This window comes from Rhinatrema bivittatum, chromosome 13 (genome assembly GCF_901001135.1).
Source record: "Rhinatrema bivittatum chromosome 13, aRhiBiv1.1, whole genome shotgun sequence".
Classification (NCBI taxonomy): Eukaryota; Metazoa; Chordata; class Amphibia; order Gymnophiona; family Rhinatrematidae; genus Rhinatrema; species Rhinatrema bivittatum.
This window is the reverse complement of record NC_042627.1, coordinates 31398057-31686414: the sequence shown is the minus strand read 5'-3', so window position 1 is coordinate 31686414 and position 288358 is coordinate 31398057. Positions and strand designations below refer to the sequence as shown.

Below are 288358 nucleotides of genomic sequence, written 5' to 3'. Positions count from 1 at the left end.
TTTTACTATTTTAAAAAGGAAATAAATGTTCACATACACGCCCAGGGGTTCAAGGGAAAACCACTTAAAAGGAAAGATAAATGAAAAACTAAAGCGGAGGGACTGAGTCAGGAATCTGGGTAAAAGCCATGCAGATGAGGTAGCAGCACAGCCATGGGGGACTTTGTCAGCACAGCTCCAGGATTTAACTGCCATAGGCGGCAGTGCCAGACCATTCAACCATATATGAAACAGTTTAAAGGTACTCTGCACAGAACGTTTGACGGTAAAACTATGAAGTAATGCTGTGCGTCTTTTTACTTTTTTGATTAAATACTATTAATTTCCTTTTTTTTTAATTGGTTTTTTTTTTTTTTTTTTTTAATATGATGCCCTTAGCTTTGGATACTAGAACTGGAAGAGAACTGTATGCTCTTCATCATCACTCTATCACCTCCAATGGGGAGAGTCAAAAATCGAGACAGGTCAGTTCTGGGGTCTGAACATTAACACTGCATCAGGTACAGCCTTTTTCCAATCCAGGCTTTAGAAAACCAAAGATGCTCTTGCTATTCATGGGAGCAAGTTTTAACCATCTTGGTGCAATGTCCATTTTGTGTCCACTTCTCTGACCCGAAAAAAAAATTCTAACTTCTTGCATTTCACATGGTTGGCATGATGCCATAGAACATAGTTGATGGAGTGACAATTAAAAGGAATGCTACCTGTTTCTTCAAAGCAGAGTACACAGAACAAAGTTAAAAACTGCGATTTTATTTGGAAATTAACTCCTAAACATATTGTAGATGCTGCGGTAGCCCTCACTGAATGGCCTGATATTTGTGCATTTCTGTTACAACCATATACTCTGCAGGTGTGTCATTTCTTGTATCAGCACATACTTTGAGTTCCAAGTCTGGCAATAAGAAAAATCATCCATAGAACAGTTTCCAAGGCCAGGTACTGGGGCAAATGGGGAAATAAAGTTACAGTTTTCCAAGATAATTTCTTTGTGCGTTGTTGTCCAAAGAAAAGAAAAATATTCATATTAAGAATAACAAAATTATCCCAAACCAATATAAACCATTTGGAAATTTATTTTTCTTCTTCAAGGCCTCCATTTTTTTGTAAAAATAGTCAAAGGCCTATAGCACCTATACACAAGTCCTTCCACCTAATTAAGGACATTCTCTCTATTAAGAATGTGAAAGCATTCATAGAGTGTAAACATATCACTCTATGAAAGAACCCCAAAACCTACAGATAACTGGGAAACAGCTCCTTTAGTAAGCTGTTCTAATAATACAGATGCATAAATTATTCTAATTAGTTTATTATCAGCAGAGAATGCTGACGTGCAGAGGGTATCCAGCTGTCTGTAGATACTTGAATGGCAATACATACACAGACGGAGTACAAAGGATGCAGTGTTGAACTAGCTGGATATTTTCAAACAGTACCTTGCTTCTTTCTGGTCTCTGTCTCTCTTTCCCTTTTGAGTCTTATTTTTGTGGCCTAATGTATTTTATTTCTTATTCTATTTTTCACCTTTTTTGGAATAAAGCTGTACCCTTGAATATTATGTGACCAGTATGTGTTTGCGGTTTTTAAAAAATCATCCATGCTATATTCACTCGTAATATATGGTATATATTAGAGTAACATTAGATGCTGAAGAAGAAAACTTTCATAAAATGGTACAGTCTCCAAAGCAATGAAACAATAATTGGAATTAAGAGAAATTTAATGACTATGTGGTTTAAAACTGTTAATACCTTTAAAAAAAATCTTGTATTGCACTGCTGTAGTTTATGAATTTTCTGACATAATGAACATTTACTGCCCAGCTGTGATGACTCTGCAGCAGTGCTTCGTACTGTTAGGAGGAAGGCCCAGAGCCTAACTCCCAGTTTTCAGGCCTAAATAGGCTTCACAGCTACGGAAAGGGAGAGAATCCCAGCCATTGAACAATAGTGACACCTACTGGCCAGGATCAGATCGTGTATGCACTGGGTTCTGGAAGGAGCCATAGTTTGTGGCTTCCATTCAAGATACTACCAGGCAAAAATAAACAAACCAATTGTAAGTGGGCAGCCCTGACCGTAGTGGAGAACATCCAGGCAAAAGATAACTACACCAAATTATTGTACAAGGTTGTATTTAGGGAACTTTGTTTTCAGTTTTTATTTTAGTTTTCCTGAGAATTTATCAGTGTTTATTATAACAAGAACAAAAAGAGCAAGTATCCAGAAAAGTGAGGAGTTACTTTTCCACAGATTTCTCCTGTTTTTGTTCTTGTTGTATCAAACATTAATAAAATTCCCAGGAAAAAGAAAATTAAACTGAAAGTGAAAGCCCCTAGTTACATTTATGACATTCTAAGAGCAACCTTTGACTCTCATTGCTAATGATTCTCTCGCTGTGATCTTGGCCAAGCCACCCTCTCTCTCTGCAGCACAGTTTAACTAGGAATAAGTGGGTAAAAAGGTACTGCTTTCTCCTCCCCACCCCCTCTTAGAAAGGCCAGAAGTGGTCACTGTGCCAGAGACTCCAAAAGTATTAAATTGTACCTGCTTAGATGAAAGGTATTATGCAAACCCATTTTACTGCTGTAATCTACTTACAATATCTTTTTAAAAGTGCTGATGTTGGACACTGCTAAAATGGTTTCTGCCAAGATGTGTGTCTCTCAACATCTTTTCAGGTGGCCAGAAGAACTGAATATATTGGATTTGAGGTGTGATTCCAAAACATCATTGGAGTGCCTCTACTAAGATTATGCTGTGGTGGTCACTAGATCTTTTCAAGTGGTCATAATTTCTAGAATCCATAGAACAGCTTTCAAAGCAGAGATGATGTGATTGTATCCATGGCACAGCTTATCAAGACAATAAAAAACCAGACTCCTTAAATGTTTGCTAAGCCCACATAGGAATTTGAATAGCATAAACTATTCATAATGCTTTCTTATAGCGCCCTCTTGTGAGCAATTCATGCAACTTATGACTCCTTCCAGTCTGCCATGGAAAGCTATTTGGAAAAGAACAGGATCTACCTTTACACTATTTGGGAGAATTGCCTCATAACCCCAGAAACTGGATAACAATTTTACTGTTATGCTAAACACAGAATTTGTCAGAATTTTCTGTTCGATTCCAGTGCACTATTTCCTAAAACCTCCCTGAATCTATTAAGAAAACCTAAAACATTCCTACAGATATTTCAGGTTTTAAGACACCAAAGTGAATTATATCAAAATCGGTCTTCATCCCTCAGAAAGAACAATTAAAAAATAAAAGTATTTGTAACTCACTGTGGGCAGTACCATTCTGTTTATATACTACCAGAAGGGCAGTGATATCCTGAACTAGTTGATCTCTGTGCGCCATTTCTCCCCTGAAATGATTGGTTGTGATGAGTAGAACCATTTTGTTTAAAGGTGTTGAATTCCTAATCTGGTTCAAGGCTATTTTGCTCGCACTCTCAGAGTGGCATTGTGCTATCATTGGCTAGAGTGAAAGTAGAAGGCTTTTTGGTATTTATTATACATTTATATGTGAATTTTAAAAGCCTGATGAGTGCCAAAACCAGGAGATACGTGAGCAGATTTTTTTTATAAGCCACCCAAGGTCACACGTATATCCCAGTATGCGCATAAATGAAAAAAAAAAAGCCATAAAAGGGGGCGGGGCATGGGTGTGGCCTGGGCAATCCTGGATTTATGAATGAAGCCAGCGCATAAAAAGCTATGCACACATCCTACACACTAGGGTCTCCTACCACATAACTTTACTTCTGCTATGGATAGTGTGTAAGTCCTAAAACAAAAAAATTTAGATGACATATCAGCAGGGTTTTAAATAGGGGGGGGGGGGTGTTAAGAAGTCCTATCCCTTATGTGGGTGAACTGGGAATGAAGTGTTTTAATTGGTCATTGCATCAGTACGTGTTTCTATTAAAGTCCTCCCATTTACGCGGTAGAAGCAGCATTTATGCACACGTCCATTTAAAATTGTGTGCACATGTATGTGCATTCAGCCTATTTTATACCATGCGCACACATACGTTATAAAATGGCCATGCCTCTGACGCGAGCCTGCAAAAGCACATACATGTGCACCCACACACTAGTATTAAAGTTACCGCCTTAATATACACCTTCAAGTAAACATGAAATAGGTTGGAACAACAAAACAGGAAATCACACACATTCTTGTACGTAAAAAGCCAAACACAACATTACAGTCCACAGTTCAAAGGGGGTCAATAACACAGTTCTAAGAAATTAGTAAAATTCAGGAAACTTGACACAGTAGAGACTCTGTCTTCATTTTCCATTCACAGAGATCTTTCAGCTCTAGGCGTTAAGCCTGTCCTTCTTGCTCATCATTATCACTTAGAAAACTAATCAATTGATTAAATTAAAAAAAAATAAAAAAAATAGTTGCTATATATTATGAAACATTTGCATGGAAACTTTAGCATAAATACCCCAAGGTGCACTAATCTAGGTCTTAACAATCAGGCCGATACAGTAAAGCGCGGCTGCAGTTACCCCATTTCTAACCCGCTGTGTACTCACAATTTGGCCACGTAAGTCTAACCCGCGATTCACTATCTGTTTTTACCGATCCTTACCGCTTCTTTTACTCGACACATATCCCATTCCGCCCGCGGCATGTATATGTATGTAAACGATCCGATTAGCTATTCCCTCCCATACAGTAAATTGCGTCCCAACTATCTCCTTTTTAACCTATCTTGCCGCGTCTTTTACCTGCTAATTTACCGCCTACCCTGACCCTGGCGTTAGTGTAGTTTCACACTAATGCCAGGGTCAGGGTAGGCGGTAAATTATGAAGTTTCACATGAAAATTCACAGTCCCAAACCAAACCAACCCAATCCAAGCGTCAGGCAAGCCACAGAGAGAGACGAAATTTCACAGTTCCAAACCAAACCAACCCAATCCAAGCCCCAGCAGAGAGAGATGGAATTTCAGTCCCGGGCAAACATTCCCCCAGCCCCCGCTCACTTGCCCTGGCCGCGGCCATGCAAGCCCCTAGCAGCAGCAGTAGAAGGGCGGCGAGAGAGAGCGGCTTCAGCGGATCGGGTGCTCCCCATTCGAGGCGGCTTCCAGCAGCCCCACCGGCGAAGGTGAATACACGCATGCAGTGACCTCAGACATCCAGCCGGGCGCTCAGGTCATGGCGTGCGTTCATGCGCCTGCTGCCTTGAGCGCCCATATTGGATGTACAGGTGTGCACGTATTCACCTTTGCCGGCGGGGCTGCTGAAAGCCGCCTCGCATGGGGAGCACCCGATCCACCCCGGGCTGCTGAAGCCACCCTCTCTCGATGCCCTTCTGCTGCTGCTGGGGGCTTGCGTGGCCGCGGCCAGGGCAGGTGAGAGGGGGCTGGGGGAAAGTTTGCCCGGGACTGTGAAATTTCGTCTCTCTCTGCTGGGGCTTGGATTGGGTTGGTTTGGTTTGGGACTGTGAAATTTCGTCTCTCTCTGCTAGGGCTTGGATTGGGGTGGTTTGATTTGATTTGGGACTGTGAAATTTCGTCTCTCTTGCCCGTCCGAAGGAGGGTGCTTTGTTGCGCTCCCTGCCTCTGATCGCCGGCTGCTGGGGCTTGCTGGCGCTGGGCGCTCAAGGCAGTGGGGTCTGTAGGAGAACCATCCACTTCCTGGTACCTGTCATTTCAAACGTCATTTGAAATGACAGGTTTCAGCGCACCCAAGATACTGTATAGGCGCTGTATAGAGCCTATACAGTAAAACGGATTGTGCTTCATGGACGCGGCTTGCATTTGCATGCCATTTAAATACTGTATCGAGCAGTATGTGATCCGGACTGTGCGCGCGGCAAACGAGCGGGTGCCCGGCACTGCCGCACTTTTTCTTACGTGCCCTTACTGTATCGGCCTGAATAACAGTGGCCTTTGCTTATTCTGAATCGCTTAAGATACATCAGGAAAAAACCAAATCTTCATCTTTAAGAAAAACCCTTCACGATGTCTAAAAAAGAGCTTAAGTAATGAATCTCCATCGGGCTCACGTATTCATGACCAATTAAGGTTTTGCTAGGGATTCTTCTGACATTTAGTTAATTTAAATTATCTTCAAAAATTGCAGACAGCTTGCTCTGCAGACCTTTCTTTTTAGCTGGAGGCTAACAGTGTGATCTTAACACAGGAGGCACTGCTTAAGGAGGGACTTTGAGAACTTCAATGACAAAGTTTAAACACACCCAGAGCAGAATCATTAGGAAAATTTATGAACCTGAAACTGTGCCGTCTGCTTGAATTTTCCAAATTATGGGGTAGATTTTCAAAAAGTGCGATTTGGTGTACTTTTGTTGGCGCATCAGGTGCCAACAAAAGTACGCTGGATTTTAGTAGATACGCGCGTAGCCGCACGTATCCGCTAAAATCCTGGATCGGCGCGCGCAAGGCTACCGATTCCGTATAGCCGGCGCGCGCCGAGCAGCCTACCTCCGTTCCCTCCGAGGCCGCTCTGAAATCGGAGCGGCCTCGGAGGGAACTTTCTTTTGCCCTCCCCTCACCTTCCCCTCCCTTCCCCTACCTAACCCACCCCCCCGGCCCTGTCTAAACCCCCCCCTTACCTTTGTCGGGGGATTTACGCCTCCCGGAGGGAGACTTAAATCCCCGTGCGCCAGCGGGCCGCTAGCGCGCTGGGACGCGACCTGGGGGCGGGTCTGGAGGACGCGGCCACGCCCCTGGACCGCCCCGGGCTGTAACCACGCCCCCAGACCCGCCCCCGAAACGCTACGTCCCGCCCCGAAAACGCCACGCGGATCGGGCCCGCCCCCAACACGCCTCCCTCGGAAAACCCCGGGACTTACGCGAGCCCGGGGCTCTGCGCGCGCCGGTAGGCCTATTGAACATAGGCGCACTGGCGCGCAGGGCCCTGCTCGCGTAAATCCGGGCGGATTTACGCGAGCAGGGCTCTTAAAATCCGCCCCTATCTGTTTTAATGAAGAAATGAATATTATCCTTCACAATCACACGCTGAACCTCTTCATGTTTTTGAATCTGCTGTTCAAACTCTCCTAAACATTTAACAAAGTCCTCCAAACAAGTTCCATGCAAAACTTTTTTTTTTTTTCAAGAATTTGCAAGAATGAAGATCTGGGCAGTCAGCGACTTACTAAGTCTCGTGATGGCATTAAAGTGTAATACTTTGGCATCACTCTCACCTGATTGGCCCGAGGCGATCTGTCACATCACTCCATTCCAAGTGTTTTGCTGTGCCAGTCTACTTAGCTACATAGAAGTGACGCACAACATCAAGTCTTTTTGATTAAGGCATTTTTAACTAGCCTTGGAGAGTGATACTCCCTTCATTCTGAATTCACCTGATGGCAGAGGTATAGCTCTTTAAGCTAGTCACAAATGCACAAAGGGCCCGATTTGCTAAATTTTTCCCCCATAGATGCAGAATGGGAAAAGCATTAGTAAATTAGTCTGTTAAAAAGGCATCACCTATAACTTGTTTGTTAACCTGTTTATTCTCTTAAGAGACATGCTTAAAGTTCGAACAATAAATTAAGGGATCGGAAGTTTCGATGTCTCAGATAAAGCTCTTTGTACGATTGCTATTGGATATACATACTGGGGCAGATTTTAAAAGGCCTACACGCGTAAATCCAGTTGGGGTTACGCGCGCCGGGCCTATTTTCAAAAGGCCCGGCGGCGCGCATGTAAATCCCAAGGCTTTTCTGAATGGGTGAGCAGGGGGAGGAACAGGGGCGGGGCGGATGGTCTGGGGGCAGGGCCAGAGGCCTCTGCATGGCCGCTGGGCCGAGGGATCCCGTGCCGGCACTTGGGTGGCACACACAAGTTACGCCTGCCTCTGGCAGGCGTAACTTGTGGGATAAAGGTACGGGTTTTGGTTTTTTTCGGGCTGGAGGTGGGACAGGTAGGGGAAGGTGGGGTGGGGGGGGGGGGAAAGGAAAGTTCCCTCCCAGGCCACTTCGATTTCGGAGCGGCCTCCGAGGGAACGGGGAAAGCCAGCTGGTCTCCCTGAGGGCTCTGCGCACGCAAGGTGCATTAGTGTGCACCCCCTTGCATGCGCCGACCCCTGATTTTATAACATGCGTGTGGGTAGCGTGCAGAAATGTAGGCTGCGCGCATAAGTTTTAAGATCTGCCCCACTTTGCATACACCCATAATAATAAGAGAACATGTGGAGGTGTGAACATGGCATGCCTCTTTTCCTTCTTTGGTACAGATGGTTGCATGTAGGAATGGGAGCAGAGTTGCTTGTCTACAAGGAGAGGGAAGGTGGGGAATGAGCTCCTGTAAGAAGCAAGGGGCTGCTCAAGGCAATCTGCTGCCTGATACAGTGGATCCATAAAGTCTAGAGGATGTGAATGAAGAGAAGAGGCATGGGAGTGACTTGTGGGAATGACGGCTACTATCTGGAGATTAATATCCTTATTCAATAAACATACACACTGTTAATGCAACTCCAACATTGCTCTATGCATCAATGGCAAGAGGAAACGTGGAAAAAAGGATTTGCATCCACATAAAAGCAGGGGAGTAGCTTGCTTGTTACGGCAGTTAGTACCCCAAACCAAAAATGCCTGATACTTCACTTTCAATGCATATCCAGCATAGCTCTCTGCTTCCATGGCCGGGGGAATGAAGAAAAGATGATTTATATTCAGACAACTACCAACAAGGTCTGAATTACATAGTCTGGGTAAAACCAATAAGCATGGGTGTAGCTTGCTTGTTACGGCGGTTACTACCCCGAATCAAGCCTGATATTTCACTTGGAATACATATCCAGCGCAACTCACTGCTTCAACGGCAGGGGGAATGAAGAAAAGAGGATTTGTATTTAAACAAATTTAACCCATTTGTTGAAATTTATTCACTTTGTAAACCGTTATGATGGCTTCCCAAATAATGCTATATAAAACTCTTCAAATAAATAAATAAATAAACAACCAACCAACAAGGACTGAGTTGCACAGGCTGGGTAAACAAGCGTGGGAGTAGCTTGCTTATTACGGCGGTTGCTACCCCAAACCAATTAGCTAGATACTTCACTTAGATGCAGCTCCAGCACTGCTATCTATGATGGCAGGGGTGGAAGGGAACTAGAACAAAAAAAGTTATTTAAAGGGACAAGAGTAACAGAAAAGTATGAAAAAAAAATAAGTGTGAAAGCTTGCTGGGCAGACTGGATGGACCTTTTGGTCTTCTTCTGCCGTCATTTCTATGTTTCTATAAGGTGAGGGACGAGATGATGCCCCCCCCCCCCCCCCATAGGCTCCCTCTCTCTGGCACCCACACTCAAGCATCCTCACATGCCTTTCTGTGCAGAAAAAGGCAAAGATGGAGACCCCGGCTGCGCAGGTGGGGGGTGGGGAATTCAGCGCTTTGTTGTTATGGTGGTAGGGCGAGGTGGCTGCTAGAGGAGTCTGAGGGGGGGGGGCAGTTTTTGCCATTTCCAAAGTTTGCCGCCTGAAGCGGCCGCCTCACCCTGACTCCTAGAACAGCCCTTGGGAAGAGGAACAATATATTTCAAGCCCTGTCTCCAAAATGCCACACACCTGCTTGTTTTTCCTAAATATCATCTTTTTACTTAGAGGTAGGTAGTTGTAAGTATTTAGAGCAGCATAAATTAAACCAGCAGTCTGTCTGAATTGAACTGGTACTCCTTGGAGTATAAAAATAGCTTCTCTACATAGATTGAATTTAGGTTAGGTATTTCTGATTCTACAGCCATGGGAACAGAATTCCCTACATTAATTTGACTCACTGCTCCTAGGTTTCTAGGATGAGAGATTGAATATTCTGCCAGTTTTATGGTGGACCAAAGCCCCGTTCTCAGACTACTTGGATGTGCTTCCTCCCCAGAGAGCTTTCAGCTCTTTCCATCACTTCTCCCCTTGAAAGAACTTATTTCTCTCTCCCTTCAACCCTGGAGAAGAACTGGATGCTACCCATAGGGGTCTGTGCATGCCCTCTATTGACAGTCACCATAAAATGCCTTCCTTTTAGTAAACTCAAAGAACCCTTACAAGCATATGGTTGAAACTCTTTGACATTACAATGGGGCTGATACAATAAATGTGAGCAGAAAACGGGCACTCAGGGTTGAGCATCTGTTTTCCTAATGTGTGCCCAGCCACCTCTCCTGGGCTCCTGATCTAATATTAAAGTGAGGAGTCATGCTAAAAAGGAGGTGCTAGGGACAAATGTGCATCCCTAGGACCTCCTCAGAAATGGGTGCACAGGAGAGGTGGCTGTCAAGCCAGTTGGGAAAACGGAAACACAGTCTACGAGCATTAGGGATGTGCAGGCAAAAAGTTTTCGTTGACTCGTTGATAAGTTTTCGTGGGGTGTCGATTTTGTTCAATATGGACATATGGAGAATTCCATAAGTTGAGGGTCTGTCCATATGTTCACCGGTTCCCTAAATAAAAATTTAAACCCCTCACCCTCCTTAATCCCCCCCCCCCCAAGACTTACCAAAACTCCCTGGTGGTCCAGCGGGGAGTTAGGAAGCCATCCCTGCACTCGTCTGCGATTTCCTCATGGCGCCGATAGCCTGTGTCACAGGGGCTGCCGTGCCATTGGTCAGCCCCTGTCACATGGTCACCGGCGCCATCTTGTGCTCCTACCACGTGACAGGTAGGTCATGTGGCAGGAGGTCGCTCCGGGACCCCCGTTGGACCCAACCGGAACTTTTGCCCAGCTTGGGGGGGGGGTCAGGAGGCCCCCCCAAGCTGGCCAAAAGTTCCGGTTGGGTCCAGCGGGGGTCCGGGAGCGGAGGCGCGGAGGAGCACGTGACGTCGGCATCACTCCGACGTGACGCCGACGTCACGTGCTCCTCGCAAAGGAATGCAGGGATGGCTTCCTGACTCCCCGCTGGACCACCAGGGAGTTTTGGTAAGTCTTGGGGGGGGGGGGGGGGTCAGGAGGGTGGGGGGTTTAAGTGTTTATTTAGGTTCAACGTATTCAACATAGCTATGTTGAATACGTTGGAACTCGCGATGCGTTTCTCCTCAAACCTTTTTTTTCTCTTTTAAAAATAAGTTGCGTTTTACATATGCTTTCAAAACGAATGCAACCCCTAACGAGCATCCATTTTCTCCTGCTACCGGGATATACACGCACAAGATACACCGGAGCGCACTGTACTGTATCGGCCTGTATGTTAGGGACTTATTTTCAGTCAAACTTAGGTTCCCAAGGGTGCTCTCTCCTAAGGATTTGCTTGAGAGGTATTTAGTGAAGATTCTTAAATTTCCATTGGAGGCTGTTCCAGTTATAACTAGGGCTTACCTTTTTCATAAATCGGAAGGAGAAATTCCAGAGGACTCTGAACCTGTTTCTTCTATGAATATCTCTGAGTTATTAGAATCATCTCAAGAGATTATTATTCAGGACAGAGCTACTTTACTTTCCTTGACTTTCACATTTCTTTCTGAGAGAAATTTAGTGTTGACATTTTTCTTTCGTAATCGTTATTTATTTTATGGTAAAAAAGTATGGGGTAGATCTTTAAAAAATACGCGATCGTGCACTTTTGTTCGCGCACCAGGTGCGAACAAAAGTACGCTGGATTTTATAAGATACGTGCGGCTACGCGCGTATCTTATAAAATCCTGGGTCGGCGCGCGCAAGGGGGTGCACATTTGTGCAACCTGCACGCGCCGAGCCCAGCGCGCGCTGCCTGTTCCCTCCGAGGCCGCTCAGATTTCGGAGCGGCCTCAGAGGGAACTTTCCTTCACCCTCCCTTCCCCTACCTAACCCCCCCCCCCCCCCCCGGCCCTATCTAAACCCCCCCCCCCCCTAACTTTGCGTGTGCCGGCCGGCAGCCCCGCTCCGTCCTCCCGGCCCTATCTAAACCCCCCCTAACTTTGCGCGTGCCGGCCGGCAGCCCCGCTCTGTCCTCCGGTCCCGGGGGCTGGTCCGGAGGCCTCGACCACGCCCCCGGGCCGGCGCCACGCCCCTGGGCCCGCCCCTGAAACGCCGGGTCATTTCGGGAACACCCCCGGACACGCCCCCTCCCACCCCTTTTCAAAAGCCCCGGCTGCCTATGCAAAATAGGCGCGCCGGCCTTGTAAAATCCGCCCCTATGGTTCTTCCCCAACACCACCAGGACAACCCAAGAATGAAGGAGGAAATTTCTCCCCATGAAGTTTTAAGTAAATCTGTAAAATCTGATTTGAGATTTTCGTGTAAGTGCTTAATTAAACATCAGAATTCCAGCTACTTATTTTTTTTAACCTTCCCAGCAATGGGTATTCCTAATTCCTCATGTGTGGATTGGCTTAAATTTGTTTTGAGGGGTGTAAGTTCAGGATTTGCCTTATTTGATTTCAATTTGTTTTGTGAATTTCGCTCATGTTAATTTTGTCTCTCCCTATTCCCTAAAATTGTGTGACAATATTTGATGGTGGAATTTTTATTTCACTTTGTATATTTCATTGATGAGTCTTTACAAATTGTCATTTTCTGGTACAAATGATCTTGTGTTGTAATTATTAAAAAATCTAATAAAAATAAAATTATTAAAAAAAAAAAAAATCCAACTTAGGTTCACAAGTTTTCAGCTGAAAAGTCACCTAAATTTAGTAAACTACAACTTAAGATCCCTAAATTTAGGGCAGTTAACTCATTAGCCTAGATTTGGGGTTCAAAGTTGGGTGCCTAGAGCTGAAAATCACTGCTCAGCACGTAACTTATTCCCCTGTCCCAACTCTACCCTCATAGCCAACCATTTTTTAGGCTTCTATATATAGGGACCTAGTGAAACTTTAAGCCTAAATTTAGGTTCACAGGCTTTGAAAATTTTCAAAATGGCCAATTTAGGAGCCAAACCCAAATAAATTAGGAGCCTAAATCATTTGAAAATTTACCTCTTTGTATTTAAAAATGTACCAAATATCTAAACTTCTCTGGCAACGTAAGCTCAACCTGCCCATAGACATATGTAAACTATTCAAGCATTAAAAAAAAGAAAGTATGAAGCTTTCACAATGGTATTTACAGTATCAATGGATTAAATGACATCTTTGCTCAGGGCTCCTTACAATGTAGAAAATAAATTCAGCAATATAGAGATGTGCATTTGTTTTTCCCATATTAGGCAATGTCAATGAAATTGCCCAATTCAGTATGGTTCAGAGGAATCGAAAAACGAATGGAATTTTTACGAAATTTCAGAAACATTTGTTTTTTGGGTTAGTGCACGCTAAAGGAAAATAGCGCGCACTAACCCGAAAATTGGGGCCCCCCTGGAAAAAACCCTCAAACCACGGGAAAAAAACTAAATTTTCCACAGGGCCCCCAAAATGAAGCCCAAAATGATTAAAATAAACAATGCACATCTCTAATAAATAAAGAATCGTATACTAGAGAAATGAGGGTGGAAATTAACAGAACTTGCAAACATGTGACCTTAGAGCAGTGGCTCCCAACCCTATCCTGGGGACCCCCCCAGCCAGTCAGGTTTTCAGGATATCTACAATTAATATGCATGAGAGAATTTGCATACACTGCCTCCATAACATGCAAATTTTCTCTCATGCATATTCATTATGGGTATCCTGAAAACCTGACTGCCTTAAAGCAAAAGCTGGATGGTAATGGAGGGTCGGGGACTTCTGGAGGAAGCTTATTCCAAAAAGGTGTGGGGTGAAGAGAGAAAAGGCATAGGTGTGAGGAGGATTATTTGTCGCAGGGTACAGGAAGGTGGATCCAGGATTCACAACATAGAATGCGATGCAGGAAGTAATGGGAATTAAGAGAGCAGCTATAAGGTGGTGGCATGCTGTGAATACACTTGAAGAAAAAGACTGAGGCCCATTGATCTGCCAGTGAGCGGCAAGTTACCTAGTTATTTGGCAGGATACGTCTCCCATTGATTATACTTAGCTAAAGAAAGATATCCAGATAAAGTTATTCAGGTAACTTTGCTACTCACCAAATGAGCAAATATTGGAAAAATAAAAACCCACCTTACATGCCTATAGCTGCCTTATCCCATCCCTGCTCTTTAGGTCCAAAAATTGTAGTGGGGCTAGAATGGGCCAATGCTCCAACAAGTAAAGCACTGTATCCCCTACTTCAGGGTTTTAGACAAAAAGTGCAGGAGTCATATTCAAGCCCAGGGCTAAGTCCTCACACAAACTCACAGCTGTTACTAGTCCCATAGATGAACCACGAAAGCCCAAGGCATAGGCATGAAACCTCTTCTTTGGGTGCGATGGACACTCTAGCTGCGTGTTCCAAATCAAATTTATTGCAGATCTTCCAGTTTAATCAAGTTTTGTTTTTCTATTGCCTTATTTGCTTATAAGTCCCAGAAGCAAAATAACCCACACTACCACAGAAATAGAGTGTGCTACTCTGCATACTTTAGCGCATCAGCCTCAGAGTTACTTCAAGTCCATTTTAACATCCTTGATCAATATGATTTTTTATGTGTTTTGCATGAAGGAGTATTTCTTTAACAGTACAATCCCTGGGCATGGGAGACTAACGTACGCTACACATTTGTTTTGCTATGGAAACACCGCGGAGTTTCCCTTTAAAAATCCAAAGGCCAGCACATGCTGTGAGGGGGGGAACTCTTATTTCGGGATCTCAAAATGAAATCCTGGCTGGCCTGGCCTGCCACTTTTTCCTACAAAAAGGGGAACATTTTAAAAGGGGGAGGGTTCTGTGGGTAAAAATCCATAAACTCATTAGAAAATTACAGGAAAACAAAAAGGTTCACTTTCTATTCTAATGCGCTTCCATACCTGCAGCCAACTTGTGCAGCCCAATGGGTCGGAAACCTCACTCATTCCAACATGAGACTCATGGCAGTCTTGCCTACAGCAAAAGGACGCTTGGATTTTTAAAACAGATAACACAACAGACATTTTTTTTTGTTTGTTTTAAAGTAAAAAGTCAATTTTATTTGTTTGTTACAGTAAATGGTTTAGAAGAGATGCAGTCTGTTACAAAGGGGGCTCCATCCTTTATCTCTGGAATGTCGCATTCTTTGGCCTTTTTGCTTCAAACACTTTGGCAGGAGGGACAAGCAAAGCGGAGTTGCCTAAAGAAATACAGGCAAGCGAAGACTCCCAGCAGTCTGGTACATGTGGGCGCTAGCTAGAGCGAGCTACACAGGCGGCATTTGGTACTAGCAGAAGTGAAGGTACGCGGACAGGACTTTCAGTCGTCTCCTCCACACAGGTTTAGCAGAGCTCTCTGGTAATCGCCCTTTGTGTCTTGCTGCAAAAATAATCCAAAAAAAAAAAAAGAAAGAAAATAATCAAATGGGAGCTTTAGAAAGCAATACGGTATAACACGTTTGCTTCCATGCTTGGGCGAGGGCGAATCCTCGCCTTCGCCATTTCTTAACCAGAAACTTTTTAAACAAATTTTATATTCCGCCTTTCGTGCATGATCAGCCCTTTCAAAGCAGATTACCTTTAGGTACCGAAAGTACTTCCCTGTCCCTGTGTGCTTACAATCTAAGGGGATCGTTTAGCATGGTTGTCTTTATAGGCGGGATATAAGAACTTGTAATAAATAAATAAGCTGCATCAGGGCTTTACTGAGCAGTAAACCATATGGCAAATGCTCTAATGCACAGAGACCAGGTCTTGAGACTCAGCTGAGGGGAGGAGGGTGAATAAGTCAGGGAACTGTAATTCATGGGTGGGGGAGAGGGAAGGGTGGAAGAGAAAGCTGATATGCATTCCACACTCTTAGGCCCCACCACTCCCTGCTAATTAGCAACAACCTTAGGGCGACCACACCACAAGTTCCCAGGTACAGTCCTATCTAAAATGGCGCCAGCTAGCCCTGGGTGCCTTTTTAAACTTTTAGGAAAAATGCTGCATCTTGGTAAATAGACCCAAGTTTGCACCTGAGGCAATGGAGAACAATGGGACTTACCCAAGGAGTGTCAGAAAGATTTGAACCTTGGCTTCCCTGGTTCTCAGCCTTCTGCTCTAATCACTAGGCAGCCGCTTCTACTCAGCTCAGAAGCCAAACCTGACCCCTGCATGTTACCTTTCCCCACATACTAATCCTAACAGTGCAGAGCATTCATTCTCACAGGAATCTAGGTTGTTTCTTCAGAATTCATTACAAATCTCTGCCAAATAGTAGCAGGTAACATTTAAATCAGTGTACAATATATTCTGTGATACCTGGCAATTCCAACCGATTTATTTTTCTCCTTGACTTAGGAATTCATTCCCCTTGTGTTCTATTCAGTTTAATCACAGATTCCCCTTGTACATACATTCCCAGGTTCCTAGAAAGGCAGGCATGCGACTGCATAATGAATATTATTCCATTCATAAACACCCAGGGGATAGTTCTATTTCTCTTCTCATACTTTCTGCTTACCATAGTTTCAGGAAACAATGACCCTATTTCTTGTAAAATTAACATAGCCAAACAAATTCAGCTGTGTCAAACTGTTCAGCCACAGGTGTATAGCATGATAAACCCTTCTGAGTTAAAAGAGAAGCATGGAAGCCATTTGTTTAATAAAAATGTTTTTCTGGTGTGCACCAGAATCTGGATTCTGCTGTTCCTTGAAGCTGCAATAGTCTCAGGGTTTTGTTACTCTCAGTAGAAATTCTCTGATGGGCATATTCTGTGGAAGTCAGAGAACCGTCAAACACGGAATGACAGAAGGCAAGCAAGCATGATCTTTTCTCTAAGGGGGATATGCTTCTATATTACAGTTTTCAACTTGCACCGTCAGGCAGCTCAGTGTTGCTGTATACCAATCATTTGTAACAGCCAGACTAACGGGCCGATACAGTAAAGTCTGCGGGAGAGCGGGCGAACGCACGCTCTCCCAGCGCGCGCACCGGCGAGTGGCCAGTGCGCGCGATGCAGTATTTAAAATTAGGCCCGGCGGTAGATCTGGGCAAAAGGAGGTGCTAGGGACACTAGTGCGTCCCTAGCGCCTCCTTTTTGACAGGAGCGGTGGCTGTCAGCGGGTTTGACAGCCGACGCTCAATTTTGCCGGTGTCTGTTCGAGCCCGCTGACAGCCACGGGCTCGGAAACCGGACGCCAGCAAAATTGAGCGTCCAGTTTTTGGCCCGACAGCCGCGGGCCGATTTCAATTTGGGTTTTTTTTGGTTTTTTTTTTTACTCTTCGGGACCTCCGACTTAATATCGCTACGATATTAAGTCGGAGGGTGCACAGAAAAGCAGTTTTTACTGCTTTTCTGTGCACTTTCCCGGTGTCGGAAGAAATTAGCGCAGACCTTTGGGTCTACGCTAATTTCTGAAAGTAAAATGTGTGGCTTAGCTGCACATTTTACTTTCTGTATCCCACGCGCATACCTAATAGGGCCATCAACATGCATTTGCATGTTGAAGGCGCTATTGGGTGCCGCGGGTTGGACGCGCGTTTTCCTCCCCTTACTGAATAAGGGGTAAGGGAAAACGCGTGTCCAATAGCAGGCTAACAGTGCGCTCCAACGTACTGTATCAGCCTGTAAGAAAGTGAGCAATCATGCACATAAGACAAGACTAATTTTCAAAGTGAACCAAGGGCATGTTCATTTTGAAAATGATCCCACTGCAACTCAATTACACCTGCTAATGTGTGTGCAGGAATCTGAGGACATTTTGGCTTTCCAAAGTGTGCACATAGGTCCAAACCCTCCCCAACCCGCATATCAGGCAGGTCATTTTTTTTTTTATAATAAGCCATTTCCATAGCTAAAGATCTATTTTACCTGTGTAAATGCCTAGGGACCTGGCTACATTTACTTTGTACAGTGCTGTACATGCTGTCAGCATGATTTGAAAATTAAAAAAAAAATAATTCTATAATGTTCTTTTTATCAGACATGGGGGAGGGAAATTGTTTTAAAGCAATTTAGGTGGGTAAAAAGCATTTTAGCGACAATATTCAGCTCATCTAAAAACTGACCCCTCCCCCATCCATTGTGGCTAAAAGTGCCTATGGGCATGTTTAGGTTAGGGGTAGAAAATACACATAAAGATGACATTTCAGATCTATGCACACACTTTTCCCCACATACAAAAATGCAGGTGCCAGTGTCTGCATGTGAAAAATCCTCGCCTACGGACACTGCACCATTGGGGCACTTTGAGAATTGCCCCCAAAATAATAATTGAACTGGTTCTTTAAATAAACCATGCATGTGTTTATTCCCTTCATGTCTAAGGCTACATATTTTAATTGGAGTTTTTGAAATGAAAAAAAAAAAAAAAAAAAAAAAGACCTAAAAAGTACTAAAATGCAAATATAATTCATAAAAGGGGCCCCTCACAAAAAAAGGCATGGAACATCCCACAATATGTAAAAATGGTGCAATTTCTGCATTTTTGTACATTGGGCCATTTTCGGGAAAAAAAAAAAAAAAGTTTGCAAAAATCACTGATCACAGGCAATACTTTTTTTTTCCACATAGTCTGCTACATGCAAAATTCATTAAAATTCCAAAATGAATAAACTTCTGTGATACAATATCATGCATAAGTAGCTCATCTGGTTGGAATTCAGCCAAAAACTAGTGCATGACAGTGCCTTCGTGGGCTGGTTTTCCCAAAAAAAGATAAATGCACTGAGGGGTACTTCTCTCTTTCAGACTTCACCCCAGGAAATTTCACATGCAAATTTGCTACTACCACGGAATGAAGTCACAATGTCATGGGTTAATACATCTGCCCCCGGGTTTAACTAGATGGAAAAGAGACAGATGCTAAGAAGTACAGCAGCTACTTACGCCAATGAAGTAATACAGGGATTTCCATATTCGTTTTGAATTCATTTCTGATTTTTAGCATATCAATTTCGCTGCGAGACACCATAATCCTGATCAGGGTCTTGTCTTTGGTCCCTTTGCCCTGGAAATACACAAGTTACCAAAGTTGATGAAAGCATTGCATGAGATAATGGCGTCTACTATTTCACACAAACACAGAGTGCCGTGTTAAGCTTCCAGTAAGAATTTCTGCCATGGGGTCAGAACACAGAATAGGAGAAGACCTCTACCAAAAGGCATTTCTTTGATAAGAATAACTGCAGCTATCGCAGAGCGTTTTCTTTCCAAAAGGAACCCACTCCAGGGAAGGCATATTCTTAGAACATAAGTGCCATGCTAGGTCTCTGACAGTGGCTAGTCCAGGTCACAAGTACCTGTGTCAGATCGCAAATAGTTAATTACCTGTATCTTGCTTCCAGGGATAAGTGCTGGCTTTCCCAAACATACATGGCTGTTTATGGACTTTTCCTTCAGGAACCTACCCAACCCTCATTTGAACCCCGTGAGTTCACTGCTGACCATGTCCTCCGGCTTTCCTTCTACCTTTTTTAATGCAGTAAATACATTTTGTCTGGGCCTCCAAGATAGTAATTTTAAAACAGTGTCCACACCTTCTGCAAGTTTTTAACCTAGTAAATTTCTCCTTTAATATTTTTCTAACAAATTTTTTCTATACTGTACAGAAAGTCATTTCATTGGGAATTTCCAAGCCTGGATATCTCCCTTCTACTATTTCTAATCATCTTGAAACCTCCATTAGATAGTATAAACTGAAACTGAGTGAATCAACAGAGGTTGAGGCAATTAATCTACATCAGAAAAAAAAAATCAAAATTTATAGGTTCATTAATAGATTTACCTGCACAAAGACAAAGGATCTAAATCCCTTCCCCAAATTAAAACCATCATATTTGATTGACTCAACCTAGGAAGTATCCAAAGACCAGGTCCCATACCTGGAGAACGGACCTCCGAATTGAAAAGGATCATTCACAATGTTGTTCCTATAAAACACACCCTCAAATCTTTCACCAGAACACTGTGAAGAGCTCTATTATCATACTGCTCCTAGAGAAAGTTATTTGTAGGTCATGATACCTTTTAAAGGATCAACCCTTCTCTGTTCATTCTTTAAACACACCCTCAATCTACAAAGATCCCAGTAAGGCTAGGTGTTGAATGTTTTGATGTCCAATAATGGATGTTACCATATTCTATCCCTTACCTTATGACTATGCAAGTCAAACAATGAACAAACAAATATCACCAAATTATATATTCAATAAACATTCAAGACGTCTTTGACTGGGATTTTGATGCAACAGATTTCTCCCTTATGAACGGCCTGATTTTAAAAAGAATTTATATGCTTAAAAATGTGTTTTGCATGTGTAAATGCACTTTACCTGTATAAGTGGGCTTTTGAAAATTGCTACAATATATGCCATTGAATTGTCCATACGTGTAAATGGCTTTATAAAATTGCTACAATAGTATGATACATTTACACATGTAACGCCTTTTAAAATTACCTCCTAAGGTTTGCAAGAGAGACAGCACTGTGCAAAGCTGGAAAATCAATACTCTATAACTTTCCCAAGATATTTACCTTCATAGAGTCATATAATCTGTCAGCAAAATACAACGGCTTGTTCTGAATGCACTGGACTGCAAAGAAAAGAATGGACAAGTGGTAAATAGTCCTACAGAATGTCACAAATATATGCAAATAAGCTCTGGTGACTTCTATTGAGAAGCTTCCTAATACTAACATGCTAGAAAAAAAATTTCCCCCTACAGAGCATCTCTCTTACTGAGACTGTGCCAAATGAGGTTAGAAAGTCCAAGGCAAAAATTTATGTCACAAGGTACCTATCTTTGGCCATTGTAGAGCAAAGTTCAGTTTAGTCCTTGTAAAACCAGAAACCTGAGTACATACACACAGCCACACAAGGGCTGATAATCATCTCCTGAGAAGTACATTTGAGAGTGAAAGAACAGCCCAGTAGCCTACAGTGCAAAATACTGACAGCTCAATGGAACATATATAGATGAGCTCAAATTGTAAAACAATTCCAATCAATCAATTAGCAATATAACAATTGCTGCATAATGTCAGCTGAAAATAGTCTTATTTCAGAGGTTGTAAAAATGTCATCCATTCATCTTTTAGTTCACTGCTGTGCTCTATCTACCAGAGGCAATTATGCCATGAAAGAGGTTATATGGGGGAACTGAATCCTTTGTGCCTTTTTTTGGTTAACCATGGTACTATAATGTGCCATGAAATTATTGTAAACTGCAGTGATGGCCATAGATGATATTGTAGTTTACATTCTATAATCTTATGTGGATAGGAGCCACCACACAGTTTTAATTAATGTTTGATGTATTTTTATGAATTTTTAGTTGCAATCAGTCATGAACTATGGATGCATTGCAGGATATAAAAATTAAAAAAATAAATATGCATGCAATATATCATCTGTTTGTTCAAAGTACCAGGAGTCTGACTTCCAGCTATAATTACCTTTCACCTTTCCTAGGTGATAACTCAAGAATATAATTTGTAGTCTACCAGGTCAATATCTGAAAAAGGCAATTTGGTAACACCAAGAAAATATCTATTTTATTTGGCAAACCCCCATCTGACCTATATCTTTCTCACTTCCTTAAAAATAAAACATGTTGACTTCTACAAAGCGAGCTTTCTCTACTAGGACTCTCCATACCGTGCAAGACCAGCACAGAACCGCAACATTCAACAGGATATTCACGCATACTTACCGAGGTTAACAAATGCATTTTCCAAGTCTCCTTTCACCTCCTTCCTGATGCTCTCCTCCATGTTGTAGGGACTGTAGCTCTTGTACCTTTCAAATACTGCAATATAGAAGAAAATAATTAGAAGAACTCTTCAGTGGTGATATGTGAAATTATTACACCTTAGGTGGTGGTAGACACAATCTGGCTTTCATTTGATGTCACCTCATGTTTTAAAGCACTCAAGGGACAAAATCTTAAATCATCTATGCACAGTCAGAGGTACGAAGAGCACAGTACACATCAGTGCAGATTTGATGTGAGGAAAGGTACACAAAGATGACATTTGTACAATGTACTCTTGCCCTAGCTTGATAGCAGCTAGGTAGAGAGTGCATCAAGCTAAGGCAAGAGTAGATTGTACAAATCAATGAAGTGCACTGTGCTGTTCGTACCTCTGACTGTGCATGTAAAACTGGCACTAAAACCTCACCTTGAGTTACTAATTGACCCTCCTAAAGTGGTATAAATAGTTGACTCACTCTCTCTATCACAAATCCCATTTCAGGCATAACACCAGGAAAAGGGTGTAGTTATTTCCAGTGATAACTCCTCCCTTTTGACTAAATTTTAAAAATTTGCATACATATCTCACGATGTGATAAATAATGCATGTATTATGGCGTCATTGTGGGAATTAGGGCCTTACTGCAGGCATTAAGAGCCCTAACCCAATTTGATGAATGACCCTGTTAATAAGAATGTAATTTTTGATACACTGGAAAGCTGATAATAAACCACAAGTTATCAAATAGTTAAATGCTCTCTCAGAACTCGCTGTCTTGGAAAATGAATTCCCTACAGCAGGAGGGACAGATCAGAACTTATCAGTTTTATCTGGGAGATCTCTTATGGAAGTCTCGAAATTGCAATTTAAAAAAATACTTAAGAGGATATTTTCAAAAGTTTTTACCTGGGTAAACATGCATTTATTCAAGTAAGAAAGACTTTTCAAAACTGTTACACCTTTAATGCAGATAAGAGTTGGTGTGTACTTTATCCACAGCGAAAATGGCATGGAATTAGTTTGGGGAAATTAAAGTATATATGGTGATTTCAGTTTTAAATCACAGGGCACACATTCCAATACATACTTTGCACCTGTTGTGCAGCATGTGCAAAGTCCAAAGGTACTTTTATACCCATACTGTGCGCACCAGAGCATTTTCAAAAAGGAAACCCTATGAGGAAGCCGTGGACCTGAAAATTGCCCCCAAGTTAGAGCATTAAATACACTCAATATTTTATCTTTACTCTTCTTATTCCTTCTTTTTAATGCCCTACTTGTAATGATCAGTAATCTGATTCCAATGTTATAACAGTAAATTCTAACATTAGTTATCTATTCCTTATGTGATACTGATAATGACTGTTTCCATAGAAATATTATTAATATTATATTGCCATAAAATCCCATTCAATGACACTTAAGGATGAAAGAGATGAATTCTCCTAGTAGAAAGAAAGCAATCGGGTACCTGCATTAAAAATGGAGCAGGAACTTTTCAGAGCTCAAGCAATACATTTTGAAAATTGTAGTGGGGACTTACACGCATTAAGGGAATTCTGTGCATAAGTCATACACCATCATATCAGCATGCACCTCGGTGGATTTTCAGTTATTTTATTTATTTGAAAAATGTATATTCTGCTGATCTGCAAATCTCAGCAGATTACAACCAAAACATCCACAACAAACAAAAGTATAACAAATGAAACTGACGGTTTAAAAGTAAAAAAAAGTACAAAGTCAACAAACTCCACATGATTAAATTTCAGTAAATATAGAACCAACAAACAACATTAATATCAAACCACAAACACCAGACAGTAACAGTAAACATCATATATCAATAAAACACATGCGGTGTGGCAGCTCACAGAAACCCTGCCAATAATTCCTAACAGCAATCACTGAAGGCCTAAGAATATAAGTGTGCCTTTAAAAGTTTATTGAACTGAAACAAATCGTTTTCAGATTTAATAGTCTTAGGAAGCTCATTCCATAGTATGGGGCCAGCCACTCGAAAAATTTGCTCTAGACTGTACTAAGCAAATCTGCTTGAGTGAGAGAACAGCAAGCAAATGCCTGGAGGAAGAGTGGCAAGGTTGGGCCAGGCAATAGTTCTGTATCATGGAACTGAAACAGTGAGAGGCTAAGCCATTAAGAACCTTAAAAATTAATCACCAGAACCTTGAATTTTACTTGCCAGATCACAGGAAGCCAATGTAAGTTATCTAAAACAGATGAAATATCCTATGGAAAAGACACTAAGGGATTGATTTTAAGACCTGCGTGTGCATGTCCATGTGCGCGTGCTGGGAACCACGCGCACACGAACGTGCCAATTTTATAACATGTGCGCACTACCGCATGCACATGGATACACCAATTTTATAACAGCGTGCGTTCCCTCCCAGTCCACTCCAATTACAATTGTCCAATGAGGATAGAAGTACGTAGTACTAAATTGTAGGGATGTGAATCGTTTTTTTGACGATTTAAAACAATCGTCAGATATATTTTAAATCGTCAAAAATCATTAAGAGTCGCGATACAATAGAAATTCCCCAATTTATCGTGAAAAATCGTAAATCGGGGGAGGGGGGAGGGCGGGGAAAACCGGAACACCAAAAAACCCCTAAACCCACCCCGACCCTATAAAATGAATCCCTTACCTTCCCCCACCCTCCCGAACCCCCCCAAAACATACCTGGTGGTCTAGTGGTGGTCCCGGGAGCAATCTCCCGTTCTCAGGCCGTCGGCTGCCACTCATAAAGATGGTGCCGATGGCCCTTTGCCCTTACCATATGACAGGGTATCCGTGCCATTGGCCGGCTCCTGTCACATGGTAGGAGCACTGGCTGGCTGGCGCCATCTTTAAAGATGGGATCTAAAAAACCCCGCCATCACAATTCCTAAGGACAAAACTTAAATTCATTTTAGTGACTTTTAAATTTTTGCTCTTGGCTATGTAAAGAAAGCAAGTACCAATCTCTTTTCAAAATAGACTTTTGTTGCTTTTCTAGCATGGAAAGTTCGCCCACTAATGTGATTTTTTTTATGCCTTTCTAGGATTTGTTTTCTCGCCTGGGTGAGGGAAAGGAGAGGGAATCAAGGAGGCACATAAAGGCGATCAGTCACCTATTGATGTTTTGGAATGGTAACCGAGAATATTCAATTAAAAGAATATAATTGTAATGGGAGGGGCAAGGCATGTGGAGGCAGGAATTCTATGTTCTGCTCAGCCAACACAAAATATTGTCTTTTCTTCGGCAGCCTATAATCTCTTTGAGAAAAATCTCTGAAGTAAACCCAGTGGCGATAATGCAATTGTTTTAAAGAACTTGAAGAGAAGATGTTGATCATCTCCAGTGGGAGATTTATAATGGCATCTCTGGTGTGCTTAGGAAATCAGTGCTGAAAGTATTTTTTTTTTTTTTAGTCAATAACTAGCAATTCAATCTCCAATAGTCTAACTACCCTGCCAATCAAAGTGCATGGTTTGGCAATAAGTTAGTCAAAATATATTTCCTTGTACCTTTCTGCAGGTGGGGTGGGCTTCTTTCGGTCATAATGCAGATCCATTTTGCCACATCAGTTCCCTTCCTCTTTACTCCAGCCTCGTACAGCTCCTGCAAGTAGAAAAATGTAGGAAATATGTGAACCCCCGCCCCCAAGTCAAAGAATGATCTATCACAATCTCAAGTGACAAAATGCAGCGTTTTCTAACTAGCAGGCCGATACAGTAAAGCTCGACTGCGATTACCCCGTTTCTAACCCGCTTTCTACCCGAAATTTGGCCGCATAAGTCCAACCCACGATTCACTATCCCTTTTAACCCATCCTTACCGCTTCTTTAAATGAACGGGTTACCCTTTCCGCCCGTGGCATGTATATGATATGTAAATACTCCGATTAGCTATTCCCTCCCATACAGTAACGTGCACCCCGACTATCGCCTTTTTTAACCTGCAGTTTAGCCGCGTCATTAACCTGCTAAATTACCGCCTACCCTTACCCCTGCGTTAGAGGGTAGGCGGTAAAGTTTGCCCATGAAATTTCACAGGCAAACTTTCCCCCAGCCCCCGCTCACCTGCCCTGGCCGCGTCCATGGGTGCTGGTCTCCCATACGGGCCCGCGCTGACAGGGACAGGGACATTGACTCACAAATGTCCCTTCACTTTCTCTTTCAGCATGCCTTCTCCCACTTTGGCTCACAACCCTTCACTCTCTCCTCCAGCATTCCTTCTTCCACTTTGGCTCATGTTGTCCCTTCATTTTCTCTTTCAGCATTCCTTCTCCCGCTTCAGCAGCCCAGGGTGGATCGGGCGCTCTCTGCGAGGCGGCTTCCAGTAGCCCCCGCCGGCAAAGGTGCATGAACGCATGTCCAATTTGGGCGCTCAAGCAGCGAAGGCGCATGAGTGAACTCCGTGACCTCGGAGGTCCATCCGGGTGCTCAGGTCATGGTGTGCGCTCATGCACCTTCGCTGCTTGAGCGCCCAAATTGGACATGTGTTCATGCACCTTTGCCGGCATTTGGGCGCTCACGGGTCAGGGGTGACGTCACAAGCTGCAAGATGGCGCTGGGGAGGCAGTGAGCAGTGGAACGGAGGGAGGCAGGCGAGCTGGAGCTGTCCCGCATGCAGGAAAGGTAGGGGAGCCGCGGCCCTGGCTCTGCCGCTCTGGCAATCTTCCAGTTGCCTGCCGGTGCAATTTTTTTGGCATGATGAGCTCACACCACCTGCCAGCGAAGGTGCCTTGAGCGCCCAAATTGGACGTGCATTAATGCACCTTCGCCAGCGGGTCTGCTGGAAGCCGCTTTCACTATCGGCTGCCCCCGGGAGGCAGGGGAGCCGCGGTGGGTGCCTTGGGAGGAGGGGAGAGAGGACTGGGGCTGCTGGAAGCATGCAGTAAGTTTACTTTAATTAGAATTTCTATTTTCTTAACATGTTGAGTCTATTTTCGCCCTGCAACTTGCTTCGGGAGGGGGGGGGGGGGGAGAGAGGACTGGCAATCTCCGATGCCAGAGCATAGGAGAACCATCCACTTCCTGGTACCTGTCCTTTCAAATGTCATTTGAAAGGACAGGTACCAGCGCACCCATTTTACTGAATAGGCGCTGTATAGCGCTCTATACAGTAAAATGGATTGTGCTTCATGGACGCGGCTTGCATTTGCATGCCATTTAAATACTGTATCGAGTGGTATGTGATCCGAACTGTGCGCGCGGCAAACGAGGGTGCGCCCAGCACTACCACACTCTTTCTACCGCGTCCTTACTGTATCGGCCTGTAGGTGTTTAATCAAGTAGGCAGTACCTCCATTGTATGCAAACCTATGTCAAGCATATTCATTGTGGATATGCTAAAAACCTGACTGACTAGGTGTGCCCCAAGGACAGGGTTGAGAACCCCTGAAGCAGAGAGAGAATGGAAGCAGAAGCAAAAAATTGAAAGATCTCATGATATAAATCAAAACATGCTTAGTATATGAAACCTAGCAAACATTTCAGAGATCTCTTTCACCAGGCTTAAAGAACAATATTTCTCTACATCATGATTCCAAAGCCAAGTATAATTATTTTCTCCAACACTGAAATTAAGAAAACTGGAGTTTCTGTGTGGCTTGCTGGTGGATGCAAAGACAGCTGTAATATAGACAAGCTTCCATAGATGTAGGAATAAATGCACTTAGCATTCATTATATAAAATCTGTTTTAATTAAATTGGACAAACTGTAACTAAGTCGCCAAAAAGTGCATAATCCTCTCACATTCATATCTGATATCCCACTTTTTACATATAGATAATAAATTGAAATCCATGCCATACTAAAACTGAGCATTACTTTGTCTGCATTCTCATTTTATACCAACTCTCCCCAGATGTTACACCAGGACGACTCAGCTTTTCTCCTCTCCTGAGATGAACTCTTAGTACCTCTCTTCTGCTAGATGGGGTTAACTGAAGTAGTTGCAGCCATTTTGTCTCCCACCCTGGAGTTTTGACATGACCAAGCTCCAGCACCTTCACTGGATACAAGACTTCAACCTGAGTCTCCTGCAATGAGGGGTCAATGATTGGCCCATGACTATTTTCAAAGCCATTTACCCAGGTAAACAGCAACTTACAATGGTGTAGCTGAAAAATGTCCTCCATTGCCTGGCTAAAAATAAATAAAATACATGGGCTCTCATACAGTACATACTTTTGCTCTCCCCCAACCTAACAGGCCCAAAGGAACATCTTTTTAACTGGACTAAAACAGCACACATATTTGATATATTCTACATGCCTGTGACCTTGTATCACTTCTCTACTGCCCACACAAACAGCAGATGCAATGTACATAGGCACTTTTTGCATGCACACTATGAACTTGCTGATTTTCATAGTGATACAATGCACGTTCTTTCCCTTTGAATACTGATTGCAACATATGTGCTAAAAGTGCCGGTGTGCATTTCAAGTAAAGTGAGCTATTCAAAATTGGCACCTAATTTTATCATCACAATTTAATTATGAGAGTTTACAATGGCCAGCAGTGTCAGGCCATTGCAAATCAGTCCAGATAATTTGTGCAGTAGACTAAAATGCTACCACCAAGTTGCTCACGCAGTTCGCTTTTCAGACTATTAGGAATCTGTGAAAAACATTTCTTGCTTCACAAATAAATTCACAAGAATTTGGTGGTGTTTGTTGAAAAAAATTCTTGCCATAAAGCATAATTCTCAGTTCCCCATTTCACTTGGACATGTTACAAGAGGTACGTTTGCCTTTTCTCTGCAAAATCTATTGCCTGATTTTTACTGTCTTCAAAGATTTTGAATTCTATCAACTTTGACCCTATTGCTTAAAGTTTGGATCACGTCTTGTGCATAAATTTGCAAGGGGATAGTACTTCACTGTTTGCATTCAATATAAAAAATACCCTCTTCATATGTCTCTACAGATGACAGAAGGACAACTTACCCGAGCATCTTGATCAATCCTTTCATAATCAATAACAGAGTTGTCTTCATCTCTTCTACCCTTCAAAGGAAAAAAAGAAACATAGGACCAACAGTCAAAAGATTTGTCTGTCAATTAGAGCAATATCATAAAACAAATCTGATCTACGGTTTTCTCTGCAGAATAGGAGCTTAAGTTAAAAATAGTGCGGAAAAAACCTCATGCTCTTAGCTCCACACTAACAAGCCTGTGCAGGTTGGAGGTGCATAGATATTTCAGATGCCCTGCTGAAACCTCTACTAGGAAACCCTTCGAGGAGGTCTGCCTGGCAAAAGACATAGCCCTGCTGATCTTCTCTCCTGATAAACCCTAATGTATCTGAAAGAAGAGAGAGGAGGGAACCATCCTGCAAAGACCCTCTAAGAATGCAAGCAGAAAGCTAACGTCTGCCTGAGCCCTGGTTAAACTTTTCAGCCTTTTTATGGAAATGCTGAAGCACAGCTCTTTTTGTCCCCATCTGATGACATCCAAGCATCACTTTGTTAGCTGCTGAAAGCTTCCTAAATAAAACCTTTTTTTTTTTCAGCTGCTCACTGGCCTGCCTGAGCTGTCCTACACACACATACACTCACCCAACCCAGTCTCCCACATTCTCCATATTGCTATGTTTTGCTGCCCATTCCAGTGAGTTTGCTGCTGTCCGTCTGTTACTTATGTGAAATACTGCAGCCCAACAGCAGAGAAGATAACTGGCACTGTATCAACAATTTTTCGTGTATACACATCTGCTAGTAGACTTTCCGCAAGCTTGATATGTCAGAGCACCCATATTTTTTAATGGCTGGCTGATACTTAGCAGTAAATAACCATGTGGAACTGACCTCCAAGAAGCAACAAGAGTTTGAGTGTGTTACATATATTGGATTTAAGATGTTTTGTGAAATATACATTTTAAAACGTTGGTGATCTTACTTTTGCCAGGGCAACCATCAGTTTGCGGAAATCCCCAGATGTGTCGGAAATTATGTCTTTTTCCAACTCTGTCTTGTACACTAGGAGGGAAAAAAAAGAGAAACAATTTATCAGCTCAGTACTATTGATTTACACCTCACATTCCAATCCTGCCAATATTAAATTTGAGACTGGAAAACAGTGTCACTCCCAAAAGCACATAAGCAGTACACATGCAAGTGACATACATTAAGCAGTACACATTGGTATTTAGGGCTGGCTCATAAGCATTCATAACTAATATCTTTATACTGACAACACAGAGAAAAAAAAGCCATTGCAGAAGTCCAGATTTGTTTTTGAAGTATACACAGAATACCAACCAAATGATAAAAGCTCAGTAAAAAACTAAAAACTTATTTTATTCTGGTCTCCATTTTGCTGACAGCAGGGACCTCTTTTTCTAAAGGCACTTCTAGCAGCAGTTGAGAGGGAGGAGAAATTATGAAATTTGCATTGCTCTGCAGATATTTTACTCATAATTGATTTCTTAGGGTCTGTAAACAAATATACAGGGCCATTTTTATCTATTGACAAAAGGGGCAGCAGCAGAGTTCCCACTGCCTGAGCACACAGGCCTCCCCCTCATGGCCACTGGCTAGAATCCGGGATCTCAGGCAGCAGGTAATAGCCCTCTGCTATCTGCTCCAGCCCCTTCCCTTTTAGTCAGAGAAAAAACAGGCTGGAAGGGGGTGAGCCTGTGAGCACAGAGCCATACTGCTCCCTAATCCAGCCCCTCCCCTCCCCTCATGTCTGGAGGGAATAGGAGGGGACAGAGGTGCGAGGCTGGAGTGAACAGCAGAGCCAGGAAGAATTCAGTTTTGTCTGCATATTTCTATTTCTAATTTTTGGTCACTTATTCTGTATTTGGGGAGAGTCTGTTCTGCATTTAATCACTTGAGGTGAGGTATTCTACTGATAGTTTGGGTAGGGATCTTTAGTATATAGCAATCCAACTTGTTCTGTTTTTCCAGTAGGTGGTGTATTTGTATGCTAGGGCCTGGTGGAATATTTGCAGTGTTACTGTTTTCTATAGGGTTTGCTGCTGTTTGATATTACTTGGTGGATTTATATACTGCCACAACAAACTGGCGCCCTGCACACTTTACAACATATATACCGTAGGTGGATCTCCTCTGATAAGCAGAAGTTTTTGTCTTGGGTATACAGGTTCACCCAGTCTGAGGTATTCTGGACTCATACTATTAAATGTCTTGACTACCAGGTAGAATTCTACCCTCTCAACATAGTAGCATACTGGATAACAACAGACAAAAGCCAAAAGTTCCATCCAGTACGCCCAGCAAACTTTATTATATTTTATTTAAGGTAGTAGCAGCTACCACTCTGTGCAGGCCACCTCCAAGCCCTCTGCTAAGGCTAGTAGCAGTTGCTGCTCTGTGCAGGCTAGCCACAAGCTGTAATGTAACCTTTGGGTGTAATAGGAAAGAAAGTTACCCCATTTCTTCATTTATATTTTTTAACCAATGGGATCCTGTGTTTGCCCCATGCCCTTTTACTTCCATTACCGTCCTTGTCTTCACTAGCTCTTCCAGGAAGGCATTCCGTGCATCCACCACCCTTTCCATGAAGACATATTTCCTGGCATTGTTCTTGCAATTTCCCCCTTGGAGTTTTATATCGTGACCCCTAGTTTTACAGCTTCCTTTCCATCAGGAAAGATTTTATTTTTGTGCATCAGTTCCTTTCAGTTATTTGAAGGTCTGTATCATCTCCCTTGTCTCTTCTTTTTTCCCCAGAGTCTACATATTGAGGGTAGGGATGTGAATCGTTTTTTGACGATTTAAAATATCGTCCGATATATTTTAAATCGTCAAAAATCGTTAGAGCCGCGATACAATAACAATTCCCCCGATTTATCATCAAAAAATCGTAAATCGGGGGAAGGGGGAGGGGGAAGGGGGAGGGCGGGAAAACCGGCACACTAAAACAACCCTAAAACCCACCCCAACCATTTAAAATAAATCCCCCACCCTCCCAAACCCCCCCCAAAATGCCTTAAATTACCTGGGGTCCAGAGGAAGGGTCCCGGTGTGATCTTTTACTCTCGGACCTGTCATATGACCTGTCATATGACCTGTCATATGACAGGTCAAAGGTAGCGCCGGCGCCATTTCTACAACGCACGGAGGTCCGAGAGTAAAATATCACACCGGGACCCTTCCTCTGGACCCCAGGTAATTTAAGGCATTTTGGGGGGGTTCGGGAGGGTGGGGGGATTTATTTTAAAGGGTCGGGGTGGGTTTTAGGGTTGTTTTAGTGTGCCAGTTTTCCCGCCCTCCCCCTTCCCCCCCCACTGGACCCCAGGTAATTTAAGGCATTTTGGGGGGGTTCGGGAGGGTGGAGGATTTATTTTAAAGGGTTGGGGTGGGTTTTAGGGATGTTTTAGTGTGCCGGTTTTCGATTTACACGATATTTAAAAAACCCAAACTGCGACGATCCGATTCCCTCCCCCTCCCAGCCGAAATCGATCGTTAAGACGATCGATCACACGATTCACATCTCTAATTGAGGGTCTTCAGTCTCATCTCACTTGGCTTTTCATACAGACCTCTCACCATTTTGGTCATCTTGTAGGCTGTGCATACTGGGGGGTAATTTGACTGGACAGTTTCAGGCCCAGCAGCATACATGTGGCTGCTTTTGATGAGCTGGATGAGACGGGCTTGTGATTTTGTAGAGCCGCATATAGCGAGTTGCAGTAATCAATTCATGTTTTGCAGTTGCTAGATCTTCTCTCATAGGTACCATCTTAGATTTCTGATGTTACATAATTGTAGAAAGGATGTTTTGATCACTGAGGACATCCAAGTATGCATGGTCAATGGAGAGTTAGTCATCCCTAGGATTTTGGCTTCTTTGCAGATAGGTATGGCTTTGTCGTTAATTACTAGCGCAGGGAGTTAGTATTTCTTTTAGTATGACAAGTTGCTATATTGATTCTAGGTGACTTTTTACAGGATTCTGTGTTAATTCAACATGTCTGGTAATGGAGGAAGTTTGTGTCACTCAAGTCAGGCTGATCCAGTCTGGTTTAACCCTAGAGTATGCAAAGATTTGTATCTTGCTTTTCCTAGGGAATGCAATATGGAAATCAGAGCTATAAGTTCCTTCATGCAGTGGACTGATTCAACTTGTCCTGAAAATCTGGAGCCCTTTGTCAATCGTAACTCTTACGGAGGTGACAACAGAATATGAATTATTCTTCTATGGTGAGTAGTAAGTGGAAACATCCCAATTCAGCCCAGTCACCAAGGCAAGCCAGTCAATGCAGTGATTACTTTCAACCAATGCAGAATGTATGTCTCAATTTCTTTTTACAAGCTACCTTCTCCTCCTCACCCCAAAAAAAGTCAGATTACACAAACATTTGATATGATTTCTGAAACACATTTGTATCTAGGGCCATGAAAGTCATTTCCGCGGGCCATACACGCTTTTTTTGTAGACATTTCTTGGGAGGCAACTGCACATATAGTTTTTGTTTTGGTTTTTTTTTAAGCAAAAAGGAAGGAGTACCCATACAATAAAGTAGACACAAATTTGGTACTTTTGAAGGGCAATCAAAGCAAAATTACCTGTGTTTTGTTTTGATTATTGCTGCCAACCCTAGGTAAAAACTACATGCAGTGTTTGTAACACCTCGGATTGTTTGAGTAAGTGTCCGTTATGTATACACCCATATACATTTAAAAGTATGCTGTCCAATTATGGGTTTTTATAGGATTTTACTGGGAAAGAGGGTAGTGGGGTCCCAATGATTGAGTTTAATAATCAAAATCTCAGGGGGAGGGATGGAGCAAAGCTGAAGCTCCATCCAGGGTGCCTAACACTCTTGCACCAGTCCTGTCCATAGCACAAAGCCCTTAACACTGCACTCACGCTAGTCCGCAGGAAGAAGACTTATGCATGGGACCACATGGGCCAGAAGAAGGTAGGAGTGTTTACATTGTCCTGCATGGGCCAGGTGGTGGCAACATGTGGCTGCCCTCCTGTTAGGTAGCACAAGAGGAGGAAAGCTGCAGCAGCAGGCTAGCATCTGATTAAATGGAGGGAGGGAAAGAAGAGGGTCATCAGGATCCAGAAAAATTTGCCCGGAGTCCCTTAAATGGTTAAAGTGCCCTATAAATGTAAAACTATATATAGTTACACTAAAACATATAGGGGTAGATTTTCAAATAGCGCAAATTGGCCTACTTTTGCTGGCGCATCAGGCGCCAGCAAAAGTAAGCTGGATTTTAGTAGATACGCTCGGAGCCGCGCGTATCTGCTAAAAACCTGGATCGGCGCGCAAGGCTATTGATTTTGTATAGCCGGCGCGCACCGAGCCGCGCAGCCTACCCCCGTTCCCTCCGAGGCCGCTCCGAAATCGGAGCGGCCTCAGAGGGAACTTCCTTTTGCCCTCCCCTCACCTTCCCCTCCCTAACCCACCCACCCACCCGGCCCTGTCTAAGCCCCCCCCTTACCTTTGTCGGGGGATTTACGCCTCCCGGAGGGAGGCGTAAATCCCCGCGTGCCGGGACGCAACCTGGGGGCGGGTACGCCCCTGGACCGCCCCGGGCCATAGCCACGCCCCCGTACCCGCCCCCAAAACGCTGCCGACACGCCCCCTAAACGCCGCGATGACCGGGCCCGCCCCCCTCGGAGAACCCCGGGACTTACGCGAGTCCCGGGGCTCTGCGCGCGCCGGTAGGCCTATGTAAAATAGGCTCACCGGCGAGCAGGGCTCTGAAAATCCGCCCCATACAGCATACTAGGTTTTTTTTTTTAGCAGCAGAAAAATATTTGCAGTCATAGATCACTGATCAATTTACTTTCTCTGTATGCTGGGATAACGTCATGGAGCTCCGAGTTTGTCCGTGAGCAGATTATCTCTATGAGGGAATCTTCATCTGTTCCCAGACCCTGAAACACCAACAAGTCTCTGGTTAGGGTGGAACAAGGGCCCACAGTCAACTGCACATCCATGTTACAGTGAATTTATATGGGTAAAACAAACACTATCTGATCAAGCTGTGGAGCATGCATCTAATCTAAATACCTGAAATACAAACACTATACTACTTCAAAGATCAACTTGACTTACTGCAATGAAGATACAGATTTTAAGCAAGAATGGTATCAGCCCTTGTAAGTTTTGTTACTGACTGACAAACAGTTAACTGTAACTATCTACAGATACCACAGGGCATGAGAGCAAAAGGTCTACAGCAATCTATATACCATGATGTCAGTCATTTGCAGCTCTATGCAAAAAGGCATCAAAATAAGTAGATTCTTCATGACCCCAAGAAATAAAATGTTGACACTGGTACAGTGGATCTCACAACTAATTTAAAATGTTTGTACATGTCTCCATACCAAAGAGTCGAACAACAACATAATGTTGCTATCTTTAAACATAGGGACAGAATGAGATAAAGAGACTAACCCAAGGTCACACAAAATAACCGCAGAGGTGACTAGATGCCACATATTATGGCTCAAAGTCTCATACAGAGAGTACAGAATTACTGTATTCATTTTAATATTATATTTTATTACTCAAGACTGAAGGAACTGCTACCCCAGTTAAAAAGGTACCAGCCATTAACTGAATTCCATGGGAGCTCACATGATCTCCAATTACAGTAGCTCAAATCAGTATACTGGTAGCCTCAGGCTACTGTCAAACCCTAATTTAAGCCTTTACTTTGAGTCAAATGTATAGCTGTTTTATAAGCTAGTTGTAGATTATGCTTTTACTATAGCAAAACACTTTAATGAAAATAAAGGCTCTTTCCTACAACCTTGGCTGTCAGTAGGGTTATCACCAAGGACAGGCAGAATGAAAACATTTTACAGAAATATATAAAATACATGAACTTATATTAACCTGCAACATTAAGCATTAACTAGAGAAAAAAGGGATAGTTCATGGATAAATGACAACAGTATGCATTCAATTCATAAAAGTAATTTACGTTTTCTTTTAAAGTCTTCAGTAAGGCAGCATTAATACCAGTATGCACTGAACTACTGTTTGCAAGATAAGCAGGGTTACACTTGCATTAACTTTTCAGGGTTGTCAAGACTTCCTCTCATCCCATTCATTTTACAAAGCGATTTCCTAGTCCAGGAGTGGCTAAATCTGATCCTCAGATTTAGCCACTCAGATCCTCAGATTTAGCCACAAACAGTAGAGACAATGCATACAAATCTCTTGCGTATTCATTGTGAATATCCTGAAAATCAGGCCCATTGGTGGCTTTTTTTTTGTAACTTTATATTTATTAAAGAAACCAGGTTTTCAAAACATAGTACATTCGAATAAGAATACAGTACATATATCAGACATCTTCACACAAACATTTCAGTTATTGAACCATGTCTACATCAGATGTGTATACTCAATTAAACCTTACTCTAGCAAAATTGGACAAATCAGTGGATTAGGATTGTAGGGACCACCGATACTCTAATGGGGCAGCTGAGCTGCTAAGTATAGCCCCATATTTTATCATACTTATTAGATTGCTGCTCCAGTAAAAACTAAGCTTTTCCAGATTTGCAATGTCTTGTATTTGTCTCTGCCAATTTGAAATCAAAGGGGGGAAACTTCCACACAGAAGCAATCATGAAACGGGCTGCATGAGCTAAACTGAGTCAACAGCTTGCTCTTTCCTTTAGTAAAGATCCGTTGGGGCATAACTCCTAGAAGGCACAATGCTGCCCCAAGGACTACCTGCTTATGTAAACCTTTTTGCAATTCAACCTGTATTTCCTGCCAAAATGTTTGGACATAGACCCATGACCATCACATACATATGTCCTATCCTGACCACAGCCTCTCCAGCACATCTGAGAAGACATTGTGGAAAATCCTGTATAAAAAGTTAGGTATTGGTAAGCCCTGTCTAATAATTTATATAACAGTTCTACTCTCCTACTACAGACTGAGATTTTGAATGCCTTTTTCTAGATTGTTTGCCCTTCCGTCCAACCAGGATCCAAATTTAAATCAGTATTACATTTGCCCATCGGCAATAATAATGGGGTTTCCCCACCTCCCACTCCTGCACACAAAGGTGATACTTTTTCTGATAAGGCCATAATCCATAAGCACCTTTTTGAGGAATGGTGCTGTCCCAGGCCGCTCGCTCTGCCCCCCCCCCCCCCCCCCCCCCCAGACCGCCCCCTATTGAGGCCCCGGCGCTTACGCGCATAGACGGGCTGAAAATTGGCTTGGAGCATAAGGCCCAAGATTTACGTGCGCTGGGGTTTTAAAATCCGGCCTAAAGGGAATAATCTCTCTTAACACAGAAAGAAGTCTATACATCTATATGAATGGTAGGTAGCTGAAACACACATATAATCCTTCCCTGATGAGCACCTTGAAAGCCTAAAGTTTGCATAAGTCCTGCCCGAAATATGATTCATAAGAGCATGACAGAATTCAGGTTGCTCCTTGTTGGGATCATATTTGTTAATAAGAGCAAGCCTTCTTCCATCAAGATCAGCTTGTAGTTTATGAATTATCAAGGGGGAGAGCTAGATGTATTAATAGACCAACCCCCCTGCCCTTTGAATTGAACGAGGCATACCCTATCTGCTCTACCCAGTCTCGAGTTTCTCTTGCTCCAAGTCTATCAGATGAGTTTCTTGCAACATTGTTATATGAGCATGATGCTGCTTAAGGTAACCAACAATCCTTTTCCTTTTAATAGGTGATACCAGACCTCTGACATTAAATAAGAGTTAGTCACGGTAATCACATAATATTGAAGCTGATAGCATGTAACAATGTTCGTGTACAAACATCTTGAATACCGTTATCCAAAGTAAATCCCGAGTACCTCGTATTTTCCTGTGTAGCGCAGGTTTCTTACTGGTTACTTCCTTTTTTTTTCTCAAAACATAATAGCCTAAACACAAACCTTGTCTATGTAGAAAAGCTTCTCCTAAGCTCTCTTCCTTTCCCCGACCCCCCAAACTATACCTGACCTAGGTTGTAAAATAGGGGCACCCACACCACTCTTTTATGCTATTTTCAAGGTCTTTCCGCAACCAGAACCCCCTAAATTGATGGGCACCCAGATCTCGCAGGCAGGGGACTTCTCAGAACCTGGAGCCTGTTGCTGCATGAATGCTCTGCCTCTCCCTTCTAACTTGCATCTCCCTGCCCAACCCCCCACCACAACACCCCCTGAGCCCACCCTCTCCCCCCCCCCCCCTTTAACCATGCTATGCAATTTTTAGTTGAGTTGTCCGATTTGCCCAGGAAACATCAACGAACATCTCTGCACAGTGTCACTTGCTGATATCTGCTTAATCTCCAGTCTTTGCAAGGTTAACGATATGAATATAAGCAGCGCCATCAGAACAGACCAGGACCTGCAACAACCGCAAACCTGTCCGATGAACACTTCCTTATCCAGTTGCATTTGCTCAGTCACTGGCTTGCTTGCTAGCGGGACGCTGCTAGCCCAACTTTGAGGGTGATCTTGGCATCAATGCAATGACGTTGGTAGCATATTCTCATCTTTCCAGCCCACATTTCTCTGTGCCTGTTGGGATTTGTAGGCCAGGTTTTCCCAACACCAGCACTTGCAGGGGTCTCTCTTCCCTCCCCTCCCCCAACCTTTTCTGCATTGTATAAAACCCCAAAGAAATACAAATACATTTTCCATCTGTATCTTGTCCCCAGCTTCCCTGCTCATTCCTTTGCCACTATGCTATACAGCTGATCTTTAATCCGGTTTCTGCGAAGCTGTGACTTTCAGTAATTCTTTCATATATATTTTTTTTAGCTTCCCTTGCAGTCTCAAAGGGTTTTGCAGCTCCATCATTAAAGATATGCAATTTCACTAGGTACAATAAAGCATATTACACCCCCTTTGCTCTCAGTATTTTCTTTGCTTCCATGAAATGCCAACACTGCTTTTGTAGCAGGGATGGACCCAGAAAACAAATCAGAAGCTGATCCAGTTAGCTGTGTAGCAGTAAAAGAAGCGAAGATCGGTGTATATATAAAAAACCCTTTATTGAAATTTGCCCGACTCTGGCAGAGTTTCGCTCTTTGGTCGAGAGCTGCCTCAGGGGCAATAAATTTGAGCAGGACTAATCGCATGCCTGCAGGGCTGAGGCCACAATGTTTGTGCATCCACTATTGTATCGGATATTTGTACCTGTTCTTTAAAACATGGAGGTGTTGACATGTATCACCAATTGTGAAGAACACTCGATTTGCGGCTGGACCGGCTACAATACACACCGCAGTCTTATATATTCCTTCAGTGCTTTGAAGGTATGATCTGAATGAAGTGTTCTTCACAATTGGTGATACATGTCAACTCTACATGTTTTAAAGAACAGGTACAAAAATCTGATACAATAGTGGATGCACAAACATTGTGGCCTCAGCCCTGCAGGCATGCGATTAGTCCTGCTCAAATTTATTGCCCCTGAGGCAGCTCTCGACCAAAGAGCGAAACTCGGCCAGAGTCAGGCAAATTCCAATAAAGGGCTTTTGTATATACACCGATCTTCGCTTCTTTTACTGCTACACTGTTTTTGTAGCTCCATTGAGAAATTTTGGAAGATGTTAATGCAATGATCATTGTACTTTGATTGCAAATTGTGAGATAGTTCCATTATTTTGGTTTTTAATCACCAAATTTTAGTCACACAATTACTGCCCTGGTTTAGCATTTCCCCAACGGCTTTGGAGTAACGGCCCTGTGCACACGCTCTATTTTGAATGATGAGCAAGTAAGTGGAGTAACGAAGGCAGCAACGTGGCAAAGAACTGCACTGGATTCACTCCCTCATCTCCCTCCAGTAAGCCCATGATTCTGATGTTGTTCTTCCTGCTTGTTTTCCATATCACCTTGTTTTTCCCCCGCAGTAGCTGCAGCCATCTCGATTTCTTGCATATGCTCCTGTAAGTTCTCTATTTTAGCCGTATTGTCTGATACCATGGCTACTAAGTTAGTAATTTGTTCCACTACTGACTCCAGTTTTGGCTCAAGACTATTTGTCATTTGAGCCCTTGCTCATAATTGCATGGATTGTACCCAGCATGGCTCCAGGGAGGCCTGCTTCACCTTCCGTATCCTCATCAGACACGGCCTCAGTGGGCAGCACCTAGTGTTCTGTAGTTTTCTGGGAATCCACTTGGGTCTTACATTCTGGTCTCCCACCAATATAGGCAGCAATCTTGTAGAGGTATCTTTAGCCACTTTAAGCATAGAGGGCTGGCTTTTGTAGATATTTTAGATAGGGAAGTTGGGAGCCTGCTATCCTAGCTGCTATTTGCTACACCAACATTTTGCTCCCATTTGTGGCTCTTTAAGACCAGAGTTGGCCAGCCCAGTGCTAGTCTGAGGTTTTTAATGCCAGGCAAAGGGTTGATGCAGTCATTCCTTGCCTGCCCCAACCTGTGAAAGACAGACTGCAAGGTATTCAAGGTGAAGGTTTAACTATTACCTCTGGTGCTACAACTTTTCTGACAATACAGGCAAATTCCTTCTTTCTGATGTCACAACTCCTCAGCACCAACCAAGACTTGCACGCTGGAGCAATCAGCTTTGTTTTTATTCCTTGACCTGACTGTTTCCTCCAGGTCCTTGGTACTTCTAGCTCAGCTGAACCAGAGATTAGATCTGGTGCAACTACCAGGCGACATTTTCCCTTATTTATTTTTTTACATCTCCCTGAATACACCTAGTTTGTTCATTGTAGCAACAATCCTGGGCCAGGTGTCAGGTACTAGGGCTACTTTCCAAATCTCTGCAATCATGAGCTCCGAGTCCACCAATGAGGTGTCAGCCTTAAGTAAGGTCTATGACTCCCCCCCCCCCCCCCCCTCCAGTACATGAGGCCTATGAATGCTAATTTCAAAGCTGACTATACGTGCAGAAGACCTGACTTGGGGGACTGGACTGAGGACTTTCTACCTGTAACTGTACAGTTCTGCCATTGTAGCCGCAGGCCTGCTCACAATCCCTTTAAGTGCAGGATTGTTTGTCAAGTACTCAGCCTGCTCCTTGTTAAAGATGCAGCATCATGTTGTGAAATTGTAGAGGGCAACAGGTAGAACGTGCCATGAGAAAGTGGCAAATGGCAAGGTTTCATTAATAAGCGGGACAGTGCAGAAGCAGGGTGAGAAAAGAGGAAATATAATTTAAGTGCATGCTTTCCTTTTGGCTACAGTACCTGCGAAAAAAAAACAGCAGAGGGCAGTGTATGATTGCTTCCAATGCCCAACAAAGTTTCACAAACTAAATTTACTACTTTGTTAGGCTGTGGCAAATGCTTTATGAACAACATGAAATAGCTGAGCTCCTTGTGTGGTTCATCAGGTCAAATTGTTCTTTTCTTTGGGACTTGGAACCTCAGGACACATTTTTGGCTCTGGCTCAGCCCCAACTGTACTGATGCAGTGGGCAAACCGCAGTTTCCACTCCTTGGCCAGCCCTGCTTCTACACCAGATATATTGAGGCCTTTGCTTATTGTGCCAACTTGACACAGGAGTTCTCAGGAAGAGACGCACTTACCAAATTTCAGGGAAGCTGCTTCACAAAGAGAGACCCAGTACATTCACACAGACAGTGAGACAAAGCAAGGAGAAATGGCACTTTACTGCTAACTGCTGCTGCTCTTACATTTTGATGTATTTCAGGATACACTTAGCCAACTCATCTTCTGTAATATTTTAAAAAAGCACTTCAGGTTGAAGTGCCTGTTTTCACTAATAATGCATTTTGACAGCCCTGTATAGGTTATTACTGAACATTACCCAGAAGTAACTAATGATTACAAATGATTTAGCAATGAAACAGAAGATACTGTAGCTAAAAGACTGATTGTTCTAACTGATCAAACATTACATCACCATGCATCAGCTTTCTTTGTCTTCGTGCAAACAGGATAGTACCAGAGGGAAACAGGAAGCTGGCCATGGCAGATCTCAAGGTCAAGGATGGTTGCAGTTTTTACCCAGCCAGTCCCCATGGGGATTTTATTTGCCACATTAAAGTACAAATAGACATGGTCAATAAATGCACTGTGTGATAATTCATGATAGCCTAGCTTTAAAGTAACAAAAGTACTTATGGGAGTTCTTCACTTCTCACCCAATAAATCTAGGCAACTGAAAACTTTGGGGTCCTCTGCCCTATGACATGTTATAACATTTGTAATTAGAGATGTGAATCGTTTGCCCGATCGTCTTAACGATCGGGTTCAGCTAGAGGGGGGAAAAAATCTGATCGTGGGTGATGTGAATCGGAATTGGTTCAGATTCACATCGTTATTTTTTTTGTAGTGAGGCCCGACCCTTTAAAATTAACCCCTTACCTTCCCCCACCCTCCCGACCCCCCCAAAACCTTTTACGATTACCTGGTAGTCCAGTGGGGGCACGGGGACCAATCTCCCGCTCTCGGGCCATCGGCGCTATTTTGGCTGCCACTCATAAAGATGGCACCGATGGCCCTTTGCCCTTACCATATGACAGGGTATCCGTGCCATTGGCCGGCTCCTGTCACATGGTAGGAGCACTGGATGGCCGGCGCCATCTTTACGACAGTGGTGGCCATCTTTAAAGATGGCGGCGGCCAGTGCTCCTACCATGTGACAGGGGCCGGCCAATGGCACGGATACCCTGTCATATGGTAAGGGCAAAGGGCCATCGGCGCCATCTTTTTGAGTGGCAGCCGACGGCCTGAGAACGGGAGATCGCTCCCGGGACCACCACTAGACCACCAGGTATGTTTTTGGGGGGATCGGGAGGGTGGTCATTTTTAAAGGGTCAGGTGGGGTTTTTTTTGTGTTTTGTTTTTTTAAATCGGGCCATCGGCGCCATTTTTGAGTGGCAGCCAAAGTGGCAGCCAAAATGGCGCCGATGGACCGAGAGCGGGAGATCGGTCCCCATGCCCCCACTGAACCACCAGGTACTCATAAAAAGTTTTTTTTTGGGGGGGGGGGGGGGGGGAAGGTAAGGGATTCATTTTATAGGGTCGGGGTGGGTTTAGGGTTTTTTTTGGTGTGCCGGTTTTCCCCGCCCTCTCCCCTCCCCCGATTTTTCACGATAAAATCAGGGGGAATTTCTATTGCATCGTGACTCTGAACGATTTTTGACGATTTAAAATATATGACGATTGTTTTAAATAGTCAAACGATTCACATCCCTATTTGTAACTCATCTAGTGTTTCATCCTGGGGTCTTTTGTCAATATGCATCTGTTTTCAGCAGCATATGAGCTAAAAATATTTAAGTGTAGCTTGGTTTTGGATGGGTACAGTCAACCATGGCAGAGTTTAAAAAAAAAAAAAATGGCACCCATAGGCACCCGTTAAGGGTAGAACCCCCTCACCTCAGAGATAAGAAAATTGGGGGGGGGGGGGGTGAAGAGTTACCAAGATGGCACATCTGTGTCCACCTTCTGGGCAGCCCCTCCCCCTCATTCAGTCAGCACAGAGCTGAAGGAAGCACACAGGCAGAGATCAAGGTGGCGCCATATGCTCAGCAGTAAGCTACAAAGATCAGTGCAACGTTTTATGAATAGGTATGCACTAACCATCCCAGGGGCAGCCCTGCCCCCCTCCTTCCACAAGGACTTCCTGGTGCTAATAGAACCTACGCAAGGTACAGGTCATGCCTGTAAGCATGCACCAGCTTGCCGGCTTCTCACTGATTGTTCCTTGCTGCTGAGGGTAGGGTGGTACCGGGCTCTCTGCCAATGTCCTTCCTTCAGCTCTGGGCCAAATAGAAAAATTGCCAATACATCATTTACAGCAGAGTACTTTAAGATGGCCTTCGGAGCAAGATAACTCATGGTTTAGTTCTAGCTTCCTCAACTAGATCACCCTCAAACTTGTATCTGAAGCAGGATGTGATTGATTATGTGTGCCATCATGTCATCTGCATTGCCACACAGATTTCTTAAGCACCACATACACATCTAAATGGCCCCATCATCCACATCCTGGCATTGCATGTTAAAAATTGGTTGTTTTAGGATAACATCTTGTGCTTGTCCCATTTCAGACAGGTATATTCTGCCCACTTTCCTCCAAAATTATTCAGAGTGGTCATACCAGAGAAGAATACACAGATCAGTACAAAAGGATTATTTTTATTAGCCTTTGCTCAGTACAAAGAGAGCCTTATCAGATACAGTATATGGGGGCGGTTTGTGTGCATATTTTCCACCCCACCCTTTTATAGCTTTTGAGCAGCAGGACTTGTTCCACACCAAGTGTGATTAAGCTAAGGTCATTAGGTAGACATTGAGCTGCTGTAATTTTCAAATTGGAGGAGTGTTTTCAGGGGAGAGGCAGAATTGTAATTTTCTCCATAAGAAAATCAATTATCCAAAGTTATAACTTGAAAAAAAAAAAAGATTCAGCTTAGGCCCAGAAGCAGCTTGGACAAGTCAAAACTTTCAAAAGCTGCTAAGCAGCCAAGATAACGGGCTAATTTACCCCATCATTCATCCAAAAAGTTAATGCATGTGTTATCAAAAAGGGATGCGTTTATAGAAATTTGTAAGTTACTGCACCACTCGGTAACTTACCGCTTTGCATAGTGCTTGGCTAGGGTGAGATAACAGAACAAAATGTCATCTTTGTGAGACTTTCCTCACTCCAAATGACATCAAATCTTGACCAAGGTGTACCGTGCTGTTCGTACGTCTCACTACATGCAAAACTGGCCCCTAACCCACCACCACCACCACCACCACCTCACTTCGACCGATCAGGTGGCCTTCCTATAGGGATATAAATAGGTACACACAGGGAGGCCCTCCCCAGAGGCTCTCCCCTCCCCAAGCTCAGAAATGGCCAGAATGCAATTCCAACAATTTATCATGAATTATGTTATGGCCATATATCGTACAGCTTAATACCAGGGAAAAAGCTGTAGTTATTTCTGGCATTAAAACTGTGCAACATGCGAGATGCTATTGCACAACGTGATATGGCCCCTAATTTAACTAAAACCCAACCAAACTCCTCCCCCGATCCCGCACACGTTAACGCCATAACACATTTTGATAAAACAATCCTATTAGCTAGTTATCTTTCGTAAAATTTTCAACTGAGGCTAACCAGCTAGGTTTTCAGCTGAAAGTTTTTGTAGATTGAGCTGGCCCAAAATTAATTTTAATTTTTTTTAAATTTGACTGGCTGGATTTAGCTAAGTTAGCAGGTCTACCTCATAACCATAAAATATCTGCATCCACCATGAACTGTTTTATTAGATTAAAAAAAAAAAATAGAATGTTTTTCACTTTGTTTCCCTTACATCAGGGCTCAGGAGCCAGATATGGCTCTTTTGATGGCTGCATCTGGCTCGCAGACAAATCTTTAATAAAAAAGTAAAAATCTAACAAACCCCCACCCTCCTGACACCCCCCCCCCCCCCCAAGACCTGCCAAAAGTCCCTGGTGGTCCAGCGGGGGGTCCGGGAGCGATCTCCTGGACTTGGGCTGTCGGCTGCCAGTAGTCAAAATGGTGCCGACGGCCCTTTGCCCTCACTATGTCACAGGGGCTACCGCCGCCATTGGTCAACCCCAGTGACATAGTGAGGGCAAAGGGCCATCGGCGCCATTTTGACTACTGGCAGCAGACAGCCCAAGTCCAGGAGATCGCTCCCGAACCCCCGCTGGACCACCAGGGACTTCTGGCAGGTCTTGGGGGGGGGGGGTTTAGGAGGATGGGGGGTTGTAGTAAATTAATTTGGCAGGTCTTGGGGGCATCAGGAGAGTAGGGGGTTGTAGTTAGTATGGCTCTCACAGAATTACATTTTAAAATATGTGGCGTTCATGGCTCTCAGCCAAAAACGTTCCCGACCCCTGCCTTACATTGTCACCTCTGGCATTCCAGTATCTATGCTTGTTGACTGGGAACCTTCTTATTTCTAGAGACAGATACAATGTAAGTTCATTAAGCTAACTTCACAAGTTCTGATTCATGATCAAATGCTGCTGCTTTCCTTGCAGTGACTGTGAAATACCTTTATCCCGGAGGCACTCCTAACCAGTCGAGTTTTCAGGATTACCATAATGAATATACATGAGATAGATTTAGATTCCCTGGATCTCCAATGTATGCAAATCTCTCATGCATACGCATTATGGATATTCTGAAAACCCGACTGGTTAGGGTGTTGCTCCAGGAGAGGGTTGTGAAACCCTCCATTAAGGGATAGTGGCTAGGGCCCTACCTAGTCCAAAGCATGCTGCACTTTATATGCTCACCTTTCCTAAAACTAAAAAGTACAAACCCGAGAATGCTTTTGGCAAGAGAATTGAGCAAGTCAATGAAATCATGTACCCGGTGGCTTGGAGCTTCATGGATAAGGTGGCTAGCTTAGTTTGATTCTCTGCAATTTCTACCACTACACATGTCACAGGTTGGCCTTACTATACAGGAGACACAGACCAGAGTTGTGTCCATGTTCCAGCCCTCCCCTCAGAAGGAACGGCCACCACAGGGAACTGCACAGCTCAGTCAGCGAGACTATAGCAGCACAGAACTCGTACACCAGCTCTGCAGATTAGTCTTTGTTTAGGACAGCATATCAGTCAGATAACAGTTGCACAGGAGTAGCTACATATGGGTACTTTTTTTTTTTTAAACAGGATACCTAACTGCAAAAAAAAAAAAAAAAAGAAGATACAAATGTACATTTGAGCCCACACAAACACTGATTACCAAACAAGGTATCCACGTCCATTATGCAGTTATATAATTAAAAGCATACATGTACTAAGAAGGAAAGCAAAATGATTACCAGCATGGTTAGAAGGTGAGGTGAAAGAGGCTATTTTAGCCAATAAAACATTCTTCAAAAATTGGAATAAGGAGCCATCTGAAGAAATTAGGAAGAAGCATAAGCATAAAATACTGATAAGGCAGGCTAAGAAAGAATTTGAAATGAAGTTGACCATAAGAGTCAAAAACTCATAAGAACTTTTTAAAATATATCTGAAGCAAGAAACATCTGAGAGTCAGTTGGACTGATAGATGACAGAGGGGTTAAGGAGCTCTTAGGGAAGATAAGGCCATTGCAGAAAGACTAAATGAATTCTTTGCTTCTGTGTTTACTAGTGAGGATGCTGGGGAGATACCAGTTCCGAAGATAGTTTAAGGGTGATGAGTCAGATGAACCGAACCAAATCATTGTGAACCTGGAAGATGTGGTTGTCAATCTGGCCTAACTAAAGAGTAGCAAATCACCTGGACTGGACAGTATGCACCCCAGGGTTCTGAAGGAACTAAAAAATGAAACTGAAGATCTATTAGTTAAAATTTGTAACCTTTCCTTAAAATCATCCACTGTACCTGAAGACTGGAGGTTGCCCAATGTAACCCCAATACTTGAGTTTCCAGGATCACCCCTGGAGCCATAGACCAGTGAGCCTAACTTCAGTGTTGGGAAAAATAGTGGAAACTATTCTAAAGATCAAAATCACAGCGCATATAGAAAGACATGCATGGATTTACCCAAGGGAAGTCTTGGGTTAATAAGCATGTGGATAAAGGTGAACCAGTAGATGTAGTGTAGTGTATTTGTCAAATGCCTTCTTTAAATCCAAAGTCCCTCATGAGAGGCTTCCAAAGAAAAATAAAAAGTCATGGGATAGGAGGCGATGTCCTTTTGTGGATTACAAGCTGGTTAAAAAGACAGGAAACAGTAGGATTAAACAATCAATTTTCTCAGTAGAAAAGGGTAAACAGTGGAGTGCCTCAGGGATCTGTACTTGGACCGGTGCTTTTGAATATATTTATAAATGATCTGGAAAAGAATACCATGAGTAAAGTAATCAAATTTACAGATACAAAATTCAGAGTAGTTAAATATTAAGCGGATTGTAATAAATTGCTTGAGGACCTTGCGAGGCTGGAAGATCAGGCATCCAAATGGCAGATCAAAGTTAATGTGGCCAAATGCAAGGTGATGCATATAGGGAAAAATAACCCATGCTGTAATTACATGTTAGGTTCCATATTAGGAGCTACCACCCAGGAAAAAGATCTAGGTGTCATAGTGGATAATACATTGTAGTTGTTGGCTCAGTGTGCTGCAGCAGTCAAAAAAAGCATACCGAATGCCAGGAATTATTAGGAAGGAAATAGTGAATAAAATGGAAAAATGTCATAATTTGTCTGTATCTCTCCATGGTGAGATCACACCTTGAGCACTGTGTACAATTCTGGTTGCCGCATCTCAAAATATATAGTTGTACTGTAGAAGGTACAGAGCAGGGCAACCAAAATGATAAAGGGGATGGAACAGCTCCCCTATAAGGAAAGGCTAAAGAACTTAGGGCTGTTCAGCTTGGGGGATATGATAGAGGTCTAGAATGGGTAAATGTGAATATGTTATTTACGTTCGGATAATAGAAGGACTAGGGGGCACTCCATGAAGTTAGCAAGTAGCACATTTAAAATTAATGGAGAAAATTCTCACTCAATGTACAATTAAGCTCTGGAATTTGTTACCAGAGGATGTAGTTAGTGTAGCTGGGTTTAAAAACGTTTTGGATAAGTTCTTCGAAGAGAAGTCCATTAACTAATAATCTAGTTCACTTAGGGAATTGCCACTGCTATAAGCCATGGCTATTCCCTGTCCACCTGGCAATGAATTCCAAAGCTTAGTTGTGCCTTGAGTGAAAAAGAAATTTTTCAAATTTGTTTTAAATGTGCTACTTGCGAACTCCATGGAGTGCCCCTAGTCCTTGAATTACCTGAAAGAAGAAATAATAGAGTCACATTTACCCATTCAAGTCCTTTCTTGATTTTATAGACTTCTATTATATCCCTGGCTCAGCCGTCTGAGTCCAAAAATCAGAGCTTTAGGTGCTGCGATATTTCAGGGGTCTAGCATCACAAAAGCATATGTTTCTAGCCCTGAAACTTGTAGCAAATCTCTGCCTTGAAGGCAATAGTGATTTTCACAAAATCACTGAATATTTCCAGCACTTCTGGAGGGCTAGCACTGTAGTTCCTCCTACAATCTGAGGCACTAAAATGCAGAACAAGGGTAGAGCTTTTTTTTGTAAACCAGCTAATGCTAGTCTAAACAGCAATGAATTTCAAGGGATATTTCTGGAAATCTTCACAGCAGTTGCTCTGTACTGAACTTGTGGTTACATTTTATTTTTTTTAAAAATGCAGGAAATGCAATCCAACTGTTGCTTTCTCATTTCTGCCGAAACTGCTAATCACCCTACAAAGCTCAGAATACTACCAAAGATCATGCATGATTCAGTGATAAAATGTAAAATACAACTATTAGACAAAAGGAAGGTGGGGCAGGTTTCCGAGGAGCGGAAATAAAGCTGAAACGGAAGAGGTTTCATAGCTTTCATATGCATTGTAGCTACTAGGCTATGCAGCCAATAATTTTGTACTTTCTCCACTATTATTTATTAAAAACTTTAACTACTGCTTGTACAAAGTCATCCAAGTGGTAATACAATAAACATACATAAAAATTAAAAAAAAAAAAAACCACAAAATTACAAAGTATAGATTCTTAAATGCTTTGTAAAAACACTGAAATCAGTAGCAAATCTATACCAAAGATGGCTGCAGGTACATCTCTGAAATATTCAAGGATAAATGTGGGTATTGGCATATTTGGATGCTAGCTGATATTAATTGTCGTTACTTATGTATATATTCTCACATAAATGATCTGTATACACAGACACCATCTTACTCTAAATGTGCCCTAATATCAAACTTGTTGGCTCAAGTCAGTAGGCTCTCCTGTTTCCGCTGTCCACTTCTGCTCTGCTCCTCTGGGACAAGGCACTGACTTGCCAGAATCAGTCCAACCATCTGCTGTATCCTCTATGAGCTCTGTCAATGATCCTCATGTGAGCACAAAAAAATACTTGTTTTTGAACTCAGTTTGCAAACATTAGATTCTCATGGGATCCTAGTAGGTTGTGACATTACTGAATCAACATAAAGACACTGTACTACATGAGCTTTTGAGACCAAACAGGCTTCATGTGCATCTTAAAACGCATCTGCCAAAAATAAGCTTGTTACCTTCATGGCAGCCTTCAGTTCAGAAGCATCATATTGAGGATGAGTCTTCAACAGACCCAGCATCACATGTTCCAGGTTACCGGAGAGAGCACTTTTCAGGGCAGAAGGAAGATCCTTATAAAAGAAGAACAAATGTGGATACATTCGTTTTTTTTTAAACTCCTGTGCAATAATTCTGCTCTTCAGACAGAGGCAGAGCACATTTATGTATTTATTTTTGTTAAACTTTCAAGCACTTCAAAGCAAATTACATTCAGGTTCATACTTTGCATAAAACAGTGTGGTTGGCTATCTTAATCCACTTAAGTGAAAGAAAGATCAAACAAGCTGAGGGGAAATGATAATTAAATAAAAATGCAACATCTGTGATGAGCTTCCAAGAGTTTCCCCATCAACAAGACGTATGCTCTTGAAAGTTGGCCAATAATGTGTTAAGATAGTCCAATAAAACAATATCATCTGCAGAGTTTGGTGACCTTCCTTTCTCCTTTTTATTGCTTTGAGCAAGGCCGATCATAAGGACTATACATTTGCTCTGCTAATGAAGGGAGCTTGTCTTGCTCACAGTATTAGCCACCTAGTCCCAGTAGTTACACAATGAATGTGATTTTCAAGAATGAAGAGAATGTAGCACTCCTAACCCCAGGAAAAAGAAAAATCAACACAGATTGCCCATATGCAAAAGCTTACATCAGAAATAAGGGGTGTAGCAAAGGGGCTAAATTGTAAAGGAATGTAATATAAAGGACAATTAAAGGCTCCTTGCACTTGCTGCACTAATGGACCTTGCACCAATGGTTCCTTACACCCATTTTCTATTCTGTCTCCTCCTGGACAGCTTCTTCTAGTTCTCCAGCGAACCAAAACATCTACTGGTATGTAGAAACGTTCAAGGTGAGCAATAGTGTGCTGCTTAAGGTAGGACCCAGGAAGAAGCAGATAAAGTGTTCATGAAACGCCGTGACTAGCAACAGCCCGCTTCCATCAGGATTTCTCTCCCATGCCAAAGGATCAAAGTCCCACCACTGTGTTCATTAATCTTACACTGGCTGCTAGCTAAGGAAGCACCTGGCTCCAAGTCATAAGGACACAAGCAAGGCAGTCCTGGTTTTCCACAATTCCTGCATTCTTTGGAGTTTCTAAAGATGAAACAGGTTGCTGCTGCTGTGTCCTGAAATGTTTGCCAATGCCCTGCTTCTGTGGCCCAAGTATAAAATTCTCTTTGCAGATCCAAATGCTCTGCCTTCCAGTTTGTTTTGCAATCTATGCAAGACCCAACCTCTGACCATTTGGGGAAGCATCAAAGATGCATTTCTCCAGAAAAGCATCCCAAATTGATTTTTCTTAAGGTAGCAGTGAAGCCAGCTTATTAAAAATTTAACTACTACTTCCAGTCAGTTTGCTTCTGGGAAGTTATAACCTTCATTGCAGCTCAGCCACTGCTTTAACTATGCTTAGGATATTGATGTTTCAGAATTACAGGGCTCAGCTCTGTAAAACAGTGAACATGGATGGGACTCCCCACCTCTCCCTACCCTTTGCTACAATTCCTTTTGTCCTTCACTAAAAAGAGGAAGATGAGGTTGACTGAAGAGAGCGCAGACCATGATTCTCAATTAGGGAGGGGATTCTCAATTATTCTAATTGAGAATCCCCTCCCTGGGATGTAGGGAGTCTGTCCTAGCCATCACTCAAACAGCGATGCCTGCTAGTTGTCCCAAGATTGCACGCGTGCCAGAGGGAACTGTGGCCCATGACCCACTCAGCTGGTCATCTGCTGCTGCAATGGCTGGCCTAGATGGAAAAGGAGGAGAGAGTACAAGTGAAAAGAGCAGGGCTTCCCAACCCTGCCCTGGGGACCCCCAGTCAGTCAGGTTTTCAGGATATCCACATAATATTTGAAATATCTTGTGTTATCCCATGTTAGGCCATTTACCCAGCAGTAAATGGTCTAACACAGCTTAGTGAATGAACCACCTTAGATTTCAAGCCCTCTGGGGACAGGAAAATATCTACAGTACCCGAGGCCAACTCTTTGAGCTACCAGTAAAAAGGCACGAGCTAAATAAGTAAATTAATAGCATAGCTGGGATTTAAAAAAAAAAAATGCAGTTAAGTTTTTGGAGGATAGGCCATTAAACTTATCAACTAGGAGGCAAGAGGATCAAAACCTCCTCCATATGGATATGAGTAACAGGGAAGGGATCTTCTGGATACTTTCAAGCAACTCAGACTGGCCACTGTAGGAGATGGGATACTGTGCTGTATGGACCACAGGTCCGATTCGCATTGCATGTCCATTGTTCTTAGTTACCTTTTTTGTCCTCCGTTGATAGGCAAAAGCGATATCCTGTCTTTGCTCATTACTGCGGTTTGTTAGAATATTGATGATGGTTACTTCATCCACTCCTACCAAAACAAAAAACACACACCATAAAGGATTACTGGCTCAAGTTTTTAATTTTTACATCCATTCTCTTATTTTGTCATTTTTCCTCTTGTTTTTTCCCCAGGAGTGCTAGCCAATATTTCACCCATAAATATAACCATAGGGGCAGATTTTAAATACTTGCGCGAGCGCGTACTTTTGTTCGCTCAGCAGGTGCGAACAAAAGTATGCTGGATTTTATAAGATACGCACGTAGCCGCGCGTATCTTATAAAATCCGGGGTCGGCGCGCACAAGGGGGTGCACATTTGTGCAACCTGCGCGCGCCGAGCCCAGCGCAGCCTGCCTGTTCCCTCCGAGGCCGCTCCGATTTCAGAGCGGCCTCAGAGGGAACTTTCCTTCGCCCTCCCCCCACCTAACCCACCCCCCCTTACCTTTGTCGGCAAAGTTACGCCTGCTTTCAGCAGGCGTAACTTTGCGCGCGTCGGCCGGCTGCTCCACTCCGTGGTCCGGTCGCTGTGGCCACGCCCCTGGAACAAAACCACGCCCATGTCGCCACCCCCGAAACGTTGCACCCCGCCCCCTAAACGCCACGTCATCTCGCCACGCCCCGACAGGAAGCCCCGGGACTTACGCGCGTCCCGGCCTATGCAAAATAGGCGCACACACACGCAGGGGTTTTAAAATCTGCCCCTTAGAGAAGGTGATTTTTTAAGGCACTGCTCTGCTAGGATACCTCTCATTCAGTATTCATACAGAGGCACAGTGTTACTATTTTTGTCTTCTGCTTACATGCGTATAAGACAGGATGTATAACAGGATGAACAGGGATCCTGTAAGTTCCTGATACCGACTGCCACTGAAACACTTAACCTGCTGAGTTCACACGGCATGTAAACTTCTAAAATCACTACAGAAGAAACTGTAGTACAATGACATTCTAGTTGTGTCCATTCAAATGTAAAAAGCATGACTACTATTTCTTTTTTTTTTTTTTTTTTTAATATCTCCAGCATAAGCTTACTGTTAGACAGCTTCCAGTTACAAATTGTCTTATACATGCTAATATCTAATTGGGGGATTGATATTAAACTGCAGTGTAAATTTATGCAGCTGTCTTTAGCTGCACTGATTTGGCTAAAAAAGGTACCACCGAATATCTGGATACATCTGATTGCAAAAAAATGTTTAAGGAAGATTTAGGGCAAATTTTTGCACGGATGGAATGGTCTGTACAAATTTAGCTGATTGGTACTAAATTTTGGGATACCTGGCTAAATTTTAAGAACTCATCCCTGGAATGTGTGGACCTAGCCCCCTTTGGGGGTAATTTTTTTAACAGCCTGCATAAGTTAGCTGGCAAACACATGCGTAAGTTACATCAATCTTCAAAGTGGACCTTATGCACATAAGTCTGCTTTGAAAGTTATCCTGGAAAATTTACCTGCACACAGTCACTCCTGTTATGTGCATGGAAAGTTTTATGCACTCACTTTTGAAAATGGAAAAAAAAAAAAAAAAAGATATGCACATAAAGCCCTCCACCAACTCTGCCTCCACTCAGTCTAGATAAATTTACATGTGAGCAAGCATTGGAGTAGATTTTAAAAGGTTGTGCGCAGGCATACATGTGCACACAGGTTATAAAATCCGGGGTCGGCGTGCTCAAGAGGGTGCACAATTGTGCACCTTGTGCGCACCAAACCCGCTCTGAGCCATGCTGCCTTCCCTACCCCCCACCCCCTCCCCCCTACCTCCACCGCCATTTCCTCCCTACCTTTTTTGAGTTCTTTTTTTTGTTGCTAAACTCACTTCAGCCTTGGGGCTGAAGTTGCATGTGCCGGCCAACTGCTGGAGAGCGATCCCAAGCACAGCGGCAAATGGCCGCTCTGCCTGGAGCCTCTGGCCCCCGGCCCCATTCCTTTTTGCAAGCCCCGGGACTTACGCGCATCCCCGGGCCTTTTTAAAAAATAGGCCCAGCGAGCAAAACCTTTCTAAAATCTGGCCCAAAACTGTTTTACCTATTGGTGAATTTGTAACAGGCCTCAAACGTGTGAGCTGTTATGTGCCCAGATTTCAAATCAAAAACTTACGTGCAGAAGTTTGCTTTGAAAATGTTCCAGGCAAAATGAAAATCTATCAAAGGCTCATTTATTTTGGTATTCTTTAAGAGAAAGATAGAGCTGTATCCAGAGGAGCAGGTACCAGGGGACATGCCCAAGGAGGATGTGCCTACCTGCCTGGGTGCAGCATTTTCTAATTCAGACACTGTTTTGTGCTAATGGACGCTATTTTCCTGTACCAGTCGCTGCACTAAAGTTTCATGAATGGCTCTGGATTTTGTTTCCTACAACCTAGTGACCAAAGGATTTTTTATTGTTGAACAGCTACAGTGTAGAGTACGTTTTGTTCCTTACTGTTTGCAAAAGAGCTTCAGGTGAGACAAACCTTTAAGGGCCTTGAAAGACTGTTCTTAACCCCACCCCCTGTGCAGGAAGAACCTGAGAGCATGGGCCCAGCCCTGTCCCATGATGTCCCGCATGACCCATGCATGCCAGGAGAAGTTGGGGCATGGGCTACCCAGGTTTAACTGCTATCTCCACCAGACACTGACCTTAAGTAGTTCTTGTTACTTCCCTATGCTCCAGTGCTAAGCCAGGTTTCAATCAAGGCCATGGCCACTTTGTGGATTTATTCTACAATGTGCTGAGCACAATAGCATTCCATAAATTACAGCATTAACCACCTATAGGTTCAGTATTTTCAGCTGAAGTACTAATTAGCTTGGGCTCCTAAACTGGCCCTTTTTTTTTTTTTTTTAAAGGATAAAGTTTAAAAAAAAAAAAAAATAGAGAGATGAGATCCTAAATTTAGGAGCCTAAGAAAAGGATGGCTATAGGGACAGAATGGAGGTTAGCTGCTTAGCAATGATTTTCATCACTAGGCACCTAACATAGGGGACTACATCTAAGCAAATAAATAGTTACCTACATTTAGGCATCTAGGGGCCAATATTCTGTGGCACTTAGCCTGCTAAATAGCACGATCTGAATATTCAGCCGCACTGATGGCTGCTTATCCTGCTAAACACTTAGGGCCTCATTTTCCAAGCCGCTCACACACGAAAAGTCCCTTATCGCGTGCGATACCAGGATGGGGGCGGAGTCTGCCCCGGAAGAGGAATCGGGGCGCCACCGGGGCCGAAATAGGTAGCGAAAAGGTAGGTGCCTTTTCTCTGCCTATTTCGCTCCCAATAGCTACACCTCCTATGGTGGCGCTATTGGGTGCAATACCGGCAGCGATCGCAGGCCCGCCCCCCCGTCTTCTAAAGTATCGCAGGCTTGCGATACTTTAGAAAATGAGGCCTTTAGCTGGATAAGCAAGGGGAGGGATGGAAGAATTCCAGGGCACAGCTACTTGTCCTAGATTTATCTGCTTAAGTTAGCCGGATATCTATTGGGCTGTCTTACAGTTCACAGGATAAACTTATTCAGCTAACTATAAAGACAGCCAAGTATATTCAGCAGCCAAGTTAGCTAGATAAGTTTATCCAGCTACTGGTTGAATATGGACTTCCATAATTTTAGGAGTCCAAAATTTAGATAAAAATTCAGCTGAACTTAGGGACCTAACTTGGATAGCTAAATATAGGTGCTCAGCTTTCTTTGTGAATTATTGACTTACCCAAGGTCATAAAGAACATCACTGGGAGAAGCGGGATATGAATACTGGTTTTGTAGCCTACTGATCTAACCACTAGGCAACGCCTAGAGAACTTAACCATAAGCCATGTTGGTAGCAAGTCTGTATTACGCAGGCTTCTCAGATTAATATCCTACATTGTCTTCATATGCAGGGATCCCGCACTAACAGGTGGCTTCATGCAGAGATTCCCAGGACACTAGCTACAGTACTTATTTCGTCAAGGCAGTAAAGAAAGATGTGGGAAGTTGAGAGTTTTGAACTTGTTATCCAGGTTTTAGCTCCCAGAGGGGAGATGAAGTCATTGTGACAGGGCGTGTCCCTTCGCCATGTTTTGTTTGGCTAAAGGGCCAGTCCTGTTCTACCTCTTCTACGCATTGCAATACCTGTGCTGCGAATAAGTGGTTTACATGTCAAGCATCTCATAGCTGTCAGTAAATGAGATCTCCAGCAATAACTAATAGCAAAGACAGAGTACTTAATTTCTTGTTCCTTCTCATACATTCTGGGCATGGAAAAAAAAAAGTCAGGGTTTAATCACCACAATGGCATCTCATGGAAAGTGTGCACTTGCACCATAATAGAGGAACAGCAAAACCGCTCTGCTGTTACAGGATGCTGACTCACATCTGCCATGGCAGCAGGGAGCGGCAGCTGCAGCACTGCCATCAGAAAATAAAATAAAGTTGGCTAGATTCAGATTGTAGCACGTCTGCATCAGGATTTCTATGGTATTGATTTAGGTTAGTCTGTTTAAAAACAAACAACTAATTCGTTAGAGCCTGCTCACTCTGATATAGTCCACAAAGCAAACAAGCTTGGTAAGCAGGGAAAGCGAATTCTTCAGCAATTCTAAATAACCCTGCATTTTTCTGGCTAACAAAATAGCTTTTGTGCACAACTCAAAACCACTGCTGCAGAACAGTTTCATCTATAAGATGAAATTTTCAATAAGAAACACATGGGGGAGAAGTGGAAGTAGAACAGTAACAAAGTAGGGCAATTTACTTGTAATATATAAATACTAGATGCTAGGGGTGTGAATCGTGTGATCGATCGATTTTGGCTGGGGGGTGGGGGGGGGGGAGGGAAATCTTATTGTCGTGTTTTTTCTTTTAAAAAATCGTAAAATCGGGGGAGGGCGGGAAAACCGGCACACCAAAAAAATCCTAAAACCCACCCCGAACCTTTAGAACAAATCCCTCACCCTTCCGAACCCCCCCAAAATGTTTGAAATTACCTGGGGTCCAGTGGGGGGGTCCCGACGCGATCTCCCTCTCTGGCCACGACTGCATTGAGAGAAATGGCGCCAGTGGCCCTTTGCCCTTATGTGACAGGGCAAAGGTAGCGCCGGTGCCATTTTGGTTCCTGGTTCCCAACGTCATGCGCGCAGGAGATCGCCCCCGGACCCCTGCTGGACCCCCAGGAACTTTTGGCCAGCTTGGGGGGGCCTCCTGACCCCCACAAGACTTGCCAAAAGTCCAGCGGGGATCCGGGTGCGACCTCCTGCGGCGGGCCGTTTTGCCAATCTTCAAAATGGCGCCGGCGCTACCTTTGCCCTCACTATGTCATACTGGCGACCGTATGGCTGCCACTATGTCATAGTATGACATAGTGGCAGCCAACGACCCATAGTCATTGGGTCGTTGGCTGCCACTAATCAAAATGGCACTGATGGCCCTTTGCATGTGTCAGGGGCTATCTGTGCCATTGTCACATGGTAGTTTTGGTTTTTTTTGGGGGGGGGGGGGGGGGGGAAGCTAAAGGATGTGTTTTAAAGGGTCAGGGTGGGTTTAGGGGTTGTTTGTGTGCCATTTTTCCCACCCTCTGCCAAAACAATAAGAACCCCATGAACAATTTCATGGGGTTTTCCTATTTGTTTCAGGGAGCCCCCAATTTCTGACGAGTTTGAAAATATCGTATGATATTTTCAAGCGTCAGAAAAACGATTCACATCCCTAGTACCAAATGCTTGTAGACAGAATTCCATTTTAGAATCTCAGGTTTAGCTGCTGCATGTGCAGATGTGAAGGTTCTCCTCTCACCCAGTACAGTTTAAAAGTAACCATGGGATTAACAGAAACCAGTCAGCCTACTGACTGGCTGGTTGACAAGAAAGAGCTGGACCAAGGATGAATGTTGCTGTGGCCAGCTCCATTTTCCTACATCAACTTTTCTACTAATGCCAATTTTCCACTCTAAAAGTTTCTACACAAGGCAGCTCTATATTTGCTTTGGCAGTCAGGGAGAAATTGTTTATTTTCTTGATTTTAATCACATCCTGCACTGGAAACAAACTCTCTCTCTCTATACACAGTGGGGTAGATTTTCAAATGTACACTATACCTGGTGCGTACACATGGGGTCAGCGCACGCAAGGGGGTGCACAATTTCCTACCCCCCCTGCCCATTCCCCCCTACCTTTTCCTCTTATTTCCAAAAAAAAAAAAAAAAAAAAAAAAAACTCTTACTTCAGCACTGGGGCTGAAGCAAGTTGCGCATGTCTGGCAACTGCCGGTGCACGATCCCCAGCACAGCGGCAAATGGCCGCTGTGCCGGGAGCCTCTGACCCCGCCCCCGGACCTCCCCTTTAGTAAAGCCCCAGGACTTACATGCATAACCCTTTGAAAATCTGGCCCAGTATATGATAATGCTATACACTAAAGACCAAGTGGCTAAATGTGCCAATTTTTGATGGGTTGAATGAAACAGTTGCTTTAAGATGTAGAAGTCCCATCTCTGGAAAGCTAGTTTTACTCCTATAAACTACATTGCCTGAGTCAGGGAGTACATCATATGACCAGCACAAACTTGTAGCATGTGTGAGGCAAGCTGTAGAAATATAGGACCACTAATTGCACAAAATGTAATTGTAGCATCTCCATTGCCAAATGTTACTTAATATATATCAAGTTCATCTTCCTATCATAGTCATGGAACAAAGTGTTGCATCACTGAAATGACCTGGTTTTCTCCAATGCCCTTTGGATCTTTCATAGGCTCATCCTAAAAGCTGCCCCTGTGGGTGTTCCACACACTTCAATGCAGACTCCACCACATGGTGTGGTAGCTATTACTCCAAAACCTGGAGAAGCCTTTATTTTACAGATCCAACTTTCAGGCTACTGGAAGACATATTGGAGCTTGCCACATTTATTGAGTATATTTAGCTCATGGCGAGTTACATTCTGGTACAGTAGATATTTTCTCTGTCTCCAATATAAGTTGGTACCTGAGGCAATGAAGGTTGAAGTGACTTGCCCAAGGTCACAAGGAGTGACAGTGGGATTGGAACCCTAGTAACCCTGTTCTAACCATTAGGTTACTCCCCCATTTGAAAGTCTTTGAGAAGGCTATGAACTACCACAGATGCAAAATCTACAGATTGAAGAAATTGCAACAGTTCAAAAACATCTGTTCTCAGGTCCTGCTCTGTTCATAACACTGATGGACAGTGTCTTCACTAGCTTATCCAAAAAAGCATGAATAGCTGAAGTCAAATTCCACCTTGACTTCTTATGGTGCTGAGAACGAAAAATCTTGCTCTGAGAGGAAGGGCGATTTCACTGCCTCACAAGGTGTAGGGGACCCATTAGTGGTTGTCTTCCTCAGGGCCACTGTCTTCCAGGTGCTGCACTGCATCTAACTACAACTACAGCAATTGAAAGTGACATGATCCAGGCCCAGGCAGCAGAAGCAGACTGAATGGGCACCTGATGGACACACAGCACTCAGACCTTAAATTACTAACTGCAGTTCACTCGGCCTTTACCTTCTAGCAGAAGAAAAAGATTGTGGAGAACTAAACTTGAGGGGCTCCTGAAATGGCAGTAGTAAAAAAAAAAAAAAAAAGAAAGAAACACACCCACAAACCTTGAGGTGAACACGAGGCAGAAACAGGCTAAAAAGCTAGGAAAAGATATTTAAGAGATTAGGGGGTAGATTTTTTTAAAAAGCGCGTTCGCGTACTTTTGTTTGCGCACCAGGCGCAAACAAAAGTACACTGGATTTTAGAAGATACGCGCGTATCTTCTATAATCCTGGATCAGCGTGCGCAAGGCTGCCACCGTTCCCTCCGAGGCCGCTTCAAAATCGGAGCGGCCTTGGAGGGAACTCTTTCTCCCTCCCCTCACCTTCCCCTCCTCTACCTAACCCACCCCCCCTTACCTATCTAAACCCCCCCCCTTACCTTTATCCACGGATTTACGCCTCCCGGAGGGAGACTTAAATCCATGTGTGCCAGCGGGCTGCTGGCGCGCCGAGACTCGACCCGGGGGCGGTTCCGGAGGGCGCGGCCATGCCCCCGAAATGCCCCAGGCCGAAACCATGCCCCCAGTCCCGCCCCCGAAACATTGCATCATCGGGTCCTGCCCCCCCCCCACACACCCCCTTCCAAAAACCCTGGGACCTACGCGCGTCCCGGGGCTCTGCGCGTGCCGGCAGCCTATGGAAAATAGGCGCGCACGTGAGCAAGGCTTTTAAAATCCGCCCGTAGGAATATGTTTGTGCAGTAACTTGGATGAAGAAAGACTGAGGAGCTTCACAAGGTGGTGTGTATATGCAGCAATTCCCACACATGCTGGATATTTTGTATAGGCCTGGTGACGCACGCATGTCCCAGGGCTTGAAAAAAGGGGTGGGGCGGTCCTGGGCAGGGCCAGAGGCCTCCTTAGGGCCGCTAGGCCAGAATGCAAAACCTACACCTGCCCAGAAGAAGGCTTAACTTGCTAAATAAAGGTTGGGGGGCGGGGGGAACAGGGAAAGCCATTGGGGCTCCCCTAGGGCTCGGTGCGCTTAAGGTGCACAAGTGCGCCCCCCCCTTGCACGCGCCGACCCTGGATTTTATAACATGCACGCGGCTGCGCGCATGTTATAAAATCGGGCGTAGATATTAAAATCCGGCCCTTGATGCTGAGAGGCGGCGATTTATAATTTTATATCAGGGAGGGAAAGATCTCAGAATCCAGCAAGGAAGATTTTATAAAATCTAGAAAACTTGCTTCGGATATTGTAGTCACAGGTCCAAAGTTATCCCAAACCAACCTATTTTCTTTATTACTGCAAATTCATTTTTAATGTTTTTTCCTTTTTAATAAACTAGATAAAAAAAAAAAAAAGCTACTTATCTTGGAATATCTTGATCAGTTAGTGCTAGACAACCTCCATGACTATGGCCAGCATTTTGCATTACTTATTTAAAATTGTTTTCTGTCAGACAGTTACGATGGCCGCCCGGTAGAGATGTGGGTTGTTTGAGCTACTGAGCCTAGTAAAAGAATTTCTTGCTGCATATTTACCATAATAGGGAGAACGCGCAAACCACGGGGGAGTCTTACCCTGCAGTCCCCTCCGTGTCGACGCCTGTCTCCGGCCCTATGGACGCTCACATCATACGCAGGGACATGCAAGCGAGAGGAATACAGCCGCTGGAGAGTCGTGAAGGGGAAGACGAGCTCCCTTCTCTCCCAGGCTCCATGTCACCTTTTAGCCCCACTGAAGGAACGCCGCCGGGAAATCCTGCCGAGGAGAGAGCTGCTCCTGGGATGAGGGAAACACAGTCAGACCGAAGTGTCGAAGGGCGGAGCCCAGCAGGGATCTGAGGAGCAGCGACTTTGGCAGAGAGCCCAGGAAACATCGAGGGGCAGACCGGTGTTGAAGGTGGAACAGCTTTGGAAGGACAGGCTGGAGCTGCTGTAGCACTCCCTATTATGAACATACCACCTTCAGAATTTACTTTGGAGACTATAGAGATGAGAGCTTCTATCCTGCGGCAAGTTAACCCAATAAATGAAAACATTAACCAGTTAGAAGAAAAAGTGAAAGTGCTGAGTAACACTAGTACAGAGCTGGAACACCAAATTGTGACCAATAGGCAACAAATAAGTGGAATACAATCTGTACAATCAGCAATGATAAAGGAGAGGAACAGCATGGCAATGAAAATGGAGAATTTAGAGAACTTAACAGGAACTTAAGGTTCATAAATTTTCCGCAGGTTCCTTTAAATCCTCCAAGAGATATGTTTAGGAGATATCTTTTGGATGTTTTGCAAATAGCTGAAAATGCAATAGCTCCGATTACAAAGATTTTTTTATCTACCTAAGCCAAGAAGATCACTGGTGCAATCAGAAAGGGAGATCTCACCTGAGTCTATACAGAATCAACCACTGAATATCTCAAATATTCTGGAGACTTCAGACACAGATTTGGCAATACCAGCAATGTTAGTGACGCTCGCACTGGAACACGATAAAGAATGGTTATTGCGATTATGTCTTCGACATAGGACTGATTCATTCCTTGGTTGTAACATGTTTTTCCGGATGTCTCACGAGAGACACAGAAAAGAAGGAAGGCCTTTCTACTATTAAGATCTCAGGTTTTGCAAATGAGGGGGGGGGGGGCTTTTTATTTAACGTTTCCACGCAAATGCATAATAAAGTATAATACATATATTTTCTTTGACTCTCCCCAATTGACGCAGTTCCTAATAGGGAAGACTGTTGTGGCACCAGTCTCTTCGAACACAGATGTTGTAAGTTCCTTATAGTTATTTAGTCTCTGTATTTACTGAGCTTATTTCCTTATTTTTTGTAGTAAAAGAAATTATCTTTTGCGATTCCTATAGGTTGAGTATAACTGTCCCCTCCTATATTTGAGGACTTTATACAGAGATATAAGATTGTATTTCTTTATTGGGAATTGGTTTTTGAATGAAGATTGTTATCCCTGTATCTCTTTTCAAGATGTAATCTTGTTAAATTTTTAAAATGCATAAAAATTAAAAAAAAAATTGTTTTGATACTGCCTATACAAATATAAGATCTAGGCAGTTTACAATAAAAATAAAATATATTAATCCAAATAAAATATCAATAGTTAAAAAAAAAAGTTGAGTTATACAAAAGCAACCAAATAAAAAAACATCAGGCAAACAAGAATAAAAGCGGTAAAAGTATAAAATATTAAAAGAAAAATTAAGAATGGTGGAATTAAGGATTTTGTGTTGGAGAGTCACAGTTTTGTAGATGTAGAGTTAAGAGGAATACAAGTACATTTTTAGGGCTTTTTAAAATTTGGTAGTAAACTGAGGGAGTGAGTTCCATAGGATGGGGCCTTCTACTGAAAAGGCACGTGTTCTTGTTAAATTGAGTCTTGCCGTCTCGACTGTGGGAATTTCTAAGAGACATTTATCTTGTGAATATAGTTGACGGGATGGTTGATATAATCTTAGGGAGGAACAGAGCCATATAGAAGGCTGCTTGTAAATCAGATTATGGATAATTGACAATACTTTTGAAGTGGATACATTGTTTTATTGGGAGCCAGTGTAAAGTTTGAAGAATGGGAGTGATATTATCTCTGCGCGTTATGTTAGAAATGAGGCGGGCAGCGGTATTTTGGACCAATTGTAGCAGGCGAAGTGTGATATCAGGAAACCTAGAAAGAGGGAATTAAGGTAATCAAGTCCAGTTAAAATCAGCGCTTGAAGAACTGTGCAGAAGTCTGCTGGGAATAACAAAGGTTTTAATTTTAATATTTTGTAAAAAGAATTTTTCACTTTTGTGGAGATATTGGACATGGAGCGTTTAGTCCATGATCATGGTATAGGTTTCATATACAAATTCTGCAGGTAGGCTGCAAGACTAGTTAGGGATAGTGGATAAATAAACCATTTCTGTCTTTGAGGTATTTAATTTTAGATGGTTATGTGATAACCATGTGTTAATAGTTTTAAGGTATAATTGCTTCAGGGCAACTGAGTAAGGCAGATTTCTATAACCAACATTGGACGTCTCTCGGAGCTGAACACTCTACCAATGTTTTGGGGTTTCCCCCCCCCCCCCCCAATATCAAAAGCAAGTTTTCTAGATTTTATAAAATCTTCCTTGCTGGACACTTTTGCTTCTGACTGCATCGGCTGTTTGTGTAGGTGGTCAAAGTCTAAGTCTCTTATATGCGCTTACATTGTGGTAGCTACTTTACAAGAGGGAAATGACAGGTAATCTCCCTTTGAAATTAGCTTCAAGGTATGCATGCATAAAAAAATAATGCCTGGATACCTTGCAACTAGATGGGCTATTCAACATTATCCTCTACCTATGCGTCAAGCCTCAAGAATACCATTTGCAAGCAATATTCGTGAACTGCAACCATGGCTGTTCCTCATCTTCACTTGCGTCTTGGCAGAGGTGTCTGACACTGTTCTGTGTAATAGAGCCAATAGAAAAGGTTATGAGCACAGATACTCACTCACAGCCCCAGGAGGCATCTCAGATAATAGAAGGATCGGGGGGGGGGGGGGGGGGGGGCGGAATGCCATGAAGTTAGAGTAGCTTATTTAAAACAAAATCAAAGAAGATTCTTTCACTCAGTGAATAGGTAAGCTCTGGAATTCATTGCCAGAGGATGTGGTTACAGCAGTGAGTAACTGGGTTTAAAAAAAAAAAAAAAAAGAGATTTGGATAAGTTTCTAGAGGATAGATAAATCCATAAACTGCTATGAAAGTAATTAATAAGCAATAATAGCTTGTGATCTAATGTTTGGGTTCTTGCCAGGTACGTGTGACTTGGATTGGCCACTATTGGAAACAGGATGCTGGGCTTGATAGGACCCTTGGTCTATCTTACGTATGTTCTTATTTTGAAACAGGAAACTTCCAGCAGGATAGAGGACCAAGGCTGCTGCATGGACTCTGTGTATATGCTCACAGTCCTGTGCCAAGTACAACCTTCCTGTTGGTTCTGTTCCATAAAGCAGCATCCGCCACAGTGGTGATCAACTTGCAAGGAAAGGAGATGTGTAAGCAGTCAGATTTTTTTTTACATTTGAGGCCTGCTATGTGTGCCTTTTATGAATCAGTTGCACACAGGATGCCAATAAAGTGAGGGTTTACATTCATTTCCTACCTTTGGTCTTGATTGCTGTTTCAATAGCAGCTGCATCCCTCTCAGCATCAAAATTGGTGGATGCCCTAACGGATCCAAGTGCACAGTGTTGGCTTGCAGATTGCTGGAAAAACAAAAGCAGGAATAATGTCTCTACATCTCGTGAGAATATTCTGTAAGCAGACCAATTATGCATATGGACAAGCTGCACTTTTGAGGCTGTTCTCTCTATTAAACCTTATGCAGCTTAACGTTTGGACAGAGTAAATATCAAGCTATCCTAGCTTTCATAAAATGGAAGACAGCTGCATAAAATTTTGTACAAAGGCTTACGATGACAAGCTTTAGTCTAGTTACTGTATGTTTACACTGCTTTCTTCCTTTGATTTAATTACAGGCAGGAGATTTTACAATATGAGAGTGATGGAGGGGGAAGTGCCATGCTCAGTTTCCAATCAAAATTACATTAAAAAAGACAAGTCTTCCACCAAAGCACAGTCACTTTAGAAAAACAACATTTTGCTTGCATCAAATTTTAATCCCTGTGATTAGTAATTTCCTCATATTTCATCTAATGTAGGGTAATTACATGACTAGTGTTGCAAGCTGACTCCATGTCTATTGATCAGTCTTTTTTTTTTTTGCATATCATCAATAAAGAACACTGCTAGGTGGTATACAATACATATGGTAGAAGTAGTTTAGCATTGCAGATTTAAAGGCTTTTATGCTGTTTAATGGTACACCCTAGGAGTATTTGCCATCTTGAATGCAAGGGTAAAGATGTATGGAATCAGGACATTTTGAAGCACAAGTCCTCATTAACAGGGCAGCCCCAACACCCTGGGTTCTATCCCGCCCCTGCCCAGCTGGACACCCCACATTACACAGACACGAGAGCCTCAGTCATAACTGGGATGCTAAATGGCTGCAGTCATTTTATTAGAGGATCCTAACAAGGGAGTCTAATTTAGGGACCAAGTCCCAATATTAAACACAGAGTGCTGCTACTGGAGGGGCCCCGTCAGGCCGCCGATTTGACAAGGCCCACTCCTCAGATCTGACAGCCGTCCTTTATGGCAAATCGCCGAGTGGTGACCCCTAGGCCCTTCTTTCTTACTAGTACCTCCCTGCTTTGTATACAGCCCTCAGTGTTATATTAATCTTCCAGGACTGTCGTCTCCGCCACTGGGATCCCATCATATGCAGGCCAGGAAGTACCCCTCCAGCCCCCACAGGACGGGCATAGCAAACAGCTACAGCTCCTGCATTACACCAGTGAATACCTTCTGCAAAGCCTGCAGGAACATAATTTCCTATGTCAGATATATGCGCTCTATCCGGAGCATACAATTCTGCACAATGCGCGTTCACTCACATGTGCCTCAGATGACCGCCCAGGCGCTGCATGGCCTTGGCTATCTGCCAGTTTAACTTGGCGAGGTATCTCCCCCACTATCCAATGCCCAACAGTTTCCAGAGTATGATTTGTGACCAGCAGATTCTGGAGGACGGCCATGCTGAGACAATGCGGCTCAAGTCATCCCTGATTGTGTTCAATACGAGGCTGGTGCTACTCCCCAGGTCATTCTTGCCAAGGTGTATGATAGCGAGGTCTGGCGGTATAAAAAAAAACCAAACAGGCTCTCTCAGACTGCGGCATGGGCCAGAGTTGGTGCCAACACATACCACTCTGACCCAGCCATTTGACGGTCTAGCCTCATCCAGCCAACCCCAGGTCAAGCCTGAATTTCCCTCTCGCAGTCCTTCTATGCACATGGTTGATGAATGAGTGGCCCACGATCCATGCTGAACGACAGTCGTCAGCTGCAAGCAAAAGGAAACTTAAGTCTCAGGACGCACCCAGGCCAGTGCAAGTGCAGGTAGCAGTCATCACACCTGATGTATAATGTAAATGCCCTGGACCTTCATTGGCCCATCTGCTGTATGGCAGCCTGTGCAGGCCGGCGATCTCTGTGCTGGACGCAGCTCCAATGCAGAATGCCGAAACATTCACTCGGAAGCCTGGCTTTTAGCGGTGCTTTCTTGCAGAAAACTGGTATCTGCTTAATGGGGATTTGTCCCGGTGTAGTAAGAAAAGACCATGCCCTTTTGGGCGTAAAGTTAAGTACAAAGTTACGGCCACACCAGACACATTACCAGAACTTTTGACTTGTCAGAGTGATGACTTGAGTGTACGCCCCTTATCAGTCTGACTGCCTCAATGTTAGGCACAGCATGCCATTCAAAACGCTGTCTTCCTGTAGCAAGCCATGCATCTGAGATGCATTCTGCAATAGTGCTGTGAACTCACTAATGTGTAGGGCACTGAAGAACACAAGCGCAAAGGCAACTTGGACGAGTGCAGTCTTAAACTTGCTTGATGCTGCCAAGGACAAAACGCTCTACAGTGACAACAGGTCATGAGTTAGTGGCCTCTGGGAGTCATGCCGAGCTATGGACTCCCTTGCCAAGCCTAGCATCAGTCTTTTCACCACAAAGTACTGCTTGGCCCATTTCCAACTTTGCAAAGAATGCCAAGGCAGTTAGGTGCGCACAATGTAGCCAATAAATCCTCAGGAACCTGGCGACCGGACCAACCGCTCGCAGTGAGGAACACCTTCACTTTGATGCAATTGCAAATATAGGTGTTCCAGGTGGATGGAATGAGTGATCTTTGCAGCATCTGTACGCCATCCAGTTCCAAAGGACCATAGCTGCTCTGGAACCTCTTTGCCAATCAGCTCCGCTTGTGGCACCAGCTTCCTGAACAGGGACCACTTGGAACGAAAGAGAGAATCCGCAATTTCATTGTGCACTACTGCTGCATTGTCATACCATAACATTACCCGTTGGCAACTAAGAACCTCAACCCAAATGTGTAAGGCGACCACAATAGAAAACAGCTCAAGGAATGTGATATTCCTGATTAGCCAGTTGCTGCCCATTGGTCCGGCCACTGCGCTGGGCATCAAGCACCTTTGAAATACACAAAGCTGAAGGTCATTGCTGCTAATTGGCATAGGAAGCCACACTGAATCATTGAAGTCCCTGAGGAAATTAGACCACAGACCTAAGTCTTCTTTGATTGACTTGCTTATGCAAGCTGTGCTGGTCCTGAACCAGGCCCACAGTGGACCGGTATAATCAGCACAGAAAGATCCTGCCCATGGGAATAACTCACACTGTGAAGGCCAGACTGTCTGAGGAACTTCATGTGCTTCAGCTTGACTTTCCTACTTCGTATGGTGACAGACACCATATCGGCCAGTTTTGCCACCTTGTCACTGGGGAGTCTAGATTCCATCCACATGGAATTGAGCTTGATTCCCAGGACAGTCACTGGGCCTTGTGACTAGTCTCCTGCCACCTGGATGCCAAATCTCCACGTCAGCCTGCGAAATATGTCGAACAACCTGATGCATTCAGCCATACCCCCTCTTATAAACAGGAAATCAAGGTCATTGACTAGTGTCGCCAGCCCAGCAGCCTTTGCAGTAGCCCAATGTAGGAAGGTACTGAATGTTTCAATGTAGGCGCAAGAGATTGAGCATCCCATTGGCAAACGCTTGTCATAATAGAAGTCCCCTTTGAAACTGAAGCCAAGTAGTGGGAAACTGCTCAGGTGGACTGGGAGTAACCGAAAAGCAGACTCAAGATCTGCCTTTGCCATAATTGTGTCTTGCTGCATGACATCAGCAGCTCTAATGCAGTGTCAAGGACAAATACTGTACCAAGCAGTATTATGAGGGGATATGGTTGCTTACGGAATCCCCCACTGGATGGGAAAGCTTGTGTATCAGCTTGTACATTCCTGGCTCCTTCTTTGGGACAACTGCCAGGGGACACAAGACAAGGTGGTCCAGCAGGGGTTCAGTGAAGGGACCAGTAATTCGCCTGAGCTGAGAAGGGCAACCAAAGTGATAAGAGGGCATGGAACATTTCCCCTATGAGGAAAGGCTAAACAGGTTAAGACTGTTCAGCTTGGAAAAGAGACAGATGACAGGGGATAAGATAGAGATTTACAAAATCATGAAAGGACTTGAATGGGTAAATGTGAAATGGTTATTTACTCTTTTAGAAAATACAAAGAATAGGAGGCACTCCATGAAGTTAGCAAGTAGCATATTTAAAACAAAATTGGAGAAAATTCTCACTCAATGCACAATTAAGCAATGGAATTCACTGCCAGAGGATGTTAAGGCAGATAGTATAGCTGGGTTTAAAAAAGGTTTGGATAAAGTTCCTGAAGGAAAAGTCCATAAATTTCTATCAATCACTAGGGAATAACGACTGCTTGTTGCTGGCATTAGAAGCATGGGATCTAATGTTTGAGTATGTGCCACATACTTGTAACTTGGATTGACCACTGTTGGAGGCAGGACCCTTACTTTTCAATATATTTATAAATGATCTGGAAAGAAATACGACGAGTGAGGTAATCAAATTTGCAGATGATACAAAATTGTTCAGAGTAGTTAAATCACAAGCTGATTGTGATAAATTGCAGGAATACCTTGTGAGGCTGGAAAATTGGGCATCTAAATGGCAGATGAAATTTAATGTGGACAAGTGCAAGGTGATGCATATAGGGAAAATAACCCATGCTATAGTTACACAATGTTAGGTTCCATATTAGGTGCTACTACCCAAGAAAGAGATCTAGGAGTCATAGTGGATAACACATTGAAATCGTCGGTTCGGTGTGCTGCGGCAGTCAAAAAAGCAAACAGAATGTTAAGAATTATTAGAAAGGGAATGGTCAATAAAATGGAAAATGTCATAATGCCTCTGTATTGCTCCATGGTGAGACCGCACCTTGAATATTTTGTACAATTCTGGTTGCCGCATCTCAAAAAAAGATATAATTGCGATGGAGAAGGTACAAAGAAGGGCTACCAAAATGATAAAGGGAATGGAACAGCTCCCCTATGAGGAAAGACTAAAGAGCTTAGGACTTTTCAGCTTGGAGAAGGGATGGCTGAGGGGGGGATATGATAGAGGTGTTTAAAATCATGAGAGGTCTAGAACGGGTAGATGTGAATTGGTTATTTACTCTTTCGGATAATAGAAAGACTAGGGGGCATTCCATGAAGTTAGCATGTGGCACATTTAAAACTAATCGGAGAAAGTTCTTTTCACTCAACGCACAATTAAACTCTGGAATTTATTGCCAGAGGATGTGGTTCGTGCAGTTAGTATAGCTGTGTTTAAAAAAGGATTGGATAAGTTCTTGGAGGAGAAATCCATTACCTGCTATTAATTTAGTTGACTTAGAAAATAGCCACTGCTATTACTAGCAACGGTAACATGGAATAGACTTAGTTTTTGGGTACTTGCCAGGTTCTTATGGCCTGGATTGGCCACTGTTGGAAACAGGATACTGGGCTTGATGGACCCTAGGTCTGACCCAGAATGTCTTATTTTATGTTAAGATCCAAGTGTAGCCTCTGTTTACATGGTATAACCCATTGATCTGCCTCCCCTTAAGCAGAGACCCTTAGTGGTCCAGTTTTGGGATTCTGATGTAGTCATCCTCATAGAAGAGATGTAGCAGCAGCTTGAGGTATGCAGAAATCTGCTAGCAAATGGTTAGAGTCTTTTGGGGCAGCCTGCTTGAGGTGCTTTTTCTCCACTAAACTATACAGGCTTACTTCTGGACTTTAGTTTCTTTTTTATGAATGGTGGCATACATTTATTCTGAACCTCTAATCTGTTTGAAACAAATCCCATGTTGTCTACCAGTGTTTTTATCATCCTGGTTGAACCATTTGACATCCTTAACATTTTAAGGTTAAAAAAAAAGATATTACATTTTCAGATCATGCTCTTTGCCCACTAGGGTTGCCAACTGGCTCCAGATTTTCAGGGCAGGTTGATCCAGTCCTGGTTTTATCCCATTGCATTATAGGACTTATTCTGATTTCCCTAAGAAAAGCAAGACTATAAATACTTTCATATAGGGGAGTAAAACTAGGACTAGATCAACCTGTCCTGAAAATCTATAGCCAGCTGGCAACCCTTATGCCAATGAACTGGAAGAAACATGGCACAATTGCATCAAGAAACATTGCTAATGCTAACATGTTATAGAGCTTCCAGTCCAGAGAAGGATCTACGGCAACAAACATTATGAGGAGGTAACTGTAAATACTTAAAACTAATACACACATTTAGGCTATTTCATAATCCTTTCCTTATCAGAAAACTAAAGAATTTCTCTCCCTGGTGACAGCATAGGAAAGGTACTGTTTGCCAAGCTTAATGTCAAAAGCAAGTCATAAGCAATGATGAAAGGTCCTGGCGTGAAGAGCTTTTAAATGAAGGAATATACATTGGCACACTATTCACTGGTTCTATTTAAATGGAACCTCCCCCACTGTAATGCAATACAATATTATGCAATTTCAAAGGGAAAAGAAAAAAATATTATAGATAGATATAAAATGGATTATATCTAGGTTTCATTATTGCATTTGCATCTTGGTATTGGTCCAGAGATGCTTAATGCATCCTGTCACAGCAAATTATACTACTATCTGCATAAGGATTTTGAAGTTTGTCCCCTGGAACGGGAGACTTGAGACTGTGTCCCCACAAAGCTTACCAAAACATGGATTCTTGTCAGAACTTGATAGGAAAAAATTCAAAGGGTGGACAGATGGAAATAAGCAACTTCCATTAAGTTGCTGACTTTTGTAAATGGACTTGTTACAGGGAAGTACTTCTATACACTTTGTTATTTATTTTTGCATGGCTTTATTTGCCAATTTTGATTTTATACATCGGTTTTAGCATTAAATTATAAGATGCGATCTGAGGATTACATTATAAGTCTATGAACTGTCTGCTCAGAGATTTCTCTCATGTTGTATGAAGATCCTGTTACACACACTTTTCAGTCATAGCAGATAATTTGGTATTTCATGAAATTTATCATTTTTTCCCTTGAGGATACCTGGATGCTTCAAACCATCTCATTTAATGGGTTTATGTTAGTACTTTCTAGTTAATTTTCAAAGGGAAATTGACTTGGTAACACACAAAGGTCACAAAAGAGCACATGGATGTTTGAAAAATCAAATGCAGGAGTGCCTTTTCTTTTCCCCACCAAATGTCTTTGTAGCCCAGCCAAAAATGTGTGAGCTAATGGAAGCCCATGAAAGTACAGAGAAGGGCGACCAAAATGATAAAGGAGATGGAACAGCTCCCCTATGGAGGAAAGGCTGAAGAGATTAGGGCTGTTCAGCTTGGAGAAGAAACGGCTGAGGGAGGATAGGATAGAGGTGTTTAAAATCATGAGAGGTCTAGAACGGGTAGATGTGAATTGGTTATTTACTCTTTCGGATAATAGAAAGACTAGGGGGGCATTCCATGAAGTTAGCATGTGGCACATTTAAAACTAATCTGAGAAAGTTATTTTCACTCAACGCACAATTAAACTCTGGAATTTGTTGCCAGAGGATGTGGTTAGTGCAGTTAGTGTAGCTGGGTTTACAAAGGATTGGATAAGTTCTTGGAAGAGAAGTCCATTACCTGTTATTAGTTAAGTTGACTTGGAAAATAGCCACTGCTATTACTAGCATGGGATAGACAGTTTTTGGGTACTTGCCAGGTTCTTGTGGCCTGGATTGGCCACTATTGGAAACAGAATGCTGGGCTTGATGGACCCTTGGGTCTGACCCAGTATGACATGTTTTTATGAGCATTTTTAGTTATCCTGGAAAATGTCTTTCATAATCTCATCTAGTAGAGCTAAGTGCTGGTCCTTTTGCAAGAGCTTTTGGAGTCAATGTTATTTGTTGCAGTGCTGGGTGTTCTGCTTTGGGCCCAAGGAGCAAAGCCACTTCAGCATCAGATTTCCCATAATATACCAAAAACACAAAATAAGACTTGTGCTGGTTAGAAGAGTTAGCATGGCATGTGTGTTATGTTTATATTTATGGTCAAGATATACTGTTATACACCTGTTAAATTAAAAAACTGGTTTAAAAAAAAATAGTAGGAATGATTGAATATAAAAAAGTTCCTTGATGGATCAATATTTCACTTTCAGAATTTCCTAGAAGTTTTCTAACTCTCCCCTATGGCTGCAGCAGAAAAAGCCATCTGGGATTCATTTAAGATATAAAAAGAGGGAACATTTAAAAATAACAAAACAAAAATTATATCTAACATTCTCCCTGTGTAAAGAAAAAAAAAGTGAGAAAGTATGCATGACATTACTTTTCCATGAATATCCACACCTTAAGCTTCCAAGTTTTTTACTCCTTGTTAAATGTAACTTTGCCTTATTCACTTCTATTGTTAATTACTTTATTTATTGCTTCAGTTATACCCTTGTTCTATGTAAACCGATCTGATATGGTTATTACTATGAAGGTCGGTATAAAAAAGTGTTAAATAAATAAACCTCTCAGATTACTGTGAATCCCACAATCATATACTTCCCCTGCTCCCCCAAAACAGCTGAGATCAATCCTACATATTTTTTCCCCCCAAACAAGAGAGGAATATAAGGCATAGGAGTAGTTTTATGGCTTGCATTCACCTCTCATTCTATGTTTAAGCTAGTTTAATTTTCTGAAGAGAATTGGTGAATAATTCACACATTTTAGAGAATTAACATGTGGTACTTACACTTCCTTCGAGTGTGAGCTTTGAAAGAATTTCATGGATCGTGGCCATTCTGAAAGCAGCTGAAAAATATAAGTAGACCATGTAAGTTTACCATTTCAGTATCACAGAAGTTACAGCAAACGCCTGGTATTAGGATGCAAGTCACCCCAGCAATATAGCGCTACATGACTGCTACGAGAATGGGTTATGTGGCCCAGATCAAACATTTCTAGGTTTGCTATATACATTGAAGTGCTTGAATTAGTCAAACCACTAAAATTTGAGCACTCCAGCACAATTAAAAGATTTTAATCATATTCAGACCCTTCATGAAGTGGAGAAAAGTATAATGGACTATCGCTACTGACTTAGAGAAGAAAAACTACTTTCCAGGATATTTTCGTTAGCGTAGGCTTTTCCTTTGTTGCTAGGCTCAGAAACAAGTAGTATTGTCTCATGTCTTGCTTAGCACTTTTCACACCAGAATATTTCTAAATTTGTTTGACATCAGCTACTCCTGCTAATATTATCAAGGAATATTGACTCATTCTGCCTGTAAGTGGAAAAATTACATGCATTTACTGATGAGAAAAATGTTATCCTATTTTAGTCTCCTGGCACCTTCCCCCATATTTACATAATAAAACAGAAAAAGACCTTCCAGCTCATACAGCCTATCTGGTTATTCTAGCCACACTGCTAAGTTAGTCACATCTCAGCTACCACATACAAAGAGTGAATACTTAGAGGTAGATTTTCAAAGCAGTGTGCGGCCATCCATGTCATTCCCAGCGCCTGCACATGGCCACGCCAATTTTATAACATGTGCGTGCTGGCACGCGCACATTATATCAGACTAGCAGTTAAGCCTGTAACAACGGGCTACATTAAAAACTATTTTCGGTCCGTTTTCAGACACTGCACCCATCTACACTTGTTTTCCCTCACTCCCCCTTCCCCTTGCTCATTCACCCCCCACCTTCCTCCCCTGCCCCCCTCTCACCTCCCCCCTCATTCTCCCTCCCACTCCCTCCCTCACCTCCCCCAGTCACTCCCATCCCCTTCCCACTTTTTTTCTCTTCTGCACAACTTCTTACCCTTCCCACTTACTCATCCCTTTTCCTTCCATCCCCTCTCATTCCTTCCACTATCACCTCATCCACAACCCCTTCCCTCACCCTCATCCACTCCCTCTTTTTCTCTTCTACAGGGCGGGCTGGGAGGGACCAGGCTAAAGGAGGAGGCATTTGCTGACGGAACTGCAGCATGTTAACAGCCTGAGCCTGTCCCTCTGTCGCTGTCCCTACTTCCTACTCCCTCCCCCGGCAACGGAGGGCCAGGCTCAGGCTGTTAACATGTCTGAGGAGCCTGACCACCACGCTCGTTGGTTGCCCGCCCGCTCAGCTTTCACTGCCGCTGGTCCTCCACGCCGCATCCACCGCTCTGTTGCTGGCCCGAAATGATGCTCACATACCGCCGCCACAAAACGCCGTGTCCACCGCTCAGACCGATGTGCTCTCTCACGGCATGTCGGGCAGAGTTCTTTGTGCCGCGCATGCGCAGTAGAGCTGCTCTACTGCGCATTTGCGGCACGTCGGTCAAGCCTCATTTATCTAGTTGATGGCTGCACGCATATGCACGCCGGATTTTAAAGTCCATGTGCGCATGTGCAGGCAGTGCGTGCAGGGGGGCAAATTTTCATGAAATACGCAGGGCGACGCAGTTGGGCCTTCCCCAGTTCCCCTCCCCACCTTTCCCTAAATTTTATTACTTACTGCTCCTCTGGAGTAGAAGCAAGTTACGCATGCCAGCCGGCTGCCAGCGCATGCTTCCCCAGAACAGCGGCTAATGGCTGCTGTCTCGGCCGGCCTCAGTCCTGTCCCGCTCGACCCCACCCAGGCCACGCTCTCCCCCCCTTTTTCAGGGCCCGGCACTTGTGCACATATCCAGACTTAGGCGCGTGGCCAGGCCCTTTTGAAAATACGCACAAGTCCCGATTTTTACGCGTGCGGCCCTTTCAAAATTTGCCCGTTATCCTTATCCAGGACAGTCTGTCTTACTCCTCTGTGCTCCACTATTTTGGGTAAAAGAGCATACCATATCCTCATTCATTCCCTTCAACATCCATCTTTTTATACCTAACCAAGACTAATAATCTAAATAGTTAGAAGTACTAGCATGGCCATTGCCCAAATATTTGCTCTTACAGATTCAGCTATTTGAGTGCCTGCATTTCCACTAGGACTTCTGTAACTACTCAAACACTGAATCCCAGTAAGATTATAAATGCCCTGATCTAAGGACTGGATGATGGCTTACCAGTGATATTTTGGAATCTATAGCCACTCCAAGGGTGAATCCTTGGCACTATTCTTGGGCAGCCATGGGCAGGATGTGGAGTCCATCTGTCTACACTAAGGAAAACAAAAATTATCAGGTAAGTAATTTCTCCATTTCTTAGCGTGTAGCCAGATGGATTCAGCACCAATGGGATGGGCATAGCTTTTTTACAATCAGGGCGAGAGGCTGCCTGCGGTCCAGTTAACACTACCCCTGCAAGGGCTGCACCCTCCCAGGCCTGAACATCCTGGAGAAGGTGTGCAAGGAGGAGCACATTGCCGCTCAGCAGATGATGGGAGACAGCAGTCTAGCTTCCGCCCATGAGACTACCTGAGCCCTAGTGGAATGAGCTTTAACCTGAAGAGGTAATAGCTTTCCTGTCTCCACCTCCTTAATCCAGTGAGCTATGGAAGCCCGCAAAGCTGGTTCACCCTGCTTCCTTCCACCATGGACAAATAGGTGGACCGTCTTTTGGACAGATTCTGAAACTTCCAGATACCACACCAAAAGCCTGACATTCAAATGGCGGAGAAGGCAGCATTATTCCACATCCTTGTGCTTATATAGGAATCGCCTGATTCAAATGAAACTCTGAGACTACCTTGGGCAAGAAGATTGGAATGGTATGAAGCTGTAACACTCCTGGAGTCATCTGGAGGAATGGTTCCCAAGACGACAATGCTTGTAGTTCAGAGATGTGTCTGCTAAGCTTATAGCCACCAGGAACACTGTGTATAGGGTTAATAAATGCAAGGAAAGATTGCACAGCAACCGAAAGGAGGGCCTTGCCAAGATCAATACCAGATTAAAATTCCACAAGGGAACCGGCCATCATAGAAGGTGCTTCACCTCTTTCAGAAAAAAAAAAACGGCCATGTCCGGATGAGCCGACAGGCGGGTTCCATTCACCTCGCCCCTGAAACAGGAGAAAGCCACTACCTGGACCTTCAAGGCGTTAAGGGTCAAATCTTTATTCAAGCCGTCCTGCAAAAATTCCAGAATTAGTGGGATTTTGACTCTACAAACGGTAATGCCATGTTCCTTGCACCAGGCCTCAAATTCTCTTCAGACCTGCACATACGCTAGGGATGTAGAGAACCTCCACACGCGGAGTAAGGTAGCAAATTCTGCTGATGAATATCCTCACTTAGTCAGGTGAGCCCTCTCAAGGGCCAGACAGTAAGACAGAATAGAGCTGGATCTTCGTGAAGGACCAGTCCCTGCTGCAGCAGGATGCTCTGCGGTGGGAAGCACAGGGGGGTCTCCATTAGGAGTCTCCGCATGGCTGCATACCACAGATGCCTGGGCCAATCTGGAGCTACTAGTAGGACTAATCCCCTGTGGCGCTCGATTCTGCGAATGACCCTGCAAAGGAGGGGCCATGGAGGGAAGGTGTATAGCAGCTCCTCTTCCGGCCAGGGTCAACTGATCTCTCCTGAGACTACCGTTGAGTTGTCCAATATTATGCGGACCGCTTGACCCTATAGTATGTGGATGAATTGTGGGAATGCCAACCTGACTGCCCAGGCGGTTTATGTTCCAGAGGGCCTTTTCCTTGGTCCAACACCCCTAGGCCGTCAGTTTGACAGTGAGCTCCCCAGCCTCAGAGGCTCATGTCTGTCATGAGGACCAGTCAGTTCAGAGGAGACAGGGGTACACCCCTGTCCAGATAAGCTTCCTGCAGCCACCACTGGAGCAGAGAGCATACTTCCATCGGTAAGTGGAGGTGAACTGAATAGTCTTGAGACAATGGGTTCAAACATGATAGCAGGGAGCTTGAAGTGATCACATGTGTACCCTCACCATGGCACTACTTCCAGGGTTGCTGCCAAACCAAGGACTTGAAGATAGCTCCACACCATCAGGGGTATTGTGTTAATCAACAAATGAACTTGGGACATCAACTTCCTTATCCATGTGGTCAGGAGGAAGACCTTGCCCTGGGAGGGTTTGAGTCTGCTTTTGTCCAGGTTTATGACACAACTGAGTTCCTGAAGCAAGGAGGTCACTATGGTGGTCACTTGGAGACTCTTCCACGGATGTTGCCCGGATCAACCAGGCGTTCAAGTAAGGGTGCACCAGGATTCCCTCTTTTCTCAACGCTGCCACTATGACCACCATAATCTTGAAAAAACGTTCTGGGGACAGTGGCCAGGCCAAAGGGCAGTGCCTGGAACTGATAATGGTGACCCAGTACTGCAAAGCGTAGGAAGCTATTTTCTTGCCAGATTGGAAAATGTAGGTAGGCCTTTGATAGGTCCAGGGAAGTTAAGAGTTATCTTGATTGTATACCATTATCACAGAGCATAGGGTTTCCATTCAGAAATGAATCACTTGTAGATCTGTTGATGCTCTTGAGGTTCAGGATGGGGTAAAAGGACCTTCCTTCTTGGGTATGATGGGATAACACCCCGTATTTTCCTGGGGCACAGGGTAGTCTCCACTGCCTGCTTCTTGTGCTGGGAGTGGCAAGGAGATATCATGAATATGTCCAGAGTAGAGCTGTGAAATTCTAGTGCACATCTTTCTCGTATGACCTCCAATACCCATTTTTCCGAAGTGATCTCAACCCACCATTGGTAGAAGAGGGACAATCTATCCCCTTTCTCCTTGTTCAGAGGGTGGGTCTGCAAAATTTCATTGGGGGGGGGGGGGGGGGGGGGGGGTTCGAGACAAACCTGAGCCTGACTGTCTCTTGGGCTGCAGACTCCGAAAGGACTGAGACCTCCTAAAGAACAGAGACCTCTGAAATATCAAGTTTCTGTAGGGGGTGAAAGCATTGTGATCCCCTGAATTGACCCCTCATGGGTGAGGGGTGCTGTGACTGCTTTCTCTTATCTTCTGGTAGCTGGGGGCCACTCAACCTGCTCAGAAGCCCATTTCCCCTTACCCCAACAGGATTAGGAATGATGTCAGTACAGCGTGCTGAGCAAGGAGACCGGAGGAAGTCTTACCGAAACCTCTCCAACATCTCTGAATTGGGAGGAAAATAGTCTTTTTTTTCCCCCAAACTTACCTGGGCTCAGTGCTTACTATCTGAGTACAGAGATGCGCTCTGCTTCCTGCATCTGCTGCTTCAGCAGCAAAGTCCACGCCAGGCTACCAGACCAAGGCACACCTGAGGGATCTCAGAAATCACCTCAGGAATTCTCAACTGGAGGAGGGTCCTTTAGATATCACCGCAGGAGAGTGGGGCTCAATCTTTTCTCCAATTTAAAAGTAGAATTTCTCGTATTGTAGGGGAGTCACCATACACCACTTTGAAAAAGTTCATGGTAGAGATACTAGGTTTCTCAGATTTAGATATACCTGTGGTGAATTCCTGTTATTTTTTACCTGTTTCAAGAAGTAGAGAATCTAATATTCCTTTTCAAGGAGACTTAACCAAATTTTTGAAAACTCTAATCTAGTGGTAATTGATAAAGGTACATTATTAGTTTCTCTACTTACAACTTTTGACGTAAACAAAGTGAGGAAGGTTTACTTTAGGAAATACCCGGTTATCTATCATGATTCTAATGTAAAAATTTTTCCTGATTTAGCCATGGCTACTCAACAAAGAAGGAAGGCTTTCCTGACTTTGCATCAAGAAGCCATAAATTTGGGATATAATTTTCAATTACGATTTCCGTGTAAATGTTTGATCAAAAAAAGGGATGAATGCAATATATTTTTTACACCTGAACATTTGGCAAGGTTTATACAACTTAAAGGACAACCCACCTCAACTCCAGATACATAGATAAAATTACAGGTGTTATTTTGCTACCATCTTGTCTTTTCTTTTAAAGCTGGTGTAAAATTTACTTCCTATTAATTTCAAGCCTTCAATTTGAGTCATTGTAAGTTATATTAAGAATTACCACATATATGTCTTATTTAAGATATTAAGTTTTCTTTTGTTTAATGTTAAATGATATGTGTTAATATCTGAGATTTCTGTTATGAACTATTTTGGTTTGTAAAATTATTTGAAAAAGCCAATAAATAAAGAATTAAAAAAAAAAAAAAAAAAAAAGTAGAATTTCTTCTTCCAAAAAACGGTACAGCAATCCCCATAGGGAAAGCATGTCTGAATCTGATGGAGATGGAGAAATACTGAAGGGCTAAGGTCACTGCAGGGGTGTATCTATGGTGACATCAGATTTGAAACCTGACTCAGTCTCCATCTGCTGGCAGGGGAGCATAAACCCATTGGTCCTGAGTCCATCTGGCTACCTGCTAGGAAAAGAGTATTTTTAGGCTTGCTACTGTGGCAGCTTTATCAGCCACTGTTTCCTGTAGCTTGTCCTCTGACCTAATGCTGATCTGCTGGAGGACTACACTAACAGCAGGCATGTACATTCATTGGTCGTTTGTTTCAAGTCAAGCAGATATCTCTAGTACACGCCTAACTTAAAACGAACAAATTAATGCACATGCCTATCTAACAGTAGGCAATGGAGATGCAAGCTTCAGAGCAGTGCAAGACTGTACTTAGACTTTAGAATGCAATATACACTATTAGCATAGGGAGCAGGAGATATCTTCAGTTAGGTATAGAGTACAGAGCTTCGGCCATCATGATAGCTTTTCTGAATTCTCCTCCCTTGTTTGTAAAGGTCCTAAAACAGTACATCCCACTAAAATCGGAATTGGGAACACAGAAGAGAAGAGATGCAAGCTGCAGGATACAGTCTACCACATCTTGATAAGAGAGAAAAAGGGGAGCTTACTCTCCCACAGAAGTAAAACCTTTAGGTGGGAGGAAATAGAAGAATGCAGGTACTTCTTGTCCAGAAGGGTGACCAAAATGATAAAGTGGATGGATTGGCTCCCCTATGGAGGAAATGCTAGAGGTTAGGGCTGTTCATCTTGGAGAAGAGATAGCCAAGGGGGGGGGGGGGGGAGATATGGTAGAGGTCTACAAAAAAAAATCACAAGAGGACTAGAATTCATAAATGTGAATCTGTTTACTCTTTCAGATAATAGAAGGACTAAGGGGCAGTCCATGATGTTAGCAAGTAGCACATTTAACACACTCAATTCACCATTAAGCTCTGGAATTTGTTGCCAGAGGATGTTAACAGCTTAACTGGGTTAAGAAAAAAGGGTTTGGACAAGTTCCTGCAGGAGAAGTCCATTAACTGCTTTTAATCAGGTTGACTTAGGGAATAGCCACTGCTATTACTGGCATTAGAAGCATGGGATCTTCTTAGCGTTTGGGTTCTTGCCAGGTACTTGTACCCTGGATTGGCCACGGTTGGAAAGGATGCTGGGCTTGATGGACCCTCGGTCTGACCCAATATGTAAATTCTTATGCTCTTAAAAGGGAGTCTCCCCACTGAAAGAGGAAGCCTTGTGGCTTTGCAGATGAGCTATTCCTATAGTTGGAAATATTAACTGTACATGGCAGTCAGGGAGTTGGATCAGTTTCTTTAAGACACCAAGGACTACACCCATCATAACAAAAAAAGAAAGCATGACCACTGGTCCTAATGACCTGGCTTAAACTGGTAACTGCAGACAACATATGGTCATGCTTATTCACTATACATTTTTTGGTTTACAATACAGAAAAGCAATCACTTCAATAATGAAAGATGTTATAATTCAGTTAAGTCAGAAGTTTAAGAAATTGGCAGGCTGGCAGCACAAGGGCCTCTGAATGCCTGCCTGGTAGATCAGTGGCAGTGCCCTATCCAGAAGACCTGGGTTTAATTCCCCAGGTTGGGTCCATCTGCAGTTCCCAGTCATTACAGCATTCTGGAAGGAGGCCTGGTGATGGCCCCTAGCCAAATGACTGGCCTGGAAGGGGAGACCAAAAAAAAAGGAAAAATCCCTGAGTGAAATGAAGGCAGGAGCACCCTTCAGCATATCACTGACTTAGATATAACTCAACCTATTTGAAGCAAAGTGCAAATGAATTTGCCATGCTTAATTTATTCCTGGCATTCAAACTAATTGGAGGGGGGAAAAAAAAAAAAAAAAAAAAGAAAGTGTTCTCTTTCCATTATAGCATCATTCACACATTATGAAATCTAGGGATGTGCAGAGCAAAATTTTATGTTCATATTTTTTATGTCCGAAAGGGGGTCCCACTTGCGGCCAATATGGACATAAAAAAATCCAATGAGTTGGGTATATGTACATATGTGCAAAAAAAAAATTTAAACCCCCTCACCCTCCTTAATCCCCCCCCCAGACTTACCACAACTCCCTGGTGATGGAGCGAGGAGTGAGGACGTCATTTCTGCAATCCTTGGCGAGAAGCATGTGACGTCGGTGGCACGTCGAGTGACGCGGCGTCACGTGATTCCCGGCTCGTTCGCGCCGGACGGCTCGTTCGGCCCAAAAAGAACTTTTGGCCAGCTTGAGGGGGTCAGGAGGCCCCCCCAAGCTGGCCAAAAGTTCTTTTTGGGCCGAACGAGCCGTCCGGCGCGAACGAGCCGGGAATCACGTGACGCCGCGTCACTCGACGTGCCACCGACGTCACATGCTTCTCGCCAAGGATTGCAGAAATGGCGTCCTCACTCCTCGCTCCATCACCAGGGAGTTGTGGTAAGTCGGGGGGGGGATTAAGGAGGGTGAGGGGGTTTATATTTTTATTTTGGCTCAACAATCGCGATTTCCCACATATCGAACATATCTATGTTCGATATGTGGGAAATCCGATCGTTTATGTCGAATCAATTTTTTAAGTAAAAAAAAAATATGAGTTGCGTTTTACTAATGCGGTCAATCCGAATGCACACCCCTAATGAAATCATACAATACATTTCAGCAAAAAAATTAACAACGCTGCCTTATAATTTTATGAAGCAAAAGAGACATTGAGATCAGTGCCAGATTTTATTGAACATACCATTTTAAAAAAATGGTAATGTTAAATGAGTCAAGAGAGCGATTGTTTTACATGCAGGGAGCCACACTGAGGAGTAACTTGCCACAGGTCTTAAAAGCAGGAGCGGCAATGATGAAGTTCAGAAAAATGATGTTAAAAGCAGCTCTTTTTCAGCCAGCATATCATTTGGGGATAAACACTCTGTGTGCGGGAAATAACATGGCAGACATAGTAAATAGTTGTGTGTGTCTGAATGCTTTATTTTATGACAGGTTTTAAGGTGATATTGTGTGTCAATGTTTTTATGAAGTCTGGTGCAGTTGTCTTATGTATTCTATTTGATTTTTATAAAAGGGTTCTTATGTAAACTGCCCAGAAACTTTTATAGGCAGTATATACATTTTTTTTTTAATAAAAAAAACTCTACTCTTCATTTTTACAAAGACCATATAGGCCTGCTGGAATATTTAAAAGGAATAACGAAAATAAGTCCTATAACCTGAAGTTAAAAACATCAGCTCTTACCAAATGGTCCTGCATTTGTATAATTCAAAGCTCCAAAATAAACTAAAACTCGAAGTTTAACTCTTCAATCAAAACTTCAATGGATGCATCAGATGCAACATCAGAAACATAGTGTATTGTTGTACATTTTGCCAACTCCTTGTCCAACCATGACAGCAAACTGCTAACATTTTTATATTTCCTATACTAACTTGAAATTTAGCTGGATAGAATAATAAAATCCAGGCAATAATTTTCCAAAAAGTCATCCCAGTGTCAGAAGTCTAGGAGGAAGAGCAGTTGTTGACAGCCTGAGGAGCAGAGGGGACTTGTTGGTTTCCCCAGGCATCACTAACCAAAAAGTGAAGGTGGAGCCACTGCCACAAAAGGTGTCAGAGATCCCCAGGTCCTACCAGTCAAAAAGAGATAGTCAGCACAGACTGGGGGCCCCAGGAGGGGATGTGGCAGTGAAGGGCCCCAATTGACACCTCAATGTTTCAAATCCCTGCATGGCACATTGTCATACCTGGGAACTCTTTGGATTTGGCCCAGATACTCCAGAATTCTAAGAGAATTACCGGGTCTCCGGGCCAATATTGGAAATCTCCAGGTGCTGCAGCAAAACCAATCTGTTTGGACCCAGAAAGAAGAAAGGAACATCATTGGTCTTGCGTAGCTGAAAAAGGAGGAACTCTACAGTGATTTCTACCATCTCCGGCCCTTTTTAACTCTTAACGTTGCTTCCTCGTGACACCACCTGCTCCTGCACATCCTGTTTCCTGTATCCAGCCACTTGCCCACCCCGCCCTGTTTGCCTTGGCCAATCGACATTGCAATTTCCTGCCCATGCATCAAATGAGGAGTAAGAAACAGGCAGCGTCCACTTCCACAGCACAGGAGGAGAAGGAGGAGGCTGCTGCTGCTCCAGGAGCCCAAGTTAGAGTCTGCTGTTGCTAGTGTGTTTTGAAAGGGGGGGAGAGAATGAATGAGCATGTCTGTGAGAGTGAGTGAGTGTGTATGTGTAGGAAGAAGAAATCTGAGAGTGTATATAGGTGAGTAGGAGAGAGCTGAGTGCAAGTGAGCATGGGTGTGAAAGTGAGTGGGCATGTGTGTATGGAAGAGGGAGAGACGTGAGTGAGTGTGTTGGTGGGAGAATGGCAGAAGTAAAGGTGTAAATGGACGTGAGAATGAGTAGTAAAAGCGTGAACATGTAATAGTGTTTATGAGAGCAAATTTGTGAGCATCTGGTCCCACTGTGCAGTTGCCCTCCCCCCGCTAATCCATGGTAATCTCAGGGTGACTGGAAGTCAAACGTTCCCAGGTATGGTGGGGAAGAGGTGGTCAGAGGTATGCTGGGTAGGGAAGGAGAGAGAGAAGGGTAGAAAGAGTTGAACAGGGGAGAGGGAAGAGAATATGGGTGTGAATGCTGTCTGAAATGTTGGACAGGGATAAGAGATTGTGAAGGGACGACTGAGTAGTTGGGAGAAGTAAGGAACGATGGGGTACAAAGGCCATATGTCAGAAGAAATGCATATTCTCAAAACTATCTTTGAACTTTACTTAGTGTAGGAGGAAATATATTTGTTTCTAGGTCTCCAGTTTTGCACTGCACGCAGAAGGTCTTGGTGTTTCCATTCCAGATTTTTGTTTCCGCATTTGTAATTTGTGGTATTTTATTCCATATTAGGTGAAGGTAGGTCTGTCTGTATGTAACTAAGATATTCCATGTAGGGATTTGTATCAGCCTTAATTGTTGTATTTTCTCAATATATTGCACTGGTGGTGAATTGCTGCCTTTTCATTGGTAGGGCTATTGCGGTTTCCACTATTTTTCCCGGCACTGAAGTCAGTCTCACTGGTATAGTTACCCGGATCACCCCCTGGAGCCTTTTTTAAATATTGGGGTTACATTGGCCACCCTCCAGTCTTCAGGTACAATGGATGATTTTAATGATAGGTTAAAATTTTAACTAATAGATCAGAAATTTCATTTTTTAGTTCCTTCAGAACCCTAGGATGCATACCATCCGGTCCAGGTGATTTGCTACTCTTTAGTTTGTCAATCTGGCCTACTACATCTTCCCGGTTCACAGTGATTTTGTTCAGTTTGTCTGACTCATCACCCCTGAAAACCATCTCTGGAACTGGTATCTCCCCAACATCCTCATTAGTAAACACAGAGGCAAAGAATTAATTTAGTCTTTCTGCAATGGCCTTATCTTCCCTAAGAACCCCTTTAACCCCTCTGTCATCTAATGGTCCAACGGACTCCCTCACAGGTTTCTTGCTTTGGATATATTTTAAAAGGTTTTTATTATGAATTTTTGCCTCTATGGCCAACTTCATTTCAAATTCTCTCTTTGCCTGTCTTATCAATGTTTTACACTTACCTTGACAATGCTAGATAGGACTCTTGGGCATGATTGCACAGTTGATCTCACATTTTGAAATGTTGTGGGTTTGTTTTTTTTTAATTTTGTTTTTTGTGTTTTAAGTTTGTAAACCACATTGACATACTATGATTTTGCGGTATATAAAGTGATTGTAAATAAACTACATTGTGAAACTTTTTTATGTAGCTATAGTTGGGGCCCCCTTGCAGTAAAACCTGAAATCTGGGTGTCGTCTTGGGCTCCAAATTACACTTGGATTCACAAATCTCTAGTTACTAAGAGCACTGCCTATTATCTCAGGCGACTGAAGCAGAGAAATGAAAGGAGATCAATGAATAAGAATAGAAAAAGCAGCAAACATGAAGAAATACCAGACCAGTTAATATTTTGATACTGGCATACCATCAAATGTAGTTCTGGGAGGTGGTTCCTCCTGCATATGCACACCAGTGTTTGAAGTGAATGTTGAAACAGATTACACAAGAGAAGTCTGCTTTTAATAGCTGCTATCACATTTTATAATAGTGCTCACTCTTTAACTTTCAAGTCCTGCTTATTATGCAAAGTAGTTTTTTGCTAGTCTTCAATAGTATTGCAAAGCTCCACACATGCACCACAATTCAGAGGGCAATTATTTCAAATCCATTTAGTCAGAAAAAACCACGCTCGACGAGGATATATTGGTGGTCTGAAAGATTTCTCTCATCCAGCCTTGCTAAAGTTCACACGGGGTTTCCTAACACATGCTCTTTTAGCCAGATTGAGGGGAAGCTTTTTGGAGGGGAGTATCAGAAAATTAAACTAAAAAAAAACTAAACACACAGATTGTTTTTGAGAACTCAGCACACATTTTCCATAGAAATTTTACCTCAAGAAGCTTCCAGAAGAAGCAGATGTAGAGTCAACAGGTGTTTTATACCCATGACAGTGCAAAATGGAAAATGTGCATATTTTTCTTTTGAAAATAAGGTACAAGGTCTGCAGGTACAAAGCACCCATGGACTTTGCACCCAGGCAGTTTGAAAGTTGCCTCCCTCAGTGTTAAACAAGTCTCAGACTGAACTGCATGCACATATTGATCATTAGCTCACAGCACTGATAGCAAGAAGAAAACACAGACTGTAGGATGTGCTGCCTAATAAAGAGGTCTCATTTAGGACTTAAGCTTCCCTACCTCCAAATATACACAGCATGGGAGAAGTCCGGCCCTTAGCTAGTCCCAAAGTTAATAAAAAATGAAGAACATTTGATACATTTAATTGATTTTCATGTAACAGATTAAGGCTGTGCAGCCCATAAATAATTTAGTTAACTTTGTTTTGAATGGGCGGGGGATTGGCATTTTTCAGTTTCTTTAATGATTTTGTTTTTGGTTTGGTTTCTCAAACCAAAAATACACATCAAACCGCTTCCCCCCCCCCCCCCCCCCCCAAAAAAAAAAAAAAAAAAAAAAAAAAAAAGTCCTTCCAACTGCCTGAAGATATCCACAGGGTCTGGGGCTTACCTGGTTGTGGTCTACCAGGTCCAGCAGAGGCCTGACCCACACTCTTCCCTGTCGATCATTTACAGGGCCAGTGACCTCCACATGGCCAAATTACCTTATCTGTAGGGCCACAAATTTCCAAGGGCAAGACAGATCCCTACTTGCTCCTGTTCTGCCTTCCATAGATTTAAAAAAAAAAAAAAAGGGACACTGGCCATGCAGACAAACACCAAAGTGACGTCACTGAGCTATGGTCAGCACCATTATTTGTACAGCCATATAACATAACAGACAGGAGCTGAAGTGACATGGCCCCAACTTACCTCATCTGTTGGGCTACAAAGTCCAAGGGAGAGGAGAGATGCCCAGTCACTCTTGCCCTGCCCTTCATAGATTTAAAATGTGGCCCAAACAGTGGAGTTCCCACGACCCGGAAATTATTTATCAGAAATTGAGGTCAGAGGCCCAGGGAAGTCCAGCCAGGTAGGAGGAGGCCCTTTTTGTGGGAAAAAAAATTACAAAAAGATTGTGGGGTATTTCTGTGAGTGGCCATTTTTAGTTTGTTTCATTTGGAACATGGAAAATAGCATCATTCATCCCATTTTGTGCATTCATTTCAAACGAAAGCACATCCCTATGGATTACAGAATTTTAAAATGTATATTCTGCTTATAATGATAAAAACATGCTAAGTAGAAAAAGTCAACATAAAACAAAAGCAAACAAGGCCTCTCTAAATAAGAGGGTCTTCAATGAATTTCTGAAACTGTTCAAATGTTTACTTGACTTGAATGCTTTAAAGAGGGCAATTGTACTGTTAAGTAATGTGCTGAAGCATTATCCCATCACAATACAAATATATGAATTAAAAAAAAAAAAAAAAAAAAAAACCCCCTGTGCCCTCTATGCAGTAATTCAAGGTGACTCCTTCAATAATATTTTAGTACCAAGTCAATTTTAAGCAATGCCCCAGCAATTCATCTTGATCTCTGGAGGCAGACGCATTAGTGAATGTCCTTGGTCATAGAAAGGGTGGTGTATGCATGAAAGAACCTCCTAGTGGAGATGATGGAAACAAAATGGTAAGAGAATTGAAAACATGCATGTGATAAGCATAGAGGATCGCTAGTTACAAAGTAGTGAGAGGAAAGACATTTGATATTCCACCTTTTACCAAGAATGGCCTCAAAACATATTACAATCAATTTAAGTCAGCAACTGCAATTTACTAGAGATGTGCACAGGGAAAAAATGTTTTGGTTTGTTAATTTGTTTCATGAGCATTACCATTTGTTTTAGTATAAAGATAGAAAAAAAGATTATTAATTTGTTTTATAATGAAGTCAATGAGGAAACAAAATGGCACCGCAGTGATGTAATGGTGGAAGATATCATTTTTAGTCACCAGATCATGCCAGAAGCCGGCTTCTGGGCCCAGGGCTCTGGCGTCAGGCCTGGTGCCTCTGTGACTAGGGCACAGGCCCAAGCTTCAGAGACCAGGAATGGCCTTAGCTGGGCTCTGGCATCAAACCTGGACTTAGTGATATGACTGGGCAGTGTCTGAGCCCCACATTAGAACAGGGCCTAGGCGATAGGACCCAGAAGCCTGAATATGAAGATACCTGAAAATGTGAAGGTATTTTCGTCCAAGGCTAATTTTTGCTTTGTATCATTTGCATGAACCAAAAATGGTCTCATTTGTTGCGTTTTGTCTTTGTGTTCAAAATGAATGCACATCCCTTACATAAGTCACAGCGATAATCAAATTCACAGCAGGGTAAAGAACTTCCAAGTCCTTATTGGGTAGACTAGATAGGCCCAAGTATGTTTATCTTCCATCATTTGCCACGTTTCTAGGAGTATTATTATATTTATATTCCACTTTTCAGGCACTTCAAAGTGAATTACTTTCAGGTACTCTGTATGATTGGTCAGTATTGCTTATTTCACAATTGACAAAAGCATAGTATACAGCTTTGTTTTAAAAGACAATAGTAGCATGATTCTTCAAAATATCAATTTACCTGTCTCTTCCTAGGTCCATTTTCTCTCCAGCCCCCTTCCCCCAGTACAGTTTATTTTGTATGTTTTTTTTAATGCTTATCATAAAAAAGTCGTGCATGTTGTTACTGGCACACCCTGCCCCATCATTACAAATCTCCTTTCATGACATCATTCTTGGATGTGCCTACTGCACATGTATCAGTACAATACCTTCATGGGCTCAGATAAATCAGCAGCACCTCATTTTACCAAGATTCATAATAATGGGAGTGGCTAAGGAGTCTGTGCTTAATAGTTGCTCGGGAATTAAATAGTACTCAGAATGAGAAAATGCAAACTCTATAAAAAAAAAAAAAAAAAAAAAAAGTTTCCCCTATTTTAAGTGCCAGTAGAATTATTTGAGACGTTCTTTGCATTACTTGCTGCCTTGAGCACTTTTTCCTCAGACATGAAGAGGGGCTGCAGCAAAAAAAAAACAAAACCTGACATGAAGTAGTGGTGCTCTTCTGTACCAGTGAAGGATGAATCAGACAGACCACAGAACATGAAGAAAGAAGCCAGATGTGGGTGGAGAAAGGAAAGAGAAAATTCCAGTGCCTGAACATGGGAGGCTCTTCTGTATGATAAGAAATAATTAATGTCTTAGGGAGAGGGAACTGGCCTGGGCTCCTCCTCTCCCATTAACTGCCTTAGACTCAAAAGTGAGGAGTGGCTGCAGAGGTAAAGCAAAGAAGGCTCAGAGAGAGACTGCTTGTAGAAAACCTAAAAAGGTCTCATTTAGAAGTGTAGTTAGTGGAATGAACAGGATCACATTTTTTAATGATTGTTTGATGAAACAAAAACACTAACACAGCATAAAATCATGGCTATAATATAAAAGCAGTTAAAATGAGGCTGTGTTTGACGGCCAATGTCTGCATTTGCTGGGTAAAAGAATTACAAAGAACCAAGTAACATTAGCTGCAGTGTAATAGTATGAGACTGGAAAATGAATCCTGTGTTTCAAAAACCGTAAATGCAACTACTTTGTCACTTAATCTGCTTTTTGTAAACTGAAACAAAATCTCCTAGAGGCTGAAATTCCTGAAATCTGACTGTGCCTACTATAGAATAAAAATGCTCTTTCACAATCAGCCAACTTCAAGTTGTAGTAAGTAAAGTACCTGAAAAGCAGAATATAAATCCATCAAACTAAAACAATTGAAGGTTATTTCTAGATCCGCTCTGCAAATGAATAAAAAGGCACATTAATAGCAGCCTGGCTAAACCACAAAACATTTACAGCCTTCGGTTACTTAGCAAACACGCCCTTTTGTACATGGGGACAAGAATGTTTTTGGAAATGCAACATAAGTTGAGCCCCTAGCAACTGAGAACCCAATGTGAAACTTATCACTGGAGAGTTAAAAGAGTCCAACCAGGGAAGGCGGAGAATATTAGGCAAACGCTGCAGGATTTGGAAGCAGGCAACAATGCTCTAGTCACAGCTTGCTAAATGCGCTCTGGCTCCAGGACAGTGAAGTCATTCTCACTAACAGCAGCAGACCGAGGAACACTGAACCAGTGAGTTTGGGAATAGTCATGGACACATGCATCAACACGTTCTCTTAAATTAAAAAGTTTGCTTTAATCTTGCCTTTCTGTAGGCAGCCTCGGTCTGAACCTTCCTGCCAACAGACCTAGTTGAAACCACTCCCTTTCACAACCACTCAAAAAAACCACACAAATTAAATCTGTGACTGAGTTTACAAAGAGCTTGATAAGTGGTTAGCGGCCTCCAAATGCAGGGTGATTTATATAAGGTCAGAGCTAAAAGATTATGGAAGGCACTGGAACTAGTATTCTGCACCGCAAGCCATCCAGTGCTGGAGACTAACTGGCTTACAACGTAAAGTTGCTTATGGTGCATATACACTGAATAAGTCAAACTAGGCACAGTCACACACAAAAAAAAGCAAAGCATGGCACCATTAAATTTCTACTGTTGAACAAGCCAACATGAGTTTTAAAGCAGCAATATTAATAAAATATAAGTATTTATGGAAAAAAAAAAGAATAGGAACAAAAAGGGAGAGGTTAATGATACTATTTTAGTTCTTAATTTCTGAGGTGAATTAGCCAGTTGCACCATTATGCATCTAAAAAAAAAAAAACCAACATTAAGTGTGATGCTTATCAGAAGTCATCACAATCATACAGATGAAGCTGGATTATTTTTATTACTATTCTATCTTTCTCCCACTTCAATGCAGACTGCATTCTAGCACTTAACTATTTCCCTATCCCCAGAGGCTCACAATCTAAGTTTTAGACAATGGAGGGTAAAGTGATTCCAAATCATCACTGCCACTCCTTGTGATGTTGGAACTATGGCTTTCCTGGTTTGTAGCTTGCTGGTCTAATCACTAGCCTACTCCTCCATTAGTACAAACAATGAGGAAAGAAGGTTTTTAAAAAGCATATGGCTGTAATTTAAAAAAAAAAAAAAAGTGCACACCTTCTCTTTACCTTTTTGGGTACAATCAAGGGCAGACTCTGAGCCATCAATTGAGGCCAATCGCATCCAATGCTTTCTTTCTGGAAAAATGGTGCTGACAGAGTACCAGCAAGTACCGGCTGGAAAAAAAAAAGCCTGGTGGCCTTTGTGGCCAAGATTGCAAGCCTGTACTATACAAGAGGTTTACAGCTGCCACCCAATCCCATTTAGGACACAAACCCATTTGGACCATAGCCAATGCAGGAGGATTAAACCTCCCATCCAAAAAAAGAAAAAAACGTCACACAACTGAAAATCAAATAAAAAAATATTTAAAAAATCTCATTAGGACAGAAAGGCAAGCAAGAAATAACCAACTCTGAACCAGCACAGAGGACAAAAAACTAAACTTCAATATTTTGAAGCCTCTAGTTAGTACTAGCGCTTTAAAACAGGGAGGTGCCCAGTAAATTATAGTACTATAAATATTATGTAGAGTATTCATTTTTCTGAAAGAGTGGACTTAGTCCTCTGCAATCATGAATAGCTGAAAAAAAAGATTCTTATGGAGGTTTAGCGCGATAGGACTGGGTGGGAATTCATCTACCACACCCCAAAAGCCACAAGGTTAAATACAATCTGTTTTCCATTAAAATCAGATACAGTATTGTGACAGTATGCATTAACAGTACAAAGAGTTTCTGAAACAATTCAACCACTAATTGGCTAACGAAAATAATGCAATGTCTTTGTTTTTTTTTAATGTACCCACTTTCTTAATGCACTGCATTATTCTATGAAAAAGTGAGTTTTGTTTTTTTGTATAAAGTATTCTTGTTTCTAGTTCAATTTTTTGCATTACAATTACTCAGTTTATTACATTTAGCAGTGCTATTTGGCTGGCCTACTAATTTTCTATCCACTATAAATTTTGCCAACTCGCTGCCATTTTATCTTGCTTACTGTAACATCAGTGTCTTTCCTTCTCAGGTACGAGTCCATTCAGAATACTGGAAAAGGTCTACAATAAACTAATCCCCATTTCGACACGCACTGTAACGCCACAATTAAAGTTAGTATTCTCCCGGTAATCTTTTTTTCCATGCATATGACGGTAGCATATTTAGACACATACTGTGCCATATTAAAGCTATTACAGTAATACCCAGCTGTGAACGGTGTTTCCGAAGGATCAGAGGGAAAAGGGAGCACGTTTGCAGGCAGCTTACTAGTACAGCTGAGTTGTCTAAAATTTACACAGTTGAATTTCCGCAGGGGTTTTTGTTTTGTTTCTTAACATTAAGGGCAGATGCCAAGCTGAAAGCTGAAACATGAACTTGTAGGCGAGCAGCACGAAGGAAACTATCCTCTACTTAATTGTAAGTAACTTTGGCCGGTTAGTAGATGCCTTCCAGCAAGGCGCGCCTGTGAGATGCTACAATGAAAGGCTGCAGGGCGTGGGAGAGCCGCTCTTACCTGGGCAGGCAGCGGGGTAGCTGCAGCTGGAACTGCACAAGGTCCTCAAGCAGGAGAGGGAGATAGACAGTAGAAAGAGAGCCCACTGCGGGTGTGGCTTTTGTAGTTCGCCACCCTGACATTTTCCAAAGGCTTCCCTGGTTCCGCCCAGCCGTGCCCTTAACCCCACCCCCTCCCTTGGAAGCCACGCCCCGTGGCTCGATCTCTCCACCCTCCCCATCGAGAACGCCCTTTGAGCTCACTGGCCACATACGCAGCGGGGTACCTTGGGGAAATGGCTGAAATGCTGCACAGTTATCCCACCGCCGTCCACGACAAATAGCCTCGCCCTACTCACCACCACGCAAGCTGAATCAGCTTCTGATTCATAAATATGGCACAATGCTACCAAGCCCAATATCCTGTACCGGGATTTATGGTGCATAGAGTTAAGAACAATGCTCAGGAAGCGTTCAACGGGCGTGTCAAGGCTTTTGTGCTACAGTGCAGCAGGCACAAGCCAAGGGCAGCTCAAGCAAAGGCATTGATTGTTTTCCATGAAGGGCAATGCATCTTAAATATAGCTAGCTGCTCTATTAAAAAAAAAAAAAAGGGTGTTGTCGTGCCTTTTAGAAAATAGTGATGGATGCATTAATATTTCATTGCATATTTGATTCAAATGTCTTTTTAACTCCCGTTTTAGTTAACTATCATTTGTTAAGCTTTGTTTCCCATCTATAGACTATATCTTTTCCTGCTTTAATGTAAATTTAAGGATCTATCTATAACCCCACCTCCGGGAGCGAGCCACACACGATGGAGCATTAAAAGAATTTGAGCATGGCTCTTTGTCTTTGGTGCTGGAACCCTGACTAGCTCCAGCAATGTCTCTTTTTCCACAAGGTATGAGTTCTTAATGGGGGGAGGAGGCCTTCCTTATAGGGCCCCCAGTTATAAAGGTGGTTGGAAATTCTTTATATCCCTGGAAGAGGAGCACACACTTTCATCTTCCCACTGTGGGCTATAGGTCCCAAAAATACCACTCCAGACTCCTTATAGTATCACTATCTAAAGTTCTAAACCAAAAGTTTACCAAGGGTAAGAAAGTGAGTATTGGCCCAAGCCGCTTAGTCCTTAGTACCACAGGATCGTGATTTGATGACAGCTTCTCTCAATCTGTGCTGGAGTTTTCCTTGCAGGCCATCTCCACTCTCCAGGGTCTGGAATAATGAAGACCCCAGGTGAACAAGGTACGCCCTTACAGACACGGGGAAGACGGGCACTCATGATTGATAGCAACCTCTCCGGGGTGCCCAATTTAAATTATATCAGCTGCTTTGGTAAAAAGAAAGGGCTAGGGGAAATTGTGTGCTCCTAGTGCCTCCTCGGCGGGTTAGGAAAACAGATGCTCAATTTTACAAGCATCCGTTTTCCTAACCTGTATGACCGCCTACACACTTAAAAAAATTTTTTTTTTTAAACATTCTCCTTTTTGTTCCTCTGACTTAATATCTGTACACTTTTTGGAGCCGCTCGGGTAGGCGTTCATTTCTGAGGATAGAAATGTGCGCATTGGGGCAGATTTTCAGAGCCCTGCTCGCCTAAATCCGCCCAAAACCGGGCGGATTTAGGCGAGCAGGGCCCTGCGCGCCGGTGAGCCTATTTTACATAGGCCTACCGGCGCGCGCAGAGCCCCGGGACTCGCGTAAGTCCCGGGGTTCTCCGAGGGGGGCGTGTCGGGGGCGGGCCCGGTCATCGCGGCGTTTAGGGGGCGTGTCGGCAGCGTTTTGGGGGCAGGTATGGGGGCGTGGCTACGGCCCGGGGCGGTCCAGGGGCGTGGCCGCGCCCTCCGTACCCGCCCCCAGGTCGCATCCCGGCGCGCAACAGGCCCGCTGGCGCGCGGGGATTTACTTCTCCCTCCGGGAGGCGTAAAGCCCCGGAGAAAGGTAAGGGGGGGGTGTAGACAGGGCCGGGCGGGTGGGTTAGGTAGGGGAAGGTGAGGGGAGGGCGTTAGAGGATTCCCTCCAAGGCCGCTCCGATTTCGGAGCGGCCTTGGAGGGAACGGGGGTAGGCTGCGCGGCTTGGCGTGCACCGGCTATACAGAATTCATAGCCTTGCGCGCGCCGATCCAGGATTTTAGTGGATACGTGCGGCTCCGCGCGTATCTACTAAAATCCAGCGTATTTTTGCTGGCGCCTGATGCGCCAGCAAAAGTACGCCTATTCACATTTTTTGAAAATCTACCCCATTGAGCGCATATATATATATATATATATAACTGTATGCTCCGTATCTCTTGTTGATTGGTTAATTTTTATATTCTGCTTAGTTCATTGTAAACCGAGTTGATTTGATTTGTATCAAGAAAGTCGGTATATAAAAGCCTCAACAAATAAATAAATAAATAAATAAATAAAATTTTGCATGGGGGGGGGCTGAATAGCTAATAGCCTCATCAACATGAATTTACATGTGATGAGCTCTATTAGCTTCGCAGGGAGTTGGACACGCGATTTGGATGCGTTAATCCCCTTATAGCATAAGGGGTTGTGGACACGCGTCCAAAATGAGTGACCAACCAAGGGTTAACCAGTGCGCTTAGCTGAGTGCACTGTTAGTGTGGCAGAGAGAACCCCCACCATGAACCCGGGCATAGAGAGTTCAAAATCCCTCTCTCCCCCCAGGGACGAAAATTACAGAGGATGTCAAAAAAGCTTTTACATTTTGATTAGTTCCCTTTTCTTGTTCCTTGTCCTTCGGATCCTAGATGGGAGGGATCCTCCTAAGAACAGCAGCTTTTGGTGTTCCTCTCAGGTATGAAGGGGCAGGCAAACTCTTTCACCTAAGGTTAAAAAACAAAGTCTTTCCCCTTTCAAATAAACTTACCACCGGAAGGTCCTGGCACCAGATCACCACCTTCCTCTGACTTCGCACAAGTGCAGAAGGGCTTCCCTAGCCTGCAATTCCCAGGGTCAGGGTTCCCCCTTTCCTCTCCCCAAGCAGTGTCTAGGGGTTCCACCAAGCTTCCTACAGAATAAAATATTCAGAACCTAGAGGGATATCTCCACCAGCCAGAGAATAGACTCGAAGGAATACCCTCCCAACCCCGATCAGGATCCTCAGGCTGGGTGAGCCTGGTTTTTCTGATTGGGCCTGAAAATCCAATGGAAAAACAAAAAACAGCTCCTACAACCTTCTAACCTGAAGCAAACCAAAAGGGACTGTCCACAGACTCTGGAGAGAGCAGCTTAAAACACCTCCAAGGGGGATGGCCATTCCAGCACTCTCAAAAGGTATCCTCACCCTTAACTAACCTATATTGCACCATCTAGAATAGGGACTCTCCCAGGCCTTACTGGTAATGTGACTGTGGGGACCGTTACATATTTTATAATCCGTATCAGAACTGACAGGGTGGTGTGGGTTACCAATCAGTTCTAACACATTTTAACACCCAGTGGACCAAGCTAATGAGATGTAGCACGGCTTTGTTGATGACAACAAAACCATCAATAATGATGTTTTCAGCAGCTTGGATTTTCCACAGCTAAATGGACCAAAGTGAAAAAAAAAAAAAGAAACAGCGCAGGAAAACTTCCACCTGGTGAAGAAGCAAACACACGCACTGTGGGAACATCCTGTGATGGCTTCCTGGAAGCCAGCGGGCCCCTGACCTCCTCCCTCCCACCCTATCCCCAACAAACCCCCACGACCCAGTCCACAGGCCTCAACATTTTCAGAGACAGGAGAAAGCCGGTTTCCCTCCTAACAGTGTTCCCTCAAAGTTTCGAAAGACCAGTGCACAAAAATATTCTGTGTGTGCAACTTTTTATAAGCCACGATCAAATTTGCGCACTTCGAGCCAGTATAATGCAAATAATGTTGGATTTCTTATGCATGCTATGTTTTGCTGTGAACGCGGGGTCCACAACCTGTGTACGCACACACATTTGCGCAGTTTAGAGGGAACACTGCCTCCTGTTAGTGCTTTTAACATTTTGATTTTGGTGCCTGGTCTGACAGAAGGGATACAATTTTCCTCCGGCTTTTGACAAATTTCAGATCTTGTGGCCTGGGGCATAGGAGTTTGGAGAAGTTGAAAGGTCTGGGGCATGGGTGTGCAGTAGGGATGTGAATCGTTTTAGGACGATTAAAATTATCGTCCGATAATTTTAATATCGTCTTAAACCGTTATGGAACACAATACAATAGAGATTCTAACGATTTATCGTTATAAATTGTTAGAATCGTGAGCCGGCACACTAAAACCCCCTAAAACCCATCCCCGACCCTTTAAATTAAATCCCCCACCCTCCCGAACCCCCCCCAAATGAGTTAAATAACCTGCGGGTCCAGCGGCGGTCCGGAACGGCAGCGGTCCGGAACGGGCTCCTGCTCCTGAATCTTGTTGTCTTCAGCCGGCGCCATTTTCCAAAATGGCGCCGAAAAATGGCGGCGGCCATAGACGAACACGATTGGACGGCAGGAGGTCCTTCCGGACCCCCGCTGGACTTTTGGCAAGTCTCGTGGGGGTCAGGAGGCCCCCCACAAGCTGGCCAAAAGTTCCTGGAGGTCCAGCGGGGGTCAGGGAGCGATTTCCCGCCGCGAATCGTTTTCGTACGGAAAATGGCGCCGGCAGGAGATCGACTGCAGGAGGTTGTTCAGCGAGGCACCGGAACCCTCGCTGAACGACCTCCTGCAGTCGATCTCCTGCCGGCGCCATTTTCCGTACGAAAACGATTCGCGGCGGGAAATCGCTCCCTGACCCCCGCTGGACCTCCAGGAACTTTTGGCCAGCTTGTGGGGGGCCTCCTGACCCCCACGAGACTTGCCAAAAGTCCAGCGGGGGTCCGGAAGGACCTCCTGCCGTCCAATCGTGTTCGTCTATGGCCGCCGCCATTTTTCGGCGCCATTTTGGAAAATGGCGCCGGCTGAAGACAACAAGATTCAGGAGCAGGAGCCCGTTCCGGACCGCTGCCGTTCCGGACCGCTGCTGGACCCGCAGGTTATTTAACTCATTTGGGGGGGGGGTTCGGGAGGGTGGGGGATTTAATTTAAAGGGTCGGGGGTGGGTTTTAGGGGGTTTTAATGTGCCGGTTTTGCGATTTTTAGATTTTTAGATTTTTCACGATTTTTCACGATATTTTACCCCCCCAAACAGCAACAATACGATTCCCTCCCCCTCCCAGCCGAAATCGATCGTTAAGACGATCGAGGACACGATTCACATCCCTAGTGTGCAGTAATGTTCACAGGAGAGGATTCACCACTTTATACCCTCCACATACAAGCAACATCAGGGGCTCGGTGACCCCAGCACTACCTCCAGTTCACCACTAAAACAGGGGCTTGGTTGCCCAACATAACATCTCCTATCCCCCACAAAAACATCAGGGGCTCAATGGTTCCAGTATAACACCTTCTGTCCCCTAAAAGCAACACTGGGGGCTCAGTGGTACCAACTGCACCTCCTGTTCCCCCACAAAATCAATATGGGGGTTCAATGGCTCCAATACCACCTCCTACCCCCATCAAAAACAACATTGAGGGCAAGACCACCAGTATGGCCATCCCCTTTTTCCCTTCCTTCACTCTGCCCAGCACCAGTATGCCCCCAACTCTCTCTTTCCGTTAGCAAATTGTTCCCAGCAGCATCTCCCTCTCTCCATGCCCCCCATTCTCCTCACCCTACACACTTGTGTCCAGCAACTTCTGCCTTCTCCCCTGCCTTCACTCCCCACTCTTTACCAACAACTTTTGCCTTCTCCCCTGCCTTCATTCCCCTCTCTCTTTCCCAGCGACTTCTGCCTTCTCCCCTGCCTTCACTCCCCACTCTCTTTCCCAGCAACTTCTGCCTTCTCCCCTGCCTTCTCTCCCCACTCTTTACCAACAACTTTTGCCTTCTCCCCTGCCTTCATTCCCCTCTCTCTTTCCCAGCGACTTCTGCCTTCTCCCCTGCCTTCACTCCCCACTCTCTTTCCCAGTGACTTCTGCCTTCTCCCCTGCCTTCACTCCCCACTCTTTACCAGCAACCTCTGCCTTCTCCCCTGCCTTCATTCCCCTCTCTCTTTCCCAGTGACTTCTGCCTTCTCCCCTGCCTTCACTCCCCACTCTTTACCAGCAACCTCTGCCTTCTCCCCTGCCTTCACTCCCCACTCTCTTTCCCAGTGACTTCTGCCTTCTCCCCTGCCTTCACTCCCCACTCTCTTTCCCAGCGACTTTTGCCTTCTCCCCTGCCTTCACTCCCCACTCTCTTTCCCAGTGACTTCTGCCTTCTCCCCTGCCTTCACTCCCCACTCTCTTTCCCAGCGACTTCTGCCTTCTCCCCTGCCTTCACTCCCCACTCTCTTTCCCAGCGACTTCTGCCTTCTCCCCTGCCTTCACTCCCCACTCTCTTTCCCAGTGACTTCTACCTTCTCCCCTGCCTTCACTCCCCACTCTCTTTCCCAGTGACTTCTGCCTTCTCCCCTGCCTTCACTCCCCACTCTCTTTCTCAGCGACTTCTGCCTTCTCCCCTGCCTTCACTCCCCACTCTCTTTCCCAGTGACTTCTGCCTTCTCCCCTGCCTTCACTCCCCACTCTCTTTCCCAGTGACTTCTGCCTTCTCCCCTGCCTTCACTCCCCACTCTCTTTCCCAGTGACTTCTGCCTTCTCCCCTGCCTTCACTCCCCACTCTCTTTCCCAGTGACTTCTACCTTCTCCCCTGCCTTCACTCCCCACTCTCTTTCCCAGCGACTTCTGCCTTCTCCCCTGCCTTCACTCCCCACTCTCTTTCTCAGCGACTTCTGCCTTCTCCCCTGCCTTCACTCCCCACTCTCTTTCCCAGTGACTTCTGCCTTCTCCCCTGCCTTCACTCCCCACTCTCTTTCCCAGCGACTTCTGCCTTCTCCCCTGCCTTCACTCCCCACTCTCTTTCTCAGCGACTTCTGCCTTCTCCCCTGCCTTCATTCCCCTCTCTCTTTCCCAGTGACTTCTGCCTTCTCCCCTGCCTTCACTCCCCACTCTCTTTCCCAGCGACTTCTGCCTTCTCCCCTGCCTTCACTCCCCACTCTCTTTCCCAGTGACTTCTACCTTCTCCCCTGCCTTCACTCCCCACTCTCTTTCCCAGTGACTTCTGCCTTCTCCCCTGCCTTCACTCCCCACTCTCTTTCCCAGTGACTTCTGCCTTCTCCCCTGCCTTCATTCCCCTCTCTCTTTCCCAGTGACTTCTGCCTTCTCCCCTGCCTTCACTCCCCACTCTCTTTCCCAGCGACTTCTGCCTTCTCCCCTGCCTTCACTCCCCACTCTCTTTCCCAGTGACTTCTACCTTCTCCCCTGCCTTCACTCCCCACTCTCTTTCCCAGTGACTTCTGCCTTCTCCCCTGCCTTCACTCCCCACTCTCTTTCCCAGTGACTTCTGCCTTCTCCCCTGCCTTCACTCCCCACTCTCTTTCTCAGCCTGCCACCCCCTTCTCCACAGCCCTCTGCTCAGCACTAGTATCCCCTGATCCACTTTTCCCTTCGTACTATGTCCGGCAGCTTCTTCTCTCTCCTGCCCTCATTTCTCCTCCTCCACCCCTGTTCATCACCCCCTTTTCCCATTCTTCCCCCATCCAGAACCAGGATCACCCAGATCTTCTTTCCCTCTGCCACTCCCTCACTCTCCCAGCTGTCCCTCCCTTCCCCAGCCCCCGCTTGCCCAGCTCTCACTCCCACCCCCACCCAAAACTCAACCCTTGTGACCTTGGGCAAGTCATTTTCCCTCCATTGCCTCAGGTACAAACTTAAGTCTATATTTACTAAAGGATCGTTCCCATTCTGTGTATCTGGGGAAAATGCTTAGTAAATGTCCCCCTTAGGGCCTCATTTACTAAGCATTTTTCCAATAGACACAGAATGAGAGAAAAGCCTTAGTAAATTAAGCCCTTAGACTGTAAACCCTCTGAGGATAGGGAAAAACTATGAAGTGCCAAAAAATGGAATATTAATCAATAAAAACAAAAAAACAACCCTATGTAGCTCTCTATCCCTCCCCCAGGTTCAAGCCCAACAGCTTTCTCTCCCCCCCCCCCCTAAATTTAACCCTCCCCCAAATCTCTCTCCCTCCTTCCTCCAGGTTAAAATCTTTATCTCCCAGGGCTCAAAAAGTCTTGCCAGCTGTTTCTCTCTCTCTCCCCCTGCTTTCTTTCTCTCCCTCCTTCCTTCCCCACCAAAACTTAGCTCCTCAGTTCTATCTCCCTTCCTCCCTAGTTTCTACCCTACCCAGCTTTCCCTCCCACAAGGGAGGGAAAGCTGGGTAGGGTACAGCTGGGTAGGGTAGGGTACAGCTGGGTAGGGTACAGCTGGGTAGGGTACAGCTCTCCACAGCTCTCTCTCTCCCTCCTCCTACTCAGTTCAATGCTTCTCAACTCTCCATTCTCCCCCCACCCTAGGCCGAGCGGTGTGACTTACTGTTTGATTCCTCAAGGGGTGGGTCAGCCAGTAATGCATGCTTTTTTTTTTCCTGCAGTTCCTGCCCCCATTGGGCCTATGCAGACTGATAATTGACTTTGAATTGCAGAACCCTAGCCAGCCTATGACCAATATGGTCTGGGACATAGGCACCACTGCTAGAAGAGTGCCCTTCTAGCTCTTCCTTGCTCTGTTCTACTTTGTCCACTCCAAACTTTTCCCCTCCCTTCCCTGCAAGACAGGAGGGAAGGGACTAGCGGGCCGATACAGTAAAAACGTGGGAGAGCGGGCCACTCTCCTGTGCGCGCGATACAGTGTCTTAATTTATTTAAATTAGGCCCAGCGGTAAAAAGAGCGCTAGGGACACTAGCGTGTCCCTAGCACCTCTTTTTTGACGGAAGCGGCGGCTGTCAGTGGGTTTGACAGCCGACGCTCAATTTTGCCGGCGTCAGTTCTCGAGCCCGCTGACAGCCACGGGCTCGGAAACCGGACACCTGCAAAATTAAGCATCCGGTTTTCGACCCAACAGCCGCTGGCCCATTTTAATTTTTTTTTTTTTTAAATTTTTTACTTTTTTAAACTTTTGGGACCTCCGACTTAATATCGCCATGATATTAAGTTGGAGGGTGCACAGAAAAGCAGTTTTTACTGCTTTTCTGTGCACTTTCCCGGTGCCCGGAGAAATTAGCGCCTACCTTTGGGTAGGCGCTAATTTCTGAAAGCAAAATGTGCGGCTTGGCTGTACATTTTGCTTTCTGAATTGCACGGGAATACCTAATAGGGCCATCAACATGCATTTGCATGTTGCAGGCGCTATTAGGTTTGGGGGGGTTGGACGCACTATTACCCTTTACTGAATAAGGGGTAAAGCTAGCGCGTCCAAAATGCACATTCAAATGCCAGCTAACAGTGTGCTCCATCTGAGCGCAGTGTACTGTATCGGCCCGTGAATTAGGGAGCTCTAGCTTCTGTCTCACCCAGCTCCTCTTCCACCCTGTAGGCTAACCTGACAGCAGAGAGTCTGGGGCAAGAAACAGAGGGCTGTTTTCTGCTGAATGAGATTCTTTGCCCAAGTTTTGTGTGCCTATAGCTAGGGAAGTGTGCATACTGGGGTTACTCCTGAGGCCAGAGAAGAGGGACAGTACTGAGGTATGGCTTGGGGACAGAGTGGGGGAAGATAAAGAATATATGGGTATGGGTTTGGGTGTGGTGGCGGGATTGGGAGGGGAAGCTGATGAGCAAAAGCTGATGCACCCCTCCCTCCCAATTCCAGATATGGAACTTGCAGAGACGTGATTGGCATAGATGTGGGGGAAGGACTAGGGAAGTCATTTTTGTAGGGGGTAAGGGGACTGACTTACCTGGAGCATTTATTTATGAGGCCACTGTCCGCCTATGCTCACCTCTCCCAGCACAAACTACACCTATACTGTCTGGGTAGAGCAAGGAGTGGGAGGGAGGGAGGATCTAGTGCTTCAAATTACATACAGACATTACTCACTGGAAATGTAATCAGGCCTGGCAGTGTCCTCCAAAGCGGGGTAACTACTGATCCCAGGAAATGAAAGAGATTGGATTAGAAAACCTAACAGCTGAATTGTTGGTCTTATGGCAAACAAAATCTAATGAGAGACTAGGCAGTGAACAGTTTTGAAAGTGGGCAATTAGGTCAGCCAGCTGTGGGGAAAGAAGCCTGTTGTGCAAAGGGCTTTAGCTAGCAGGAGTCACATGCCTGCAGTAAGCTTAGTCTTGAATATTAAGGCTATTGTGGCATGATTGGTCTGCTGTAGAGGTTCTGAGTGTGATTTTGGCAATGGTTCTGCCTGGCAGTGGAAGGAATCTTCTTTGCTGTTATTGGGATCTAGAATCTTATTAGTTTAATAAAATCACAAATCATATAATTAAATAAAAGCAAAAGAGGCTTGATATCAACACAGTTTAAAGGCACACATTCCCTCTTCAACCCCTTCTGCATAACAAGGTAGCGATGACTAATCAGTTGGATAGAGGTTAAGGGTCACATCTATACAGACCTAAGGTCACATTTTTTGGGACCAGGATTACTATTGTGTTTTCTTATAGGTTATAAATAATAATAGTGTTACATTGTAATTAAACCCCACCTCCAAAAAACATTTAACAGAGTTTCCCAGCACATGGTATTGTGCATAGGATGAAAGTGCACTTTTTCACTTGGCTACATGTGCCACATTGCATGGCTACAGCTCCATTGAATTGGCCTGCACATGCTGATTGTGCTATAGACCCTGCTTCCCTTGGGCCTGCACAGGCCGATTCGAAATGTCTTATTGGCTGGTGTGGGCCGATGATGCAACTGGGGTTGTCTGTCCTTGGGGGAAGACCTAGCTTCAAGCATGGATCTGGCCTCAGAGGGGGACCCTGGCCTTGGAGGGGTGCCTCCCCCTTTGGTGTGAGAGGAGTAGGGCCTATCCTTGAGGGGGTGGGATCTATCCTTGGTGGGCCCAGCCTCTGTAAAGGGGAGGGGGGGGTGTGTGACAAAAATCCATCTCCTTTTTTTTCACCGCTCCATTCTCCTGTTTCTTACCGATTGCTCCTCAACTCTCCATCTTTCTTTCCCCTCAGCCCTCTGTTCCCCCCTCCCTCCCATCTCTGACTCTGACTCATCTCCACATCTTATACTTTCACTTCCCCCTACCAGTCTTCCTCTTTCTAGCTCTCTCACTCTCCAGTACCATGGTGACACTGATACAACAGCTCAGCTGCAGGGCTGTCACAAGGGGGTGAGCAAGAAAGGTGACTGCCTGGGGCACCAAGCTAGGCGTGGGGGTGGGGGATGCCAGACCACTCTGTGGAGTCAGTCTACGAGCCTGCGAGCATGCAAGTCTAAAAGGGAAGGCGGATGCCGAAAACAAACCTCGCCTGGATTGCCGTCCTTTTTTTTTTTTTCCCCCCATTGACTCTTCTGTTTTATGATTTCTAATCTGGAATCCTGTTGTGGAATCCAGGAAGGCAGAAGCTGTGACACCATGCCCATAGCAATGGAACACAATACGAGCAACTGATGCTTACATCAAAATGATGTATTTTATTTTAATATAGAGATTTTTCTTGTTTTCAATACAGGAAGGGTGTCTAGGATTAATATTTACTCACAAGTGAAATCTCACTATATGGCAGCTCCATATGATAACCATTTATTGGACTTTTAGGTATTAAAATCTGTTAGTTTAAAGGAAATATTTCCACTTTTTAATTGCTTGCAGATATCGCATGTATTTTTTTTTTATTCACGAACAGAACAAAACAAAAATTTAAAAAACTTATTACAAAGTGGTGAACATTTGGATAATCATACAGCAAGGTGATAATACCAAGCATTTGGGACTGTGTCCCTTATTATGATTGCTCGCCAGATATAAACATAGTCCACATGCTGGGCATAAATGGGTATACAATGTCCATTTCAAATCACACTGCAATCTCAAAGGATTTTGTGAGACACAAACATTAAAAAATATCAAAGAAAAAAATGATCACTTAGCTCAGTCTACTGGAGAATGTAAATGTCCCGGGTTTTCTCCGTAGTCAACTGTCTGACACAGCCACATTTTGGTGCACTACAGGTGCCTGCTTGAGGGGCACTAATTCATTATTTCAGCTAAAAAATGGGCATTGTATACACATATGCATGGGGACGGTAACTTTTAAACAGCCGCGCAGGCGTACATGTATACGCATATGTTGGCTTGCGTGAATGGACATTGCCATTTAATAACAAACACAGCAAATACAGCCGTATGTGCAAACATGTGCATGCAATTTTGTGTGGATGCACTCTTTTGCGTGCAAATGTCAGCTCTACCACGTAAGTGGGGGGAATTTATTAGATATGCGTGCTGACATAATTACCAGTTTCCCCAGTCCATTCCCAGTTCACCCAGGTAAAGGCTCCCAACGTCCTAATCCCCCTGGCTAGATAGCCTCCCTTTTACCCTATTAGCCCTGAACCTTCAAATTCCACTGAATAGCCCTTTTTAAATTTAAAACCTACCCACCATCCACAGCACGTAATGTTACGAGGTAAGGGACCCTGGTGCACGCTTGTGCACATACTTCAGGTTACAGGCCTGGAATGCCCATGTCCTACCCATGCCCCATCCCTTTTTTGACTTCCTGATTTGTGTGCGTACTTGCGCGCCTTTTAAATTCTGTGTGGCACACGCAGGGGCAACTTCTGCACGTATCTCCCAGCTTTGGCATGCATAGGGACTTTTAAAATCTATCTGAGAGTGTGGACTATAGTTATATTTGGCGAACAATCATAATAAGGGACAAACACAGTCTTAGTTTTATTGCCTTGCTGTATGATTGTCCACCTGTGCCCCACTTTATAGTAAGTTTTATCCTTTTCACGGTCTGGTTTATAATTGGATGTTAGGGGAATATTCGGGTTTATTTACTTTTTGTTTTATTCCCCACCTTTTCTCTTATTATTTCGAAGTTCCCTTGCTGCTGCAGGAGATGACATGACATAAAAATTGATAAATAGGAGTGGTCTCAAATCCACCCAGGCAAGAAAAGTTTATTCTGCTCCTCCCTGCTGTGCACAGAGCATGTCCACCAGTCGCCAAGAAGTCTGAAACAATTTTGAGCATGCATTCTACATGGACTACATAAAATGTGCATTTGCCTTCCTCAGCCCAACTGAAAGTCCATAATGGAAATTGACAGTAAAAGTTGTCAAGCAAATATAAATTTGCACAAATTCAAACCAAAATGATCATTCTCCAACATCTTATCCTTCTAATCCCCCATGCCAAATTTCAGTAATATCTATTAAGCTGTTTCTGACTTTGACCATGAGACAGACTGATGTGCACTTTACAATAGGTGCTTTTGCTCCAGTGAAATGCACATAAGAACATAAGAACATAAGAAAATGCCATACTGGGTCAGACCAAGGGTCCATCAAGCCCAGCATCCTGTTTCCAACAGTGGCCAATCCAGGCCATAAGAACCTGGCAAGTACCCAAAAACTAAGTCTATTCCATGTAACAATTGCTAATGGCAGTGGCTATTCTCTAAGTGAACTTAATAGCAGGTAATGGACTTCTCCTCCAAGAACTTATCCAATCCTTTTTTAAACACAGCTATACTAACTGCACGAACCACATTCTCTGGCAACAAATTCCAGAGTTTAATTGTGCGTTGAGTAAAAAAGAACTTTCTCCGATTAGTTTTAAATGTGCCCCATGCTAACTTCATGGAGTGCCCCCTAGTCTTTCTACTATCCGAAAGAGTAAATAACCGATTCACATCTACCCGTTCTAGACCTCTCATGATTTTAAACACCTCTATCATATCCCCCCTCAGTCGTCTCTTCTCCAAGCTGAAAAGTCCTAACCTCTTTAGTCTTTCCTCATAGGGGAGTTGTTCCATTCCCCTTATCATTTTGGTAGCCCTTCTCTGTACCTTCTCCATCGCAATTATATCTTTTTTGAGATGCGGCGACCAGAATTGTACACAGTATTCAAGGTGCGGTCTCACCATGGAGCGATACAGAGGCATTATGACATTTTCCGTTTTATTCATCATTCCTTTTCTAATAATTCCCAACATTCTGTTTGCTTTTTTGACTGCCGCAGCACACTGAACCAACGATTTCAATGTGTTATCCACTATGACACCTAGATCTCTTTCTTGGGTTGTAGCACCTAATATGGAACCCAACATCGTGTAATTATAGCATGGGTTATTTTTCCCTATATGCATCACCTTGCACTTATCCACATTAAATTTCATCTGCCATTTGGATGCCCAATTTTCCAGTCTCACAATGTCTTCCTGCAATTTATCACAATCTGCTTGTGATTTAACTACTCTGAACAATTTTGTGTCATCTGCAAATTTGATTATCTCACTCGTCGTATTTCTTTCCAGATCATTTATAAATATATTGAACAGTAAGGGTCTCAATACAGATCCCTGAGGCACTCCACTGTCCACTCCCTTCCACTGAGAAAATTGCCCATTTAATCCTACTCTCTGTTTCCTGTCTTTTAGCCAGTTTGCAATCCACGAAAGGACATCGCCACCTATCCCATGACTTTTTACTTTTCCTAGAAGCCTCTCATGAGGAACTTTGTCAAACGCCTTCTGAAAATCCAAGTATACTATATCTACCGGTTCACCTTTATTCACATGTTTATTAACTCCTTCAAAAAAGTGAAGCAGATTTGTGAGGCAAGACTTGCCCTGGGTAAAGCCATGCTGACTTTGTTCCATTAAACCATGTCTTTCTATATGTTCTGTGATTTTGATGTTTAGAACACTTTCCACTATTTTCCCTGGCACTGAAGTCAGGCTAACCGGTCTGTAGTTTCCCGGATCGCCCCTGGAGCCCTTTTTAAATATTGGGGTTACATTTGCTATCCTCCAGTCTTCAGGTACAATGGATCATTTTAATGATAAGTTACAAATTTTTACTAATAGGTCTGAAATTTCATTTTTTAGTTCCTTCAGAACTCTGGGGTGTATACCATCCGGTCCAGGTGATTTACTACTCTTCAGTTTGTCAATCAGGCCTACCACATCTTCTAGGTTCACCGTGATTTGATTCAGTCCATCTGAATCATTACCCATGAAAACCTTCTCTATTACGGGTACCTCCCCAACATCCTCTTCAGTAAACACCGAAGCAAAGAAATCATTTAATCTTTCCGCGATGGCCTTATCTTCTCTAAGTGCCCCTTTAACCCCTCGATCATCTAACGGTCCAACTGACTCCCTCACAGGCTTTCTGCTTTGGATATATTTAAAAAAGTTTTTACTGTGAGTTTTTGCCTCTACAGCCAACTTCTTTTCAAATTCTCTCTTAGCCTGTCTTATCAATGTCTTACATTTAACTTGCCAATGTTTATGCTTTATCCTATTTTCTTCTGTTGGATCCTTCTTCCAATTTTTGAATGAAGATCTTTTGGCTAAAATAGCTTCTTTCACCTCCCCTTTTAACCATGCCGGTAATCGTTTTGCCTTCTTTCCACCTTTCTTAATGTGTGGAATACATCTGGACTGTGCTTCTAGAATGGTATTTTTTAACAATGACCACGCCTCTTGGACATTTTTTACTTTTGTAGCTGCTCCTTTCAGTTTTTTTCTAACAATTTTTCTCATTTTATCAAAGTTTCCCTTTTGAAAGTTTAGCATGAGAGCCTTGGATTTGCACACTGTTCCTTTTCCAGTCATTAAATCAAATTTGATCATATTATGATCACTATTGCCAAGCGGGCCCACCACCGTTACCTCTCTCACCAAGTCCTGTGCTCCACTGAGAATTAGATCTAAAATTGCTCCCTCTCTCGTCGGTTCCTGAACCAATTGCTCCATAAAGCTATCATTTATTCCATCCAGGAACGTTATCTCTCTAGCGTGACCCGATGATACATTTACCCAGTCTATATTGGGGTAATTGAAGTCTCCCATTATTACTGCACTACCAATTTGGTTAGCTTCCCTAATTTCTCTTAGCATTTCACTGTCCATCTCACCATCTTGACCAGGTGGATGGTAGTATACCCCTATCACTGTAGTCTTCCCTGATACACAAGGGATTTCTACCCATAAAGATTCAATTTTGTATTCAGTCTCATGCAGGATGTTTATCCTGTTGGACTCTATGCCATCCCGGACATAAAGCGCCACACCTCCTCCCGACTGCTCCTCTCTGTCATTGTGATATAATTTGTACCCCGGTATAGCACTGTCCCATTGGTTATCCTCTTTCCACCATGTCTCTGAGATGCCAATTAAGTCTATGTCATCATTTACTGCTATACATTCTAATTCTCCCATCTTACTTCTTAGACTTCTGGCAGTAGCATACAAACATTTCAAAGTTTGTTTTTTGTTTGTATTTTTATTCTGCTTTTTAATTGATAGGGATATGTTAGAATTTTTTAGCTCAGGTGAGTTTTTAGTTACAGGCACTTGGACTACTTTTCTAATTATTGGAACCTCACTGTCGGGATGCCCTAATTCTAATGCATCATTAGTATCCTTTAAAGATACATCTCTCCGAACCATGCACTGCTGAGTGACTGTCGGCTTTCCCCTTTGTTCTAGTTTAAAAGCTGCTCTATCTCCTTTTTAAAGGTTAGCGCCAGCAGTCTGGTTCCACTCTGGTTAAGGTGGAGCCCATCCCTTCAGAAGAGACTCCCCCTTCCCCAAAAGGTTCCCCAGTTCCTAACAAAACTGAATCCCTCTTCCTTGCACCATCGTCTCATCCACGCATTGAGACTCCGGAGCTCTGCCTGCCTCTGGTGACCTGCGCGTGGAACAGGAAGCATTTCAGAGAATGCTACCCTGGAGGTTCTGGATTTAATCTTTCTACCTAAGAGCCTAAATTTGGCTTCCAGAACCTAAGAGCCTAAATTTGGCTTCCAGAACCTCCCTCCCACCTAAAAATGATAGGTTCCACTTTAAAGGCTACTATAATTGAAGGCACTACTCATCATTACTCCTTTGCTTTAGTGTAGGGGAAGGCAACTATGGTCCTCAAGTGCTGCAAGCTGATTGGGAGGAAGAGAATGAACAAGAGAAGGGGTTCATGAACTGCAAGAGAGTGAGCAGAAGGGGTGGTGCTCAGGGGGATGGTCTAGAGAAGAGGCAAGAGGAGAAGATAATGGACTGGTAATGTGGGCTAAATGGTGGGGGGGCAAGGGACCAGAGCAGGTAGGCAGAGGTGGGAATGTCTCGAGCTGCCCAGCAACTTCTCTTGGTGGCAGCAGTCATGAAGTATGTCAGTTTGACAATTGGCTGGGGTTCGGCTAGCCTGGCTGGCTTTCATTTGGCCTGACTAGCTACTGGCACACATTCAAAGCTAACAATATAGAAACCACTTTTGGCGTCTCAGGAAGAGGAAGGTCACGATTATGGCAACAGCCTAGGATACTCTCCTTCAAATTCTGTGAAATTTGCTGGGGTTGTCTTTCCTATTCAATTTTCTTATCTTTGTGATATAGAAGAGAAAAGGGAGGGTGACAGCTTATCCCCCACAAGGCAGAATCACCCTTTTCGCCCTTCAAAAAACTGTTTTGACCAGAGAGCAGTGATGAGTTTTGAGACAAGCTTGGCTGCTGGTTGTGGTGAAGGAATGCTGCTCCAGCTTGAGATGGAGGTATCATTGAGCACCTCTGTGTGGCTGCTCCCGGAGAGGGTAGGCGAGCGAGTGCAGAGAATGTCAGAGAGGTTAGGCACAGTTTGAGACGGGAGCACTCTCGGAGGGAGGAGGAGAAAGAGTCTCAAAGATGCAGGGCCACTGCAGCTCTGAAGGGAATAGAGCAGGTGAGGGTCTATCTGTGTTGTGATTTGTAAGAGGGCAGTTGTCAAAGAGAGCCTGCGTTAATTACCTTTCTGAAAATTGCTCTCCCTCAAGTGTTCCTAGGAATGGGTTTGGGTTGGGGAAGTCTGTGAATGTGCATGGATAGCAGTTTCAATTTGTCACATGAAATTGTCCATTCACAAAGCGTCTACCAAAAAACACAGGTGCAAAGATCCTTAAGAACATAAGAAATTGCCATGCTAGGTCAGACCAAGGGTCCATCAAGCCCATCATCCTGTTTCCAACAGAGGCCAAACCAGGCCACAAGAACCTGGCAATTACCCAAACACTAAGAAGATCCCATACTACTGATGCAATTAATAGCAGTGGTTATTCCCTAAGTAAACTTGATTAATAGCTGTTAATGGACTTCTCCAAGAACTTATCCAAACCTTTTTTGAACCCAGCTACACTAACTTCACTAACCACATCCTCTGGCAACAAATTCCAGAGCTTTACTGTGCGTTGAGTGAAAAAGAATTTTCTCCGATTAGTCTTAAATGTGCTACTTGCTAACTTCATGGAATGCCCCCTAGACCTTCTATTATTCGAAAGTGTAAATAACTGATTCACATCTACTCATTCAAGACCTCTCATGATCTTAAAGACCTCTGTCATATCCCCCCTCAGCTGTCTCTTCTCCAAGCTGAACAGCCTTGGATACTTTGTGGCTGCTGCCAGGTCCAAAGCAAAAGCAGGTGCATCCTTCCCCTTTGAAATTTGGTGCAAAGGCAACCGGTAAAAAAATTGCTGGGGCCTTTGCCCCCATGTGGAGAGTTTGAACATTAACCCTAAGAGATTAGAATTAACTCATTGAAATAATATATCGGTGCTCTTAAGTGTGTTACATTACAAAATTTTATGATGCCATCGTAGATAAGCCCAGCACAAATGAGGGAAGCAGGGTCCTGTTTTCAGCCCTATTGGAGGCTACTGATTGTGTGGCCATGCATTTTGAGCATAATTTTCAAAAGCCATTTCTGGGGGTAAATACCGATTTACCCAGCTAAGACAGCTCACTGAAAATTGCCTACCCTTAAACTGGGTAAAAATACATGCAGGTGTCTTCAATGCACAGGCTTTTTAAGACGTGCAAAGTTTGTCAGCTAGTTGTACCCATGGGCAATTTTCAAAGGGAAAGGACAGACTTTCCTTTTGAAAATTTGTACAAATCCCATAGGTGCAAAGCAGCTGGGGACTCTGCACGTGGGTGAGCTGTTCCAAAACTTGCCCCATTGTGTTCTCAATATCTTCAAACTAATATTGTTATGGCTCATAAAATCCTGTTGCTAATTAGTTGGAACCTACTAAACCTGAATTTCTACTTGAGGCCAGGGCAATAAACCATGTCATTGCTAGGGGAAAACCATGCATGGTACAATTGCTGTATTGAAGCCTGGAGAGCAGAGAAATCCAGTAGTGAAAAAGAACAGGGGAAAGAGCAGGACCAGTGCAAACAAACATGCTCTGGTGAGGCTTGTGTTTAGATCAAACAAAGTATGTGAAAAAATACTTTAATACCAACTTCCGTTCAGCTTGTAAATAAGTAACATAGTAAATGAAGGCAGCTAAGGACCAAAATAGCCCATCCACTCTGCTCAGTGAGGAGTTTAGGGTTGCAACTGCCACTACGTGCAGGTTTCCCCTAAGGGTAAGGAGGCCCCATTCAAGTCATGCAAGCAATCAATTGCCAGGCATCCCTCCTTTTCAACTTTTTGCCTGCCTGCATACTAAGGGTAAGGAGTCTGCATCCGAGCCCTACAAGCAGATGGTGTCCAGATCTCCCCCCTCCCTTTATTCATTCATTCATTCATTCATTCCTGCCCCGGCCATAGAAGCACGAGAGTGAACTGTCCCTGCTCTACCACCATCCAAGGACAGTATTAAGGAACCATTGCTCTAGGCTGCCAGTTCAAACCTGACGCATCCTAGTGGAAGCTGAAAGTCATTACCATCTGAAAGTTGGTAGCCTATATTGACTGAGGTGATGATTTTAATTCCATTACCAATGGTTGGTAAAAAGATATTGCCTGCAATGAGTGAACTTTAGTTCTACCTATTAAAATATTTTAGGACAGCAACTGTATTTTATTTTATTTATATCCCCCAGTGAAAGGAAAGCACTAGCCCTCACCATTGATTTCTGCCAGAATATATTATAGCAGGGCTTCCCAAATCTGCCCTGACCCCAAAGCCAGTCAGCTTTTCAAGATACCTTTGATGAATATGCATGAGATATTTGCCCTAACTGGGCTTTAGCTCATGCGTATTCATTGTCGATATTATGAAAACCTAACTGGCTGTGGGATTACCAGGACACGTTTGAGAAGCTCAATATAGTCTTACATTACTGTAACTTATGTTTGGGAATTGTCATAATTAGCTTTCAAATTAGTGCCAACTTTGAAGTGTCAAAGGTACTACATTTTCTCCAAATATAGCATACCCTAAATCAAGGGTTCTCAACCCAATCCTCAGGACACACCTAGCCAGTCAGGTTTTCAAGATAGCCACAATGGATATGCATGAGAGAGATTTGCAAATAATGGAGGCAGGGCATACAAATGTCTCTCATAAATATTCACTGTGGCTATCCTGAAAATCTGACTGGTTAGGTGTGTCTCTCGGTTGTCTTGAGAACCCCCGCCCAAACTTTAATTGGCAACTGCTTACCATGTCCTCATTATTTAGCACTGTATATTGAGATTAGTTACATTTTAGAAATTTTGTATAATCCACAAGGCAAAATTCTGACCTTTGGCTGAGAACGTAAGGTCCATAGAGATGGCAAATTGGAGTTGGGCCTATGGCCCAGTGGCAAGTGCTGTGCACTGCTATATGTTGTGCAGATACCAGAGTTTGATTCTAGGGTCAGGCTTCTGCTCCCCAGGCCAGCTGGGTATACTGCAGATGTAGTGCACACTGGCCTCAAGTCTAGAGAGTCTCAGTCATCACTCAATGATGACACCAAGTGGCCAGACTAGGGATCAATGCTAGCTGGATTCTGGAGGAAAATGCAGGTTGTGGCCCTGGCCAATGACTCGACTGAGTTGGGAATGGGATATAAATACAGAGCAAATAAAGCTAGGTACTGGGTAGTTGCACTGTAGCATGTAGCCCCTAACCCAATAGAAGCTGGTTTTGATTGAACTGGAAGCTCAGAGGAGCAAGAGGCACATGCTAGTCTGGAAACAAAAGAAAAGAAAAGAAGACATGGAGATTTTGATAATAGTAGGAAAACTCCTGCAGTGATGATTCACTGTAGCAAAATGTAGAGTACAGGAAGATTCGTTCAGGTGTTGACATTAAACAATAAGGTAGTATTGTCTAATGAGTCAACATAAGCTGAAAGCCAGAGAACAGCTACACAAGTAAGCCCTCTGTCCCCTATTTGCAAAATGAATTATCACTAAGGAGCCACTTTAATACTAGCATCCTGGCCAAATTCCAAAGGTGTTTACACATCTTGGGCCTATTTAAATTCTTCCTGTGAAGACAGGAAAAAAAAAGTCTCTTTACTTTCTGTTCTTGGGTACATGCCTCATTAATTAATAACAACGCATATCCATTTTGAAAAAAGTTGGTCTAGAGTTGGACAGACCATCGGACGTCTTTCAGCTGAACCAAATCATATGTCATCATGAAAGGAAGAGCTGTATGTAAACACAGATTCTTTGATTGTTATTAACTTCCTATGAGCGTGCATACTTGGCAGCAGTGAACAAAACGCTCTGACCAGAGAGGATAATTCGAGAAAGCTTGCAGGTACTTTTTACCCTCAGAACTTTAGCTAGAATTTTCAGGGTGGACTGGAACGAATAAGCTCCACTTTAAAGATTTGCAGTTGTCCTGGTATGTACGTTCACATACGCACAAAATAATTTTACCTGCTGTATGTTTATTTTTACACATACTTTTGAAAAATCAGAAAAAAGTTTGTGTGTAAATGCTTTTCTCGTCTCACGCTCCCTGACCCCAGAACAAATCTTCCTAGTGTAGGATAAAAGCATGCACAAAATGGGGTTTCACTCATACTTTTACACACTTAAACTCCCTGATTTTTACAAAATTACTTAAGCACATAAAACAGAGTCTTAGACACCTATGTCACTTTGAAAATCAAGCCGATCTTATATAGAAAATACTTAATATTTAAAGAGAACTTTAATTACTTTTCGGCTTTTAGAAAATTATATGAAGGTCAATACAGTTTTGCAAGGAATATGTTTCATGGAATAAATCACCTTATCTACAGTAATATATTTTGTTGAAAAGGCAAAAAACTCAGCTCAGACATGCTTATTTTACTATGCCCTTTCTATACTCAATACATGCAGGGCCGGCTTTATGGCAAACAGCGCCCTGGGCAAAAACAGTTAATGGCACCTCCTCCCCCATATGTTCTCTGTCTTCTCTTCCTTTCTCACTCTTCTTCCCATCCATTCTCTCCTCACTCTCCCTCCCTCCAGGTACTCTATCTCCCTTCCCCTCCCAGCATTCTCTCTCTCCCTTCCCCATCCTCCACTACCCTTCAGGCATTCTCTGCCCCTTCACCTCCCTCCCTCCATGAATACTCTCAATAGACACAATATACAAATTCTGAAGTCACCTCAGCAAACGCAATACAAGCACTCCACCACCAGGAAATAACACAAAACCCAACAAAAAACACATTCCAAACCTATAAAACAAACTTGCCATACAAAAAGAGCACTAACTCCTAGGGTTCAAGCAGCAAAAATCCCACCTATGAAAGGCAGCACTGAAATATTACACCAGGCCCTAGTATACAGTACACTTTCTACTGGGAAAACAGAACAAGCTGGACTGCTACAGATCCCTTCACAGCAACTAGACACTAGTAAAATACATCACCTGTCACACATGCATAACATAGATAATCACCAAATACAGACTTTATAGGGTCATTCATCAAAATGCATTATAGCACTAACACATGCGATAACGTGTTAACACCATAACACATGCAATAAGAACACTAATGCATGGCGTGAATGCAAATTTTTGGGAGGGGAGGGATCAGGGAGAAGTTTGGGAGGGATTTAGGAAAATGAGGGGCAATATCATATAGTTTTAATGCCGGAAATAACTATACCTTTATTCCTGGTGTTAGGCTGTGTGATATGCCCAAAATGGCCATTAACACAGTTGATGATAAATTTTTAGAATTGCATTTTGGCCATTTCTGGGCTTGGGAGGGAGAAGGAGAGAGAGAGGGCCTCACAGTGTGCAACTATTTATATCTCTATAGGAGGGCCATCTAATATGTCGAGGTGAGGGGCCAGTTTCTCATGTAGAGTGAGATGTACAAACAGCACAGAACACCTTGGAGAAGATTTGACATCACCTGGAGTGAGGAAAGTCTCACAAAGATGAAATTTGTACTATGTTATCTCACTCTAGCTTGATGGTACTCTGGTATAGAACTGAAAGCAGAAAAGAACCAAATGGTCCATCCAGTCTGCCCAGCAAGCTTCTGGTAGTATCTGCCACGCCATGCAGGTTCCTCCATACTTATCAGTTTCCCAAACTGTAAAAGTCAGGTCCCTTGTTGGTTACTGTCTGAATCCAATTCCGTTACCCCTTGCCATTTAAGCAGAGAGATAGGGATGTGAATCGTTTTTTGACGATTTAAAATATCGTCCGATATATTTTAAATAGTCAAAAATCGTTAGAGGCGATATGCAATAGGAATTCCCCCGATTTATCGTCAAAAATCGTAAATCGGGGGAAGGGGGAGGGCGGGAAAACCGGCACACTAAAACAACCCTAAAACCCACCCCGACCCTTTAAAATAAATCCCCCACCCTCCCGAACCCCCCCAAAATGTCTTAAATTACCTGGGGTCCAGTGGGAGGTCCCCGGTGTGATCTTCCACTCTCGGGCCACGGGTGCGTTAATAGAAATGGCGCCGGCGCTACCTTTGCCTTGTCATATGACAAGGCAAAGGTAGCGCCGGCGCCATTTTGGTTCCTGTCCCCCGACGTCACGAGCACAGGAGATCGCTCCCGGACCCCCGCTGGACCCCCAGGGACTTTTGGCCAGCTTGGGGGGGCCTCCTGACCCCCACAAGACTTGCCAAAAGTCCAGCGGGGGTCCGGAAGCGACCTCCTGCACTCGAATCATATTGCCGTATTGCAAAATGGCGCCGGCCGTATGGCCATATTTCCGTATGGCCGGCGCCATTTTGCAATACGGCAATATGATTCGAGTGCAGGAGGTTGCTTCCGGAACCCCGCTGGACTTTTGGCAAGTCTTGTGGGGGTCAGGAGGCCCCCCCAAGCTGGCCAAAAGTCCCTGGGGGTCCAGCGGGGGTCCGGGAGCGATCTCCTGTGCTCGTGACGTCGGGGGACAGGAACCAAAATGGCGCCAGCGCCATTTCTATTAACACACCCGTGGCCAGAGAGTGGAAGATCACACCGGGGTCCCCCCCACTGAACCCCAGGTAATTTAAGACATTTTGGGGGGGTTCGAGAGGGTGGGGGATTTATTTTAAAGGGTCTGGGTGGGTTTTAGGTTGTTTTAGTGTGCCGGTTTTCCCGCCCTCCCCCGATTTACGATTAAAAAAAAAAAACAAAACCGCGACGATCCGATTCCCCCCCCCCCCCCCCCCCAGCCAAAATCGATCGTTAAGACGATCGATCTCACGATTCACATCTCTAGAGAGCAATGATGGAGTTGCATTAACAGTATATAGGCTTATTGGTTAAGGGTAGTAAGCGCCGCACCAGCAAGTTACCCCTATGCTTGTTTCCCCAGACTGTAAACGTCTGGGCCCTCGTTGGTTGCCATCTGAATCCCATTCCCTTTTCCTCTGCTGTTGTTAACAGTATGTACACATTGGTTAATGGTAGTAACAGACCGCAAAAGCAAGTTACCCCCATGCACTCTTTTCTTCATTTCCATCCCCTAGTTTTTAGGGATCGTGTTTATCCCATGCCCCTTTGAAATCTTTTACTGTTTTTGTATTTACCACCTCCTCTGGAAGGGCATTCCAGGCATCCACCACCCTCTCCATGAAGAAATATTTCCTGACATTGGTTCTGAGTCATCCTCCCTGAAGTTTCATTTTGTGACCCCCTAGTTCTACTGATTTCTTTCCAACGGATATGGTTTGATGATTGTGCATCATTAAAACCTGTCAGATATCTGAAGATCTGTATCATATCTCCCCTACATCTCCTCTCTTCCAGGATATACAGATCCTTCAGCCTCTCCTCACAGGTCTTCTGATACAGACCCCATACCATTTTGGACACTCTTCTCTGGACTACCTCCATCCTTCCTTCATTCCTCTTCAGATACGGACTCCAGAACTGAACACAGTACTCCAAATAAGGCCTCACCAAGGACCTGTACAAGGGAATTATCAACTTTTTTTGTTGCTGTTTTTACTGGTTATTCCCCCCTCTATGCAGCCCAGCATTCTTCTGGCTTTAGCTATCGCCTTGTCACATTGTTTCGCCATCTTCAGATCTCCAGCCACTATTATCCCAAGATCTCCATCCTGGTCCATGCACATCAATGTTTCATCCCCCATTACATACAGCTCTTTTGAATTGCCGTACTCCCGATACATGAATCCGCACTTCTTGGCATTTAATTCTAGCTGCCAAATCTTCGACCACTCTTCCAACTTTCTTAAATCACTTTCATTCTCTCTACTCCTTCAAGAGTGTCCACTCTCTTGCAGATCTTAGTATCATCTGCATATAGGGAAATTTCACCTTCAATCTCTACCGCAATATCACTCACAAAGATATGGAACAGAGTCGGTCCCAACACCGATCCCTGTACAGGGATTGGTGTTGGAACAGTCTCGCTATTTTCTTATCTATCAATTCTCTATCTCCCCATCTCACCCCCTTTTAACCCTGTCCCCTTTCTCACTCCTTCCCCAGTGTCCTTCCATCTTTTACCCACTCCCTATTCCATTTTCACCTTTGTACTCATCCCATTCCCAGCCTCATCTTTCTTCTATCTCATTCCCTCAACTCACTCTTTCCCTGTTGCTCACCCTTTCCTGACAAGTCCCTTTCTTCTGTTATCTCAGCTCCTTTCCCTCTTCATTCTGCCATCTTTAGCTCCTCCATCCCCATGTCCTCTCTTTCTGCCTCACTTTATCCCCAGATTTGCTCTGACCCACTCCCAAATCCCTGTACACAATTCTTCCCTTTCTCTCTTTGTTCCACCAATCTGTTCTCTCCTTTTCCCTTCTGTCCCATCCATCCTGGATCCTTTCTCCCACTTCATGCTTCCATTTTGAGTCCTCTCTTCCTACCTGCTCCCCATCACCCACATACAGTCTACCTGTCTCCCACCACTACCGTATATTGGTTTTCCTCTCCCTATACCCCACCACATTTCCATGTAGGTCTCCCTTTCGCTGCCCTCACCACCCCATGTAGTTTCCATTTCCCTTCCATTGCTGTTGCTCTGTGCCCCCAATTCCTGATACTTTCAATCCCCTCCCCCCTGGTTTCATCCCACAGCTCTTTGGCTCACCTGTATTCAACAGGAACAGCACTTAAGAGCACATCAACTTCCTCTGTTGCACAGGGCCAGTCTCATGGTTTGAGCTGCAAGATATCATAATCTCACTACTTATACTGCAAGATTATGCCAGTGCAGTAGAAACTGATATGCTATTAAGTGTCACTTCTCATGCCAGCTACATGCATGGCAGAGGGGGGCCTAGATCCAGACCCAGCTCACCAGGCTTTGGGAAGGATTAGCAGCCTATAATCTTGTATTATACTGTGTGATTATGATCGCTGCTGCTCTGCTCACTGGTTGAACAGCCTAATGGGTGAGGCTTTCACAATGTAAAGGGCCCCATGCCCCCAATCTGCTCCCTCTACCCAAAGGCCAGCCCTGAATGTATGCTATATAAGACTTTGCCTATTTCATAATAGTGATGGAGGAACACTAAGTCCCAGACCTGGATGGTGTACTGGATACTAGGAGGATCACACTGTGTACTGATCTTACCAGCTGTTGTACCACTGATCACTTTTGCTGTACATAATGAGGACAGGAGAAAAATGCCAAAACACCAGAAATAATTGGTCTGGTGAAAAGAAACACCCACAATTGCCTCCACAAATAAAGGGTTATCTTAAAACTTATAATCATTTCATAGCATTTAACGATTAATGCTGCATAGTTTCTGATGCAACATCTCTGTAAATTGTATTGTCAGCAAACATGCATGACTTCCTGCAAACAAAAGTTTTATTCATTCAAGGAAGTCTCATTGTTTAATGAAATTAATTTGCACATAATGAAATTCATGTAATCCTTTCTTTTAAACAGTTCAAACGTCTATTGCATTTCTTGAAATTAGAGGGCAACCTTCAACTGTGAAGAATTGTAGTCGGTGGGTACTTTTTACTCATAAGACTTTACATTACTTTCAAAGGGAAAACTTTTCCTTGAAAATTAGGTCAGAAAACGTATAGGCAGAGACCTGCACCTATGTCTGTGGACTCTTTTTCCAGCAAAATTACATGCATCTGTGTGTAACTGCTAACCACCCCCCAACAACACCTCCTTTCTGTGCATGTTCTGGCATTCTGCATGAACTTTAACACACCAAAAGTGCAGACTCTTTTCACAGAGGCCATTTCTTTGTAAAACCCTGTTTTATTAGTGGAAATGGCTTTGAAAATTGCCCTTTTAATACCTTTAGAATGTTTATTCATTTAGGAGTTATCAGCTAGGTGAGATTTCATGGCACTTCTTTTTATAATTTGCCTAACAAAATGATTATTCTTTTACCCATATTTCTGTTATGCTGACGGGAGGTAAGTGTGCAGAATTCCTTGGGTTGCCTTATAGACCCTTTATTACACCCCTAGAATATCTGCACATGTTTAGTTAAGTGGGCAGTGAGACCCACTTTCTTTCATTTTAAAAATGAAATTAAAAAGAATTCCCATTTAATTTCCAACAAAAGTACATTCATAGGTATACAACAACAGCACATTTAGTTTACTAGAATGTCCAAGGAAATGGTCTGAGTTTCTGTCAGGCAAATACAGAGATAAAAGGGCAGCAGGAATTATTGGCTAAAAGTGGTAAACTTGAAAAATCAGCTCTTTATGGCAGAATGATAATAGACAGTGCCTTGTAAAATTCTACACATCCTTGTCCAATTTTCACATTCTGTCTAAAAAATATAAATCAAAATGCATGTTTGTTTCACTGATCTACACAACATATTAAAGAACATTGATAGAAATATTCCAGAGTAATAAAATAAAAACATTGATTGCATAAGTCTACCAACTTTGAACAATAAGATGGTGCATTTTTTACCCATTCTTCTTGACAAAAGACCTCACACTCTTTTAAGTTGGCTGGGGATCATCTGTATACTACAGGCTTCAAGTCTTGACACAGATTTCCTATTGGATTCAGGTCTTGGCTTTGACTGGGCACTTGAGGACATTCTTCTTGCTGGGCCACTCCATTAGTGTTTTTGCTTTGTACCTAAGATCAATGTCCTGCTGAGGGATGAGTTTTCTCCCCAGTCCCAGGGTCTATTGCAGGCTGGAAGAGATTTTCCTCCAGGATATGCCTGTACTTTGCAATATCTATCATTCTCTTGCTGTTCTAAAGTCCCCCCCCTACTGCCACACCTATCGCTTAGCATTCACACCAAAATGTTTCACCCTCACTAACCTCCCACATGTCCCCCACTCTTTGCAAATGCATTGGGGCTGTTAGCCATTTCTTTCTTGACACCCTCACATACAGGCCCATGTTTATGGGATATATTAATACTCACTTACTGAGGAACAAAGAGCAATATCTCTATGATATTATTCAATTAAAAAAAATTTGGATTTTTTTGGTTATAACTGGATCCTGGTATCAAAATCATGATGTGTTATTCTCAGACAAATTTGTCCTATAAGGTACAGCTACTTACATTAAGCCCACATTTTTAAACATGGAGGTGGTGTATTAATAATCTACCATGATGATGACTGTAAGACAGTTGGATATTATTTGTCCCAAGCTGAAGCTATTACAATTAAGGCTTTTTCTTGGATTATAAGTTTAGTTTACTGGCTACCTCGATTCAAAATCACCGACATGTCTGACATGGCTGAACATCTGGCCACTCTTCAATTATAGTATGATAGATTAATAAATAATTGCAGAAAAGAGAATTAAGGGGCATAGAGAGAAGGTGGAGTAACACTGTTTCCCAACCCTCTCCTGGAGGCACACCTAACCTGTTGGGTTTTCAGGACATCCATAATGAATATACATGAGAGAGATTTGCATACTGTGGAGACCCAAGTATTCAAATTCATTGTGGCAATCCTGAAAACCCAACAGGTGTGCCTCCAGGAGAGGGTTAAGAAACACTGGAGTAAGAGACAAGATACTGCCACCGCATAATTTTCAATGATGCTTAAAGCTTATGACTAGTTGTTTAATTAAACAACATCCGTTCTTTACTTCCAAGATAGGGAAATCACTAAATAACCCTGAGGAACTTTTTACAGTTGTAGAAAGATTAATGCTATATCTAGTGTGCATCTAGAATTATTTCCAAGGAGTGGTGCTTTAGCTAATTTTTTTCAAGATAAAACACTGCAGCTTTGGTTGAAACTGGGCAATAGTATAAAAAATAAAAATAAAGAGATACCAATAGCAAAGGTTAAGCATCCCAGAGAAATGGTCAACATTTAGTGATTGTCCCTTATGGAAATCTGTGATTGAATTGCATACAACTTACTCAGCATTAGATCTGTGCCCTTTTGCAATTGTAAAGGGACTGAAGGATCGTACTTATGAGTTTATTAAGATGATTGTAAATTAATCACTTTCAGAAGGTAGCATACCTTGTCAGTTAAAGGAAGCCATGGTTAGCCTACACAAAAAAATTCTGCATTGGCTCTATATTTGGTCTGAAATTTTAGACCAATTTCTAAACTAACACCATTAGTAAACATATTAGAAAAATGTCTTCTTAATCAACTTGATTTCATGGTAGAACACCAGGTCTTCGATATGCAATTCTATGGCTTTCACAAAGTATGCAGTATGAAGCTATTGTTTCTTTCCCTATTAGATGTAATGTATACTAGATTGGATAAGGGTGAATATGACATATTTATTTATTTATTTATTTATTTATTTATTTATTTAATGCTTTTCTATACCGACATTCATGAGCTAGGTCATACCACATCGGTTTATATGGAACTTAAGAATCATAACATTAACAATAACTAGGAGCGAAAAGTTACAATAAAAAATAATTAGTGCAACTAGGTGTGTCAGAATTTGACCCAATCAGTCATGATATATTGATTAGACCTCTTAAACAAATAGGGGTAGATTTTTTTAAAAAGTGCGATCGTGTACTTTTGTTCGCGCAGCAGGCGCAAACAAAAGTACGCAGGATTTTATAAGATATGTGCATAGCCGCGCGTATCTTATAAAATCCTGGATCGGCGCGTGGAAGGCTGCCGATTTTGGGCAGCCTGCGCGTGCCGAGCAGCGCAGCCTGCCTCCGTTCCCTCCGAGGCCGCTCCGAAATCGGAGCGGCCTCAGAGGGAACTTTCTTTCGCCCTCCCCTCACCTTCCCCTCCCTAACCCACCCCCCCCCCCATCTAACCCCCCCCCCTTACCTTTGTCCCTAGATTTACGCCTGCGAGAAGCAGACGTAAATCTACACGCGCCAGCAGACTGCTGGCGCGCCGTCATCCGACCCGGGGGCTGGTCCGGAGGCCTCGACCACGCCCCCGGGCCGGCACCATACCTCCGGTCCCACCCTCGAAACGCCACGTCGTTCGGCCCCGCCCCCAACACGCCCCCTTCAAAAAAACCCCGGGACTTACGCGCGTCCCGGGGCTCTGCGCGCGCCGGCTGCCTATGCAAAATAGGCGCGCGAGGGCCCTGCTCGCGTAAATCCGGGCGGATTTACGCGAGCAGGGCTTTTAAAATCCGCCCAATAGAGTTAGAATGGATATCTTAGCCTGAGATTTGGACTCTTTTTGAGTGATCAGAGTGCATGTGGGAGACTCGTACTCTCAAAAAATGAATTTACAGTGTGGGATACCTCAAGGATCTATCCTTTCCACTCTTTTATTTAACATTTATTTGCAATCCTTGGAAAAGATTCTCAAATAACAGGACTAAATTTTAAAGATGCTAATGAGATATAGTTTTCTAGTCCACTGATTGGGGCCATTCCAGAATCACCATTTCAAAAACTTTATGAAAGAGATCATGGCTGATAAAAAAAATGCATTGATTTTGAACATCTCTAAAACAACTTTGTTGTGAGTAGGAAAGCATTTACCATCTTTAAATCCTTGTAGTTTGAAATTTGATAATACAGTTCTGCTAATGATTATCAAAGCTAGAAATTTAGGGGTGATATTAGATTCCCACTTGTCTATGAAGGCTCACTGTAAGTAGCTGTTTTTATATTTCTATAAGCTGAAACTGAGATCCCTCAAGATTTATTTTTTTTTTTTTTATTGCAGGAGTTAAGTTCAGTTTTGCAAGCCATGTTATTTGGCCAGTGGAATCTCTTACCATTTGAACTGCGAATATAAGATAATTTGAAAAGATTTAGACAATTACTAAAAGATTTCCTGCTCCAACATGCCTATAGTGTGTTCTAAACAATCAATGAGTTACGTATAGAAGATAGCCTTTTTCTTCAATGTTTGTTTTAAACATCTAATGATGGATTCATTTGGTTAATGAATATGAATTATGGTACTGTGTATCGATAAATGTCTTTACTACCATTCTCTTGTCAAAGTGTAATGGTATGTCTATTACTTGTAATGTATCTTATCATACTATATTGTGTATGTTTTTTTACTGTGAATCGCCTAGACCTATTTTGTGACAGGCGATCAACAAATTTTAATAAAATGAAAAAAAATGTTCTCTACATGGGTCTGGCTAAAGTCTAGATACAAGCATTGCAATTAATTCAAAATGCGGCTGCAAGACTACTTTTGGGACTCAATACTGTTGAGCACATTACTCTAATTTTGTGCAGTCTGCATTGGCCGTCTGTAAAATGGTGCACACTATTTAAAATACACAATTTTTTGTATGGAGGTAGTACATGCAATTTAGGCAGCATATTTAGACCTTATAACCCTACTTGTGCATTACCTTCATTGGGAACACAGTTGCTTACTACTCCTTCGCTGCAAGAATATAAAATGCAAGTTACACATGCACAAACAGATTTCTATGCTGGACCAACTTTATGGAACTGTCTTCCAGTGGAGCTGCAGGAAGAGCAAGATATAAAAGCTTTTCGGAAGAAGCTTAAGGCTTATTTTAAGGAAGCCTAAAAATATTTGAATTATTTTATTGCTTTTTCTGCTTTGTGTGTTTGTTGATAGTCTATTTACTATTTTATTTATTATGAATGTTTTCCTGTGCTCAGCCCTGAACATTAGCAAGATGCAGAATATAAATATTTGTAAATAAATAAATAAATATTGAAATTCTAACAGTCAACATTTGCACCAGTTTCAGGCAGATTCCTCTATAGTTCTAAAGTAAGTTGGAATCTTGCTAGGTACATGGGACCTGAACTGGAAACAAGTTATCGGGCTTGATGGGCCCTTGGTCTGACCTAATATGGCAGTTATGTTCAGGATGACGTAGACTCTTCCAGTGTCTCTGCCTGGGTTGTTGGTGTACAGGATTTCAATTACATTTTGTATGATGTTTTTACAGAATTGGTTTTAGGGGAAGAGGATTATGTTTATTAATTATCAAAATCTCAGGAAAGGGTAGGCGGCAAGATTTAAATAGGTAGCAATGCCTCCAACACTGCACATTTTGAGGATAACAGCTCCTGAAAAGATATATTAAAAAGGGCTCAGTAAATAATGATTCCTGTGTTGAATTAAGTTAAGATGTTCCATACATGTTCAGTATAGACCCTGCTCAATAAGGATTTTCTGCTAGGCATGAATAGAAGAGGAAATGCTTGCTGGATATAGTCAGTTTTTGGCAGCTACCACTAAGATTCTGGTATCTGAAAATGAGGAGCTGTACCAGGTTTCCCCTTTGTTTCCTCTTCCACACTGCTAGTTTCCACGTTCTGGCTCTCTACACTTCATGGTTTTATTTTTTTCTCTCTCATCCAGAAATGTATACAGAATTTTGCAAATACATTTAGAGGACATCTACATTTAAAAGCATGGAACCAGCAAAAAGAATAGTCTTAACATCAAATTCCATAGCAGCAGTAGCAGGATTTGTACAACTGGGCCTCATTATCTCCACCCTTGGCTTCAGGAATATGACTCACTGCTAAACTATTTCTGCAGTGGGAGCACAAAAACAGACATGAAATTCTGAAAATGAAGGAATCTATAGTAAGTTTATGAGGTGGGAAAACAGTCCCTGCATCTAGCTAAAATAGAAGCTCACAGGGGAACACTATAGCATGCAAACAAATCTGGGGAAACAAAAAGCAAGTTTGCGTACTGTAAACAGTGCTCTCCAGAGACAGGATGAATTAGCCATAACATCTTTTGTTCTTCTGAGCATTTGCGGGTGTTCCTATGCAGGCATTGCCTTGTAAGCCCCTTAATCTTTTTTAGAGCTAAATCTAACCAGGGTAGACAACTCTCCAGGGAGGTGGGCAGGTATTTAGGATGGCTAATTCATCTTGCTGTTTATGGAGAACACAGTTTATGGTAAGTAAACTTGCTTTCTCTATCAACAACAGGGCTGAATCAGCTATGACACGTGGGGAGTCCCAAGGTGAGGGTTGCAGCAGAACATTTAGGGATAGATTTAAAAAAATTGCACGTGCGCACACATTGACATGCACATGTTATAAAATGCCGGGTCAGCACGTGCGCACACATGGACATGCGCATGTTATAAAATGCCGGGTCAGCACGTGCAAGGGGGGGGGAATCATTTTGCAAATGCGCGTGGCAATGTATCGGGGCCGTCCCCAGTTCCCTCCCAGTCCGCTCCAATTAAGGAGCGGACTGGGAGGGAACTTCCCAACCCCCTAGTCTAACCTCCTTTCCCCTTTCCCTATCCTAAATCCCCCAAATTCTTTATCCTACCTTTTGCTCCTGTTTCTGAGCAGGAGCAAGTTGTGCACACTGGCACCCTGCTGGCGCGTGATGCCCCGGCACAGCGGGAAATGGCCCCTGTGCCGGTCGCCTCTAGCCCCGCCCCCGGACCTCCCCTCCCTGCCCCTTTCGCTAATCCCGGGACTTACATGTGTCCTGAGGGTTTACGCGTGTGGCTGAGCCCTTTGAAAATTGGCCCAGTGCACATAAGGCCTGGCCACACGTGTAAACCCCTGGGTTTCACGTAAGTGATTTAAATTCCCGCCCTTACTGAATAAGCAACCCTGGTGCCTACCATGGAGAGCAGACTACTGGATGAATATGCTATGCAAAAATGCTTGTCCAAATTTACTGTCACATTTTGATAAGTTATCCAGACAGTAACTAGATGAAGTGGTATGCACGGATAACCAAGTTGTAGTTTTGCAGATGTCTTCAACAGGAACTGCCTTGAGTCACTGATGTAGCCATGGCTCTCACTTGATGAACCTTGATAGAGTCTGTAATGTGGAGATCTGCTAGGACATAAAAGTGAGTAATACAGTCTGCTAGCCAAATGGATAAAGTATGTTTGGTAATTATGTCCATTTGGTTAGGATCGTAGAAGATGAATAGCTGTGAGGCGTGTCAATGTGGCTGAGTTCTCCTCTGGGCTAAAGTATGAAGGCCATTTTACCTTCATGTACATGTGATCTCAGAAAGAATGTGGGTAACATAACGGCTTGATTAATATATAAAGCTAAGACCACCTTTGGTAGGTTCATTGAGGAGCTGCAAAGTACCATCCTGTTGTGAAAGAATTGCATATAAGGAGAATAATGAACCAAAGCTTAACGGCTGATGTAATTGTAACAATTAATAATACTTTTCCTGTGAGAAATTTGTGAGAAGTTGATTAATGGTTCAAAAAGTGGCTTCATAAGTTGTGCAGAACCATGTCACGGTACCTTGGAATAGATGGTTTGACAACTGGATGTCTAGTATGGCAAAAACCTTTCATGATCTTCGATATCAAGGGATGAGTGGAGATTGGCATACCCTCAATTTGTATATGGTAGGCACTGAGGTGTACTCTCACTGATGAGGTACTGAGACCTAATGAAGGAAAAAAAAAGAAAGTACTGAAGTAGCTTTCGTGGCTCTCATGCGAACTGGTCCAAAGAGTTTTGTTAATACCAGTTTCCATTTTAAAGCCATTAGCATTCCTAGAGGGTTTTCTGGCAAACACTATTATTTTCTCAACTTCTTTAGTTAAGGAGAATGGGGTGAACAGCGAGTGTTCAATATCCAGGCTGCTGAGAAGAGGGAAGGTTCGGATGATTTATAGACGTTCCTCTTCTTGAGTTAACTAGGAAGGATCTGCTCAGAGAGGGATCAAAGATGGATAGTTGTACCAGGCATGCAAACCATACTTGTTGGGGCCACACTGGTGCAATAAGAATCAGATGGGCCCAATCTTTGAGGACTTTTTGTACTGTCCTGGCTATTAGCAGTATCAGTGAAAAAGGACACAAGAGAGCTGTACTCCAACAGAACAGAAAAGCATCCTGAGCAGGTCTAAGTTCACTGGGAAGAGTGGAACAAAATCTTTCTACTTTCCTGTTTGCCTCAAACATGAAGAGGTCGACTGAGGGATGTTTCCAGAGGATGAGCAGCCTGTTGGCTGTTGACAGTTGCAGAGACTCAGCTGAGGTCTGCTAATGTGTTGGCAATCCCCGTAAGCTAAGTTGCTTGCAGAATAGCTTCACAATTGCATTCCCATATCTTTATCGTCACTTGGCAGAGTCCATGACTCTGTACTTCCTTGTTTTTTGACATAAAACATGGCAATTTGCCTGTTTGAATGAGAATGCTCTTCCCCTCGAGATGATGCATAAAAATTGTTAAGGCATATATGATTACTCTCAATTCTAGGTTGATCTGAAATTGTCTTTCTGCTAACAACCAAATCCCTTGAGTTTGGAAGGGAGCCACAAGAGCTCCCCATCCCTTGGTGAAGGTGTCTGTTAATGTCACCTGATAAGGAAGTAAATTGAGTTGTGCCCCCTCTTGAAGAATGTAGGAATTTAGCCACCAGTGAAACTCTTGCTTCATTTCCTGCGAGACATTCATAGAGGTCTCAAAGGCTAAGTTAACTAGTCCCATTGTGAGTGGAGGCCCTATTGTAGGGTCACATATGGAGGTGGGTCAGTGATATTACATGAACTACCATCACCATGTGGCTCAGAACAACCAGTCCTGCTCTGGATGTTGTCTGATCCATGTTGAGCAATTGATGAATATTCACTTGATCTGTTGGAAGGAACGCTCTCTTGCAGAGAGTTTGTCCATGCCCCAAAAAACGACAAAATAAAATATTCAAACTCAAAGGTTGGAAAACAACTTTATATTTTTAAAAAGTAAAAACACATTTAATAAGCAAATATGACACTAAATTTCTGAAACTTTACTGCAGGAAATTGGGGGCTGTGATCATTTATGCAGAAGAGATTAGTACAGTTTAATGAGTAAATTTGGAATTCCAGAGGGAGAGCGTTGCACTTGCATCAACATCAATTTGGAATACTTTAGGATCTCAACATCTTAATGAGATAAAATCTGAAAGAAAAGAACTACATGAAGAGCATTCATTATGAGAGCACAGTGGGACTGATGACACACATTAAGACTGGTAGAATGGTAAAAGAGCTGCCAACCAATCAGAATGCAAAGTTACGTATAGGTACTTCAGCGCCCCAATTTACCTATTTTCTTTCACATGAAAACATGTTCAACAAAAAGATTTTCAAACACAAAGAAGGTAGGGTTAACAACAACAAAGTAGCACTTTTTTCTTCCACTGCTCCTTGAGTACAGTGCCTCAGTGTTGACTCTTTTAACCTTACTCTTTTCCCGCTGTCAGTCCTAACTTCAGGCCTGCCATCTTACTTTAAGGGACAGATGATGATACGAACAGTTAATTTTCTTAAGTTCCAAGTCTTAGCCTCCCTAGAACAAACAAAAACAAAGCAGCACACAAATTCAACAGTAGCAATTTTGCCTGCTATCTACAAGTTCATCAAGTAATTTGACCCAAGACTCTCTCTCAACAAGGTAGTAAAAGTCTACTATAGCACAGTTTCCCATAGGCATGTGTTATGATTTGACTTATTGCACCTCATAAGATATATCTGATTTACCAAAGTTTAGTCTGCTCAACTGTTTATGCATGTACAAAATGCCAATCAATAAAAAACAAACAAAATCAGCATCTCTTGTCCCAACTAAGGGATTAGGTGCAATTTACAGTGCTTCCCAGCTGGTTGAAGACTTGACTTACTGTATCTCACAATTGGGGCGTATTACTTATTTATATATTTTAAAATATAATTCATATTAACTAAGAAAAAAACCCATTTTATTCTAATTTAAAATGAAAAAAAAAATCCCATACAATTCTTGGATTGGCTGTATATAAAACAAACAGAAAATAACTGAGCAAATATCATATAATAAAGGCACTCTGCTGTAAAAAAATGTATTTTGATAGAGTTAAAGTTAACTGTTATAAGTAGAAGGCATAAGAAATGGCAAAAATCTCCAACATGCCCTAAAGAACAAGAATTATCATTTAATGTTTTGCACTAGGCTCTGCAATCTACTCCCTGATAAAATTAAGTTGACAATTTACAATACACCATGGGCTAATTTAAAAAAGGATTTGTGTGTGTAAATGCAACTACTAATGTAGCAATTTTCAAAAGCCATTTACCTGTGACAAATCCTATGGCATATATTGTAGCAATATATGCCAAATCCTATGGCATATATTGTAGCAATTTTCAAATGGCCACTTACATGGATAAAGTGTATTTACACATGTAAAACCCAACTGTAAGTGGGTAAATACTTTTTAAAAATCAGGCCCATACTGTATTCCTCTATCTTAGAATTAAGAAGAATTAAAAATAAATATGCTGCATACTTTGTAGTGCACTTGAACGTAAAGCGATAGAACTATCTACTTTGCTCTGAATATTAGCTTGTCTTTTTCTTGGCTCGGTTATTTTATCTAATGGTCTAAACCTTTACCCTAATATATTTTCTCTCATTTAGGATATTTTCTTTTTTAAATAAAAAATAAGCACTTTTAATAATGGCCACACACACGGATTATAAAACTTTCCACCCTTGAATCACCTCTTCAGTTGTTCAAATTACATGGGACTCTCATGGGGATCAGCACAGTAACACCCTGAACTGCTGAGATTTTCAAGAGCAGGAGTCATCAGGAGGGAGGGATTTTCAAAGACTCTGAGCAAAGATATCATTTCAGGAATCAATGTTTTGCTAATAATATTGCTTTATAGTAAATCTAATGATGTTAAACAATGAATACCACATAAATCGGATACTTTTATAACATCCCACATAAGTTATGCCAATTTTCAAAGCCAATTTATTTGTATACGCGGGCTTTGAAAAATTATCCCTAAGGTCATGCGCAAACTAGCCCAAACAAAAGTTAGGCTTGCCCTTTGCAAGGCATAACTTGTGCATGATAATTTACATGCATACTCTTGAAAATTAAAAGTATGCATGCAAATCCCACTTCCATGGTTACTTTACCCACATTTTGAAAACTACCCCTTAAATATAGTACACAATAAGCAAAGGCACTAGGGAAGAATGGTTTACATTATATTCTTAAAACAGGGTGGCACTGCTTTATTAAATGTGCAAGTTCCCTGTCTCCAAATCTGGGAAAATAGGTTCTGGTGGCTAAGACCCTGCAGAAGCAAAAGAGTTAATTACCACGAAGTCCAGGGCTCTCAACAGAAATCCTATCACTTGCAAGTCTAGCAGTTGATCCAGTTAATAAAAAAGAAATTTGGATTTCTACATTATCTTTCTACTAACCTGCTTAAATGTGTAAAAACTTCAGAACCATACATGAGTACGTGCATGGTCTGTGAGTAAATTGCAGGCACCCACTCTGCACAACTATTTCCAAAAGGGAGTGATACGTAGAAATTAATATGGAATTACACATTTTCCTGAACAACCACCAGACCACACCAGCTCCTGATTCGCTCTTAGCTTAGAAGTATTCCTGTTGGAATGCAGCTAGGCAGTATTTTCTCCATTTTCTTTTCTTTCCCTGAACTTTGCATCTGGTTTCCACCAAAACCGTGAAGGAAAGGGTTAACGGTTAAGGTCCACTCTTGGCATTTCACAGCGCATTCCTGGCTAAGGCTGCTCATCTCAATTCCCCTGCCAAGGGCCCTTTGACATTCTCAGAGGTACTGACCAGAGGTTCTTCTGCTTCTCTTCGGTCCTTCCACATGTGACCTACTTCTGCACTGCCTGGGCTTGCCTTTGTTGCTTTTTGGCATTCCACTTTTGCCACCTACTAGCCCTTTTGCCTTTATTTTGCTTCTTTTTCTTGGAGGCCACGCCTTCGGTTGCAACAGGCTGAGTTGGCAGAACAGTGCTCTTGGTTTCCTTGGATACAGACTTGCTCTGACCGGGCGCGCTTCTGCGAGTCCCAACCACGCCTACCTGAAAAAGCATTTGGGGAAAGAAAAAAAATATATAGGAAAGAACATTTTGAGGCTGCTTAAAAGTAAGAAGTATGTGTCTTCTGGCTTTCCTGTAAAGTCCCTAAGACAGTGCTCTCCCTGAGTTCTACTCATTCTGGGCACAATGCCCTTTTTTTTTCTTTTTAAGAAATTCAGACATTTTAATATGTCTCTTACTGAAAAGAAAATAAGGAAAAAAATCTCACTTCATATTCAGATAATTTAAGAAGCAATTGTTTTCTCATTTTGATGCAATTACTCATAGTCAAAGTAAACAAACAGTAACGAGACAAATCCTGCTGGGCAATCGACAGATCAAGTCAAACTTTTTACAGAACTATGTGAATAAATCCATATGTGGCTGCGGCTGCGCAACATGTCTGAACTGAGCTGTGCTATAGGCGCAAATGAGAAAAAAAACAACCCTTGATTTGTGCTCTGACTACCTCTGGTGGCATGAGAAGCAAACCACGAGAAAAGGTAGAACAGGGGAGAGCAGCAGGACCAAGAGAGATGAAAGAACTAGGACAGTTTAAAAAGTCTGAAGAGACTGAGCCATCCTCAGCAAAATGTTCCAGCACACCAGAAAATCTTTGCACTGTCGCAACGCGTGGGGAAAAAAAAAAAAAATTCCAAAACAGCCCCTAAAGGCTCTGCAGCAGAGGCCAAGCATTGCCAAGCAGGAAAACGGAGGTGGACTCCCACCTCCAGAACAGGATTAAAATGCATGATGAGAGGGCAGTGTGAGGCAACGTGCCCATTTCTGCCCTGGGGCAAAGCAGAGACTTCAGTTTCTTGTCAGGCTGGCGCTCTGTTTTTAGCACAAACCTCTCTGCTCCCTTTTTATTTCTAAATCCTATCACAGTGTATTAAAACAGCTGTAACTACCAAACAAAAAATGCATTTTTAAACCAGTTAAGAGCAAAACAAAACTACAATATCTTTTTCATTTCTATGCCAGTCATAAAGAGAAGTAACCAAACTTTGTTAGAGTCATTACAGGTCTAAATCATTCTAGTTGATTGTTAGTATCAAACGCTTGCACTCGCCTAAGGAATAAACAAACCGCTTTGAGGGCGATTTTCAAAAGAGATTTACACAGGTAGATATCATCCCTGGTAGAAATTTGTCCCCTACAGGGAAGCCAGAAGTATGTGTGAACTTTCACAATGCATATACCTTTAAACCTGATTAAAAAGAGGTGCATTTAGGTTGGGGGAGGAAAAAGGCACATCTAAGATTTGATTTTCAAAACTACTCCCAATCAGCCACCCAGTAAGAACAGCAAGTACAAACATGCGTGGCCACTTTGCACACAACAGCTTGTAGCTACCTGGGCACTTTCCCTTTGAAATTAGCCGTAAGCCACACTGGCAATAACATGTGTGCGTACCTTGCAATACCGTGGGCTCCTGGAAGTCAGCCCGCTAAATGTTTTGAAAAATGTAAGCACTAAAGCTCCTTGGTGCGCTTCCCCTCCTCTGCACAAAGCAGACAGGCACTCTTGGTTACAGAGAGTTAAGCTCTCTGCTTCATGCTATGGTTTCCAGACTGAAACGCATCACTTGCTTGGTGCCCCTCATGTGATCATGGGGGCTGGGTTCTGACAAATGCACCACAAAGTACTGCAATTATCCAGGCTTCTCCAAAGAAGAGAATCCAGCAGCATACGATTCTACTTGGATATACAGCTGCTTTCTTGGTCACAAACGTAAAATGGTTTCCCTTCTCAGCAAGTATATTTTCAAATGTATAAAACAGAACATATTCCAGATGAAAAATCTATGGTTCCACAAATCCCAACGAAGCCAAACACACACATCTTTTAGTGTGGACCATTTTCTACTGAAAGGAATAAACCACCCACACATTTATGCATTCATGCCTGACTCATCTAAACCATATTTTTTGTGTATCTAAACACAAAGAAACATACTGTATTTTCTGGAATAAACTGAAGCATGCATTGCAGTGCAAAGCCTTCGTTTAGTATTAATTCAGTGCATTAAGTGCAAGGGTCTCTTAATAACAGGCAAAAAGGGTAGTGAAAGTGTGTCTCTGTTTGAGGTACTCTCTGTGAAATGCACTTATTTATGCTCTTGATCATAAACAGTCATGGTATGACAGTCACTGACACAGACGCACACAAACATTATCACAGCCACTCACTCTCTTTCACTTTCACACATAGTACATCTTTCCACCTGAAATTTCATGTCAGACCTATTCACATACACACTCTCTCTTTCGCTGGTACTTACTCAGCCAGACACACACTCTCCCTTCTTTCTTTAATCATATGCCCTCTCACTACATCTCCCACTCTCTCATTTTCACACTCACAGTGGAGTGCCTCAGGGATCTGTACTTGGACCAGTGCTGTTCAATATATATATAAAATGATCTGGAAAGGAATACGAGTGAGGTTATCAAATTTGCGGATGATACAAAATTATTCAGAATAGTTAAATCACAAGCGGATTGTGATACATTACAGGAGGACCTTGCAAGACTGGAAGATTGGGCATCCAAATGGCAGATGAAATTTAATGTGGACAAGTGCAAGGTGTTGCAAATAGGGAAAAATAACCCTTGCTGTAGTTACAAGATGTTAGGTTCCATATTAGGAGCTACCACCCAGGAAAAGATCTAGGCAGCATAGTGGATAATACTTTAAAATCGTCGGCTCAGTGTGCTGCAGCAGTCAAAAAAGCAAACAGAATGTTGGGAATTATTAGGAAGGGAATGGTTTATAAAACGGAAAATGTTATAATGCCTCTATATCGCTCCATGGTGAGACAGCACCTTGAATACTGTGTACAATTCTGGTCGCCGCATCTCAAAAAAGATATAATACAGAGAAGGGCAACCAAAATGATAAAGGGGATGGAACAGCTCCCCTATGACGAAAGGCTGAAGAGGTTAGGGCTGTTCAGCTTGGAGAAGAGACGGCTGAGGGGGGATATGATAGAGGTCTTTAAGATCATGAGAGGTCTTGAACGAAAAGATGTGAATCGGTTATTTACACTTTCGAATAATAGAAGGACTAGGGGGCATTCCATGAAGTTAGCACATTTAAGGCTAATTGGAGAAAATTCTTTTTCACCCAACGCACAATAAAGCTCTGGAATTTGTTGCCAGTGGATATGGTTAGGGCAGTTAGTGTAGCTGGGTTCAAAAAAGGTTTGGATAAGTTCTTGGAGGAGAAGTCCATTAACTGCTATTAATCAAGTTTAGTTAGGGAATAGCCACTGCTATTAATTGCATCAGTAGTATGGGATCTTCTTAGTGTTTGGGTAATTGCCAGGTTCTTGTGGCCTGGTTTGGCCTCTGTTGGAAACAGGATGCTGGGCTTGATGGACCCTTGGTGTGACCCAGCATGGCAATTTCTTATGTTCTTATCCCTCTCTCTGTCACACTTTCTCAAACTCTTTCTTCCTCTATACCACACACCCTCTTCTCTCTAGCTGACTCATATAGGCGCTGTTTGTCATTATGTGCTATGCTACATTTGTGTACTCCATGTTCCTATAGTAGGTGATATGGGCATTTTGTACATTGTACATTGCTTGAGCATGCTATCGTGCTTGAGCGTGATCTGCTTAGCGTTATTGCTTACTATGGGCATTTTAAGTGCATTGTTTCACTGGATCATGCAGAAATGAGAAATTACTACTCACCTAATAATTTACTTTTCCTTATTCCAGACAGATGGATTCAGGATCAGTGCCTCTACCAGAAGATAGACATGGAGCAAATTGACATCACAGTATATATACTTTTGCAGTGATATCAGCCTGCCAGTATTCTCTTCAAAAGCCAACTGTGGACAGACTAACAAAAACTTGATTAATAACATATAAGCATTTCAGTACTCAACCAACAGGAAACACTTAACTCAGGCAAAGAATGTATGAACACTAATCTAGGGATATGATGAACACTTACTAGTAACTCCTGGAACACGTAGCCACGCAGGAGGACCATAGCACAATCTTTCAGCAGCCAAGAGCAGGAATCTGAATCCATCTGTCTGGATTAAGGAAAATAAAATTATCAGGTAAGGTAGTAATTTCTCATTTCCTAGCACCCAGACAGATGAATTCAGGACCAGTGGGATGTACCCAAGCTACTCCCAAATAGGGTGGGATGCTACCCACCATCCAGTCAAAACTGCGCAACCAAATGCTGCGTCCACCCAGGCCTGCGTGTCCAGACAATAAAACCTGGAAAAGGTGTGTAAGGAGGACCATGTCGCAGCTTAGCAAATGTCGTCTGGAGACAACAGTCTAACCTCCGCCCATGACACTGCCTGAGCCCTAGTGGAATGAGTCCTAACCTGAGTAGGCAATGGCTTTTCAGCAGCCACATACGCGACCATGCCTACCTCCTTAATCCAGCGAGCTATTGTAGCCTGCAAAGCCAGCTCACCCTGTTTACCTCCACCATGAACGACAAACAGGCGATCCATCTTTCGGAAAGGTTTAGAAACCTCCAGATACCTCACAATATGTCTCTTGACATCTAAGGCGATATTCCTCCACATCTCTTTCCCTATCCAGAGACAGAAGGGAAATGAACTGATTCAAGTGACAATCTGAGTCCATTTTAAGCAAAAAAGAAGAGTATGCAGCTGTATCGCCCCTGGAATCACCCGACGGAATGCCTCCAGACATGACAAGGCCTGCAGCTCAGAAATTCGACGTGCAGAATATATCGCTGCCAGAAACACCATTTTCAAGGTCAGTAACCGCAATGAAAGCCTATGCAACGGTTGACATGTAGGGCCTGCCAAGAAATCCAACACCAGATTAAGACTCCACAAGGGTACCGGTAACTGCGAGGGAGTACAAAAGTTGCACTACCTTCAAGAAATGGGCCACATCTGGATGAACTGAAAAGGATCCACCATTCACCTGGCCCCTGAAACAGGCAAGAGCCACTACCTGTACCTTCAAGGAATTAAGGGCCAACCCTTTATTCAATCCATCCTGCAAAAATTCCAAAATGAGCACGATCTTAACTGAACGAGGAAGCACTCCTCGATCTTCACACCAAGCCTCAAATAACTCACCAAACCCACACATAAGCTAAGGAAGTGGAGAACTTTTGTGCCTGTAACAAGGTGGCAAGCACTGCAATAGAATTCCCATGCTTCAGCAAGCAAGCCCTTTCAAGTCAGATCTTCGTGAAGGGCAGGTCCCTACTGCAACAGATTCCTGTGCACCGGAATATGGAAGGGGGGGGGGGGGAGACTACCAGGAGCCTTCACAGATCTGCATATCATGGTCTCCTGGGCCAATCTGGTGCCACCAAAGGCACCATCCCTCTGTGACCCTTGACCCTCTGAACCAGGCTGCCCAACATGGGCCACAGGGGAAAGGCATACAGCAGCTTCTCCTCCGGCCATTCCTGCATAACAGCATAGATACCCAAGGACTTTGGATCTCTCTTGCGATTGAAGAATTGAGGAACCTTCGCATTGCGAGAGGTCGCCAGTAGGTCTAGACATGGAAGGTCCCAGCACTATCAGCTGAAATGCCTCGTCTGTCAGTACCCATTCTCCTGGGTCCAGCTCTCCCTGCTGAGAAAGTCCTCTCTTACATTGTCTTTTCCTGCAGTGTGCAAAGCCGAGATCTCCTGAAGATGCACTTCCGCCCATTTCATAAGTTGGTCTAGCTCCTGCAACACTTGCTGACTCTTGGTTCCTCCATGCCGATTGATGTAAGCCACTGTTGTGTTGTCTGACAATACCCAGACTGCTCGACCCTGCAGCCTGCCGCTGAACTGCAAGCACGCTGACTGGACCGCCTGGGCTTCCAGCTGATTGATGTTCCAGAGAGACTCTTCTGTATTCCAGCACCCTTGTGCTGTTAATTCCTGACAGTGAGCTCCCCAACCCTGGAGGCTCACATCTGTCATGAGTACCAAGCAGTCCGGTGATGTCAGGAAACTCTCTCAGATGATCCGCTAACAACCACGACCACTGGAGGTGAAAGCAGACTTCCATCGGCAGGTGGAGTCAAATCGAATAGTCCAGAGACTGCGGGTTCCAACGAGACAGCAAGGAGCACTGAAGAGGATGCATATGCCCCTCACCCATGAAACCACTTCTAGGGTTGCCGCCATCAAACAGAGTACCTGCAGATAAGACCTCACTTTTGGGCATATAGTGTTCACCAAGAGATGCACCTGTGTCATCAACTTCTGAATACAAGCTTCTAGCAGAAAAATTTTGCCCTGCTTCATGTGGATGAACCGAACACCCAGATACTCCAACGACTGAGATGGCTGAAGATTGTTCATGGCTAGATTTACCACCCAACTGAACTCCTGCAATAGGGAGATCACCTCGCGGGTCACTAGACGGCTCTCTTCTAGAGACTTGGCGTGAATCAGCCAGTCATCCAAATACAGGTGAACCAGGATCCCATCCTCTCTCAATTCTGCCGCCACCACCACCTTAACACCTTGGAAAAAGTTCTGGGAGCGATGGCTAGCCCAAAAGGCATAACTGAATGTCACCCCAACATTGCGAAATGCAGAAAACTTTGATACTCCAATTGATTGGGAATATGGAGGTATGCCTCGGACAGATCCAAGGAGGTCAAAAATTTCGACTGCATGGCCATTATCACTGAGCACAATGTTTCCATACGAAAATGAGTCACCCGCAAATGATGGTTGACCCTTTGAGATACAGAATGGACAAAAGGAACACTCCTTCTTGGGCACAACAAAATAAATGGAATATTGCCCCGTACTTTCTTGAGACGTGGGTACTGGAACCACGCCCTCAGACTGAGGAGCCTTGACAGTGTCTGATTTTTCTGTGGGGAGTGGCAGGGAGACATCATGAACATGTCCCGAGGAACACTGCAAATCTCCAGAGCATATTCCTCTCATATCACCTCCAGGACGCACTGATCCGATGTGATTTCGAAACATCTCTGATAAAAGAGAGAGCGATGTCTCCCTATCTCCTGTTACCGAGGGTGGGTTGGCAAACCTTCATTGGGAAGCTCGGGAGGTTTCACTACTTGAGCTCGCGCCCCGCCTGGGCTGGCTGGGACTGAGACCTACCAAAAGACAGAGTCCTCTGAAAGGACACCCGTCTGTAGGGATGAAGCCACTTGGAACTCCTGAGATGACCCTTCATACCAAAGGGGTGCAGAGACTGCTTCTTATCCTCTGGCAACCGAGGAACCAGGGATTTGGCTCATTTAATGGCCAGTTTCTCCAACTCGCTCCCAAACATGAGCGAGCCTTTAAAAGGCAATTTCGTATGAATAGCTTTGGCGGTTGCATTGACCAACCAATTTCTCAGCCATAACTGATGCCTAGACGCTATTACTGAAGCCAGTCCTCTGGCTGAGGTGCAGACCAAATCGCAGCCCACAACTGCTAAAAAGGCAGCATTGGGTTTCATAACTTCCATGGAATTCACTCCAAAGTCAGCAACCTCCTGAGAGAAACAAACAAGAGCAAGCTACCAGAGAACAACAAGAAACTTATCTGCAAGGTCATTACCACTGCTTCAAATGCTTGCTTAAGGATGGCCTCAATCCTCCTATCGTGCACATCCTTCAAGGCGCTCCTCTCTTCATGGGGATAGGAGTCGGTTTAGAGACGGCACAGACAAGCACATCCACCTTCAGAAAATGTAGACGCTCTCTCACCACTGGATCCAGGGGGTACAGTCCTTTCAAGGTCTGACCCCCTTTGAAATTTGCCTTCAGGGTGTCCCACTCAAGATCAATCAATTCTTGAATGGCCTCCATAACAGGAAAAAAAAAACAAGAAATCAAAATAGGATTTTTCTTTGGCTCAGACATGGAATCTGCACCAGGTACTCTCAGCATCTTCAATGTCTGGGAAATTAGGGCCATCAATTCATCTCTGTGAAAGAACTGCAATATAGTCCTATATGGTTCCAGTCCCGGAGGAATTTCCTCATCCTCCAGAGAGTCAGGATCAGCCTCATCATCAGTGCCATCCAGATTCCTATCATGAGTAACTGTAGTTAATCGAGGTGTTCTTCAACGCTTAACAGTAGTACCGGAAGAGAAAGAGGCCACTGCCTGAGAATCTGACCTGACAGGATTGGGCAGGGCTGAGGACTGCAACTGAAAAAAGGACCGCAATCACTGAAAAAATTCTACCCAAGAAAAGGCAGAAGTATCCATGCCAAAACCAAAAGGTACTTGTGCTGCGCCCACTGAGCTGCCGTCCCCTGCTGACGAACCAGTCAAGGGAGTTCCAAGGTCAGGCGTCCCTCCTGACATGTCCTTAACCAGACCATCAGGAGGCTGGGAAGAACCCGGCTTAGTAAAATCAGAGGAAGATAATTCTCCCTGAGACTCTAAGTAGCATGGCACAAGTTAGAGGGCACTCCAGGCTGAGATGCCCGAATGTGACAGGCAAAACAGAGGGAAAGGCGCTTAGGTTTCTTAGCCACAGGCACCATTAGTATGCTTAACAAGTGATTGAAGGTGTGTGTCCAGCCAAATTCACGCTGAAAAATTTAGGTGCACAAAATTTAGGTGCACAAAATTTAGGAGTCCCAGTGCAGTGTGCCACAAAACCAAGCGATTGGTGCTTCTGTGTCCAGGTTTGGCGCAGGGATAATGTCCAGAATGCACACACCGGCAGTGCACCCCAAGGAAACTGGGTGCACAAGTTGGATGCACTCGCACGCACCAACGGTCCTGCAGAGGGCAGCCAAATGCACAGAAAAAAAGTGAGCGAAAACATCATTGCAGCCTACCAAGCGGCGCACAGAAAGAAGCCTAATAGTGGGGCCTATCCCACCCAGGCTGTTCAATCTGCCTGGCTGCCCAGGTCCCTTAACCCCCATGGGAGCGGGAACGAACGTCGGAATGGCGTGCCGAGCCAGGAGGCCGAAGGACGTTCTGCAAAAACCCCTCTACTCAGTCTCTGACTTGTTCAACATTTTTTTTTTTAATTTACCCAAGCTCAACCTTTCCCAACTGAGTACAGAGACAGTTTCCAGCTGCAGGGTGGGAAGACATATACCGTCACTGCCACGCTTGGCTTCCTGCACCTGCTGTCTTTCAGCTGCTTTAATCAGCTAAGTCCACGCCAGCTGAAGAACCAGCTACCAGACCATGTCACTCCTCTGAGGGACCAAGAAAATCGCCTCAGGAGTTCTCAACGGGGGGAGTGACCATTAGGTATCACCGCAGGAAATCGGGGCAACTCAAAGCTTCTAATAATTCTCCTCTTAAATTTTGAAGCAATCCCCAAAAGAGAAATGCACGTCTACCATCTGCTGGAGACAGAGAATATTGGCAGGCTGATGTCACTGCAGGAGTCTACATATTATGTTGTCAGTTTGCTCCATCTCCATCTGCTGGTAGAGGTGCATAATCCACTGGGGTCCTGAATCCATCTGTCTGGGTGGTAGGAAATTTCAGTTAGTGCACAGTAAATGCATTCAGTACTCTGTAATTACATTTAGGGCATGCAGGTCCTTCTGGAGCCATGGCAAATGCAGTGATCAGTCAAAATTTCAAACCTCCCTATTTTTCTCAATATCCATTCTCATGGTCCCATTTTGGGAATAAAATCTTAAGGTGAGCCAAGTACACTGAATCGATCATCAAATGCCCCCCAAACTCCCAAGAAATAGGTGATTTTCAGCAAGAGTGACACAAATGCTATTTTATTTATACACACACACACATATATATATTTCAAAAGATAACAAAAAAATGAACAGTCATGGTTCAATTTTGTCCTAGTACTTAAGCAAAAACAAATAATCTTACTTAAAATCTTTATTCTATACAAAAAAATCAACATACATATTACTTAGTGTTAAAATATAACTATCAAAAACATTTAAAATACATTCCTTTATGAGAAAACATAGTTCTTAGATGCAAAAATGGTCCTTTGCAGGACTAGATGAACTTAGTGCTGTTATTATCCTTTCAACAAATGTTGTCACTTTATCTACAACTAGCAAGTAGCAACTCTTCATTAGTTTTAATTGTTTTCAATCTTAAATGTCATAAAGGCCCTGTTGTAAACCACTCTTCTGTTTGCTGCAAGGATAATAAGAGCTAAGTGGCAGCAGCAGAACAGTTGCCTCAGCAGTCACCAAGCCAGATAACTACTTATCTGGCTAAATAATTAGCTGGCTAAGTGGTGGGTGGGGCGGAGGCATAACTGGGAGGTGCTGAGTTAACTAGAAGAGTTAATTGGCTAAATAGTTATGCTGGAGAACTGACCTAAAGTTAACCAGCTAAACTTATCTGCTATCTTTTAGGTAGCTGGGTATATTCAGCGGCGCAACTATGCCGCTGAATATCCTGATTAAGTTGGCCAGATAGATTTGCCTGGCTAGCTAACGCAACTGGTTAACGGCTGAATGCAGACCTCTTAGAAAATACTAAAACGACTTTCTGCAGTGCTAATGCAATGTCAAATATACACTGCACATAACACAAATTCTTTATGGTGCTTATTAAGGTGTTATTAGCACAGTGTTTGCTTGTTTAATGACCTACAGGCTGCATTCCAGTTCCATGGTAAAAAGCTCTGCCAATTTCCTAAACATGAAATCCAGCAATGGAAAACTGGAGTACACTGATGGCATCCATTGCAGAGCATAATTATACTTACATAAAATGCATAGTCAGTAGCAAAAACCAAACATACTAGTTATGATGTACAATCAATGGAAAATAAATGTCATTTATATTGGTAAACTTGCAGCAGAAAGTGCTTGGAGCATAAATAAGATTTCCATTTTAGTTCAAGGCTGCAATATTTTAACTTGCACGTAGGCCATTCAGGTGTCTCCTGAGAGGACAAAGCACATAGCTAATTTGTACAGAGTAGCCAACTTACCTTCTTCCTCCCTATGAAGTCCCGAGGCTTTGGTGGGAAGGTGCAAGGGATTCTACCATGGGTAAGATGATAAGGTAACACAAGCGTGGGATCCAAAGGGACCCATGGAACAGAAAGGGTGGAGGGCACTTGAGGTAGGCAGCTGTGAGCTTGATGCAGGTTATAAGCAGTTCTGGTCACTTTTCCAAGATAGCTCTTGTAGATAGAAACTGAAGAGTCTCCTGCTGCGTGATTCAATAAGTAAGAACCCTCCTGCAAACTAGTACCAAAAACTATTAATTAGAAGCAAACAGTGAAGGCCTGAATCAAAGCATTTTCCAAGCATATAATCTCCCAACTAGAAAGCATTTATATGCTTGAAACTTGGCAAAGCTGAGCTTTTATGCACAGTAAATCTTTTCTATGTAAAATGAGCACTAGAAGACATATGAACTAGTCCCAGAATAAATAAGAGTCGTCTAGTGCTAAAACGGCTACAGTAACATTCATTGGTACAGAAAGTGAAGGAGAAAAGAGGGATTGTTTAAAATTACTGTAAGCTCTCCAAGGTGGGGACCATTTCATTGTTTTTGTACAGTGCTGCATACACCGGTTCTCCCAGTGTGGCATCCATTTAAGTCAGAAGTATAATCATGGGTTATTCATGTTATTGCAGTTTCTCTCTCTCCCCTCTAGATGCGGAAGGTTTCCAATGTTATGTTACTTTTATTAATATAATTTCTCATCATATTTCTCTACAAAGTGGATACTTTGTGATTCATTGTAAACTCAACTATAAAGTTTAAAAAGTTATACATATACATGCACACAATCCCCAGCATTTCTGCATTTTATCTAATGGGAGACTGCCTCAAATGGAAATGGTATTGATGACATTGTAGCTAACTTGTAAAGAGAGGTAAGAAGGCGAAACATTGGACAGCTTCAGAGCATCTCTATATAGTTTGTACACACTGGGATTTTCTTCCTACTTATGTCACTTCTTTGCTTATGCAGTTTTATAAGCCCTTTGGCTTCCCATTTTCCAGGATACAGCAAGAAAACAAAAACCAATCTTGCACTCATTTTCCACAGACTGATATGACAGGTACTCTTAAAGAGAAGGTTTGCAAGCACAAATACATTGCAGCATCTTTCAGGGGGATTGTTAACAAGCCCTCATCAAAAATCTCCACAACCAGTTCCGGAGGTGCAAATCACACGGATAATTGTGTCCCGACCAGCTGAAGCACAAATATGATGCTTCTGCAGATTGTGATGTGTCTTGCAGATTATCGTCACTTGCAGAAAGGGCATTTGTTTGTTTTACCTAAAAATAAAAATCTTTCACCTCTGTTTTTAGTCCCTCTGAGTATTTTGATAATTGTTTGATGTGCACCCACAAAAATGTATGCTTTGAAGAGAAAGAAAATGGAGACGGGAAGTCAACCCTATCCTTTCCAAAAGCCTCAAACTCCCACAATGCTGCTCAGCACTGTGCTGTGCTGAGGAGACACACATGTATGTCTGGCCAAGGAAGAGAGACCCAGAGGTACCACAACAGTCTTGGAAATGACAAGTTGCTGACTGACAAAGTAAACAGTCATTAAAATTGATAAATATTGTGATATTGTCATCGAACAGAAATGAATCTTTTCTATGTCATGAAACAGTATTCTTCTAGCTCTGCTATTCTACAGAACATTATTCCATACAATCATTGTGGAGATCCTGACAACTGCACCTATCCAGAGACCCCTAGAATGAGCCGTGCAATCCTGCAGTATAGCATTCAGCTGAATCCTTCACAAGAATGTAATTTTGCCATCAAATACTATGGATCATAAAGAGAGACTCCTTGGATAAATCAATACATGTGTTCAACAACAAAACCATTACCCAAAGCATGAAGAATTTCAACAACTACAGCATTATTAAAATTGAAAAATGACAAAAGATGTAAACCAGACTGTTAACGGTAATTACTTATAATTAAATGAAGTATTTTCTTACAAGAAAGATAAACAATTTAACTAGAGCAAATATAGGTAAAACATGTCTGCCGTTTGGATATCTAGTAACAGGCTATATACAAGATCTGACTTTAGATTTCTTTTTTGACCCAGCAATTTGCTCCTCCTCCTTTGTACCTCCAGCTCAGTCAGAACCAGGGCTGGGATTTGGCACCACCAGCCTTCATTCTCAACTAGCCAGGGATTTACAACCTCTCCAATGTACCTAGTCTGCTTATTGCAGAGACAGTCCTGGGCCAGGAACAATGTATTAGGGCTGCAATCATGGGCCCTGAATCCGGCTAACAGGCATCGCCCTCCTGACCCGTCAACCTCTGGGGAGGGGTGGGGGTGAGGCTGTGGCTGCCTCTGCAGCATCTCCAGCCCCAGCTGATCCGGAGAGCGGAAGACCGGACTCAGGGATCAAATCGGGTACATTATGCATGCAGCCCCCAGAGCTATCAGACCGGCTCAAAGACTTTAGATTTTAAACCCAGTGCAGCATTTATGTAAGGTCAGCTGACTGCAGTTTACAGAAGGTATATCCTGATCCATTACATAAATAAAAATAAACAGGTATACAAAATTCTGTAGCAGAGTTAGGGCCTGATTTACTAAGCTTCCCCCTGCCCCCCCCCCATCAGCACAGAATGGGGGGAAAAGCCTTACTAAATTGAATCCTTAATGCAGTACAGACAAAGCTGTTTGATAACAGAGTTTTCTCCCTTTTCACAAATTGACAGTCATTGAGAAAAACTAGCACTACTGTAAAAAAATGCCTAATTTTGTTATTACAACTGTGCCATACGCCTGAAAGTGTTAGGAATTTCACTTTTTCTTCTCAGGTACCTTAAAGCAGGGATTCCCAAACTTTTCAAAAGAAGAGCCACGTAGGACATTTCAAATCACTGAGAGGGCTGGGACAAATGTGTGCCGGGGGATGGGGGGAGAGTGCAGAGCTGAGATTGGGGGAAGAAGGGAGCAAGCCCTCTGGAGTTGTTTACTGAAGGGGAGACCATGCCTGGCCCTTTTAGTGATCTGAAATGCTAGGGAAGGGGGAAGGCAAGTAGAAGGGCTCCCAGGGGTAGAGAGGGGTGGTTCAGAGTATCAGTAATAATTTTTAGGTTTCTCCAAAACTGGCAACCTTGCCCCCCTGGACTTCCCCCTTTCTCCCAATATCTCCCCCCCCCCACATGCATTCTTGCTCCTTCTCTACTTCCTTCCCCTTTCTGATCTCTTTTCCCTACCCCTTACCCCCTTTTTCTCTTTTCCCCTTGTCTATATTTAAAATATTTTCTCGTGCTGATAACACTCTTTTTTGTGATCTGTTATAGAATAAACATGGCTGACCCTAGGAAGAAGACATGAGGCTTCTGAAACATTGGCCATGTTAGGTCGTTTGCAAGCGGAAGCGGTCTTTCAAAAATGTGTTTTTATGGGGACCTCATTCATCTACCTGGTATACTGCGAGTCTCCTCTGCCCGCGATCCCATCCGGCATCTCTGCGGGCACCAGAGGCTCTCGAGGCGGCCTTTGCCTGCCCCCTTCCAGCCAATTTTTTTTTTTGGTACTAGAATGGGTAAGAAAAAGAAAGGGAAAGCCGATTCCTCCCCTTCTCAGCCTCGACACCCACAACGTATCACTCTGAGTTACCAGCAACGGGTGAAGTTTCCCCGAGCGTGGGTGATCGCACTCCACCGCCGTATCCCAGACTCACAGCAGAGGGGAAAAAAGGTACTGCCATCTAATCCAGTGGTTCTCAACCTTTTTTCTGTTGGGACACACCTGACAGATGGTTCTCACATGCATGACACACTGACCCATGATCGTCACGGGGCTAGATGTAAAAGTACAGTTTGCATCCACGGGAACCCCCCCTGACTCACAATAATGGATGTAAAGCAGAATTATGACATTCCCCATACAACTCACCCTACAAAAAACATACAGTATTCTGGTTCTGGTGTCATCTCAGTAACAGCAACTCAAACTCCTTCTACTTCCAGGCTCAATAGCCCTACTTATGAAAAGACAGCAGTTTACCACCAATGCATGTCCTCTTGAGAAAACACAACAAATAAGACTAATACAAACGCTTACATGCTAGTAAAATATCTCATCTTGGTAACAGACACAGACATACTCCCAGGATCTGTAGTAATGCACATAAACTAATCTGCACACAGTTACACCTGTATTATGGAATACACTCAAACAGGAGCAACCCTATCTATGAAAAGGCAACACTACAAATATTAAATCAGGCCCTAAAAACCAATACACCTCTTATTAGGAAAACAGAACTAGCAAGCAGCTATATATCCCCACACAGAAATAATTGTAAAACTATACTAATAAGCAGAATAAATGTTTCAAAACAGCTATGAACAGAATAACATCCAACAATTAAAAACTCATAAAAACTATTAAAAATTCTCCAAACACCAATAAAATATTTCAAAAAGGCAGACACATCACATAATATTAAATAATTAAAATTGCAGTCAATCAAGAAAAATAAACTTAAAAAGCCACCTTTACTTACCCCCTCCAGCAGCTCTCCTACTCCTCCTTCCATGCAGGCAGTAGCACACAGCAGAAGCAGCAGTAGAGGCTAAGCTCTATACTCATGGTCTTCTTCCTTAGGACCCATGTCTCTCTCACACACACCATACCAGTCATGCTCCCATGACCAGTTTCTGTCTCTCACACACCAATCATCTACCAAACAGTCTTTGACACACACAAACACCAGTCACCTTCCTGAACAGTTTCTCTCATGCCATACACACACACAGGCTTCCCACTCCCGTGTTCTACTTACATATATGGGCTTCTCACTCTCATAATCACTTTCTCTGTCTCACACACACACACACTCACCAGTCTCTCACTCCCATGATTGTTCTCTCCACATGCACAGGCTTCTCATTCCCATAATCACTTTCTTTCTCTCTCTCTCTCACACTCACACACCAGTCACCTGATCTCTCTCATGCATACCCACACACAGGCTTTTCACTCCCATGCTGTGTCTCACACACACACCCAGGTTTCTCACTCCCATGCTCACTCTTCACATGCACAGGCTTCTCATTCCCATAATCACTTTCTTTCTCTCTCTCACACACACACAAACACACACCAGTCACCTGATCTCTCTCATGCATACACACACACACAGGCTTCCCACTTCCATGTTCTGTCTTACATATACAGGCTTTTCCCTCCCATGCTGTGTCTCACACACACCCAGGTTTCTCACTCCCATGCTCACTCTTCTTCACATGCACTGGCTTCTCATTCCCATAATCACTTTCTCTCTGTTACACACACACACACACACACACCAGTCTCTCTCTCATTTCCATGCTCGCTCTCCACGTGCACAGGTTTCTCATTCCCTGAATCACATTCTTTCTTTCACATTCACACACACCAGTCTCTTTCTCTCACACACAGTCACCTTACCAACCAGTCTCTCTCTCATGCATGCACACACACACACAGGCTTCCCATTCCCATGCTCTCTCTCACAAAATCAGGCTTCTCACTCCTATGCTTTCTTTCACACACACCCCCACACCACCAGGCTTCTTATTCCCATGCTTTCTCACATACCCAGATTTCTCACTTCCATGCTTTTTCTCTCTCTCTCACACACACACATCAGTCACCTCCCTAATGTCTCACACTTTCACATGCACATCAGTCATCTCCCTGAGCAGTCACTTTCATTGTCTCTCACATATACACACACATCAGCTCTCTGACCAGTTTCTCTTAATCACAGACATGCTCTCAATCAAATATATTCTCTCACTGACACACAGGTTGCTTCTCTCTCTTTCTCTCACTCACTTCCTCTCCCTCCCCCCCCCCCCCCGAGCACAAATGGTAGCTGCAGCAGCCGCCTCCTCCTCCAGCTCCCGCAGGCCAAGAAAGAAGAATCCCATCGGCCGCAGGAGGCTCATGCTGCTATCTCCTTTCCCGATTACCGGCTGCTTCCATTGCTCGGGGGCCGATGCTGCTGCCGTTGCTGCTACTTTTCCACACGGCATGGCCTTTCTCCTTCCCATGCACCGCACAGTGTATCACTTCCTGTTCCGGGTCACGGGGGAGGGGGGGCGCAGGTGCGGGAAGAAGGAAAGGCCAGCCGTGGGTGCCACAGCTTCTTCTAGCACCGCTGCCACTCCCACTGGGCTTGAACGTGCTGATAGCCTGGCGGCAACGGCAGCAGGGAAGGAAGAGCAGCGGGAGAGCCCGGGAGCACGCGACACACCAGCCGGTGCTTGGCGACACAGTGGTGTGTCGCAACACACCGGTTGAGAAGTGCTGGATTAGAAGGCAAGTCAGGCTGAGAAGCCCTAATATGACAGGCAACACAAATAGAAAGATACTTAGGCTTCTTGATTACCGGCGCCATCACTGCGGTAAACGTGCGTCAGAACGGCTCGTGCTCAAAAATGAAATACGCCCCAAAAATAAGTGCCTAGAAGAAAATGCAGCAAGGTGCACACACAACCAGTGCACCAAGTTAAGCGTGTAAAAACGTTTGTGCACGTAAAAAGAGAGCCCAAAAACCGAGCGCATGTGTGCACAGAGCCAACCCACTGCACACACCGAAGACCTATAAAGGGCAGCCAACATGCACAAGAGCACGCAAAAATAGCCACTGTGGTCTATCATGCAGCATGTGAGAAAAAAAACCTGAGCAGGGCTTTGCCCACTGCGGGATGCTTAACCAGCCAGGTTGTCCAGTTCCCTAACCCCAATGGGAACGAAAACGAACATCAGCACAGCACGCTGAGAACGGAGACCGCAGGAAGTCCTGAAACCCCTCTGTCTCTGATTCAAATAAAACTTTCTCCTTTTTTTTTTAAACATTACCTGAGCCCAGCGTTTACCAGCTGAGAACAGAGACGGTCTCCGGCTGCGGGAGGAGAGAGCATCTGCCATCACCACCGCGCTCAGCCTCCTACACCTGCTGCCTTTTCAACTGAACTAGCAGTTAGGTCCACGCTGGGAAACCCAGCTACCGGACCAAGGCACACCATGGAAATCACCTCAGGAGTTCTCAACTAGGGGAGGGACCTTAAGGTATCACTGCAGGAGAGGGGAGCTTTCTTTTCCTCAATTTAGAATTTCAAATTTCTCCTTTCAAAAAGCTCAAAAGGAGATGCATGTCCACCATTTGCTGGAGACGGAGAATACAGGCAGGCTGGGGGTCACTGCAGGGTTATGTATACTGTCACATCAGCTTGCTCTGTTTCCATCTGCTGGCAGAGGAGCATAAACCCACTGGTCCTGAGTCCATCTGTCTACATGCCAGGAAAGCCAGCAATAATGCAATAGAGACAGATGATTTAAAGCAAAGGGAGGCCAGTGGAGACCATCCAACTGGATGTTTGTTTATTATATATAAAAATGTGATATCCCACCTATTGAAAAAGAACCAAAGTGGTTTCATTAAAACAAAATGTACAACAAATCAAACTCTTTACTAATCTCACTGCCCTTTCTATTTCAACATTTCTATTTCTACCCTATTCTGTTACCCACTCTCTAACCATATTAACTTAAATCAGTACTTCTCCACTAGCCTCCATATACTTCCTTGAAAAAAGTTTCTTCTAAAACTCAGTTTAGTTCCTCACAAAAATCCCCAGGGAGAACATTCCAGAAAGCTGATCTATAATTTTGTAGATGTTTTATTTTTATGGATGGAATATTGTAAACCTGGTTAGAATTGTGGATCAGTGGGCTATAAGCCTTTTTAAATAAACAAAAACAAATTGTGTAGATGTCAGCCTTGTCTTATTCAGAGATGGTACAAATCAGCAAATAATGCTGTGATGATCTAAGTCAGTGGTTCTCAACCGGTGTGTCGCCAAGAACACGCAGGTTCTTGGCCACATTTCCCGGTCCCCCGCTGACCCAGCTGCTCCCCGGTCCTCCTCCGCCCGGGCTTAAAATGCTGTCAGCTTGGGCGGAACGCGGCAGAACAGCTGGAGTCAGCGGTACCGGCATGGTCTCTTGGTCCCGCCCCCCCCCCGCAGCCCGGAAGAGGAAGTGGTGAGCAGCGGGTGCATGAGCGGGAAGAAGAGACCATGCTAGTGTGGTCAGCATTGGCCTGAAGAACAGAAGAGAGGCGCGGCCTGAGGAGTGAGCAGCACGGCTCAGAGAAAAATGAAGAAGAACGTCAACCCCCGCGGCCAATGGGACTCCTTTCTCCGCGAGAGCTGAAAATGAAGGAGGTTAGGGTAGGGAGGAGGCTGCTGCTGCCACTAGTTCTGAGGAGGGAGGGAGGGAGAGAGAGTGAATGAGCAAGCAAGCATGTGTGTTTGGGATCCTGTGTGTGTGAGTGAGAGATTGCATGTATTTGAATGATTGAGAGCCTGTATATGTGAGAGTATGTCTGTGATTGAGAGCACGCCTGTGAGAGAGAGAGCATGAATGTAAGTTTACGATTGGGAACCTGTATGTGTAAGTTTGTGATTGAAAACCTGTTTGTGTGAAAGAGTTTGTGTGTATGATTGAGATCCTTTGTGTGTGAGAGAGATCATGTGTATGTATGATTGCGAGCCTGTATGTATAAGTAAGAGAGAGAGCATGTGTGTCTGTGTGTGATTGAGAGCTGGTTTAGGTGAGGAAGCATGTGAGTATGTGATTGATAGACTGTGTGTAAATGAGAGAAAGAGAGAGAGCATGTTTGTAAGCATGTGAATGAGAATCTGTGTGTGAGAGAAAAAGACCGCATGTATGTGTGTGATTGAAAGCCTGTGTGTGTAAGCATGAAAAAAGATAGACAGCGTGTGTGTAAATGTGTAATTTAGAGCCTATATAAGTGAGAGAAAAAGCATGCGTATATGTGAGTGACTGAGAGCATGTGTGTATAGGTGTGTAACTGAGAGCCAGTGTGAGAGATAGCGCTGATATGTGACTGAGAGAGAGGAGAAAGTTTCAAGCAAACCACCCCTCCTCCTGCTAATTCAAAACAATCTCAAGAGACCTGGATATCAAACGTTCCCAGGTATGCAGAGCAAAAAAATTTTTGTATCCTTATTTTTTATTACTGGGTCTTTGTGTCTGCTATTTTGAAATATTTTATTAGTATCTAGAAATTTTTTTATGAGTTTTTAATTATTGGATATTCCACTCATCAGCTGTTTCGAAATAATCTGTTCTTTTTGTTAGTATGGTTTTACTGCTACTGATTTTATATTTCTTGATTTGTTTTATAAGGATGGGTGATGTTTCTTTTTTCCTTTATTACACTGCATACAGAGACTCTGGCTTGTTGCAGTTTCCAAGTCAGTTTTTTCTGTATGCTTCTAGTTATGCGTTTTGGTCTCTTTATTCTTTGTTAGGTGAGGGTCAGCACATCAAGCCAAGTTTCTGTGTAGGGCTCTATAGCAGCCTGACTTGATCCGTTTTCTTAATAGGAGATGTATTGGTGTCTTAAGGCCTGGTGTAATATTTTCAGTGTTGCCTTTTCTTAGGTAAGGTGGTTACTGTTTAAGTGCTGGAAATTGGTGCTGTTTTGGTGTGGGATGTTTACTGTTTATGCAATTTCTGTTCGGACAGAATACATATCTTTTCCTTGTGTCATTTTAAACAATAAAAATAATTACCGGACCTTTACTTTTTATTTCCGCCGTGAATTGTAATGAGCAGTGTGTCATACATGTGAGCGTGGCCTGTCAGGTGTGTCAAACCACTGATCTAAGTGACTGGTTAGGTTCATATCTGCTTAAGTACTCTGCTAAGTAGCTTGGAAGTCCTCTTTTTAAGCACTTAAAAAAAAAAAATCAAAACATAAAACCTTAAATTTAGATCTCATCTATATCGGCAACCGGTGAACAGAATACAAAATTGGGGTTTTGTGATCATACTTCTTCCCCCTACAAGCAGTGTAATTGTAGTATTTTGTAACAACTGAAGTCTCTTAAGACTTATCTCAGAAAGAACATAGTACAGAGTGCTACAATAATCAAACCTGTTTGTTACAAATAATTTCTACTGACCCAATAAAACAAAGAACTACTGAAATAAAGCAGCAATACTCACCCCGACACTTTCTTTAGGATGTTCCGAAGGATATTCAATGAATTGATAGGCCTGTGAATTATATTTAAGAAAATCATGCTGGAATTTACATTTTTAAATCTTCTGGGTTAACTGAGTACTCAGGAATGACAAGGGGTGTAGGTAAAGTAATCTATAAGGTGGAAGTCTGAGTGAAGCACACAGCAGCAGGGTACATTAGCAAAGATCATGGGCAGTAAGTAACAGATGTTAACATGGTCCCTGTGGTCTGACTAGAGTTATACTTAATGCCACTGGCCATAGGATAATTTTAAATATAAAATAACTTCAGCAATAGCACATTTACCTGGTCTCCAGTACAAAGTAAAGCAGAAACTTTATGTAACATTAGTGATCTGTAAACTGCATTTTTACTAGTTAACTTTTCATACAAATATTCACATCATTTGGCTTGACCAACTACACTTTGTTTTGACCTGATGAAAGGAATGCAACTCCCAAAAGCTAATCAAGAAATGTATTGTTAGTTACTTACCTGTTGTAGTGTTCTCTGAGGAAAGCAGGATGTAAATCCTCACAGGTGAGTGATGTCATCAGAAGAGCTCTGGCTGGTATCGCTGACATCACAGCTTCTACAGCTTTCAGAGCTCTACTGAGCATGTGCAGGCTTGTCCCATGTGATGGGCACTGGACAGGAACCCTCTCAGTTCTTTTAATGAAACTAAATAAAAGAAGTCAATTCCTAGGAGAGGCAGGAGGGTTCTGTGAGGACTTGGAGAACACCTGGTAAGAAACTTTTGTTTTCTCCGAGGCAAGCAGGATGTGAAAGTAGTCACAGGTGGGGAATCTCTAGCTATAGGCTGCCTTCAGACAAAAATGGGAAAATACAACATGAAGAATGTTTTTGATGGCAACAAGTCATTTTCCAAAAATATTAGTCTGTTCTAAAATCTAGAAATAAAAATAATGGGCCCTAGCGGGGATGGAGCTAAATTCTAAGCCTCAAATAAACCTTTCAGCACAATTGATCAAACTTTTTGTCGTATCAGGAGTTCCTAGGGAAAAAGGAACACAGTGTGAATATGTGGATTGAACTCCATGTTGTAGTTTTCAGATCTCTTCCATGGATGCTGAACTCAGATGGGCCACTGACGCTGCTATGTTTCTAATGCTATGAACCTTAACATTGTCTTCTAGGGTCAAACTTGCCCAGGCATAACAGAAAGAGATGCAATCTGCTATTCCATTAGTCAGTGTTCATTTGGCTATGGCAATTCCAGGTTTATCTGGGTCAAAAGAAAGAAAAACCTGGGTGGATGGTCTAAGGGCTTCCTTCCATTCCAGACAGAAGACTAAAGATCTCTTGCACTCCAAATTATGCAAGGCCTGCTCACCTTTGTGGGCATATGGCTTGAGGAAAAAAAAAAATCCTGGAAGGACAATTTACTGGTTAAAGTGGAAGTCTGACACTTCCTCAGGAAAGAACTCTTGATTGCTTTCAACATGGTTTGCGATGATTTCTAAAGTTGCCGACACTGTTGTGCTTGTCAAAGCTGTGATACCTTGCCGCTCTGCCTGTATTCCCCAGATCATCCCTGAATTGAAATCATACCATTCAATTTTTTATATGTAATTTTTTTCACATATTATTCTTCTCTATCAAGCTTCTTATGTGTTATGATTTTAGTTTCAGGTTTTACTCAATGGTTTTAATATTATGTATGTTTTATTGTAAATTGCTAAGAACCATGTGTACCTTGCGTTTCCTACATTTTAATAAACTGTAAACTTGGGATGTGTCTGCAGAACCACTCTATTATAAAACTTTCTATGAGGTAGATAAGTCACTGGAGTCTGGTGCTCGCTGGCTCTGCATGCCAAGGTGACTGCCACCAAAAATATGACATTCCAAGTCAGGTACTGCAGCTCACAGTAGTCTAATGGTTTAAAGGGAATTTTCATCAGTTGGGATAAAACCACATTGAAGTGCCAAGGCACATTTGGAGGTTTTAAAGGGGGCTTTAATAAATGTAAACCTTGCTATAAATCTGACAAGAGATAGGTTTATCGACTTCATGAAGATAACTTCCAACTGTACTGTGATGAAACCTAACTGAGATATGAAGATACTTGAGCAATTTTTTTTTTTTAGTAAAGTAGGAGAAAGGATCTAGAGCTTTCCTTCATACCAAAAAAGCAAACCTCCTCCATTTACAACCATATAGCCTTTAAGTAGTCTCTTCTAGAAGCCAAAAATATCTGAGGTTAAAGAAAAGTTCCTCAATTCTGTGTGATGAGTATGGGAGAATTCCCAAACTAAATTGCAACCCTGATGGACAAGTCCTGAATAAGTGTGCACTAAACCTGTCTTGGCTATTATAGGATTATGGGGATTATAGTGCCCCATCCCTTTACGAGTTTCAGGAAAGTCTGTGAATGAAGGATAAGACACTCCCCTCAATGCATACAGAATACATTCAAGGCTAGTTTGCCTGTTAACCCTCTCCTTAGACTTTCTTGTTCACAGCAACAATATAGATCGATGCTGGGTGTGACCTACTTGATGAACATCTGCTTTGATATACCTCTGTCAAAGAACTACTCATGCAGTTCCAGGTACCTACTCAGTTTGTCAATTAGGACATTCTCATTGCTTGACTCTGAGTGTAATTTTTAAAATGTATTTTTATATTTATTTATATTCTGCTTGTCGGTCCCTTGTGAAATGCAAGTTCCCTATTCTTACTGCTTCCCAACACAGAAGGTTGGATCGTGTTCCCCCTGCTTGTTTAGGTAGAACATAGTACCTTACTTTCAAGAAATTTATCCAATGAAGTTTTTCCTAAGCTGACCAAAGACTTTAGATGTGGAGCCCCTCAATGTGAGTTCCCCATAAGAGGATGGATGCATCCATGGTTAGACAATTTGTATTGGAGGAAATTTGGAAGGCGACCTCCTTTCATGATATTTAATTAGATCAGCCACTAAGACAGTGAGTTCCTGAGCTGCTGGGAAACTTGGGTGTTTTGGAGATCCTGAGTGGCTTGAAGTAATTATTTGGGGTTCCACTGGGCTTGTCCCATGCAGAAACGTGCCAAGGTTTATGTGCACTGTTGTTGCTGTTAGACCGAACATTCTCAACATGTCCCATGCTAATGTCCGATAACTCATTTCTTCTAGAGTGATGACCTCTCTTAGAAACATGATGGCAGACTGCCTCCATAGCATGCAAATTTTCTCTCATGCATATTCATTGTGGATATCCTGAAAACTGACTGGCTGGTGGGTCCCCAGGACTGGGTTGGGGACCACTGATCTAGGAGGTATAAAAGTAGGTTTCCCAGGAGACACGTATATCCTCCAAAGAGGCATTACACTCTGTATCCCTGTTACCCTGAACCCAACCAACTAGTGCATGAGAGAAAATTTGCATGCACTGCCTCTACAACATGCAAATTTTCTCTCATGAATATTCATTGTGGATACCCTGAAAACCTGACTGGCTGGTGGGCCCCCAGGACAGGGTTGGGGGACCACTGTCCTAGATGATGTAGAGGATGGATCAGTAATGACTTACTGGTCTTATTCAATTCACCACTTCCTTGATTTTTATCTCTGAAGAAACTGTCTCCCATACAAGCCACGTCAGGGAAGCCATCTTGCATATCTGTTCTGAGATCTGAAGCTTGCAGCCATGAGAGTCTGTGAATACCAATTTCTTATGGCTCAGTAGAGCTCTGAACACTTTAAAAACTGATGTCAGTGATTCTCCCTGGGCTCTGTCTGATGACAACATCTATTTGTGAGGACTCTCACATCCTACTTAACCTAGGAGAAAAAGATATCACCTTATGTTTCATTTGTTTGTCAATCTTAATTTCTGCTCATAAGCCATCAAATTTTACTTTATAATTTTATTTATTCAAGTTTTTCAAACCTTCAAAAACAAGTCTATGATTGCTTATTATATATATATATATATATATATATATATATATATATAAAACAATATATTAACATCATCCTTAAGTATTCTCTCTCCCACTTTCTGCAAGTTTGATGTGTGAATTGTATAAATAGAAACTGAATTTTTTGGGAGTGTCTGCCTCCACAACTATGCTTCCAGCTCAGTCAGAACCTGTTCCAATCCCACTCACTATGGCGTGATCTGAGGCACAATGGGCCTTCATTTGAAGCCATCACAGACCTTTTCGCATGATTAAGATCTCTTATTCCACAGCCCAACTATCAATGCAACAGGACCCAGTAAAGGTGCACAGACTGTAGCTTGTTCCAGAAATAAATATGATAATCTCATAATGCATCAGTATCACAATTCTTCAGTTTCACACCATTTTGTGACCGCACTGAGTATTGTGTGCAATTCTGGTCACTGCATCTCAAAAAAGATAAGAAAATTAGAAAAGGAGACCAAAATGATAAAAGGAATGGATCAATTCCACTATGAGGAAGGGCTAAAGAGGCTACAGTTCTTTAGCTTGGAGAAGAGACAGCTGAGGAGAGATATGACAGAGGTTTGTAAAATCAAGAGTGAAGTGGAATGGGTAAATGCAAATTGGTCTTTGTACTGAAAGAGTAAACAACCAAGGGACATGCAATAAAATTACTAGGTAATATATTTAAGATAAAGAGGAGGAAAAATATATATTTTTTTACTTAACACATATTTAAACTCTGGAATTCGCTGCTGGAGGATGTGGTAAAAACGGTTAGTGTAGCTGGATTTAAAAAAAGGTTTGGAAAAATTCCTGGAAGAAAAGTCCATAAACCATTATTAAGGCAGACTTGGGGAAATCTACTGCTTTTCTTTGGGATAAGCAGCATGGAATTTATCGATCTTTTGGGATTCTGCCAGGTACTTGTGACCTGGATTGGCCACTGTTGGAAACAGGATATTGGGCTTGATGGACTTTTGATCTGACCCAGATTTGCAAATTTTATGTTTTTATATGTACCCTGAACCCAACCAACTAGTGCCACTGCTGGAGGATAATTGACACTCACTCCCCTTCCTTTCTTCCCAGAGCTTTAGTAACTACCTCCATATCATTCCTAACCACTGCTGGCTTAATAAACATGAGTCAGGTCCAGGACTCAGAAACTCTGGACTGCTGCAGAGTGGTGCTCTTATGGAGGCAGCCAATATACAGAGCTTGAATTACCACATAGACTATATGTGCAAATAAAAGTGACAAAAATCACTAAGGTGCAGATTTTGAAAGGGATCTAGCCTGCTGGTTAGATTTAGCAGCTTGTTGAGGTGAAAATTTTCCCCCAACAAGCTGCTAAATCTAACCACCAATCAGGTTTAGCAGCTCAACTTGAAGGCATTCCAAGAACATAAGAAACATAAGAACATAAGAAAATGCCATACTGGGTCAGACCAAGGATCCATCAAACCTGTTTCCAACAGTGGCCAATCCAGGCCATAAGAACCTGGCAAGTACCCAAAAACTAAGTCTATTCCATGTTACCATTGCTAATGGCAGTGGCTATTCTCTAAGTGAATTTAATAGCAGGTAATGGACTTCTCCTCCAAGAACTTATCCAATCCTTTTTTAAACACAGCTATACTAACTGCACTAACCACATCCTCTGGCAACAAATTCCAGAATTTAATTGTGCGTTGAGTAAAAAAGAACTTTCTCCGATTAGTTTTAAATGTGCCCAATGCTAACTTCATGGAGTGCCCCCTAGTCTTTCTACTATCCGAAAGAGTAAATAACCGATTCACATCTACCCGTTCTAGACCTCTCATAATTTTAAACATCTCTAGCATATCCCCCCTCAGCCGTCTCTTCTCCAAGCTGAAAAGTCCTAACCTCTTTAGTCTTTCCTCATAGGGGAGCTGTTCCATCCCCCTTATCATTTTGGTAGCCCTTCTCTGTAACTTCTCCATCGCAATTATATCTTTTTTGAGATGCGGCGACCAGAATTGTACACAGTATTCAAGGTGCGGTCTCACCATGGAGCGATACAGAGGCATTATGACATTTTCCGTTTTATTCACCATTCCCTTTCTAAAATTCCCAACATTCTGTTTGCTTTTTTGACTGCTGCAGCACTCTGAACCGACGATTTCAATGTGTTATCCACTATGACGCCTAGATCTCTTTCTTGGGTTGTAGCACCTAATATGGAACCCAACATTGTGCAATTATAGCATGGGTTCTTTTTCCCTTTATGCATCACCTTGCACTTATCCACATTAAATTTCATCTGCCATTTGGATGCCCAATTTTCCAGTCTCACAAGGTCTTCCTGCAATTTATCACAATCTAATGTACTAAAAAAACTCAAGCCACTGCTGCACTCACAAGACTTTCGTACTGTTATCACAATTTATCACAATTTAATGTACTAAAAAAACTCAAGCCACTGCTGCACTCACAAGACTTTCGTACTGTTATCCAATCCTCCCTCCTTACAAAACTTGACTACTGTAATTCTTTACTCCTAGGTCTCCCACATGCCACCATCAAACCGCTCCAAATGTTGCAAAATGCATCAGCTAGAATCATCACTAACACCTGAAAAACTGACCACATCACCCCAATTCTGAAAGGCCTTCATTGGCTGCCTATTCCCTTCCGAATAATCCACAAAACATTAACTACCATACACAAATCCATCTTCTCCCACAACTCCCTCTGGCTTGACTCACCTTTTAGCCCTGTTATACAGACCCGTCCCACCAGGTCTGTTAACAAAGGAACCCTGCAAGTGCCCTCTCTAAAAATAGCACATCTCACTTCCACTAGGGATAGAGCTCTTTCTATTGCAGACCCTACGCGATGGAATTCCATGCCCATGACGCTCAGATTAGAATCCTGCCCAATCAAATTTAGATCTAAACTAAAGACTTGGCTATTCCATCAAGCCTACCCTGACTAAGCTAACTCCCTTTGTGAATCCCAGAACTGCCTTTGTATAATACACCTTTTACCTTGTATAAATACACCTTTACCTGACTCCCTGTATAGCATTAAATTCTTGCCCCCCTCCATTCGAGTATGTAATTCAACATTGTTGTTTGAAACTATTTTTATCCCTATTTATTAGTTGCCTCTCAGTTGTTGTTGAACTTTCATTTACTATGTTTACTTTCCTAATTTCTTGCCTCTGCCTTAGTTATTATATTCAACCCTCTTCCCTTCCCCTGTTACATTGTATTTTCTTTGCTTTTGTTAATATGTGAACCGGCATGATGTGCCTTTCTAATGTCGGTATATAAAAATTACTAAATAAAATAAAAATCTGCTTGTGATTTAACTACTCTGAACAATTTTGTGTCATCTGCAAATTTGATTATGTCACTCGTCGTATTTCTTTCCAGATCATTGATAAATATATTGAAAAGTAAGGGTCCCAATACAGATCCCTGAGGCACTCCACTGTCCACTCCCTTCCACTGAGAAAATTGTCCATTTAATCCTACTCTGTTTCGTCTTTTAGCCAGTTTGCAATCCACGAAAGGACATCGCCACTTATCCCATGACTTTTTACTTTTCCTAGAAGCCTCTCATGAGGAACTTTGTCAAAAACCTTCTGAAAATCCAAGTATACTACATCTACCTGTTCACCTTTATCCACGTGTTTATTAACTCCTTCAAAAAAGTGAAGCAGATTTGTGAGGCAAGACTTGCCCTGGGTAAAGCCATGCTGACTTTGTTCCATTAAACCATGTCTTTCTATATGTTCTGTGATTTTGATGTTTAGAACACTTTCCACTATTTTTCCTGGCACTGAAGTCAGGCTAACCAGTCTGTAGTTTCCCGGATCACCCCTGGAGCCCTTTTTAAATATTGGGGTTACATTTGCTATCCACCAGTCTTCAGGTACAATGGATGATTTTAATGATAGGTTACAAATTTTTACTAAGTTGGGTAAAGTCAGCGTTCTGTGATTAAGCTGATTCTATTTGTGAAATTACAGTCAAGTAATATGTCTATTATGGGTTTGTTAGGATTTATTTTGAAAACCCTCAGAATTTTTATCTGAGAAAGTTTTAAATAGTTTTGTGGTGTATATTACTGTAGGTAATGATTGTAGTGTCATTTGTTGTGAACTGGTCTTTAGGTGTATGTTATAGCCTGTACAGCCATTTTATGAAATTATGTTTTTCTGTAAATTGCCTAGATCTTTATATAGGCAGTACATAAGGTTTGAATAAACAGAAATATAAACAAACTCTGCCAGTGAGCACTAATTTTCAGCATTCCCCAGCTAAACTGATTGCTTATCCCTGAACACAGATATAGTTGGCTTTAAATTTAGCCAGCTATGTTTTAGTCAGGTAGATTAAGCTGGCTAGGTTGCGGATGAAAAGGTATTTTAACTCAGACACTTAAGCTGTTTTAAACAGGCCCTTAAATAATGGCTCACGCATACAGAAAAACAATATCACAGAAACAATTTTAATTATAGACATTGTTAGCTTTTTGCAGAGTAGGTTGATCATATTTGTGCATAGAAACATAGAAATGACGGCAGAAGAAGACCAAACAGCCCATCCAGTTTGCCCAGCAAGCTTTCACAGTTATTTTTCTCATACTTATCTGTTACTTTGACCGCTGAGGTCAGGGCCCTTATTGATAACTTTTTTGGTTCTAATTTCCTTCCACCCATGCCATTGATGTAGAGAGCAGTGCTGGAGCTGCATAAAAGTGAAGTATCAAGCCTAATTGGTCAGGGGTAGTAACCGCCACAATAAGCAAGCTACTCCCATGCTTATTTGTTTACACAGACTATGCAATTCAGTCCTTGTTGGTAGTTGTCTGCATGTACATCCTCTTATCTTCATTCCCCCCTGCCGTTGAAGCAGTGAGCTGCGCTTTAAATGTATTCAAAGTGAAGTATCAGGCTTAATTGGTTTGGGGTAGTAACTGCTGCAACAAGCAAGTGTTAGGGTTTTGAGGTGTTGGAGTGGATTCTTGGGTACTGTGGTGATGGCCACTCCCACGGGGAGAAGTCCCATGATGAATTACAGTACTAGGCTAGACTCTATACATGCAGACACAGAGAATTCATATTTATTATACAGCTTGGTGGTACTGCCCAGGGGTGGCAGCAGTGAGGTAACCCAGTAGAGTTAGTCCAGGGGTCCTCAGGAGAGGAGACCAGTCCCACGTACATGTAGATGGTAGGCAGTGCAGGGTAGAAGACAGAGTCCTGGATGCAGACTCCCAGCACTGAAGCTGAAGATGAGACAAGCTGACAATGTTAGTTACTCACTGAAGTAGATAGCTGTATTGATGAAAATCCTGGCAGGCAGAAGTAGCTGAACTGTAGGCACCAAGGTAGGGAGAGCAGGACCTCGAGGAGCGAGTACCCGGTATCCCAGATAGGTACCTGAAAGAAAGCACAAGGGCCCCCGAGGAGCGGGTACCCAGGTTAGAGATGACCCCGAAGGGCAGAGAGAGCTTCCAGTGTCTGCTAGGAAGCAACAGAGCAGCTTAGACTGGAGCAATTCCAATCCTTGCTAACTCAGTTTGTTAGCAAATGAAGGGTAAGCTAAATACCCGGATGGCGTGACGTCACTCGGAGAGGATGCCCCCGAGGTTCCCACCATGACGTGGATAAAGATGTGGGTGGCTTGCACGCGTGCACCCTCGGAGACCCTCAGGAAATCCATGGCGAACACCGTCACCATTCTGGGGACGCCGGAGAGAGCAGCATGAAGACGCGGCAGCAGTCATCTTCCCAAGGCTTGAGGAGAGAGAAGGAAGAAAGGTGAGGCACAGAGGTCGAAGCCGTCTGAGACTGACGGACGCAACAGTAACCCCCTTCAAAGGGCCCCCTCCAGACCCCTACCTGGTCTTGGTTTTTGAGGATGCAATCGATGAAATTGACAGAGTATCTCTTTGTCCATGATATTTGCCAAAGGTTCCCAAGAGTTTTCTTCTAGTCTGTATCCCTCCCATGACAGGAGGTATTCCCAAACTCTGCCTTGTATTTGATGTCTTCTTCTGCATCAACAGGAGTAGGTTCAGGTGTCTTGGTGGAAAACTCGCTAAGAGCAAGTTGTTTCAGCAGCGAAACATCGAATGTATTATGAATCTTCATAGCTGGAGGAAGTTTCAGAATATAGGTGAGTGAGCCCAATCGTCGAAGAATTGGAAAGGGTCCAACAAAGCCTGGAGCAAATCGAGCAGAAGGGAGCTTGAGTCTAAGATGTTTGGTAGATAGCCAGACTATCACTAGGCTAGAATTCAGGAGCCTTGCTATGGTGAGCGTCATAGCCTCTCTTTAGCTTTTTGTCCTGCTTTCTGGAGCATCTCTTTAGTCTTTCGCCATAGCTGCTGTATATCTCTGGCAGTAGATTGAACTGCCGGGGACGACACAGAAAGTGGAAGTGGTAAAGGTGGTAAGGGTTGTCGTCCGTAAACCACTTCAAAAGGTGTAGATCCAGTAGATGATGCTGGATGCGAATTGATGGCGAATTCAGCCCAGGGCAACAGTTCAGTCCAGTCATTCTGTCATGTACCAACATAGGTGCGGAGGAACTGCTTGATAGTTCTATTCATACTCTCAGTTTGGCCATTCGACTGAGGATGGTATGCAGAGGTGAAATCAAGTGTGATGTCGAATTTCTTACACAAGGCTTTCCAGAACTTTGCTGTAAATTGAGCTCCTCTGTCAGAAACAATGTGTTTTGGCATGCCGTGTACGCAAAAGATGTGACTGATGAATAGTTTAGCAAGTTCCACGGCTGAAGGCAAACCAGGGAGAGCCACGAAGTGAGCCATCTTCGAAAATCGATCCACTGTGACCCAGATGGTATTGTTACCTCCAGAAAGTGGCAAGTCCACCACAAAGTCTGTAGCAATGTGGGTCCACGGCTCATCTAGTACTGGCGAGGGTTGAAGCAGGCCCCAAGGGCGTCTGGGCGGAAGTTTCTATCTGGCACAATTGGAGCATGAAGCTATGTTAGCAAAAGGGTCTTCCTTCATGGTGGGCCACCAGTAGTACTTTTGTAGCTTAGCCAGTGTTCAACATTGACCAGGGTGTCCGGCCAGTTTCGAATCGTGAGCTCATGCTAGCAACTTCTTTCTTAAATTGCAGGGTACCGGATGTGTAGCTGTCAGAATAACTCTCTTCAGGTCAATGATATGCTGGGGTTCATCAGGTACGTCTTCAGAGAGAAAAGAGCGAGTTAATGCATCTGCTCTGACATTCTTATCACCCAGGCAATATTTCAGCACAAAGTCAAATCTGTTGAAGAACAGGGACCACCTCGCCTGTCTATGGTTAAGGCGTTGAGCATGACGGAGGTACTCCAGATTTTTGTGATCAGTGTAAACAGTGACCTGATGTTGTGCACCTTCAAGCCAAGGGTGCCATTCTTGAAATGCCATTTTTATTGCCAGCAATTCTTCCTCAATGCCATAGTTCTTCTGCTCTAGCGAGAAGCGTTGGGAAAAGAATGAACAGGGGTGCAAGATCTTAGAGTCACTGGTCTGGCTTAGCACGGCTCCTACACCTACATCAGAGGCATCGGCTTCCACAATGAAGGGTCGTGTAGGGTCCGGATGGCAGAGACATGGTTTGCTCGAGAAGGCGTCTTAACTTCTGAAATGCAGTCATGGCCTCCGTAGACCAAGTGGCAACGTTGGCTCCCTTTTTAGTCATCGCTGCTAATGGAACAATCAATGAAGAGTAATCCTTGATGAAAGTCCTGTAGTAGCTGGTTAATCCCAAAAATTGTCTTACAGCTTTTAGGCCAGTGGGTAGAGTCCATTTTTGAATACTCTCAAGCTTCTGAGGGTCCATCTGGAAACCTTTGAGACAATGTACCCTAAGAAGGGCACGGATTCCTTGTGGAATTCGCATTTAGTCAACTTGGCATATAAGCGATTCTTGCGAAGTTTCTGCAGAACTCTTTTGACATCTTCCTGATTGGATTGCAGGTCCTGGGAGAATATCAAGATGTCGTCTAAGTAGACAACGACACATTGGTAGAGTAGATCACGCAGAATATCGTTCATCATGTTTTGGAAGACAGCCGGGGCATTGCACAAGCCGAACGGCATTACCAGGTATTCAATGTGCCCATCCCGGGTATTAAAAGCAGTCTTCCATTCATCGCCAGAGCGGATGCGAACTAAGTTATACGTTCCTTTGAGGTCAAGCTTGGAGAATATCTTGGCTCCCTGTAACCTGTCGAATAGCTCCGAGATGAGTGGTAAAGGATAGCGATCCTTTACAGTGATCTCATTCAGACCTCTGTAATCAATACATGGACGTTATGTTCAGTCCACGAAGAAAAAGCCTGCGCCAGCAGGAGACTTGGAAGGTCTTATGAAACCTTTCTGGAGATTCTCCTGGATGTACTCTGACATCGCTTTATTCTCTACCACAGAGAGGGGGTAGACCCTTCCTTTGGGTGGCTCCGTTTTAGACCTCAAATTGATGGCGCAGCCGTATGATCTGTGTGGAGATAATACATCAGCGGCTTCTTTTGAAAACACATCTTGGAAAGATGCATATTGAGGCGGCAGCCCAGGCAAGAATGGGGTAGTTGGCATGCATGGTATTGGAGAGACCTCCATCAAGCATTTGCCATGGCAATCTGGACTCCAACGTGAAAGCTCCAAAGTGGCCCAGTTGAATTGTGGCATAAGTTTCTGCAGCCACGGTAGCCCCAGTACCAAAGGGTGCATGGCCTTCTCTAGCACAAAGAAGGAAATAGTCTCTGTATGAAGAGCACCAGTATGTAAGCTCACTGGTTCTGTGAGCAGGGTTACTTTACCCAGTAAGGGCTCTCCAGGAATAGAGGACAAAAGTAGAGGAGACGTCATGGTAGTGGTGGGGATCTGCAAATGTTCCACTAGACATTTCAAAATGAAATTTCCCCCTGCCCCAGAATCCACTAAGGCAAGGTTCTGGTATTCCAGAGGTCCGCAGATTAAGGATACTGGAAGAGAGAGTGGAGGAGAGGGTGCAGTTAGAACTAAGTCCTCCCACAGGACTTAGGTCTGCTAGTTTCCTGGACAATTTGAACAGCATGACCAGCTTGTCCACAATACATGCATACTTCCAACCTCTTTTGAGTTCATCTCTCTTTTGAAATCAAATGACTGCGGCCCAATTGCATTGATTCTTCTTCGCCCGCAACGGGACCTGGAGGAATAGGCCTGGGTATAGACTTGACTCGAGTCTCTCCCTGAGGTGGTCTTCTGGGACTCTTGACCTCTTGAACCTTGTTGCCAACTTCATCAGTTCTACTAAGGTTTCAGGCATCTCTCGAGCCACCAAGTCATCTTTCAACCGGGAGTTCAGGTCTTCAAAGAAGAGGGTCTTCAGGCATCTAGGGTCCCAATGTAATTCAGAAGCCAACATTTTGAATTCAATGGCGAAGTCTGGTAAAGGTTTATTACCTTGCTTAAGATGAACCAAGGTCGATCCTGTTGTCGAGTACCGGGCAGGGTCATCGAACACTGATTTGAACAGTTCAAGAAACCCGGCAAGATCATTCAAGATAGGGTCATTGCGCTCCCACAGCAGTGAGGCCCAAGCCAGCACTCTTCCGTCCAGATACGAAAGATGTAGGTGGTCTTGGCATACGCTGTAGGAAAATGGTTAGGTTGCAGAGAAAAGTGCATGCAACACTGATTGATAAATCCTCTACATATCCAAACTTCACCCAAGAAGCGTGTTGGAGCAGATAGAGGCACTGTAGTCTTGACCGTCACTTCTGGTGGTGCAACTTCTTTACCTGCGGTAGTCGGTATATTCATTTGTGCATGTAACTGGTTAAAGGCAACAGTCAAGTTATCCAACGAATTCTGTTGTTCGGAGATTCGCTGGGCCAGGCCCGGAATGGCCTGCAAAGCGATGAACTGAGCCAAATCCATGGAGTTAGGGTTTTGAGGTGTTGGAATGGATTCTTGGGTTTGTATTGAAAAAAAACAAAACCCACAAAAAAAAAAAAAAAAAAAAAGTAGCCAGAAGCTAGAAATAAGCTAGGAGCAAAAAGTTGACTAGTTCAGCTCAGTTACTCACCTTGGAAAGGTGTTGAGGTAGTATGATTGGGTTTGAATAGGGACCAACATTTGTTAATCAAGAGAGCAGTGAGTCACTCAGGCTGACTAACTGAAGTTAGTCTGTTTGTATTTCCCAACCCTCCCCCACCCACCCCTAGCTCATCCCTTAATTTATAGGCAGGTGCCACTTTCACAAAAAAAAAAAACAACTCAACAAAAACTTTATTGAGAATTCGATCAGACCCCGCTAGGCCACTACCAGACACATAGTGAATTCACTAATACATTTAAAGGACGTTAGACACATTCCTACTCCCATAGCAACCCAAAACTTAACTAGGAACTGATCAAAACTGAGATGAAGGCAGCAGTCCAGCAGCAAGAGGGGGGCTTCCCAGTCTTTTGCATAGAGTGTCACATGTATGATTTTTTACCCACCGGTGAGAAGTTGTACATGTGCATGTGATGCAAAGAGCTCCTGGCTCTCAGAGAATGAGTCCGATCTCTGGAGGCTAGAGTGGCAGACCTGGAGGAGCTTAGGCAGACAGAGAGGTATATAGATGAGACCTTCAGGGACATAGTAGTCAAGTCCCAACTTCACACTGGCAGCCCTGGTGCTGCCTTGGAGGAAGAAGGTCTCATGATGGGAGAGCACCAACCAGGTGCAGCAGAAAAGGATCCTGTAGCAAGGACCTGCTCTCCAGGTGATGCATTGTCCTTTCGCACTGAGGATATCTCCCCAAGGCCTACTGCCCAGGAGGAAAGGGTTAGGTCGGCCGTCATAGTTGGTGATTCGATTATTAGGAATATAGATAGCTGGGTGGTGTTGTGAGGCCCGATCGCGATCGCATGCGATTGGGCCTCCCTACCTCTTTTCCGCCGGCGGGGCGGCACGCCATCCTTCAGGGCCCCCACAGCACGGCTCGCAGCGTGCAGACGTCTTGCCGTCGCGGGACGGCATCGGGTGCGACGCGGCCAGCTCCGCCCCTTAAAGGGGCAGGATCGCGAGGACGAGGCCGGCCCCGGAAACTGACGTCAGCAGGGAGGGAGATTTAAGCGGTGCAGTGCAGGCATCAGACGCCTTCACAATAGGTCCCGTGCTTTGCTGTGCCCTGGTGTGACTTTGCTGTGCCTGACTCTGCCTTGCCTTGCTACCTGCCTACCGAGACCCGGACCGTGCCTGACGCTGCCTTGCCTTGCTACCTGCCTGCCGAGACCCGGACCGTGCCTGACGCTGCCTTGCCTTGCTACCTGCCTGCCGAGACCCGGACCGTGCCTGACGCTGCCTTGCCTTGCTGCCTGCCGAGACCTGGACCGCGCCTGATTCTGCTTTGCCTGCTGCCTGCCTCGACCCGGATTGGACTTGACTCTGTTTTCCTGCTGCCTGCCTCGACCCGGATTGGACTCTGCTCTGTTTGCCCGCTGCCTGCCTCGACCCGGATTGGACTTTGCTCTGTTTGCCCGCTGCCTGCCTCGACCCGGATTGGACTTGACTCTGTTTGCCTGCTGCCTGCCTCGACCCGGATTGGACTTTGCTCTGTTTGCCCGCTGCCTGCCTCGACCCGGATTGGACTTTACCTTGCTCTACCTGCTATCTGTCCGGACCCGGATTGGATTTGATCTTCTCTGACCCTTGCCTCGCGTGGAACCCGGCTTGGGCTCCCTGGCCTGTACCTGTCTGCTTTCTCTTGCTAGGTACTGAGGGGTCTTGCTCCGGATATCCACCCTCCGGTGACGAAGGACATCCCGGTTCCTCAGGTGGGTGTTCTTCCGTGCCGGGTCAAGGGTCCACTGATTAACAGGTGGCGTGTGGGCGTGAGGATCGCCTGGTAACATGCCTACATGGTGCGAAGGTGGCGGACCTCACGCGTCACCTAAGAACATAAGAAAATGCCATACTGGGTCAGACCAAGGGTCCATCAAGCCCAGCATCCTGTTTCCAACAGTGGCCAATCCAGGCCATAAGAACCTGGCAAGTACCCAAAAACTAAGTCTATTCCATGTTACCACTGCTAATGGCAGTGGCTATTCTCTAAGTGAACTTAATAGCAGGTAATGGACTTCTCCTCCAAGAACTTATCCAATCCTTTTTTAAACACAGCTATACTAACTGCACTAACCACATCCTCTGGCAACAAATTCCAGAGTTTAATTGTGCGTTGAGTAAAAAAGAACTTTCTCCGATTAGTTTTAAATGTGCCCCATGCTAACTTCATGGAGTGCCCCCTAGTCTTTCTACTATCCGAAAGAGTAAATAACCGATTCACATCTACCCGTTCTAGACCTCTCATGATTTTAAACACCTCTATCATATCCCCCCTAGATAGGATTTTAGACAGTGCTGGGGAGGAGCCTGCTGTTTTGGTACATGTGGACATCAACGACATAGGAAAATGTGGGAGGGAGGGAGGTTCTGGAAGCCAAATTTAGGCTCTTAGGTAGAAAGCTTAAATCCAGAACCTCCACAGTAGCATTCTCTGAAATGCACCCTGTTCCACGCTCAGGTCACTAGAGGCAGGCAGAGCTCCGGAGTCTCAATGCGTGGATGAGACGATGGTGCAAGGAAGAGGGATTCAGTTTTGTTAGGAACTGGGGAACCTTTTGGGGAAGGGGGGAGTCTCTTCCAAAGGGATGGGCTCCACCTTAACCAGGGTGGAACCAGCCTGCTGGCGCTAACCTTTAAAAAGGAGATAGAACAGCTTTTAAACTAGAACAAAGGGGAAAGCCGACAGTCGCTCAGCAGCGCATGGTTCGGAGAGAGGTATCTTCAAAGGATACTAATGATGCATTAGAATTAGGGCATCCTGACAGTGAGGTTCCAATAATTAGAAAAACAGTCCAAATGCCTGTAACTAAAAACTCACCTGAGCTAAAAAATTCTAACTTATCCCTATCAATTAAAAAGCAAAATGAAAATACAAACAAAAAACAAACTTTGAAATGTTTGTATGCTAATGCCAGAAGTAAGATGGGAGAATTAGAATGTATAGCAGTGAATGATGACATAGACTTAATTGGCATCTCAGAGACATGGTGGAAAGAGGATAACCAATGGGACAGTGCTATACCGGGGTACAAATTATATCGCAATGACAGAGAGGAGCACTCGGGAGGAGGTGTGGCGCTTTATGTCCGAGATGGCATAGAGTCCAACAGGATAAACATCCTGCATGAGACTAAATACAAAATTGAATCTTTATGGGTAGAAATCCCTTGTGTGTCAGGGAATACTACAGTGATAGGGGTATACTACCGTCCACCTGGTCAAGATGGTGAGATGGACAGTGAAATGCTAAGAGAAATTAGGGAAGCTAACCAAATTGGTAGTGCGGTAATAATGGGAGACTTCAATTACCCCAATATTGACTGGGTAAATGTATCATCGGGACACGCTAGAGAGGTAACGGTGGTGGGGCCGCTTGGCAATAGTGATCATAATATGATCAAATTTGATTTAATGACTGGAAGAGGAACAGTGTGCAAATCCAAGGCTCTCGTGCTAAACTTTCAAAAGGGAAACTTTGATAAAATGAGAAAAATTGTTAGAAAAAAACTGAAAGGAGCAGCTACAAAAGTAAAAAATGTCCAAGAGGCGTGGTCATTGTTAAAAAATACCATTCTAGAAACACAGTCCAGATGTATTCCACACATTAAGAAAGGTGGAAAGAAGGCAAAACGATTACCGGCATGGTTAAAAGGGGAGGTGAAAGAAGCTATTTTAGCCAAAAGATCTTCATTCAAAAATTGGAAGTAGGATCCAACAGACGAAAATAGGATAGAGCATAAACGTTGGCAAGTTAAATGTAAGACATTGATAAGACAGGCTAAGAGAGAATTTGAAAAGAAGTTGGCTGTAGAGGCAAAAACTCACAGTAAAAACTTTTTAAAATATATCCGAAGCAGAAAGCCTGTGAGGGAGTCAGTTGGACCGTTAGATGATCGAGGGGTTAAAGGGGCACTTAGAGAAGATAAGGCCATCGCGGAAAGATTAAATGATTTCTTTGCTTCGGTGTTTACTGAAGAGGATGTTGGGGAGGTACCCGTAATGGCGAAGGTTTTCATGGGTAATGATTCAGATGGACTGAATCAAATCACGGTGAACCTAGAAGATGTGGTAGGCCTGATTGACAAACTGAAGAGTAGTAAATCACCTGGACCGGATGGTATACACCCCAGAGTTCTGAAGGAACTAAAAAATGAAATTTCAGACCTATTAGTAAAAATTTGTAACCTACCAATAAAATCATCCATTGTACCTGAAGACTGGAGGATAGCAAATGTAACCCCAATATTTAAAAAGGGCTCCAGGGGCGATCCGGGAAACTACAGACCGGTTAGCCTGACTTCAGTGCCAGGAAAAATAGTGGAAAGTGTTCTAAACATCAAAATCACAGAACATATAGAAAGACATGGTTTAATGGAACAAAGTCAGCATGGCTTTACCAGGGCAAGTCTTGCCTCACAATCTGCTTCACTTTTTTGAAGGAGTTAATAAACATGTGGATAAAGGTGAACCGGTAGATATAGTATACTTGGATTTTCAGAAGGTTTTTGACAAAGCTCCTCATGAGAGGCTTCTAGGAAAAGTAAAAAGTCATGGGATAGGTGGCGATGTCCTTTCGTGGATTGCAAACTGGCTAAAAGACAGGAAACAGAGAGTAGGATTAAATGGACAATTTTCTCAGTGGAAGGGAGTGGACAGTGGAGTGCCTCAGGGATCTGTATAGGGATCCTTACTTTTCAATATATTTATAAATGATCTGGAAAGAAATACGACAAGTGAGATAATCAAATTTGCAGATGACACAAAATTGTTCAGAGTAGTTAAATCACAAGCAGATTGTGATAAATTGCAGGAAGACCTTGTGAGACTGGAAAATTGGGCATCCAAATGGCAGATGAAATGTAATGTGGGTAAGTGCAAGGTGATGCATATAGGGAAAAATAACCCATGCTATAATTACACAATGTTGGGTTCCATATTAGGGCTACAACCCAAGAAAGAGATCTAGGCGTCATAGTGGATAACACATTGAAATCGTCGGTTCAGTGTGCTGTGGCAGTCAAAAAAGCAAACAGAATGTTGGGAATTATTAGAAAGGGAATGGTGAATAAAACGGAAAGTGTCCTAATGCCTCTGTATCGCTCTATGGTGAGACCACACCTTGAATACTGTGTACAATTCTGGTCGCCACATCTCAAAAAAGATATAATTGCGATGGAGAAAGTACAGAGAATGGCTACCAAAATGATAAGGGGAATGGAACAACTCCCCTATGAGGAAAGACTAAAGAGGTTAGGACTTTTCAGCTTGGAGAAGAGACGACTGAGGGGGGATATGATAAAGATGTTTAAAATCATGAGAGATCTAGAACAGGTAGATGTGAATCGGTTATTTACTCTTTCGGATAGTAGAAGGACTAGGGGGCACTCCATGAAGTTAGCATGGGGCACATTTAAAACTAATCGGAGAAAGTTCTTTTTTCCTCAACGCACAATTAAACTCTGGAATTTGTTAGCAGAGGATGTGGTTAGTGTAGTTAGTATAGCTGTGTTTAAAAAAGGATTGGATAAGTTCTTGGAGGAGAAGTCCATTACCTGCTATTAAATTCACTTAGAGAATAGCCACTGCCATTAGCAATGGTAACATGGAATAGACTTAGTTTTTGGGTACTTGCCAGGTTCTTATGGCCTGGATTGGCCACTGTTGGAAACAGGATGCTGGGCTTGATGGACCCTTGGTCTGACCCAGTATGACATTTTCTTATGTTCTTATGGGTGCAGCGGTGATGGCCACTCCCACGGGGAGGAGCCCCTTGAGGAATCACAGTACTAGGCTAGACTCTATACACGCAGACACAGAGAATTCGTATTTATTATACAGCTTGGTGGTACTGCCCAGGGGTGGCAGCAGTGAGGTAACCCAGTAGAGTTAGTCCAGGGGTCCTCAGAAGAGGAGACCAGTCCCACGTTCATGTAGATGGTAGGCAGTGCAGGGTAGAAGAGAGATTCCCAGATGCAGACTCCCAGCGCTGAAGCTGAAGATGAGAGAAGCTGACAATGTTAGATACTCACTGAAGTAGATAGCTGTATTAATGAGAATCCTGGCAGGCAGAAGTAGTTGAACTGTAGGCACCAAGGTAGGGAGAGCAGGCCCTCGAGGTGCGAGTACCCGGTATCCCAGATTGGTACCTGAAAGAAAGCACAAGGGCCCCCAAGGAGCGGGTACTCATGTTAGAGATGACCCTTAAGGGCAGAGAGAGCTTCCAGCGGCTGATGGGATGCGGCAGAGCAGCTTAGACAGGAGGGAGTCCAATCCTTGCTAACTCAGTTTGTTAGCAAACGAAGGGTAGGCTAAATACCCGGATGGTGTGACGTCACTCGGAGGGGACGCCCACGAGGTTCCCGCCATGACGTGGATAAAGACGTGGGTGGCGTACGCACCCTAGAAGTCCCTCAGGAAATCCATGGCGAACACCGTCGCTGTTGCCATTCTGGGGATGCTGGAGAGAGTGGCATGAAGACGCGGCAGCAGTAATCTTCCCAAGGCTTGAGGAGAGAGAAGGAAGAAAGGTGAGGCACAGAGGTCGAAGCAGTCTGAGACTGACGGACGCAACAGTAAGCTACTCCCACGCTTGTTTGTTTACCCAGACTAGCAAGTCAGTCCTTGTTGGTAGTTGTCTGAATGTACATCCTCTTATCTTCATTCCTCCCTGCCGTTGAAGCAGTGAGCTGCGCTATATATGTATTCAAAGTGAAGTATCAGGCTTAATTGATTTGGGGTAGTAACCGCTGCAGCAAACAAGCTACTCCCACTCTTATTTGTGAATGCAAATCCTTTGGCCCACGTTTCCTCTTGCTGTTGAAGCATAGAGCAATGTTCGAGTCACATTTATAAACCTTGTAAAACTGAAACAAGATTGTAAAGGTATTCCATAGAGTACACAAAATTGCGAAAAGCATTCTTTTGAGCACAAATTTCCAAAATGTGTTTTTGTGGGTATGTTTGAGAAACTGAGGCCACAGTTCTCCCCATACCATCTCTTCCTCTCCTACCCACAAACTTTTTGAATTTTTTACCATACACTTCCCCTGGGGGTACAGGGGATGACAGTAGCAAGAAACATAGCAGCTGCCCACCTCCAAAGGACCACAATGATTTCCATTTGTATCTTCAACTTACAAGTATTATTTTCCAAGCAAAGGAATAAAAACTACACGTAAGAAAATCAGCATCAATATAAGGCAAGCTCCACTTACTAAAAAGAATGCCTAAAAACTCTGTACTATAAGGCTCATGTGTACAGAAAACCCACCACAATATCACAGAAAGCATTTTAAGACAATTCATAAAATTGCCCCTATGATAGTATAGTGCTTTCTCTACAGGCATGCCATTATTTATTTAGAGGTCCACATTCAAAAGGGTTTGGGTTACCCAGACAAACCCAAGATTTTAAATTCCCGCCTCTGTAACTGGATACGTTTTACCCAGGTTAAATCATTCTTTGAATACAATTTATCCAGCTAAGGGGTGGGGGGATGGAGCATTCCAGGGGGGTTTCTGGGCAGGCTGAAGTTATCTAGCCAATTCAGCCAGAAAGCACATATATTCAAAGTTATTCAGGTAAGTTATTAGGATAGCTTTTGTCCTGACAAGAGATAGTCCTAAAGTTATCTGGGTAAACATACTCATATAATTTTGGGTTTGTCATGTATATTTATTGCCACCGTATTTTTTTTTGGCCAATTTCATTTGCATAAAAAAGTTCATATGTACTTCAGAACCAAATCAAATTTCAATCTTCACCCTTCCATTAACTAAATACCACAGAAAACTTACTTACTTAAAAGTTCCAAACTTCTCCTTTATTCCTTCCACTGATATCTCTTCTAGCAGAAAAAGCTTTGATGTAATGGCATCAATATGACCTGGAAAATATGAAAACTGAGCTTATTCAACATAAACATCCTAGGGATAACAGACATAGCTGGATGAGACATGGGTACGAATTTTGAGTCCAGTAGGCTTCTCTTTTATACCCCAATCTAGACCAGGAAGATGTAGAAGGGAGAGTAGCAATTCTATTCTGAAACAAACTGTGCAAAGCCCTTCTCAATGATTGAAATCTGAATGCTTATTAGCCCAGCTAGGAGTTGAAAACCTGATAAGAGTTCCTGCTGGTCGACCGAGCTCCTCGCAATAAAGCATCAGCTACACAAGAGCTATTAAAGCTTATCACAAATGTGACTCCGACTCCCAAACTTAAGAGATTATGGGAGACTTTAAATGCTGCCTCATACATTTATTTTATTTTATTTTTATTTAACAGCTTTTAATATACCGGTGTTCGTGCAAGCACATCACGCCGGTTTACAATAAACTTGAGAAGGAGGAAATTACAAAAAACAGGGAGTGGGGGAATGGAGCAGGAGCGAAAAAGGGGGGGGGGAGGGGGGGGAGAGAGGTAAAGGAGGAAAGACAGCAGTTGAGAAAGGTACAACATGGCTGCATTTCTTGCCATCATGACAAAACTAGGTCTTACTTAGGCACCCAACTCATAAGAAAGAAATATGTTGGACCTAGTCTTCCACGAGGGTATGAATAACCAGAATATCATGACGTCAGCATTTTTGGTCCGATCACTTACTAATTATGTTCCCCCTATGTAACTTCAAAACAGGTGGACACCAAAAAATCCTTAAAAGTTATGTGAAAGAAGAAATGTCAGACCACTGAAAACCTGCTGAAGGCCATACATTAGCCCCAAATAATCAAGAAGCTGTCATCTGTAACACAGCAGGTAAAGACATTAATTAAAATATAGCAAAAGTCTTGAATAAAATTGTTAGTTGCTATTTAGATGTGAACACAAGCTAACCTAATCTTGATTGGGTGTCATAAGTCTTTTCCTTGCTTGTTCTGCAAAGCTGGGGACAATGCGCATAATCCCCTTGTACCACGGATAAACGGGAAGGATTATGGCAAAAGTTCTCTTGTGGTGCAGTGCCTGCTGATGCATCTGGTCAAGTTCCATCAAAGAGTATAGTATGTACAAAGGAAGTAATTATTGCTTGCTGATGCGCACTCTCCCAGAATTCAGATCTGGACGATAACTTGTGGGGTAGAATAACCCACGCCTTACCCATAGGTATGCATGATAGCCTTCCATGTACTATTATTAAATGATTTGTATAGTGCATGTTATCAATCATGCTAGATGTATGCAGCACTGTACAGATCCATATAATTGTAAACTCCAAGGAGGAGGTACTAGCAATCTAGTCAAGACAAACACGGATTATACATAAATGCTCAAGATAGGAAAATGAAATTGATATGCTTCTCACAAGTTTATGATTGCTCTGAAGAATTTAGGAGAGTTAAGAAAAGGGAGAAGAATTGGTGTTTATTTTAGTCTTGTTATTATGCTGTAATCCACTTTGCACAGAATCTAGTTTTTGGATTATGCAGAAGACAAAATAAATCACACCATACTGAGATGTTCTAATAAGAGCTGCTGTGGAAGACTTTTCCCTAATCTTTGGGCCAGGGAGTTGTGCTGCACATGGTTTCTATTAAAGGGATAGTCGACTTACAGTATATGCTGCATCCTGCCAAGTTCTTGATTTTACAAGGACTAACCTAAACTATACCGTAATCTGACAGTTCAGTTAACTGAAAGATATGTAAGCTAAATTCTCCCTTGCTGCAAAATGCTTCTGGAATAAAGGAGACTCTTAGAAATATGCACTGTATGAAAGGATTAACTACAACTCCTCATGTTCATTGTTATGCATAATATATAAAATGCATTTTACTGTTAATGCAATACAACAAACAAGGAGGAGAACCTGACTCGATTGATTACAGACTCTAAAAGGTTTCATATACATTTGTGCGATGTACTGCTTATGGTACACTAATACAGAGGCTGCAGCATAAAAAAAACCCAACAGTTGAAAGAATCACACAGACTGAGTTTGGTATATTATATATGTAGCAGGCACTGCCCTTAGCATTCAGAGAGGAGGCCTTGCCCACTGCCCCTCCAGGGAAACATGGAGATGAAAGTGGACAAGAGGTCTCACCCCATCCCCCAGTACTCAGCGGGCGAGAGGAGTCAAGAGGCCAATGCTGAATTTAGGCACAAGCTACTTAAGATACAGTTTAGGGTCTCAGGTTATGAGAATTCTTTAAATGCAATAAAATTACTAAATCTCAAGTGTTACTTTTTTTTTTTTTTTTACTATGCGACTCGATATAACTTAGGATGACTTAATCCAACCCTACTTTAGACTTTGTACCCAGTAGGCTGAAAAAAGGTCTTGCCCCCCACCCCCCTCATTTTTCCTTGGCATCCTGGGCGGGGGGGGGGGGGTGTCAATGCAGGCAAGAGTTTTTGTCCCAATTGGGGGGGGGGGGGGGGTGCTCAGAGCAGATAAGAGGCCTAAGGGTTCGGCTTTTGAAAAGTAGTTCTGAAGCTGAACCTCCTTTCTTCCTCACCTGATTTACGATGGATGCGCGGGGAACAAATTCTTATAAATAAATAAAACAAACACATACTGCCTTTGAAAAGTCATATTCACAACTGACCAACCCCCCCCCCCCCCCCCCGCTCCCACACACGAATCAGCTGTAATTTTCTATATGGTGCAATCCAAATTTTCTTTTGGTCTTTTTGCTATATTAACTACAATTTGTTACAGAACTGAAACCATGATTTCATATCATCAGATATACAACTTTCCCCATCCACGATGTAAAGGAAAGAAAGAACACAACATCAGGTTATTTTTTATTTAAGAAACAACAAATTACACGACTTTCAATCAAGTCAAAAGTCAGTCACGAGACTGCTGATTTGCCAGAAAGCCCTAAACAACTCATTTTGTCCCGATTTTTTTTTAAGACACTATCCTCTAAATAGGACACTGGGAAATAATGGGTTAAAGCAATATCCTGTGTTTAATCTGAATCAAACTTTTACCAGTATATGTATAATTAAATTCTAATTTCTCCCTTATAGCAGGTTCCACTTTTCCTGATATTAACACAGATCATAACTGGAAACAAAAATAAATCAGAGGAATGGTCGTTGTCATAGAAGCTACAGTATTAGAAAAAAAACAATATATAATATTTCCAGAGCAGGAAACAGATGTTATAACCAGCCAGGATTCATTCTGGCTCTGAAAAACAGAATAACTTTGATCTTTTCATACTACCTCTCAATATTCTTTTAACAGTGACTCTTTGAAGACAATATTCAAAACCATTTACACAGGTAAATAATGATTTTGCCTCGTAAACTTGCTGCCTGAAAATTAACCTGTTCTCAATACTGCTAAATCTATGTGCATTGTTGCACAACACATGCACTTTTAGCCACATTTAGAGACTGTTCCCAGGGGTTTGATCTCTGCAGACTGAAAAATAATCTATGAAGATTTTATTTTCAAATGTATGTGCATTGTTTTCAATAGAAAAAGTACAAAAAGCAGGCAGAAAAGTCCAAGGGTTATTTCGTTTTGAAAGGTGGTATAAAGTTAACAGCTAAAACGTAATTGTGGATTTTTGGTGCAAACTAGGGTTTTGACTTCCTGGACCATGAGATGATGTCCACTTGTCAAAGAAAAGCTAAAAGGCGAACTTCAAAAGCCCTACACGAGCAGAGGTCGGGCTGGCGTGCGCTGCACGGATTTTAAAAAGCACGTGGGTTCATGAACAAAACTTTTTTTTGTAAAAAAGGGGAGTGACGTAGACATGGGCATTCCAAGATTTCTCAATGAAATCTGCACATAATTATTTATGCACACAAGCGCACACCAGAGTCCCCTACCGCATAACTTTACTTCTGCTATGGATGGTGTCTAAGTCCAAGAACAAAAAAAAATAGGCTAGTTAGCGGGGTTTTAAGGGTAGGGGGTAACAGGTTAAAAGGGAGACTAATTAACTAGAGGAGTTAGGAAGTCCTATTCTTTACCTGGGCTAACTGGGAACGAACTGGTGAAACTGGTAATTGCATCGGCATTCAAGTCTCCTAAAATCCCACTTACGCAGAAGAGGCGGCATTTGCATGCACATGCTCACATCCATATAAAACTGTGCACACATGTACATGCGTAAAGCCCATGCGTGCATATGCGCCTGTATCCTTTAGCGTGAGCCGGCATATGCGCATACATGTGTGCCCACATGGCTGTTTAAAAGTTACAGTCATTAATAGTTGGGGGGAGGGATGAAACTGAAGTTGGGAATGTTTTGATAAACTGGATTAAGAAACTAAGAAATTGCCATACTGGGTCAGACCAAGGGTCCAACAAGCCCAACATCCTGTTTTCTACAGTGGCCAATCCAGACTACAAGTACCTGGCAAGAATCCAAAAACTAAGTATATCCCATGCTACTGATGCTAGTAATAGCAGTGGCTATTTTCTAAGTCAACTTTGATTAATAGCAGGTAATGGTCTTCTCCTCCAAGAACTTATTCAAACCTTTTTTTAAACCCAACTACACTAACTGCACTAACCACATCCTCTGGCAACAAATTCCAGAGTTTAATTGTGCATTGAGTGAAAAGAATTTTTCTTCGATTAGTTTTAAATGTGCTACATGCTAACTTCATGGAGTGCCTCCTAGTCCTTCTATTATCCGAAAGAGTAAAGAACCAATTCACATTTACCTGTTTCTAGACCTCTCATGATTTTAAACACCTCTATCATATCCCCCCTCAGCCGTCTCTTCTCCAAGCTGAACAGCCCTAACCTCTTTGGTCTTTCCTCATAGGGGAGCTATTCCATCCCCTTTATCATTTTGGTCACTCTTCTCTGTACCTTCTCCATCACAACTATATCTTTCTTGAGATGTGTTGACCAGAATTGTACACAGTATTCAAGGTGTGGTCTCACCATGGAGCGATACAGAGGCATGATGACATTTTCCGTTTTATTCACCATTCCCTTCCTAATAATTCCTAACATTCTGTTTGCTTTTTTGACTGCTGCAGCACACTGGGCCAACAATTTCAATATAGGAGCTCCATCTGTTATGATTTTGAATGTGAATCCACAGTAGACCGTGGTCTTACCTTCAGGGAATGATAGACCAAGGTAGTAGTGCAGCGAGAGGCGTCCCTCCAGTTCCCGAACAGCCGAAAAGCAGACAGCAAACAGATAAGTCCAGGTCCAATCCAATATCAGGGCAGGCAGCAAACCAGAGAAGTCCAGGTCCAATCCAGTATCAGGGCGGGCAGCAAACAAAGAAGTCCAGGTCTAATCCAGTGTCAGGGCAGGCAGCAAACAGAGAAGTCCAGGAAAACACTCCGAGGTCGGAACAAAGGTAAATCGCAAAATCCCACAGAAGCACCAGCACAAGCAAGCCTGTAGCTGAGGCGAGATTGTGCTGGGCTCAGTTCTTTAAATAATTGAAGTTAGACGCGCCGTGGTGGGCGGAGCTTGCTTCGGATCGCGTCGGATCGCGTTGCTGCCGGAAGACGTCGGCGAACAGGCATGGAAGCCAAGGCTCTCCGCGCCGCTGCACGTCGCGAGGTTAACAGTACCTCCCCCCTAAAGGCCCTCTCTCTTGTTCTGAGGGTGAGGTTTCAAAGGAAAACGTTTATGAAACTCCTGGATTAAGCGAGGGGCTTGTATGTTAAGGAACGGTTCCCATGAATTCTCCTCCGGGCCATAATTCTTCCAGGAGATTAAATATTGTAAGGTACCCCTTGATCTTCGAACGTCCAGGATCTCCTTAACCTCATATTGAGAATTATCTGGTATGACAGATGGGATTGTCTGCTTAAACTTCCTAGAGGGCCAAGATAGGATCGCTGGCTTCAGTAAGGAGATGTGAAACACATCAGGAATGTGCAAGGTAGGGGGTAGCCGAAGTTTAAAGGACACCCTAGTTATTTGTTTTTCGATCGGAAAGGGTCCAATAAATCGAGGTGCAAATTTTATGGAGGGAGTGCGTAATTTGATGTTCTGTGTGCTAAGCCACACCAAATCTCCAGATTTAAGTGGGGGTTCCCTTCTTCTCCTCTTATCAGCTTGAACCTTCATTTTGTTGGATGCTTGTTGTAATAGAACTTGAGTCTTCTCCCATAAGGTAGTCATGGAGTGAGCCACTCGGTCTACTGCTGGACAGACAGAAGAGGTAGGAAAGGGAAGTGGGATTCGTGGCTGTCTCCCAAAGACCAGGAAGAAAGGTGAGGAACCCGAGGCTTGAGTATCATGATTATTATGGCACATTTCTGCCCAGGGAAATAAAGATGTCCAATCGTCCTGGCGTTGGTTGACATAACATCGTAAAAATGTCTTAAGTGTTTGATTAGTCCGTTCAGTTATTTATTTATTATTTAGGATTTTTATATACCGACATTCTCAATACAAGTATCAAATCAGGTCGGTTTCCATAGAACAAAATTGTCGCGGTTAAGGCGTTACATTAAACAGAGTTTCTGAACATAAGAACATAAATAATACATATAGTTTCTGAACATAAGAACATAAATAATACATAAACAACAGTAATTCGTCAAAATAACGTGAATAAATATAGGGAATAGCTAAAAAGAGGGTAGTCTAAATTGGGATATACAGGTAACAGAGAACAGTGTTAATGGGCGACAACATGAGTAAAGCATGAGCTAAAGAACTAATGCATCAACAAAGGAGTCTTTTCAAAACAAGTGGGCTGACCAGATCAGTTAGCCCATTGGATTGTGGGTGATAGGCAAAGGAAAAGTTTAGATCTATCAAACTTCTTGCAGAGCTCTCTCCAATATCGTGCCGTAAACTGTACTCCCCTGTCAGATACAATACTGGAGGGCAGACCATGGATTCGAAAGATGTGTTAAAGAAACAATCGACCCAATTCTGGTGCAGATGGCAAACCAGGCAGAGGGGTGAAGTGTGCCATATGGGAAAAGCGATCAATGATGACCCAAATAACGGAATTACCCTCAGAGGGAGGAATATCTGTAATAAAATCGGTTGCGATGTGTTTCCATGGTTGATCTGGAACTGGAAGAGGTTGTAACAGTCCACTGGGTCATTGTCTAGGTGTCTTTTGGGCAGCACAAATGGGACGCGATTCAACATATCGTCGGACGTCAGTTGCCCACTGTGGCCACCAATAGTGACGGGACACAAGCTTCATAGTTCAGAGTCTGCCAGGGTGTCCGGAAAAGACTGAATCATGGGCCCAACGTAATACTCGTAGTCTTGGTTTGGGTACTACTGTTTTGCCCACAGGAATAGGGAAGGTGGCTGCCAATATTATGTGAGCTGGGTCGATAATATGTCGGGGCGCTTCAGGAGTGTCCTCCAGAAGAAAACTCCTAGATAATGCATCGGCACGTATGTTCTTTTCAGAAGGCCAAAAATGTAGCTTGAAGTCGAATCTACTGAAGAACAGTGCCCAGCGAGCTTAGCGTGGATTGAGGCGCTGAGCATGAGACGAATAAGCCAGATTCTTGTGATCCGTATAAATGGTAATAGAAAATTTGGCCCCCTCCAGAAGATGTTGCCATTTCTTGAGTGCCTTCTTGATGGCCAATAATTCTCGTTCCCTGATAGTATAGTTCTTTTCTGCAGGGGAGAATTTTTTAGAAAAATATGCACAAGTGCACAACCCTCCGGACTCACAGGGTTGTAAGAGAACCGCCCCAACACCTAAGGTGGACGCATCGACCTCCAGAATGAATGGTTTCTCTGGGTCAGGACGTTGTAAACAAGGGTCTTTAACAAATTCTTTTTTCAGAGATTGAAAAGCTTGAATGGCCTCAGGAGGCCAAACCCGATTTGGAGCTCCTCGCTTGGTTAGGGCAGTTAATGGTGCTACTAAGGTAGAATATCCGGAAATAAATTGGCGATAATAATTAGAAAATCCCAAAAATCGTTGCAAAGCCTTGAGCCCTACCGGTTGGGGCCACTCCAGAATTGCTTTGAGTTTCTCAGGGTCCATGTGAAGACCTGTTCGAGATACAATATAGCCTTAAAAGGGTAACTGTTGCTGATGGAAGAGACATTTCTCCAATTTTGCATATAGTCTGTTCTCCCGAAGACGTTGGAGAACCTGTTTAACGTGATTTTGGTGTTGCAACTCATTCTTGGAAAAAATTAATATATCCTCAAGATATACGATGACATGGGAGTAAAGGAGGTCCCTGAAAATGTCATTTATCATATTTTGAAAGATTGCCGGAGCATTACATAGTCCGAATGGCATAACCAAATATTCATAGTGACCGTCTCGCGTATTAAACGCGGTCTTCCATTCGTCTCCTTCCCGTATTTTGATTAAGTTGTATGCTCCCCGAAGATCAAGCTTGGTAAATATCTGTGCTCCTTTTAAATGATCAAAGAGTTCTGAGATAAGTGGGATAGGGTATCGATTCTTCTTGGTGATGCTACTGAGTCCTCTGTAATCAATACAAGGTCGTAAAGATCCATCCTTCTTTTTCACAAAAAAGAATCCAACACCAGCCGGGGAACAGGAGTGTCTGATGAAGCCCCTGTCCAGGTTTTCCTGAATATACAGTTTCATGGCTTCGGATTCGGGTTCTGATAGGGCATACACCCTACCCCTGGGAGGTTCTTTGTCTGGTAATAAATCTATCCCACAGTCATAGGTGCGGTGAGGTGGCAGAACTTCTGCCTGTTTTTTGCTGAAAACATCCCTGAATTCTGCGTATACTTGGGGTAATGAGGATGGTGTGGTTAGTAGACAAGAGACAGTGTGCATAACAGGACGGATCTGTTTTAGGCAATTCCGATGACAATGCGTGCTCCATCTAGTCAGTTGTAAGGTACCCCAATCGATTTGAGGTTGGTGGAGTCTTAGCCATGGTAATCCAAGGATCACTTGATTGACTGAAGAGGGAAGAACATATAGCTGAATAGTCTCTTGATGTAGAATTCCGGTGTTGAAAGTAATTGGTTTGGTGATTTGAAAAATTTTCTTTGTCAGCGGTTGCCCAGAGACGGATGACACCATGAGTGGAACCGCTAATGACTCAGTGGGAATTTGATATCGGCAGACTATTTCTTCTTCGATGAAATTACCGGCTGCTCCTGAGTCCAAGAAGGCTTGCAGAGGAAATGTGTCACCATGGAGATCTATAGAGACTGGAATTAATATTTGTGGAGAGGAAATGGCATGACCCAGGGAAGCCTCTCCTACCAGTCCTAGGTCCGGGAGTTTCCAGACTTGTTAGGGCATTTATTGATAAAATGTCCAGTGCCGGCACAATAGACAAAGATTATTTATTCTTCTTCACCGACGTTCCTCTGAAGTTAAATGACACCGGTCGACCTGCATGGGTTCCTCACTGAATACTTGGGAGTCTGGAGTTTTGGGAGTCATGAAGGGTCTCTGAAAGGAGGGTGCCAGTCAAATGGGTCGTCTGGCGATGGCCCGTTCCCGAGATCTTTCTTGAAATCGGAGATCAAGTCGAATGGCCAGGCGGATTAAGTCCTCTAAGGATTCTGGAATTTCTCGGCCCGCAAGTTCGTCCTTAATGGCTTCAGAAAGACCTTGTCGAAGATGGCGGTAAGGCTGTCATTACCCCAGCGTAATTCGGCTGCTAAGGTTCGGAATTGAACGGCATATTCCCCTACTGATCGAGACCCTTGCATGATTTGTAGTAGGTCAGAGGCTGCCGAAGTTGTGCGACCTGGCTCATCAAAAATCATGTGGAAATCCTTCAGGAATCATTCTAAATTGTCCATTAAAGGATCCTCTCTCTCCCAAAATGGAGAAGCCCAAGCTAATGCTGGTCCCTCCAACAGGGATAAAATAAACGTGACCTTGGTTCTATATGTAGGAAATGACGCTGCTTGGACAGAAAAGTGCATCTGGCATTGATTTAGGAAGCCATGACATTGTTGAGGATCTCCATTAAAACGTGGTGGGGATTGCAATCGTATAGGAGGAGCAGGCACTCAGGGAACTGGGTTTGCTGAAGCAGCCGCCGATAGAGCATCCATTCGAGCCACCAATCTTTCCAATACCCCCGTAACTTGATCTAAGGCTCCTTGTTGTTGCTGAATACGCGTCACTAACCCAGGAATGGCTTGTAGGGCTGAAAGGTCTACAGGATCCATGGCCTCAGCTATCTGTTATGATTTTGAATGTGAATCCACAGTAGACCATGGTCTTACCTTCAGGGAATGATAGACCAAGGTGGTAGTGCAGCGAGAGGCATCCCTCCAGTTCCCGAACAGCAGGCAGCAAACCAGAGAAGTCCAGGTCCAATCCAGTATCAGGGCAGGCAGCAAACAGAGAAGTCCAGGTCCAATCCAGTATCAGGGCAGGCAGCAAACAGTGAAGTCCAGGAAAACACTCCAAGGTCGGAACAAAGGTAAATCGCAAAATCCCACACGAGCACCAGCACAAGCAAGCCTGTAGCTGAGGCGAGATTGTGCTGGGCTCAGTTCTTTAAATAATTGAATTTCCCGTGCAATCGCGGGAACTTCTGGGTTGAAGATAGACGTGCCGTGGTGGGCGGAGCTTGTTTTGGATCGCGTCGGATCGTGTTGCTGCCGGAAGATGTCGGCGAACGGGCATGGAAGCTGAGGCTCTCCGCGCCACTGCGCGTCACGTGGTAACACCATCTCAGTGGATATTTTTGAAAACTCTTATAAATTATTGTTCAGATGGTACCCGACTCCAGAGAGATTACACCGCATGTATCTCAAGGTTAGTTCTAGTTGTTGGAGATTGATTTGAGCTCTAGGACCAAGATTTCTTTTTCTTCCCAGTACTAAAGAGTTGATCCTTGACTACAAAAGAATGAAAGCAAACAATTATATCCCTCGGGTGGCTCAAACAATTATATCCCTCAGCTCGCCGGCCCAAGGCATGATAAGCCCTCTCAATGGATATATCAGAGAGGTGAGGATGGTCTGAGACATCCTCAGAATTTTGTAGAAAGGTACTAAATTGCAAAATCGTGGCCTTACAGTCATTATTACTCTGGTCGCACCTCAATACCCTGAAATCGGAGGTTACATCGCTTGGACCAGTTCTTCTCAACTTCAAGTTTTTCAGCAAGGGCTGTATTTTCGTCTCGCAAGGCTGAGAATTTGTTTTGTAGATCATCAAGCTGAAGCGTGTGAGAGTCCAGGCCTGTTCCATGCTCATCCGTATGGTGACCAATATCTTAACAACTCTTCCCGGTTCGGACATCATTGCGATCATATCAGATTTATTATTTTTGATGTCTTTGCGAAGATCACAAAACCATTTGCGAAATTCGGCATGCATAGGTAAGTTGGTCTCCGCTTGCGAGTGCAGTGTATTTGCAGAGCTCTCCCCTTGCGTCGGGTCAGCTATCCTTGTACGCCCCGGATCTGGAGATCCGGGCTTTACCTTTGAAAAAGAAAACTGCTTCATATCCACAGTGTTGCTCTTAGCAACCATGCTTGCTCTCTTAACTTCACTTCGATCCGGCTGGGGGTGCAAAAGCTCCACTGTGTGCTGAGATATGTCGAATGGAAGGCTATCTGGAGGTGGGAGAGCAGTTTCAGGTGGCCATCTAGGTTGGTGATGTCATCAACCCTCCAAGGCTTTTATTTCTTTTAAGTGCTTTATTTAACAGTGCAACAAAACCAATATGACCCCGGATTACAATCGGCTCTTTCGAGTATAGGCGCCTTGATGTTTGGATAACTAGCTCACCTGTCCCAGGTTGACAGATTGATACACAGCTTGACTAGGGATGGTCAACAGGTTTCCCAGATATATGGCACAGTCAGCATCGGGACACCTGGCAAGTCTAGCGGTCTGCTTAAAAGTTCACTAGAAAAGCTTCTGGATTTTCTCCCACTCCTAACTTTGGTATTATGGGAGCTGTCATGGTACACCATTCGGCAATAGCTTGAAAAGCTTCTGTAATTGATTAATATTGCTTGGCTATGCCTTCCTGCAGGGCAATCAAAGTTGCTTGTACGGTGCTCAAATTCTCTAGGAGACATTGTTGTTCTGCCACCAGGCCAATTTTTCTACTTTATTTCTTCACCGTAAGGACGGGAAAGAAAAATAAAACCTTTCTTTCCTATCTCAGACAAAATAAATTCCTGCTTGTCCAGCTCTAACTCACTCACTGTTCTAACTGCTTCAAGCTGGGTTAGCTCCCTTCATCTGTTATATATTTGACTCCTGGGCTCTTTCTATAGCCAAGCCCCAGGAAAACTTCTCACAGTTTACTTGTGTGTGTGTATTTTTTCCATATACTTATATGGTCCATAAGAGTTAAAAAATAAAATTCTCTCTTCTTTGTTCTGACTTGCACTACTTGGTGCTACTATATAGCTCACCTGTTTCTGCTCTGTGCAACCGTTTAGAGCAAACAGACTTCCAAACAAACTTTCTGTTCTGAGGCTTGGATTTCTGGCTATGCCTTGATTAGTACAGAAAATCCCCAAGCTGACGCCGTATGTGGAACAGAGATGAGTGGTCAAGACTTTTTTTTCCTTTTAAGTGCTTTTACAGTGCAACAAAACTATCACCATTCACATTTCACACCACACAAATTCAGGCCAGCTATGTAAGCAGTTGTCTTCTCCTACACTACATATCAAACAGGTCAGTTATTCTCAAAGGAATGCCTCTCTCTTCTTGCTCACATGCCCCTGGAATCCTGGGGCCTACTTTTGCTCGCCTCTCAACCTACATTATATCCCCGGACCAGAGGAGTCAGCCTGTACCCAGAATTCCCTGTCTTAAGGTGGACTAGGTGCAGATAGCTAAGCCCTGTTCTTAAGGTGTTCCATGATCTCTGTATATATCCTGTCACAAGGGGAATTTATATACAGATAATAGGCAAATTGTAGTGCCTTTGGGGAAGGATAGGTTACAGTCTTGGATTTGAATTCTGCTATGGTTAGGATTCTGAATTGGTTTGTGCAATGCAAATTAATATTGAATTAAAAAAACAAAACAAAACAAAGCTACTTAAAGTGGGCGGGGTGATACCTGAGAGATTACCAGTAATAATGAAGGGCATTCGATGATAGTGGAAGCAGTGGAATTTGTAAGAGATTTAGGAGTTTTTAGATTCTAGATTTATGCTAGAGCATCATGCTTCCCATACTATCCAAAAAATAAATATACGAGATGAACCTATACTTTGGAAAAACACTAAAATGAATCAGATTGACAAAAACTTGACAAAAACTTTTAATCCACAGGCTCTTGCCCACAATGGGCTTCAACCAGTACCATAAAAACAAGCATCTAAATTTTGCATCATATCTTTTCCTTACCCTGTGGATTAAAAGTTTTTGTCAAGCACATTTAAAACTATACCATTTCTTATTTGGTGTTTTTCCAGAGTATAGCTTGACCTCATATAGTTGTTTTCTGTAATATTGTTCGAGGTTTAATGCTCAGTATGTGTGGAATTATCCTATACAGTCCATACAGCATTTTGCATGTTAAAGTTGGTAAGGAGACTGCATCCTTAGTTGAACAATCAAGCTTTTAAGATGGTTATTCATAAAATAGTTACATGTCATCTGGACTATTCTAAGTGTCTCTATGTGGGCCTCCCATACAGGCCGATACAGAAAAATGTGCGGGAGAGCTGGCGAGCGCACAGGCCACTCTCCTGGGTGCACGATTCAGGAGGGTGGCCTGTGCAAATTAGGGCCCACGGTAAAAGGAGGCGTCCCTAGTGCCTCCTTTTTGACAGGAGCTGCAGCTGTCAGCGGGTTTGACAGCCGAAGCTCAATTTTTCCGGCGTCTGTTCTCAAACCTGCTGACAGCCATGGGTTCGGAAAACGGACTCCGGCATAATTGAGCGTTCGTCTTCCGACCTGCGGGCTGATTTTTTATTTTTTACTTTTGGGGCCTCCGACTTAATATTGCTATGATATTAAGTCGGAGGGTGTACAGAAAAGCAGTTTTTTCTGCTTTTCTGTACACTTCCCCAGTGCCGGCCGAAATTAACGCCAGCCTTTGGGCACGCGTTAATTTCTGAAAGTAAAATGTACGGCTTGGCAACACATTTTACTTTCGGTATCGCGCGGGAATAAATAATAGGGCCATCAACATGCATTTGCATGTTGCGGGCGCTATTAGTTTCTGGGGGGTTGGACGCGAGGGTGGTCAGGTTGTTCAAGAAGGGAGTCTGTGTCACAGATGCTTCAGAATCTACACTGGTTACCAGCTTCATCAGCGCCTCCTAGCCTAGTTGCCTTGACAAGAAAATAGTCCAGACTCGGGAGGGGGGCAGATGGCACGATTCTGTTTTATTTATTTTTGTTATTCACCTAGCATATTCTTGTTATAGGCGAATGATAAATAAATGTATCTGCAATAGTGAATAAAACCACTGTAATCACTATATACCATAATACACTACCAAAAATTCAAGATAAGTCAGCTACCTTCATACCCCTCTATCTTTAAACATAATTACCTCTAGCTCAATGCATGTACCCTGAACACGTGTACAACTATTAAAATTAAGTTCATCTCAGAAAATAAAAAATAAATTCTGATGATAACTTGGCATATTAGTTTCATATAATCAAAACGGTCATTTATTAGAAGGTGGTAAATAAACAGGCCTTGAAATATTTCCTAAACATTAAGTAATTTTACATCTTTGCAAGCCAAATCATAGAGACTGGGACCCACATAAAAGTAAGTCCTTTTTTTTACGTTTATAAAAACAAAAGAATAGTACTAGAAATTCTTAATTCTAAGAAAGTGCTTGAAGACACAAACAAAGCAAGATTGGAAAGGTGCATTCATCAAGTGCATAAAATTTCCAAGAGTTCATCATTTTCAGTACCAACCACTCACTCATCTATCTTCTGCCAACCTCTCCCCCCACCACCACCACTCAAGTCCACCCCCCCTCAATGGCTCCTCTTTACTTGGGCAGAGCCCAAGGATTCACACTAACCATGCCGCTCTGTTCACTAGTGATTTATCTTCATGTGGTTGGCAAGGCCTGGGGAGGGGGGGGGGATTCCATGTCAGCTGTGTTGCTTCATTCACTGGCTCTTTAGCTGGTAGGGCCTGGGGATCCCTGCCAGTCACACTGATCTGCTCCTCCTGCTGTTCGCTATCTGCCTTTTTTTCACCTGCATATGCTCAGACATTTTCCCACATGACCTTTCTATTGCCAGGAATTTTGAGTGCATAAATTGCTCATTTGCAGATGAAAAGGGACACAGAAAACATCCCCTGAATCGGGTTTGCTGGGTTGGTGGAGTGATGCAGATGATCCTTTAAAAGCACAAAAGTTTAAATTGCAAATGTTATTGGCATCAGATTTTCAATTGCTACATCCTGGAAAATCAGTAGTCCCCCTGGGAGTACTAGTGGAAGCAGCTATTGAAGCCTCACAAATAGAGAAGCTAATGTACTTACTTAGAGGAGAGAATTATATATTTGATGCTATATGGGAAAGATTCAAAGCATATTATGTCAGTAGGATGCATGGGGAAACAGGGAGATGGGGTATATGGCAATGCTATTTAGAGAATTTGGAATCTGCTGTTACGGATCCGAATACAAATCTGCTTTCATCCATGCCTGTTCTTGATATTTGTTTTCTGCCTCTTGTTTGCTATTATTATTTTCCTTTTGTTTCTGTTTCTGCTTAGATGTAACACTTGTTCTGACTGCATTTGGTCTTTGAAATAAAGAGTTACAAAAAACAAAGACAAAGAGACACTATCATAAGGTACATAAAACATTCTTACACCTATTTGTGAAGAATGCCTAAAATTGCAGAAGTATTTATTGTGGTAGTATAGTTCTGCACATGCAGATCAATTTAAACAATTCTCATAGCCATTTATCATAACTGTACATTACAGAAAAGACCAAATTGTTCACTTCAATTAGCCCTTAACTGTTTTTGATAAACAGCAAATGTGACGGAAAAATAATCACTGAAATAGACACTCCCTTACCAATAAAAATAAATAAATAAATAAATAAATCTCTTTCCGCTACCACCTGTATCTTTCCAAAACTTAAGTTTTGCTAGCATAGTACTGCTAATTAAACAGTACAGTACTATCTGCATTAGAAAGGATAATGTTTTCTTGAGGGACTGGGTGTATTACCTCCATCTTGCTGATCATTTCAGTTTTCCTTAGATTGGAATGTGTGAACTTCGTCTCACCCTAAACTAAAAGACTAATTTTCATTCCTGCCACTCTCCCCTCATTCCTAATATCCCATTCCCACCCAAGAACATCTCCACCCTTCTCCCATCCCGTGAAATGAAAGAGCACGGAGGCCCGTCTTGGTCAGGGTTTATTTCTAATTACCAAACCTGCTGGTAATACTGTTTTAAAAATGAATGGGTGTTAATAACATGTGGGTGGGGTGCAATTGTTCCATAAATACTTGTAACTAGTGGGAAAATATTTTCCATCAAGCTGAGGATGTGGTCTGCCATAAAGTAGTAAAACAAAAAAAAACAAAAAAACTTGCTTCTTTTACAAAATATGGTCAAGTACAAGCAGAAAGAGTGAGAGATTAAAAACAAGTGAAGCAGAATTGTTCACCCAGACAACTGTACTCTCTCTTACTGATTCTTTAACCTTTCTACAACTCATACGTACCTCACCCCCCTCACTCAGTTCCATGCCACTTTCAACCAACTCCCACCACCATCCCCCCCCCCCCAACATCCCCCACACACATATCCCATTATTCCTTCCCCCCAGAGTAACAGAGGCACCCCCCCCCCCCTTTCCCTCATCCTCCCCACCCCAGGGCTATGTAAACAGAGTCATAAAAACATACTCTTTTTAGCTGTCATTCAGTCCTAGATTTATTTTATCATCATGCTCTTTGTTGGCAGAAAGAACATTTCTAGATCAAGACCCAACTTAATGTAAACGTTAGAACAAGAGTAGATTCAACATGATTGCTGCTACCCTGCTGCTCAGTGTTGGAGCTCTCTTGGCTGTCACCCTGTTTTTCTCCTTTGACTTTTTCCTCTATTCGTTCATTTTGCTGATACGATGAAATGTAAGATAAGCTCAAGAATTACCGCTCAGACTCTGCAGCCTATATGTCAGGGTCTACAGACTGCTATATGAAGCAGATTACAGATGTTGCTCCCAGGCAGCTACTGAATCCCCTAACATCACAGGCAGCTTCCGATTGCAGCCTCTACTGCACCTGAAGGCATATCCATTTGGCATCCCTACAGCATCAAGTTTTTCCCAGAGGGAAGATTTTCTCCGAGACACTGGAAATTAGAGTGCCAGTGTTTGGTAGGGGGCCGGAGAGTTACTAGTAGATTCTCGTGGCATGGAAGTCTGAAGATGAGACCTTCAGGGACATAGTAGTCAAGTCCCAACTTCAGACTGGCAGCCCTGGTGCTGCCTTGGAGGAAGAAGGTCTCATAATGGGAGAGCACCAACCAGGTGTAGCAGGAAAGGATCCTGTAGCAAGGACCTGCTCTCTAGGTGATGCATTGTCCTTTTGCACTGAGGATATCTCCCCAAGGCCTACTGCCCAGGAGGGAAGGGTTAGGTCGGCCGTCATAGTTGGTGATTCGATTATTAGGAATGTAGATAGCTGGGTGGCTGGTGGGCGTGAGGATCGCCTGGTAACATGCCTACCTGGTGCGAAGGTGGCGGACCTCACGCGTCACCTAAATAGGATTTTAGACAGTGCTGGGGAGGAGCCGGCTGTCGTGGTACACGTGGGCACCAACGACATAGGAAAATGTGGGAGGGAGGTTCTGGAAGCCAAATTTAGGCTCTTAGGTAGAAAGATTAAATCCAGAACCTCCAGGGTAGCATTCTCTGAAATGCTCCCTGTGCCACGCGCAGGTCACCAGAGGCAGGCAGAGCTCCGGAGTCTCAATGCGTGGATGAGACGATGGTGCAAGGAAGAGGGATTCAGTTTTGTTAGGAACTGGGGAACCTTTTGGGGAAGGGGGAGTCTCTTCCGAAGGGATGGGCTCCACCTTAACCAGGGTGGAACCAGACTGCTGGCGCTAACCTTTAAAAAGGAGATAGAGCAGCTTTTAAACTAGAACAAAGGGGAAAGCCGACAGTAGCTCAGCAGCGCATGGTTCGGAGAGAGGTATCTTTAAAGGATACTAATGATGCATTAGAATTAGGGCATCCTGACAGTGAGGTTCCAATAATTAGAAAAGTAGTCCAAGTGCCTGTAACTAAAAACTCACCTGAGCTAAAAAATTCTAACTTATCCCTATCAATTAAAAAGCAGAATAAAAATACAAACAAAAAACAAACTTTGAAATGTTTGTATGCTAATGCCAGAAGTCTAAGAAGTAAGATGGGAGAATTAGAATGTATAGCAGTAAATGATGACATAGACTTAACTGGCATCTCAGAGACATGGTGGAAAGAGGATAACCAATGGGACAGTGCTATACCGGGGTACAAATTATATCACAATGACAGATAGGAGCACTCGGGAGGAGGTGTGGCGCTTTATGTCCGAGATGGCATAGAGTCCAACAGGATAAACATCCTGCATGAGACTAAATACAAAACTGAATCTTTATGGGTAGAAATCCCTTGTGTGTCAGGGAATACTACAGTGATAGGGGTATTCTACCGTCCACCTGGTCAAGATGGTGAGATGGACAGTGAAATGCTAAGAGAAATTAGGGAAGCTAACCAAATTGGTAGTGCAGTAATAATGGGAGACTTCAATTACCCCAATATAGACTGGGTAAATGTATCATCGGGTCACGCTAGAGAGATAACGTTCCTGGTTGGAATAAATGATAGCTTTATGGAGCAATTGGTTCAGGAACCGACGAGAGAGGGAGCAATTTTAGATCTAATTCTCAGTGGAGCACAGGACTTGGTGAGAGAGGTAACGGTGGTGGGGCCGCTTGGCAATAGTGATCATAATATGATCAAATTTGATTTAATGACTGGAAAAGGAACAGTGTGCAAAATCCAAGGCACTCATGCTAAACTTTCAAAAGGGAAACTTTGATAAAATGAGAAAAATTGTTAGAAAAAAACTGAAAGGAGCAGCTACAAAAGTGAAAAATGTCAAAGAGGCGTGGTCATTGTTAAAAAATACCATTCTAGAAGCACAGTCCAGATGTATTCCACACATTAAGAAAGGTGGAAAGAAGGCAAAACGATTACCGGCATGGTTAAAAGGGGAGGTGAAAGAAGCTATTTTAGCCAAAAGATCTTCATTCAAAAATTGGAAGAAGGATCCAACAGAAGAAAATAGGATAAAGCATAAACATTGGCAAGTTAAATGTAAGACATTGATAAGACAGGCTAAGAGAGAATTTGAAAAGAAGTTGGCTGTAGAGGCAAAAACTCACAGTAAAAACTTTTTTAAATATATCCGAAGCAGAAAGCCTGTGAGGGAGTCAGTTGGACCGTTAGATGATCGAGGGGTTAATAAAGGGGCACTTAGAGAAGATAAGGCCATCGCGAAAAGATTAAATGATTTCTTTGCTTCAGTGTTTACTGAAGAGGATGTTGGGGAGGTACCCGTAATGGAGAAGGTTTTCATGAGTAATGATTCAGATGGACTGAATCAAATCACGGTGAACCTAGAAGATGTGGTAGGCCTGATTGACAAACTGAAGAGTAGTAAATCACCTGGACCGGATGGTATACACCCCAGAGTTCTGAAGGAACTAAAAAATGAAATTTCAGACCTATTAGTAAAAATTTGTAACTTATCATTAAAATCATCCATTGCACCTGAAGACTGGAGGATAGCAAATGTAACGCCAATATTTAAAAAGGGCTCCAGGGGCGATCCGGGAAACTACAGACCGGTTAGCCTGACTTCAGTGCCAGGAAAAATAGTGGAAAGTGTTCTAAACATCAAAATCACAGAACATATAGAAAGGCATGGTTTAATGGAACAAAGTCAGCATGGCTTTACCCAGGGCAAGTCTTGCCTCACAAATCTGCTTCACTTTTTTGAAGGAGTTAATAAACATGTGGATAAAGGTGAACCGGTAGATATAGTATACTTGGATTTTCAGAAGGCGTTTGACAAAGTTCCTCATGAGAGGCTTCTAGGAAAAGTAAAAAGTCATGGGATAGGTGGCGATGTCCTTTCGTGGATTGCAAACTGGCTAAAAGACAGAAAACAGAGAGTAGGATTAAATGGGCAATTTTCTCAGTGGAAGGGAGTGGATAGTGGAGTGCCTCAGGGATCTGTACTGGGACCCTTACTGTTCAATATATTTATAAATGATCTGGAAAGAAATACGACGAGTGAAATAATCAAATTTGCAGATGACACAAAATTGTTCAGAGTAGTTAAATCACAAGCAGATTGTGATAAATTGCAGGAAGACCTTGTGAGACTGGAAAATTGGGCATCAAAATGGCAGATGAAATTTAATGTGGATAAGTGCAAGGTGATGCATATAGGGAAAAATAACCCATGCTATAATTATACAATGTTGGGTTCCATATTAGGTGCTACAACCCAAGAAAGAGATCTAGGTGTCATAGTGGATAACACATTTAAATCGTCGGTGCAGTGTGCTGCGGCAGTCAAAAAAGCGAACAGAATGTTGGAAATTATTAGAAAAGGAATGGTGAATAAAGCGGAAAATGTCATAATGCCTCTGTATCGCTCCATGGTGAGACCGCACCTTTAATACTGTGTACAATTCTGGTCGCCGCATCTCAAAAAAGATATAATTGCGATGGAGAAGTTACAGAGAAGGGCTACCAAAATGATAAGGGGAATGGAACAACTCCCCTATGAGGAAAGACTAAAGAGGTTAGGACTTTTCAGCTTGGAGAAGAGACGACTGAGGGGGGATATGATAGAGGTGTTTAAAATCATGAGAGGTCTAGAACGGGTAGATGTGAATCGGTTATTTACTCTTTCGGATAGTAGAAAGACTAGGGGGCACTCCATGAAGTTAGCATGGGGCACATTTAAAACTAATCGGAGAAAGTTCTTTTTTACTCAACGCACAATTAAACTCTGGAATTTGTTGCCAGAGAATGTGGTTAGTGCAGTTAGTATAGCTGTGTTTAAAATAGGATTGGATAAGTTCTTGGAGGAGAAGTCCATTACCTGCTATTAAGTTCACTTAGAGAATAGCCACTGCCATTAGTAATGGTTACATGAAATAGACTTAGTTTTTGGGTACTTGCCAGGTTCTTATGGCCTGGATTGGCCACTGTTGGAAACAGGATGCTGGGCTTGATGGACCCTTGGTCTGATCCAGTATGGCATTTTCTTATGTGCTTACGTTCTTGTTGCATTAGGCATCACTTGAAGGAAATGAAGTATCCACCCCTCACCCTATGTTTAGGTATTTGTGCCTGGGTTCAAGCAAAGCAAGCTGGATCTTGCTCCAGTAACCCTGATTATCATCCCCCATAATTAGATCCAGATGACCATTACCCACCTAGAGGCTTCTACCATACGGGCGGATACAGTAAAATTTGCGGGAAAGCCGGCGCTCCGAGGTGAGAGCCCGCTCTCCCAACGCGCGCCCAGGCCACTCTCCTATGCGCGTGATCGAGTATGCAAATGAGGGCCCGCGGTAAAAGGAGGCGCTAGGGATACTAGCGCGCCACTAGTGCCTCCTTTTTGACAGGAGTGGCGGCTGTCAGCAGGATTGACAGCCGATGCTAAATTTTACCGGCGTCTGTTCTCAAACCCGCTGACAGCCACAGGTTCAGAAAACGGATGCCAGCATAATTGAGCGTCCATCTTCCGACCCGCGGGTCACCCGCCGATTTAAAAAGTTTTTTTTTAATTTTTGATTTTTTTTTTTAATTTTGGGGCCTCTATCTTAATATCGCTATGATATTAAGTCGGAGGGTGTACAGAAAAGCAGTTATTCCCCCGCTAACAGTATCGCACGGGAATAACTAATAGGGCCATCAACATGCATTTGCATGTTGCGGGCGCTATTAGTTTCGGGGGTTGGCCACGCGTTTTCGACGCACTATTACCCCTTACTGTATAAGAGGTAAAAATAACGCATCAAAAACGTGTGTCCAAACACGGGCTAACAGTGCGCTCCGCCGGAGCGCACTGTACTGTATCATAAGAAATTGCCATGCTGGGTCAGACCAAGGGTCCATCAAGCCCAGCATCCTGTTTCCAACAGAGGCCAAACCAGGCCACAAGAACCTGGCAATTATCCAAACACTAAGAAGATCCCATGCTACTGATGCAATTAATAGCAGTGGCTATTTCCTAAGTAAACTTGATTAATAGCCGTTAATGGACTTCTCCTCCAAGAACTTATCCAAACCTTTTTTGAATCCAGCTACACTAACCACATCCTCTGGCAACAAATTCCAGAGCTTTATTGTGCGTTGAGTGAAAAAGAATTTTCTCCGATTAGTCTTAAATGTGCTACTTGCTAACTTCATGGAATGCCCCCTAGTCCTTCTATTATTCGAAAGTGTAAATAACCGAGTCACATCTACTCGTTCAAGACCTCTCATGATTTTAAACACCTCTATCATATCCCTCCTCAGCCATCTCTTCTCCAAGCTGAACAGCCCTAACCTCTTCAGCCTTTCCTCATAGAGGAGCTGTTCCATCCCCTTTATCATTTTGGTTGCCCTTCTCTGTACCTTCTCCATCACAACTATATCTTTTTTGAGATGCGGCGACCAGAATTGTACACAGTATTCAAGGTGTGGTCTCACCATGGAGCGATATAGAGGCCTGATAGCTGGTATAGAGGCCTGATAGCTTGTATAAAATTATTTCTATTGAAACTGTGTTCTGATTTATCAGGACAATCTTATTGCCTGTCACAATATACAAATTTAGGGTACAGAAGAGCAAGTTTCCTCATTACATGCTTGCAACACACCTACTCTTAAAGATAATCTGACCTTGTACAATAAAGAATACCCGGGAAAACACCATCATGAGTAAAAATCTTCCATTTCACCAACTTCCCTAGATCATCTGTGATTTCTCCATTAGGTATGTTAAAGAACTATATGGTGGAAGTTTTGAAAATGTCTTCTGAAATAGACAAGCTGGTAAAGCTGGAGGTATACAAAATGCTCAGATTTTACCTAACAGCCTGAATACGACAGCTTTACTGCTGGTGTCACAAGAGATAGCGGCATTACAATCTACCCTGTTGGCTACATTTACTTTTCGGCCTGTTCAAGAATGGACACTCAAAATTATTTTTATTAATAGAGGTATATTCCAAAATCATGTAATTCCTAAGTTCGCTAGGTACTGAGGAGGGTGGTATCTGAATTAAAGTAGCCAGTTCATAGCCCTGGAACCAAGTCTGTAGATGGGTATGTGGTGAGCAGTATGTCGTGCCTGTGAACCAGTCTTTCAGATGTCCCATTAGACATGTAACATTATATTTCCTAAAATCTGGACATGCCAAACCTCCCTCTCGAGAGGGTGCTCCTAACCAATGAAATGCCAGCCTAGCCCTCCTTCCTCCCCATATAAAGTGACGAAGGCATTTATGGATTTCTTGGAGGTCCTTCTTATGCAACCATAGAGGAAGCATCTGCATTACGTACAACCATCTGGGCAGCTCAATCATTTTGAAAAGATGTATTCTTCCCGTCAGAGATAAGATTCAACAAATGTTTAGGACTTTCTTGGCTTAACTGCTAAGCTACAAAGAAGTGAGGTACTACCCACAGTCTAATGTAAATGATAGAGCGTACTCCTATCTCTATATCTATCTTTTTACTTGTTTCTTCCTGTTTACCACTATGTTACCATTTGCTCACTGCTGTACTGTTGTACTTTGAGGGGGTACACGTGCAGAGGCAATATCACACTGTAACAGATCATAGTATAAATAACTGGAATTTAAAGACAGTCGCAATACAGTCTACATAGAGTCTAAATACAGTTTAAATATAGTCATAAACATAGCCTACAAAACAGACCAGCAACATACCAGCAGGACGGGGTGGGAGGGGAGGAATGGGGGGGGGGGCTAAATGAAGGGGGAAGAGGGGAAGGGTAGAAAAAGAAGCTGGCTCAGAGAAGGTTCAGCTTTCACATTGGGCTGGCAACACTTAATGACTCTTTTCTGTAATTCAATGCCTCTCTAAAATAGTTTGTTATGCTACTGTTACTGTTTATACAATACGCACATTAAACTATGTATGCATTTCAACTTAATAAAAAAGACATAGAAAAAAAAATAGAGGTATATTCTTTTATGACAGAATGTTTGTAGAATTACACAAAACAGAAAACTAGTTGACACGTGGCGAAATCCATTGGCGGATGTTTTTACCCCCAACATACCCTGGCTAATTTGTCCCTTCCCAGCCCAACTCCATCACCCCCTTCCCCGTGCAAGATCATTCCACTCTCACAGCTCCTTCCAGCACAGAAATGAAGCCATCGGATCTGCTCGCAGAACCTCGGCAGTCCACAAGCTGGCGAAAGTAGGACATTGGCTCTCCATGGCCAAATTACTTCTGTCTCTTAAGTAAGCACACTAACTCACCACGCCGATGGCTATAGTGGGTGGTTGTAGGCCAGCCAAAGTGCACTGTGAAGCCAACACCAACACTGGCTGCCACCGGAAAACCTGATGCTTACCTGGATAAGTCAGTAACTTACCTGGCATGTTCCTGACTTTTTTTTTTTTTCACTTTTTCCATTTTTTTTTGTAGGGCTAGAAACTTAAGTTTCCAGCACTAAAAAAGGGTGCGCTGGCCAAACGCTGTCTCTATGGGCTTTGGGGAGTACTGCTTAATGCCCTCATTTGTATGGAATTTCCATGCGAGGGCACTAAGCATTACTTCCATTTAAGAACATTTCCTGCATGAAAACCTCCTTCTTGCATCGGCAGTAAGTTTTGTGCACAGAAAATGTACCTTAAAGTGCAGGCACAAATGTGCATTTTTACTGCACGCACTTTTCTGCATTGGTCTGTCAGCGTGATATAACAGAGCAGAAGAAAAAGGAAGAAAAAATAAATTTCATCAATTAAATAAAGGAGAAAAGCATTTCATCAATTAAATAAAAGAAATGAAATAGGAGATAAAAGTCTAATGATATTATGTACCAACTAAGTTAAAAAAAAACATAGCAACTCACCAATATAAAAGTAGCTGTTAGAATGCAGCAGGCTCTCTGTCCATAGGCGACATATTTCGCTTTCAGTAAGTGCTTCTACTCCATAACAAGCTTGATATTCAACCTTTGGTAACACATAGATGGGGAACTGCTGTTAAAAGGGGGGGAAAAAAAAGGGTGTGAGGGGGTTTGATCTGGCCTTTAAACATCTTACACATTAAACACAATGAACATAAGATCTGACTTTCTTCCACAAAAGTTTTTTTTAACCTGAGCTAAAAAGAGCCAAGAGCCCAATTCATCAAGATATTTTCCCATAGACAGAGAATGGGAGAAAATCCTTAATGAATCAGGTCCGAAATCATGGCTTGACAACCTTTTTGGCCAATTGCCAGAAAAACAGCAATATTACTATTTGTGGTTTTGTTGCACTAGCTTACACTATTCTCCTTGGTCTGACTGCTCACGATTGGCACGCAGATTTTTCTACATTTTCAAAAGCTCTGTGGTATCCATGATCATTTGCATTTATTATTTAAAACGTTTATATTCCACTGCTATCTCCACACATTGATCAACATGGATAACAAGAAACATACAAATAAAAATATGAAACATCCAGAATATAAAAAACATCACATTGATCAATTAACAGATTCTTCATTGAAATAAAAGGCTTTCACTTGCTTTCTAAAAGGACTTTCTCTCAGTTATTAACTGTATCTCTCTCAGCAAAGCATTCCATAGCAAAGGCCAGTGGTTCTCAACCTTTTTTCTATTGGGATATATCTAACAGATAATGATTACAGGTGTGACACACTACACACCTGACCATCATGGGGCTAAATGTAAACATACTCTGCATCCACAGGAACCTGCTCCCATCCCTAAACAAAGGATGCAGAGTAGAACTAGGATATTTCAAATACAGCTCGCTATATAAAAAGATATTATGATTCTGGTGCTCTCTCAGTAACAGAAACACAAACTCCCTTATTACCAAATGCATTGTTAAATACAAAACCTGAAAAAAAAAAACCACAAAAAAACCCCCCCTCAGCACACGTGTTGCAAACCTTCCATACCATTGCAACACTAATTCCAAGAACTCAAACAGCAATATCCCTTCCTAAGGAAAGGCAGCAGTGCAGCACCAATGCATGTCATATTGAAAATGAGAAAGCGCAACAAAGAAGATTGATACAAACCCCTACCTACTAGTAAAATACCTCACACCTCAGTCACACCTACAGATCCGACCTTCACCAACTACAGAATAAAAAAAACACAAATTGCAAATGTGGAGATAAAAACTGGAATGGAAACCTCAAAAATCAACTCTGCATGCAGTCCAAAACTGGAGAGTTCGAAAGAGAAAAACATATTCTCCTACACTAAAGCAAAGTATGAAGATAGAAGAAATGCATATTCCCAAAAGTGACATATTATGGCTCCTGCACCCCGTCATCCTTCACTTTTCCCCAATTACTCCCTTTCAATCATCCGCTCACACTCATATCCATGCCCAGCATTCCTGACCCCTCACATCCTCTTCCCTGAGCGCCCTCTCTCCCCTGCTTGATTATCCCTTCCCCCTTCATTCCATTTCCCTGCCTGCCCAGCTGCTCAGCAGCCCCCCACACTCCTTCTCTGTTCCACCTTCATCTTCCCAGCATCCCCACCCTCCACAGGGTGAAGAGATTAGCAGCATCACTCCCAGACTCAGCAGGGTAAGTTAACATACATCAACACGCCCGGATCAACTTACAAATTCCTTTCAAAAAACACACGTCCGCCAGACCCATCAGGGAATCCTACAAAGAATCGCTTCACGTTCCACACGCAAAAACCTTCCAACATAAATCTCTCAGTGTCAGAGCGTTCTCAACAGCAGGTCCACATTTATGGAACTCCATCCCAGCTGACCTGAGACAGGAACCCTGCCTACCAACGTTCAGGAAAAGGCTAAAAACTTGGCTTTTTAGAAAAGCCTTTCCAGTCCTTGACTGAGACCTACACCCGACATCTCAAACACATGATCAAAAATGGATTTAAATAACTAACCATTCTCTTCGCCGTCATCACCATCACCTTGTTATCAATGTCATTTACTATACAAATTTCATTATATTGGATTCAATTCTGCTACCCTGTAAATAATTGCTGTCAGTTAACTTCCCCTCTTCTCGTTTCCAGTTATTTATTTCCCTGTTTTATTGTAACTGTCACTCTCCTTACCATGCTCTTGTTTCCAGTTGTTTGAGTTCTCTTTTAACTTTGCACACTTTGTTAAATGTAAACCGGTTTGATGTGATTCCTGTCATGAAAGCCGGTATAACAAAAATAATAAATAAATAAAAAATAAACAAACATTTGCGTCCCATCAGGCCCAGAACAGCAGGAGCTGGCAATGTCTCGCTCTGATCTGGGTGAAGGAGGAAACAGCCTCCCACCCGGCCAGAAAGAAGAGAAGGAAGTGAGAGAGGAGCCTCCCATCAGGCCTAATGTAAGAGAAGTCAACCAACTCCCACCCGGGCTGATAAGGAGGCAGCCATCCGCTGGCCCTGCGACACACCTCCCAGGACCTCACGACACACCTGTTGAGAACCACTGGTATAGGGAGTGGCATGGGTTATTTGCAATTTATAACCCCTTAAAGGAGGTACTGTACATTCAACAGATTTGTGTTCTGAGATCACAAGGTTCTACCGGGATCATACCTTTGGTAAGACATCAACCAGATTACAACAGTTAGGAGATTTTAGTAGTTTAAAAAACTATCAATACAATTTTGAACTGCACTCTCTTACATATCGGGAGCCAATGTAACTGTTTAAAGTATAGAAGTAATATGCTAAGTCCAACTCATCCCCGTTAGAATTAATGCCGCAGCATGCTGGACTAATTGCATTCCTTCCAAGTGCTTCTTTGGAAGACTAATATATAGACTATTGCAATAGTCCAGATGACTGAACAGAAGTGATTGCATCAAAGCTCATGTGCCAAAAGTAGCAGATTCTACTGAAATCATGTACCACAAGATCAATGCAGTCAGGAAATGACGGCCCACACATTTTGAAAATGCCACCAGGTGACACAGAATTTTGACAACAGGTGAGGACAGGGTAACAGTTGACTAGTGGTGGTGTGTCACTGCAAATGTCTTGTGTGTGTCAGGGTTTTCCAATCCCTGCCTTAAGTGTTTTATTGGGTCACAAAAACAGCGAGACTAGTGGCAGTGGGTGTCACGCTAACAGCAGGTATGAGATTCACCTGCCATTCAAAGGCATCAGATGCCCTTTCTCTGACTAATTCTCATGGTCTCAGAGAAGCACAAATCAACAATGCAACTGTCACATGAAAATGTACTTCCCCATCCTCCAATTAATTTTATGTTAATAATTCAGCAAAGCATGAGTTTTATCAGTCTCCCACAATCGAGAAATGGCACCAGAAGACAAAAAAAAAAAAACCCCAAAAAAACCTTCCTTACTTTTCGAATACATTTTTTGCGATTCCTTGGCTTTGTTTCTGCTTTGTGCACGCTGCTGCGGATCATTAACAGCATGTCATCTAGGCTGAATAACTTGTACACAAGATTCCCCTCCTCAGGCGCTATGTACTCCGATTCATCCTCGACAAGAAACCGAAGTTCACTCGGAAGAAAACCTGAAGAATTAACAATTCTTTATCATTGAACCAAATTTTTTTTTTTTTTTAAGGAATCTGTACTTAGGGTGCTCCATTCCTCCCCCCCCCCCAATTCTCTCCCAAGTGGGAGTTGGGAGCAAAGATCAAGCAAGTTATTATGGGGGGGGGGGGGAAGAGTCTACTGGAGGATCTAAACAATTTACTTGATTGGCTTCTGGCTAGTACTGGCCCTGTGTAGAGAAAATAATAAAACTGAAGTCGCCTTTCAGAGTACCAAGAACATTCTCTTCATACATGAAAGACAGTTTACAAATTTCTAAGAAAGTACAACACATATTTGCTTGTACTATTTCCGAGATCAATTAAAACAAAAACAAAAAAAACACTTAACTGGATAGCTTGGATTGTTAGCTGGTAAATAACTGGTGAAAATTCACCTGGAGGGAGAACTTGCTTCTACTGCCTGCCAGCTGGGTTTCTTTTATTGCTGAGGTCTCCAAGGACAGTGGAATGCCAGTCCTCACACATGGGATGATGTCATCTGACAAAGCCCAGTGCAAGAAGATTTCTTCAAAGCTTCTAGAGAGCATGCTTCCACGGAGCATGTGCCACCCAACCCACAACATCATGCTGTGCAGGACCTCATCAGTCTATACAAAGCTATAGGAAACGAAGAACCAATTCCAAGGGGAGGACTGCCATCCTACCATCCTCAGAGAATACCTGTTACAGGTATGCAACTTTGCTTTCTATGAAGATGAGCAGGATGTTCAGACCTTACACATGGGGAATCTCTAGCTATAGACTACCCTGAATGCAAAAAATGAAAAAGAAATCCCAGGAAACAGTGGCAACGGGAGCAGCATGGAACACAAAATGGGCCCTAGAGGAAAGAGCTGGGGTTTACACTTCAAAGACGTCGCAGGATAGACTAGCCAAATCTACTGTCATGACGGGACGGCTGTGCCCAAACAATAATGATATATGAATATGTGGAAAGAACTCCATGCCACATCTCTTCCATGAAGACTGATCTTAGGTAGACCACCAATGCTATCATGGCTTTGATGCTGTAAGCCTTGTTATGCCCCTCCAGGTTCAGGACTGCCAGGGCATAATAAGAGATGCAATCTGCTAGCCAATTAGAAAGAGTGCACTTGGCAGTGGCAGTTCCAGGTATTTTGGGGTCAAAAGCAAAAGTTGAGTGGACTTTCTAAGGGCTTCAGATAGAAGGCCAGGCTCTTTTGTAATCCAAACTATGTAAAGCTTGTTCATGTTCCATGAGTGTCAACTAGGAACAATGCACTCTAAGTTACCTTTTCACACAGAAAGTACCCCCCAGGCCAAGGGCACATATCATGGGGATCCATGAAAGACTTGACTCATCCGCATAGGGGTGCTTCTTGAAGCTGCTAACCTTTCTTTTTGTGACATCAGGTGAAAAAATTAATGAGGCAAAATCATAGCTCAATGGTAAAATCAAAAACCATGACAGTTGCCACTCAAAGTACTGTGCAGCTGGTGAAAAACAAGAAAACTTGAAAAAGACCAAAAAAAAAAAAATCTAAGGACACTAGAAGGGTGAAGAAGAGTCTACACGATGCTAAAAACAGTTCCTGAATCGGGAGAGAAACTTTTCCAGCAGGAATCAAAGAGCTGAAAAGTACCGTGACCGATCTGCTCTATGGAAAAAAAAAAAGACGACTAAGTACTACATGCTGTAGTAATGTAGATTGGGCCGCATATGCTTCATGGAAGAATACTGAAAGATGCAGAAGCTTTGAAGAACTCTTTCTGCACCGGGTTTCACCGGATGACATCATCCCATGTGTGAAGACTGAGCATCCTGCTTGCCCTTGGAGAAATCCATGTTGACATGGTAGAAATTGTACAAGATGGAGTCTGGTTGTCCTAAGGCAGCTAGATGAAAATGAGGTCTAAGAGCAGAAAAACTATTTCAAATAAAATAAACTTACATGTTTGTGCTCCAAGTAACTGTGATGCCCAAGCTGTTCCAGGCAAGCATGAAGTACCTTCTGCAGCATTATGTCCAGGTTCTGAAGGCAAGGTTACACAGGGCTTTGCCAATAGTGGCACAGCTGGGGTATGTGAAAGATTAGTACTTTTATCAACATTCCCTACTGACTGTTCCTGGGGTTTCCTGGCACTAGGCTTTAGGAGTTCTGTCTGCATTTTTAAAATGTGCCCCACAGGATCAAATTCTTTACATAACCTTTTTGAAGGATTTCTGACTGCACTTTTTTTCTGTTCCAAACTCAGGCAAGCATGAACCTGGCCTGTACGTGGAATCTGTACTGGGGAAGGTGATCTGGGAGTATCCATTACAGGACTAGGAGGAGAAAATAATTTAGCTGTATTACAAGAATTGCTCTTCTCAGATCCGGTAACAATCACTAATTTTTCTTCATCTGTATCACTGCTGCAAGAAGTTATCTTTTGATGAGGAGTCTGACTGCACATTGCTTGCTTAGTGTTATCAGTTTTCCTGGAAGCATTCAGCCCTTCACTGCTTACCAGTTTATCATCTGCATCGGTCTCAGTTTCAAAACTATCACCTTCTGCAGTGTCAGTTGATTCCAAGCCTTTGAACAATGAGGCAGATAACAGATTAGTGCCACTACCTGGAGAAGTAGCACTGCTCTGTTCCAGAATTTCACAACATGCTGAAAGTTCTTTCTTTCTAGCCTCCTCTGCTTTGGTGCTTATATCAGATGATACCTGCTTCTCCACTCTTAACTTTTCTGACAGAATAGTTGTCAGATTTTGCTGTCTCTCTACAGAAGCTGCAATATTCAGTTTCCTTGAGGAATCAGAAATAGTTCCAAAAGTTTCCAGTTCAGTTACATCATTTTCAAAATCCAAATCATTGTCCACAGATTTCTCACTCTCTTGGCGCTTTCTTCCTTCATCAATCTGAAATCAAAGAAACAGAAAAACAGTAATGAGAACGCAAACAGAATTGCAGGGCTTACAAGGTAAGAAGGATGCATTGTAGATTAATACGGAAACTGGTAATGAAATACTTATAGTGGTGAAATATGCAGTCTTCCATCGCTGATAGAAGAAATAGCTAGAGGCTTAGGGACAGATGTTCACAAAATTACTATGACAGGAAAGACGGTATTGCTAGGAAGATTTCAACCTGCTGGATGTTCAAAGGGATATCCTGGATAGTGTGTCTTCTGGAAGCAAAGAGATCGTAGATTCTCTGCAGGAAGAACTGTTCTGTCAACTGGTAACAGAACCCACATAGGAAGAGGGGATACCTGTCTTTATACTTACCAGTGGGGGCAGTCACCGCAAGAATAACGTACAAATCTCTCACTCCTATCCACAAAGCCCTCCACAACCAAAATATGCACTGGTTCAAAGAACATCTCACTTTTCACAACACAAACTGACCGACAAGACAGCAACACCAAGCAACATTACATATTCCATCACACAAACAGACTAAGCTTGGCTCCACTAAAGCTCGAGCACTCTCCTTAGCTGGGCCTGCTCTTTGGAACAAGCTCCCTTCTTCCCTATGTCAAGAATCATGCCCAAAAAAAATGTAAACAGAACCTGAAAACCTGCCTCTTCAAACAAGCATACACCTAACAGCACACCCTCCACTGACTCTTAACCCCCCCTCACCCCTCCTACTTCCATTCTCCCCCCCCCGCCCTCCTTCCCCCCTCATCCCCCCTTCTTGTCCTCTGCCCATCTACCCTTATCCTCTTATTTGTTATATTTTATCCCATATAACATAGGCCATATAACTTATGTTATATACATATTTTATATTATGCCATATAACTTGTAAATAGATCAGTTTTATGTTTATATTATTCTACTTTAATTTATTTTTTATTTCTTTTGTACTTTATGTTCTATTATCTTACTGTTACCTAATTTTAGGCTCACTGTTCTGTGTTTCACTGTAAAGCTCATTTTGCTACATTTCGTTTATTGTGAACCAATGAGATATTCCCAACGTTCATCGGTATATAAACACTTATAAAATAAAATAAAATGTTGGATGATCATACAGGATCCTGTGATCACCAGATGATGTGGTCCATTATGAGAGCACAGGACATGATTCATTCAAAAATGAGGATTCTAGACTTCGGGAAAACCGTTAAAAATGAGGGAGCAATGAGTTATTAGCTGAATGGGAAAATTTAGGGGAAAGTAGAACAACAGTCGGCAAAAATAGAGATAATGTAAGGGCAACTAAACTTTTTGTTAGGAAAGTATTATTTATTTATTTAAAATTCTATCCCTCCAAGGTTCGGGGTGGGTTACATGGGAAAATAAAGGAAAGAGGTAAGAAGCCAATAAGGTTTTCTAAAGAATAGCTGAAAAGGTAATGAAAAAAAGGTGAACGTTCATAAACTACAAGAGATCACAGAAAGAGGAAGACAGGGGTGACAATATCTGGAAAAGCTAAGAAGCTGGGAGAGTAGACAAATGCAAATGGAAGAAAAAGCAAAATTGCTTACCTTGTAATAGGTCTTATCCCAGGACAGCAGGATGTAGTCCTCACATATGGGTGACATCAGTAATGGAGCCCTATACGGAAAAACTTCTGTCTAAGTTTCTAGAAACTTTTGACTGGCACAGTGTGCCCACTGAGCATGCTCGGCATGCCATGATATTCTCAGCCACAGGGGTCTCCCTTCAGTCTAGTTTGTAGCAATGAGCCAAAAAATAAAATATTAAAACGTATCGAACCCAACTCCGCGGGGTGGCGGGTGGGTTTCGTGAGGACTACATCCTGCTGTCCTGGGATAACACCTATTACAAGGTAAGCAATTTTGCTTTATCCCAGGACAAGCAGGATGCTAGTCCTCACATATGGGTGATTAGCAAGCTACAGGCTGAGTCATTCTTGTATCAGACCAACAGTGTACAACTTGTGCAACAGGCACAACAACTGGTGTACTGTTGGGAAAAAAAATGAGGCAGCCTGAAATCACGAAAGGTTGGATGTGGAAGGAGTTGGATCATGCTGGAAACAAGTTCTTTAAGACAGATTGTCCATAGGCTGAATCTTGTCGTCTTTCCTTGTCGAGACAGTAGTGAGCCGCAAAGGTGTGAAGAGAACTCCATGTTGCTGCTTTACATATGTCAAGAATTGGCACTGAGCGATAATGTGCTACTGAAATTGACATTGCTCTTACTGAGTGAGCCTTTACTTGTCCCTGGAGAGGAAGGCCTACTTTTTCATAACAAAACTGAATACAATCTGCAAGCCAATTAGATAGAGTTTGCTTGCCCACCACTTTTCCAGGTTTGTTTGGGTCAAAAGAAACAAAGAGCTGGGTGGATTTCCTATGGGCTGCAAGTTGATCTAAGTAGTATGCAAGCGCATGTTTGCAGTCCAAGGTGTGTAAAGCTCTCTCTCCTTGAGTGTGTGGTTTTGGGAAGAAAGTAGGTAAGATGATGGATTGATTCAAGTGGAATTCCGTAACTACCTTGGGTAGAAATTTTGGATGTGTACGGAGTACCACTCAATCATGTAGGAATTTTGTGTAGGGTGAGTATGTGACAAGTGCTTGTAACTCGCTAACCCTTCTTGCAGATGTGATGCTATTAAGAAAATAGTCTTCCAAGTGAGAAATTTAAAATCACAGGAATCCATGGATTCAAAAGAAGAACGCATGAGTCTCGTTAAGATCACATTAAGGTCCCATTCTGTGACCTGTGGTCAGTGTGGAGGTTTAAGTTGAATTAAACCTCTCATAAATCTACTAATGAGGGGTTGTACTGATATTGGTGCATCCACAACGGTATTGTGATAAGCTGAGATTGCACTTAAATGTACTCTTACAGATGAGGTCTGGAGACCAGAATCTGAGAGATGCCATAGATAGTCTAATAAAGATGATGTAGTGCAGGAAAAAGGGTCAACACTGTTTTGTGTGCACCACGCGGTAAACCTTTTCCATTTAGCACGATAGTTCTTTCGAGTGGAGGGTTTACATGAAGCTACAAGCACTTGAGGAATGCCCTTCCGGAGGAAGTGGTGAAGACCAGAACTGTGAAGGACTTCAAAGGGGCATGGGATAAACACTGTGGATCGACCAAGTCTAGAGGACGTGAATGAAGAGTGGGTGGCTCACGGGAATGACGGCTACTGCCTGGAGATTATACCCTTATTCAATAAACATACACACAGTTAATGCGACTCCAACACTGCTCTAAGCTTCAACAGCAAGAGGAAGTGTGGAAAAAAAGGATTTGCATTCACAAAAAGCGGGGAGTAGCTTGCTTGTTACGGCAGTTACTACCCCAAACTAAATAAGCCAGATACTTTACTTTCAATGCATATCCAGCATAGCTCTCTGCTTCAACGGCAGGGGAGAAGTCTGATTCTTCAAGCAAATCCAACATAGCTCTCTGCTTCTACGGCAGGGGAAAAAGTCTGATACTTCACGCATATCCAACATAGCTCTCTGCTTCTACGGCAGGGGAGAAAGTCTGATACTTCACTTTCAACACACATCCAGCATAGCTCTCTGCTTCTACGGCAGGGGAGAAAGTCTGATACTTCACGCATATCCAACATAGCTCTCTGCTTCTACGGCAGGGGAGAAAGTCTGATACTTCACTTTCAACACACATCCAGCATAGCTCTCTGCTTCTACGGCAGGGGAGAAAGTCTGATACTTCACGCATATCCAGCATAGCTCTCTGCTTCAACGGCAGGGGGAATGTAGAAAGGTGGATCTATATACAGACAATAACCAACAAGGACTGAGTTACATAGTCTGGGTAAACAAAGGCATGGGTGTAGCTTGCTTATTGCGGCGGTTACTATCCCTAACTATTGTAGATATTCATTTGGATGCAGTTCCAACACTGTTCTCTACATTAATGGTGCAGGTGGAAGGGAAATAGAACCAAAAGGTTACTAAGAGCCAAGAGTAACAGAAGTATGAGAGAAATTAAAAAAAAAAAAGTGCATAGCTTGCTGGGCAGACTGGATGGGCCGTTTGGTCTTCTTCTGTTGTCATTTCTATGTTAGTTGAAAGATTGAGAGGTTGTAGAATCAAGCTTTCAACATCCACGCTGTGAGGGATAGGGATTGAAGGTTGGGATGGCGCAACCTGCCCTGATCTTGAGTTATGAGAGTGGGTGCTGTGCCCAGGTGAATTGGGTCTCTGATTGAGAGGTCTAGAAGTATGGGAAACCATACTTGTCGAGGCCAATATGGGGCTATGAGTATTATGGACCCCTTGTCCTGTTGTTGCTTCACTAGAGTTTTGGTTATTAGCGGTATCTGAGAATACGCACACAGCAGGCCCGAGTTCCAGTGGCGAGCAAAGGCGTCCCTGGGTAAGCGGTTTCTCTGCTTGAACAGGGAGCAATAATTGTCCACTTTGTAATTTATTTGTGATGCAGAGGTCTACTGTTGGATGGCCCCAACTGTGGAAGATCTTGGTTGCCACTTCTGGATCCAGAGACCATTCGTGAGGTTGGAATTGACGACTCAGGTGATCCGCCACTACATTGTGAATTCCTGCTAGATAAGTGGCCCTTAAAAGCATCGAGTGTGTTAGGACCCAGTCCCAAATCTGTGCTGCTTCTTGATAAAGGAGATATGAGCCCATACCTCCCTGTTTGTTGATGTACCACATAGCTACTGTGTTGTCTGTTTGTATCAGAACTGTCTTGTGGAAAAGGCAGTCCTTGAACGCATGCAGCGCATAACGTATAGCTCGAAGCTCTAGGAAGTTTATCTGAAATGTAGCTTCGAGTTTTGTCCAAGTACCTTGGGTCTGCAGATGACCAATGTGTGCTCCCTAGCCTAAGGTGGATGCATCTATGGTTAACGTCACTTGCGTAATTGGTTGTTGGAAAGGTAGGCCTTTGAGCAAGTTGTTCATGGTTGTCCACCATAGGAGCGAGGATCATAGTTGCTGAGTTACTTGAATTGGTTAAGAAAGCGGTTGAATGGCCTGTATCCATTGTGTGAGCCTCATGGCTAATCTGGCCATAGCAGTGACGTGAACTGTGGAGGCCATGTGACCCAGGAGAGTGAGGCATTGATGAGCTGTCACCTGTGTCCGTGCATGTAGAGAGCCTGCTAACAAGGCGAGTGTCTGTGCACGGTCTTTTGGAAGGAAAGCTTTTGCTGTCATGGTGTTTAATTCTGCTCCGATGAATTGTAACAGGTGAGATGGTGTGAAGTGGGATTTCTGGTAGTTGATGAGGAATCCCAAGGAATGGAGTAGAGTTATTGTGAGTTTGAGAGAGCTCCTTGCCTTGTCTGGCGTTTGATGAGCCAGTCGTCTAGGTAAGGAAACACATGCACGCCCTGCTTGTGCAGGTGAGCAGCTGCCACTGCCAGGCACTTTGTGAACACTCGAGGTGCTGAGGCAAGACTGAAGGTAGCACCTTGTACTGGAAATGTTGACTTCCTACTAGGAATCGTAGATATTTGCGATGAGGAGGGAATATTGGAATGTGAGGGTAAGCATCTTGAAGATCCAGAGAACAGAGCCAATCTCCCTTTTGAAGAAGAGGTAACATGGTGCCCAAAGAAACCATCCTGAATTTTTCTTTTCTTAGAAATTTGTTGAGATTTCTGAGGTCGAGGATGGGACGTAGGCCTCCTGTTTTCTTTGGAATGAGGAAATAACGGGAGTAGAATCCTCTGCCCTGCTGAGGCCGGGGAACTGGTTCCACGGCCCTGGCTCTCAGAAGGGTGGATAATTCTGTTTGTAGAAGTGTGGATTGGTTGTTTACTGTCCAAAATGAGGTGGGTGGAGTATCGTTTGGTACAGTGAGAAAGTCCAAGTGATACCCCTGAGATGTGAAAGAGAGTACCCATTGGTCTGTGGTAATGTGTGACCAATTGTGTTTGAAGAAAGCAATCTGACCTCCTACCAGCAAATTTGGGGTTGGATTGGTGGACAGGCTGCTGCTCTCAGGTAGAATTTCAAAACCCCGATGTTGCTCCTGTTTGCGGAGGGGGTTGAGCTCTAGGCTCTCTTGGTTGTCTAGATTGTGCTCTTTGAATTGGTCTGGATGAGCATCCCCGGGCAGGAGGTGGATAATAACGTCTTAGCCTGTAGAATGGGCATTTGGACTCTTTCCTTGGGAGTCTTCTTGATGGTGTTTGAGACTCTTGAGGTGCAGAAGATAGTTGTTTTAGGGTTTCTGAGTACTCCTTTAGGAGGGAAACCGCTTCCTTAACCTTATCTCTGAAGAGATTGTCCCCTACACACGGGAGATCAGTCAGTTTCTCCTGTATTTCTGGTCTCAGGTCTGAGGCCTTGAGCCAGGCCCATTTTTGAGTACTTATACCTGTGGCCGACATTCGTGATGAAGTTTCAAAACTGTCGTATGCTGCACGAACTTCGTGCTTGCCCGCCTCCAGGCCTTTATGAATTACAGAAGAAAAAGAATCCTGAGAGAGTTTCAGAGAGTTCTTGCATCTGTTTCTATAGGTTACGCTGGTATTGCGTCATATATAATTGGTAGGACGCAATACTGGAAAGTAACATAAATCCCTGAAACATTTTCCTACCAATGTTGTCTAGGAACCTACTATCTTTACCTGGTGGAGTTGAAGAATGAGATTTTATTCTCTTTGATTTTTTTCTGTGCTGACTCAACTACTACTGACTGGTGAGGTAGTTGAGTCTTCTAGAAGCCTGGGATGTGTTGGACCAAGTATGTTGCATCGGTCCTCTTGTTCACTGGAGGCATGAAGCAAGGATGCTCCCATAACCTGTGTAATAATTCCACAAGGACTTCGTGAATCGGTATTGCTAACACCTCCTTAGGTGGTCCACGAACTGCAACACTTCCAGGGTCTTTTGCCTGGTGTCAGCCATATCTTTAATAAAGTTGGAGAAGGACAGGTCCTCAGGAGGGGATTTTCGTCTTTCCTCTGGAGGAGATGGTTCCAAGAGGACTTCCTCTGAGGAGGTATCAGTGGCAGTATCATCCCATGTATCAGGTGTATGCGGTTGTAGAGGTGTAGAAGGCATAGGCACGTTTGGCATCGATGGATGTTCCCTGGGTTTCACTGGGAACAATGGGGATAGTGGTGGAAGTGGGCGTGGGACCCCCGATGGTCCTGGGATTGGCTCTGGCATCGGAGATTCTCCAGTAATATCTTCTCCCCTCGGTGGTATTTCCTGAGGTTTCACCGGAATAGCACCGATAAGTGTATCTAGTTTTGCTAAAATCGGCGCAAAAAAAGATAAAATCGGGCATCGGCATCGATGGAATTGACGATGGAACCGGTAATGGCATTGGTACTGGTGTCGATGGGACCGGCGATGGAGACAGTACTGGCGATGGCACTGGCCTCGATGGCTGAGTCGGTGCTGGCATCGGAGGCATGTCGAGGAGCACATCCCGAACTGCCTGGCGGATATAGCCGTCCAGTTCTGCCCGCATAGCTGGTGAGACCAGAGCAGCTATGGGGGAGGCAGTGAAGGCGATACCGGTACCTCCGCAGGGCCCTGTGGAGGTACAGTTCCCAGCACCGATGTTGGTGGGGAATGCCTCGGGGTGGAAGGTGTTGGCATCGCATCATCCCTCTGAAGTTTCTTTGGTGCTCATCCTGGATCCGTCGATGGACCAGCGGATATCGGATCGGTCTCGGAATCGTGAGGCCTCCGATGCTTCTGCTTGTGCTCAGTGCTCTTCGATGACAGACGTCGATTTTATCGAGGACTTAGATGGGGTTGGTGACAGACGATCCCCCACTTCATCCGGTCTTCGTTTCTTGAGGACGACCTTACGGATCGCTCCAGCCGGAGACGACCGCGTGTACGTCAATGTTGATGGCATTAACTTTAAGTGGAACAAATGCTCCATCTTCTCCATCCGGAGTCTTCTGCCCTTCGGCATCATCTCGGCGCATTTCGGCATGTTAGGACATCGTGTTCTCCACAGAGACAGAGAACACACTCTAAGTGTGGGTCCGTAATGGACATGGTATGGCAACAAATCGGGCATTTTTTAAAGCCCGTAGCCATTGTGAAGTCGGACAGCCTTCGACGACTTTCAGGCTAAAAGGAATGGTACAGAACCGTCGGAAAAAGGAGAAAAACTTACCGCGATGGTAAAAAAAATGGGAGACCCCTGCGGTGTCGAAGTTTTTTCGTGTTTTTAATAACTTTTTTATAAGGTGAAAAATCACCATACAGGACTCCTAAAACTGCGAGGCTAACGGCTTCGCGGAAAAAAGAAGACTGAAAGGAGACCCCTGTGGCTGAGAATATCATGGCATGCCGAGCATGCTCAGTGGGCACACTGTACCAGTCAAAAGTTTCTAGAAACTTTGACAGACGTTTTTCCGTATAGAGCTCCATTACTGACGTCACCCATATGTGAGGACTAGCATCCTGCTTATCCTGGGATAAATCAGCAAATATGGTAAAAAGGGGGTAACAAAGATTTTTAGATATGTTAGCAAAAACAAAAATCAATAAAATAAATAAATACAATACTGGCACTGTCAGACTCAGAGGTGAAGAGAATGAATATGTAGAGGCTGATGAGGAAAAAATGGAATTGCTTAACAAATATTTCTGTTTGATGTTCCCTGCAAAAAAGGCCAGGAGCAGGACCACATAAAACAAACAAATAGGATTGGAAGTGAAGTAAACTTCAACTGATTTTCAGAAAAGTATGTTTGTGAAGAACTAACTAAAAGGAGATAAAGCAATGGGGCTAAGTGGGATACTTACAAGAGTATTAAGATAACAGGCAAATTCTGGGGCCGATGCAAAAATATTCACGGAAAGTGGGCGCTGACTTTTCAGCGTCTGAGACGCACATTTATCTTTTTGCATTTGGAGTGAATGAGTAATAGCCTCATTCACATGCATTTGCATGTGATGAGCACTAACTCATTCACTCCGCGTCCGACGCACGTTAAATAGGCGCTAATTCCCTATTGCATTAGGGGTGGATTAGCGCCTATTTAACATGCATCCGACAGTGGGTTAAAAGTGCGCTCGGCTGAGCGCACTGTATTGTATCGGCCTCTCTGGCAGCTCCACTGGCTGAACTTTTCAATTCTTCTTTAGAGTTAGGAATATTCCTTAGGACTGGAGCAGGCATATTTGATTCCTCTTCACAAAAGTGAAAGTAAGGAGGAGGCTGGGAACTATAGGTCAGTTAATCTGACCTCTGGGGTGGGAATCCAATGGCTTGCAAGATCCAAGGCAGCATGGTTTTACTAGAGGTAAGTCTTGTCAGACTACTCTGATCAATTTCTTTGACTAGGTGATCAGAAAGTTAGATCAGCAGCAGTGGCGTAGTGAGGAATGGAGTGGGGGTGGGAGTCAAAGCCCCTGGGCTGTAGGGGGGGACCCAGGGGCTTCTTTTTGTATTTCTTTTCAGCTGCATGCAGGTAGAAAGCTAGAAGAGGCTGTTATTTGAAATGTCTGCTGTTTCTGTGACCTTGAGCATTGCTACAAGGAAGATGGTTGTGGTAGTGGAAAGGGAGGGGGGAGACACGGGGAGGCAACACAAATATATTGGCCCCCATACACCGGAGACCCTTGCTATGCCACTGATCAGAGGAGAGAACAAGATGTAGGTGTGCTTGGATTTCAGTAAGGCCTTCGACAGGTCTTCGACATAGGCAACTTATAAATAAACTGCACACCCCTGGTATGGATTAATAAAACAAGGAGGTAGGTGATCTAAAAAAGCCGTGAGGGAAACACCAAAAAATAGATGCCTAAGAATGTCCGTTGAAAAACTTTATTAAGGAGACATAAAAATCCAATTCACAAATTGCCAGACTCAGGCCGAGTTTCGCCCCACTTGCGGGGGCTTCCTCAGGGGCTGTATAAATAATCAGTTAAGCATGTGTAGACAGTCTTATTACCATACCATTTTCTTCTGGAAAAGTATAATTGAAGTGTAGAAATTTATAATGTAATGTGGACTTCCACACGAAGTGTAATGTCACTAGTAAATAAACCTGTAATTGCTGTTGACTCCGAAACTGATATTCCCACTATTGCAGCTGGTTATTTGAGACTTAGTGGGTATATCAGATTCGGAGTCAACAGCAATTACAGGGTTATTTACTGGTGACATCACACTTCGTGTGGAAGTCCACATTACATTATTAATTTCTACACTTCAATTATACTTTTCCAGAAGAAAATGGTATGGTAATAAGACTGTCTACACATGCTTAACTGATTATTTATACAGCCCCTGAGGCAGCCCCCGCGAGTGGGGCGAAACACCCCTGGTATGGGCAATAAAGTGACTGACTGGGTTAGAAACTGGTTGAATGGAAGGCGACAAAGGGCAGTGATAAATGGAGTTCACTCCGAAGAGAGGCGTGTTATTAGATGTATGCTGCAGGGATCAGTCCCTGGACTAGTTCTTTTCAACATTCTCGTGACACTGCGGAAGGATTGTTGGGAAAGATTTGATTTTTGCGGATGATACCAAAATCTACAACAGGGTAGACAATCATGAAGGAGTGGTAAACATGAGGAGAGAACGCAAGAAGTTCAAAGAATAGTCTAGAGTTGGACTACTGTGATTTAATACTAAAAATTGCAGAATCATATATTTAGGATAGAAAAACCCCAAAGAAAGGTACAGTATAGGAGGTGAAATTCTTCTAACCACAAAAGTAGTGTGGAATCTGGGGGCAGTACAAAAGGAGGAGACAATATTGTCCCTTTATAAGACTCAGATGAGATGTCATTTGGAATACTGTGTACACTTCTGGAGGCTGCACCTTCAAAAGGATATAAACCGGTTGGAATTGGTCCAGATGGTGGCTACTAAAATGGTTATTAGTCTTCAATCTAAAGCATATCGGAACAGATTTAAAGATCTAAACATATATACTCTAGAGCAGAGCTTTCCAAAGTGTGTGTCGCGACACTTTGGTGTGTCGCCTGAGGTGTGCCACGCAAGCCCGGTGCACGTGACACACCAGCAAGTGGGAGCCAATGCGGCCGCCGGTGGAGCTCATCCCACTGGCGGCTGAGTGTGCAGGCACACACAGCCGGAAGATCGGTAAGGCCGTGGTGAGTTCACGTCACCACGGCCCGAAGAAAAAGGGCACGTCTAAACGTGCAGGTGCTCCGCCTCCTTCCTGCCCACGCGGCCCCGGAAGAAAAATGTTGCCGGAGCCGCACGGGCAGGAAGGAGATGAAGCAGCCGCGTGCAGAAGAGGAGCCGCGTTGTTGCAGCGGGCGAGAAGAGGCCCGGTAGCAGGGCCCCCACCGCGGATCGGATCGGCCCGAGAAGATCAGGGCCGCTGCAGAGCCGATCCTGCAGCGACCCGTGAAGAGGCCCAGAGGTAAGAGAGAGGCTGAGGGCCCGTAGAGTGCGTGTATTAGCTGAGTTGAGAGATTGGGTGCCTGTATGAGCTCAGCTGAGTTGAGAGATTGGGTGCCTGTATGAGCTGAATTGAGAGATTGTGTGCGTGTATGAGATGAGTTGAGAGATTGGGTGCCTGTGTGAGTTGAGAGACTGGGTGTGGGAGTGAGGATCTCAATGTTTGCAGAGACAGCATGTGAGAGCCTGTGTGTGTGTGTGAGAGAGACAGCATGTGACAGTGAGAGCCTGTGCATGAGCAAGACAGCATGTGGGAGTGAGAGAGAGCCTGGGTGTGTGAGAGTCAGACAGCATGTGCAAGAGAGAGACTGTGTATGAATGATTGTATGAGAGAGAGAGCATGTGAGAATGAGAGCCTGTGTGTGTGTGTGAGAGAGAGAGAAAGCATGTGAGAATGAGAACCTGACTTTATGTTTGAGGGAAGAAGATAGATGGAGAGAAAAGAAATAGAAAAAAAGACAATATGAAATGAATTGGCAAAAAAATAGGAAAGGGGAGGTGGAACAAAAAAGCCTGGGACCAACCAATTAGAAAACTAAGATTAGACAGCAAAGGTAAAAAAAAAAAAAAGAAATAAATTACTTTTTACTGATTGGCACATGTAATCTTTGTTAATGTCAAGAGTAGCACTTTCTCTATGCGGATCTCACAATGTACGAGATCAACATGGAGGAACTGGAAACCCACAGGGCCTGCACAGAGGAGGCAGCAGAATGGGCTTCAGTGCCAATAGCAGCAATCAGCTCCTCCCCAATAGCCATGCGGCATCAGTGGCAGCAGAGGAATGAGAGAGGCTCCGAGGTTGCTGGCAAAAGAAAGAGAGGGGGTCTGCCTTTAGTGTGTGCATGTGTATGAATGGGTGCCTGCCTGGGGGTGTATGTGTGTGAATGGATGGGTGCCTGCCTGGGGGATGGTGAGGGAGTGGTGTGAAAATGAATGGGAGCCTGCCTGGGGGTCAGTTTTAGTGTGTGAGAATGACTGGGAACTTGCCTGGGTGTGTGTGTGTTTGTGTGTATGTGAGGGAGCCAGAGAGAGTGTGTATGAGAAAATCCAGGGGAGTAAGAGTTTGTGTGTGGTGTGTGTGTGGAGGGGGAGAGAGTGTCTTAGAGCTTGAGAGTGTGTCAGTGTCTGTGAGAGCGAGAGGTTATGGTGGGTATAAGAGCCTGAATGTGTATGTATGTGACAGTGTATGTGTGAGAGAATGGACATGTGAGTCTGTGTGAGAGAGGATAACCTCTGGGAAATTGTAAAAAATGTATATGATTTTAATTAATAGAAATTCTATTTATCAGTAGTTTTAAAATATTATTTTATTAGTATGGTTTTACTATTATAACTGATGCTTTATGTTTCTTGATTTTGTTTGTTTTATGAGGAATGGTGGTTCTGTTTTTCCATTGTTAATACACAGAGTCTGGCTTCTTGGGGTTTCCATTTCAGTTTTTGTCTAATTTGTGCTCCTTTATTTTGTATTCTGTATTTGGTGAGGGTCTGTCTCTGCTCTGTGTGTGTGACCATGATGAGAGATTCTGCTAGCATAGGGATCTATAGCAATCAGGTTTGTTTTGTTTCCTCAATAGGTGGTGTATTGGTATTCTAGGACCCAGTGTAATATTTACCCATGCTTTTTCACAGGTAGGGTTATTGTTGTTTGAGACCTTGGTGTTATTACTGTTATGTTACAATGGGATTGCAGTATAGATTTTGAGTGTCTTTTTTGCGAGGTTTTATTTTAGTTCACAATGTGCCTGGCAGTGGAAGGTGTTTGTGCTGCTGTTACTGTGAGGTGACACCAGCATTTGAAAATATCTTTTAGTATGATGAGCTGTAAGGGAAACATCCAAGCTCCATTGTTTGGGGGAATTTCAGTGGATGCACAGAGTTACAGAACTGGAGGTGCAGGATTTATATTGACATTCTGTCCCTTCCTATATATTCCAGATTTCACTCTCATAGCCATATAGAATTAGTTGAATGAGGCTATCAAATAATTATATAGTGTGAAACTGGCCAGCTTTTTAAAATTATGCAGAAGACCCTTTGGACTTTTTTATTAACACCAAATATTCAAAAGCTGTGTTCATCCCATCAAGCTCATATATCTCATTAAAGAGGTAAATTGAATAACACAATAACTTTGTTTTATTATTGTTACTCATAAATTATAACAATAACATTAATCTTGGAATATTATATATTTTTAATATAAACGAAAGGTTTTCACAAGATATGTTGTGTTGTGAAACATTTTATTATGTATATATTTAAGGAAACATACATAAATTGTCGAAATACATTTCGTTCATTTAACCTTTAACTTCCGGTTTGCTTGTAGACTAATTACTGTGTCCCGAAATTATGTTTGTCTAAAAAGTGTGTCATCAACATGAAAAGTTTGGAAAGCTCTGCTCTAGAGGAATGGCAAGATAGGGAGGAAAAGATAGAGACATTTAAATAATACCAAGATTTCCATGTACGGGAGGTGGGCCTCTTTGAACAGAAAGTATGTTCTAGAATAGGGGTGGCCAGCTCTGGCCCTTATCAACGGGCCAGGTTTTCAGAATATCTATAACGAATATGATTGAAATTTTGCATACAATGGAGAAATGCATGCAAATCTCTCATATGCATATTCATCGTGGATATCTTGAAAACCTGAGGGTTGCATGAAATTTTGTTGTGATCTTACATTAGTAGTGAAAAACATACAATCCATATGATCAGGGCCCCCAGTCTCCCGCAATTGTGTGGCTATGTTAAGGGCTGCAAAATTTGGCCCCTGCCGTGGAATTGGCAAAACTTGGCTAAACTGCCTCAGGAGGCCAGGGATCCTTTTAAAACAAAAGCATTGCTAGCAATGGATGATGCATTTCCCTTCTCCTTTATGCCCTTCACGGAAGAAAAACATTGGTGGTAATGGATGAAGCATTTCCTCTCTCCTCCTTGTCCACCGGTCCCAAAAGAAAAACATTGGTGGTAGTAGACAGCGCAATCTACCATGCCCCTTTGAATTCTTTCACAGTTTGTGTCTTCAACACCTCCTCCAGAAGGGCAATCCAGGCATCCACCACCCTCTCCATAAAGAAATATTTCCTGTCGTTGGTTCTGAGTTATCCTGCTTGATTTCATTTTGTAAACCCTAGTTCTACTGATTTCTTTCCAACGGAAAAGGTTTGACGATTGTGCATCATTAAAATCTTTCAGGTATCTGAAGGTCAGTATCATATCTCGCCTGCACCCCCTCTCTTCCAGGGTATATATATTCAGATCCTTCAGCCTCTCCTCAGAGGTCTTCTGATACAGATCTCACACCATTTTGGTTGCTCTTCTCTGGACCACCTCCTTCCTGTCTTTATCCCCTTCAGATACGGACTCCAGAACTGAACACAGTCCTCCCAAATGAGGCCTCACCAAGAATCAGTACAAGGCATTATCACCTCCTTTTTCTTTCTGGTTATTCCTCTCTCTATGCAGCCCAGAATTCTTCTGACTTTAGATATTACCTGGTGACATTGTTTCACCATCTTCAGATCTCCAGACAATATTACCCCAAGATCTCTCTCCTGGTCCGTGCACATCAGTTTTACATCCCCATAACATACAGCTCTTTTGGATTACTGCACCCCAGACGCATGACACTGCATTTCTTGGCACTGGATCCCTGCTGCTAAATCTTCGACTACTCTTCCGGCTTTCTTACATCACTTTTCAGTCTCTCTATTCCTTCAAGTGTGTCCGATCTTAGTATCATCCACATATAGGCAAACTTTACCTTCTATCCCTTCCACAGTGTCACTCACAAAGATTTTGAACAGAACCGTTCCCAACACAGATCCCTGTGGCATTCCACTTAACACTGTTCTCTCTTCACAATAGGATCCATTTACCATTACGCTATCAGTCAACCAGTTTGAAATCCACACCACCACCTTAGTGCTTACTCTCAAGCTTCTCGTTTTATTTATGTGGGATCATATCAAAAGCTTTGCTGAAATCCAAGTAGATCACATCTAGCGCTTTTACTCAATCCAATTCTCTAGTCAAACAAACAATCATAAAGATCAATAAGATTTGTCTGACAGGACCTCTCTCTGGTAAATCCATGTTGACCTGGGTTCAACAATCCACCAGATTGTAGGTAGTTCACTATCCTTTCCTTCAGCAGAGTCTCCATTAACTTTCCTACCACTGAGGTGAGGCTAACCAGCCTATAGTTTCCTGTCTCCTCTCTGCTACTACTCTTGTGAAGCAGGACCACCACTGCTCTTCTCCAATCCTGCAGCACCACTCCCATTTCCAGGGATCTATTGAACAGATCCTTCAGTGGACCCGCCAGCACATCTTTCAGCTCTATCAGTATCCTGGGGTGTATCTCATCCGGCCCCATGGCCTTGTCCGCTTTCAGTTTGCCTAGCTCCTCCCATACATTATCTTCTGTAAATGGAGTTTTGTCTACTCCATCCCCATCTAAGATCTTGTTAATTAGCAATTGGCCTTCTCCAGGGTCTTCTTCAGTGAATACCAAACTGAAGTATTTGTTTAATATTTCTGCCATTTCTTTGTTACTCTCCAAACATTGCTCCTTGTCACATTTCAATTATACTATATCACTTCTGACCTCCCTTCTTTCACTGATATATCTGAAAAATGTTTGTCTCCTCGCTTTACCTCTTTGGCCATCCTTTTTCCGCTTGACCTTTTGCTTGTCAATTCTTTCTTCGTCTCCCTCAGTTTTAACAGATATTCTTCCCTATGTTCCTATTTTTGGGCTCCTTTACACTTCTTGAATGCTGTTCTTTTTGCCTTTTTTTCAGCCACTTCCTTAGCAAACCAGATCTGTTTCTTTTTCCTCTTACTCGTTTACTTTTCTAACATATAGCTTTTGTAATAGCTCCTTTTAACTTGGCCCACTGTTGGTTCCACCTCACCCATTTTCTCCCATCTTCCATTTCTTTCTCCAGGTATGTCACCATTTCAATAAAGTCTGTATTTTTGAAATTCAAAACCCAGGACTTTGTGTGTCTTCTCTGCATCTTATTTGCAAAATCAACCCATATCATCTGATGATCACTGCTGCTCAAGTGAGTTCCTACCTGAACATCTGAGACATTACCACCATTAGTAAGCACTAGATCGAGTATCATTCCCTTTTTCATGGGTTCCATTACCATTTGTTTGAACAGAGGCCCTTGAAGGGCAACCACTTTCTCTCTACTTCTCGGAGATTTTGCAGAAGGGATACACCGATCCACATCTGGCAGATTAAAGTCTCCAATGAGCAACACCCTTCTTTCCCACCTTTTGGATGTCTTCTATGTCCAGTTCTTCTGTTTGAGTCAGTTGCCTGTAGACCACACCAATAAAAATGGAAGTACCATCTTTTTTTAAGATGGTCCACAATGCTTCTTCTCTGTCCCATGTTCCTTGCAATTCAGTTGCTTGGATACTGTTTTTGACAAAGAGCTACTCCTTTTCTGTCCTCTCTATTCTTTCTTAGCATTCTTTCTTAGATTGGGATATGGCCCAGGATGGCCATATCCCAATCATGAGAATTGGTGAACCATGTCTCTGTAACTGCAACAATGTCCAAGTCTACCTCCCCCATTAGGGCCTGCAAATCCAGGATTTTGTTACCCAGACTATGAACATTTGTAGTAATAGCTTTCTATCTGTTCTTCCTAGTGAACTTTTCTACATTTTTGAACTGATCAATTTTGTTACTTTTTCTTTCCTCCTCCTGTTTTGCTTGGGGGTGGCATGCCAAGTTCCCTGGCCACCTCCTGCCACCCCCGTTCCTTAGTTTAAGTGCCTGATAACATATGATCTGAATTTTCACTTAGCTTCCTCTTTCCTGTCATTGACAAATGTAGTACAACGAGCAAAAGGGAAAACTAGTTACTGGCTTGGAAAAATAGCTCACTTTATATTTTTTGTCTTTTATAATTTTAAATTTTTACATTTTTATTTTTATTTTTTTAACAATTTTACTCATAAAAAAATTTTAAGGAAAAGGTGAACTGCATCAGCAAGCCAGTCAGCGTCTCTCCTACAACCTGGAGAGCGCTCGGTCTTCTCAATCACTTGCAGTCACTTAGGTGTACTGTTAATTATTATCAATGCATTTGAATCATATAACTCAAAAAGAAATCCTTGTTGCACGCCACTTTACAGGTAAGGCTCATAGACAACATCCATGCGAGTTAGACGGTATTGAGAACTTTACAGGTAAGGCTCAACTACGGCTGAAGTTTCGCTAGCAACAGCTTCATCAGGAACCAAGAGTGACAAAATTGACACGATGGAATTCTACAGACAATTCCGTCTCTTGTAACAATACACCTAAGTGACTGCATGTGATTGAGAAGACCGAGCGCTCTCCAGGTTGTAGGAGAGATGCTGACTGGCTTGCTGATGCAGTTCACTTTTTCCTTAAAAAATTTTTATGAGTAAAATTGTAAAAAAAAAATGTAAAAATTTAAAATTATAAAAGACAAAAAATATAAAGTGAGCTATTTTTCCAAGTCAGTAACTAGTTTTCCCTTTTGCTTGTTGTATTTCTTTTTTGTGGGATTACTTTGTTCTTTTGTTTTCATTGACAAATGTAGGCCATCATTACCATATAATCTTTTATTGTTCCATACACGACCCCAGCTTCCAATGTATTCAAATCCACATTCTTTATACCGGGTTTTGAGCCAGGCATTGAAGTTATCTATATGACGACCTTTCCTTTCCCATTCCGTGAACAGGTAATACTTCTGAAAAGGCAATAGTCTTTGCCATGTGTCTAATCTTTTTCCCAGATTTTGGAAATCTTTCAGTACTTTATGGGCATCGTTTCTAGCAAGGTCATTGGTCCCCAGATGGATTATAACATTGATATCCGATTTCTTACTTTCTTCTATAATTGCATTGATCACTTTGTTTGCATTTCTGGTAGCTTCAAAGTTGGGGAAACTGGTTGTCTCAGAGACACAGGTCTTATTCTACCAGAGCCCAATGTAAACCATTTATACCTGAGTTTCTGAATCCTCTGTGAGAGTTGGGAGACATATACAGGATGCTGCAAGGAAAGGGAGGTTATTTGAATCTTGCATAATATCTTCTTCAGGTACATTAGTTCCTTATTCACGGCAGACAGCTGAAGGCAAATTAGACAACCCTTAAATCTCCAAATGATAGGCCTTGGGATATAAGCACCACAATTGTTGCACTGAATAAAAGACATTTTTCTAATAGAGACTAAGTTAGTTAAGAGATTGGTATTTCAGGCCTAATTATTTGATTACCCTATGTTCTTAGTAGAAATATTTAAGAAGCAAACATTCTAGGGATGGGAGGGAGGGAACAAACAGCAGAGAGAAAAAACATTATATTGGGGAAATACAGAGTAAAGTTGCATTAAATTAGATTTTTAAATTTAGCCAAAGCAGGAACAGGTATGCGGTGCTGGAAGCAGATACATGTTGCTGCCATGTATCCTAATATTTTCATGAAGTGAGCAGAAACCTGCTTCTGATGGGAAAAAGTAAAAATTATCTTTGTAAGATGGACTGCCATAGACTAAGGGGGTCATTTTCCAAGGAGTTACCGCAGGAGATAATTCCGCAAATCGCGCTAACAGCCGTTAACGCGATTTGCGAATGCAAATTTTTAATTTTGTATTCAGGGGGCGGAGTTGGGCTGGAGCATATGTAAAGTAGGAAAGAGTTATCGTGTGCTCATTCGCGGTACGTTGTGCGCTAGAGGCCGGTAAAGGTTTATCACAGTTCACGACGTTTCCGGACAGCCTGTTTCAGTATCCTGCAGGGAGAGAGAGAGAGGGAGAGGGAGAGGGAGAGGGAGAGAGAGAGAGAGACTTGCTATAATGTCTACTCCCTAGACAGGTATTTGTATCCCTATGAGAGGCCCACCTAGTAACTCGAGGTGGGGATTAGGTATGAGTGTAGGGGGTTGGGGGCCGCTTTCACATTCAACATGAGACGTACGAACAGAACAGTGGTCTCTTGTGAAGATTTGATGGCCTTCGGAGTAAGGAAACTCACTCCAAGATGAGATTTGGGCAATGTTCTCTCAAACTAGCTTGATGGACACTCTACCTGGGCAACAACAAGCTAGTTTGAGAGAACATTGCCCAAATCTCATCTTGGAGTGAGTTTCCTTACTCCAAAGGCCATCAAATCTTCACAAGAGACCACTGTTCTGTTCGTACGTCTCATGTTGAATGTGAAAGCGGCCCCCAACCCCCTACACTCATACCTAATCCCCACCTCAAATTACTAGGTGGGCCTCTCATAGGGATACAAATACCTGTCTAGGGAGTAGACATTATAGCAAGTCTCTCTCTCTCTCCCTCCCCCCCCCCGGTTGTTTTATCGTGCACAGCGAAGATGTTTTCGCGATTCGCGAATACATTGCGGCATGCGAAGTTTCCCCGCTGCACGAAAAAAGCCTCATTTGCATGGGAAACGCCCCTTAATGCGTTACCAATGCGATATTGGAAAATGAGGCCCTAAGGGAGAAATGCCTTTCCTTGCATAGTATCAAAATAGACTCCTTTAAAGTCTATTATGAGAGTGGACTCCAAATTGGATTTCGGGAGATTGATGATATATTCTATGGTTTGGAGGGTATTCATCATAAGAAGTATGGAGGAATGAGCTCTTGAAGAGAATGGCTGGATATGAGCCAGTCTAAAATTGGTTTGCTCTTCCTTGGATGAGTATAATCTACTGCAAGAACTCTATATTGGTAATGATAGTCTATAATGGTTAAACAAAAATTCTGTGACTTTTGTGAATCGGGATATGCAACGAATCACATCATGTGACAGATTGCATAAGTTGTAGAAGACTTTAAAACAATGCTCTTCAAATTCAACAATGCAAATTTCAACAATACAAATTCATCAATATTCAAAGTCTACAAATTGAGTGTTGTGAACTACAATGTGCACCAAATTCGTAAGATGGACCAAACAACTCAAAAGGTTAAAAAAAAAAAGACACCAAATAATCTGGAATGCTACATGAGCATTTAAAAGCAAAAATAGGAACTTTTCCAACAATGAATACTTTTGCAGCAAAGATCAATGTTTCCTGATTTAAGTTATTTTACCCCCCCCCCCAAATTGAATAAGTTAAAACAGAAAGTAACTGAGAAACTTCAAGATTCTTTTTCTTTACCAAATGAAGGTCTCAATTAACATATAGAGTTCATTTGTAAGCTCGTCAAATACCAGATCATAGATATCCACTCTCATGAGCCATGTCAGCTGCATTCTTCTTGAAGTTAGACACTGAGGAACATGCATCACATAGATAGGATTTTAGAGAGTGCTGGGGAGGAGCCTGCTGTCTGGTACATATGGGTACCAATGACATAGGAAAGCGCAGGAGGGAGGTTCTGGAAGCCAAATTTAGGGTTTTATGTAGAAAGCTGAAATCCAGAACCTCCAGGATGGCATTCTCAGAAATGCTCCCCATTCCACATGCAGGTCCCTGGAGGCAGGCAGAGCTCCAAAGTCTCAATGCGTGGATGAGATGTTGGTGCAAGGAAGAGGGTTTTAGATTTATTAGGAACTGGGCTTCATTTTGGGAAAGGGGGGGAGGGGGGCCTTTTCCGAAAGGATGGGCTCCACCTTAACCAGAGTAGAACCAGGCTGCTGGCACTAACCTTTAAAAAGGAGATAGTGCAGCTTTTAAACTAAACTAGATGATGGAGGAAAGTCAATAGTCGCTCAGAAGCGTATGGTTCAGAATGATGTATCTTTGAAGGATACTAAGAGAACAGGGAAATTAAGGAATCCCAGTAGAAACGTTGTAATAAATGCCAAAGGGGACCAGGTGCCTTTATAAAGTGCAAAAAGATTCCAAATTACCCATCAACGGATGAGCAGGTTGTTAATACAAACAAGAAACATACTTTGAAGTGTGATATATTGTGCTGAGTGAGTGTGATAAACCATCGCCAAAGGTGTTTAAAGTTTGGACGCGGAGAGCGAAGTTTTGAGCAACTGTTATCGAGAGCGTTAAGAATCATTATTGCGGAGTGCAGCAAAAAGTTTAATACTGAGCGGCAAAAAGTTTAAAACTGTGATTTAGAGTGTTGAAGAATTAATAAATTGAAAAAGACTGAGCAATTTTTTGAGATTTTAAGTGCACAAATATTTTTTTCACATAAAAGTATTCAAAAAATGTTTTAAAAAAAGCTAAGGTAGGATGGAGGTCAGTTTATGATTACAACTTATAAAATTCTGTGTACAAGGCTGAGGGGGCATGTCACGGATAATGTATGAAACTTTCCTCATCCTATTACATGAGTGATGGTCGCTGCATCTCAAAAAAGATATAATTTTGATGGAAAAGGTACAGAGAAGGGCTACCAAAATGATAAGGGGAATGGAACAACTCCCCTATGAGGAAAGACTAAAGAGGTTAGGACTTTTCAGCTTGGAGAAGAGACGACTGAGGGGGGATATGATAGAGGTGTTTAAAATCATGAGAGGTCTAGAACGGGTAGATGTGAATCGGTTATTTACTCTTTCGGATAGTAGAAAGACTAGGGGACACTCCATGAAGTTAGCATGGGGCACATTTAAAACTAATTGGAGAAAGTTCTTTTTTACTCAACGCACAATTAAACTCTGGAATTTGTTGCCAGAGAATGTGGTTCGTGCAGTTAGTATAGCTGTGTTTAAAAAAGGATTGGATAAGTTCTTGGAGGAGAAGTCCATTACCTGCTATTAAGTTCACTTAGAGAATAGCCACTGCCATTAGCAATGGTTACATGGAATAGACTTAGTTTTTGGGTACTTGCCAGGTTCTTATGGCCTGGATTGGCCACTGTTGGAAACAGGATGTTGGGCTTGATGGACCCTTGGTCTGACCCAGTATGGCATTTTCTTATGTTCTTATGTGACTCGGTTATTTATACTTTCAAATAATAGAAGGACTAGGGGGCATTCCATGAAGTTAGCAAGTAGCACATTTAAGACCAATCGGAGAAAATTCTTTTTCACTCAACGCAAAATAAAGCTCTGGAATTTGTTGCCAGAGGATGTGGTTAGTGCAGTTAGTGTAGCAGGGTTCAAAAAAGGTTTGGATAAGTTCTTGGAGGAGAAGTCCATTAATGGCTATTAATCAATTTTACTTAGGGAATAGCCACTATTATTAATTGCATCAGTAGCATGGGATCTTCTTAGTGTTTGGGTAATTGCCAGTTCCTTGTGGCTTGGTTTTGGCCTCTGTTGGAAACAGGATGCTGGGCTTGATGGACCCTTGGTCTGACCCAGCATGGCAATTTCTTATGTTCTTAAATAATGGAGTTTTTCTATATATACATTGAGGGGCGGATCTTCAAAACTCCGCGAATAGCTTACTTTTGTTTGCGCTCCAGGCGCAAACAAAAGTAAGCTGGATTTTAGTAGATACGCGCGGAGCCGCGCGTATCTACTAAAAAACCTGGGTCGGCGCGCGCAAGGCTAACAATTTTGTATAGCCGGCGCGCGCCGAGCCGCGCGGCCTACCCCCGTTCCCTCCGAGGCCGCTCCGAAATCGGAGCGGCCTCGGAGGGAATCCTCTAACACCCTCCCCTAACCTTCCTCTCCCTTCCTCTACCTAACCCACCCGCCCGGCCCTGTCTAACCCCCCCCCTTACCTTTGTTGGGGGATTTACGCCTCCCAGAGGGAGGCGTAAATCCCCGCGCGCCAGCGGGCCTCCTCCGCGCCGGGCCGCGACCTGGGGGCGGGTACGGAGGGTGCGGCCACGCCCCCCGTACCCGCCCCCAAAACGGCGCGCCGACAGGGACCGCCCCCCCGACACGCCCCCGACACGCCCCCCTCGGAGAACCCCGGGACTTACGCGAGTCCCGGGGCTCTGCGCGCGCCGGTGGGCCTATGTAAAATAGGCGCACCGGCGCGCAGGGCCCTGCTCGCGTAAATCCGCCCGGATTTACGCGAGCAGGGCTCTGAAAATCCGCCCCTTAATGTCATATAACATTGATTCTAAAGGAAATGCATTGGCTACCACTAACATATAGAATCCACATTAAAACCTTAATATTAATTCAAAAAACATTATACAACGATAAAGTCGAATGGCTCAACGCGGCCCTCCATTTTCACACACCACAAAGAAATATGCGTTCAGCAAACAATGGCACACTACCCATACCCTCTCCCAAATTGACACATTTAAACACCGTAAGAGAGCGAGCTTTATCCTTAGCAGGACCAAACCTATGGAATTCTTTACCATCAGACCTAAGATTAGAGGCAAACCCCCAAACTTTCAAAAAGAAAATAAAGACATGGTTAGTCCAGAAAGCTTTCACATAACCAGAACATGGCAACTCTTTCATGACCTTAAGTTTTCATTTTTTAGAGTTTATTTCTATGTATCAGATGCCATTTGTTGCATATGATATTTTAACTTGTTTAGTTTTATCTATTACAGTGCCTTTTATTATCATAAGATGTTTCCTTTTTGAAAATTTGTTCATTTCAATTTAAATGTATTTTAATTAATTCTGTAATTCATTGTATATTTATTTAATTGTGTTTCTTATGTGGAAAAGAGGATTTGCAACCAAAAAAGGACTGAACTTCATAATCTGGGTAAACAAATAAGCATGGGGGTAGCTTACTTATTACGGCGGTTACTACCCTAAACCAATTAAGCCTAATACATCACTTTGAAAGCATATACAGCGTTGCTCTCTGCTTCAACGGCAGGGGGAAATGAGGAAAAAAGGATTTACATTCAGACAACATCCAACAAAGCATCAATCTGTGCAGTCTGGGCAAACAAGCATTGGGGTAACTTGCTGGATGCGGCGATTAGTACCCTTAACCATAAGCCTTATGCCCACCTTTGATGCAACTCCAACATTGTTCTCTGCATCAATGAAAAGGGATGGCAGGAAATTTGAACCAAACAGTTACCAACAAGGTTGATGAAACAGATAAGTATGGGAAAATAAGTGTGGAAGCTTGCTGGGCAGATTAGATGGGCCGATTGGTCTTTTTCTGCCATCATTTTCTTTGTTTCTATGTAATCTGTTGTAAACCGATGTGATGTTCCCACGAACATTGGTATATAAAAATAAATAAATAAATAAATAAATACAAATGCTAGAATTCTAAAAAAAAAAAAATAAGATGGGAGAGTTAGAGTGTATAGCACTGGATGAAGCGGTAGATATAATTGGCATTTCAGAGACGTGGTGGAAGGAGGATAACCAAAGGGACACTGTCATAGCAGGGTACAAATTATATCGAAATGAGAGCATTGAGTCCAACAGGATAAAAGTTCTGCAGGAAACAAAAGGCAATGTTGAATCTACTGCTGCAGCAGCAGCCCCTTCTAGCTGACCAGCATCTGCAAGGTTTCTGGGTCATCTGGGTATGACTGGGAGGAGAAGGGGCAGCAGAAAATGTTGAGTGTACTAGGGCGAATCTGGAGGAAAGCTTTACAGTTTTCAAAACGTTTGCGTCAAAATGTGAAGAGCAAAGAAATACATACATGCCCTTCAGCCTTGTATTCGCTGACCCATTTGTCTAGCATTATTGCAGTGAGAGACACAAATGGCTTTTTAGACATCAGCAGGTCCAAAGCTACTTCATGAAAAGTCTGGTTCTTCTCTCTCACAGTCATCTCCTTTTTTGGAAGAGGAGAGTCAATATAAACCATCTTCATAGGCTTCGAATCTGATTGGAAAGAGAAAGTCCAAAATGAATAGATAAATGGGCCTCGCAAGGTTAATCTGTGAGAATTAGTAACATTGAGCAGGCAGGGACGGCCAATTCCTGTCCTCAAAAAGCCACAAACAAGCCAGGTTTTCGGGATATCCACAATGAACATGCATGAGGTAGATATGCATGCACTGCCTCCATTATGTGCAAACCTACCTCATGCATATTCATTGTGGATATCCCGAAAACCTGGCTTGTTTATGGCTCTTGAGGTCCAGAGTTGGCCAGTGCTGACATACAGCCTGATTTTCAAAAGCATTTACATGCTTAAAACTGGGTTTTACATATGTAAATGCACTTAAGTGGCTTTTGAAAATTATGTTATTCAGTTGTCCATAGGTTTTACCTGCTTTAAAGTGCACTTTAAAGCAGGTAAATGGCTTTTGAAAATTGCTATGATAGTATGTTACATTTACATGTGTAACTCCTTTGAAAATTCACCTTTAAGATAAAAATACAAGTAGGCAAAGGTCCATTCCACTGTGAGATAAACACAGTAGTGAAAACTAAAAGGATTGACGTCTATAAAATATAACATACACAAATACTACTGAAAGTCTCAGTACATCACATCACATTTCCTGAAAAATACTGCATTTCACTGTGTAGCAGGCTATAAAAAGGGCATGTTTTCAGCAACAGAAAAATTCTGTTTACTGTTGCTGATAACGCTGGATGTGCAGAAAATCAGAATCAAATCTGAATAGGGCAGACTATTATCCAAGATTAAGACATTTTTAAATTGCTTTTTAATTTTTTATGGGTAGGATTTCTTTTCATCTCAGAAAGGTTTGAAAAGAAATACAACTTTTTGTTTAAGCAAATTATTATTAAACATTGAATAAAGAGTCTTCTTCGGATATTTGAAAAGCACATTGACCTTAAAATGTGCATTTGGTACAGGCCACCACTTATCTAAACAAGTACTGACTTCTCTAGCTGCAGTTCGCCACTGTTACTTACCTGGCTGAAGCGTTCCTGACCTTTTTTTTTAACACACTTTTTTGGAGGGCTTGAAGTTCCATCTCTGACTTGGAGTTAAGTTTCCAGTGCTAAAAAATCCAGGCTGGGCCAATACACCTTTCTGCATTAGGAAGTACTATTTAATACCCTCATTTGCATGGTTATTCCATGTGAGGCAAGTAAGCAGTATTCCCATTTAGGAATGCACATTTTGTGCATGCAAAACTCCTTGCTGCAACGGCAGTAAGTCTTGCACTCTGAAAATGTGCCAATGGGAAAGGTGGTGTTATTCATCCACTTTGGACAAAAACATTTTCTAATCTCCCCCCTCCAGTCTCCATGGCTTAAGAAGGCAAAGAAATTCTGATATCTGGGCTCCCACTAGCTGAGGGAATCTCTGCACCGAAGCTAGAGGAGACATCCTCTTCAGAAACCTCATTAAGGGCTGCCTGCAAAGCTAAGGAGGAACTTGCCACCATAGTAGTTGCATCTGCTGTGGCAGCGACTGGCTCTGTGGTACTCATCGGTTGCATTTACAACTCTCAAATGGTGCCTTGACCATAGCACCAGCAGCAGGACTCTTGGGCTTATGTACCGAAGCGCTCCACTCACACACAATCTACAGCGCCTTAGAATGCCACACTGAATATGATGACTGAACCCTAGAAAGCGAGTTCCATGCCAATGACACAGACACTCCCTAGTCAGCATCAGGGAGAAATTTTGTGCATGTCATTCCCTGAAGGAATCTAAGATGGCTCCTTTTCTAAGAGTAATATTAACTGCAGCACCTTCTACCATCACTACAGAAAATACAATTCAGAATCATCCTCTTCAGAGGGGGCTCCAAATCTCAGCAATCAGGTGGAACACTAGGGATGGCTAGGCAAATCATTTTGAACTTCCAGCTTTCTGACTTCAGAGCAGGGATCCTCTAGCTAAGCTAAAAGAGCTGCTGCTCTGGGCTTACCTTAAGTCACTTCACTCTCCATTGCCTTGGGTAAAATCCAAGGGCCTCATTTTTCCCCATGGACACAGAATGGGAGAAAAGCTGGCCCTAAGACTGTAAGGTGTCTGGGGATAGAGAAATACCTAGAACCTGCACATAACTCACCCTGAACTACCAATAAGGCACAAGCTAAATCCAAATAAAAATACAAAAACCAAAAAACCTTCTTGCCTTCCAAAAGCACAGCACAAAGGATTACATAGAATGGGTTCAAATAATCCTCAAACTACATCAGTTTAAGAAGCTGCTGCATTTCTTACTTATGTCCTGCTTTACTAAGTTCCCCATTAACAAAGGATGGGGGAAAAATCTTAGTAAAATAGGTTCTTAGTTTCGATGACTATGAAATGCCACACCTCAAATTCACTGTATGGCTCAATGCTGCCATCGAGTGGTCAAATGGCCTATTATTATTTAAAAGTAACCTTGAAAGAATCTGTTCTTTTTTGCATTTCAAAATGTTGCCATCAATGTAACAAATCAGATTTTCTAAAACGTTTTTTCAACAAAGTATTACAAGTTAAATATTTTTAGAGGTATTTTTCAATTATTCTCATTTTGACAAGTACTCAAAGATAGATAATCAAATACTTACAAATAAAAGCCCAAAATAGGTCAGCTAAAGTTAATAGATGGATAAATTTAAACAAAACTCACTTCCATTTGCATAGGAATGAGAAATACAGAGGCTTCCAGAAACTCTGGAATTACAGTGGACTTTATTCTATGACATCTGGAAGTGTACCAAAATAAAATTATCTAGAGAAGTAATAGAGCTGCGAGACGCACACTATGGGGCAGATTTTCAAAGGGGTACGCGCATAAGATACGCACGTAACCCCCGAAAAGCTGCCCCTTCCACCCCCTGCGCGCGCCGAGCCTATCTTGCACTTCTATTTTGCTGCACTGCTTATGTTTTTATTATCAAGTGACCGAACACCTATCTTGCATAGGCTCGGCGGTGCGCGTAATTCCCAGGGCTTTCCTGGGGGGAGGGGGGGGGTGGTGGCCGAGGCCTCTGAAAGTGCTCCGGGGCCAGGGAATGGCGCGCCGGGGGCCGGTCGGCGCAGGTGTAACTTTTGAAATAAAGGTGGTGGTGGTGGGGGGGGGGGGGGGAAATTAGTTAGGGCAAGGAAAGAGAAGGTGGGGGTGCCGGAAAGAAAGTTCCCTCCGAGGCCGCTCCGATTTCGGAGCGGCCTCGGAGGGAACGGAGGCAGGCTGAGCGGCTCGGTGTGCGCAGGCTGCCGACTTTGCGCAGCCTTGCATGCGCCGACCCCGGATTTTAAAAGATACGCACGGTTACACGCGTATCTTTTAAAATCCGGCGTACTTTTGTTTGCGCCGGTTGCGCAAAAAGTGCGCGCGCGCATACTTTTTAAAAATCTGCCCCTAAATCTTTTTATCAATGTAATATAAAACACTGCAGCAAAGCAAAACGGCTTCAGGTATTCAGTCACTTGATAATAAAAACATAAGCAGTGCAGCAAAATAGAAGTAAAAAGGGCAATATAAATCAGTTAAACAAATACATAAGGGGGTCCAATATTCAGCCGCTGAGTGGCTAGTTAACACCTATCCAGCTAACTGACCCTGGGATTCATCATTCTGCTATAAATATAAATAGAGCGGAATGATGAGTCACTAAAATAAAAGGGGGGGGCGATAGTGTCTAACATTATCGCTCGCAGCAGTACCAGAATCAACATTTTTCTAACCCCGCCCAAACCCCTCCCCTTCTCCTCATTTAAATTATATCACTGCGATGCAGTCATTATCGCGTGCGTTAGGGTTTGTTAGGCCCATTGTGTTTTATCGAATGACCCGGTTAATTGGGATATTCTGCGGTGAGGCATTACCTGGTTAATCTTAAAAGTTAACTGGGATAGGTACATCAGGCTAACTTTAGACCTGCTCCTCCCCGGAATGCTTACCTCCCTCGCCAGGAACGCCGATATATCCAGCTAAATTCTAAGCGGATAAAAAGGGTTATTCAGCTAGAATTTAGCTAGATATATGTCACCGAATACAGCGGCTAAGCCCTTTGGACAGATAACTTTCCAGTTATACATCTAAAATGGCTTTTGAATATCTACCTCCTTATGTTTTTATCAAATCAGAGTACTAACATCAACAAAACCTATTAGAACCTTTTATTTTTAAAAATGCAGCAGTTTAATATCAGCCTTCATGAACAGTTCTGTTTAGGATTTTGCGATGCTCGTGCTCTGACCAGAAACCCATACTGAATTTTTATAACACACTAATCTCAGTGTGGCCATACTAGAGAAAAATAAAAATAATCCTTTTATACTGATTTGTGTATTAGTCTTTGTTTATTATAAAGAAAATATGCTATTTATGCTGTCTACTTACGCTATCTATTTAACTAGTTATGCTTTCTAGATATCTGTGCTACCAATCCCTATTACCCTCTCTATTAATAAATATACCCAATCATAATTATTGCTACCCTGTTACCCTGATATATACTACTATTTATGCAATATACTCCATTTACTACTATTTATGAAATATACTCCGTTTGCTATACCATTACTATTTATGCTATCTTGTGGCACTGTAATACTACAATTATCTATGCTATCTTTTAGGCACTGTTTTTCTTTACCCATGTTACTACTATAATTTCCTATGACATTTCTCTAATCCTCTACTACTGTACCTGTCATAAATTATTTGTAAACCAATGTGATATGTAAATCGAACACCGTATATAGAAACAAATAAAATAAATAAATAAAGAGATAGTACAGATATTTCTGTGTGTGCATGTCCCCCCTCCCTTTATAACTTTGGAGTGGCTAGACCTAGCTCAACCAGACTTGTCATGGAAAAAGGTCATTAGGTAGACATTGGACTGCTTTAATTTTCAAATTGGGGGTGTGCTTTCAGGGGCACAGGAAGAGAGGCACAACTGCAATTTTCTCCATAAGAGATGTCAGGGAGCTAGAACCAAGGCTAAATAAAATGTACTGCACTATCATCAGTTCTAGGCGGGTCACAAAATTACAATCAAATAATAACATAAAATAATAAAAATGACAACCAAAACAAGGAAGAGTAAAACAGCATCTCATAACAGCAAATGCACAAACTTATCTTATACGCTTCCTAGATGAATAATCAACTTAAAAGCAAATCATTAAAAGCCTGCACAAATAAGTGAGCCTTCAATACTTTTTTAAATCCTGTCTAATGAAATTCCTTCTTTAACATCTTCTGGAAGTAAATTCCGGAGAAGGAGTCCAACACTATCAAATCTGCGCTCACAAGATTCAGACTCATTTGCTTCATTGAGGGCACATCCAATAAACTACGAAACAATGACTAATACTCGAGAGGGTCGATACATTTTTAAAATGAATTAACACATCTAGGGACCACGTATCACTTAAACTTATTATTAAACTTTAATCTTCCATAAAACAATAGCCAGAGAAGCTTAGTCAGAATTGGTGTAATATGGTCACGAGCACAAGCCCGGAAACGACCATGCAGTCATATTCTGAATAAGTTGTAGCCCTCTCAATGGAGATTGAGGAAGACTGATATATAAGGTATTATAATAATCAAATGACAAAAAAAAAAAAAAAAAGGCTTGAGTTACTATCTTAAGATCATGGTCTTAAATTACAAAGTATATGGAGTTTGAAGAAAGCATTCTTCACGCCAGAATCAATTTGGGGGCAAAGTGATAAAACAGAGTCTAACTGAATACCTACATTCCAAACTTGCTAAGAAATAGGAATCTACGAACCATCAAAAGGAAGAGCAGCAACAGAGTTAATAAAATAATCTGTCTTTTTTATATTTAATGTAAGTTTATTAGGAGTCATCTAGCAGTTGATAGCTGAGGCTATATTTTAGTACAGGTTAAAATGCAGTTCTACATTTGCTTGCCCCACATACCTTTAACAGGAAGCATTTTAACACAGACTGGTATTTCCCACTGTTCCTTGTAGTTCAGTCCATGGTTATTCAACAATGCAAACAAAGCTTGAGCAGTTAACACTATTTGAGGACAGTACTTCAGAGCAAGTTTTTCAATATTTGGATCAGATTGAATATCCTATTTAAAAAACAACAAAAAAAAAAAAAGCAAAGACATCTAAACATCAATAAAAAAGAAAAATCATCACAATTTCATGTAAGGCAGTGTGTGATGCCAAATTCTGAGACTATCAGAAAGGAAAATTAGCTCTTACCTGTTAATTTTCGTTCCTGTAGTACCACGGATCAGTCCAGACTGTGGGTTGAGCCTCCTTTCCAGCAGGTGGAGACAGACCAAAACTGAAAGGATATCCTATATGAGGACAGAGCATATCCTGTAATCCTTCAGTATAACCAATGTCAAAGCAGAAAACAATAAACCCAGAATAGGATCAAGCAAGTAACTATAAAGCTCAAGGGAGCAACTGTAGTACAATGTAATAAACAAGGTATAGCTATATGCTCTTGCATATACTTGGTGTTTAAACGACCAAGGCTTCCGGTGTAATTGCTCAGTATTCTTGCACAAAAAAAGAAGTATTAGAATCTGCAACCCTGCAAGAAACAAGCTTCGAGAGGACATAATAAAGACAGACAGGGAAGGGCGTCTGGACTGATCAGTGGTACTACAGGAACGAAAATTAACAGATAAGAACTAATTTTCCTTTCCCTGTACGTACCCGGATCAGTCCAGACTGTGGGATGTACCAAAGCTTCCCTAAACCGGGTAGGACCGATACAGTCCCGCTCAAAGCACTTGCCACCCAAAGGAACCGAAAATCGGAGCTTGCACATCCAGACGGTAGTGTCGAGCAAAAGTATGCAAGGACGTCCAAGTGGCGGCCCTGCAAATCTCCTTCGGAGAGACGGATTGACTCTCCGCCCAAGAAGTAGCCTGAGAGCGCAGTGAATGAGCCTTCAGGCCCTCGGGGACCGGTCGACCTCGGCAAAGATAGGCCAAGGAGATCGCTTCTTTCAACCACCGCGCAATAGTGGTCTTAGAAGCAGGCTTACCCCGGTTGGGACCACTCCAAAGGACAAAGAGATGGTCTGAAACCCGAAAGTCGTTGGTAACCTGGAGATAGCGAAGCAGGACCCGTTTGACATCTAGTCAACGGAGGTCGCCCCCAGTCGTACCCACAATCTCCTCTGGGGAAAACGCAGGGAGTTCTACCGACTGGTTGACGTGGAAGGTGGAAACAACTTTTGGTAAGAAAAAAGGGACCGTCTTGAGAGAGACCCCTGAATCGGAAAAACGCAAGAAGGGCTCCCGACAGGACAACGCTTGAATCTCGGAGATCCGCCGAGCAGAGGAGATAGAGACCAGAAAGACAGTTTTTAGCGTAAGGTCTTTTAGCGTAGCATGGCAGAGAGGTTCGAACGGAGCCGTACAGAGAGCCCGAAGGATCAGATTAAGACTCCACGACGGGCACGTGGCACGAGAAGGGGGGGCGGAGATGTTTAATGCCCCTCAGAATCTGAATCACGTCCGGGTAGCCCGCTAGGGAATGACCTTCCACCCGACCCAAGAGAGAGCCGAACGTGGAGACTTGTATGCACAGAGAACCGAAGGAGAGGCCCTTGGAGAGACCCTTCTGAAGAAAAGAAAGAACCACAGAGACCGTGGCGGAGCACGCTGGGATACCCGATTCCGCACAAACGGACTCAAAAACCTTCCAGATGCGCACGTAGGTCAGGAAGTCGACTGTTTCTGGGCCCATAGCAAGGTGGAGATGACCTCCTCCTTATAGCTCTTACACCTCAGGCGTTGCCATTCAAAAGCCAGGCCGCTAGACAGAAGCGATCGGCCTGGTTGAAAAATACAGGCCTCTGTCGAAGTAGACGAGGTAGATGACCGAGTCGAAGAGGTCCGTCCATCGCCAGGTTGATGAGGTCTGCGAACCACGGTCTTCGCGGCCACTCAGGTGCTACCAGAACCACGGGTCCCTGGTGGAGTTCGATTTTTCTGAGAACTTTTCCCACCAGGGGCCACGGGGGAAACACGTACAGGAGGACGTCTGCTGGCCAAGGAAGAGCCAGAGCATCCACGCTCTCTGAGCCGTGCTCCCTCCAGTGGCTGAAGAACCGATTGGCCTTGGAATTGTGCAGGGTCGCCATGAGGTCTGGGGGGGGCCACCTGCCCACTATCAGAGCCATGGCCGTATCCGAGAGTTCCCACTCCCCCGGATCGAGCGATTGACGGCTAAGAAAATTGGCTTGAAAATTTTCCTTGCCCGCAATGTGGGAGGCCGCCAGGTACTGCAGATGCCGTTCAGCCCATGTGAAGAGATGGCTGGCTTCCAGGGCCACAAGGGGACTGTGAGTGCCCCCTTGGCGATTGATGTAAGCCACCGTGGTAGAGTTGTCAGACAGGACTCTTACCGCCTTTCCGTGGAGCAGGGGGAAGAACTCCTGAAGGGCCAGGCACACCGCCAGGGTCTCCAACAGATTGATGTGCCAGTGAGACTGAGTCGGCGACCAGGTTCCCTGGGTGGACTGGGAGAGATAAACCGCACCCCAGCCCGACAGACTGGCGTCCATGGTTACTATCATCCACTGTGGTGCTTAGAGAGGCATCCCCTGGAGGAGATGAGGGAGCAACAGCCACCACTGCAAGTCGTCGACTGTAGAGTCCAAGAACGGAAGGACCATGTGAAACAGTTCCGACACCGGCTGCCAACGGGATAGCAAAGCTTTCTGTAACGGATGCATATGAGCAAAAGCCCAGGGGACGAGGTCGATGGTGGAAGCCATGGATCCCAAAACCTGCAGGTAGTCCCAGGCCGTCTGAGAAGGTAGCGCAATCAGGTTCTGGATCTGCTCGATCAGCTTGAGAGCGCCCACACGCAGTAAGGAGACCTTGCCTACTCAGGTGTCGAAGTGGGCTCCCAGGAACTCTAACTCCTGGGAGGGCTGAAGGTTGCTCTGGGAGAAGTTCACTATCCACCCGAGTGAAGCGAGAAGAGATAATATGCGATCCACCGCCTGTTGGCAGGAAGCCGCCAACTTGGCCCCGATGAGCCAGTCGTCCAGGTAGGGTTGAACAAGGATTCCGTCCCAGCGCAGAGCCACCGCGACCACCATGACCTTTGTGAAGGTGCGAGGCGCGGTCGCGAGACCAAAAGGAAGCGCCCGAAACTGGAAGTCCTGGTTGAGAACATGGAAGCGGAGATACTTCTGGTAGTCGCGGTGAATCAGAATATGGAAGTACACCTCTGTGAGATAGAGTGAAGCGAGAAACTCTCCGGGGTGAACCACTGCGATGACTGCTTGCAGGGTTTCCATGCGGAAATGAGGAATTTTGAGGGCCTGATTGACCCTCTTGAGGTCCAGGATCAGGTGATAGGACCCGTCCTTTTGGGAACGACGAAGTACATAGAATACTGGCCGGCGCCAAGCTCCCTCTCCGGGACTGGGACCACCGCGCCCAGATCCAGGAGTCTGGTGAGGGTTTGTTCCACTGCGTCCCTCTTGGACCACCCGCATGGAGAGAAGAGAAAAAGATCCGGAAGATCGCGGACAATTTCGAAGGCATACCCGTCTCTGATAATGTCGAGGACCCACTGATCAGACGTGATTTTTGACCCATTCCTCGAAAAACAGGGAGAGACGGCCGCCTAGGGAGGGGACAGAGGAATGAATCAGCTGAACTTCATTATGTGGCAGGCTTGGGGGTGGAGCGCGCCGGCTGGCCCTCGCGAAAGGGCCGCCGCCCACGAAAGGGCTGCAACCAAGACTGAGATCGGGAAGAATAACCCCTCGAGGAACCACCCCCCGCCCGAGCTGAGTATAACGACGCTGGCCCCAGAAGCGAGGACGAGTGGGTGTGTAGGACCGGGATGGTTTAGGATGGTCCTCCGGGAGCTTATGGACCTTGTTTTCCGCTAAGGAGTCCATAAGCTTCTCAAGGTCCTCACCAAAGAGCTGCTTACCTTTGAAAGGCAACGTGCCTAACCGGGCTTTGGAGGACTGATTGGCCGACCAATTGCGTAGCCAGAGGAGTCTCCGGGCAGACACCGCTGAAGCCACCGCCACCGCCTGAACACGCACCAGATCGTAGAGTGTGTCTGCCCCGTAAGCGATTACGGCTTCCAAACGCTCAGCCTGCTCCGCCTCTGCCAGCGGGAGGTCCTGGGTGCAGAATAATTGTTGAACCCACCTGAGGCCTGCCTGCAGCATGAGACTGCTGCAGCAAGTCGCCCGGACTCCGAGAGCCAAGACTTCGAAGATGTGTTTCATGTGAGCCTCCAGCTTACGATCCTGACCGTCCTTGAGTGCCGTCGATCCCTCTAATGGGATCGTAGTATGCTTGGTGACCGCCGAAACATAGGAGTCCATGGAGGGATTCTTTAAAATTTCCAAGTATTCCTCTGGGAGGGGATATAGTTTGTCCATGGCACGCCCCACCCAGAGAGGCCCCTCGGGAGCCTCCCATTCCCATAGGAGCAGCAGTTTGAGCATGGGATGGAAGGGAAAAGTGGTAGCCGGAGCCCTAAGACCCGCCAGGACCGGGCAAGGAGGCCATCAGGTTATCCGCAGTGGGCCCCTCCAACCCCAATTCCTGGAGGACAAAGGGGATGAGGGGCTCCAACTCCTCCTTGCGGAACAAGCAGAGGGCTCTGGGGTTGTCCCCCTCCAGGGGAAGGGTACCCTCCGGATCTGGGATAGCAGCGGGGTCCGGAAGCCCTGGATCTACTGGGGGGGGGTTGGGGGGGGCACCCCCGGGACCACCTGCACCGGCCCCTTGGGCTCCGCAGCCGGGCCAGCAGTCAACAGCGCGGAGGGATTTTTGACGGAGGGGGGGGGCCTTCATCCTCCTCCTGCAGGCTAGCGAAATATGATTTATGCATGAGGAGGACGAATTCTGCTGAAAAACGGGCCCTGGATTTCCCGGGGGGGGGGGGGGGGCAAGGGGGGTCAGGGAACCCCTCCTGGGGGCCCGCGGGGCTCAAATCGGGGGGGGGGGGGGTATCTCTGAAAAATCCTACCCCCCACCCCAGCCCCAGGCAGCTCCAAAAACGGAGCCGCTGAAAAATCCAAGATGGCCGCCGTTCCCGGGCTTTGCCAACCCGGGAACAGCCTGGCCATGCCGGAGGCAGTCGATCCCCGGGTTAAATTTGCTTGTCCTGCCGAGGAGGGACCTTCCCTACCCGGCAGGCAAGCAGAGCAGAGGCCCTGTCTCGAAAAACGCGAAGAGGGCTGCCCACGAGAGAGGCATAGGAGAGCCGCCTCTGAAGAAAAAAATCTGAAAAAAAAAAGTTTGACTGACAGCCTGCAGGCCCGGAGTGAAGCAGGAGGGAAACCTGCTGACTCCTGCCTGTCTGGCTGCCGGTTCAAGGCCTGCTGAGACCAGAAAAAGAAAAAAATACTGGTCTACTGCTGCAAATAAGTTAGAGGTAGTGGAATACCTGTAACTTATTTTATTTATTTATTTTATTTTTAATTTTTATATACCGACATTCTTACATCCGATGTAAATCATACCGGTTTACATTAAACAGAATAGCAGGAAATAAATTTCCATAGTCTAATACAATGAACATTTCTAATTAAAATTGTTAACAAGCGAAAAGAAAAGGTAAAGAATTGGAATAAAGGTTAAATTACAGAAAAATATAAAAGATTTTTTTTTTTTTTTTTTTTTTTTAGAAGCACAAGGGTTGCACGAAGGGGTGCACAAAGGGGAGAGCCCCTTTGTCGCACCCCTTCGGCGCACGACGCCTGATGGTGAGGCGCTCTTCAACCGTCGCCGGGGCTCCCAGTGACGTCGGGGGGGGGGGGGGGGGGGGGGCGTGGTCACACATCGCATCGCAGTCATTCATTTCCCTCACCTCCTGCTGTTGGTTCCGTATCTTTTTTCCCCCTGCCATTCAGTTTGGTGTTCAGTTCTCGCGGGGGCCCAGGATGGAGGGTGGCCTCCCCACTCGCTGGCGCCTGATGGTGAGGCGCTCTTCAACTGTCGCCAGGGCTCCCAGTGACGTCAGGGGGGGCGTGGTCACACATCGCATCGCAGTCATTCATTTCCCTCACCTCCTGCTGTTGGTTCCGTATCTTTTTTCCCCCTGCCATTCAGTTTGGTGTTCAGTTCTCGCGGGGGCCCAGGATGGAGGGTGGCCTCCCCACTCGCCGGCGCCTGATGGTGAGGCGCTCTTCAACTGTCGCCAGGGCTCCCAGTGACGTCAGGGGGGGCGTGGTCACACATCGCATCGCAGTCATTCATTTCCCTCACCTCCTGCTGTTGGTTCCGTATCTTTTTTCCCCCTGCCATTCAGTTTGGTGTTCAGTTCTCGCGGGGGCCCAGGATGGAGGGTGGCCTCCCTGCTTGCCGGCGCCTGATGGTGAGGCGCTCTTCAACAGTCGCTGGGGCTCCCAGTGACGTCAGGGGGGGGCGTGGTCACACATCGCATCGCAGTCATTATGTTAAAACTTTAAAGTTGATTTTTTTTTTTGTTTAAACTGAGCGCAGCAGTCGGGTTCTAAACCCTCTCGGCAGCCAGAGGAGGGGGAGACGAGACCTGGACTACCAGAATCAGTCCCCACACCTGGAAGCGGGTACGGACTCAGGCTATGCAGCGCACAAGGGGCAAAGCCCCCCTGAGTCCGGCAAGAGCTGGGAGACGGAACCGTCTCCCACACAGAAGAAAAAGAAAAAAGTCACTGGAATAATTCTCTTTTAATAGGGAGAAAAAAGTCTAAGAATAAGTACTTGCTTGATCCGTAAGGAAAAGAAGAAGGAAAGGCTGACTAGCCTAAGGCAGAGAACCGAAGGGTGAGCTGCTGCACCTGCTGGAGACAGACGAATACTGAAGGGTTACAGGATAGGCTCTGTCCTCATATAGGATATCCTTTCAGTTTTGGTCTGTCTCCACCTGCTGAAAGGAGGCTCAACCCATAGTCTGGACTGATCCGGGTACGTACAGGGAATATTAGTGGCTATTTTCAAATGGCCCTTTTGGTACAGTCTGCACATACTTTTTACCTGCACTGTGTGCCAGTTTTTGAAAGGGAAAGTATGCGAGGACTTTCATTTAGAAATTGGGGGTGCACGGCCTCTGCACCTACTTTTTGCGTGGATAGAATTTTACTTGAGAAGTACAGACAGGGATTTGAAAACGTACATCTATACACGTGCTTTCCCCCTACACCCTGTCCTAAACTTACCTCCAGGAACGCCTTCTCTCAACTTGTGTGCACTGCGGTACAACAGGCGGACTTTTTGCCACATCAAGCGCAGGCAGTTTTCAGATGGCCGATTTACAGGGTAGGAAAAAAAAAAAAGCTTTTTACCTGCTTAAACTGTTTTGCAAATTGCTCAAGGAAGATCATTTCCAAAGCATTTTACCCATGTTAATCATCTCCCTCAATGTGCCTCAAAGTTCACCCATCCTTCCACAATGTGTGCACTTTTAACCATACTGAGAGGAGGTATATGCAGGTCAAGGGAAGAGAAGTAAGAGTGCAGACTGTATTCTCATATCTTTGCCTGTACTTCTCCAGCAAATCTCCACCTGCAGAAAAAGCTCATGCAAGTGACCACATGTTCATCTGTCCCCGTGTAAGTTTCAAGGAGAAAGAGCTTTCACTTTGAGAACTCTTGCAAAGTCTGGAGGTGAAAAAGTACACGTGGTCTTTGCCCTAGTGCAGACAGTTCGAAAATTGCCCAGCATATGACAGATCACATAAATTTGGCAGCAAATACTCACACAAGTTTTAGCAGAGTGCTACGGCTGCGCCCCTTTAAAGCGCTGGCAGCACACAGTCCCCAAAGCAAGCAGGAGCAGGCTTCTCTTTGGCTTGGATATTTGGTGCTTTCGAACATTGGCACCCTGGGCAGCTAACTGTGCCTAAATCCAGGCCTGCTCCCCAACCCTACCTCCACTCGATCTAGGGAAGCATGCACATACAGGACATATGCACCTAAGTTTACCTGCATATCAGGCAGGCAATTCCATAACAGGCCACTTCTGCAGGCAGAGCAGCATTTTACACAAGGAAATGCCTTTGAAAATGACCCTCCCTATATTTACAACTTGCAATGAGAATATATCTGTGATCCTATTTTAAAGGGTCACGTTTCTATTGTATGCCTTGGGCAAAAACTCTTGAAAGCAAGGTTCCTTCAATCTAGGAAGCTTCTTGTAGTCTATCTGGGAATGTAATGAAAGCAACATAAATTTGCAGAGAGGGGAGGGAAGAATATGGGAGCCCTTGAATCAAATCCAAGCACCAAATTATGCTATGGAGGGGAGGGGGCGGGGGGAGGGGGAGACAGGCTAAACATGAACAAAAGATTAAGAAAACAAAAATCGCATGAGAAAAGAATCAGACACGAAGAGGATGAACAACCTGGTTCCAGCAACAGTCAGAATAATACAAAAGGAATCTGCAAGCAAGTTTCTCCTGCTTCCACAATGGTCCTCCACCTACTGGACAGCAATGCCAGTAGGCTTCACACTCCTGCTCTGCAGACCGAAGCACTCATCATGCTAACATGCCACTTGCCTTGTGCTGCTCTGCAGCTCGCTTCTCAGAGGATGAGAAGGTTGACACAGTCGTATAATCTATAGACAGCTGTATTTGTGTTGGCATGAAAAGAAAGGATGCTTTAACAAACCTTGCATGCCCCTAAAATAAGAGAGAGAAATGCTATATTTTACACCTTTGTGTTTACATATGATAAAGCATGCACTTTTAAAATGTTTCCAAAATTTTAGCTTTAATAAATTCTGAGCTGCACATCCAGACCCATCCAAAATCTAATAAGCCTACACTCTGCATGGTTCCCCGACGGAATACAAAGTATGTAAATTCTAAATCTCATCATAACTCAATGCTCAGAAAAAAAGATCATCAGTAAAATTAATGACACTGGGCCCTATCTACTTACATTTTTTCCATAAACACAAAATAGGGAAAGCTTTGCTATATTTCTCTAAAGTAACAGTTTTTTTCCATTTCCTAAAACGCAATATGAATTTAAAAAACATACTAATCATCTCTCTGCCTTCTATTTGCATTCCCAGTTTCCTCCAGTCTCCCCCTCTGCCACACTTCAAAATGTTTTCTGCACTGGCATTTGGTCATAGCATAGGCTCCCGATACACAAGAAGGGTGGCACAACAAATGAAAACACAGGGCAACAAAAGAAAATAAAGGTTGAAGGGAAAACCTCATTGCCCTTTTGCCTTAAATACATGGCTATCCGAGAAATGGTCTGTGGGTCTGTAGTGCCCTAACCTCTCTACAGTACATGAATGATATCTTTACAATACATTACCAATTTGAGAAGACATTTTTCCAGTTTTAAAGTCAAATCCGTGCTAAATTTGCCACCCATGATAGTGGTAATCTCACTGAGTGTGTAGAATTCAGGGTAGTTCTTCACATATCTCTGACAAGCATTTAATAACTCCTAACAAAACAAAACCAAAAAAAAAAACACAAGCAAAGAATTTTAGAGAACAAAAGCCTGGAAATCCATATCCCCTAAAGTAGTAAGGGAAGGAAGAAGCTGAAGAAAGCTTTCAATTATTTAAGAGTTGCATTTGGGAAGCAATTCACTTCTGAAGCTTATTGTAATTGCTTTTGGTTGATTTTTCTTTCCTATTTGAAATGAAAATAGAAAACTGTGAATTATTTGAAAACTCTCGCACCAGGTCCCATGCTGGATTCTCCACCAGTGCAAGAGCCAGGAACACAAGGGAGGGGAATGGGCAAAAGAGACCAATAGGAATTTGTCATGCAATATTAAAGAGGTCATGGCAAATATTTAAAAAATAGCTACGATTTCAGTTTAATAACCTCTCTTCTGAAATGTACACCCCTTTGTTTTGAAAAAGGGGGAAACTCAAGAGGCAGCCAGAAAGAAGAATCATTTAAAAATGCTTTTAAATATATTTTAGAAAGGCAGTACTAGTCTAACGTATGCAACGTCTAGGACATGCAAAACAGTCTGCTTCATGACGAGCTGCTTAACTCTGTCCTATTGCACTTATTTCTACTTTTGGCTTTCAATCCTAATTTTTATCTTTATTTTTATTGGTATTGTTAATCGCCCATCAAAAACTAGGCAACGCACAAAACATACATATCATTTACATGTTAAAATATATAAAACACAATAGATACTACAAGACCAGTAGTCAAAAAAAAAAAGAGAACCATACAGAAAACAAGAGAACAGGTTATAAACATGCCCATGCTGACTCTCAGAGCCTAGTAAGTACTCGTTAATGCCCGTATAGCAAGCACTGCTTCAGGTCTTTGTTCTGTAATTTATTTACCAAATTTAAAGATATGACATTTTATGCTATATCAGAACCAGTGATTCCTGACACTGGACTTGATACTTCCTTGCCCCTGCAGAGTTGTCATATTTAAGGTTTTACTTTTCCCTCTCCTTCAATCAAAGGAAGGGACGTTTTGTGGTTGTTCCCAAAAAAAACAAAAAAAACCACAACTCGCTACTGCCAGCTGAGCTATATGCACGGTTCTTCATTCTATTTTTGAAACTCATGCAACAAAAGATCCAATTTGTAAATCAGAAAACCATTTGCAAAGTGCATATGAAAAAGTACTGGCTGCCAGTTCTGATAGTGGGTTTCATATCTGTATTTAACTCAAGGAACTCAAATACTACTTTACTTATCCAATGCCACTGATCAGCAGGTTCACACTTTAATAGAAAAAGAAAAAAAGAGGGAGATTTTTTTTTCTTTTGTAAAATGTTTTCCCAATTTAGGGAATCCTTGCATTCTCCCTAACTGCACTATAATCATATGAGGTTTTCTGCTGTGGGCAGGCTACCTCCAGAACACCACATGCCCGCTGATAGAGCACCATCAAATTCACCAGCGGGAGCATAAAATTTGAGTGAAAATCCCATGGTTCCTCTTGTTAACCATGCTCTTGGAAAGTCACTTTCCCATTAAAGGAAAAAAAGCGGACCCAGAGAGGAAAGATATGCAATATCAGAAACACAAAAAGCTCCTAGAAAGCAGATGCAAGGCTCAGTGCTTCACCTCTGTATAGCGACATCCATCCGCAGGTATCACGTTATAATCTTCAGCACAACTTCTTGCAGCATTTTGTGCGTACTTCAGAAATTCTGCAACTTCACCGCTTACTGCTGATTTCAAATTCTTTAAATAAAAGAAAAACAAACAAATCAAAATGGCAAACGCTAAGTATCACTGTATCAGCATCCAACTAACATTCCTCTTGTGATAAGTCAACCACAGGATTGATCAGTGTATTCGTTGCCATTTTAAAGGCAGACAAACAGTAAATAATCTTAAGAAGCAGTATACTGCATTCCAGTTTTTCTGTACAAATTGAAAAAAAAAATTAGAGAGAGTCTAGTTCTTCAAAATTAAGGTAAAATTAAAGCAATCTGCAAGTTAAGGGGCAGAATTTAAAAGATACACGCGCGCAAATGTACGCCCGATTTTATAACATGCGCGCACAGGCGAGTGCATGTTATAAAATCCGGGGTCGGTACGCGCAAGGGGGTGCACGAAATCGGCCTCGGAGGGAACTTCCCTACCCCCCCCACCACACCACCTTCCCTTCCCTTAACTCTCCTACCCCCCAGCCCTAAGCTAACGCCCCCCCCAAAAAAATTTGTTTTACCTAGTTGCACCTGCCTTGGGCAGGCGCAAGTTGCGCGCGCCGTCAACCCGATCCTCCGACACAGCGGCAATGGCTACTATGTCGGAGGCCTCGGCCCCCCCCCCCCCCCCCATGCCCTGCCCCGCCCCCGGACCTCCCATTTTGTAAAGCCCCGAGACATACGCGCGGGCCTTTTCAAAATAGGCTCGGCGCGCGTAGGGCTTTTAAAATCTGCCCCTAAGAGCATGCATACGCTGGAAGGCAAAAATATCTAAAGCATGGAGCACATATCCTGCATCAAAATCATTATACTCTCGACCTCACAGCAATGCTACAGGTAGAAATTGAATGCGCAATGAATGCACCTTTTCCTACTGCACATTCAAGCAATAGTACTAGCTAGAGTCTTCAACCTATCAGTATGATGGGGTGAGGGGCAATTCTCTGTATTGTTCCTTTTTTTGAGTTTTATTCCCAGGTCATTTTTCTGTACTAATCTATGTTATTCCTTGTGCACTATCTTTTGAGGATCTACCTGGACTGGATACATTTGTTTGCTGCTATCAATCTTGTGCTTGCTGGACAAGCAAGGAGGCGGTTGCACACACTTAGTAATGATTAATCACTCAGAATGGGAGCTCTGGAGAGAAGTCATAACCTTAGGGAACTCTTTTGACCAGATGAAAAGTGAAGAATCTCTTTCTCTCTATAGATATATATATATAGGCAATTCTCTGACAGATTGTTTTGAGCAGTTTGGATTATCATAGCTTCTTCAAGTGGGCTCCAAGAAAACGATGCATGCTATATGCACTTACTAGAAATAGCGTGCACTAAATGCAAATAGGATGTACAGTGTGCTTGGAGCCCAAGGGCTGCACAGCCATCAGAGTCTCATGGGCTTTGGTCAGGCGTGATATGGGGATCTATTGGCTAGAGGGAAGACAAATAGAGAGAGTTGTAAAGGGAGGGAGAAGACAGGGAAGGTCTGAACCAAGCCAGGTTGTGGAGAAGGAAGAGAACAGAGGAGCTGCCAGAAGACAATTAGAGCCAGGAATGCAGGAGAGCCTCAAAGAGCCAGAAGTTGGGCCCCAGGACTTGCAAACTTCCTCATTTAGCCTGCCTTTTGACAGACTTTTACCCTAGTCTATTTTAAAAACATATAAGGCATCACTTAAAAATGGCTAAATGCTGCATAAATCTTTGCAGGACCCTTTCTCTTTATTAATTTGCATATCTAATCTGCCTGTAGCAATTTATAAACATATCCAGGCAAGGAGACTATTTACATTCTTATATAATGAAGCACCAGTTCCTATCCCCGAACATATATATAATTACACACACACACACCTCTCTCACTAGCTGTCTCTCTCTCTATATGCAAACATAAATACACACACAAACTATGGAGGTTAATATTGAGTGTGGAGGCAAGCATCAAGTTACGCTGGTCATTTTTTTTTTTTGGGGGGGGGGCATTCCAAAAATACATCTGGAGGATAGCATTTTTTATTTTTTGGGGGGAGGGAGGTAGAGAATCTTGAGGTATAGGAGAGTGTGTGTGTGAAAAAGCAGGCGAGTGGGAGGGTGGGTGTGTGTGTGTGTACGGGATATGTGTATGTGAGGAAAGGAAGGATGAAGGGGATTGGATGAGCTGTAATCTGTGAATAAAGAGATTGGAGAGATGTGTTTGGAGACACTAAGGGGGTCAATTTTCTAACGCTATCGCACGCGTGCCTTTTCGCGTGCGATAGCTAAATCGGGGCGGATTCCGCACCAGAAGGGGAGGAGTCGGGGCGGACTCCGAGACGACTTCACTGGCGGCGATAAGGTAAGCCACGTTATCGCCGCCAGTAGCATGCCCAATAGCATCACCTTTCACGGTGGAGCTATTGGGTGCGAAAGCCGGCAGCGATAACACTGCGGTGGTGCGATCGCTGCCAGCTTTCGCAGGCCCGCACCCCGCTTCGCGCCCCCGCCCCCCATTACAATCCCGGCCTAAGTGAGAGACTGCAGGAGGTGTGGAGTGTGAGTGAAAGGATTTAAGGGAGTAGGAGTGAGAGAAAGGATCGATATCTGACAGTGGTGAGAATGGATCATTCCTTCCTCTCCTGACCCTAAAATCTCTCTTCCCAGAACCCTTCTCTCTCCTCCTGTCTCCCTGATCCCCCATCTTCACCTCTACATCTCTAGCCCTCCCGCCTGAGATACCTTCTCTTCCCACACCTAAATCTCTTCCCCTTTCTCTCTAGCAGCAATAACTAAAACCCCTTTTCCTCTAATAAAGAGCGTCACAAATTTAACTGTACACAGAAATGTAAAAAAAATGACTATTTTTTGTAAACTGCATTATTTAATTGCAAATATACAATATACCTACACTGGTTGCCAGTATTTTATAGAATTCAATACCTTACCTCTTATTCATAAAACTTTGTATAATAACAAGACGCATTGGATGGATACAACATTTTTCTTCCAAGTTTCAAAAAGAAATTTACGTTCCACAAACACTGGTCTCCTTGAAGCTCCCTCTCCAAAACTGTTCCGCCTCACTTCAACAAGACAACGTGCCTTCTCAATAGCCGGACCACTCTTATGGAATACCCTTCCAACTGATCTGAGACTTGAATCATCCTCACAAATTTTTAAAAAGAATCTAAAAACATGGCTTTTTCAAAAAGCATTTATAACATGATAAGAATTAACACCTAATTCTAACTTATTTCTCTCTCTTTTTATTTCTCCTTCTCTGTTTTATTATTTTCTGTTTTACTTTCTATTACAATGTAACCTCCCTAATTTTTGTTATATGTAAACCAATGCGATGACTTTAGTTGAATGTCCGTATATATAAAATAAATATAATTTGCAAACTCTTGCTGCAGAAAACCAATGGATTTCAGTATATAACAATGAAAGCAATACTGTTCCTGCATTTAGACCATGAAATTGCCTCAAGAACCTATATAAATCGATCCTTTAGCTGAGCTGTTAATTTCTTGTATCTATGAAATTCTCAGCCCTTTTCCAACCAATCTACTGCAGTCTAATTTTTCAGAATGTTTTAACAATCTTGCTGCCAATAGCATTTTTTGAACAAGTATCTTTTTGCATGTTAGCATTCCCCCCAAACTCTCTGTAGTCAAGCAAACATAGTAAAGGACAGAGTTTTTTAGTCAAATTTAAATTTTACCTGGAAAACGTAACACTTTTTGAATACAATGGTTAATTAGCACATGAAGAAGCTGCTTCTAATGCCACAATCCTTCCAGCATATAGAAGAAACTACTTTCCATAAATAGAATAGTTTCTCCAGGATTAAATGAACTATAAACATTTTTATATTGGGAGATTTTGCAATTTGTAGTGTAAAGGCATTTAACACCTTCTAAACCTATTCCTACTTTACTTTCCCCAATCAATTAACAGCATTTTATACAACTTAGCTACAAAATCCTACCAATGGATTCCTTAAATAGGCAGATTTTAATTGGACCTCTTGACAGTTGAGATTTATGAGTTGTTGGTTAGTTTTAACAGCAAAGAAGCTTAGTTAAAAATATTGGTAAAATGGGAACCTTAATTGAAACAAATCCCACAATTGTTGCATCAATAAAAATGCATCTGCTTGAAAAAGAGTTATCTGAACTGGCAAATTCCCATTACCTACAGTTTTTTCTACTTTGCATACTCCAGAGCCATAAATGTCGCATCATGCTCAATTACATTATAGGAAGCTAATTTTCAAAGGTTCTGAGAGTGTGAATAAGCTTTTAAAATTAGCTACTTTTGTGCATGCAATCCCTTTGAAAATTTACTTCATAGGGCTGAACTGTCAAATAAGTTTTAAACGTCGAAATGGGCTTTTAAAAATTTCTACAATTTAAGCTCCAAATTACCTCCTAAACTTTAAAACTCCAAATACATTCAGCTTTTTCCTCACTGCTTTTCAGATTAGGACCAATGGACCAACTGAAGGATGGTGAGTATCATAGGCCAGGTCAGTGTTTCCCATTCCTATCCTGGAGACACACTTAACAATCGGGTTTTCAGGATATCCGTAATGAATATGCATGAGATAGATCTGCATACATTGGAGACCCATGGCATATAAATCTATTTTATGCATCTTCATTGTGGCAATCCTGAAAACCCAATTGGTTAGGCGTGTCTCTAGGAGAGGGTTGGGAAACACTAGACTAAGTTATGGTCCTGATTATGTCTACATTGATGAAAGCTCTAAATCAATTCTTCTCAACCCAGTCCTCAGGACTCATCTAGCCAGACAAGTTATCAGGATATTCATAATGATATGCATGAGATAGATCTGCATGCATTGCTTCCATTGTATGCCAATCTCTCTCAAGCAGATTTATTGTGGATATCTTGATAATCTGACTGGACAGGTGTGCCCTGGGGACTGGGTTGAGAAGCACTGTTCTAAATAAAGAGTGAAAACAACCCCTTCCCAGAGCAGAAAAAATAAGCCACTGAGAGGGAACCTATTAAGGTCGCTTCTTGAAAGCCTATAGCCAAATCTCCCATCCCCAAATGACACGCTCAACGGTGTCTAGGGTGAGCCATGGCACTCAACAGCATCCATAGTGCTGTACGCCATGGCACTCTATGGCATCGAGGGCAAGCCATGGTGAGTGACGGCATTGAGGGCATCTATGGCATGCCACGGCACTCAACGCTACAGCATCTGACCATCAGTGCTCTGATACAGACGTACACAGGCAACCGATTATGGGCATGGTACCAATGGTGCTGCAGCAAAGTTGAATGCCCAAGCTCATGCTCACCCTCAATCCCAAGAAGATGCATTACCAGAGCAAGCTGACATACAGGAGGGGAAGCTACATCATCCAAGGCACCAGACATGAATATTAACTTGGGCCCATGGAGTCTAGTTCCCAAGAGTGTAGGGAGGATGAGCTCTCCTCCCCATGGGAATGGTCCTGTCCTGAACTCCTTCGTCCCCTGAGCCTCCATCAATGCCCAGCAGCCAGAGAAAACTTCCTGGAACTCAGGCAACTCCTCAGGCCAGAGGCCTACTTGGAACACACAAGGTCTGCATATTGTTAGTTCCACGAGGCACCTGATCAAGGCATAAAACAGGAAAATTAAAGGAGAGGAATTGAAATGTCTCCATATCTCACCTTTCCCTCTTTTCCGCCAGAGTATATATGTTTAGAGCTAACTAAAATGGTCAATGGTCTTCATCATAAAGCATATGGGAACAAACAAAGATCTAAACATTATACTCTGAAGGAAAAGGGGAGATATGATTGAAACATTTAGATGCCTTCAAGGAATAAATGCACAGCATGCGGCCTCTTTCAGTGGAAAGGAAGCTCTGGTCATGGGATGAGGGTGAAAGGGGATGGACTAAGAAATAATCTAAGGAAATATTTCTTTAGAGAAAGGATGGTGAATGCATGGAACAGCTTCCCTATGAAGGTGGGAGATAAGGCCAATATCAAATTCAAGAGAGCACACTGGTTGGGAAACAGCCATGAGTATAAAAAGGCCAAACTCCGGCTGGTTTCACACAAACCGGTTGATGATCTGTTACGAGCATGAATTGCCATCCTAGCAGGTAGTACCGAAAAGCCTCTGCCAAGGCCTCTTTCTCGATTGCTGAGTAACACCTCTCTCTTGGCATCAGCTTCTGGCTGATGTATGCCACAGTGCGGTCTTGGCCATCCTTCTCTTGAACTAAGACAGCTCCCAGCCCTACCTCCGAGGTATCAGTTTGCACCGTGAAGGGTTCAGTGAAGTTGAGATTTATTAGGACCAGTTCAGAGCATAAGGCTTCTTTCAGAGCCTGGAAGGCCTTCTCTGCTTTGGCTGACCATTGGACTTTCTTTAGGGCTTTCTTAAACAAGAGCCTTATGAGAGGTTCCACCTTCTCTGAGTAATTGGGTATAAACCTTCTGTAATATCCCAAAGCCTAGCAAGCCCTCACTTTTGCTTTTGTTTGTGGGATTGGCACCCGGGTAATCGCCTCAATCTTCCTGGTCTGTGGGTGGACCTTCCCCTTCCTAAGGGTGAACCCAAGATACTGGACTTCTTGTCCTCCCAGTAAGCACTTTTTAAAATTTGGTGTCAGTCCTGCCTCCCTCAGACTTGTTAGGATGGCCTGGAGTTGGCTTAGATGTGTCCTCCAATCCAGGCTGTATATCAAGATGTCGCCAAGTAAGTAGCTACGTAACCTTGATGTGGGCACAGCAGTCAACCAAGTGCTAAAACGTTGTGGAGAGCACCATGGAGTCCAAAAGGGAGGATAGTGAATTGCAAGAGTCCACAAACTTCTCCTTCACTACTAGCATGAGAGACATCTGCCAATACCCTTTTGTAAGATCCAGGATAGAAATGAACTAGGCTGACCCAGATGCTCAGTCATCTCATTCACTCAAAGCATCGGGTATGCATCAAATTTCGAGACCTTTTTAAAGTCAATATAAATCCTGATGCTCCCGTCTGGCTTCGGCATCAGTTCTATAGGTGAGGAGTCCAAGCTGGAGCATCTGCTTCATTTCGGTCTCAATGATGCAGTGCCTAGCCTCAGGAATCCAATAGGGTCGTTGTGCAAGACAACTCCAGGAGATATGTCATGCTACACAAAATGGGTTTTACCCAGTAGTTTTGAGAAGATCCCATTTCACTCCACAAGCTGATTTAAGTCAGCTTCTGTGCAGTGGAGAGTTGCTCTCTGAAAAGAATCTGGGTTCGGTCCGCTTAAGGTCTGACCTCTGGAGCAAACTCTTCTTCTTGCACCACTCTGCACACTGGTACCTTCCATTTCTTCAGAGATGTATGTGGTAGATCTTAGTTTTCTTCCATTTGGAAGAAAACCATGGGCCCAGTTTTCTCTAAGGTTTCATAAGGGCCTTGCCAGAAGGATGATAATTTGCTGTCCAAAGATGGGAAAAGGACAAGGAAATCGGTTCCTGGGTTGGAATAATCTTTGAATTGTGGGGCAATTATATCCATGGGCTTGGGTTGTTGGAGTTTTTTCTAGTAATAGGCAGGCAGCTACCCCAGCCTCTTCAGTCATTCTTGCACCCTGATAATGTAGTCAACTAGGTTCTGCCCTGGATTTGGCTCCTTTTCCAAAACTCATGAGCTACGACCAAGATTCCCCTTGAAAATCCCATCGAGCTCTGGGGTACTTTGCAAACTGCAAACAGCATGTAGGGTAGTAACAAATTCCTATCCTTGCTGTCTTCCATCACAAACTTTCTCAATATTTATTTGAGCATCTTATTGAAGTGCTCAACAAGGCCATCTGTCTATGGATGATATACTGAAGCAAGCTGAGTACTTGAGCAAGGTGCAGAGCTGTTTCATTACCTTGGAAATGAATGGGTTCCTTGATTAGTGAAGGTTTCCACAGGCAGCCCAAGTCGGGGAAAAAAACCCACACTAAGGCAGACGCCACCATCTGGGTCTTTATGTTCCGTAAATTTATTGTTTCCGGATATTGGGTGACATAGTCAAGAATAACCAAGATCTGCTTGAAGAAATAAGTACATCTCTCTAAAATCCTCACTAGGTCCATGCATTTCAGAATGGGGTTTCTATAATCAGCATTCATATAAGGGGTGCCAGCTGCACACCAGCAGGCTTCGTTTTTTGGTACATCGGGGAGGACTGGCAAAATAACTGGACCTGTTGGTGTATGCCAGGCCAAAAGAACTTTAATATTCTCTCTGGTTTTTTTTTCCCTCATCCAGATGGCCCTCTAAAAGGTGGCTATGTGCTAATTGAAGGATCTGCTGGCAAGAGGGGTTGGGGACTAGGAGTTGTTGTATCACTTCTCTCTCCACAATTTCTTTTGTTATCTGGTAAAGTAGGTCTCGTTTCATTACAAAATAAGGGGGAATGGGATCCTTACCTTCTGCTCTAGGGACTAGCTCCCCACCCACCCTCTGGATACGCTCCTGTGCAAACTTAAAGGTCTCATCCTCCCTTTGGGCCAGTCTGAAATTTCCTAGGTTGTGCTCATTTTCCCACGCAAAGGGGTTAGATATGCTATTCTGGTTAGGGGCTGCCCTTCTTCTGACTCTGACCCTTCCTCCACGATGACCCCAGAATTGGCAGCATAACTATTTTCCCTGTTGGTGTTACTTCTTGGATTTAGGAATCTTAGAGTCTTTTTGATACAAGTTAGGATCTAAAGGGAAGAGGTCTGGAAATGCCAGCTCTTCATTGCTGGGTGTGGGTGAACCAGAAATGAATTGGTTCCACAGGATTTTGAAGTTTGCACAGTCCGATCCTATCACTACTGGATATGGAAGCCAAGGAAGAAATTCCACTTCTACCCTGTCTTGGCCAACCAGGGTCTTCAGTTGTATATGGCTTTGCTGGTGACCATGGATGCATGCCAAGGTCATGATTCTTTCATAGTCAAATCTAAACCAACTTCAGTAACTCTCTTCAAATGAGCGTTTTTACACCCAGAGTCCACTAATGCCTGGGTTGGAACACCATCTAGCTCAACAGCAATCAAAAAAGTAGAGACTCCCTGGTTGGGATCCTCTACAAAAGTGCAAAACTGTGGGGCTATGGCATTAACGTACGTTGGCTCATCTTCCCTGAGAGGGCAGTCTCATGCAAAATTGCCCCTTCCTCCGCAGTTGAAACTCTGTGGTCCTGCTGGGATTTGCAGTTGAAGTGAAAAGTACAGCCGGTCCAGCTTCCCCAAATGTTGGGGGCCTAGGGCTCCAGCGTCCTCTACTCGGTTCAGGGGGTCTCCCCTGAGATTGGGATGACTTAGGCATGGATTTTCAATACCATGTCTAATTTAAGGTTCGGTGTCGGCACATCCACTGCCATAGGGTGTTCTAGGCTGTCTAGGAATTTTTCCAGCAAAATCGCTTTGGCTACGTTCATCCTGGTTTTCCCTTCCAACCGCAACCATTTCCACGCTGCATCCTTAAATTTGTGGGAAAATGTACAGCGGTTTTTCCTCTGGTTGAAGAACTTCCTGCCGAAATCACTATGGGTGGGCTTCTGGGGTGAGTCCCGCACTCTCTAGAACAGCTGTTTTGACTTTGGCATATGTATCCCTTTCTTCCGGGTTGGTGGCTTCAAAGGCAGCTTGGCTACTCTCTGTAAGAAGGTTCCAAGATAGGTAGTCCATATCTTTATTTATTTATTTATTTATTTAAGAGTTTTTATATACAGTCATTAAGTTATTTACCATCATAACGGTTTACAATAGTGCACCAATATCCAAGTGAATATCTGACCATCCTGCTAATCAAGCTGTCTGTCCAAACATTCTTCAGGAAACAATTGGGGTCTTCTGCTGGGGCAATCTTAAGTACTACTAGCATCAAGAGAAGTGGCCTGATTATGGCAGTCTGCATGGCCTGTGACACCTGGGTTAGCACCATGTTTTGTTGCATAACTTGCTCTTGCAGTGCGCCTGCACTACAGGGCAGCAACAGTTGTTGCTGCCCTGTAGTGAGGAGCTATACTACCTGCTCCATCTTTTTGGCTTCTCACACTTTTGCAGCAGTGAAGCTGTGGGCACTTCAGGGGAAGAAACGAGTATATGGGGCAAAAAAAACCCCACCTTTCTGGCCTGTCCAGTCCTTACTATTTACTTCTCTCCCTGCTGCTGCAAGTGGGGTAAGCCACCCCCCTCTCCCCAGGCCTGTGCTACCAGAGTCCAGGCTATCCTGTAATCAGGCCCCAAGAGAAGAAAAAAAATTGTGTATTTTTTTCCCCTTCTTTCTGTGCAGTGGGCGCTGGTCTGTGCTTCCTGTTTAGACCAGGAGGTCCCACTGCTGACACCATATGTGGTTGCTTGGAAGCAGCCATGGTTCGGGAAACAGGAGTATAAAAAGGAGGCCAAACTCTGGCTGGTTCCACACAGTTTATTAACAGGCAAAATAGAAATACAGCAAAAAGGCTTCTTTCCTCAACAGTCTTTTGGGTTAACAAAAGAGTCAAATATACTCTTGTCATTTTTGCTACACCAGACTAATACAACTATCTCTCTGAAAATCTGAGTTAAATATACGATGTTCTGGCATAGGCCGGCTTTCTACTTTCTCCCTGGGGCCTTTTACACCCCTTGGGCCCTGACTTCTTATGCCAGCTACAGAGATCCTCCCTGGGCCCAGAATCCCTTGCTGGCTTGAGTTTTAAGGAGGATTGGAACAGCTGGCTTGAGTCTTAAGGAGGACTGGAACAGCTGTGACCAGTCCAAAGTGTCCTGAGGGAGTTTCTTATATATTCCCTCACAGGGACAAAGAAAGAAGATATCTGTGTCAGGGCTATTGAGGTGTGGAGGAGGAAGGCAGGGGATCTGGGGTAATCATCCCATGCCCAACACCAGTGGAACAAAGCTCCTGCCGCTACTTAATTTTTTTATTTATATTATTTTATATACCAGTATTCTGCATAACAATCATAACAGCTTACAGCATCAATATAAACATCAAATAAAACACTGAATTAAAAAAAAAATTAAAATAAAAACAATTAAAACATAAAATACAAATTAAATTAAAACAAGAAATATCTACCATAAAAGTTCATAAAAGATAGCAATTAAAATAAAAACCTCGATTTCTCCTAGCATGACTGCTCTAATAAAAAAAACTATTACATCGTTTAAAATACTTCTGCTTGCTCTCTCTCCTCCTCCTCCTTTGTCAGCAGAGTTGTTTGCAGCTACAACCTGGTGGATACTTCCAGGTTTGTGAAGCACTATCGACCTGTTCCAAAGGAAGGAAATGGATGGCACTTCTCTCCCTCTGCCCAGAGGGGGAGCCTGCTTGGATTTATTTGCCTTGGGTCACACCCCCACCTGACTTCAGTCCTGCTTTGAGGGTTAGAAAGGTCTATAAAGCTGAGCTGGAGATGTGGATGGACCAATATAGTCTTTACCTGCCACTATGTTCCGTTTCTACATTTCATTTATTACCAACTGCTACATAAAATCTAGTGCAACAAAATCTAGAAGTTAAATATTCCTGCCTATTCAGCAAAATATTCTAGCAACAAATGCTCTTATAATCTTAAAGCTCAGAGATTACCTCAATGAATACTACCTTTATACTGTTATAAGAAAATTATTCCTTACCTGCTAATTTTCGTTCCTGTAGTACCATGGATCAGTCCAGACCGTGGGTTATGTCCCCAATCCAGCAGATGGAGTCAGCACAAGCTTCGAGGGGGCGTCACCATATATACTACTACCCCCTCTGCAGGAGTTCAGTATCGAGTATATCAAAGCCCGAGTAGAAACAGAACCCCTTTAGTGGATCAAGTTTATATGAACCGGCAACAATAACCGTGTAACATTAATACAAACTGCAACCGTCCTACCAACGGGTAGGAAGCTGCGTAAACAGCATGCCAACGTGTAGGGAGCTGTGAGAACAGTGAAACTGAAGAGTCGGGAAAGCCCTATAACACTACAGTCCCGTAGAGAAGAGTCGAGCAGGATTGGAACCCAAGCGCGGTGGGCGTCTGGACTGATCCATGGTACTACAGGAACGAAAATTAGCAGGTAAGGAATAATTTTCTTTTCCCTGTACGTACCTGGATCAGTCCAGACCGTGGGATGTACCCAAGCTTCCCTAAATCGGGTGGGGTCCAGAGAGGCCTGCTCGGAGAACCTGCTCGCCAAAATGTCCCGTGACGGAAGAGGCGAGGTGCAGGCGATAGTGCCTCGAGAACGTGTGTAATGATTTCCATGTAGCTGCTCTGCAGATTTCCTGAGTAGAGACCGAGCGCGCCTCCGCCCAGGAAGCCGCCTGAGAACGTGTAGAATGAGCTACAATGCCGGGCGGGGGAGTCCGCCCCGCCCCAATGTAGGAAGCAGCAATGCCCGCCTTCAGCCACCTCGCAATGGTCGCCTTCGAGGCCTGAGACCCCTTCCTGGGACCGGACCAAAGCACGAAGAGATGGTCAGAAATCCGGAACTCATTGGTAGCCTCCAGATAGAGACGCAGCGTGCGCCTGACATCCAATAGTCGAAGAGCCTTCGGCTCGGAGGGAGAGAAGGACGGCAATTCCACCGTCTGGTTCACATGGAATGCAGACACCACTTTCGGTAGGAAGGATGGCACGGTGCGAAGTGACACTCCAGAGTCTGAGAAACACAGATAAGGCTCTCTACACGACAGAGCCTGCAGCTCAGAAATGCGGCGAGCGGAACAGATGGCCACCAGGAATACCGCCTTGAGGGTGAGATCTTTGATCGTTGCGGTGCGCAGTGGCTCGAACGGTGGTCCCGACAGGGAGCGAAGCACCAGGTTGAGACTCCAGGAGGGACATGGGTCCCGTACCGGAGGCCGTAAATGCTTGACACCCTTGAGGAAACAGCAATGTCCGGATGCTGTAGTAGAGAGCCGCCATCGCGCAATAACGAACCCAGGGCGGCCACCTGTAACCGCAGGGAATTATAGGCGAGAGCCTTTGTCCACCCCCGCCTGTAAAAACTGAAGGATCTGAGGTACCGAAGCCCTAGTAGGTCTCGTGTCTTGACTGGCACACCACAGCTCGAACACCTTCCAGACTCGAACATAGGCCACCGACGTCGATGTCTTACGTGCCCGCAGCAGTGTGGATACTACTGCCTCCGGATAGCCCCGGCACCGGAGGCGGCGCCTCTCAAAAGCCAGGCCGCAAGACAGAAGAGTTCTGCCTGATCGAAAAATATCGGGCCCTGACGTAATAGACGGGGGAGGTGCCCCAGTCTGACTGGCCCGTCGATCACCAGCTGTAGCAGATCCGCGAACCAAGGCTTCCTGGGCCATTCCGGAGCGACGAAGATCACGGTCCCCTGATGGCTTTCTATTTTGTGAAGCATCCTGCCCACCAGGGGCCACGGCGGAAATGCGTAGAGTAGAAGATGTGACGGCCACGGAAGGGCCAGCGCATCCACTCCTTCCGCGCCGCGCTCTCTCCGGCGACTGAAGAAACGAGGAGCCTTGGCGTTGAGAGCGGAGGCCATCAAATCCAAGTGGGGGGCTCCCCACCGATGGACGAGAAGTTGCATCGCGTCCTCGGACAGAGACCACTCTCCGGGTCCAGCCGCTGGCGACTGAGGAAGTCCGCCTGAACGTTGTCCACTCCGGCGATGTGCAAGGCCGCTAGCCGGACGAGATGACGCTCCGCCCATTGTTTCAGCAGCGCCGCCTCTAGCGCTACCTGCGGACTGCGCGTGCCGCCTTGGCGGTTGATGTAGGCCAAGGTGGTAACGTTGTCCGAGAGAACTCTGACCTCCCGGTTCCGAAGGAGCGGCAGGAAATGTCGCAGCGCTAGCCTGACCGCCCTGGTTTCCAGACGGTTGATGGACCACTTCGCCTCCATCGCGGACCACGTCCCCTGTGTGGCGCTTCGATCGCAGACCGCCCCCCAGCCCCGCAGACTGGCATTGGTGATTACTATCACCCAATTGGGCAACTCGAGAGACACGCCGTGGGCCAGATTCGACGGATCCGACCACCAGCCCAGACTGTCCCTGGCCTTTTGCGGAAGTGGGAGAATCATCTGGTAGTCCTGCGAGATCGGTTTCCAACGGGAGAGGAGCGCCCAGTGCAAGGGCCTGAGATGCGCAAACGCCCATGGGACCATGTCGATGGTGGAACCCATCACCCCCAGGAGCTGGAGCTAGTCCCAGGAGGTGGGATCTTGCAACGCAGAGAATCGCAGTACATGCTCCCGCAAAGATTGCGCCTTGTCCTGACGCAGAAAGACTTTGCCCAGCCGGGTGTCGAAGGTCGCTCCCAAGAAATCCAAGCGCTGCGAGGGTACGAGGGAGCTCTTGGAGAAGTTCACTACCCATCCCAGGGACTGCAGGAACTGTAGCACCCTGCTCACCGCTGCTTGTCCCTGGTTGAAGGACTTCGCTCGAATGAGCCAATCGTCCAGATAAGGATGGACCAGCACGCCCTCCTTTCGAAGGGCTGCCGCCACAACTACCATGATTTTGGTAAAGGTACGCGGTGCCGTCGCCAATCCGAACGGGAGAGCTATGAACTGAAAGTGCTGGTCCAGGATCTTGAACCGGAGGAGACGGTGATGGGCCGGGCGGATGGGAATGTGCAGGTAGGCCTTCGTGAGATCCAGAGAGGCGAGGAACTCCCCCCGATGTACCGCCGCAATCACCGACCGCAGCATTTCCATGTGAAACCGGATCACTCGGAGGGACTTGTTGACTTCCTTGAGATCCAGGATGGGCCGGAAGGAACCGTCCTTCTTTGGCACGACGAAGTAGATGGAATAGTGGCCCGAGCCCACCTCTCCGAAGGGCACGGGGGCGATAGCGCCTATCTCCCGAAGTCTGTCCAACGTCGTCTGCACCGCCCTTCTCTTGAGCGCCGAACCACAGGGGGAGAAAATGAAACTTGCCTGTGGGGGACGGACAAATTCAAATGCGTAGCCGTGATCTATGGTGTCCAGGACCCACTGGTCCGAGGTGATCTGCGCCCACTCCTTGTAGAAAAACGCCAGCCACCCCCCAATTCTGGGACTGGCAGAGTGGGCGAGCCTGACATCATTGTGAGGCCTTAGGAGAGGGGTTACCTGCTCCGGGGGTGGTGCGGGCGGGCCTCCGTCCATGAAAGGAACGCGACCAGGACTGTGACCTGGAGGCGGCGGGTCTAGAGCCCGATGGTCTGTAGCTCCTGTAGCGCCGTTGCACCCTGGCTCTGGTCCGGGAAGAGGCATACGCTCTAGAAGGCCGGTATCTGTCCTCCGGCAGACGATGAACCGCGTTTTCACCCAGAGACTTGATGATCTGATCCAGATCCTCCCCGAAGAGGAACTTACCTCTGAATGGAAGGGAGCCCAGACTCGACTTGGAGGACGTATCCGCCGCCCAGTTGAGAAGCCACAGCAGGCGCCGTGCCGCCACTACCGACACCATGGATCTTGCTAGGACCCGAAACAGGTCGTACGAGGCATCCGCCCCGTACGCCACCGCCGCTTCTAGCCTATCCGCCTGGGTGGCCTCCTCAGCGGGCAGGTCCTGCGACGTGAGCAGCTGTTGTACCCAGAGAAGACTCGCCCTCTGGGCAAGAGAACTGCACGTCACTGCCCGCATGCCCAGTGCGGAGACCTCGAAGACCATCTTCAGGAAAACCTCCAATTTGCGATCTTGCGTATCCCGCAAGGCCGCTCCTCCGGTCACCGGTATCGTCGTCCTCTTCGTGACCGCCAACACCGCGGAGTCCACTTTTGGAACCTTGATGAGATCCAGGAAATCCTCCGGTGGTGGGTAAAGCTTTTCCATGGCCCGGCTGCCCTTCAGAGCAGCCTCCGGGGTATCCCATTCCCTAGTGAGAAGCTGCAGGAATGAATCGTGAATGGGAAACGCTCGAGCCTTGGGCCGCAGGGCTGCCAAGACCGGATCCCCCTTCTTCGAAGAAGTGACGACTGCAGGCGCTACTGGAGCGGGCGGATCCGGCAGCGGGTCCAGATCCAATTCCTGAATTATGAGAGGAATCAGGTCATCCAGCTCGTCCCTCTGGACGCGGGTCGTCCCCCTCAGGCGTGGAGTCCCCTTGTCCGAAGTCCGGGGGATCAGACCCAGGATCCGCTGGGCCTGACACCGCTCCCACAGCCCCAGCCGAAAGACGGGCCCGAGCTAGAGGGTGAACATGAGGGGCCCCCGCACCGGGTGGGGGGGGGCCTGTGAAGGGGTGGACGTCCGTGGGATCTTGGCAGGGGGAGGCCCCGCAGGAGCATCCAACCCCTGGAGGTAAGCTGTGTGCATAAGAAGCACAAACTCCGGGGAGAACCCCGGCCTGCCCAAGGGGGCTCCGGGGGGGGGAACCACCGTTGAGCCCTGCCCCTGCGGGCCTTGCTCCGGCAGCAAAATCGGTGGAGAAACCGCAACCAAATCCCTCTCCTCCAGCGCTGCCTGACTCCCCTCAGGGCGCTGGCCATGCAAAATGGCCGCCGTTCCCGCCAGGAATGGGGGAGGGGCCGGCCCGCGCCTCCCGGGCATAGCAGAAAAACGAAAATTCGGCGACGGACTGCGAGGTGCCTTCCCCCCCAGGAAGGCACCGAGCGCAGATGCCCTCGCGGGAGATCCTAGATCCCGGTTCGCCGCAGGCCGAGCAACGCGACGGCCGCGGCATCGGGATCACCCCGCGAAAGCAACGCCGGCTTCAAAAAATAATTAAGTAGAGCCTCGGGGGGGGGCCGCGAAAAAAATTGCCGCTGCGGGGGGGCCCAGATGGCCTGCACTGCCCGCTGAAGAAATCGCCGCGGGGGGGCCCTCCCAGCCTCACAACCCGACGTAGGAGTCCTCTCAGTATGCCCCAGCAGCCCACGAGGAGCTGCACTAGGCCCAAGCACTGAGAGGCCGTCACCACCGGCAGCCGCGAGGCCCCGGGGTTGGGGAGAGCTGTAAAGGAAAATACAAATACAAAAAGGAAAACAGTACCACTTACCCCGTCCTATCTACTAGGTTTCAGCACCGGGAGGGGAAAACAACACAGGGGGTAAGCCACGCCTCCCCACAGCCTGGAACACCCTTTCAATTAAACTTTTTTTTTTTTTTTAAATAAAGAAACTTGATCCACAAGAAAATAGGCAGAAGCCCAGAAAAAGAGGAAACAAAAAAGGAAAGATTAGTCTACATCAACAGGGAGAAAACCCTGAGTCCCCTACTCGCATCTGCTGGAGTCAGAAGATACTGAACTCCTGCAAAGGGGGTAGTAGTATATATGGTGACGCCCCCTCGAAGCTTGTGCTGACTCCATCTGCTGGATTGGGGACATAACCCACGGTCTGGACTGATCCAGGTACGTACAGGGAAACTATGATCTCCTGTGCCAAAATGGATCTACATATGGTTTAAACCAGTGGTTCTCAACCTTCTTCCCATCGTGACAAACCTGACAGACCATGCTTACATGTGTGACACACTGCTCATTACAATTCACGGCGGAAATAAAAAATAAAGGTCCAGTATTATTTTTATTGTTAAGAATGACACAAGGAAAAGATACATATTCTGTCTGAACAGAAATTGCATAAATAGTAAACATCCCACACCAAAACAGCACCAATTTCCAGCACTTAAACAGTAACCACCTTAGCTAAGAAAAGGCAACACTGAAAATATTACACCAGGCCTTAAGACACCAATACATCTCCTATTAGGAAAACGAACCAAGTTAGGCTGCAATAGAGCCCTACACAGAAACTACACATCAGCAGAAAACCTCACCTGAATCACAAAGAATAAAGAGACCAAAATGCTTAACTAGAAACATGCAGACAAAAACTTAATTGGAAACTGCAACAAACCAGAGTCTCTGTATGCAGTGTAACAAAGGAAAAAAAGAAATATCACCAGTCCTTATAAAACAATTCAAGTAATAAAAAATCAGTAGCAGTAAAACCTTACTAACAAAAAGAAAAGATTATTTCAAAACAGCTGATGAATGGAATATCCAATAATTAAAAAATCATATAAAAATTTTCTAGATACCAATAAAATAGTTCAAAATAGCAGACACAAAGACCCAGTAATGAAAAATAATAAGGATACAAAAAATGTTTTGCTCTGCATACCTGGGAATGTGTGATATCCAGGTACCTTGAAATTGTTTTGAATTAGTAGGAGGAGGGATGGTTTGCTTGCAACTTTCTCCTCTCTGTCTCTCACACTGGCTCTAAAAGCTCACTTAAACACATGCTTTTTCTCTCTCACTTATATAGGCTCTTAATTACACATTTATACACATGCTATCTTTTCAGGCTTATACACACAGGCTTTCAATCACACACATACATGCTGTCCTTTTCTCTCATACACAGACTCTCATTCACATGCTTACAAACATTCTCTCTCTCTTTCTCTCAGTTTCACACATGCTCTCAATCACATACTCACATGCTCCCTCACCTAAGCCAGCTCTCAATCACACACATACTCTCTTTCACATGTACAGGCTCTCAATCGTTCACATACATGCTATCTCACTCACACACACACACACACACACACAGGATCTCAAACACACATGCTTGCTTGCTCATTCACTTACTCCCCCCCCACCCGAATTAGAGCCAGTAGCAGCCTCCCCCACGTCCAACCCTAAAGGTAGCAACAACCTCCTTCACTTTCAGCCCTCACGGAGAAAGAAGTCCCATTCGGCTGCGGGTGTTGACGTTGTTCCTTGTTTTTCTCCAAGCCACACTCTCATACTTCAAGGCCGCGCCTCTCTTCTTTTCTTCGGGCCGATGCTGCCCACGCTAGCAAGGTCTCTTCTTCCCGTGCACGCACCCGCTGCTCACCTCTTCCGGACTGCGGGTGGCAGGAAGAAGAGAACATGCCGGTGCCGCTGACTTCAGCTGTCCTACTGCGTTCCTCCCGGGCTATCAGCGTTTTAAGCCTGGGCGGAGGACCTATTTTGCTTGGGTAGGGGGAGCAGCTGGATCAGTGGGGGACCAGGAAGTGTGGCAACACACCTGTGTGTTCTTGGCGACACACTGGTGTGTCGCGACACACCAGTTGAGAACCACTGGTTTAAACAATAAGACATCTTCATTCATTGCATAACATTTTATTTTAGAAAAAAAATACCAATATTGCACATACCATAAAATATGAGTATTCTTTATCGTCTCCCAACGGAATATATTTTTTGTTGTTTGCATACTTCATCAAGAAATGCACATACAACTTCTGCTCCTTCTCCATGAGACTGGAAAAGTAAGGATAGGGAATCTTGGGTTCTGGAAAAGGTTTACCATCTTCTTCAACAGCAGCTGCAGGCTGAGAATTAGGCCCCTTTTCCTCCTCTAGATGCTTAACTGGCACATCTTTTTTTAATTCTGTAGGCCTACAAGAGAAAAGAAAATGGACTACATGGGACTTTCAAGTCACCCCTCACTAAGAATTGGGTTATTTTAAAAACTGTAGGATTCTAAAATGTCTGAATATTAGTATGCCTAGAATTTACCATCAATAACGTCTAATGGGCACCACACCCCTTGTAGCATTAGAAACATCTTTGAAAGGGAGGAATACATAACTTCTCTTAGCTAGAAATTTTTTCTAGGAGCAATACATTTAGGGACAGGATGAGATATATAATGAAAAGGATCTGCCCTGGTTCTCTACTGCCAAGATAATGAATTCTTGTCTTGGCTGACTCAACCAAAGTATTTAGACCACATTGTAGAGATCAAACTGCCAAGTGCAAACTTGAATGAAGGATGTCAGCTGAAGACATAAACCCACCTAGCCAGAAACTAATTCAGTTTAGTTTATTAAAATTTAATTTATTACCTTTCTTTATTTGGCAATCAAAGCAATTTACAATAAGATCAATTAAAATCTAAATGAATTGGAGAAGGAGAAAGGTCTTAAGGGAGATAAAAAGTGAAATGTATTTAATGAGAACTGGTATGATTACATCAATCAAGAAATTAAGAAATTATATAACCCGTGACATGGCATATTGGGAACATCTATAACTCACATATCTGGTATGTCTTGATTAGATAGCTGTGCTATAAAAACATATCACATACAAACGTGAAACAAACAATTTTACAAATTTTATTTCACCACAATCTTGCTTAATAGTCAATCTCATAGCCGTTTTCTTTCCCCATTATTGTTGGCCACTGAAGAGTTTGAATTTGAATTAACATTTTCATTTCTCCTATCACTCCAGAAACCAGTAGACAAAGTCATATTAGAAAAGACAAATTCAGGCCTGCCTTCTTTATGACAAGGTAAAAGCAAGTTTGCTTACCGTAAACGGTGTTTTCCGTAGATAGCAGGGAATTTAGCCATGCATGCTGGGTGACGTCATCCGTGATGTCACGAAGGTGGAGCTTACTCTCATAGCTCAAAGAGCTTTGAAATGTGCATGAGCTCGGGTTCCCGCGGTATATTTGGCAGAGGTAAATGAGGCGACCTAAGTCTCTTATGAGGTTTTGCAGGAAGAGATACTATTTCTGGAGATGACTCCCAGCCCCCTGCTTGGTCGTCTACAATAATATCAGACAACACTGACGAAGGGGAATGATTCCCCTGGTGAAGGTGTAATGTGCCTCCGAGCAGATTCCGATACAGGAGATGCTGTAGAGGGAAGTGTCAGATGTTTTGTTTTTGAAACTGATTTAAGTGGCTTGTCCAGTGGTTTAGATGTATCAGTTGTCTTCCTCAGTTGATGAGGCTTCTTATGTTTATGAGGCACTTGCTTCATAGGTGCTCGAGATTCGTCGTGGATGTTTTAAATGCGTTGACATGTGTCGCGGATAACTATGCCTTTGGTACTGCCGACGCATGCGTCGATTGCATCGTATGATGTCCTAGAACTGGTAGGGACGCAGGTTTTAACGACGCATGCGTCGTGTGCGTCGTATCCGGCGCAGCACTCGACGCATGATGTGCGGTCACCGACGCAGTCTTCGACGCACGTTCTTCCGAAGCAGAGTGCGCGCATCGAGGAGTCTCGGACTGAGGCTTTTGAATGCCCGGTGAAGACTTGGTCGATCTTTTATCCGCTGGAGAGGGGGCATAGGAGTGCCTCAGCCTCTCCATTTTCTCAGACCTTTGTCCTCTTGCTCGCAGGGACATCCTCCCACAGACCCTGCATGCGTCCTGATCATGGTTGGGACCGAGGCATAAATAACAGTAATTAATTATGCCCATCGGTCACTGACACGATCTTACCGCAGGAGCAGTACTTAAATCCTGGGATCTTCGGCATCTTCTTTCTTCTTTTCTTCACGTTTTGAAAGATTTTAATTTTCCTGTCAGGGAGAGAGTAGCCACACATCAGTGTAGAACTGTGGAAAACTAAAACTGAAGGGAAGCTTGAGGAGCGCAGGAACCCGAGGTCATGCGCACTTTAAAGCTCTTCGAGCTATGAGAGTAAGCTCCGTCTTCATGACATCACAGATGACATCACCCAGCATGCATGGCTAAATGCCCTGCTTATCGACGGAAAATTTTAAATGTCTTCAAAGTCAAAAAATAATGGAGAAATTACTTACCTGATAAAGGAAAATTAGTTCTTACCTGATAAATTTTCGTTCCTGTAGTACCAAGGATCAGTCCAGACTGCTAGGTTATGCCTCCCTTCCAGCAGATGGAGTCAGAGAGAACTGAAAAAGAACGCCACCTACATCCCCTGTTGTGCCACCTGCGATCCCTCAGTATAATCGATATCAAAGCAGAATGACAAATGTATAGGAAACAACCCATGACTAGATCAAGTCAAACGACAACCTTGTATACAAGGAACTACAAAAGATAGAACGAAATAACTTCTTTCCAAGTGGTCTGAGAAACCTGTAACAAACGTAAACATCAGAAACAGAGAAGCAGACAAGCAGGACTCCCAATCCTCTGGGCGGGCATCTGGACTGATCCTTGGTACTACAGGAACGAAAATTATCAGGTAAGAACTAATTTTCCTTTCCCTGTACGTACCAGATCAGTCCAGACTGCTGGGATGTACCCAAGCTGCCCTAAAGGGGGTGGGATCTAGAGAGTCCCGCTCGAAGCACACTGCTGCCAAATGAGTCCATCTTCAGATCCCGAACATCCAACTGGTAATGCTTGGCAAATGTGTGCAAAGATTTCCAAGTAGCCGCCTGGCAAATCTCATGAGGTGAGACACATTCACTCTCTGCCCAGGACGCCACTTGAGAGTGCAGAAAATGGGCCTTAAGTCCCTCTGGAACGGCACGCCCATGACAAATGTAAGTAGAAGCGATAGCATCCTTCAACCAGCGGGCGATAGTAGACTTAGATGCTTTAGTCCCTTTCTTAGGACCACTCCACAAGACAAATAGATGATCGGACAGCCTGAAAGGATTGGTAATCTCCAAATACTGTAAAAGTACCCGAACATCCAACCGCCGAAGCTCCTTCTCCCTTGAAGCTGTGACCTCGGCCTCAGAAAAGGCCGGCAGTTCAACTGTCTGGTTGACATGAAAAGCTGAAACTACCTTTGGCAAAAAAGAAGGTACGGTGCGAAGAGAAACTCCCGTGTCAGTAATACGCAGGAAAGGCTCTCTACAGGACAACGCTTGGAGTTCTGAAATTCTTCTAGCTGAACAGATAGCCACTAAAAACACCGTCTTGAGCGTTAAATCCTTCAGCGTGGCTCATTTCAGAGGTTCAAAGGGGGACGTACACAGTCCACGAAGAACCAAATTCAGACTCCAAGACGGACAGATAGAACGCACTGGCGGCCGTAAGTGTTTGACTCCCTTCAAAAATCTGGCTACATCTGGGTGCAAGGTGATGGAAGTCCCATCAATCTTTCCACGATAACATCCCAAGGTAGCAATCTGTACTCGGAGGGAACTATACGACAAACCTTTCTTCAGACCATCCTGCAAAAAAGCCAAAATATGAGACACCGTAGCCTGACGCGGGCACAACTTCGACCCTCGGCACCAAGAGTCAAACACCTTCCATACCCGCACGTAGGCAACCAAAGTGGATGTTTTACGAGCGTGTAAGAAGGGTAGTAATAACCGCCTCCGCCTCTCAATTGCTGCCTCTCATAAGCCAAGCCGCTAGACAAACGCGATTGGCCTGGTCGAAAAATACTGGGCCCTGCCGAACCAGGTGAGTCAGATGACCGAGACATAAGGGGTTGTCTACTGCCAGATTGATCAGATCTGCAAACCACGGCCTCCTTGGCCACTCTGGTGCCACTAGAATGACTCGTCCCCTGTGGGATTTGATCCGACGCAATATCTTTCCCACCAGTGGCCAGGGTGGAAACACGTAAAGGAGAATATGTGTGGGTCAAGGAAAAACCAGGGCGTCTACTCCTTCCGATCCGTGCTCTCTTCTGCGACTCATGAAGCGAGCTGCCTTCGCATTCAAGCGAGTTGCCATCAGATCCAACTGTGGGGTCCCCCACCGTCGGATGATGAGCCGCAGTGTCTCGTGTGACAGCTCCCATTCTCCGGGATCTAGCTGTTGGCGGCTGAGAAAGTCCGCCTGAACGTTGTCAACACCGGCTATGTGGGAAGCTGCTATGCAAGACAGGTGTTGCTCCGCCCAATCCATCAACCTGCTTGCTTCGGATGCCACCAGTCGACTCCTGGTGCCCCCTTGTCGATTGATATAAGCCACCGTGGTCGCATTGTCGGACAGGATCCGAACTGCCTGGTGCTGAATCAGGGGGACAAAATGGCGCAACACCAAGCAAAACGCCCTGGTCTCCAATCGGTTGATGGACCACTTGGTCTGTGGCAGTGTCCAAAGACCCTGAGCGGACCGAGACTGACAGACTGCTCCCCAACCCGTCAGGCTGGCGTCCGTCGTCACGATGATCCATCGAGGGGGCTCCAAATCCACACCCTGGAGCAAGTGATCTGGTATCAACCACCAATTCAGACTGGACCTGGCCGGTTCGAGGAGCGGCAAAGGCAACTGGAACTCCTCCGATTTGGGATCCCAACGAGAAAGTAGTGCTCCCTGTAAAGGCCACATATGAGCAAAGGCCCAAGGGACCAACTCCAGTGTGGATGCCATATACCCAAGAACCTGCAAGTAATCCCACACCACCAGTGAGGGAAGGGCTACCAGAAGGCGAACCTGCAACATTAGACGCTCCATCCGCACCTGTGGTAGAAAAACCTTGCCCAATCCTATGTCGAACCTGGCTCCCAGAAACTCCAACCTCTGGGAAGGAACCAGATTGCTCTTGGGATGGTTGACGACCCAGCTGAGGGAACTCAGTCAGCTCAATACTGAGCGTACTGCCTGTTCGCAGAGTATCTGCGATTTGGCCCGAATGAGTCAGTCGTCCAAGTACGGGTGAACCAATACACCTTCCCTTCGAAGGCTCGCCGCTACCACTACCATCACTTTGGTGAAGACTCTCGGAGCCGTTGCTAGACCGAATGGTAGGGCACAAAACTGGTAATGGGACCCCATGATCATGAACTGCAGGAACCGCTGATGAAATTCCTGGATCCCTATGTGGAGATAAGCTTCCGTTAAATCCAAAGAAGCCAAATACTCGCCTTTGTGGACGGCCGCAATGACGGATCTCAAGGGCTCCATGCGGAAGCGTGGGATCCGTAACGCTCTGTTGACTTGCTTCAAATCCAATATCGAGCGGAATGTGCCCTCCTTCTTGGGAACTATGAAGTAAATGGAGTAGCGACCGGTCCTCTGTTCAGCTGCAGGGACCGGAACAATGGCCCCCCAGGGCCTGTAAGCGAACTAGCGTTTGCAAAATCACTCGCTGCTTCGTCGGGGGTCCACTGGGTGAAATAGGAAACAGGTCTCGAAGAGGTCATGCAAAATCCAAAGCGTAGCCGTGATTTATAATGTTGAGAACCCACTGGTCGGAGGTAATCTTGGCCCATTCCTCCTGAAAGTGAAAGAGTCATCCCCCGACTTCCGGAACCGAGGATTGGGCCAGCATCCTCTCATTGGGACACCTTATTATTGGTGAAGGTATGCGATGCACCAGCTCGTGGAGGCCGTCTGCCACGAAAGGAATGTGTCCACGCTTGCGATCTCATGGGTGGTGGTCGTGGAGCGTATGACGCAGTATCCCTTCCAGCGCGAAAGCGGCGCTGCCCACAGAAACGTCCTCGAAAGGCACCTGCGGAATGGAAGGATCTGGGCTTGTCCTCCGGTAGCTTGAAAACCTTGTTCTTCCCCAAGGAGCGAACAAGTTGTTCCAATTTGTCTCCGAATAAAAGCTTACCCCAAAAAGGAAAAGAACCTAGCTGTTTCTTGGATGAGGAGTCTGCTGCCCAGTTCCGCAGCCAGAGGAGCCGCCTTGCCAAAACCACTGAAGCCATGGAGCAGGCCGAGGTGCGGAGGAGATCATACAAGGCATCCGCAGTATATGCTACCGCGGACTCCATGCAGTTCGCTTGCTCAGACTCCTCCAGAGGCAGATCCTGCGCCATGAGCAGCTGTTGTATCCAGCGGAGGGTAGCCCTCTGCACTATGCTGCTGCAAACCGCTGCTCTCACTCCCAAGGCTGAAACTTCAAAAATCCGCTTGAGCAGAACCTCCAGCTTCTGATCCTGGGGATCCTTGAGTGCTGTGCCACCCGTAACCGGAATGGTGGTATGTTTGGCAATAGCTGGGACCGCATAATCCACCTTGGGGACCTTAAGGAGCTCTAAGGAGTCAAGAGGAAGCGGGTAAAGCTTTTCCATAGCTCGACTGACCCGCAAGGTAGCCTCTGGAGTATCCCACTCTCGGGATACAACTGAAACAATTTTGGATGGAAAGGAAATATCTGCGGCTGAGCGCGGAGGCCTGCAAGCACTAAATCACCTGGTGAAGAATCCGGGATTGCCTGTGGAACTGGGATCTCCAGTTCCTGAAGGACATGTGCAATTAATGTGTCCAGCTCCTCCTTGTGAAACAATCGGAGTACCTGTGGGTCATCCCCCTCGACAGGATCCGTACTACCCTCCACATCCCCCATGTCCTGTATTTGGGGGTCCTGAGAAATGGAATCCATATGCAAGCCCTGATTTAGAGATCCCGTAGCCGGAACCTTGTAAGATACCCCTGATACCAGGCCTTTCTGGCCTGTGGAATTCTTAGAATGCTTAGCTGGGAGAGGGGACCCCTGCTCCCAGTCAGCTTCAGCTTCCATATATGCTTTATGGAGCAATAAAACAAACTGCGATGAGAACGGGTGAGGTCTCTTCAAAGTACCTCCCCGCTGGGTCCAACAGAGTTAAGTCATCGTCTCTCAGCAAATCGCAGGGTCTGTGAGGGCTGAGCGCCAGCGGGGACGGGGGGGGAAGCACTTCGCCCTCCCCTATAGAGCCTGCATCGCTATCGGGGTGATCTAAGATGGCCGCCGCTGGCGCAGAGGAAGGCAAGATGGCCGCCACCTCCGTGATCGGGAGCGTGCCTGGCCTGTGTCTGTGAGGCTGCGAAGCAGCATCAGGAGCCTTCTGGCACGTAAGAGCCGCTCCCCTACCCAAAACCGCCCGTCTTGAAGGCCCCTCGCCCCGGGAATGCACCGAGAGCAGAGGCCCTCGCGAGAGAGGCGGTACCCTGGCTCCCCACACATGGCACAAGGAGTGCCTCTCTAGGCATGTCAAAAACGCACGAAATGGGTTTGGGCGGCCAGCCACCCCTTCTGGAGCCCAGGTGAGACGAGCAGGCACAGGGCGACAAAAACCAACATTTATTTATTTTATTTATTATTTTTTTACACAGTTCTGTATCACTGTCTCCTATAAGAACAATTAGTGCTTTTTTTTTTTTTTTTTAACTTTCTGAAACGCACAATAAAAGCTGTTTAGTGACATACAGAACTTGTGGAGCCTTTAGAGGAAGGACAACTCCTCTGACATAAAATCTCCAAGGAATTAAACATCTCTGGAGCTGAGGGGGGAAGAGTGACCGGCCCAAAAATGAATCCTCCCCCTCTCTCTCACCGGGCAGTGTGACAAGGTAGTCCGGGAAAAGGCTATATGGCAATGCCCTGCCTCGCCTGCTAAGGCTCTTACACTTTTATTAGTCTTTTTTTTTTTTTTTTTTTACAGTTGATCTAGTCAGAGGATTCCCCAGAAATTTTAAAACCAAACCTGACAGGAACCCTTCCCAATTTAGAGAGGATCAGGACCGCAGGTTATGCTCTCTCATCTGCTGGAGTCAGAGAAATACTGAGGGATCGCAGGTGGCACACCAGGGGATATAGGTGGCGCTCTTTTTCAGTTCTCTCTGACTCCATCTGCTGGAAGGGAGGCATAACCCAGCAGTCTGGACTGATTCTGGTACGTACAGGGAATTTCGTTTTCCTTAGTGTAGACAGATGGATTCAGGACCAATGGGTATAGTGTGCTCCTGATAGCAGTTGGAGACAGAGTCAGATTCCAATCTGACATCAGCACCAGTACATATACCTGTGCAGGAAGCTCAGCTCTTCAGTATTCTTCTCGCAAAGGAAGAGGGAATTCAGTTTTGTTAGGAACTGGGGAACCTTTTGGGGAAGGGGGAGTCTTCCGAAGGGATGGGCTCCACCTTAACCAGGGTGGAACCAGACTGCTGGCGCTAACCTTTAAAAAGGAGATAGAGCAGCTTTTAAACTAGAACAAAGGGGAAAGCCGACAGTCGCTCAGCAGCGCATGGTTCGGAGAGATGTATCTTTAAAGGATACTAATGATGCATTAGAATTAGGGCATCCCGACAGTGAGCTTCCAATAATTAGAAAAGTAGTCCAAGTGCCTGTAACTAAAAACTCACCTGAGCTAAAAAATTCTAACTTATCCCTATCAATTAAAAAGCAGAATAAAAATACAAACAAAAAACAAACTTTGAAATGTTTGTATGCTAATGCCAGAAGTCTAAGAAGTAAGATGGGAGAATTAGAATGTATAGCAGTAAATGATGACATAGACTTAATTGGCATCTCAGAGACATGGTGGAAAGAGGATAACCAATGGGACAGTGCTATACCGGGGTACAAATTATATCACAGTGACAGAGAGGAGCAGTTGGGAGGAGGTGTGGCGCTTTATGTCCGGGATGGCATAGAGTCCAACAGGATAAACATCCTGCATGAGACTAAATACAAAATTGAATCTTTATGGGTAGAAATCCCTTGTGTATCAGGGAAGACTACAGTGATAGGGGTATACTACCGTCCACCTGGTCAAGATGGTGAGATGGACAGTGAAATGCTAAGAGAAATTAGGGAAGCTAACCAAATTGGTAGTGCAGTAATAATGGGAGACTTCAATTACCACACAAAAAACACGTTGCCAGCAAATTTGAAAATTTTATGTGCTTAAGGATATTATCTCAACATGTGGACCATCATACCACATGGTCCACATGTTGAGATAATATCCTTAAGCACATAAAATTTTCAAATTTGCTGGCAACGTGTTTTTTGTGTGATAAGTGTGGCTCGTTGCACATTCTTTCTTTAACTGTTTCTGTATAGTAGACTTCAATTACCCCAATATAGACTGGGTAAATGTATCATCGGGTCACGCTAGAGAGATAACGTTCCTGGATGGAATAAATGATAGCTTTATGGAGCAATTGGTTCAGGAACCGACGAGAGAGGGAGCAATTTTAGATCTAATTCTCAGTGGAGCACAGGACTTGGTGAGAGAGGTAACGGTGGTGGGGCCGCTTGGTAATAGTGATCATAATATGATCAAATTTGATTTAATGACTGGAAAAGGAACAGTGTGCAAATCCAAGGTTCTCGTGCTAAACTTTCAAAAGGGAAACTTTGATAAAATGAGAAAAATTGTTAGAAAAAAACTGAAAGGAGCGGCTACAAAAGTAAAAAATGTCCAAGAGGCGTGGTCATTGTTAAAAAATACCATTCTAGAAGCACAGTCCAGATGTATTCCACACATTAAGAAAGGTGGAAAGAAGGCAAAACGATTACCGGCATGGTTAAAAGGGGAGGTGAAAGAAGCTATTTTAGCCAAAAGATCTTCATTCAAAAATTGGAAGAAGGATCCAACAGAAGAAAATAGGATAAAGCATAAACATTGGCAAGTTAAATGTAAGACATTGATAAGACAGGCTAAGAAAGAATTTGAAAAGAAGTTGGCTGTAGAGGCAAAAACTCACAGTAAAAACTTTTTAAAATATATCCGAAGCAGAAAGCCTGCGAGGGAGTCAGTTGGACCGTTAGATGATCGAGGGGTTAAAGGGGCACTTAGAGAAGATAAGGCCATCGCGGAAAGATTAAACGATTTCTTTGCTTCGGTGTTTACTGAAGAGGATGTTGAGGAAGTACCCGTAATGGAAAAGGTTTTCATGGGTAATGATTCAGATGGACTGAATCAAATCACGGTGAACCTAGAAGATGTGGTAGGCCTGATTGACAAACTGAAGAGTAGTAAATCACCTGGACCGGATGGTATACACCCCAGAGTTCTGAAGGAACTAAAAAATGAAATTTCAGACCTATTAGTAAAAATTTGTAACTTATCATTAAAATCATCCATTGTACCTGAAGACTGGAGGATAGCAAATGTAACCCCAATATTTAAAAAGGGCTCCAGGGGCGATCCGGGAAACTACAGACCGGTTAGCCTGACTTCAGTGCCAGGAAAAATAGTGGAAAGTGTTCTAAACATCAAAATCACAGAACATATAGAAAGACATGGTTTAATGGAACAAAGTCAGCATGGCTTTACCCAGGGCAAGTCTTGCCTCACAAATCTGATCACTTTTTTGAAGGAGTTAATAAACATGTGGATAAAGGTGAACCGGTAGATATATTATACTTGGATTTTCAGAAGGCGTTTGACAAAGTTCCTCATGAGAGGCTTCTAGGAAAAGTAAAAAGTCATGGGATAGGTGGCGATGTCCTTTCGTGGATTGCAAACTGGCTAAAAGACAGGAAACAGAGAGTAGGATTAAATGGGCAATTTTCTCAGTGGAAGGGAGTGGACAGTGGAGTGCCTCAGGGATCTGTATTGGGACCCTTACTGTTCAATATATTTATAAATGATCTGGAAAGAAATACGAGTGAGATAATCAAATTTGCAGATGACACAAAATTGTTCAGAGTAGTTAAATCACAAGCAGATTGTGATAAATTGCAGGAAAATTGGGCATCCAAATGGCAGATGAAATTTAATGTGGATAAGTGCAAGGTGATGCATATAGGGAAAAATAACCCATGCTATAATTACACGATGTTGGGTTCCGTATTAGGTGCTACAACCCAAGAAAGAGATCTAGGTGTCATAGTGGATAACACATTGAAATCGTCGGTTCAGTGTGCTGCGGCAGTCAAAAAAGCAAACAGAATGTTGGGAATTATTAGAAAAGGAATGATGAATAAAACGGAAAATGTCATAATGCCTCTGTATCGCTCCATGGTGAGACCGCACCTTGAATACTGTGTACAATTCTGGTCGCCGCATCTCAAAAAAGATATAATTGCGATGGAGAAGGTACAGAGAAGGGCTACCAAAATGATAAGGGGAATGGAACAACTCCCCTATGAGGAAAGACTAAAGAGGTTAGGACTTTTCAGCTTGGAGAAGAGACGACTGAGGGGGGATATGATAGAGGTGTTTAAAATCATGAGAGGTCTAGAACGGGTAGATGTGAATCGGTTATTACTCTTTCGGATAGTAGAAAGACTAGGGGGCACTCCATGAAGTTAGCATGGGGCACATTTAAAACTAATCGGAGAAAGTTCTTTTTTACTCAACGCACAATTAAACTCTGGAATTTGTTGCCAGAGAATGTGGTTCGTGCAGTTAGTATAGCTGTGTTTAAAAAAGGATTGGATAAGTTCTTGGAGGAGAAGTCCATTACCTGCTATTAAGTTCACTTAGAGAATAGCCACTGCCATTAGCAATGGTTACATGGAATAGACTTAGTTTTTGGGTACTTGCCAGGTTCTTATGGCCTGGATTGGCCACTGTTGGAAACAGAATGCTGGGCTTGATGGACCCTTGGTCTGACCCAGTATGGCATTTTCTTATGTTCTTATGTGGATATATGTATGTCTGGATAATTTGATTAACTTGATTAACTTTGTTTAACTTGAATAACTTGAGAAACTTGATCAACTTGAACTGGTTGACGTGGACTACAGCTGGAGACCGCCAGTGCCCTCAACTGAGAAATGCCGACACCCGGTAACTATGGGTGTCCTAGCTGAAGAGAAGCATGGCTTACCCATGTTTGTCTTGCTCTCAGGAATTGACACCCGATGTTTTCGTGCAAATCGGCAGCCATGGGCGGGATACTGAATCCATCTGTCTACACTAAGGAAAACGAAATTATCAGGTAAGTAATTTCTCCATTTCCTAGCGTGTAGCAGATGGATTCAGGACCAATGGGATGTACAAAAGCTACTCCCGAACTGGGTGGGAAGCTGCCTGTGGCCCACTTAGTACTGCCCTTGCGAATGCTGTGTCCTCCCGAGCTTGAACATCCAGGCGGTAGATCCTGGCGAAGGTGTGAATGGAGGACCATGTCGCTGCCCGACAGATCTCGGTGGGGGACAGCATCTTGTTTTCCGCCCAGGACACTGCCTGGGCTCTAGTGGAATGGGTCTTGACTTGTAGCAGTGGAGGCTTGCCTGCCTCTACGTAGGCCGCCTTGATTACTTCTTTGATCCAGCGGGCTATGGTTGCCCGCGAGGCCACTTCTCCTTGTTTCTTCCCGCTGTGAAGGACAAATAGGTGGTCCGTCTTTCGTACGGATTCCAACCTTTCCAGGTATCAGACTAGGAGTCTGCCGACGTTAACGTAAAACAGCGAGATTCTTCCGAGCCCTTGTGCTCGTCTGGAGATGGCAACGAGATGGTTTGGTTTAGATGGTTGTGAGAAACCACCTTTGGAAAGAGGGGACACTGCATAGCTGTATGGATCCCGGTGTGAATCTGAGAAAGGGTTCCCGACAGGATAGTGCTTGAAGTTCGGAGATGCGACAGGCCGAACATATTGCCACTAGAAATGCAGCCTTCAAGGTTAGTAGTCGTAGAGACAGACCGCAGATAGGTCTGAAGGAGGCTCCCGCTAGGAAGTCTAGTACTAGATTGAGGTTCCATAGAGGTACCAGCCACTTTAAGGGTGGACGGATCTGCTTGACCCCTCTCAGGAAGCGGGAGACTTCCAGATGAGATTTTAGGCTAATGCCTTCCACTTTGGTTCTGAAGCATGCCAATGCGCTGCCTCTCAGCCCCCGGCAACGGGAGCGGCTAAGTCCACGCCGGGAACCGGCTATCGGACTGAGGCCTACCTCTGAGGGATCTCGGAAATCACAACTGGGGGAGGGACCCTTAGGTATCACTGCAGGAGAGCGGGGCTCATCTGGAGAGGTAAGATTTCTTCTTTGTTTGGAATTTTCTCTCTTCTTTGGTTTGAATACTCTAACGCTGAGCAAGCATGTATAGAGTCCCAAACTGCTATGGAGACGGAAAATACTGAAGAGCAGAGCTTCCTGGTGCTGACGTCAGATTGAAATTGGTCTCCATCTCCAACTGCTATCAGGAGCACACTATACCCATTGGTCCTGAATCCATCTGCTACATGCTAGGAAACCAAAGTTTCAGATCAAATAGAACTCGCCTTAGGGTTAAACTGACAACCAAAGTTTCCTTAGAGGCAGATTTTAAAAGCCTTGCACGCGCAAAATGGCCACATATGAGCGTAAGTGGACCATGTGGGAATTACGCGAATTTTAAATAGCCAGGAAGGGCGCACCTACATTAATATGCGTGCGCCCAGAAAAAAATAGGCAGAAAATGGGTATTCCAGAGATGGGGGCCAGTACTGAAGTATGTAACTCCTAATTTTCCTCAGCCAGCATGCATATGTTACACACGTAATTTTGCTACAGCTTCTCAGTAGGTGTAAGAGTCCAGTGAACAGAGAGAGAGATAGAGACCCTCTTTATAAGGCTCAGCCTGACAGTATATGGATCATTTCAAGGGGGCACTTTGATTTGGGGTGAGTTTTCAGGAGGTGGGTTGGGGTTAGGGAGTGTGTTGAATACTTCCTGAATATGTCTATATTGTAAAATTCACATCATTAAAGAATTTTAGATCTTATAAGTGATGAAAAGGAATTGATTTGTACAACACAGCTAGCACAGACTGCAGTGTACAAATCAATTCCTCTTGTTAGAATTTTTATCGCTTATAAGGTCTAAAATTATTTAATGATGTCAATTTTACAATGAATACCTCTGAATGTGTCTGTACAACACCCCCCCCCCACCAAAACCCAACCCACCTCCTGAAAAGTCACCCCGAATCTAAGTGCCCCCTTACAATGGTCCATATACTGAGTGTCAGGCTGAGTCTTATAAAGAGGCTAGCTCATTCTCTATGTGTAAGATATGAGTATAAAGCTGCAGACATATGCGCATGAAGAGTATTTTATTACCTATGTGTATATTTTATAAAATAGAGCGTATCTTTGCACGTCAAAATGGGCGTTTATGGGCTCACTTGCAGCCCTTTTAAAATCTACCCGTTAGTTTGTGACATTTGCAGGCATATTCTGTCCCACAGAAATGACACTCTTCCTGTAAGCAAGGGTGAGATCATGGTTACCATGGTGATCCAATGACAAGCCAGCATTACATTGACCTGAGCAGTCATGTCATCAACATGCACCCTACATTTCAAAAGTAGGAAATCAAGCTAGTATGACCAGAGTTGAAGTAACTGATTACATAGGAGTGATCTTTCTGTTACTGACATTTACAACTATCCTCAATGACAGGAGAAGTACAGAACTGTAGTTATAATTCTGTCTTGAAAAACTATTTTAAAACATGTATTCGATTGTAGCAGGGTCCCTAAAAATTGTTTCGTTTGCTGCTTTAAAATCAGTACTTTTATCTCTTTAAAGGTGTTTGTTTTATTTTGTTTACATACAAAGTTTAGGTTTGCTGAGTGAACATTAACTGCTGATGCCATAGAAATGCTTATATTTTCTGACTTGATGTCAGAATCAGAAAAAAAAAGGTCTCTAGAGCTGTTCAGACCTAACCAATATCACCACCTCCACAGCACTCAACAAAAACATTTCACAGCTGTCTCTCCAAGTATGAGAACACGTCCATCCTGGTGGTGCAAACTGGCAAATTTAATTAAGTTGCAGCAGGGACAAAATGCTGACTCAAATAATGCCAGTAGAGGGATGTCAGGAAACGCTAGCATTTTAAAACCAGCTGTATTCAGTACAGAAGCACATCAAGATCATTTCACTGCTCAGGGCTGTCAGACTGCACATGAAAATGAGACAAAAGCATCCAACAAGGTCCCTGTATTCCCTTGTAAAGCACTTAATTTGACTGCCATTAACTGCTTCCACACTTTTTTTTTTTTTTTTAAGACATACAAATGTTGCCAGAGCACATTTAAAAGAACTTTGCATTTCAGAATCATGGGCTCCCTTCTTAAACCTTTCCATAGGATCCATACACATTAATAATTAGTCCTGAAAAATAATTCAGGATGTCCATGACCATAAACTTAATATTAATGGTTTGTTTATGGTTCACAAATGGAATCTTGTTAGGCTGTATTACCTATTTGATATTGTAGCATATACTATAGAAGTGATTATAAGGCTGAAGGAAAGAAGCATTTATATCTAGAGAGTGTTGTTAGATTTGAAATCCCACAGTAGAGATCATCAGTAGATGTCAAGTGACTGGAGATAACAGATACTAATTGATGCTAATCTAATCTCCAATGTGGATACTGCAGTTCCACAACATTCTTTCAGCTTTCCAGGCACATCCGAAGAAGAGACTATGTGGTCTCAAAAACTCATGTACTAATTAGAACATCGTTTTTGTTAGTCACAACAAATATCACAACCTACAAAAATAATTTTCCCCACCCCTGCTAACCTCACACTACTCATGCCTCCCCAACAGCAACATCACCCCACCAGGACCCAGAACATTATCCCCCACACTCTGACAGGAGTTTTATTTTACCTCCTACACAGATCTGGCACCACCAAATGCATGGATACAGAAAGTTGCAGCGCCACTAGCTCTACACTAGAGGTCAAGCCAGTAGAAGGTAAGATGCGATATGCCTGCCAGCTCAGACTGATGGGAGAAAAGTGAGGTGAAGGCATTGATAATCTACAATTTATAACCTGATCCTCCACTCTTAGTAAACAGCACTGTAATGACAGTCATTACTTTGTTATGTATATACTTTGCATGTGTGGTGGATGTATTAATTTTTAATGCATCCATATATGCTGAATTTGGTCAAGCCTTTGTAAATCATCATGGTTTAGGGCAAATGTTAAACACCTCTTAATATGATGTTAAATAATGTATACAATTTAGTATATAGGACACACAATTAAATAAAACAGCAAGACAGCAGAGAAACAAAATGTAACATTACCGATTAGCCAAATGCCACAGTTCTAACAGGGTTGGAGACATAGAATATTTCTCATAGATACTTCGAGAGAAAAACACTTCTGAACCATTTTTGGGCGACACATCCCTATACAAAAGGAAAGAAATACATTTCAACATAGTTTCATAATTCTGTGCCTCACAGGAACTGGAAGATGAGTTATGCTATATAGCTACAGCAGAAAACCACGAATCTAGTCTCCTGTTTCCTTATCATAAATTGCTTCCACAAAACTGATATAATTAAAAACACCCTCAACTAATGATCAATACAAACAAAACTTTTATAAAATAGGCAACCATTATGCATTTTATTTACACTATGATTATTTTTGTCTCACAATTACCGGTAGTTACTTTCATTGCTGCTAACTGTGCCAGTGAGGTGAAGGTACAGAACATTGTGACAATGTTCATCCCTCATTTATTGCCTCTCATGTAAATAATGTTACGTTCCTTTTAATTTCTCAGCTGCTATCTTCTTCCTCCTTTACTTCCCCCCCTCTCTCCCCCCCCCTTTTCTCGAACCTGCTCCATCTCCCACTCCCTGTTTTTTGTAATTTCCTCCTTTCACAAGTTTATTGTAAACCGGCGTGATGTGCTCGCTGTTAAAAGCTGTTAAATAAATAAATAAAAATAAATAAATGATTATAACCATACTATGGGCCTGAGTCACTAAGGCATTTCTCCCATTGTGGCTACAGGAAAATGCCTTGATGAATCAAGCCCTAAAATACTTTCAAACGGCTACATTAGGAGTTCTTTATTTATTAGGCTATGAGAGGCACTTTTTTCTTAACTTGTCCTAAAATTGTTCTGCATCTTCTAATCTGATGATACCCCCATGTGGTTGGAAGAGTCCATTTGACCAACCGCTGAAGCCTATAGAAGCCTGGGGCAGTAGGTGCAGCAGAAGAAATGTACCTTATTTATCAACCATAAACCTTCCAAAATCAAAGCGTAGTTCAATGTCTGATAAACTGCTATGATATATGCTACTTTTACATGTGTAACTCCTTTGAAAATCACTTCCAAAGTGTTTTGTGTCAATGGCATAGTTTCTACTGTGATTTAATATAAATTATTTTTATACTTTTTAAATCGGTAATATAATGAAATTAAGGTAACTGCAATATTGGAAAAATTAAATTTTTTGCATCTTAGAAAGTCATATATAAAATATTCACATGTGCATTCACAAATATTACTGATACCATACAGGTATGCTCAGCAACAGTTATGTAAATGAAGCATCCATTATAATGTATTTTCATTGGCACTAAATCCTACAGGAAATATATAAAGTTTTAACTTGGCACAATAAAGCAACAGAGCTCAGAAGCCATTTATAAATTCAATTCCTTTGCACTTCAAGTTACAAAGCCGCAGCAGTAGAAGTGTCAGTTTTACATCCTTAAAACAACACTGGTGGCTTTAACTAGGCCTCACCTCACGCTTTAACACTTTACGTGCTCCCTATGTGCACCTTCCGATTTTGCAGCAAAACCGACTGAGCCCACCCCCGCCAACTACACTTGCTATAAAGCCATGGAAACGCACATGAGCGTGCATCATACCAGTCTCTGCCTGCGCAGCAAACATACCGCGCCCTATTATAGACACAAACAACTATGGCCCACGAGCTCGACAGACGGCCGAATGCTGGAGTCATTTTCCCATGCTGCTCTCAAACGACTGAGGAAAAACTCACCAGCTGAGTTCGCTCGATGCTAGGCTGCAGCCTCCGCCATCAGTCTCTGACATTGTACCTAAACACTGCGACTGACGTGCCAGTAAATTCTAAAGACGTACGACTTAGGGACCCCTTAGATACCTGTCGCAGCCCTTGGCATTGTGGCACAGTGACCAACGCATTAGCTAGGCCTATTGGGATTATACCTCTGGCCTTAGTAAGGGCCAGCGGCCCAGAAGCAGGTGAGCAGGCAGGCTATGAGCGGGCAGGCAGTCTAAAAGGTTAGGACCCCGACCCTCGATGCTTCAACGGCCTAGAGGGCAGGGGTATGAAAGGGGGCACTGACGGATTTCGACCGAAGACCCTGACTTCCACGGTCAGGTCGCGGGAGGCCCCATCCTATGACGACACTGTGGCTACGACGGCCAGGTGTCTGCGACGTTACCACGGCTTCTACGGGTGGTACCACGTTTGCCAGCGGTAGTGCTGGCTCATCACTTGCTAGTGGGGCGCTGGTCACCAGGAGTTAACTATATATATATATATATTAGCCTTAGGTTAAGGAATGTTGTTGATTAGGTTCGTTACGATGTTTTATGTATTATTGTGCAAACTTGCAGTGTTATGTTTGGGCCGCAGCCATTATGTGACCAACAATAAAAGCAACTCTCGAAATTAAGCGGTGTGAAATGGGATTATTATGGGCATGTAAGGGTCACAGGGGGGACGGGTGGGTTAAATGGGAGCAGCCATTATGCGCTGCCCACATTGAGAGCCCGCGATTCCATTTTGCGAGCGGGGCACAATGGGCGCGAGTGGAAGGCTGCAGAGTCGAGAGGGAGGGAAAAAAAGAAATGACGTGACAGCGTGGGATGTCAGCGGAGGGAGGCACGGCATGTGGTTGCCTGGGGCCGGGCCTTAAAAGAGGAAGCCAGGGGTCAGCAACTGCCTTTTCACTGCCCAGCACTGACTGAACCAGCCACCCGCCCTCCCATTACTACTGTACCTTAGGGACCCCTTAGATACCTGTTACAGCCCTTGGCATTGTGGTGGGCTCAGTCAGTTTTGCAGCAAAGTCGGAAGGAGCGCGTAAAGGGTTAAAGCGTGAGGTGAGGCCTAGTTAAAGCCAGCAGTGTTTTAAGGATGTAAAACCGACACTTCTACTGCTGCATGTATTGTCTTTTTATTAGGCTTTGTAACTTGAAGTGCAAAGGAATTGAATTTATAAATGGCTTCTGAGCTCTGTTGCTTTATTGTGCCCAAGTTAAAACTTTTAAATATGTCCTGTAGGATTTAGTGCCAATGAAAATATATAAATGAAGCATCCATTATAATGTAACTGTTGCTGAGCATACCTGTATGGTATCAGTAATATTTCAATGCCCGGCAGCAGCTGAATCAGCGTTAAAAGGGGGCACTCCCTTTTCTGCTAGGCACCGCCGGCCGACTTCGGGTTCCAGCTTTTGGCTGTTTACATCGCAGGGCTCAGCAGCAGGAGGGTCAGCTGTTTTTTCCTGGCAGGCACTGCAGGAGCAGCATTGGGCTCGGCGGCAGAAGCAGCTTGTAAAGCATTTCAGCTTTTCTTTTCAGCGGTTCACGGGAGCAAGTAAGACACACGTGGAAAGTGGAGGAGGGGAATGCATGCTGGTGACTCCGGCTGGGGAGGGCAGATGGCTCAGGGATGATGGTGACAGCACTGCAGTAGTAGAAACCATGTGTTTCTTTTCTTTTTTAAATTTTCTTCTCTTACCTCTGTCCCAGTGGTGCGGGGGTGGGGGAGGAGCCTCCTGTCCCAGGCCACTCAGAGCCCTCCATTTCGGCCAATTGAGCTAGGATGGGTGCACAACATAGGGAGCCAGCATGAATAAAAGCACAGCTCGTTTGTTTTTCTTTTAAAACTAAAGATGGTGCCTAATCACATGGTAGTGGCCATCTTGAAGCCAGGTGAGGGCAAAAAATTATAATTAAAATATGGCAGTGGCCATTTTGCTTATGGGCAAACAAGGTTCAGGGGAGCAGGCGGCGGCCATTTTAGTCATGGGCAAATGAGGTTGCAGAGAGCATGGCGGTGGCCATTTTGTTTATGGGCAAATGATGTGCCGGGGAGCATGGCAAGGGCCATCTTAGTTAAGGGGAAAGGAGGTGCAGAGAGCATGGAGGTGGCTATTTTGGTTATGGGCAAATGAGGTCCAGAGATTATGTCAGCCATTTTGCGTAATGGCATCAGCTAGGATCATGGATGTCGGAAACAGCCAGCCATATGGGCCTGAAGATC

At 43.8% G+C, this 288358-nt stretch overlaps 2 protein-coding genes across 7 annotated transcripts; both read right to left on the bottom strand.

Moving 5' to 3' along the window:
- Positions 1-14895: 14895 nt before the first annotated feature.
- On the bottom strand, positions 14896-92983 carry ANXA2 (annexin A2). The gene is given in 14 exon segments (XM_029574883.1): positions 14896-15251; positions 18750-18783; positions 18785-18870; positions 20398-20456; positions 21576-21671; positions 25154-25247; positions 28587-28646; positions 29538-29617; positions 34412-34502; positions 49652-49765; positions 51966-52060; positions 64652-64754; positions 73271-73329; positions 92749-92983. Coding segments are annotated over 14 exon segments (1251 nt in total). The 5' UTR covers positions 92969-92983; the 3' UTR covers positions 14896-15191.
- Positions 92984-129006: 36023 nt separating this feature from the next.
- ICE2 (interactor of little elongation complex ELL subunit 2) lies at positions 129007-287972 on the bottom strand. 6 transcript variants are annotated; one of them, XM_029574921.1, is made up of 16 exons: positions 287834-287972; positions 284374-284478; positions 268113-268356; positions 248926-249045; positions 247182-247316; positions 246407-246529; positions 237824-237983; positions 231692-231876; positions 205783-206740; positions 203649-203824; positions 200177-200306; positions 174975-175059; positions 153143-153193; positions 143082-143340; positions 131933-132183; positions 129007-129630 (listed from the first exon to the last, which is right to left on the bottom strand). In XM_029574921.1, the coding sequence occupies exons 1-15, from the start codon at positions 287896-287898 to the stop codon at positions 131974-131976; spliced, it is 3006 nt and encodes a 1001-aa protein (XP_029430781.1). In that variant the 5' UTR covers positions 287899-287972; the 3' UTR covers positions 129007-129630; positions 131933-131973. The 6 variants fall into 6 exon arrangements, 5 of the variants coding, with proteins under 5 accessions (XP_029430781.1, XP_029430782.1, XP_029430783.1 ...); XM_029574922.1 differs by having other exon boundaries at positions 200177-200303; XM_029574923.1 differs by lacking the exon at positions 287834-287972 and adding an exon at positions 287559-287780.
- Positions 287973-288358: the final 386 nt, after the last annotated feature.

Bases quoted from the DNA above. Each gene is read 5' to 3' on its own strand.
- ICE2 (XM_029574921.1), bottom strand. From the start codon at position 287,898: ATGGAGGGCTCTGAGTGGCCTGGGACAGGAGGCTCCTCCCCCACCCCC. The intron at 249,046-268,112 runs GTATGTGCAATA...TTTTATTTAAAG, and splicing joins AAGAATACTCATATTTTATG to AATTTGAAATCAGCAGTAAG. The intron at 200,307-203,648 runs GTAAGGAAGGTT...CCCTTTTAACAG, and splicing joins GCAAAAAATGTATTCGAAAA to CAGTTCCCCATCTATGTGTT.